Source organism: Schistocerca nitens, chromosome 3, assembly GCF_023898315.1.
Source record: "Schistocerca nitens isolate TAMUIC-IGC-003100 chromosome 3, iqSchNite1.1, whole genome shotgun sequence".
Lineage (NCBI taxonomy): Eukaryota > Metazoa > Arthropoda > Insecta > Orthoptera > Acrididae > Schistocerca > Schistocerca nitens.
In genome coordinates this window covers 517,735,320-518,023,677 of record NC_064616.1, presented here as the reverse complement: position 1 = coordinate 518,023,677, position 288,358 = coordinate 517,735,320, and positions in this window count along the sequence as shown.

Sequence of the window (288,358 nt, the reverse complement as noted above, 5' to 3'; positions counted from 1 at the left end):
CAACCGGAACATGAACTACTGCTTACAGCCCAAGCATTAGGGTGCCAGGGACAGCCCCACATTTGGCTGCCATCCTGCGAGTATGACAAGAGGTTTCAGCCATCTCTGCCCTGGCTGGTGTACCAACAGAAGACCACTACGCTCAGAGCCCTGGAGCAGGATGCAGCCAGTCGACCTGACAGCCACAGCCGAAGGCCGCACCAACACGACCTGGCAATGCAGCAGCAGCAGAGTGTGCAGTCAGTAGCTGGTGGCCGACACCACTGGCGAGACACCTTGATATTCTCCACACCAATCGATAATGATAATAAGCCTCAATAAAGAAGTCATTGTAACCATCATCAGTCCTTCTGTAGCTGCACAACATTCTTCCTCAGCAAAGAATCCTAGCCAGTCTTAAGCCATCACAGCCATCCTGCTATAATTGGTATCAAAACAACTGCTGAATATGAAGATGAAGATAGACAGCCAGAAGATATTAGCCATGGCTCTTCTGCAGTAGCCCAGCAACGCGAGTAAATGCTGAATTCAAAGTTTTGTTTGAACCTGTATGATTGTTTTTCTATCATTTCTTCTTCCTTTCGTTCTGTGGGTATATTGGTATTTGGGTTGGTAGTAAACAAACAATATGGAGAAGCAAGTTTCGGATCAGGACGCTACTCAGCAGATAATAAATCAAATAACTCTGATACAAGCAGAATCAGAGCATCTGAGGGCTCATCCTCTGTATTTTTCAATTACTTGGACACAACTGCTATGTTTAGAAACTGGAGTAACGAATAACTGGTGGGTGTAGCCAAGCTAAAATAGCAGGGGACGGTAGGATATATGTGATGAGCCACAAAATGTTATGGCATACACAGTCAATCAGTGTCTTTCAGGGAAGGTTTGGAAGACAGATATAGGGGAAAGAATACACAACATTGGGACAATGTGTCAGCTTGACCGCACTGTGAAATAAAGTCTGCAGCTCGTGGTCGTGCGGTAGCGTTCTCGCTTCCCACGCCCGGGTTCCCGGGTTCGATTGCCGGCGCGGTCAGGGATTTTCTCTGCCTCGTGATGACTGGGTGTTGTGTGATGTCCTTAGGTTAGTTAGGTTTAAGTAGTTCTAAGTTCTAGGGGACTGATGACCATAGATGTTAAGTCCCATAGTGCTCAGAGCCATTTTGTGAAATAAAGTAACACATTAAGAGGGACAAGACAAGGAGGATATGGAAAGACTTTTAGAAGAGTACACTGCGTTGTTTGCTCCTCCTGGCCCACTGCCTGCCACGCCTCTAGCTCAATATCATATTCCTACTAGAATAGAAACATCTGTTTATAAGAAAGCATATCATGTTCCTGGAGCCCTACAGCCTGCTGTGGAAGCTTTTATAGGCCAACAGCTTCAACAGGGCTCATAGAAGCAAGTAATAGCCTCTAGAGAGCATCTGTTATCTGTTGTCATCGTACCGAAAAAATTACAAAATGACAACAAAGCATATCTATCCTGTTGTGACTACCTCTACTTAAATCAGAAAACAGTATCAGATGCCTATCTGACGCCAAGTATACGAGGGTGGTTTGATAAGTTTGTTAAAAAAGCAAGAAAAACGTTTGACTCATAAACAACCCACCTTGCTTCGCGTTAAGTCTCCTTTGAGATTTACACTTGGCCAGCGATCCTCCAACTTTTTCATCCCAGCAGAAAAATAGGTTCTCTCAAACTCTGCAAAACACTCGTTGACTGCAACTGTCACTTCCTCATTTGATGAAAATTTCTTCCCAGCAAGCCAAAGTTTCGAGTTAGGGAACAGGAAGAAGTCATTTGGGGCTACATCTGGTGAATACAGTGGATGAGGAACAGATTCAGAGCCCAGTTCATGCACATTCTCCATTGTATGATGTATGGGATGGCGCATTATCCTGGTAAAAGAGCACTTCCTTATGGGTCAAACTTGGTCTTTTTTCAGTCAATGCAAGTTTCAAACGATCCAACAATGAAGCATAATAGGGTCCAGTTATAGTTCTGCCTCTTTCCACATAATCTATCAGAATTATTCCTTGCGAATCCCAAAAAACATTAGCCATCAATTTACCAGAGGGCAAAATTGTCTTTGGCTTCTTTAGTGCACTTTCATCAGCCTTTGTCCGTTGTTTTCACTGCTGCTACGACTCTGTTGTGTAAACATCGATCCAGGTTTCATCAACATTCACAAATGAGCGCAAAAAGTGTTGCAATTAAACATCGCCAGGTATCGTGTTGACATGTTGTGCAAATTGATTTTTGGTTCACTGTGAGCAGCTGTAGCATCCACCTCTCACACAGGCTCTTCGTAGCTGATTCTCCATGTAGGATATTGTGTACTGGCTCAGTTGAGATGCCAACGATCTCAGAAATCTCATGAATTTCTATTCAGTGGTTTTGCATTACCATATCATGGATTTTGTCATTGGTGTTCTTTGTGGTGACCTCAGCTGGATGGCTGGAGCACGCTTTCTATTTGGTGCTTGTACAGCCACGTTTCAATTCATTTACCCGCAAGTAAATGATCTTCAATGATGGTGAAAAATCTGTGTCAACTTCATAGAGTCCTGTTTTGATTTGTGTGGCAGTCCAACCCTTCAAATGGAGATGTTTCATAACAGCATCAAACTCGGTTTTCTCTATTTTCAGTGGCAGTGGGCATACTGACCAATTCAGGCAGCTGTCAACAGCGAACTGTACACTGTACGTTGTTAAAATTCTTTACTCAGTTCTTGGACTAACCAAGCTTACCAACCATGAAGGCATGAATGCACAACAAAAATGTTCTATTCTTTCATGGAAATTTATCAAACTTATCAAATCACCCCGGTAAGAGAAACATTAGATCGTATGGGCCAGTGACAGGAATGCAGAGTAGTACAAAATTACTGGTGGCAGATCATGGGCTAAATTCTGGGGAGACCAGAAAACATATTGGAAAATCGCCTTTCCTTCCCCTTTAAAGCACACATACCTAGCGTTGCTAACGGCGAAGACGACGAAGACCACCACCACCACTACTATTTCAATTACTGCTAATAAGATGACAATGACGACGACTGCCACTACTACTACTAATACTACTACTAAACTGCGTCCAAACGGGTCTCGGATGACCCAATGGTACTGACCAACCGCCGTGTCTTCTTCAGCCCATGGGCATCACTGGATGTGGATATGGAGGAGCGTGAGCTCAGTACACCGCTCTCTCGGCTGTTGCCAGTTTTCGTGACCGGAAAAACTATTACTATAACTAATAATAATAATAATAATAATGACACTTTTATTTGCAAACCAACCGGTAGGTTGGGCGTTTGAGCATTGTTACTTGTCAGACAAAGCTAACTCGACGATCCTTCCCCTTTCCAAATCTTCCAATTGCATCGTCATGTCATGTATGTCTGCTTTAAGTATTCACAGTACTGGTTTTTCAATTGAGGTACAAGCAAGAGATGATAAGCGATCCTGGGCCATACTGTTCCTCAAATACGTTTTTACGCCTTTAAGGAAAGAGAAACTCTTTCAGATGAATCACTTGTTGCAGGAATGGTAGCAATTAGACAAAACAGTTTGGAAACTTCTTGAATACTTTTGTCCGTTTCATTCTCCTTTTGATAATATCTACCAAACTGACAGAGTGAAATGTTACTTTATGCTAGGGAGAAAATACAGTCGCCAGTTCTACACGCAACTGTGGGCAACTGAAGAACGCACCATACGTTCATAGTAATGAACGGGGCTACAGCGAGATGACGACCATAACTGGCGAACTGAGTCGTATAAGGAAGAGCAGTTTATCACATTGTGAAAATCGTCTTTCCAGTCGTGTACCTCAAAGTACACCTGTTTGTATTTTGAGATGAATGGATTGCCAATGTATTCTTCCATCATTTCAGCTCTATTTATGGAAGCTTCAGTTTGGAATTACTCGAGAGTTTCGAGGAATTTAAAAATCCGATCTACTTATTTATTTTCATTTCTTAAGTTTTTGATGTAAGCTATGCGGTCTTAGACAGCACTGTTGGAAAACTACCCATCATTGGCTTTTTTCTGAAGAAAGTTAACAAGTAGTACGTTCTTTCAAAAACGGAGAAAAAACACAGGCAAAGACTAGGAGGGAGTATCTGAAACCGCAATCCCCTCTTGCAGTCGTTGCACTAGACTCCGGACTGTCAATTATTTCATTTAAAATTCGATTACCTCGGACGGCTTCCGTCAATGCACGTGTTGCTCTAGCGTTACAGTTCCATCTCGTTTGACTGCAGAAACGAAAGCGTTTATCAACGATACTGCCGAGAACTGCTGTGCGTTGAAGACCCGCTGGAAGAAAGCAGAAATGCGCAGGGAAAAAAAATTGTTAACGGCTTTATGAGAGAGCACCTCTGCTACAAAACTAAATTTAAAAGATGTGCAAAACAGTGAGTAAAATGAACTTGGGGGACGCGCGATTTCACGGACCTCAGCTTGCAGGCCATTTAATTCTGCTGCCAGAACGGAAGCGTGATCGTAGGTTCGGGCCATTAGTTTGTTATTCATATTACAATTCTGGAACATGCTAATCAGCACTGTGAATAAAGCAGCAGCAGTTCTAGCTAGCCTAACATTATGAAAACCAAAAAATCTTCTTGAATGTTGCCGATGGAGTCCACTAGTCTCACAACAATGAAGCATTGTGACTTGCCTGAAACGTCTGTTGCTTCATCCACAATGTAGGCGTAAAATGAGGTTCTATCCAAACTTGACTGCATATACTCACAAATCTCCTCATTTACACATTCAACCAGTTTGCTTCGGCGTAATTTTTGAAAGTCCCTGAAAATAGCCCATATTCTTCCAATGTCCTTTCAAATACACTCCTGGAAATGGAAAAAAGAACACATTGACACCGGTGTGTCAGACCCACCATACTTGCTCCGGACACTGCGAGAGGGCTGTACAAGCAATGATCACACGCACGGCACAGCGGACACACCAGGAACCGCGGTGCTGGCCGTCGAATGGCGCTAGCTGCGCAGCATTTGTGCACCGCCGCCGTCAGTGTCAGCCAGTTTGCCGTGGCATACGGAGCTCCATCGCAGTCTTTAACACTGGTAGCATGCCGCGACAGCGTGGACGTGAACCGTATGTGCAGTTGACGGACTTTGAGCGAGGGCGTATAGTGGGCATGCGGGAGGCCGGGTGGACGTACCGCCGAATTGCTCAACACGTGGGGCGTGAGGTCTCCACAGTACATCGATGTTGTCGCCAGTGGTCGGCGGAAGGTGCACGTGCCCGTCGACCTGGGACCGGACCGCAGCGACGCACGGATGCACGCCAAGACCGTAGGATCCTACGCAGTGCCGTAGGGGACCGCACCGCCACTTCCCAGCAAATTAGGGACACTGTTGCTCCTGGGGTATCGGCGAGGACCATTCGCAACCGTCTCCATGAAGCTGGGCTTCGGTCCCGCACACCGTTAGGCCGTCTTCCGCTCACGCCCCAACATCGTGCAGCCCGCCTCCAGTGGTGTCGCGACAGGCGTGAATGGAGGGACGAATGGAGACGTGTCGTCTTCAGCGATGAGAGTCGCTTCTGCCTTGGTGCCAATGATGGTCGTATGCGTGTTTGGCGCCGTGCAGGTGAGCGCCACAATCAGGACTGCATACGACCGAGGCACACAGGGCCAACACCCGGCATCATGGTGTGGGGAGCGATCTCCTACACTGGCCATACACCACTGGTGATCGTCGAGGGGACACTGAATAGTGCACGGTACATCCAAACCGTCATCGAACCCATCGTTCTACCATTCCTAGACCGGCAAGGGAACTTGCTGTTCCAACAGGACAATGCACGTCCGCGTGTATCCCGTGCCACCCAACGTGCTCTAGCAGGTGTAAGTCAACTACCCTGGCCAGCAAGATCTCCGGATCTGTCCCCCATTGTGCATGTTTGGGACTGGATGAAGCGTCGTCTCACGCGGTCTGCACGTCCAGCACGAACGCTGGTCCAACTGAGGTGCCAGGTGGAAATGGCATGGCAAGCCGTTCCACTGGACTACATCCAGCATCTCTACGATCGTCTCCATGGGAGAATAGCAGCCTGCATTGCTGCGAAAGGTGGATATACACTGTACTAGTGCCGACATTGTGCATGCTCTGTTGCCTGTGTCTATGTGCCTGTGGTTCTGTCAGTGTGATCATGTGATGTATCTGACCCCAGGAATGTGTCAATAAAGTTTCCCCTTCCTGGGACAATGAATTCACGGTGTTCTTATTTCAATTTCCAGGAGTGTATTTCTTTCAGCTTAGTACAAGTTTTAAAATGACTCTGAAATTTCTTGGATTGAGGGAATATGTCTCATCATGGCCTCTCATGGCCTCTGAAAGCTAGCTCCTTCTTACACAAAAATTTCTGCCTGTTGGCTTCTGTCTCGGATTCTTCTCCGACGCTCGTCTGATGATTTTTCTGACGTTTCGCCAGCACAAGTGGCTGGCACTGACAAAGTTTCACCCTCCATTGCTGGTGGTGGACTGGAGCGGAGCTCGCGGCTGTATACTACACTACTGGCCATTAAAATTGCCACACCAAGTAAAATGCTAACGATAAACGTGTATTCATTGGACAAATGGTTCAAATGGCTCTGAGAACTATGGGACTTAACTGCTGAGGTCATCAGTCCCCTAGAACTTAGAACTACTTAAACCTAACTAACTAAGGACATCACACACATCTATGCCCGACGCAGGACCGTAACGGTCGCGCGGTTCGAGACTGTAGCGCCTAGAACCGCTCGGCCACCACGGCCGGCTTCATTGGGCAAATATATTATACTAGAACTGACATGTGATCACACTTTCACGCAATTTGGGTGCATAGATCCTGAGAAATCAATACCCAGAACAATCACCTCTGGCCGTAATAACGGCCTTCATACACCTGGGCATTGAGTCAAAAAGATCTTGGATGGCGTGTACAGGTACAGCTGCCCATGCAGCTTCAACACCATACCACAGTTAATCAAGAGTAGTGATTGGCGTATTCCGACGAGCCTGTTGCTCGGCCACCAGACGCTTTCAGTTGGTGAGAGATCTGGGGAATGTGCTGGCCAGGGCAGCAGTCGAACATTTTCTGGTTCCAGAAAGGCCCGTACAGGACCTGCAACATGCGGTCGTGCATTATCCGGCTGAAATGTAGGGTTTCGCAGGGATCGAATGAAGGGTAGAGCCACGGGTCGTAACACATCTGAAATGTAACGTCCACTGTTCAAAGTGCCGTCAATGCGAAAAGAGGTGACCGAGACGTGTAACCATTGGCACCCCATACCATCACGCCGGGTAATACGTCAGTATGGCGATTACGAATACACGCTTCCAACGGGCGTTCACTGCGATGTCGCCAAACACGGATGCGACCATCATGATGCTGACAACGGAACCTGGATTCATCCGAAAAAATGACGTTTTGCACTTCGTGCACCCTCGCAAGCGCTCCTGTCTGTGATGCAGCGTCAAGGGTAACCGCAGCCATGGTCTCAGAGTTGATAGTCCATGCTGCTGCAAACGTCGTCTAACTGTTCGTGCAGATGGTTGTTGTCTTGCTAACGTCCCCATCTGTTGACTCAGGGATCGAGACGTGGCTGCACGATCCGTTACAGCCATGCGGATAAGATGCCTGTCATCTCGACTGCTAGTGATACAAGGCCGTTGGGATCCACCACGACGTTCCGTATTACCCTCCTGAACCCACCGATTCCATACTCTGCTAACAGTCATTGGATCTCGACAAACGCAAGCAGCAATGTCGCGAGACGATAAACCGCAATCGCGATAGGCTACAATCCGACCTTTTTCAAAGTCGGAAACGTCATGCTACGCATTTCTCCTCCTTACACGAGGCATCACAACAACGTCTCTCCATGCAACGCCGGTCAACTGCTATTTGTGTATGAGAAATGTGCACTCCGTGTGCATACCGGGGGGAGTCATTCCAGATGTGGAAAGGGTCCTTCCGGATGCCATGAAGGGTACAGGGTGCACGCATCTGCAGGTGGTCGCTCATGTCGGCACCAATGATGTGTGTCGCTATGGATCGGAGGAAATCCTCTCTGGATTCCGGCGGCTATCTGATTTGGTGAAGACTGCCAGTCTCGCTAGCGGGATGAAAGCAGAGCTCACCATCTACAGCATCGTCGACAGGACTGACTGCGGACCTTTGGTACAGAGCCGAGTGGAGGGTCTGAATCAGAGGCTGAGACGGTTCTGCGACCGTGTGGGCTGCAGATTCCTCGACTTGCGCCATAGGGTGGTGGGGTTTCAGGTTCCGCTGGATAGGTCAGGACTCCACTACACGCAGCAAGCGGCTACACGGGTAGCAGGGGTTGTGTGGCGTGGACTGGGCGGTTTTTTAGGTTAGATGGCCTCGGGCAACTACAGAAGGCGCATGCTCCCAAGCCTCTAAAAGACGCAGAGCTTTTGCATAATGAAGTCAAGGGATGCAGGCTAGACACCCTCGAAGAATTGCAAATTTTTAAACATCTTATTATTGATAGAGACAACGTACTTAATGATCAGTTGCAACTAAAAAATGGAAGTTATTTCGAAGGATTTCAACCTTTACTCCAGTGGAGTTGACCCACAGTCCGCTTCGAATGGCCGATGCTGTTTCCCTATCTGCTTTGTCCCTTTATTATAGTGCGATTGTACATATGTGTCTTTGTATTTCGTAACATAGTTGCTAAGGCGTTTTTATGTTAAAGACATTTTATGCTTAGAACGCATGGTTTCGACACTAATTTTTTAGCTACTGTAGCGGGGCTTCGCCCTCTTATTATAATATTTAAATGTAAAAAAATTTTTATACCTTGGCTTTGTAGTTTGTTCTCAGGTAAATTGTTTAATGTTGCCATACTAATAGATAGGTTTGTCCATTCGTAAGACGGCTTTCAGTCACATTTTGTTTATATGTATATTTGCTCTAAATAATTTTGAGACAGTTTGTCTCTCGCACCTGCGCTTGCCCTTGCGCTCGCGCATGCGCTTGGCCGCGGCCGAGCCTCGCCGCGGAACTGCTCGCGACGCCTAGTTTCCGTGCCGCTCACATGTGGTCCTTATTTCTGGCCGGCGTAGCTTCGTCTACGCTCGCCTTAATGGGTTTAACTTTGACGGACATAATCTTATGATTATGCGTCTTTATTGTTTTAATTTTTAATCTGTGACATGGCCAGTGTTTGGCTCTCAAAATAATTTAATTTTTTGTAAGTATCACGATTTCTTTATTATTCAATCATTAGACTGATGATGCATTTCAGTGAGTAATATATGTCCGTATGTGGTTTAATTTATAGGTTCTGAAGAAGATTCCATTACTGGAATCGAAACCTAGGTAAACGAGTAAAAATTACCTTGCAACTGAAGGCTGAAAAAAATTGTTTATTTTCGATGTCAAAGTTAGCGTAAGGAAGGCTATGCGTGAAGCGTTCAGTGAATTCGAAAGTAAAATTCTATGTACCAACTTTACAGAAAATCCTAGGAAGTTCTGGTCTCACGTTAAATCAGTAAGTGGCTCGAAACAGCATATCCAGACACTCCGGGATGATGATGGCATTGAAACAGAGGATGACACGCGTAAAGCTGAAATACTAAACACCTTTTTCCAAAGCTGTTTCACAGAGGAAGACCGCACTGCAGTTCCTTCTCTAAATCCTCGCACAAACGAAGAAATGGCTGACATAGAAATAAGTGTCCAAGGAATAGAAAAGCAACTGGAATCACTCAACAGAGGGAAGTCCACTGGACCTGACGGGATACCAATTCGATTCTACACAGAGTACGCGAAAGAGCTTGAGCCCCTTCTAACAGCCGTGTACCGCAAGTCTCTAGAGGAATGGAAGGTTCCAAATGATTGGAAAAGAGCACAGGTAGTCCCAGTCTTCAAGAAGGGTCGTCGAGCAGATGCGCAAAACTATAGACCTATATCTCTGACGTCGATCTGTTGTAGATTTTAGAACATGTTTTTTGCTCGCGTATCATGTCGTTTTTGGAAACCCAGAATCTACTCTGTAGGAATCAACATAGGATTCCAGAAACAGCGATCGTGTGAGACCCAACTCACTTTATTTGTTCATGAGACCCAGAAAATATTAGATACAGGCTCCCAGGTAGATGCTATTTTCCTTGACTTCCGGAAGGCGTTCGATACAGTTCCGCACTGTCGCCTGATAAACAAAGTAAGAGCCTACAGAATATCAGACCAGCTGTGTGGCTGGATTGAAGAGTTGTTAACAAACAGAACACAGTATGTTGTTATCAACGGAGAGACGTCTACAGACGTTAAAGTAACCTCTGGCGTGCCACAGGGGAGTGTTATGGGACCATTGCTTTTCACAATCTATATAAATGACCTAGTAGATAGTGTCGGAAGTTCCATGCGGCTTTTCGCGGATGATGCTGTAGTATACAGTGAAGTTGCAGCATTAGAAAATTGTAGCTAAATGCAGGAAAATCTGCAGCCGATAGGCACTTGGTGCAGGGAGTGGCAACTGACCCTTAACATAGATAAATGTAATGTATTGCGAATACGTGGATAGAAGGATCCTTTATTGTATGATTATATGATAACGGAACAAACACTGGTAGCAGTTACTTCTGTAAAATATCTGGGAGTATGCGTGCGGAACGATTTGAAGTGGAATGATCATATAAAATTAATTGTTGGTAAGGCGGGTACCAGGTTGAGATTCATTGGGAGAGTCCTCAGAAAATGTAGTCTATCAACAAAGGAGGTGGCTTACAAAACACTCGTTCGACCTGTACTTGAGTATTGCTCATCAGTGTGGGATCCGTACCAGGTCGGGTTGACGGAGGAGATAGAGAAGATCCAAAGAAGAGCGACGCGTTTCGTCACAGGGTTATTTGGTAACCGTGATAGCGTTACGGAGATGTTTAGCAAACTCAAGTGGCAGACTCTGCAAGAGAGGCGCTCTGCATCGCGGTGTAGCTTGCTCGCCAGGTTCCGAGAGGGTGCGTTTCTGGATGAGGTATCGAATATATTCCTTCCCCCTACTTATACCTCCCGAGGAGATCACGAATGTAAAATTAGAGAGATTCGAGAGCGCACGGAGGCTTTCCGACAGTCGTTCTTCCCGCGAACCATACGCGACTGGGACAGAAAAGGGAGGTAATGACAGTGGCACGTAAGGTGCCCTCCGCCACACACCGTTGGGTGGCTTGCGGATTATAAATGTAGATGTAGATGTAGAAATCGGTTGGAAACTTTCCTCATGTGAGCACGTTGTAGGTGTCGCCACCGGCGCGCATCTCGTGTGAATGCTCTGAAAAGCTCATCATTTGCATATCACAGCATCTTCTTCCCGTAGCACGTCATCTTCGTGGTGTAGCAAATTTAATGGCCAGTAGTGTATATGCACCTGGCACGCCAACTTCCAAGGGTTTTCCGCCGTCATTTCCGGTTCGGTTCTCTTGCTACTTGCGACGGTCGTTCGCTGCAGCACTGGAAGCCAGGATCCGTTTACCTTGAGGATTGCTTCTTTCTTGTTGAAGCTATTCTCGAGTTTATGTGGTTCTATAGCTTCTTTGAACAAGCGGGTGCCATAGTTCTTGTCTAAGCCAGAACTTCCACGTCGGCGAATTTCACTACGTGGGCGGTCTCACACAGTGCGTGCTCTGCCACGGTTGATTTCTCTCTCCACCTGTCCAAACCTGCAATGTCTCTTATGTTCTGAGATCCTGGTGTTGATCGACCGTCGCCGACCGCAGTGGCCGATCGGTTCTAGGCGCTACAGTCTGGAACCGCGCGACCGCTATGGTCGCAGGCTCGAAGCCTTCCTCGGGCATGGATGTGTGTGATGTCCTTAGGTTAGTTAGGTTTAAGTAGTTCTAAATTCTAGGGGACTGATGACCTCAGAAGTTAAGTCCCATAGTGCTCAGAGCCATTTGAACCATTTTGATCGATCGTCCAGTGATTCCAATATAAACTTTTCTACATGTGACAAATCGGTTGGAAACTTTCCTCATGTGAGCACGTTGTAGGTTTGTCAACAAGTGGCCACGAAAGCCTCAACAATTTTCTACATGTGCATGGTATGCGGTATATTGCCGACATTGCAAGTGGGTCCCTTTTCTCCTTTTCCGATCTGAAACACTGATATTCTTTGTCGGTTTGTAAATAGTCTATACGCCGTGTTTGCGCAATATACGGCCGATTCTGTCCGTCACTTTGAGAATGTATGGCGGAAAGGCAGTAGCCGACATTTCTTTTTCTGATTTGTCGCTTCGCCGAGTATTTGGCTCTGTTATACTTCTAATATAACTTGTGGAGTACCCATTTCTCCTCATAACACTTTCCAGGTGTTTTATTTCGCGTCTTAGGTGCTGCTGCTCACGTATTAGTCTTGCTCGCGTTACGGGCGTATTAATCACGCTTTTTCAGAGAAACTATAGAAATACATAAACACGAGAATAGCTTCAACAAGAAAGAAGAAAGCCTCAAGGTAAACAGTCCTGGCTTCCCGTGCTGCAGCCAACGACCGTCCCAAGTAGCAAGAGGACCTCACCGGAAATGACCGCGGAGAAGCCATTGGACGTATACATAGTTTATGGTCACAGGCTCGAATCCTTCCTCGGGCATGGATGTGTACATATAGTTTACGGCCGCGAACTCGGCTCCAGTCTACCACCAGCAATGGAGGGTGAAACACTGACAATGTTAGCTACTCGTGGTGCCGAAACGTCAGAAAAATTATCAGACGAGCGTCGGCCGAACAAAGCGAGGCAGAAGCCAACAGGCAGTTTGTCAACAAGTGGTCACAAAAGCCTTAACAATTATGTATTTGTGACGTTGATTAGAATTTTTATAATGTCTCTGTTAGCTTTCACTTCACTGTTGTGTCTGGTTTTCATCAGTTTGTGATATTCCTTAAGTTGCTCCGAAATAGTAAACACTTCCAGAATGAGATTTTCACTCTGCAGCGGAGTGTGCGCTGATATGAAACTTCCTGGCAGATTAAAACTGTGTGCCGGGACGAAACTCACGGGAAAGTGCCCGCGAAAGGCAAAGGTCCGGAGTTCGAGTTTCGGCCCGGCACACAGTTTTAATCTACCAGGAAGTTTCTTACTAAACACTTGTTTGAATAATTCTTTATGTGAACTAAACCTGTGTAGATGATCTTTAGAAGAAGCATTCCGTGCTAAATCTCTGAACAGATTGTTCAGATCGTCGAAACTCTCAGCAGACCATACAGTTTTTCTTGTGCTTAACACCCAGGGTATCCAGCAGAACAATTTTCCTATTGTAAGGCTAGCACATAACCACTTGCGCTGCTCATACCAGTAACTTTGGAATGCCCGTGTTTGGAATTTATCTTTCTGAATGTAACGCCGGTGTTGGACATCCGTTCTTCAAAATTTAATGTCTTCCAGTTTCACATCGCCTTGAAAACGAAAGCTCGTGAAAGGAAATAATCATGTCCTCACTCGAAAGCGTTACGTCAGTACTTGTACAAGGCTGGGTTTCATCCATAATTCACTGCATACAGGACAACTAACGTAAGAGATACGTGGAGAGGTGGCACTACCACTGCTGCATCTTGTACTGTAGAAGAGCTTGGCAGCATGCTTATGACAGCTTGTATCCCTTCTTCCGTTTCTAGTAGTGATGTCATGATTACTATGGCAACTGAATGTTTGCAGTCGGCCTGGCATGTGCTTGGTCTTCATGCCGCATGCTTCGCGCCTCCGGCTGCTTTGTTAGGGCTAAGCTTTCGCACTTTCACTTGCGCTCTAACTCTGGTGGTTTAAAAGGAGCAACACAAGTTAATCTGTTTGATGCTCGCTGATATAGGTGCGTAAAGGTTTATTGTATAGTGATATTTCGGTAGTGAAAAAATTCTCTAAAAGGTTAAAAACTACTTGAGACAGGTGAAAAACATAAACATCAAAGCTTCGAAAGGACAGTACAGCACACATAATAATAAACGAGTGTTACCTAAGTATCACGTAGGTCAGTGGTTTATAACGACCAACCTGTATGTACTGAAAGGATAAGTTAAGAAGTTTGTGACACGATAGTTCATGTCGTGCTACATGGAAGACATTTGGAAGAAGAAGAAGAGGAGGTGGTACACTTTGCAGATACTCAGGCTAGAAGGGGAACGTGTATTATAGTTGGTTGGTAGAGAAAGCCACCTACACCTGGTAGGTTATTCACTAAGAACAGCCGGCCGCGGTGGTCTCGCGGTTCTAGGCGCGCAGTCCGGAACCGTGCGATTGCTACGGTCGCAGGTTCGAATCCTGCCTCGGGTATGGCTGTGTGTGATGTCCTTAGGTTAGTTAGGTTTAAGTAGTTCTAAGTTCTAGGGGACTAATGACCACAGCAGTTGAGTCCCATAGTGCTCAGAGCCAACCACTAAGAACACAAATATTCTTGTACAACATTATTATTAATTTGCATACACATTTACACACAGAAAATGGGAAAAAAAGCTCTGGATATTAAAGGGGGAATACAAGATACTTGTATTTACTGCATATACTGATGCAAAGTGGTCACATGTTGGTGTATTTGCAAGAAATGATTCGAGGGCGTTTACTACTTTGAGGACTATAAGAAAATTCTGTTTATAAACCCCTCATTAAATTTCGATCCGCTTAAAAATGGGTAGTCATATTGTTTCAGCATGTGCTGCACTGGACACTGCACATACTTTTATACCACAGAGATTACAAAGAAAAAACAATGTATCAGATTGACTAAGACTGATCCCTATTAAAGAAATTATGTTGGTGCAATTAATGTGGAAAACTTTGTCACAAGGACAACCACAAATTGCCAGTCGAACAGAAACAGTCTGTTGCATGGATTACATATTACTTTAAACAGGGTATATGGATAAAATCCGAATATGAGTTGGGATACAAGATGGCTGTATTTACTGTAAAATGTAAATGCTAAAGAATGGTGATCATATCATGTTGCCAGACCTGAATCGATTATTTGTAACTACAGAATGGATGGTGTATCCGGCCACATAGTGTCTGGCTGATTGTATTAAACACCAAAAGCAGTACCTACAAGCTCCACTGCTGGACTTTGTTCCAATCATTTCTTATGGAGTAAATTACTGGCCAATTTACAGAACAGTTACTGAGTTGTGTTTAATAGTTTTCTACAATTTATCTACTGGGGATATACGAATAATCAAAAGTTTAGTGGTGCGCAAGTAAAACGCCCATACAATTATGTTGGAGCAAAGATTATTAACTATGTTCTATCTGCCTTTAGGTGTAAGTATTTGCCTGTAGCTTATGTGAAGGTTGCTAATGCAGACTCCAACAAACACGATATAAGTACTATACATAAGTATTATATTAAAGCTGGAGAAACATATTTTTCTCAATCTAGGACATTGCATCTACCAAAGGAAGGGCCATTTACAGGTTTAAAAACTAATGGAATAACTACATTTAATGAGCATTCGTTCCCTAAAGTTGGGAACTTAATGGTTTATAGGGAAATTTCACATGAGTGTTGGACACAAAAGCTCCCAACATATACCCAGTAAGACGTGGATAGCATAATCCAGGAAATAAGAGGCAAAATTAAAATTCCCATACACAATCAGCTAGAAGATTTACAAGAAGGAGCAGAGCTAATTCTTAACGTCATAAAAATATATTTTACAGGAAAAATATTACCTGTATATTACAATTTGGTAAATGAAATGTCGTGTGGTGAGGGCTTCCCGGTGGGTGGACCTGATCGCCTATTGCAAGTCTTTTGAGGTGAAGCCACTTCGGCGACTTGCGTGTCGATTATGAAATGATAATGATAAAGACGACACAAACACCCAGTCCCTGAGCGGAGAAAATCTCCAAGCTAGCCGGGAATCGAACCTGCCCCCCCCCCCCCCCCCCAGGAGGAAGAGGCGGCGCGCTATCCACTCAGATACGGTGGCTGACATTAGAATTTGCTAATATACCTGGCTTTTTTTGGCGAAATTACTGTTTGTTGGTGGAATTAGATGATTAATGTGTGCATTAAAACGATAAGTTGGAAAAGCTAAATGTTATAAACACTAAACCAAGACAATATAAAGATTGTTTTCTGTGCGTAAAGCTATATGCAAAATTAATAAAGTTTTTGTAGCCAGATATTTGGTTTCTTAGTCGCTACTCCTCCAAAATTCCTACTTACTAAGATCTAAATTTGTCTTTTGGATGGTGATGTTTCAAAATAGTGGAACGTTAGATCTTAGAGTCAAGTGCAATTGTTTCACTTTTCTCTGCAAAACATGATGTCACAGAAAAAACCAAATTTTTCCTACATGAGAAGGACAGTGTGTAATAGCGAGAGGAAACTAAGGAATTGCATAACTTAAGTGCAGCAGCAAGACTTATTTCGTCATAGCTCTGGAGGTCTATTAATCTGGTAGTGGATGGCATCTCTATTGCACAACAAATAGTCAATATCGATGGATTGCAGGTGTGTTACGCTTTGCTATCCTTGTGTACTTGCTATTCTTTGAGTTTCAGTGCACATATTTCGATTAAGCGAATATTGAAATAAAGTAATTTTGGACTGTTCAATCGAATGACCTTCACCATATCTCTGGTCGGTATGACAACTGAATTTATACATAGGAAAGCATTATACACATGAAGTAATCCGAATTTGTCTTTATCTTTATGTAGTTTTATATGCAGCAGGCTTGAAACTCCTATTATTATTATTGCGACACTTGCCATAATTGGGATTATACGTTGTTTGGTATTTTCTTATTTTCTACCACGCCAAAATCCTAAAAAGTCTCCTTTTCACTGGTGACGTTGCAGAGCAGTGGAATGAGGACAGTCGGAACGTTGATTCCTAGGTTCAAGTGGAAATGGGTTAGATATCCAAATCGGTCTCTGCAGAAAAGCGTGTCACGGTAAAAAAAATTACCATTCCAGTACATCAGAAGGATTATATTACAGCGATGGGAGTACTGGGAAACATTTAGAGGAGATATAAAATCCTATTAAAGTCGAAAAAAAGTTCCATGCATTAAAGAAATGAGGTAATAGCGCTAGTTTACAACTAGGTTGTCTATCATTGGACGTCGAGTGTTTCAGACCGTACTATGTATAGAGACAGTGCATATATCGTCTTATAGGTACGTCTGGGAATGCGCAGCACACACAACGGGGCGCGCGACCGCCAGTGAGCGGTCTGCCGTCAGAGAATGACAGGTTTTAGTACATAGTACAGCCTACGCAAAAGTGATTAGTATACAGGTCTTTCTACTGAAAAATGACAGGTTGATAGAATTTTAACGACGTCTATTTTTTGGAAATATCCCCAGTAATGAAGAGACAAGTTACGCAAAATTCTTAGTGTGCTTGTTTTAAAACAGGTGAATCTGGCTGGGTGCTTTAGCGGTCTGTGTGGTGGACCAGAACAAAAGCCCTTTGTTTCGGGTATGCGAGTGAGTGTTTATACGATTTGCCTGTCCACACACTGTGAGTGGGACAATGACAGTATCACAACGATCGCCCGGAGGCCGCAGCTTCGCTCAACTGATACCATTACACATATAATCGAGGCCGTAAGGAATGCATCACGGCAGCACTTACATACAGCAAAAGTTGATGCAGTACCCTTTGACACACACAGCGGCTGTGCGAAGAGTGTGTGTGTGTGTGTGTGTGTGTGTGTGTGTGTGGGTGTTTTTTTTTTAATATAGACGTTTTAATTACTCATATCCTATCCCAACAGTAGTGGCAGTTGTTGAATCACTAAATATGGACTTCCTGCTTATTGCTAAAAAGTGAAAAGTGGGTTGTTGGATGACCTTGAAAAATAGCTTAAAGAAGTGCAACTCCTGTTTCTTACACACACACACACACAAAAATAGTGCCAACTATTTATTTACAGCTCGTACAAAATAGATACGTGTTCAAAAATGTGTGAAATCTTATGGGACTTAACTGCCAAGGTCACCAGTCCCTAAGCTTACACACTACTTAAGATAAATTATCCTGCCGAGGGAGGACTCGAACCTCCGCCGGAATCAGCCGCACAGCCCATGACTGCGGCGCCTAGACCGCTCGGCCAATTCCGCGCGGCTAGATACGTGTTTCAAAGTTTTACTGACCTTCAAAGTAGTCACCAGCATTGTGTATAATCCGTTGCCAGCGATGTAGAAGTCGTAGGATACTCTTAGCAGCGCCAGTTGTGTTGACAGTTTGAACGGCGTGGTCTATTGCCCGACGAATCTGTAGCAGTTCTGAAGCGAATGCCGTGAAATGTTTTCTTCAGTTTAGAAATCGAGTTCAACTTACGAGGGCGTAAGTCAGGAGAGTGCAGTAGGTGGTATAACACTTAGCAGTCCCATCAGTCAAACCAATCAGTAACAGCTTGGACTGTACGTGCTTGAGCATTTTCCAGCAAAATGATGGTCAGGTCCTACAGAAAGTGTCATCACTTCTGTTTCTCAGCTGGTCGTAGGTTGTGTTGAAAAAATGGACAGCGTAGAGAGAGAAGTGATGACACTTTCTGCAGGACCTGACCATCATTTTGCAGGACAATACAGGGCAATACTCAATCACGTACAGTGAAAGGTGTTACTGATTTGTTTGACTGATGCTAAGTGCTATGCCACCTACTGAACTCCCCTCACTTAAGCTCCTCGTGAGTTCAGCTCTATTTCTAAACTGAAGGAAACACTTCAAGGCATTCGCTTTAGAACTACTACAAGTTCGTCGGGTACACGCCGCTCGAACTGTCAACACAAATGGCACTGCTAAGGGTATCCTACGACTTCTAAATCGGTGGCAACGGGTTATACATAATGCTGGTGACTACTTTTAAGGTCAGTAAAACTTTGAAACACGTATCTATTTTGTACGAGCTGTAAATAAATAGTTGCCACTATTTAAGTTCCAACCCTTATAACCACTAACAGCTTCCATAATGCTATGGTTTTATGGTATATGGAAAGCATAATATAATAATATCTATCTTTTTAATATTCCCGAAATCTTCTATTATGCAGCTGTCATGTTTTGCAATCCCGACAAACTAATTGTAACCTCCTATAATCTGGTTGGATGTTTTGTTGAAAATTTTCTTCTCAGTTTCCCAAGACTGCCTGTAGTTGAAGTATAAACTAAAGAAGAAAGCTGTTTTTATCTCCATAATGTCCAGAAATTTACATTGTATGCTGGTGGTCATCTTATAAAGATTATATTAAATTCCAGCTGTAATGTTTATGATAAAATGTCAATGCAGCCTCATAACCTGACTTCAGTAATGATGCCAATCTAAGGCTAAACACATTTACTAATAGAAAACAGATATCCATGTTATGTAGTATTCACAGATATATTTTCACTTACATTTTGTAACTTAAATCCACCCTGTCGAGAAGCCATAGTAACGTCACTTAGAATTAATAAGATGTTATACTATGTTAGTAAAATAAACTGTGACTGTGGATTCCACTTTTTCTCTATATCATTGTGTGATTTCATATGGTAATACAACACTATTCTTTGTCTTACTAGGCCCCCATAGACTCTATGAACCGACTGTAACAATCGTCTTGTAACACACTATGCACACAATTTCTTTTAGTTCTCCTTGCTTCTTTATACACATTAACAAAGAGATATATATGCAGTTCATTGTCTTTATTGACGCAAAAGTCAAATACACAGCTTCATATCCTTCACTATCACTGAAAAGGCGAATGTTGGGCCTAAAATGAATGGTCTATGTCAGTACATCACCACTGTATTGCAATGTACAATGAGAACAAAACACAAAAAACGTAAAAGACATTGTAATAAAATTTCTGGTGTAAGTAGAACAGATTATTCGTTTTAAATTACTTGTTACTGACCTTTGATGGTCCTCTGACATTGTGGTTGTAATTATACTTATTTCCATCGAAAATGAATTGGTAAATAAGCAAAAAAGCCTGGGACTTGCAGACGAGTTACTACTGTGCATTATTTACTACAATATATCCTAAAAAACTGTAGTGGCAGAATTCTTTATAAGAGGTAATATTATTGCAATTGAGGAAGTCGGTTAAAATTCGTTTCTGGCGTCAACCTGGGGTCTATGCAAATTAAATTGAATCCTATGATATATTTTAAACATTACTACATGTTAAAGCGCTGCATTATTGTGAGAAAATTAAACATTACACAGTTTCGAATTTAGTGAAATGTTGACTATAAATTTAAATATTTTATGTCAATTGTGTTTGTATTGAAGTTTCTCCCAGTAGTTCCTTCTGCTAAATAACTCGAACTGTTAGAAAAGAAAATCCAGTTTGTGATGTAATTGAAATAGCTTCCTTGTTTCTGGGAGAGAAAATATACATGGTTTTAATCAGGGTAAGGTAGATAACCACTAACAGCACTTTTCAATATAACCTAATGTAATATGGAACTGTAGAACTGAAGGACGATATGGAATCCACTAATGAAAATGGAAGGGTTAGGTGGATATGAAAAGCATAATGCTGACTTACTACGTAAGTCTGAGAGAATTGGAATCTAACAAGGTAGACGGGCAATGTACTGGGTGCAGAAACAAACCAGTAAGCAAACAAAAATGAGACAGCAGAATGCTAATCAAATACACAATACTTAAATGGAAACATAATAAGCTATAGGAAACGTAATAATAACTTACACAATGTATAAAGAGTATACAGGGACGTAAGGAAAGTAGAAAGTGTTGCGCAGACCAGGTATGAGGCTGGGGCTTAGCCCTCGTTCCATGAAAGAAAATCTGGTATTACTAAAGATGCTGTGATGAAGCTAACAGATGACATAATATGGTGAGTGGGAAACCGCCAGGAGAAGTCGCGTCGTGCCAACAATGGCTTCCTGCAGCCTCACAACTTTGCGGTCTAGGGTCAATGACTGGTGGTAGCCCCGCCCGTCGCACCTGTCGAGAGAGTGCAGCGTCCGTGGGATACACCTACCGCTTAGTGCCTGGGAAAAGGCTTCCCGCGCTGAGCCTTGCGTGTCTAGCTTTCTCGAATGCCAAAACTAGTAGTGGTTCATATTCCGACACAGCATATCCCCCGGTCAGGGTGTCTTCTCAGTTACCTCAGCAAACATCCGCACCTGCACCGTTGTGCGGTATATGTAGTTAGGAAGGAGACTGCTGTAGCTCTGTGGTCACGAAAATTTGGAAACGTGACTCGTCTACGAGAAGTTATTGTGCACATCGTATTAACAAAATTGAGAAAGGTGGGTCAGAGGATAAGTGCAGAGAGCGATTCTTCTGTTAAGCAACAGAACGTGGCATCAGGTTAACGATAGATGTTAAAAGAAAGGGTTTGTGAAATATTTGGTTGTTTGAATCACGCTCTCGCCTTTGGAAATAAATTTTGTAAAACCACAGGAATTAACTTTTATTTGAAAAATGTTTCTCTGCATAATCTTCCTTTAGTTTAGTTCATGTACTTCAGCGAAGCTTTTACTCTCTCAAAATAGGACATTGGTTTCAAAACCGCACAATACTTAGTTAAAAGACGAATTTATTTTTCGAGGTTGGGGAAACAGAAAAAATGTGGAAAGCAGAGTCAATTGAAGACCAGTTGAACGACCTGCTTGTGTACTCTAGGAATCGCTAATCCTGATATGCGGAAAGCACATAACAGTAGTGCAAGAGCAGACTTTTGTGCATTACATAATCATTTATGGCTTTAGACTTTCAAAATATCAATCGTCTATGTGAGACCTAAAAACTGTTGACGTAACTTTTCCCTTACAAAAATCTGTTTTCATTGCTCTCAGTGAAGTTCCGCTTTAGCCAATTCTCTGCTTTGACTGCAGTGTTGCCCAAAAATGCGAGAAGTCTTTCGTATTGCGCTTCCAATTTGAAATTGCTTTCATCGAGTGTTTTTTGTATAGAATCTAAAAGTGAAAAAGGAATCGTGCACTTAACTTGTTCAGATTGTGGTGTTACCAATGCATTTGATAAAAGTGAAGTCTGAGCTCCCACTCTGTCATGCCACAGATCGTACGTGCATTTCATGACTGATGTAATGTGATGAACTTTTAGGACTCCACTCGACTGTAGGTTTCTGGTCCAAAACTCACTTGTCTGTTAGGTTTCTGTAACAATATGCCATGTAACTATTGACATATTAAAGTATGTCTTCATAGTACAATATTTATTTCGTAAGTCACGACTCTTACAACAACATCTGTCATCGGACGTTGGAAAATTGTAACTGGATGGCGCTCACAAAAATTAAAGGTACTGCACTTCTGCATGACCTACCACAACACTTAATTCACTCTGAAGTGACGCTTGATGTCTCTCCCCACGAGTTCGAGATGTGAGGTCACAAAACGAAGTGTAAACATGTACTTAATAAGAGAATGAAGCTGCCTGATACCTATGGTTACTTTAATTTACATTAATATTAATTTAAAAGATTTTTCAGCTGCATATTTAATTTTTTTGAATATATAGTAATGTGACAGCACTGATTCACTGATTAATTTCACGACTGTTTCCACAAAACTGTCTGCCATCATACAAAATAAAATAAACGAAACATTTACTAAATTTAAAAACACTCAGAATTGGTATGTAAATTGTCATCTCAAAGAAATTTTCGGGCTAATTCCAAAACTGGTCTTAGACTTTCCGAGTGAATATTTCCAAAGTTATGAAGACTTAAATAGCATGATTTACATTTCAGTAATATTCAGTTGATGCATTCGGGTTACTGTTGTATGAGTAAAACATGACCATTAGGCTCCAACATCTGTTGAATAATTGTTAATTTTCAAAACAAGTGTTTAATTAAATTTTAATATCGCACTCAATTTTCTTTGTTAATACGTGATACACTTTTGGAATTAAGTCATAGAACCTATTACCCTATTATGGTATTTAGTTTTTATAGATCGTCGACTCATGGTAGTAAGATATAAAGTGATGAATTAAACTTGTTTCAACATTCTAAATCGTACTCCTTACAGAAACGCAAAAATGCAGTTTCAGAAGGATTGAATGGTATCTATGAAATCAACAACTAATCAACAATTTTATCATGTTGTCATAAATGTGTCTTATGTATAATAAAAAAAGGAATTCACTCGATGTTGATTTTGGTTAGGATCGTGAAGTTTCTTGCTAGTTACTGCTACCGACTATGCTTCGATATTCGATTATGAGTTTATATCCCAAGGTACTGAACTTCATCCACAACATAATGCATACATTATTCATATGTGATGCCAACCACATCAACAGTATCACGAAAGTTTATGCTTTATGCTTCTTCAATGATATTATACATTTCTTGAGAAGTCACCATAATCGAGGGTCCTGAACGTACCAAGTTTATGGCGCCCTGAACATCGGTTCGGTTTTTATATTTACTTGGAATAGAATGAATATTAAAATGGCGGTTCAACCACGAATTTACTGTGCAAAAAACACTAGAATTTACGTGTTCCGAAGGTCAAGCATTCATCGTCAGAATAATTGTACAAGACAAAACAATAAGAGCAATAATAAAATAACGTGTCTACTTCTCGACTAACCGTGTTCTAAGATGTCTATCCCCGTCACCGTCAATCGATAAAATAGATTAAAATGGATTCCGATATGTTATGCTGGGTACTGGTAGTGTCATAGACTAGAATTTAATATTTCTTTGAATTTGTGTGTTTTGTTAATGCATTCACAACAATGAATCAAATTTAATCATAATGCTTATTTCAGTGTTATGGAAACTTATTACGGTGGTAGTTGTTGCTTGTGGATGTCAAAGGCGATTAGGAGTGATCGTGTGCGATGGAACAGCGGGAACATGGCTGCTGTGCTAGGGTCGCTAAGGTGGTTCTCGTTCACGGCGCTCCTAGGACAACTGTCCTGTTCTGCATGTGGCACAACATTGAAGAAGCGAGAGCGCGCCGTAACAGTGACATGTCTACGGCCACACCATTAGTTTGCATAACGTCTGGTGTTCCAATTATATGTTTTGTGACTTATTTGCCCCTGATCAACCCCATGTTTTAATCATGGAGACATTTTTAGTGTTCCATACCTCAGCCTGCAAAAACGAGACCCTTATAGGACCACTTTGTTGTTTGCGTCTGTCCGTTTCTCAGGAACGGGTTGAGGAATTAAGCTGAAACTGATGTCAAATACTAAAGGATACGATCCCTTGGCGGTGTAAACAATTTAAGCTTCTCAGTCAATGTAATCAATTGATACGGCTACTTCTGTCATATATTTTGATACTCGCAAACTCGGTCAGCAAAACGTATAGATGAACAATCTATACACACGATGGGCTTGGTGGTCTAGCGATAAAGCGTGTGCCTGAAAGCTGAAAAGTCATGGGATAGAACCTCGGTCGGATCGCGGATGACGTCAACTGTCAACGATGTGAGGAGTTGCCATAAACAACTCGTGGTTCGGCTTCTACGTTAAAATTGTAGGTCCTCTTTTCCCGCTTGGGTAGATGGGGGAGGTTATAGACACGTAAGTCACCGAAGTGGCGTCCAATTTAGAGACTGGCACCAGGACACTGAGCCACAAGAAATTATTATTATCTATTTACATAATTAAGGTTGCACGGAATCCTCAGAGCACGAGTCTTACTCACACCCGTCCGGTTTTAAACTTTTCTTAAAGTGTTTAATGAATTAAAACCATATAATGTGTCTGTCGTAGTAGTACATTCACACAATATACGAGGGCTATTCCGAAAGTAAGGTCCGATAGGTCGCGAAATGGAAACCACGGTAAAAATCAAAAATGTTTTATTTGCAACAGTTAGATACACCTTGCAGCTACTTATCTCCATAGTCGCCGACCCGACTTAGACGTGTATCGTAGCGTTGTACCAACTTTCCCATACCCTCGCTATAGAAGGCAGCCGCCAGTGCTCTCCGCCAATTCTCTACGCTGGCCTACGGCTCGTTGTCTTGTGCCGAAATGTTGTCTTCATAACCAGCGGTTCATGTGACCTGAGCTGAAACTCAGAGGGAGACAATTACGGGCTTTATTGTGGGTAATCTCACATTTCCATTTGCAAACGATGCAGGAGCATCTTCATTGCCCCTGCAGAATGCGGCTGAGAATTGTCTTGAAGACGAAACAGCACGACAGTTATGTAATGTTAGCTGCATAGCTTCAGGGGAAATTTCTCACCAGGCCCCCGTACTTGGCGGCAGACACTATTTTCTAGACATCTTTACGCACTCACTGCGAGCTCAGAAATGAGAAGAGCGACGTGATGCTAACTGGGGTTATACTAGAGACACTACCCAACACATCTGTGCAAAGCTTTATCGGATGTTCATAGTCGTTTCCATTTCGTGACCGATCGGACCTTACTTTCGGAATAGCCCTCGTACGATTTGAAAATGTGAAATGTGGTTTATTCTTAAGAAAAAATTATTAATTAGCTCTGGAAGTATTTTTAAATTATACGTGGCAAATACTCCAGAATTAATACATAAGTTCTGTTGGAAACACCTACCGACACCTACTGGCACTTGCATTGCTTGCTTGTATTAACAACACGACTGCTATCACACTGCTGAATTGCTTCACAACGTAGCTTGCATATTACTTGTGGATACTGACAGGTTACTCTTGTATCCGGCATACTTTGGTTCCTGTACATTTGAAGTTAAATGCTGTGTAATAGTAGCGTTGAGTATCTTAGGTTATATTATAGTTATTTCAATTTTCTCATCTTTACAGACTTGAAGATTGTTCTGTGTAACGTAAACCAATCATAGCATCAAAAAAGATCAGTGTAAACGTACAATAAAGATCTGTTTTACAAAATCTACCAGATTTCAATTAAATACACTTTCCTTTGTCTTCCTATTCAGTATCAGTCATAGAATCTATTATGTTGCGCAGAATTTCTTGTCTTTATCATCAAGAAATTTCACACCATAATTCTACACAGCATTTAAAAATTATTATTAGTATTTCTTTTATCGGCTTTGACCTGTGCTCGTCTAAACCAACTGAAATTCCTCCAGAGGTACGTGATTTCCAGTTTTTCATGCTTCTTCATATTGCCACCACCTGTGACAGTGTTATGTGTTTCATGTTATCATCTGAGGAAGAACTGCTGTCTCTTTATCACGTGTATACATATCTGTTCTCTTAAAACATATCTGAAAATACCTACGTATTTATTAACTCAGTTAATTAATCGACAGGAATTTTTCGTTTTCCTTGCATTCACTTCTTCCTGCTGTACGGTGGGGGCATTTTTGCAGCAATATCTTGCATTTTACTTCGTATCGTATTCATCTCCATCTATATAACGCTCCGCAAGCCACGTTACGATGTATGGCGAAGGGTAATTCTGAGACCACTAACTTGTTGCCACCAATCCTGTTTCACTCGCGAATGGCGCGTGGGAAGAATGATTGTCGGTAATCGTCTCTATTAGCTCTTATTTCTCTAATTTTTTCGTCGTTATCATTTCACGAGATGTATGTGGAAGGGAGTCATATGTTGTCCGACTCTTCCCGGAAAGTGCTCTCTCGAAATTTCAATAGTAAACCTCTATATGATGCACAACGCATTTCCTGTAACGTCTGCCAATGGAGTTTATTGTGCATCGCTCTCGTGCGGACTAAACGATCTCGTGGCGAAAAGCGATGCTCTTCGTTGGACATTTTCTGACTCTTCTATCGGCCATATGTTGTAGGGATCACTGACAGATGAATAGTACTCAAAAACGGGTCGAACAAACGCCATGTATGGCACTTCCTTCGCGCATGAGTTACATTTCCTTAAGACTCTTCCTATGAATCTCAGTCTGGAACCTGATTTTCCTATTATTTGTTTTATGTGGTCATTACAATTAAGTTCGCTGTAGATAAATATTTTTAGATATCTTACGATAGATACTGTGTCCAGCAGTTTCTCAGCAATAGTGTTTTTGTATAGGAGTGGATTTCTGTCCCTATGTATGTGCAATGTGTTACACTTATCTACGTTCGGGGATAACTGCCAGGCCCCAACACCATTCATCAATCGTCTACAGGTTATTTTGCAAATCGGTACTGTCTCTTGGAGTTGTTACGTGCCGGCCGGGGTGGCCGAGCGGTTCTAGGCCCTTCAGTCCGGAACCGCGCGACTGCTACGGGCGCAGGTTCGAATTCTGCCTCGGGCATGTATGTGTATGATGTCCTTAGGTTGGTTAGATTTAAGTAGTTCTAATTTATAGGGGACTGATGACCTCAGATGTTAAGCCCCATAGTGCTCAGAGCCATTTGAACCATTCGTTGTTACGTTCTTATAGACAACCGTATCATCTGAAAACGGCCTTAAAGAGCTTCCGATGTTTTCTGCTAGATCATTTATACACTGTAAACAATAACGCCCCTATCACACTTCCTTGGGGTAGTTCGGAAAATACTTAGAGCCTACCTGTGTCGATTTTTTCCGTTAAGAGCGACGTGTTGAGTTGTATTTGAAAGAAAATCTTAAACCAGTCCCAAACCTGGTCCGACACTCGATAAGCTCGTATTTTTTTCCGTAACCGGCAGTGCGGTAGTGTGTCAGATCCCTTCCTGAAGTAAAGGTACGTGGTATCAACCTTAGCGCTGTTGTCTTCAGCGCTATGGATCTCATGGAGGAACAGAGCAAGCTGAGTTTCACAACAGCTCTGTCTGCGGAATCCATGTTGATTTTAATAGAGGACATTTTCGTTCGCAAAAACCGCCATAATTCTTGGGCATGAAACGAGATTCATAATTCTACAACATATTCACACGGATATCTCAGGGCCCCTTAGTTAGCTTACATTTATCGTGAAACTCTCGCCCAATTCGAAGTTCCAAGCGACTGAGAGAAAGCACAAGCGACTCCTGTGCATAAGAAGGGCAAAACAACGGACCAGCGAATTTACGGGCAAATATTCTTAACATCGGTTTGGTGCAGAATTCTTTAACATATTCTAAGTCAGCCTTTAATAAATTTTCTTGAGATGGAAAAGCTTCTGTCCACGAATCAGCACGATTTTAGAAGGCAACGCTCGTGCGAAACTCAGCTTACCCTTTTCTCACATGGTACGATGTGAACTACGAATGAAGGGTAACAGGCAGAGTGCATATTTCGCGATTTCCGAAAAGCAATTGAGATGGTGCCCCACTGCAGACTGTTAACGAAGGTATGAGTATGCGGAATATGTCCCTATATACACTACTGGGCATTAAAATTGCTACACCACGAAGATGACGTGCTACAGACGCGATATTTAACCGACGGGAAGAAGATGCTGTGATATATGCAAATGATTAGCTTTTCAGAGAATTCACACAAGGTTGTCGCCGGTAGCGACACCTAAAATGTGCAGACATGTGGAAAGTTTCCAACCGATTTCTCATACACACACAGCAGTTGACCGGCGTTGCCTGGTAAAACGTAGTTGTGATGCCTCGTGTAAGGAGGAGGAATGCGTACCATCACGTTTCCGACTTTGATAAAGGTCAGATTGTAGCCTATCGCGATTGCCGTTTATCGTATCGCGACATTGCTGCTCGCGTTGGTCGAGAGCCTATGACTGTTAGCAGAATATGGAATCGGTGGGTTCAGGAGGATAATACGGAACGCCGTGCTGGATCCCAACGGCCTCGTATCACTAGCAGTCGAGATGACAGGCATCTTATCTGCATGGCTGTAACGGATCATGCAGCCACGTCTCGACCCCTGAGTCAACAGATAGGGACATTTGAAAGACAACAACCACTAACAGTTCGACGACCTTTGCAGCAGCGTGGACTATCAGCTCGGAGACCATGGCTGCGGTTATCCTTGACGCTGCGTCACAGACAAGAGCGCCTCCGATGGTGTACTCAACGACGAACCTGGGTGCACGAATGGCAAAACGTCATTTTTTTCGGATGAATCCTGGTTCTGTTGACAGCGTCATGATGGTTGCATCCGTGTTTGGCGACATCGCGGTGAACGCACATTGGAAGCCGGTATTCGTCATCGCCATACTGGCGTATCACCCGGCGTGATGGTATGGGGTGCCATTGGTTACACGTCTCGGTCTCCTCTTGTTCGCACTGACGGCACTTTGAACAGTGGACGTTACATTTCAGATGTGTTACGTCCCGTGGCTCTACCCTTCATTCGATCCCTGCGAAACCATACATTTCAGCAGGATAATGCACGACCGCATGTTGCAGGTCCTGTACGGGCCTTTATGGATACAGAAAATGTTCGACTACTGCCCTGGCCAGCACATTCTCCAGATCTCTCACCAACTGAAAACGTCTGGTCAATGGTGGCCGAGCAACTGGCTCGTCACTACTCTTGATGAACTGTGGTATCGTGTTGAAGCTGCATGGGCAGCTGTACCTGTAGACGCCATTCAAGCTCTGTTTGACTCAATGCCGAGGCGTATCTAAGGCCGTTATTATGGCCAGAGGTGGTTGTTCTGGGTACTGATTTCTCAGGATCTATGCACCCAAATTGCGTGAAAATGTGATCACATCTCAGTTCTAGTATAATATATTTGTCCAATGAATACCCGTTTATCATCTGCATTTTTGTTGGTGTAGCAATTTTAATGGCCAGTAGTGTATATGGGTGGCTCGAGGACTTCTTAAGCAACAGACCGTTGTTATCGATGGCGAGTGTTCGTCAGAGACGGCAGTATCGTCACGAGTGCCCCAGTGGCACCTTCTGGAGGCGCACAACCGGAACAGCCGTTGCAGGCGAAACAGATGAGCCTGCAATGGGTATCAACCTGACACTCCTCCTGAAGACTACGAATAAGAAATATGTCGAAACATTGCTACAGAACATCACCTTGACTCGAATGATAATCCGAGAAATCTTCATCATCGGGACTGCTTTTATTCACAATACACATAAATTACCTGATGGACAGGAAAAACAGCAATCTGCGCCTGTTTGGTGATGATACTGTGGTGTATGGGAAGGTGCCGTTGTTGACTGTCTGTAGGAGGATGCAAGATGACTTAGACAAGATTTATAGTTGGTGTGTTTAATGGAAGCGTGCTTTAAATGAATAAAAATGTAAGTTAATGCAGATGCGTAGGAAAAACAGAGCCATAATGTTCGAATATAGCATTAGCAGTGCGCTGCTTGACAGATTCACGTCCATAAAATATCTAGACGTAACGCTGTAAAGCGATATGAAACGCAACAAGCACGTAAGGATTGTAGTAGATAAGACGAAAGGTCGACTTCGGTTTATTGGAAGATTTTAAGGAGAGTATGGTCGTCTGGAAAGGAAACCACATATACTGCACTTGTGCGACACTTTATTGAGTACTGTTCGAGATTCTGGGATCCACACCAGGTAAGATTAAAGGAAGACATCGTAGAAATTCAGACGCGGGCTGTTAGTTTCTTTTACTGGTAGGACCGAACGACACGCAGGTATTGCGGAGATGCTGCAGGAACTCAAATGGGGATCCCTGGAGGGAAGGCGACGTTCCTTTATAGGAACACTGCTGAGAATATTTAGAGAACTGGCATTTGAAGCTGACAGGAGAACGGTTTTACTGCCGCCAACGAACATTTCACGTAAAGACTACGAGGTTGGGTAAGAGAAATAGGGCTCGTTCGGAGGCATACACACAGTCCTTTTTCTCTCCCTGTATTTGCGAGTATAAAGGAGAGGAAATGACTAGTGGTAGAGGGTACCTTCCTCAGCGCATCGTACGATGGCTTGCGGAGTATGTATGCAGATGTAGATGTATCACGCTTCGTTGTTCCTTTACTTGTTCAATTTTGAGACTTTATTTTCTTGAGAGAATGTAAGTTCTACAACTTTTCCCATGCTGAGCCATTGGAAATTGTAAACACATTATTGTCGTTTCTCAAGGGCTTGATAGGAAGAATCGTTTCAACCATCCATGTTGTTAGTGCTCTAAACACTTATTAATCTAAATTACCGTAGCTTTTGCTACTGTAGGGGTGCTAAATCATTATTTAAAGGAAGCAGCTTTGTATTTGACTTACTCTGTTAATCTGCAAATACGATTCCTTCTTGTTTCAAACTTTCTGCGTTTTCCTTAAGACCAGAAACTGTTTGCCTGAAGCGTTAAATACTCTGTCCCAGAATCGGCTCTCCAGTAAACGCTTACATCACTTACTCTAATTGAGGAAGACTGCCGTAACATTATGTGATGGACTTCAGTTGCCTTGTCAGGTGGCTCTGCAAGTATTTACTGATACTGTTCTGCTAGGCACCATATAAACTACACAATGAGAAAGCTTCTCTTAATCTCACCAGCCTGGTACCACTGTTACTGATTACGTCTTGTCGACACATTCCGATAAAAATCTCTTTCTGTCGCTCAGATTCGTTTTAAAATCATACCAACACTAAGTACTACATCATCGAGACCTTCTTAATTCTAATCTTTCACTGTGATATGTTTGTTGGTGTAGGTGCCCGACCCTAAAATTAACGCCATTTAATATTTCGGTGACCTAACTAGCCACTATCTACAGATGAGAAGTGTTGAAGACTCTGACCGAACTGGTTTCAAACTATAGACGTGCAGCAAAAAGGATAATAAGAGTGAGCCAAAAGTCGTCAGTATAACTTCCGAAAAACCTTTCTCCCGGCAGAGTGAATAGCGTTTGAATGTGATACAGGTCGAAACAAATTACTCTTGCTTAGATGAAAGCTCTTATTTCTATTAATGAGATTATCCGCCAACCTGTTTCCAGTGGCCTCATTAAGGATACAGTATCAATAATGCAACATGCTGGCAACTACCTCTGTATTCTCATTTTTCATGGCATTTCCCTCAGTTATGCAGTGCTTGGCGACCATGAATTTTTACAGTTGTGCCTTGTGTGGCAGTACTAATAGTCTGGCCAGCATACAACTTCTCACAGTGACATTTTCTACAATGTTCTGCCTTCCCTTTAACAGAGATGAGAAGGGCCTTAATCTCGGCAGACAGGCGAAACAGACCATTGACATTAACTATTTATAAAATCCTCTCAATTTGCAAGGACATAATTCTTGCATAAGGTACAAAACCAACTATTACATATACTTAGTCACGGGTCTCCGGTGGTGCTGTAAGACTTGAAGATTGACTGTGTTTATCAGAACAGCCTTTCTGCTTCAACAGAGGCTATAAATTTTCCGTCACCATTGCGTAGCCTCAGAGACGGAGTACACTCCTCACATCAACGATCTACGGACCACATGACATTAATACGGTGCTTGGGAGCTCGTATCGTACGACAGGTCTTGATGAAGTTTTACCACTTCGAGAAAATTAAGTAATGCTTCCAGCAGCGTCAGATAGTTACAGTGACACGAGCTTTCGACCAAGCACTCCTTGGCCATTGTCCAGTTTTATGCCTGCCTGTGAGCTGCTGGTACGCCCTTATGCCCACTTGCTGTTCGCAGGGACGTCGTTTCTGCCCATGGCATGGCCATATATGGGCATTCGTTGGCTCGGCGGTTGACGCTCCCGCTTCAGTTTCGCGAGCGCTGGATTCCATAGCCCGTTGAGCTGCAGGCCGCCGTCTCTGTTAAAGAGTGTTATTTATTTTTATTTATTTATTGTTCAGTGGGACCAAATTAAGGAGAAGTCTCCATGGTCATGGAACGAGTCAAAACATGAAATTATAACACGATAGTAGAAACAGATAAAATGAAATATAATAAACATATTCAGGCGACAAGTCGTAAGTTTAAATAAATAAAATCAACAATGTAACACTGGAATTTGCTTACTTTTTCAGTTCTTCCAGGAGCTCCTCGACAGAATAGGAGCCGGCCGAAGTGGCCGTGCGGTTCTAGGCGCCGCAGTCTGGAACCGCAAGACCGCTGCGGTCGCAGGTTCGAATCCTGCCTCGGGCATGGATGTGTGTGATGTCCTTAGGTTAGTTAGGTTTAACTAGTTCTAAGTCCTAGGGGACTAATGACCTCAGAAGTTGAGTCCCATAGTGCTCAGAGCCATTTAAACCATTTGACAGAATAGGAGTGAGCCATGAGGAAACTCTTCAGTTTGGACTTAAAAGTGTTTGGGCTACTGCTAAGATTTTTGAGTTCTTGTGGTAGATTATTGAAAATGGATGCAGCAGAATACTGCACTCCTTTCTGCACAAGAGTCAAGGAAGTGCATTCCACATGCAGATTCGATTTCTGCCTAGTATTAACTGAGTGAAAGCTGCTAACTCTTGGGAATAAGCTATTATTGCTAATAACAAACGACATTAAAGAAAATATATACTGTGAGGGCAGTGTCAGAATTCACAGACTATTAAATAGGGGTCTACAAGAGGTTCTCGAACTTACACCACATATAGCTCGAACAGCCCGTTTTTGAGCCAAAAATACCCTTTTTGAATCAGAAGAATTATCCCAAAAAATACCATACGACATAAGCGTATGAAAATATGCAAAGTAGACTACTTTTCGTGTTGAACTGTCACTTATTTCAGATACTGTTCTAATGGTAAATAAAGCAGCATTTAGTTTCTGAACAAGATCCTGAACATGGGCTTTTCACAACAGCTTACTATCTATCCGAACGCCTAGGAACTTGAACTGTTCCGTCTCGCTTATAATATGCCCATTCTGTCTGATCAAAATGTCGGTTCTTGTTTAATTGTGAGTTAGCAACTGTAAGAACTGAGTCTTACTGTGATTTAGCATCAAATTATTTTCCACAAGCCACGAACTTATATCATGAACTACATTATTTGATACTGTTTCAATATTACACACAAGATCCTTCACTACCAAGCTGGTGTCATCAGCAAACAGAAATATTTTTGATTCACCTGTAATACTAGAATGCAAATCATTTATATAAATAAGAAATAGCAGTGGCCCCAGCATCGACCCTTGGGGAACACCCCACTTAACAGTGCCCCATTGGGACTGAACATCACTACCACTCTCAATATTGCGGAGAATTACCTTCTGCTTTCTGTTCTTAAAGTAAGAGGCGAACCAATTGTAAGCTACTCCCCTTACTCGATAATGGTCAAACTTCTGCAGTAATATTTTGTGGTCAACACAGTCAAAAGCCTTCGTTAAACCAAAGAAAACACCTAGCGTTCGCAACCTTTTATTTAATCCGTCCAAAACATCACAGAGAAAAGAGAATATAGCATTTTCAGTTGTTAAACCATTTCTAAAACCAAACTGTACATTTGACAGCAAATTATGTGAATTTAAATGCCCCAGTAACCTTGTATATACAACCTTCTCGATGGCGTAGAAATAGGTCTAAAATTGTCAACATTATCCCTGTCTCCCTTTTTATAAAGTGGCTTATCTACCGAGTACTTTAATCGGTCAGGAAACCGACCACTCCTAAAGGAAAAGTTACAGATATGGCTAAGTACTGGGTTAACATACATAGAACAATACTTCAGTATTCTGCTAGATACCCCGTCATATCCATGAGAGTTCTTGGTCTTTAGTGATTTAATTATTAACTCAATCTCCCTCTTGTCAGTATCGGAACACTTTTTTTCTTAGAGCGCTATATGATTCCTTGTTGGGACTAGGTTTCTATTTAGTTCACCTGCTATATTCAGAAAGCGATTATTAAATACTGTACGTATATGCGACTTATCAGTAACACGGACATTCCCACTACGCACTGATTCTATATCCTCGACCTGTCTCTCCAGACCAGCCACTTCCTTTACGACTGACCATATGGTTTTAATTTTATCCTGAGACTTAGCTATTCTATCTGCATACCACATCGGTGATCTTTATTTCAATGGCTTCTTTGAATACACAGTCACGGAAGCCTTTAGTGCGAGCAATGACAGAGGTTTCGTCGAATTTAATCTGGTGACTATATTCTACAGAATGTTCAGCTAAAGCGGATTTTTCGTGGTGGCGTATAAGATAAAACCTCTCATACTCCTTCCTGTTTGTTCTACAGAGCGCACTGTTTGTCCGATCTAAGACTGGCCACACTCACAAGGTATCTTTTAGACCCCATTTGAGTTGTTTGAAGACCTGCCGCTTCTTTTAACTGGTTTCATTAATTGCCGGATCTTTGTCACAGGTCTGAAGATCGATTTGATTTTACGTATTTTCAGCAGGCCGCTTAATTTGTCCTAGACGGAGTCACAGAATGGTAAAAAGGCAATTTTCGTTTTCCATCGTCGTCGGTGGTCTTAGTGAGAGTCTCGCCTTAGATCTCTTAATTTATTTGGTGAAGGTTGTAGTCATTGTTCCTGAAGACCCTGCGTAGATGGTTCAGCATTTAAATTTGTAAACAGCGCCATCATAGCAATAACAGTAACTTCCAGTTCACCATGGAAGTAGAAAAAGACAACGCATTTCCATTCCTAGACCTCCTCGTCCGCCTCAAACCAAGTGGCTGCATGGTCACAAAGTCTACAGAAAACCTACTCGCAATGATCTGTACTTACATGCCATCAATCACCATCATCCAGTACAGATGCGCTCTTTATTACAAACAGTCGCCGATAACCTGCGCCATGTACTGAACCACCTTCAAAGTATCTTCAGGAACAACGGTTACAGCCATCACCAAATAAATGAAGTGATGTTGATCTGAAGCAAGACCTATAATAAGACCACCGATGAGGATTGTAAAATGAAACTTGCATTTTTACCGTTGTGTGACTCCATGTCGGATAAAATAAGCCACTTACTGAGAAGAACAATCAAATCGATCTTCAGACCCGTGACAAAGATCCAGCAATTACTGAGACTAGTTAAAGATGCGACGGGTCTCCAAATACCTGGGATCTACAGGGTACCTTGTGAGTGTAACCAGTCTTACGTCGGACAAACCGTACGCACTGTAGAACAAGACAGGAAGGAGCACGAGAGATTTTATCGCCTACGCTACCACGAAAAATCAGCTGTAGCTGAGCATGCTCCAGGAAAAGGTCACCTGATTAAATTTGACGAAACTTTTTCGTGACTCACACTGAGGCCTTCTGGGACTGTGTAATGAAAGAAGTTATCGAAACAAAAATCACCGATAACACCTTTAACAGAGACTGTGGCCTGCAGCTCAGCGGGGCGTGGGGTCCAACGCTCGCGAAGTTGAAGCAGGCGCATCGAATGCTGAGTCAACGTACGTCCATTTATGACGATGACATTAGTACTAGTGACGTCACCAGACCCGGATCTAAGTAAGGAGGGGGGGGGGGGGGGAGGGCGCCGGGCGGCAATTTCAGGGGGGCACCAAATTCATGTTCTTGACGAAATAAACCTTGTTTTACAAAGCTCCTAGCATGAAGCACACGTTGGTCTATCGATTACTCATATGATTTTGGAACGCATCCCTGTTGGTTTTTGAACATTTTTAAACACATTTTAAGTTGATTTCCGAACGAATCATGAGCTGGTTTTTTAATACGTGCACAGTGTACGTGATGTCTCTGCCAGAGGTATCTCCCTCGCAACTAGAAATAAACTATCCCCGCAGACAAAAGGAGACAGGGGTATACGAACTGATCGGAATGGATTAATGCCAATCACTGTTTGTTTATGTGGTTGACTGGGTGTGCCAATATTCAGCGTTGTTATAATCATTAGCGAAATCCATAGATTCAGACTACCAGAGTAGAAATAAACGACTAACAGGAATAATAGGTAAGAAAGATTACATATTATCTTCTCGGTGTATCAAAGAAAATGAAATTTTGACAAATTTTTTGCCCGATCACTACATTAGTAAGGGCCAGTTGTACTTTAGCAGGTGCTAAAGTTCTATTCTAGAAATAGTGCGGAAAACGCTTTGTACGAAAACCTAATAACGCCTAACCGGAGAATAAACTGAATTGGTGATTCTGTCAGCAGCCGGCCGGAGTGGCCGAGCGGTTCTAGGCGCTACAGTCTGGAACCGCGCGACAGCTACGGTCGCAGGTTCGAATTCTGCCTCGGGCATGGATGTGTGTGATGTCCTTAGGTTAGTTAGGTTTAAGTAGTTCTAAGTTCTAGGGGACTGATGACCTCAGAAGTTAAGTCCCATAGTGCTCAGAGCCATTTGAACCATTTGATTCTGTCAGCGTTAGTGAAGTTAACCGTAGAATAAGTTCTGACAATGGCAAGAATAGTTACAGAATTAGTAATGAGAAGATTGTTCGTCAGAACGAGGAAGGAGAAGAAACGGGAATATCACACAAATTATATGGAAGAATATAACGGTTCCTAATTTATATAAAAATTTCGTACTACTAATTTTCGATCTCTTACCTGAGAAACTGGAGTGTATGAATGAAATGAGAAACTATTTCCTAACATAAAACTTTTTGCTTGCAGTAGGCCTAATAGGCATATGATATTGGTAATTTGTGAATTATATTCTGGTGTGTTATAAAAATGATCATTTGCGCCAAAACAGTTTCGCTTTTTTGGCGTGTGTTATAATTGCTGTAATATTAGAAAGGCATACTTCGTTTTATCTAGCAGACAGTGAAAAAATAGACGTGATCAAATCGAGAAACCACACCTGTCTTGGATACTATTCGTATTAACAGCTTTTTCAGTATTAGACAGCGACATTTTGATTTTTAATGTAACAAAACATTTGACGAATTTTGATGAGGTAATAGATCCTTTCGCAGAGAGGAAAGCACGTGGTGTAAACCTATAGCAAGATTAGAGAGAAGAAAATGCTGGAATCTAAGGGTAGAAGCAATGTGTACTGTCTTGCTTGCCCTCTTGCCTTCACTGGCTTTATGTTTCCTGTATTTAACTTTGAGTCACACAAAAGGGAAAGTGATTAGGTAATAAGCAATAAACAGTGCAAATTTGTTGAAGAGTTCTTCTTCTCCCGATTACAAATAATCGTAGGATGGCAAACCGGCCGGCTGGGAGCAGGGGAGGCACCACAGGACATTTTACTTTCCACTGTCCTGAATATAGGTTTGATAGCTTCCATTACAAAATATACACGTTTGAATCCCACATAGCGAAATACAGTGACATGCGATAGAAGAGTGCTGTGTGAAGACGCATGACACTGCGGTTTGGCACACTTAAGACCAAATAACATGTCTTACTTTTACTCGAACATGTATGTTTTATGTATCAAACTCTTCAGAAAGGTGTGTGATTTTTGAAAAATCGATGTTTTTAAAATTTTGCCCCGGTTCCGAAATATCGTAGGCCCGGGGATGGACGTCACAACCAGCAGCTAATGTTTATAAAGCAACACCAGCAGTCCACTGGCAGGCATAAAACTTGACAATAGCGAAGGAGTGCTTCGTCGAAACGCCATGGCATTTTAACCACAGGACTCGGCTGAAAGCCTTGGGTCGTGTTATTCAATCTTACCGCCCCGAGACTTACAATTAAGTTTTAGTTTGCTTACAAGACATGTCTGCACTTCAGGCGCACACTGTGATCCTCGTGAAACAGTATCGCAGGACGCAGTTAGAGGACCCAAAACAAAACTGGACAGCCATCTACACTTTACGAGTGGGCTGTGCCATTCTGTTTTAGCTCCTCTACTGACGAGCTGCGGTATTCTTTCACGGAGATTTCAGTGTTTAACAAGACTGCAGAAATATACCCGCAAACAAAACTTAATTTTTTTCATGAGGTAATAATAAAATCCTTATGACTACCTCTCATAGGGATATTGGTTCGAATCCTGCCTCGGGCGTGGATGTGTGTGATGTCCTTAGGTTAGTTAGGTTTAACTAGTTCTAAGTTCTAGGGGACTAATGACCTCAGCAGTTGAGTCCCATAGCGCTCAGAGCCATTTGAACAATTTTTTTGATATTGGTTCAAATGGCTCTGAACACTATGGGACTTAACTTCTGAGGTCATCAGTCCCCTAGAACTTAGAACTACTTAAACCTAACTAACCTAAGGACATCACACACATCCATGCCCGAGGCAGGATTCGAACCTGCGACCGTAGCGGTCGCACGGTTCCAGACTTAAGCACCTAGAACCGCTCGGCCACACAGGCCGGCCATAGGGATATTGGTTGGTATGCGTAGACTTTCAATAAATATTATGTGCCAGATATCCAACATTCCCTTTATACACCAGTGCATCCAATAAACAGATGTTTCCATCAGTTCCGTCTTCCATCGTATATTATGGGATGAAGTGAATTTAAATGTTTAAAGAAAGAATAAGAGTACCTAATCTATGTGAGCTTATCATGCACGTGTAGCCAACGTAACTCCATAAACAGATAGTTTCAAAGGTGACGTCCTCAGTACCGTAGCGAAATCTTCCATAAATAATTAGCAACTACTCTATCTGTGAATTCGGTCTGTTTAAGACACTTGTAATTTTGGACACTTGACTTAACTAGCTGCTGACATGACCAAATAATGGTACTGAGTTCCTAAAGGAGTATATTAAAGTTATTTTGGTTGATAATCTAATTAATATAGCCGGCCGCTGGTGGCCGAGCGGTTCTGGCGCTACAGTCTGGAACCGCGCGACCGCTACGGTCGCAGGTTCGAATCCTGCCTCGGGCATGGATGTGTGTGTTGTCCTTAGGTTAGTTAGGTTTAAGTAGTTCTAAGTTCTAGGGGACTTATGACCTCAGCAGTTGAGTCCCATAGTGCTCAGAGCCATTTCAACCTAATTAATATAGACACCATCTTTTCATTAAGAAGGATACTGACGTCACTGAACATTTATCAGATGGCAGTATCTTTTTGTTACACCCTGTACAAAAATACTGTCTCGTTCCACGTTAGAGCGGTAACACTCAGCAACAGCATCTGAGCTGAAAAACGTAGCCGTTTAGAGCGTTGAAACATTATTTAATGTTTGTTTTACGTTCTGGCTGTTAAACTGGCAAATACGTCACAAATACTGCATTGAGAATGCACGCGCATTCTGGCCTTTCACTGACTGTAGCTACCAACAGACCATAAATCTACGCTAATGTATTTACGACATTATTACAAGGATAGGTCCTATCATGAAAAACACGTCATAATACTGTCACATAAGACATTGGCGGTGTGTGCCCTTGCATTTTTCTAGGTAAAATAACTGTAGATATTTTCGTTATGTGTTAATTCTCCGAAAAAGGGTACAATACATTGTTCACATACCTATCACAGTTATGGCTTATTTGAGAACGATCATTCCAGCAATTTGTGTTGCAGCAGTTGCACACCAAATTCTGTTATCACGTGATGCACAGGCACAAATCTAACTGATGTAGATCTTTCATTATTTCAACATCTAATATTCTGCGAGTTTACATTTCCGATAAATGAGGCCATGTAGAAAAAAAAGAGCATTTCACGATCAACTTCCGCATCATGCAGTCGTGCAATACCGGCATGAAGCAGTGGTACCTGGACTGGTCGATCCACTATCGTCCCTCAGTATGTTGTCAATTTGCTGTTGTGCACAGCTATGTGAGCAGAGCCAACTGACACACCAGTGTGACGTGTTAAATGGCACAACAAATATTTTGGACTTCGTCCCAACGCCACTCCGGACTTGTCACTTCGGCGAAAACCGATATGACGTTTATCAGAGTCAGAGGAATTAGCTTCAGTGTAAGAGGCGACCGGAGTGTGCTTCCTCCGCATTGGTTCCCTTGCAATGCCGGACTCAGCGTTCGATTCGTACCCGGAACACCGTCGCACATTACTTCATCACTTGTTGCATATCGGCCTCTGATTCCACAGGTGTTTTACATAAATGTTTTATCGTTTTGACTGACTTTACATTCCTCATTTCAATTTAATTTGTTTCAATGCAGTAACTATGTCATTTAGCTGAGCTCTCTGTCTAATAGTGACGTTTACATTTCTACAACTAGTGGTTATCTCACACATATTAAACGTTCATTAATAATGTGTATTTTCAAAATTTAGATAAATCATTGTCGACATAATTTCGGAGCTGTAGTGTAAAGCATAGATGTACACATGTTTTTGTTTCTTTTTTCTTTCAATCGTATGTGAATATCCAAATGTATCACTAAATAGCTGTTGCCGATTCCCTTCTACATTTTGATCAAGACTGAGCGAGTTCTTCGCCTCTAACGCCTTCACCCACACGAAAGTGGGACAGAAATACTCTGTAAACTTAAAGGAGAGCCCTTTGAAGAAATACGACGTACTTCTTGTGAAACCCTGTTTCCTAATATAGAGAATCTGTATTCGAAGAAGACTGTGGGAACGCTATATATAGGGTACCATCTGTTCAGAAAAAGGAGTACATGTAGTCTTATTTTCGTATTTTGATTGTTTCCAGTAGGCATTTATAAAATTCGGTAAGTGTCCAGCGTTTTACTCTAAGTGAACTTATTATTTAAAATGTTTTGACTTATTTTTATTACTTGTTTAATTTCTCTCTTCTTACGGCCGTACACTTCTGATTATGTTAATAATGACGGCCGTATGCTTCTGATTATGTTAATAATGACAAATAAACTCAGTTTTAAGCACGTATGGTGTTATTGCCAGGACTCATTGACGCGTTAAAAAAATTTTCCAAGCTGTACATTATTAACATAAAGGATGTGGTTCATTGGTGGACAGCCTGAATAGAATTGCGCTACGAGTAAGAAGAAAAAATGTTATTGTCAACTTTGTTTCTATTAACTGTTGTTTTCTGCAAGTAGAGGAGAGTGCTGTACCTTGGCACACTTTTCGGACTTCGGCCTCTAACCATCCGTGTAACAGAAATTTCATATACTTTCTTATTCCATTTTTAAATAATGACATTCACTTTTTATGTGCTGCAGTCTTTTCCTGAAATTACAAATATTTCTCCCGAAATTTAAGATTTCTCCAAACATGAAAACATGTTCAAGGTACAACATGGTCATTTACCTAGGAACATATATTCGAATGAAATACAAAAGCGATGCGGTCGAGAAAACATTGTTAGTGCTCTATTTAATTGTCTCTCTATTACATTATTCCTCTACTATTCACCAATAATCAGTAAGTAAGTCAAACTAAGCAGTAGTATTATCAAAAATCACTTACACATTAAACTCATTTCGAAATAGAAACAGTTGGAAACTAACACAGATCTCAGTTTTCAAGACAGTAAAAATTGTTAGGAAATTAAAGAAACTCAGTTCATCTGCAAGTGTCACTTGTTACATGGTGAAAGACCTTCTTTTTCAAGGTACAAAATGATACACGACTGACGAAGTGTGTCTCAATTGTCTACGTGTTATATAGAAATTTTAAAAATAGATAACATTTTGGTCAATATAAAATTCTGTACCTGAAGAATTAACAACATATACGAAATAGCTTTAATATATTACACAAAACTTACATCTAGAGCGCGAAATATTTATAAATGCTGCGAAAAACACAAACTCAAGTCTGACAACAAATAAAACTGTAGAAATTATCGGAAACTTTTTATGGTGGTCTCTAACGCACATTCCTTCATGTGATTCTAAGACCAGTTACTAGATTGAAGTACCGACCAAAAGATATGGTGTGTTCCAAGGAGCACTATCCTTTGGATACAACACTCTCTCACAGTTAAGTTTGACGAAGTTTTTCCATGCATAGAATACCTGCAGTCCAAGAATATCAGTACTGATAATTCTTAGCGGTTTGGGCAGTTATACCATTTACAGCGTTACTTCAGCTTTAGCTTAAGACAAAAATGGTGTAAATCCTTCAGCTGCTAAAGATATGCATGTTCTGCATCTTTCTCAAAACTTTTGAAAACTAGCCAGTTTTATTTTTCAGTGTCAAGCGACAATCCGAACGTTGAAAGGGTTCTCCCTTAAAACATCTCAGTGGACTAAAAAAAGGAATTGACTCTCACCACAGTCACTTCAGGGGATCGTAATAGACACATTCTATTTCGAAGATATGTCCCCTGAGGAGTTTAAAGTTATATGCTGCAAAAACAGACTCAACTTGGTGGCAGTAACAAACACGAATGTAATACCACTCCAGATGTCACAGATGTTTTTGGTTTTCAGCCAGGTAAGTATTTGTTTTTCTTTTAAGTTGGAATGCTAAAAATTATTTTTATACTTGCGTCTATTTTTAAAAGATCATCTCTTTTGTGTTCTGTTTTTCACTAAAAAATATCCTACTTTAAAAATTTTTCATCTGTTACCCCTAATCGTATATCTCTGGCAGCGATCATGAGATTAAGATAGGGGTGCTTAGGGCGTGTGCAGAAGCATATCGATTGTCATTTTTCCTTCGCTCAGTGCGCGAGTGAAATAATACAGAAATTAATAATGGCTCTGAGCACTATGGGACTCAACTGCTGTGGTCATAAGTCCCCTATAACTTAGAACTACTTAAACCTAACTAACCTAAGGACAGCACACAACACCCAGCCATCACGAGGCAGTGAAAATCCCTGATCCCGCCGGGAATCGAACCCGGGAACCCGGGCGTGGGAAGCGAGAACGCTACCGCACGACCACGAGATGCGGGCAGAAATTAATAATATTCGCAAGAAGTACTCTGTCATGCACTGTACAGCGGGTTGTGGACTATAGATGTAGATGTAGATATAGACCTCAATGTCGGTGTGACATTGAAGCCATACGCCGGCCGGAATGACCGAGGGGTTCTGGGCGCTACAGTCTGGAACCGCGCGACCGCTACGGTCGCAGGTTCGAATCCTGCCTCGGGCATGGATGTGTGTGATGTACTTAGGTTAGTTGGGTTTGATTAGTTCTAAGTTCTAGGGGACTGATGACCTCATCAGTTAAGTCCCATAGTGCTCAGAGCCATTTGAAGCCAAACTTTTCTTTTGAGTCTGATCTTTCAATCTGTTCCAGGTTGTCCGTGTGTTCCCTTTAATAACGGTTGACAGCTTTTTCGAATTTATATGGATCTATTATGGATTCACTATACCGAAGATCCATTTTCGGATAACATGCAATCAACTTTGTGCTTCAGAACACCTGTGTCTCCCTTAGCACTGCACTCACCTGTCAGTCAAGCTACAGGTTTACGCCTGTGTTTCTTCACACAACCCTATGACGTCCGCGTGATTGGATGCAGGAAGAACGTCGAAAACATTATGTCTAGCCATGGTTTCAATATCGTTAGTTCACTACCGATAGATACTAATGACGGCAGCATGTGAGGATACAACGATTCTCGTCATTTGTACATTACCTGTTTCTGTCCACCAGACCGTCTCAAACATACAATGGTGAAGTCACTGAAATTAGACTTCCCACTCTTTGCCGAGTGTTGACGCACGTTTTTTTTATCTATTATTAGTACATTTTTATCAAATCAAAGAAAAGCTTCTTTTACAATAAGTGAATGAAACTGAAAAACTCAACGTTTCAGTTACATTTAAAGTAATACTTATTACTGATACTTTGTTACAGTGATAACAGTTCGAAGTTTCCCTTTTCAGTGTCCAAAAATTAAAAAAAAAATCTTAATGGCTCTTGAAGAGACTCTCGAATGTGGCCAAGCATTCCTCGCATTTTGTTAATAATTTCTATTCCTGGAGAAGTGTGAGATTCAAGATCTACTACTAGCTACACACGTTCGGAATACACAAAGATCTTCATTGGTTCCCAGTAATAAGTTCACCGATGCCAAATACGACGATCTTTTATGTCGAGAGCTAAGATCCCTAGAGAAATATTTCAGAGTCAAATATTTTCTTTCTGATATAAAATATTTTGTATAAAAACCCACTACCATTGTTAAAAGTTTGCAGGAGATTAATATCTCCACAAACGACCCGAATGAATCAAGTATCGGAGTGTGCGTAAAATTTTGCATCTGCAATAAGTGATATTGATTACAAAGATAACGTGAAACATGGAGACCTGTTACCGTGGGCTGATGAAATCAAGTGGAAACTGGAAATTTAGTGGCATTGTGCTTCACGCCAGCACATGGCGTAGATTTTTCATGTGAGTTCGAACGGGGCAGAATGAACGGTCTCCTGGGACTGAGACGCGGTGATACATATTTGGATCTCAGTGAAAAGGGGCGAATGGTTGTACCACGGTATGGGATGACAGCCATCGTGTCCTCGAAGCCGAAAAAGACTGTGGAGCTTTGTCTTCAGTGTTAGACCACTTCAACTGGGGTAGGCCGTGTAAGATTCTTGCCCCTTTTTACTAATATAGTTTCTTAATATTTAGGTCGGCACTGGGTTGTTTGGAGTGTTGCAGGCAAACAAAATACGATCGTGGTTAGATTTCTTACTTACTACTGTACAGAGTTTAAATGACAACTGTTTACATAGCACCACAGTTGTGTAGGGGATTCGTGATGAAAAAAATGGTTCAAATGGCTCTGAGCACTATGGGACTCAACTCCTGAGGTCATTAGTCCCCTAGAACTTAGAACTAGTTAAACCTAACGAACCTAAGGACGTCACACACATCCATGCCCAAGGCAGGATTCGAACCTGCGACCGTAGCGGTCTCGCGGTTCCAGGCTGCAGCGCCTAGAACCGCTCGACCACATCGGCCGGCAATTCGTGATGAAAGATCTCATATACAGGGTGAGTCGCTAACTATTGCCACCTAGAATAACTCTGAAAGTATGATAGTAGCTGAAAAGTTTGAGAGACAAATGTTGCATGGGACAACGGGGGCCATAATATGACGTTGGTTTTTTGTTACTGGGTGGGGTCACGTCAGAGATATGGTCAACTTGGTTTTTTAAAATGGGATGCTATAGTTTGGTACTTATTTTCTCTTAGCGGCTATCGAGACGAATCCAATGATGTGTAATAGTAAGGTCTTTCAAATGTCAACGAAAGTCAAAAAGGGGGCATGAACGTCCATTTACAGAAGGTGTTCGAAGTGTTAACCATTGGTATCAATGCAGTGCAGCAATCTTCTTATCGTGGATTGAATGGTATTCCTTATCACATCGGCAATTATCGAAGCACATGCTCTGACAAATCTCTCTCGCATATCTTCAGGTGTGGGTGGAACGTCTTTATAATCAATGACTTTTATCCAGTGGCGTCAAGTCTGGCGAACGAGCCGGCCACGACACATCTCCTCCCCGTCCTATCCAACGATTTGGGAATTGTCTCTGCAACTCATTTCTAGCCAACAGCGAAAAATGTGCCCGCCACCCATCGTGTTGATACCACATTCTGTTCCTTGTTCCTAAAGATATTTCTTCCAATAAAATACCTAATGTTTCTTGCAGGAATGTGGTGTATTTCCTGCCATTAAGGTTTCCTTCGATGAAATAGTGGCCTACAATTCTGTCCTCCAGAATCCACACTATACATTCACCGACTACGGTTTTTGGTGTGCAACTTGCCGCAGCCAATATGGATTTTCAGTTGCCAATAATGCATGTTATGCAAATTAACATTTCCATGGCTCGTGAATGTGGCCTCGTCAGTAAAGAAAATTCAATTAATAAATGTGTCATTCCTCTGAATCTGAAGTGAGACCATCGGCAGAATTCCATGCGATGTATACAATCCATTCAGTTAATTCTTGGTGGAGACTGATATGATAAGGATGATATTTATGGCGATGCAGAACACGAACAACACTACTCTGCCTCATGCCAGATCCCCATGCGATTTGACCCGAACTAACGCAAGTATCTCGAACCACAGTGGCACGAGTATCAACTTCCGTTTCCTCGTTAATAACTTTTCATTCCCGAATATGTTTCCGATGCGTTAAAGATCCAGTTGTTCTCAATTTATCATACACTTATTTAAATGTATGACGTGTCGGGTGAGTACGTTGAGGATATCTTTCAGCGTATAAGTCTCTAGCTCTCACTGAATTTCTATGGCATTCTCCGTAAATGAGAAGCACACTGACTTGTTCTCCGAAGGAATACATCATTCACATTCGCTTGATTCGACGATACTAGTCTTACCGTTCCTATTAGTGTTGTATTGTGAAACCGATGAATGGTGTTTACATGTCAATGGCACGTTAGATGGATACACCGTATTTTGCGAATATTTACTATTTGCACGATATACGAGAGAGAATTGTCAGAGAATGTGCTTAGATAAGTGTCGAAGTAATGAGGAATACCACTAAATCCACGATAAGAAGATTGCAGCACTGCAATGATACCAATGGTCATCATTTCGATCACCTTCTCTAAATCGACGTTCATGCCCCCTTTTTGACCTTCGTTGACCTTCAAAGACCTTACTGTTACACATCATTGGATTCGTCTCGATAGCCGCTATCAGAAAATAAATACCAAACTATAGCATCCCATTTAAAAAAAAAAAACAAAGTTGACCTTCATATATTTGACGCGACCCCACCCAGCAACCAAAAACCAACGTCATAATATGGCCCCTGTTATCCCATGCAACATTTGGCCCACTTGCTTTTCACCTACTATCATACTTTCGGAGTTATTCTAGGTGGCAATTGTTATTGACTCACCCTGTATATTAGATACGAAAAAAAAATGGCTCTGAGCACTATGGGACTTAACAGCCGTGGTCATCAGTCCCCTAGAACTTAGAACTACTTAAACCTAACTAACCTAAGGACATCACACACATCCATGCCCGAGGCAGGATTCGAACCTGCGACCGCAGCAGTCGCGCGGTTCCGGACTGCGCGCCTAGAACCGCGAGACCACCGCGGCCGGCTATTGTTAGAAACGAAAGTCTGTGTGTGAATATGTTTGTTACTCCTTCCCGCTGAAACATCTGGACAGATTTGGAAAAAATCTGGAATGGAATTAGCGTATACCCTGATTTAACACATAGCCTACTTTTACAAGTGTGTAGTGCAAGAATTTGTTGATGTCAAGAAAATACTATGAAGTGTGTTATAATAATTGCACTCAATAATAATTATATATAATTATATATAATATTATATATTATATATATAATAATTATATATAATTATATATAATAATTGCATCTTTGACTTTTGAATTGTGCCGTATTCGTGAAAATGCTTTTATTGTTTAATATGTGCTACACAATACGACTGCCGCGCGGGGTAGCCGCGCTCTCTGAGGCGCCTTGCCAAGGTTCGCGCGGCTCCCCTCGTCGGGGGTTCGAGTCCTCCATCGGACATGAGTGTGGGTGTTGTTCTTAGCGTAAGTGAGTTAGATTAAGTAGTGTGTAAGCCGAGGGATCCATGACCTCAGCAGTTTGGTCCCACAGGAACTAACCACAAATTTCCAAATTTCCATAACACAACTCAACGTAGTTAATACAACGCTCTGTAATCCAAGGTTCTATGCAAAAGCGTTGCGTTTTAGCCGCTGAGCGTCAGGAGCATCTTACAGTTCCTCAGAGGCTTGAAGACTCACAACGACGGTATCATCTAAACGCTCTACGACAGAGACACTTCGCGCCTTTACATGTACAACGTGGTAGGCGTTTTGTGTGGGCTGGAATGATTGCAATATGCGAACGTATCAGCTGGTAAAAGGCACAAACTTGAGGGCAGATGACGTTGCACTTACAAATATTAAAAAATCTGCGCTGAACCGAACTAGAAATTGCTGACTTTCTTCTTTCGTCGAGTTCGTATGTGTTTTAGCCCCTCACGCTCTAGTGGATGGACAGATTTGGATGAACTTTGGAATGGAGATAACCAATGCCCTGAATTAACACATATTGCGAAAAAAATCACCACTCCCGTGGGACGGTGAACGTATTACAGCTGATTTCTGGCTCTTCATACTCACCAAGAAAATCACGGATTTTTCCGTGCTAGGCATGTCGCAAACAGTCGTAAAATTAACACATTTTGTAATTCGCTTCTCGGTCACGTAAAATTTTTCTTCCTAAAGTAAACGAGTGAATTGTGAGCGACACGTATTCTCATCTTCTCCCATCGTCTCAAAATTTAGCAGGTGGTTTTTTTCCATATGTCGTGCGGTTCTCTGGGCCACAAGTGGCTCGCGCCGAAATAGCTCCAAGAGATAACTTTTTTGATGGCGCATACGCGTGGATAGAGATTTTCCGCAATTAGATTTCTGTATAAATGCCAGTTAAGCCGCGGACACCACCAAGGGGCGCAGCCAGTTCGATATAAAACACTTGCGATCTATCATGCTGGGAAACAGCCTCAAAATGGCCTACAGAACCTACCTAAGAGCCGGCCGGTGTGGTCGTGCGGTTCAGTCTGGAACCGCGTGACCGCTACGGTCGCAGGTTCGAATACTGCCTGGAGCATGGATGTGTGTGATGTCCTTAGGTTAGTTAGGTTTAAGTAGTTCTGAGTTATAGGGGACTGATGATCTCAGATGTTAAGTCCCATAGTGCTCAGAGCCGTTTTTGAACCTACCTAAGCTACAGCAAATGAAGGCTGCGTCAGATTTCTAATGTCGTCTCGCCCTCTTATCCCACCGGTTTTCGTTAAAGTTAACTTTCCTGTAAGAGTAATGAAAGGAAAGGACTATTGAACACGTTATTTACAATCGAATTCATTTGAAGTCATTTTAGGAGACCATACAGTTACGAAAGTACTCGTAACTCATTCCGCATGTCTCATATACATCGACCGTACTATATGAAATCATTTAGCGGACGCTTCTCCGACGCAACCACGTGCTTCGCATTCCTGAGCCACCTCATTGTCCCGCGACGACAATACCTTAACTCGCGCTAGACGTGCGGTAGCTCTAAGATACCTACCGGCAGAAGAAAAGGTACACATTCTTCAAGTGTGAGGGTATGCGACAAGCTCACAAACAGTTAGCGACGATGTAATCATCAACGACGAGCTGGACTCGTGGAACGCAGGCAGTTGCAACGGTATCTATTGCGCAGAAGCTTCGAAAGTCTCGGACTTTAATTGGCCCGTGAACTACGTCGTTGCCATTCTCAGGAGAAAAATGTAGGTTTGGACGAATACCGGTTCAGCCACCGTCACAGCGATGGTACCATGCATGTCAACGGCAATCGACTGGAAGCCCTTATTTTTGAAGCATTATATAGGGCAAAGGCCAAGCAAGATTTGAATGCCTCTAGAGACAGCTGAAGGCCCCTATTATGTATTGAAGAAAAACTGAATAACAACCACTTCACAAGCGAGGCTTTAGATCCCGAATAACTACCTTTTTTCCAAGCAACACTACGAGCCATACGTCAACAGACCAATACCCTTACGCATATGATGAGGGATGCGTTAGCCTTCTTTGAAGGATGATTACAGCCGTGCCTGACCTTCGAACATATCGTTTGGTCGCAACTTGTTCGCCAGAAATCACTGTTGTTTTCTTCACTTGCATAAAGAATGTGTGGAGACTGATTCCCCGGATTATTTTCTAGCCATCTCAGACTCCATGTCATGATTAGAAGCTCTGATTGCTATACGTGAAGACTTAACCCTGTACTGAATTCATCAAGTCATAGATCATGAACGGTTCCGTAATCTTAATCAGCTGTGTATTATCCTGTACGTAACTGTTGTACAAAGTGCATTTCAGACAGAAATATTCTTAGGTGTTGAAATTTTTACAACCATCAGCGTAGTTTTGGTGTACGCTGTATACATGGTGTTTCACAATTCCTTTTATAGGCTTCTAGGGGTTGTTGAGGGATTCATAAAGTTTTGATAGAGAAACCATGCCCGGATATGTATCATATGGATATAAAATAAGTTTGAGGGTCGCATCACTTCCAAATCAAATCTCCCGCTTCACGGTACACACACAGGGAAGACTATGAACATGAACTTTTGTCCTCAACAGAATAGCGTGGCATGGACAATATTCCGAGTATTTTTCGTCGGACTGTCGTCTACGTGACGACGGCAGTCCTCTTCAGGCTTGAGAGTGCGGCGCGTCCGTGGAGGACCAGAATCAACCATCTGAGTTGCGAGTTTCTCGAAGCCGTTGTTGTAGTCAGACGAATATGGTATGTTAAACCATAATTATCACAGAGACTGACAAACACGCCCTCTTTTCAGTCTGTGTGCGTACCGAGAAGCGGACGATGTGAAACTGATCCAGTCTTCCAACTTAATTTATATGCAACGATTCATTCTTTTCCAAAACTTTATCTATTAAGTCCGATCTACAAGCCATAGAAGTCTGTATTAGGAGTTGTCAAACAACAGTGATATTTCGCGCATTGCGTACTGGGTGGCCTAGGCAAGAGGCCTTTTTTTTATGGGACCAAAATGCTGAGGTCATCAGTTCCTAAGCTTACGCACTACTTAATCTATCTTAAACTAACTTACGCTAAGGACAACAAACACACCCATGCCCGAGGGAGGACTCGAACCTCTGACGGGGGGAGCCGCGCGGACCGTTACAAGACGCCTGAGACCGCGCGGCTACTCCGCACGCCGCCAGAGGTCTACTGCTAATGTTTTACAATATCCTTATACTAAATCTGGGGCATTCCTTATCACTTATAGTGCATGTTAGTCCATACACAATCTCACCACAGAATAGGATTTATCCTACGAGGTGATGTCTCTCTTGTGAGTTAATAGGTCAGTTTACTCAAAAGAGAAACTATGATCTTAGATAAAGACTGAATGTGCCCACTGCCTAAGAGGTTTCGTAAGGAATGTATGGGATATCATCTACCTTACAGAACAGCAGCACGCCTGATGAAAGCCTTCAGTCAGGTAAATATATATGTACAGCTGTGCTTCGGCGGCCTCTCACTAATCGTAATGAAGAGGAAGTACAGGCTGGGTTCACGTTTATCGAGAAAGATCTATGCCGTATGGTTTCGTGAGTTATTCCGCGAGACTGTATTATAGTGAAAGACATTTTCAAAAGCTGAAGGTATTAGAGACGTAGCATAGTGATAGTCCCACGTCATTTTACGGCTGTTTTATAACACTGCACAACGAATGAAAATAGGGTGTATTGGTAGACACTGCTATTACAATGTGTAATTTATTTATTCTTCTTTCTTACCTCAAACCAGACAGTCCATATTTTTGACGTAACACCAATCGTGTTAAGCATGTCGTAAATTAGTTTTACAGGGTCCAGTCACATTAATGTGACCACCGCCTATGTTCGGCGTCAACGTGCAAAAACCACTCACAGACGGCAGATGGCAGCACTAGCAGTGGAAGGTTACAAATTGCACCGGGGACGCAGAAAGCAGTGCAGTCTTCATAATGTGAAAACGGAGCGATTTATCTGAGGTCCAAAAGGGCATGATCATTTGCTTTCGAGCCAAGGGTGGAAGCATTTATGAATCAGCCAAGTTCGTAAACTATACGCGTGCTGCCGTGGTTAAGGTATACCGTACACGGCAAGATGGTGCTTTCCAAAAGCAACGCCAAGGCAGCTGTGGTGGGCCACGAGTCATAGATGACAGGAGCGATGACTGCTGGTGAGATATGTACGGGCGAATAGACGTGCAACTGTTGAGCAACTACCCACTGAGATGAACCAGAGGGCCACCAACAGTGTCTCCTCAACGACCGTTCAGCGAAAGTTGCTGCTTATGGGCCTCCGCAGCAGGCGCATAGTTCTTGCACCCGTGCTGAGTGCAACAAAGGCTGGAATTTGCACGCCAGTACTGCAGCTGGACATTCACTGAGTAGCGACAGGTGGCCTTTTCAGATGAATCATGTTTTATGCTCCATTGGACAGATGGCTGTTGGCGTGTACGGCTTTGCAACAACCTTCGGAAAGTTCCAGGTCGTAGGAGGAAGCGTTACAGCCTGGGGAATGTTTTCGAGGGAACAATGGATCAACACGGGTATGCTTATATTGTTGGGGACCATGTCCACCGCTACATACAGTTTACTTATCCATGGAATGATGCCATCTAGCAGCAGGACAATGCAACGTATGACGCAGCTCGCGGTGTACGTGCGTGGTTCGAAGAGCACCAAGATGAGTTTACCGTACTCCCCTGACCACCACCCGTCACGGATTTAAACCTAATAGAAACTATATGGGACCACCTTGAACGGGCTGTTCACGCCATGGATCCTCATGTGTGAAACCTAGCCCAGACGGTGACGGCACTGGAGTCGGTATGTCTCTGTATCTGTGTCGGTACCTTGCACAACTTCATCGACTCTCTTCCTGCACGTCCACGCTGCAAAAGGTGGTTATTCAGACTTCTGACAGGTGGTCACATTAAAGTGACTGGACCATGTAATGCAAAACATAACATTTGGAAAACACTATTGTGCAGAAAAGAAACACGGTTTACATCATTGTTCATAAGAAGTACCACAATAGAGACAAATTACAGGAGTGTAGATATAATATATTATCACTAGCCGTAATATACATGAGAGAACGGGTGGGAGAGAGAGAGAGAGAGAAGAGAGAGAGAGAGAGAGAGAGAGAGAGAGAGGAACGTGTTGATACGAAAACCACGTCACTGGGGAATGAAAGAGAAGGAAGCTTGACTGGGAGAGAACGCAAGCATTTAGTTTACTGTTTGACAAAGGGAAAACTGGCTATGTAGATTGATTTCTAAGGAAACGTTACGAGGCTGATACAAATAAGTGCTTCAGCTTCTCAAATGAAACACAGCACTGAATTGTGCATATAATGCAGGGCACTCTGTTTCAGAGGCGGACGGGAGCGACAGAGAAGCTTCGATCTCGTTTGATTTTGTCGTAGTTCAAAAATGGTTCAAATGGCTCTGAGCACTATGGGACTTAACATCTTAGGTCATCAGTCCCCTAGAACTTAGAACTACTTAAACCTAACTAACCTAAGGACATCACACACATCCATGCCCGAGGCAGGATTCGAACCTGCGACCGCAGCAGCCCCGCGGTTCCGGACTGCAGCGCTAGAACCGCACGGCCACCGCGGCCGGCTTTTGTCGTAGTGTTAAAGCGAAAAAGAATGAGCTCAGACGCTGACATGTATACATGTCGGAGGATTTTAAAGTTTGACATTTTCTGAAGCAAAACTATCACTTTATTGCAGTTGTAAAATCAATAATTTCCACAGTCAAGGGCGAATATGACGTCGTTTGAAAAAACAGGGAAGGGATTGGCGAATGGTTTTGTTCTATGAAATGGCACATCTAGGATACTTGCTAAGTGAGACCTTGTGCTTCGATTAAGATGAGATAGCAGATAATCTCTGACGCAAGATATTGGGGAAATGCGCATTGGGGAGCCGCTGAAGTTCATGTAATATAATTGGTATGATAGCAACCATCGTAATTGGGCGTATGAAGCAACAACACTATCAAATAGACGAATGTGGCACATGTAAAGCACGTCAGCATTCATGGTTCTCACTACTCATGACCTGCTGGATTACATCGCAGTAATGGAGTTTCGGTAGTTGAGTGATTGTACAAGTTAGCATTTCACATCCCGTGGAAACACATTCCGAAACTTTTTCGGGGCATACAGGCAAGCGAAAACCTTTCTGCATGTGGTGACGGTATATTCCGACCAGTTGAGATGCTCGTACAAAGCTACACCACAGTTCTTTACTGTTATCCTATATGGTGTTGGAATACAGCCGAGAAGAATAGGTCGCAGTTGTTTTCGGAATTCAGAACTTATGAATTTATGGCACGATACGAAAACTACTTGAGACTTTCCGGAATTTAGTTTAAATCTCTGGTTTTGCGCCCATCTTACCAATGAAGAGAAATCATCATTCATATTGACGATCACAATATTCTTCAGGTATGGAGCTTGGGTAAAGCTGGAGGCCATAAGCATAGAAATGATATTAACACGAGGACAGAATGGACGAGATATCATTGGCAAACAAGGAAAAGAACAATAGTCTCAAGAGTGACCCCTGTGGCAATCCTGAGAGGACATGCTTCCAGGTATGCGTTGCATTTGCACAGACGACACGTTGCTGTCTGTTTTTCAAATAGATTCCAAAGACCTTCAGAGTACTAACGAGAAATTGTAGCTGTCGCATGTTTCTGAGCAGTATGTCAAAGCTGAAGGTATGAAATACTTTGCTGAAGTCTAGTAGTGTCAATACTGTGGCCTCGTGGTTGTCCGTGGCATATTTCAGTTCATCAGTTACCTTATTGAATGCTGTGTATGTGTTATAGGGTTTACAAAAGTCGGACTTCTTTGTCATATAACTTGCATTTGAGTAAGTATGCAATGATTTGCTCGTGAACAATGTATTCCACGCCTTTGGATACAGCAGATAAGATGCTGTTTATGAGTTTTCTTCCTAGTTCGAACTATGCTTCTTTTTCGTGGAGTGAGATATGTTTCATTTGTTGTTGTTGTTGTGGTCTTCAGTCCTGAGACTGGTTTGATGCAGCTCTCCATGCTACTCTATCCTGTGCAAGCTTCTTCATCTCCCAGTACCTACTGCAACCTACATCCTTCTGAATCTGCTTAGTGTATTCATCTCTTGGTCTCCCCCTACGATTTTTACCCTCCACGATGCCCTCCAATACTAAATTGGTGATCCCTTGATGCCGCAGAACATGTCCTACCAACCGATCCTTTCTTCTGGTCAAGTTGTGCCACAAACTCCTCTTCTCCCCAATCCTATTCAGTACCTCCTCATTAGTTATGTGATCTACCCATCTAATCTTCAGCATTCTTCTGTAGCACCACATTTCGAAAGCTTCTATTCTCTTCTTGTCCAAACTATTTACCGTCCATGTTTCACTTCCATACATGGCTACACTCCATACAAATACTTTCAGAAATGACTTCCTGACACTTAAATCTATACTCGATGTTAACAAATTTCTCTTCTTCAGAAACGCTTTCCTTGCCATTGCCAGTCTACATTTTATATCCTCCCTACTTCGACCATCATCGGTTATTTTGCTCCCCAAATAGCAAAACTCCTTTACTACTTTAAGTGTCTCATTTCCTAATCTAATACCCTCAACATCACCCGACTTAATTCGACTACATTACATTATCCTCGTTTTGCTTTTGTTGATGTTCATCTTATATCCTCCCTTCAAGACACCATCCATTCCGTTCAACTGCTCTTCCAAGTCCTTTGCTGTCTCTGATAGAATTACAATGTCATCGGCGAACCTCAAAGTTTTTATTTCTTCTCCATGGATTTTAATACCTACTCCGAATTTTTCTTTTGTTTCCTTTACTGCTTGCTCAATATACAGATTGAATAACATCGGGGAGAGGCTACAACCCTGTCTTACTCCCTTCCCAACCACTGCTTCCCTTTCATGTCCCTCGACTCTTATAACTGCCATCTGGTTTCTGTACAAATTGTAAATAGCCTTTCGCTCCCTGTATTTTACCCCTGCCACCTTTAGAATTTGAAAGAGAGTATTCCAGTCAACATTGTCAAAAGCTTTCTCTAAGTCTACAAATGCTAGAACCGTAGGTTTGCCTTTCCTTAATATTTCTTCTAAGGTAAGTCGTAAGGTCAGTATTGCCTCACGTGTTCCAGTATTTCTACGGAATCCAAACTGATCTTCCCCGAGACCGGCTTCTACTAGTTTTTCCATTCGTCTGTAAAGAATTCGTGTTAGTATTTTGCAGCTGTGGCTTATTATACTGATTGTCCGGTAATTTTCACATCTGTAAACACCTGCTTTCTTTGGGATTGGAATTATTATATTCTTCTTGAAGTCTGAGGGTATTTCACCTGTTTCATACATCTTGCTCACTAGATGGTAGAGTTTTGTCAGGACTGGCTCTCCCAAGGCCGTCAGTAGTCCCAATGGAATGTTGTCTACTCCGGGGGCCTTGTTTCGACTCAGGTCTTTCAGTGCTCTGTCAAACTCTTCACGCAGTATCGTATCTCCCATTTCATCTTCATCTACATCCTCTTCCATTTCCATAATATTGTCCTCAAGTACATCGCCCTTGTATAGACCCTCTATATACTCCTTCCACCTTTCTGCTTTCCCTTCTTTGCTTAGAACTGGGTTTCCATCTGAGCTCTTGATGTTCATACAAGTGGTTCTCTTATCTCCAAAGGTCTCTTTAATTTTCCTGTAGGCAGTATCTATCTTACCCCTAGTGAGAAATGCCTCTACATCCTTACATTTGTCCTCTAGCCATCCCTGCTTAGCCATTTTGCACTTCCTGTCGATCTCATTTTTGAGACGTTTGTATTCCTTTGTGCCTGCTTCATTTACTGCATTTTTATATTTTCTCCTTTCATCAATTAAATTCAATATTTCTTCTGTTACCCAAGGATTTCTACTAGCCCTCGTCTTTTTACCTATTTGATCCTCTGCTGCCTTCATTACTTCATCCCTCAAAGCTACCCATTCCTCTTCTACTGTATTTCTTTCCCCCATTCCTGTCAATAGTTCCCTTATGCTCTCCCTGAAACTCTGTACAACCTCTGGTTCTTTCAGTTTATCCAGGTCCCATCTCCTTAAATTCCCACCTTTTTGCAGTTTCTTCAGTTTTAATCTACAGGTCATAACCAATAGATTATGGTCAGAGTCCACATCTGCCCCTGGAAAAGTCTTACAATTTAAAACCTGGTTCCTAAATCTCTGTCTTACCATTATACAATCTATCTGATACCTTTTAGTATCTCCAGGGTTCTTCCATGTATACAACCTTCTATCATGATTCTTAAACCAAGTGTTAGCTATGATTAAGTTGTGCTCTGTGCAAAATTCTACCAGGCGGCTTCCTCTTCCATTTTTTAGCCCCAATCCATATTCACCTACTACGTTTCCTTCTCTCCCTTTTCCTACACTCGAATTCCAGTCACCCATGACTATTAAATTTTCGTCTCCCTTCACTATCTGAATAATTTCTTTTATTTCATCATACATTTCTTCAATTTCTTCGTCATCTGCAGAGCTAGTTGGTATATAAACTTGTACTACTGTAGTAGGTGTGGGCTTCGTATCTATCTTGGCCACTATAATGCGTTCACTATGCTGTTTGTAGTAGCTTACCCGCATTCCTATTTTCCTATTCATTATTAAACCTACTCCTGCATTACCCCTATTTGACTTTGTGTTGATAATCCTGTAGTCACCTGACCAGAAGTCTTGTTCCTCCTGCCACCGAACTTCACTAATTCCCACTATATCTAACTTTAACCTATCCATTTCCCTTTTTAAATTTTCTAACCTACCTGCCCGATTAAGGGATCTGACATTCCACGCCCCGATCCGTAGAACGCCAGTTTTCTTTCTCCTGATAACGACATCCTCTTGAGTAGTCCCCGCCCGGAGATCCGAATGGGGGACTATTTTACCTCCGGAATATTTTACCCAAGAGGACGCTATCATCATTTAATCATACAGTAAAGCTGCATGCCCTCGGGAAAAATTACGGCCGTAGTTTCCCCTTGCTTTCAGCCGTTCGCAGTACCAGCACAGCAAGGCCGTTTTGGTTATTGTTACAAGGCGAGATCAGTCAATCATCCAGACTGTTGCCCTTGCAACTACTGAAAAGGCTCTGCCCCTCTTCAGGAACCACACGTTTGTCTGGCCTCTCAACAGATACCCCTCCGTTGTGGTTGTACCTACGGTACGGCTATCTGTATCGCTGAGGCACGCAAGCCTCCCCACCAACGGCAAGGTCCATGGTTCATGGGTGGGGGGGGGGGATGTTTCATTTACGAGAGGAAAATTAAATATGTCTGTTAACACAATCACGTTGCAGACGGATCCCGAGTTTCCTAGTGTTTCGCACGCCATCTGTTGCGGACGGATCGCGATATAACTCGTGTTTACTATACGCTGCGTGTAAATTTTGTCGAGTTCCGTGTTTGCACCAACAGGCAACGTAGAAAACTTGATTGTTTTAATGTACTTCTTGCTTATCTAGCATTGTGAATATATGTTGATATTTCAAACAGTTACCATTACCGTCTCTGTTAGTTCCTCCTGCCTTTAGAGATGGCACTATTCAGAAAAGGGGAGGGAAATGAACGACTCAAATACTTTCAGAGGTTTTTGCCGATGCGTATCACATGTTCCTAGTGAGAAAGAAGATCTGGATGGCTGTGTGAAGGGATGACTGTACGGTACTGACGACGATTCCAGTGACGGTGACAGTTTTAGACCTGAAAAGAAGCGTACGGTAGCAATTTTGTCACATGATTCCTACAATACTTCTTTTCGTTTTGTCATAATAATAACTATGATTGGTGTGAAACTGATATTCAGTCACACGTGCAACAGTTTGAAGGCCAACATAGGGTCATTACATTTCCAACTCTGTTCCCTCTGTGACAAGCCTGATGTTTGGTTACGACTTGTTTGAATTGTTTTGCAAAGAGTTGCGCATCTAACGTGATCAGATCTCAGTGAAACATAAAATGTTGCCTAAAGCGCTAAAATAGTCTCCTGTTCCACAAACAGAAATGAAGCAATTCTAGACGCTTCAGTCTGGAACCGCGCGACCGCTACAGTCGTAGGGTCGAATCCTACCTCGGGCGTGGATGTGTTTGATGTCCTTAGGTTAGTTAGGTTCAAGTAGTTCTAAATTCTAGGGGACAGATGACCTCAGATGTTAAGTCCCATAGTGTTCAGAGCCAATTTTTGAAGAAATTCCTTGACCTATTCTTCTAATGCGAGAGAAGAAAGGATAAGTGGAAAGATTAGCCACCCCAATATTTTCAGACTATGAGTTGCTATAGATTTAAACAGATTTTGACATTCTGACGCATTACTGACACATTACTGACAATGCGAAATTGGTCAATAGCTCTGGGAGACTCTTCAAAGTTCAACCTATGCTGGATTATTCCTTCTATAAATTCAGTACACCTTACCATCCATGAAACAGTTTCATTTGGACGAGGGGGCGATTCCATGGAGAATACGCCCGAGGGTTCGAACTTACAACCCTGTAAAAAGTATGGGAAACTTGTCAGGATGTTGTGCGAGAGTGGCAGAGGCCATATTTGCAATACGATTTACGCTGGTGAACGGAAGAAACTGCAGTTGTCTGTTCTCTCAGTTCTTGGCCCTTATCTTGGTATGTGGCACGATATCTACCGACATAATTATTATAACAGTACCTCTACTGCAGAGTTACTACTGAAAATGAAACAACTTAGTGGTACTTTTGCTGTGAAATGAGATTTACCACAAACTCTGAAAGTCAAAGCAGCAAGAGTGAATAAAAGTAATGTTGTTTGCTGTAGAACAGGTGGCCTTCTTCTCCTCGGATGGAAAAACAATCGGTATATCAGAATGATATCAACAAAATATGACGCTTCTGTCTCAAATACAGGAACGAAAAACAGAAAACACAGGAGAGAATGTATTGAAGTCTTTGTGTAAATCAATACAGTATCCAAATGAAAGGAGTTAATCTTGTGCTGAAGTGCTATTCTATTTTAATGAAACCGATTAAATGAAGAAATAGTTTTCCTTTATCCAATGGACTGTGGACTTCTCACTTCGTTTAGAATTTACGATATCCTGAACCCAGAGGAAAAATAAAATGTAAGCTGTTTCTCTCTTCAGCGGCGAAATACTGGCACATAGTCGATGTAATGAAGGCTCTCCGGACCCAAAAAAAAGAGACATGTACAGCCCATCCCCTAGTAGAACGGGAAGAACACCACGCGAAGACCCACCTGGAAGGCTGTCGGGTGACATGAAGCAGCATGAACATGTGCCCATTTCAGACAATGAAAAGAAGACAATTCTTATCAGAGCCTGTGGAGTCTGTGCTTCCAGCGGAAAAGTGAAACAAGGTATTATTGCAAATTTTGCACGGTTCAGCCTTATAGACAGATATGCTTTACTCGGTACCATACATTAAAATGTACTGGGAAATAGGTGTATTTTTTACTTGTGTGATGATTTTTTCACACTAATATGGTGGATTTGGATGAAAATTTCTGAATGTACGAGTTTACAATTATGTCACTATTATAGATCATAAAAGTGGTACTTCTCTGTCTGCATTAAAAATTTTTGTTCCATTATTTGGATTTACGTTTTATGTTAAGGCAGTGGAAGTTTAAAATAAAAACGATGCAAAGCTTATGATGTGTAAATTTGTTAATGGTGGTATGCAAACACGAAACTGCCCGCAGAAAAAATACCGTTTTGTATGGTCGAACCACTATACCGAAAGAAGAAAAGAGGAACTGCAAAACAGTTACGTTTTGTGGGCTGCATGCAAATCAGGCAGCGTTCAATACCCGAGCACTGCGGTAAGTTGGAATAAAAATAGCCGGTCCTTAATGTGTTAAGATAGGTACTAAGCAATCTGTATCGTTCTTGATCATGGTTATAATGATCACATCTTTGTCTGTAGCCTCAGAAGAAATTCTCATTTTTTTTTTATTTTCTTGTTGTGTACAATTATAAGGTATTTAGGTGGGGAGTTTTGGGATTAGTTATTTAACCTGGGAAGTTTTGCGGGCGATAGTAGTTTGAAGCAAAACGGTTGAGTGACGCTCAGAAGAATTTATTTCGTTAATCAGCTGAGAATGAAAAACAGTTTCTTATCTTTCCATTCCGACACGCAGGCTACGACATTATCCAACAGAATCACGGATGTCACATTGCTAAACGCAATGGAACGAGTCTGCCTGAGTTTGGTGTTGTTTTGCAGTGTTGTGGTTTTGGATTTTCCTTGGAACGTCTGTGAGCAGCACCCTTGTTATTCACCATCTGACGTAAGTCAATGTCAACCAAAGAGAGAAGTTTTTCTTACATTGAGAGTACGTATAGCAGCGAGTTTGTCGGAAAGAACCGAGGGCTTATCATTAAGTTCATGAATTTTGCCATCAATTGAGGGCTCTCTAATTAACTGATGCAATTGTGTTTCTGAGCAGTCAGCTGTCAGAGCGTCACAATCTATATGTTTAATGTTGCTGCAAGCTTTGTAACGCGATTTTAGTTTTGGAAGCTGTGAAACGTGGACCAAGACTATTACAGCTTACGGTGAGAGGTCTGGAGACGAAATTTCACCTATACCACTTACTTTCTCAATCTGTTACATTGAGATTATATCTCTGAGAGTGTAGTGGCGCTCCATGTGTTGTGAGGGTTCTAACTGAAAATTTCTCGTTTTGTTGCAAGTAAACAATCCTGTTATTATGGAACAAGTGTCTCTCTGCAAGTCTATGTGAATGTCTCCCGTTAAGATTAACACTGAACTGAATGTAGTTCCGACTGAAAGGAAGTCATGGTGCTCACTTGTAGTGGCCAATAGACGACATAGACATGGGCTACATAGATTCTTTTGTCAGTATACTTCTCAACGCGAACAGATACCAGGAACAACTGATACGTACGACTGATGGCTCTCTAAGAATATACCAAATGTTTTAAACAGTCATCTTTTTCGTTCCTGTTGTAAATAGGTAGTGTTCAATGTTTATGTTCCACTGTCGTACTAAAGCTGCTGAGAAATGCAGCACTGTATGAGTGATCCCTGGAAAGACTAAGTAACGGAGGAGTGAAGAAACTTCATGCTTTAATTTCATTCACTGCTGTCAATGTTGTTCCCGCGACTGTTACACTTTCTTAAAATAAAAAACAAGCCGCTTTCAGTCAAAATCGTGATTTTTATTTCAATACACGATGCATTTCGAGCGCATTCTTCCTCTTCAATTACTTGGTCAATCTACATCTAAATTTGAAAGGCATACAGAGTGACTAAGCACCTGAAGAGAGGCCCCCAGGGCTCGAAATTCATCGTGTATGTGTAGGCTATTACTTTCATGATTATTTATGCAATCAGTCATTATTGTCCTGCAGACTGTTTATATATTACGGTTTGTCTGGCAACTGAAGTAGATTAGATCATTTCACTGACTCTTTTTTTAATTTTTTTTTATTTAACTAGTTCAACGTTTCCATCTCACAAGGTCACAAGGGAGAATCCTTAACAATAATTTGACACACGGTGATCGTTGCTAACAAGTATTTTTGTAAAATCATTAATTCTCGTAACTTAATAATATTCATATCGGGAAAGAAGGACAAACAAATGGTACAACTTCAATACTTTTAATGACGGAAATAAAAGTATACTAACGTATTTGCAGGACTAAACGCGCAACTTAACTGGATTTCAATAGAACGAAAAACCAGTCCATATTGTAAATATGTTATTTTTCATTCGATGACTAGTTTCGACTTTTTTATGTTCATTTGGAAATGGGTCTCGGCTTGAAACTAGTCATCGTATGAAAAATAAATTATTTGCAACTTGGACTGGTTCTTCGTTCTATTGATTAACAGAAGTTACTCCAGCATGCTGGAGGTTTGTTAACTGGATTTGTTCTATCGGTGTTTCCTTAAAGAATAACAGTCAGTTTCCTATTGCAACATTTCTGATGGAGATTATAAATTTAAAGGTATTTTTAGAGTGTGACGGTTAGATTTGCTTGTCTAGTCTTGTAGAGAATCGTTGACGTACGCTTGCCTTGTGTCCACGATTATGCTATAATCTGCCGTAGTTAAAAGTTACTTGATGGCCGTTATTCATAGCTTATTGCTGCTCGTTTATTTCTTATGTATACACACGTTTGGCCGTCACAATTTGTGATTGTGTGACTGTCTGTGCATGCGCTGGGACGTCTGCCCTGCTGCCAGTTGCTTGTAGTAGGGGAGATTCTTGTTACGCGCTTGGATACTGACATTTATTTTCTGTGTGTGTCTGTCTCGTAAAGTTTGGATTTTGTTTCCTTCTGGGCTTTATCTCACTTAGAATTTGCTTCCCTAAATTAGACCTGAAAAGGACAGTAGTTTCATGAGATCTATACAAATATATTCACTTAATTGGAAAATTGTGGGCATCATATTTATTCCATTTACACATATGTCCGAGTGCATGAAATTAAACCCATTATTCTAACAGAAGTCTCTCAAAAATTTTAAGAGGATAGTTGCTTCATTCTTTCCGTTCTACGGCCACAGCTTCAGGTGAAATTCTACCAGTTCTGGTTAGGAGCTTTTTGATGAACCCTTAAGTTGAAGCTACGGGGAAATACATTTTCACCTGTTACCTGTCATTTTTAACTTTACGTTTCCATCAATAACTGTAATTGGAAATGGTGCTGTATTATTAGTTTTAGAGGTTACTGGGATATTTTTTTCTTTCGCTTTGGTCTTTTTACCTCAACTAAACAGAAATTTTCATAAAAAAACCCTCCAGACTTCACCTGAGGAGCGAGTTAAGTTTTAAACGAATTATTGGTTAAAATTCAACATGTTGAGTCAATTAAAGATCTGATGGGTTGTGTCTGTGCAGAATGTATTTCTCAGGTTTTCTTTGACGACATTGCATTTTGCTCTAAAGAAGACTTGTGAAGATGTTTGCCGGAAAAAAGGCTTCTAGGAAAAATGAAAGCTATCGATTACGATTTGAAACACATCATTTATAGAACAGTCATACACATTACATTAAGAGTTACTACGACTTACTATTTAGATAACGTCTCATTTATAGCGTGTACTGGTATAATTACTTTTTCTGGTTAAAAACTAATCTGAGGTACGAAAGAAGTTTCGAAGAAAAATAATTGATTTTTTTATCTTGACCGCCAGACGTAAATATGTTATACTGATAGATAGCTAGGACTTACTATTTAGATAACGTCTCATTTATAGCGTGTACTGGTATAATTACTTTTTCTGGTTAAAAACTAATCTGAGGTACGAAAGAAGTTTCGAAGAAAAATAATTGATTTTTTTATCTTGACCGCCAGACGTAAATATGTTATACTGATAGATAGCCAGGACTTACTATTTAGATAACGTCTCATTTATAGCGTGTACTGGTATAATTACTTTTTCTAGTTAAAAACTAATCTGAGGTACGAAAGAAGTTTCGAAGAAAAATAATTGATTTTTTATCTTGACCGCCAGACGTAAATATGTTATACTGATAGACAGCTATGAATGGAAATAGACCAATTACAAATTTCTGTAATTTATACTTCGAGATCTATCTATTAATTTTATGGCAAAAGGGTGATCTAGTATCTCTAGGGTGACAATAACAGAAATATATTAGAATGTTCTGTTCTATTTAATGAGGTCTCCTGTCGTTTGGTGTATAAAACAGAATAACCTCTATCTTATTAAACATCGAAATAAGTCAATTTATGGAAAAAATAGTAATGGTAAAATAAACTAATTTCTCAATTTTCTTTGATGACAGTTTCTATGACTTGAAATTAATCCAAATAAGCGATAGCACTAAGTATTAAAAATAGACACACTTTCTACAGGATGGGGCAAATAAATGAGTTTATGAATACCAACCGATACACAGGGGACGCTTTAGAACCCAAATAACTACCATTGCTCCAAGTAACACCACGTGACAGATTTTAGTAGACTAATACTCGGACACATGTGATAAGGGATATGCTAGCCTTCTTCGAAGGAAGAAGGTTACTGCAACCTTGTATGTAGGAGCTAAGTGCAGTTGAACGTGGGCAAATTGTTGGTGGTCGGCAGTGGGTGCTCCTGTAACTAAAGTAGCCGAACTGTTAGGTGTTCCAAGAGGCACCGAATCAAATATACAGGATAAGCGGAAAAACATCATCTTGTAAGTCACAGCGCGGACGAATGTGTGTTGAGCGATCGTGTCAGACGGTCATTAACGGAAAATAAGAAGTCGAGATCTGCAAAAGTCGCTACAGAAATGATTATCACACTTGCAAACTCTCTCAGCACCAAAACAACACGAAGGGAATTTCGTAGGCTGGAAATATGCAGGGTGAGTGAAATTCGAAAACCACTCATCAGTGAGCCAAATGCTCATAACAGGAAAACGTGGTGGCAAAGCCATAAAATCTGGCATATGGAGCAATCGAAAACTGCCATATGGTCGGATGAGACTTCTTTCACACTATTTCCAACTTCCTGCCAAGTTTGCGTCCGAAGAGTGAAACATGGGAGGATCCGCGGGGCGGGGGATTCGTTGACGATTTGGGCAGCTATATCGTGATGTTCCATGGGCCTCTTGGTTGTTAGAGGCCCCATTACTAACAATGTTTATGTGATCATTTTGTCCGATCAAGTCCATCCCACGGCACAATGTTTGCTTCACATTGGTGATTCTTTGTTCCAAGACGATAGGGCCTCTGTTCACAAACCTCGCTTCGTCCATGACTTGTTTTGTGAGCACAAGAATGAATTGTCGCATCTTCCCAGATCTCAATATTATTCAGCCTTTTTGGTCTACTTAGGAGAAAAGGGTGCGTGATCGCTATGCACCTCCATCATCGTTATCAAATTTGTGACCAGCTTGCACGAAGAATAGTATAAGATTCCATTGAAAACCATACAGGACTTGTATCAGGCACAGAAATGTCTTGTGTTTTGTTGTTTCCATATTACAGTTGATCTTCTGTATCTGTGAGGCATATAAACCACTACAACCGTGGCACGGTCCATGGTTTATGGAACTTTTGTAAGCATACTTTGAAGCGATGATCGACGAAGTGGGAAAGAAGGTTTGAGTATTGCAATTTCACTAAATTTTGCACATTTGCTTCTTCGTTTTTGACTGCTTTCCTTATATGAAATACAATAACCAATTTAAAAACGAAGTATTCTAAATGTTTTCTGGGTATATATTATTATTTCTAGAACTCTCAAGTTTCTTAGCATAAATTCTCTCACCTTCTACAGAAATTTTGCATTTTGTTTTTTCTTGATTGCCCATATCGGTTTCATTTTCTTCCAGGGTTGAAAGTTTAAAGGACAATACACACTTTCCTGGATTTTGTTATTACACCTTCTGCTTGTATGTTGTATTATTTACAAGGAATAAAATATTTCCATATCATTGTCTGTTTTAGTTATTTTGTAAACTTCGCTATTTTGTCTCTGAAGATACCATGATATCAAGATTTGTTTACTGGTTCTCTAGAAATAGTAGTAGTGGCAAATGGCTCAAATGGCTCTGAGCACTATGGGACTTAACAGCTATGGTCATCAGTCCCCTAGAACTTAGAACTACTTAAACCTAACTAACCTAAGGACATCACACAACACCCAGCCATCACGAGGCAGAGAAAATCCCTGACCCCGCCGGGAATCGAACCCGGGAACCCGGGCGTGGGAAGCGAGAACGCTACCGCACGACCACGAGATGCGGGCAGTAGTAGTGGCGTTCGTGTAATTATCCATTCTAAAACGAATGGAAATTTGTCTTTGATTGCGTAGTACTGCCACTTACCTTATTGTAAATTTTAGTTGAATTAATATTTTATAAGATCTGTCTTGAAACTTGGTGTTTGTGGTAATGATGAAGTTGGCTACTTTATCTGATGTTTCTGAGTTACGCTTGTCCCCTAATTATGCAGTGGAACCCACTGTGCACCCTATACAGGTATGATAATGCATTGATGATAGTCTCCATTCTGATTACTGAACATTAGATAGCCGTATGTACACATTAGCTATCAAAACGTTCCTTTTGAATTACTAGTATTTGAATTGGAAATATTTGTAACAGACTAAGTCATTTTTGATCGCTGCTCGTCGATCCAAATTGTACAAATGGTATAGAATTCTGAGCTCAGTACTTCCAGAAAATAATGGTTGGAAGCGAATATTTCACACGGTGTGAGGTCTTGAGTACGCAATGAATGGGCCGAATGTAATTGCAAACAACTTAAGTTTCAATACAACAATTGCCTGACACATCAGTGTTAGTGGCGTTACCATTAAAAATAACACACAATCGTTTGTGATGTGTCCATCATGGAGTATACTATAGTTTACAGTTGATGACTCGTTGTCGAAGATGGAGTATTCATAGCTACAGGAACTTCCAGATACGCATTTATTGCATGGTGTAATCGGATGTATTGTCCATAAAGCCGAAGTAATATCCAGAAAAATGTTTCATGAAGTTTTCTTCGTCTGTAGAAGATACTTACCGCAGTGGTTAGAAACTTGCGAAAACTGTGTCGTTCAGTACGCAGAGTGAAGGCCATGATTCTCGACAAAGAATTGTTCACACAATGCAATAGGTGAATGTCGCTGATCGTGTGGAATAAGATTCATCAAGAAATCACCCAACAATATATCCCTGAAATACTATGAATACAATATGGAGAATACTAATGAAGTAACGATTTCGCCCCTATCCTAAAAAAACCTGTGCAGGCAGTAGGGACAAAAGATTTTTGAACTAAGAATACAGTTTTGCCAGTGGATTATTTATGCATGCATTGAGGCTGGTATTCGTCTCCCTGAACAATTCTGTGAGTTTCTGTTGTCCCAGTTACGACTTGATATTTATCTCAATAAATAACTATTTTCTTTTTAATTTTATCCAAATTTTGCAGCTGTAAACGTTACTGTATTCAATACAAAGAAAGTCTGGATAAAAACGCCTTGAGTCACAATTTTGCCCTTGTTTTATTAAATGAAACGATGCGTTTGGGATCCTGTGGGTCTAATAAATAATTTATATTTCCTCTTCGGTGAGTTGAAATACAATTTCGTGTATGAGAAAGTTACATTTTAGGTTTCATACTTCATGAATCGCGTGCGGAAATGTGTGAAAAAAGTGGAAAAACAGCGGAAAACTTACCAAATAAAAAGGGAAGATCGTTTTAGAATAGCATACGTCGCTTTATTCAGAATGTCGTCGTACATCACGTCACTCAAGGCGCAAATTTGTTTACAACTGTTTAAAAACCTTTCACAGGTGTAGTTTAACCGTATGTGATCAAAGACGAATTATAAAACGTAAAGTTTCACGGCTGGAAATGTCACAATTAATAAAATGTTCCGGGCTGTTACGCCGTGGTAGAGTGGTTTTTACCTTAAAACCCAACGTCCTCATCTGTGGAGGGAATTTTCAAGAGGGGTCGTAGCTTCTGTGACTGTCCGACTCACACCTTGGCTTGCCACTAAATACAGCAAAATTTCGCTTACGCGTGCCTCCGTGCAGAGGCGTGACGTCACATGTTTTGAATGCACGGGCGCAATTGGCCGTTGTCAACTGTCGTCGTCCACTGTTGCTATCACCACTTCGAGGAAGACTAATACATATTTTCTTCAACAACGGAATCCAGATGTCATTCAGTTTCATGCCCTCCTCCTGACTATTGAAATTCCTGGAATGTTTTACAGTCTCTATGGCCTCTCTATATAGACTTTCATGGTATCCTCTTGTGGCTGTCAATACTTGAGTCCTATTAAAATGGATATTGTGATCTTCTGACTGCAAAGCATGTCCTTCAACAGCTCATCTGTCAGTCTCCCCTTTTTTGCAATTGCCCATGTGGTCTTCTAGTCGTTTTTTGACCGTTCTTTTTGTAATACCCACGTACACGTTCCCAAAAATACACGGAATCCTATAAATTCCTGCTTTTTCCATAGGTTGGCGAGCATTCTTCGTCAAATTTAGGTGATATCGTATCTTCCCGGTAGGTTTATAGATTTCCGCAATGTTACACTTCTTCAAGATTTTTCCTATGCCGTCAGTAACGTACTTAATGAAAGGCGGGAAAATTTTCAATTTCACCGGCACTTGAGCATCGCTACGATTTCTACGTGGTGGTCTCAACGATCTTCTCACCTCATTGAACGAATAACCATTCTTGAGAAATACATTGTGAGGTGTTTTAATCTGCGTCAAGCAGCTCTGGGCCTCAGGTTTTCTTGATCTATCTGCCAACGTTGTTATAATGCCTCGCTTTCGTTGTGGGGGGTGGTTAGAATCACGGCGTAGGTAATGGACTGTGTATGTGGGTTTCCGTTAAACCGTGTGGCCCAAGCTACCATCTTCTTTCTTGAAAACTAGTACTTCAAGGAAATTCAATCTTCCGTCTGCCTCCATGTCCACAGTAAATTGAATCTTTGGATTGACGCCCTTGAGATGTTTGTGAAAACGATCCAGTTCCTCCCTACCATCCTGCCAAAAAAAAAAAAAAAATGTATCTTCCACGTACCGGAACCTAATATTCGGTTTCTTGTTCGCAGTTTGTATTGCCTGCTCTTCGAATTTTTCCATAAAGAAGTTTGCTACTACCGGGCTTAAGGGGCTCCCCATAGCAACACCACCCATCTGTTCATAGAACTCACCATTCCATTTGAAACACGTGGTTGTGAGGTAATATCTAAACAGTTCTGCAACATCGGGAGGTGGTGGTAGTGGTGGTTAGTGTTTAACGTCCCGTCGACAACGAGGTTATTAGAGACGGAGCGCAAGCTCGGGTTAGGGAAGGATTTGGAAGGAAATTGGCCGTGCCCTTTCAAAGGAACCATCCCGGCATTTGCCTGAAACGATTTAGGGAAATCACGGAAAACCTAAATCAGGATGGCTGGAGACGGGATTGAACCGTCGTCCTCCCGAATGCGAGTCCAGTGTGCTAACCACTGCGCCACCTCGCTCGGTCAACATCGGGAGGAAAAATCCGATTCAGCTGTTGAGCGGAACCAGTGTATAGCGATACCGCATCATAACTAGGTAATATGTCCTCCGGCTATACCAGTAAATTAAACGGCATAGTGGTACTTTTCTTCGCTGTCATTATATCAAAATAGAGACGCTGATATGTGGAGACGTGAAGGAAGTGAGGAACGCAGAAGGGTAGAAAACGTCATTACGAGGCTGTTACAGCGCACACGTAATAAGCACACATTAGTTGCGGTTAGCCGCTTTGTTGCGTCAGGACTGGAAAAACACCCGTAGACGAGTACTGTTGTTTCCATTCACTCAGACGCGGTCACTGCGTAGAAGAGGAGGAGGTTCGAGAATCTTATCTACGTAGGCATTAGGCAACCAACACATTTTATTGGATTATCCACAAATTTCAAGAAAAATCTGAACTGATGGCACTCGAAGAAACAATGAGAAAGAGAACGCAACATATGGTATTGTTATTTAGTGTTTAAAAGAACAAAGTTGGAGGAAAAATTTTGTAGCTTCGTTATTTGCTCCCATATCACCGAGGAGACGAAACGTGAAATACTGTATATTTCGTTTTCCTAACGTAAATTCGACCATGACATATAAATGAATTGTTAAACATTTTCCGAGTTCCTGGTTGAATTGTGATATATGCCATTTGACCATTTTTTTAATAAAATTACTCATCTACAATGATCAAATGTGCAATTCTATTAGATGAAACAACTTAGTTGATCAAAATAACGAAAAAGCTATAAATTATCTGTATAATGCAAGCGTTAAAGCCGCAAATCACGATGCTCACACTATTGTCAGCGGGTATTCACGAGTTTAGATAATTCCGATATACATCTACTGTCACCAGAGCTACAATATTACGTGTATTCTGATGACACGTAATGTTTCCGTCTGTTGTGGTGTAAATATTCGCTCATTCATTATGTTACCATTTAAACAATAATTGTAAGCAATTCCGGCTTCTTAACTGAGGCATAACCGTTTCGCACTATTTGACAACAGGCATGTACAGAGAGAAGGAACTATGACAGGTCTACATCTACATCATACTCCGCAACCCTTCTAATGGTGTGTGGACTAGGGTAATTTCGGTACCACTATCTGATCCCTCCAACCCTGTTCCACTCGCGAATAGTGCGTAGGAAGATTGATTGTCGGTAAGCATCTGTATTGGCTCTAATTTCTCGAATTTTCTCCTCGTGGTCAATACGCGAGATTTATGTAGGGGAAAGTAATATGTTGTTCGACTCCTGAAAAATGCTGTCCCGAAATTTCAATAGTAAATCTCTCCGTGATGTACAACACCTCTCTTGTAACGTCTGCCAGTAGAGTTTGTTTAGCATCTCCGTAACGCTCTCTTGCCAGCTAAATGATCCCGTGACGAAACGCGCCGATCTTCGTTCGATCTTCTCTATCTCCTCTATCAGTCCTACCTGATAGGGATTCCAGATAGATGAAATATTCAAGAATCGGGCGAACAAGCGGCTTAAAAGCCACTTCTTTCGTGGATGAGTTACATTTCCTTAAGATTCTTCCAATTAGTCCGAGTCTGTTATCTGCTGTTACTACTGTCTGTTTTATGTGGTCATTACAATTAAGGCAGCTCTGTATAGTTACGCCTAGATATCTTACGGCAGACGATGTCTCCAGCTGTTTGTCATAAATAGTGTAGTGGCACAAAATATACCCACAAACAGCAAACATACTGAGGTGCAGCTTTCGCTAAGTTATAACGTACAGTGTAACTAACTGTCTGATGTAGGCGAGTAGCTTTTTTATGTTTATATCTGCCGATTTATGACACAGACTAACGTTTGATGGAACTATATGACTTTTGCTATGATATTGGGAAGATATTTTAATTTTGTTTACGGAAATATCTTAGTCTACAAACCTTCAACAAATCAGTCTGCACAATATGCACTACTGTCCAGTGAGAAATTCACGCTGGCTGAAAGAAGTGGATAAATAGTGATCTTGACTTCTCAACGCGTGGTACAACCGTTTTAAAACTCACGCTTTTGGTCCCAATTTTACTGGCTGGAATCTAAATAAACACAAGTATCTACAGTTTCTAACAGATATGCTGTCGCAGTTATTGGTAGACATCCCACTCCACATAAGGCAGTCCATGTGATACCAACATGAAAGATGTAGCGCCAATTTCACACAAATAATTCTTAACAGAATAACTGTGTATCGTAGGATAGGCAGAACTTTATGGAGGGTGTGTAAGGGCTACCCAGTGAAACTTCTGCAGCGAACTCGAAACAACTTTCACGACACGTGGGTGGCATTATCTTGCAAGAGAATGATGCCGCCCGTCAACATTCTTGGCCGTTTGGACGCCGTAATCCAGTGATTCAACGAGTGACGGGCCCTTGTGGTCAAAGAAAAAGATCATCCTGACTCTTGCTGAGCTGGAGTGCACGGCTTTGTATTTTGTCAGTGAGGCCGAAACCATGTGCTTCCATTGTTGGCTCTGACACTTGCTCTCCGTCTCAAAATGATGACACCATGTTTCATCTCCCGCGACAACATGGGTCACGAAACGACATTCTTCATCCTGATACTGTTCCAGGTGCTACATTGATGTCGGCATTCTGTTAAACTTCTGCTCCTCCGTCATTGCACACATATTTCCGGAACTTCAGGTGCTCTGTCATGATGGCGTGAGCGGTACTGTGACTGATGCGCAACATCAGCGGAATGTCTACCACAGTACGCCGTCGGTAGTTCTAGTGATTGCATCCAACGCAGCAGTGACACAACGGGCAATGACAAGACGGACCTCTCCTGGAAGACTACGGTCTTTCAGAGGCATCCGACGATCTCGAGATCGTTTATTTCAGACAAGCATACACACACGTGACACACTGTGTTCACCATACACAGCAGACTTCCGGACATGCATTTTACTTCCTGATATTCATTCTTCTCTCAAAAACCACTGCTGGCCGTAGTGGCCGAGCGGTTCTAGGCGCTACAGTCTGGAATCGCACGACCGCTACGGTCGCAGGTTCGAATCCTTCTTCGGGCATGGGTTTGTGTGATGTCCTTAGGTTAGTTAGGTTTAAGTAGTTCTAAGTTCAAGGGGACTCATGACCCCAGATGTTGTCCCGCAGTGCTCAGAGCCATTTGAACCATTTTTTTCAAAAACCACTGTTCCTCTTTCCCGGGCTCCGAATCGAAATCAGACGCACACTAGAGTCGCTGACCTGACGTCGAGCACGTATAAAAGACAAATGGCACAGAGGTGAACGTTCGTACTGTTCCTTTGTCGTTCCCAGTAGAGGGCACTTCCTTGCACACACCTGCTTGCATTGCCGACATCCGCTTCATACTCGTTATAAAGCCTGTCTCGTTTTCGTTTGACTGCCCCTTATATATTGTCTCCCCAGAATAGCTTTATCGTATGTATCAGTAGTCATGGTTAATATTTGGAGTACGTGATATGTGAGAAGTAATAACATACACATGAACCTTACCTGAGATACCATTTGCTTACATTTGCGACAGTATGACAGGTTTTTCTAGGACTTCTTTTCCTGGCGGCGTAATAGTGGTTTGTAGATATTTTATTACACTGACGGAAAACAAATCACAGCACCAAGAAGAAGTTGTGCTACATAAACGAAAGCTAGTAGGCGAGTCTCTACATCTGAAAGACTATGTCTATTCATATTTCGAGCCAGTCGCATACGTATGGGGCTAGTATAGTCGTTAGGAGAATGCAAATTAGGTTTGCGTTGAATAGACTCTGTAACGTCGTGAGCGTTAGTTACCTTTGAGACTGGAAATAGTGAGTTGATTTTAGTCAACAATACCTTTAACGTGACAAAGCCACCACTATAAACAGCTCACTAGGTCTGAAGAAGGTCGTATAATGCTGTGGACGGCAATGTGGCATTATCGAGAGGGAAGACCATCGCGTTCGGCGTATGGCTCTGGCGGATAGTGCTGCATCTGCAGCAGCAAATTGAGCAGCAGTTGGAACCACAGAGACACAACGAACTGCTACAAATCGGTTACTTGTGGGATAGCTCCTAGCCAGACGCCATGTTGTGTGCATTCCACTGACTTCAAAACACATCCATTTGCTACTTCAGTGGTGCCAAGCGAGAGCCCACTGGAGAGCAGGATGGAAGTTTATTGTGTTTTCTGTTGTAAGTTGGTTCTGCCTCGGTACAAGTAATGACCGTGTTTCCAGAATGAGATTTTCACTCTGCAGCGGAGTGTCTAATGGTATGAAACTTCCTGGCAGATTAAAACTGTGTGCCGGACCGAGACTCGAACTCGGAACCTTTGCAAAGGCCCGGCACACAGTTTTAATCTGCCAGGAAGTTTCTTAATGACCGTGTGTTGGTTACAGGGAGGCCAGATGACGGCCTGCAACAAACCTGTCTGCGTGGTAGAAACACTGGTCCTACAACTGAAGTTATGGTCTGGGGTGCGATTTCTTATGACAGCAGGACCACTCGGTGGTCATCCCACTCATCCTGAATGCAAATTCTTATGTCAGTTTGCTGAATCGACCTGTCCTGCTGCCATTCATGAACAGTATTCCAGGGAGTGTTTTCCAAAAGGATAACATTCACCCACATACCGCTGTTGTAGCCCAACATGCTCTACAGAGTGTCGACATTTTGCCTTGACCTACTCGGTAAACAGATCTGACTCCAGTCGAACATATATGGGACATCATCGGACGACAACTCTGGCTCCACCCACAACCAGCATTAATCGTCCCTGTACTGACCAGCCAAGTGCAAGAAACATGGAAATACAACACACACTGTCAGCCGGCATCTGTACTACACAATGCATACCCGTTTGCAAGCTTGCATTCAACATTTTCACCGTTACACCGGCTATTAATGTACAGTATTTCACATTTGCTACGGTTAACCTCGCACTTACACATTAACCTGTAGTCTTGCAATGTCAGTGGCTATTAACCGTAAAAATTACTTGCAAACATCAGAAAATTCATCACATTGTCCGTTGCAACTTAGTGTAAACACGATCTCGATATACAGGGTGACAACTGTAGAACTATACGAAATAAATTCGTCATAACTTCTGAACAATCTCCATTAGGACGTTCAAACTGCACTGTTGACCGCGGGCCATGATGGAAATTAGTATGCGCGTTATGGTTTGGTTTAGCGACGAAGCCTACTTTCATTTGGATGAGTTGGTCAAAAAGCAAAACTGGCGCGTTTGGGGGACTGATAATCCGCATTTTGCGATCCAGAAGTCTCTTCACCCTCAATGGGTGACTGTGTAGTGTGCAACGTCCAGTCACGGAGTAATCGGTGCGATCTTTCTTGATGGAACGGTGACCACCGAATGCTACGTGAAGGTTTTGGGAGATGATTTAAAACCCATTATCGAAAGTGGCCCTGATTTCGACAAGATGTGGTTCATGGAAGACGGAGCTCGACCCCATCGAAGCAGGAGAGTATTTGATGTCCTGGAGGAGCACTTTGTGGACCAAATTCTCGCTCTGAGATACCCACAGGTCACTTGCAAGGACCTCGATTCACCTCCACATTCTCCGGACCTGAACAAATGAGACTGCTTTTTGTGGGGCTAAATTAAGGCGTACAGCAAAAACCCCGAAACCATTGCTGAGCTGAAAACAGGCAGACAGCATCGATGTTCCTTCACTTCAGCGGGTCATGTGGAATTTCGCTATTCGTCTGCGCCACATGATCGCCAATGATGGCAGGCGTATCGAACATGTCATAACCTAAATCCGAATAACAGTAACGTTTACATGTTGAATAAAGTGTGTGCACACCGTAGTTTGTAACTAATCTACGGTTTTTTTTTTCATATCGTTCAATAATTGTCACCCTGTATTTACTCGTCCTATATCAGAGAACTGACTGTAAAAAGCTACCTTTGTGAAATGTAAACTACCATTGTTACAATTTGCAAATAGTATTAAATACATACCTTCGATAAGGAGCCGGCCGCGGTGGTCTAGCGGTTCTAGGCGCTCAGTCCGGAGCTGCGCGACTGCTACGGTCGCGGGTTCGAATCCTGCCTCGGGCATGGATGTGTGTGATGTCCTTAGGTTGGTTAGGTTTAAGTAGTTCTAAGTTCTAGGGGACTGATGACCGTAGATTTTAAGTCCCATAGTGCTCAGAGCCATTTGAACGCCATTTTTGATAAGGATATGCGAAAGTTTTGTCGTTTAGTTTACATATTATTCTCTATGGGAATTTACTGTCGTTATCTGTAATGTGGATCAGAAATTAACTGTAAACAAACAAAATACGTTACTGCAGGTAAGTGGTACCACCAGGGATTAGCAAATAATGCGGTCAGGCAGTAGACACTTCCCTATTAAGTTATCAATGTCTTGAATAGCAAGTTCCTCCCTCACGCCACAGAGGTGTACTGCCTGGCCCAAATGTTGTAGATAAAGACGTACTGGAAGGATGAGGAGCACAAAGTTGTGTTTGATGGTGCGCGCCGGTCCTGCCTTACTGTGAGTTATGGTCCTGCAGCGTTCTCCATTAGAGCGTAACTCACAGTGTGTGTCAGGGCGTGATGCACTCCACCAGCTTCGCCCGCAATGTGATAACACGTCTGTCATTCATTTAGCGAACATGTAACTGTCTCGCATACAACCGAGATACCACCCATACCATTATGTTTACGTTACTCCAAAGTCAGAAAGACTTACGGCAAGTGCTCACATTGCCCAGTTAATCAACGCATTCTCCGAAGGTTATTGTACTCTCCAGATTACACTATCTCTGAGACCAGTCCCAGCTGAGCATTGTATGGGGAAATGTAAGGTCGCACCCCTTTGAGAGCATGTGGGACATGATAGGACGGAGTTTCGCATTACTGACAACATAGATTGACCAACAGCAGCGACAATAGATGCCAATAGCATGGCACGGTATTTCGCGATGTGCGACACTTCTGTTATCGTCTTATACAATATCTACTGTTGGAATTAACTGTAGGAGTCTCTGTAAGGTGCTAGAAGTGTTATTCAACAAGATGACCCTGTGATTATGATCACATATATGTAGAAACTGTGTGAGATCAGAGCATAATTTCACTCGTGTTACATTCCTTAAAGGTTGTCATTTATTATTTTGTAGGTCAGAATGCATTTTAGTAAAATACTGAAAAATTGGCATATCGCACGCCGGAAAGAAAAGTAACATGACGAAAAACAGCAATTTTTAGTTTATCTCACTGAAAAATACATGTAAAGTGTCCGAACGTGCGAAACAAAACAAAAACAAAAACAAAAAAAAAAAAACAAAAAGGAAAAGGAAGAAAAGAAAAAAAGAGGAGTCAAGACTATCTTGCAATTTGTCTGCTACAGGGCAGTTGTGCCAATTTTATTGTAGGCTACTTCATGATTCGTCACTGAAAGAATACTTACTTCAGCGTTGCTACTGGCAGGTGTGCATGCGTCATTCAAGAAGACCGACGCATTCTGAGTAGACACTTTTCGTGTATAAATTAAGCTGAATGTACTGTCTACGTTTATATGGTATCTGTATCTTACGTAACAATCTCCTTCAGACATACATACATGTCGGTAGGAACATACATTGTTTTGACGATGACACCTGTTGTAAATACTTGGAAATTTCGTGTTGCAGAGTGCAAGGAAAAAAATGAACATTTATGCTATAAAGAAAATTCACATTGAATCCCTTTTCTCGACAATATATTCCTACATTATAAAAGCTCATTTATAACTCTACGTTTTCGTAAATTGTGTTCCTTAAATTGACCCTAACAGATGTTCCTTATAGAATTGTACTAATTTTCATAAATTAAAATTGCATTTATTGGATTTTTCTAATAAAACTATTTCAACCTGTTTATTATTTTTTAGTCTAACTTAAGCACTAATTTTGCCTGATGGCGTAATTAAATAAAAATACACTCCTGGAAATGGAAAAAAGAACACATTGACACCGGTGTGTCAGACCCACCATACTTGCTCCGGACACTGCGAGAGGGCTGTACAAGCAATGATCACACGCACGGCACAGCGGACACACCAGGAACCGCGGTGTTGGCCGTCGAATGGCGCTAGCTGCGCAGCATTTGTGCACCGCCGCCGTCAGTGTCAGCCAGTTTGCCGTGGCATACGGAGCTCCATCACAGTCTTTAACACGGGCAGCATGCCGCGACAGCGTGGACGTGAACCGTATGTGCAGTTGACGGACTTTGAGCGAGGGCGTATAGTGGGCATGCGGGAGGCCAGGTGGACGTACCGCCGAATTGCTCAACACGTAGGGCGTGAGGTCTCCACAGTACATCGATGTTGTCGCCAGTGGTCGGCGGAAGGTGCACGTGCCCGTCGACCTGGGACCGGACCGCAGCGACGCACGGATGCACGCCAAGACCGTAGGATCCTACGCAGTGCCGTAGGGGACCGCACCGCCACTTCCCAGCAAATTAGGGACACTGTTGCTCCTGGGGTATCGGCGAGGACCATTCGCAACCGTCTCCATGAAGCTGGGCTACGGTCCCGCACACCGTTAGGCCGTCTTCCGCTCACGCCCCAACATCGTGCAGCCCGCCTCCAGTGGTGTCGCGACAGGCGTGAATGGAGGGACGAATGGAGACGTGTCGTCTTCAGCGATGAGAGTCGCTTCTGCCTTGGTGCCAATGATGGTCGTATGCGTGTTTGGCGCCGTGCAGGTGAGCGCCACAATCAGGACTGCATACGACCGAGGCACACAGGGCCAACACCCGGCATCATGGTGTGGGGAGCGATCTCCTACACTGGCCGTACACCACTGGTGATCGTCGAGGGGACACTGAATAGTGCACGGTACATCCAAACCGTCATCGAACCCATCGTTCTACCATTCCTAGACCGGCAAGGGAACGTGCTGTTCCAACAGGACAATGCACGTCCGCATGTATCCCGTGCCACCCAACGTGCTCTAGAAGGTGTAAGTCAACTACCCTGGCCAGCAAGATCTCCGGATTTGTCCCCCATTGAGCATGTTTGGGACTGGATGAAGCGTCGTCTCACGCGGTCTGCACGTCCAGCACGAACGCTGGTCCAGCTGAGGCGCCAGGTGGAAATGGCATGGCAAGCCGTTCCACAGGACTACATCCAGCATCTCTACGATCGTCTCCATGGGAGAATAGCAGCCTGCATTGCTGCGAAAGGTGGATATACACTGTACTAGTGCCGACATTGTGCATGCTCTGTTGCCTGTGTCTATGTGCCGGTGGTTCTGTCAGTGTGATCATGTGATGTATCTGACCCCAGGAATGTGTCAATAAAGTTTCCCCTTCCTGGGACAATGAATTCACGGTGTTCTTATTTCAATTTCCAGGAGTGTATAATTTGGGGTGGAGAAGTAGCAAGAATATTACATGAGGGGTCATTAGAAAAAAAAAGGTTTTTAGAAAAGCAAGAAAGTGACAACTCGAAGAAATAATTAATAGTTACCTGATAACATCCCACATTCGACAAGAACAGAACTACATGTCCATATTACTGTTGTATAGAATATAATGGAAATTACTGCCACATATACTTACCTGAGAGTTAAAGAAAGCTTATACTACTTGACTATAAGTTTTACAGAACACTTCAACTCGATTTTTCTCAAGTGTTGCATTTTTAAGTTGTGTCACTGTTTTTGCCGGGGTGCGATATGAGAATGATGTCAAGCACTCCTCACTAAAAGTTGCCACACCAACGTCTGCTCTACAACGACATTTACCAAATTTTGTTACAGAAGCATAAACGAGTCGTAATACTGGTAGATGTAATTGGAAAATATTGCAATTTTGGCAGTAACTGAGACGTGGTTAGTTCCACTGACTGACATCTTCATATCATTTTTTACAATCGTGAGTGGTGACAGACAAGATGATTCTGAAGAAACAGTGCTTTTAATTAAACATGTAATTTCATATAAATTTTAAATTTAGAACTCAATTACGAGGAATTTCAACACACAGGTGTCTACATTCTCTAAGATAATCTCTTATACAGAGTGACAAATTACTCTACAACTGAAGATCAGTTATGTAATCTCGTCAGTTCCAGTATTAGCCTAAAGTTAATATTGGGAGACTTCCGTTTACATCATCCTGCGTGGGATTAAGGACGAAAGGATGTATTTGGGATATTAATGGCAGAGATCATTGACGAAAGTAGCTTAGTGACACTCAACGATAATCAGACGTCCAAACCAACGGAGCAGTGCATCTGACCTGTGTTTTGCGTCTACATCCATGAGTGCAACTTTCACAATGGGAGACGTGGAGCATTCAGAAGGCTCGGACCATGTGCCGGTCATCCATAGGTGTATTCCAAAAAGTCCTGATAGATTGATTATGTATTTCAGCTACCACTGGAACTTACGCAAGGCAATATAAAATGGTAAGAACACTTTGGAAGTTAGAGTAAAGTACATCAGTGTCATGACGAAGTACTGAAGAAGCAGCGAAGATGTCCTTTCTAGAGAATAAACCGAGAAACCGACACATTGGTGGCACGAAGAACGTAAAAATGCGGTGGAGTGACACAGGAATACACTGAAATTTTACAGACGACGAGCCACACTGGAAAATTACATTAATTTCTATATGTAGCAGGTAAAGGTGGAAAACTCTTAAAGGAAAAGAGAGAAATAACTGGAGGGAATTTTGCAGATGTCTAAATGCAAGGACACCCGTTTTGTCTGTGTGAGAAAAATGAAACGTATCAGAAGATTTGAGACACAGACGTGCAGTGCTATGACTTTGCCAAATAGTATGATTGAACTGTCTGTACAACGTCTTACAGTTGACCCTGTGGGTTTGTAGTTAACAAAACCGGTGTACAACATTACTTGGACGAGCTCGTAAGAGAAAGCGAACTAATTCGAATTGCAGTCAAATGGTTCAAATGGCTCTGAGCACTATGGGACTCAACTTCTGAGGTCATTAGTCCCCTAGAACTTAGAACTAGTTAAACCTAACTAACCTAAGGACATCACAAACATCCATGCCCGAGGCAGGATTCGAACCTGCGATCGTAGTGGTCCTGCGGTTCCAGACTGCAGCGCCTTTAACCGCACGGCCACTTCGGCCGGCAGAATTGCAGTCAGTTGACACAAGTACGGCATTGGGTCCTGACTACATCCGTTACCCCATGCTGCATAATGTGACAGAAAAAGGAAAAACTTACCTGTGCAATATTTTAAGTAATTTTTGACCCAACAGGAACTGGACTGAAGACAGAGCGAGTTGTTCCAGTTTTGAACTTGCTGATGATCTGTCCTCATATAGACTTAAATGTATTAGAAAGGATAACAAAACATATGACGGAATGGTGGTACGACCATAACAAGTTGTTACAGACATGGCAGGTGTGTTTCCAAAAAGGAAGTGCAACCTATGATACACTATGCAGGATATCTATTGACATGATTGTCTGTGAAATTTATGTGAAAGCGTTGCGATTTGCCCTCACCATGACTCGAGATATGCCACATCGCTTCCTAATCTTTAAATTGCATACATCCACTATCTTTGGTCTCTGCAGTGTGTAGTGGTTCGCATCAAAGTAAGCTGAAAAATCAGACATTATCACATGGCAAAAGTAATAGGTCGCCATCAGACTAATAACTAATATCAGACTAATAACTAAAAACAATGAAAAACTTTTAAATTATCTTCGTTTTACAGACCCATGTGGTCGATGAATTAAACTGAAGAGCACTCAATGTGATACAACTTCTATTCCTTGTATTATTCTAAGCCTATGAGCTGATGCTGCTCCACGTGTAGGACTTCTAACAATCATCCATTCCTCCCTGTGTGATCCACCACATACTACCTCTTACAGTGCCAAGTGTTCCAGTGAAGACCGTCTACCTCCCAGCTCGATCCATCACGAAATAGGCGAGTTATGTCTCCTCTCTACTCATGTCTAACTGTTGTACAAGGTGGGATATTCTGGCCAATGACGAGTCTAGCTTCAGGATGTTGTTTGAATTTCGATAATTGAGCATTATGATTCATACAGTAGTTGTCGCTCTAACTTCTGCCCGACTATCTGAGCTGTTCTGTTACCCGAAAGCGCCAACGGCCGTTAAAAAGACCCAGGAACCTCCCTTACCACGTATACGTGGTGTGAGGTTTTGGTACGAGCCAGACTGGCCCATTATGCCTGACCACTTGCAAACGACGGCTCCCACATATGCGTCCGGCAGTACAGATTTATATAGTTAAATATTCTGCGACTCATAGCACGTTAGCCTTTAACAATTAGCCTACGCCACTTCCGTACTATATCTCGCCTACCATCTCAACATCTGCCCCTTATACATTGCTCAGTACTCATTAAACAGGTTATGTATTCCCTCTCAATACCAACGTTAATTAAACAAGCTATGTGGCCGGCCGGAGTGGCCGAGCGGTTCTAGGCGCTTCAGTCTGGAACCGTGCGACCGCTACGGTCGCAGGTTCGAATCCTGCCTCAGGCATGGATGTGTGTGATGTCCTTAGGTTAGTTAGGTTTAATTAGTTCTAAGTTCTAGGCGACTGATGACCTCAGAAGTTAAGTCGCATAGTGCTCAGAGCCATTTGAACCAAGCTATGTGTTCTCTCTCAATTAGCACAATTTATTGCAGATAATAGTGGTTTATAATCATACTTAGGACGCCTGTGATGCAGATGATCTCTGTTTACAGATCAGTATCCCTCCCTTTTTATTGATAAACTTATTTACTACTTAAGGCCAGACTACTTTGTACGAAAGTGGGTACTAACAGAGTGGGATCATAAACGACGAAAAAGGGAATCTCGCAAGGAATTAGTTCCATCACCAGTACTGTTCATTATCTACAACGGCGACATGCGCAACATTTTCGACAGCAACGTCAACATACACCGATGAACAAAAACGTTATGACCACCGGTTTAACAGTTTGTTGTTCCACTTTTAAAACACAGTACAACAGATATTCTACTTGGCATGGATTCTGCCGTCCTTGACAGGATTCCAAAAGTATGTGGCACCAGGAGACGTTCAACTTCGCGGTGGGCAATGGTTATAATGTCTTGGCTCATCAGTGTACTTCAATACGCTGATAACTTGTGTATGTGCACAACCAGCAACAGGCTAGAAGAACGACAATACTAATTTGGTCTAGCAATTCTACATCTACGTGATTACTCTGCTCTTTACAATAAAGTGCTGTTTCTCTACCGTTCCGCTCTCGAACGGCGCGCGGGACAAACAAGCTCTTAATTTTTTCTGTGAGAGCCCTTATTTCTCTTATTTGATCGTGATGATCATTTCTCCCTATGTAGGTTTGTGCCAACAGAATCTTTTCGCAATCGGAGGAGAAAATTGATGATTGAAATTTCATGAGAAGATCCCGTCGCAACGAAAAACGCCTTTGTTTTAATTATTGCCACTCCAATTCACGTATCATGTCTGTGGCCCTATCTCTCCTACTTCACAATAATACAAACCAGCTGCCCTTCTTTGTAATTTTTCGATGTCATCCGTCAGTCCAATCTGATGCGGATCCCACACCGCACAGCAATACTCCAGAATAGGGCGGACAAGTGTGGTGTAAGCAGTCTCTATAGTAGTCCTGTTGCACCTTCTAAGTGTTCTGCCAATGATACCCAAACTTTTGTTGGCTCTACCCACAACAGTATTTCCGTGATCGTTCCAAGTTAGGGTATTGATAATTGTAATCCCTAAGTACTTAGTTGAATTTAAAGTCTTCAGATTTGTGTGACTTATCGGGTAATCGAAATTCAGAGGATTTCTTTTAGTACACATGCGATATTCCATAGGCACGCAGTTTGGTTAGAACGCTTGTGAGGTACGGTGTCGAAAGCCTACCTGGAAATATGAAAATATGGAATCAATTTGACATCCCCTGTCAATAGCACTCATTACTTCATGAGTATGAAGAGCTGTTTGTTTCACAAGAACGATATTTTCTGAATGCGTGCTTACTACGTGTCAATAAATCGTTTTCTTCGAGGTATTTCATAATGTTCGAAGACAGTATATGTTGCAAAACCCTACTGCATATCGACGTTAGTGATATGAGCCTGTAATTCAACGGATTACTCCTTCTTCCCTTTTAGGTATTGGTGTGACTTGAGCAATTTTCCAGTCTTTAGGTAAGCAATTTTCCAGTCTTTAGGTACGGATCTTTCTGTGAGCGAGCGGTTGTATATAATTGCTAAATATGGAGCTATTGCATCAGCATACTATGAGAGGAACCTGACTAGTATACAATCTGGACCGGAACCCTTGCTTTCATTAAGTGATTTAAGTTGCTTTGCGACACCGAAGATATCTGGTTCTATATTTCTCATCTTGGCAGTTGTTTTTGATTGGAATTCAGGAATATTTACTTCGTCTTCTTTGGCGAAGGAGTTTCGGAAAATCGTGTTTGATAACTCAGCTTTAGTCGCACTGCCATCAGTGACTTCACCGTTGTTATTGCAAATTACGGGATGGTGGTTTAGAGGCACGCAGCTGGCGCCCGATATGTGTTCCAGTGGGTGCATATCAGGAAAATTTGCTGGCCAAGACATCAATGTGAGTTCACTGCAATGCCCCTCAAACCACCGTAGAACGATTCTGATCTTGCAACACGGAAAGTCATCGTGCTGGAATATGTCAGCGCCGAAGGGGGAGAGTTCAAGGATGAAGCGAATTAGGTGGTCCGCAATAACGTTCACGTAGGTCACTGCTGACATTATGCCTTCCATTACCACCACAGATCTCATGGAAGCCTAACTCATTGCACACCATAGCGTAATTTTGCCCTCACCAGCCTGCATTTGTGGCACAGTGCATGCTTCGTCCATGCATTCGCCTGGATGATGGCGTGTTAGGAACCAACCATCAACCTGATGTAACAAGAAATGCGATTCATTCGACAGGCGACACGGTTCTATTGGTCAACGGTGAAAACAGTGATGTGCCCACCGTACTCACAACTGACGATGCCGGGTCAACGCAGGAACATATAGGGGTCGTGTGATATGGAGATCCATGTTCAATAATGGCTCCGAAACCCTTATACCTGCACCAGCATTGCACTCTGTCTTCATGTCTGCCACAGATCGCTGCCTATCCTGGATTACACAGTGGGGGATTCTCCGACCTCTATGTTTTGTGATGAGACATGGCCGTCCAGTACCATACGGCCTACTAGTTATTTCGCCATCCTTCAACCACTTTCCATAGGTGCTCACGACAGTAGTACGCCAACGGGTGACTAGCTTCGCAGATTCAGAGGTTCTCGTTTCTAGCCGCAGGGCCATAACAATGTGCCCTGTTTCGCAATGGCTTACGTCAGTGGATTCCCGCATTTGAGGCCTGTATCTTCGCTATAATGACTGCCCATTCGTCTCTCTTCCTCTTTCATTGTACCCTTACTGCGCCACGCGCCTGCAACACCACCAGGAGACGTTCAACTTCGCGGTGGGCAATGGTTATAATGTCTTGGCTCATCAGTGTACTTCAATACGCTGATAACTTGTGTATGTGCACAACCAGCAACAGGCTAGAAGAACGACAATACTAAATGGGTGTAGCGATAACTGGTCTCAGCTACCAGCTAGAGGAAAATTGTGTAACCATATCCCAGAAGAAGTCTCGTTTTACCCCAGATCCCGGAAGCAAGGGATACCATTGTAACTCTAGGAGCATACGTTCTCCCAGCGAACCCATTGGTTAAATATCTTGGCCTATATATGAGGACTGTGAACTATGAGGAACAGCACACATAAAATATGTAGTAGGAAATTTGTGAGACTAATGTTAAGAGCAGTGGCAGGGAAGACTAAAACTGCTGCATGAACGTGTAATGTGGCGTAGTGCAGTCAAACTTGAGCCGTGAAATTACGATGATTGTAACTTCAACAGTGGCAACCATTTATTTACAACTTTTACAAAATAGGCACACGTTTGAAAGTATTATTCTCCTTCAGAGTAGTCATCAGCATTTTTATCCGTAACTCGTAGAGTACCCTCAGCAGCGCCAGCTGTCTTGATAGTCTCAGTGGAGCGGTCTATCGCCCGACGAGTCTCTGTAACAGTTCTGAAGCGAATGTCATGGAAGTGCTTCCTTCGATTTAGGAATTAAGTTGAAATAACAAGGGCTAAAGCCAGGGGAGTGTTGCGAGTTGTACGGCACCACCCAGCCCCGAAGTGGCCGTGCGGTTTGAGGTGCTGTGTCAGGGATTGTGCGGCCCCTCCCGCCAGAGGTTCGAGTCCTCTCTCGGGCATGGGTGTGTGTTGTTCTTAGCATAAGTTAGTTTAAGTAGTGTGTAAGTCTAGGGACCGATGACCTCAGCAGTTTGGTTCCTTAGGAATTCAAACACATTTGAACTTTTTGAACATGGAACAAACCCGTTACAACTTGCGCCAATGCACCCAAGCAGTGTCCGGCAAAATGACGGACGGGCCCTGCAGAAAGCGTCGCCACTTCTTTCTCTTTGCTGTCCATTTTTAGAACACAGTCTATGAACAGATTAGAGAAAGAAGAGGCGACACTTTCTGCAGGACCTATCCTCGGTTTGCAGGACAATGCTCGGGCAGATATGGGGCAAGTAGTGACTGATTTGTCCGAACGATGGGGCTTGGAAGTGCTGTACAAGCCACCACGATCCCAGGACTTACGCCTTTGTCACTTCAACTTGATTACTGAATTGAAGGAAGGACTTAATGACGTTCGCTTCAGAACTCTCGGGCAACAGACCGCTCCGCTCGGACTATGCATAAAACTGCCGCTGCTAAGGGTGTCCTACCACTTCCGCATCGCTGGCAATGGGTTATCCATAAAACTGGTGACTACTTTGAAGGGGAGTAAAACTTTGTAACTTGTTTCTATTTTGTATAAGTTGTAGATAAATAACTGCCACTATCAAAGTTACAATCCTCGTACATACTAAGAATCGGCGACGGAAACCTTACTAGATAAAATTAATAAGGCACAATTCGAAGCGGATAGAAGATATCTTGTTGCCATAAAGTCAACGCCAACAAATGTTTTACATGTGGAATGCAAAGAACCACTCTTAAACCTGTGGTGCAACATTTTAATCATAAAATTCTTAATAAAGAGGACTCAGTTTTCAGTGTCACCTAGCTATCCTGCATCTAGAAACTTTCTGTAACCGATTACACGATGAATTATTGGTTGTATTAAGAATCTTCCTCTAATAGAAAGGGAATATACATCTATAGAGGCAGCAGTGGACATTCGTTTAGTCATCTCTCAACGACGACTACTCATGTTTGCACAAAATTATTTCCGTGCTGTCGTTGAATCTGACGTAAGATTTGATCTGCCCATTACATCTACCATTTAGAAACAAGCCTTACATGAGCTCCGAGCCAAATACCTACAGGTAAGTAGGATCCAGTAGGGCTCAAACTGCACCTTTGAGAATCTCATGCAAAAGCAGGATTTAAGCAAAAGCTGCCGAAGGCGATTACAATAATGAGAACAGAACGTATAACGATCTTGGAATCCCTTAATTACATTCATACAGTACCCGAGGAAAATATTGTAGTTTTCTCGAATTCTAAATCTATGCTCATTCTTCTTAAATATTATCAATGACGGCATAAAAACCACCCAATGCCCCACGAGATTATAGTATTCATAAACCAACTGGAAAGGAATAGCCTCAGTGACTCCATGTATTACATTAAAGCGCACAACAACTTAGTGGGAAACGAGATCGCTGACTTTTTTGCTAAAGAAACAGTGATTTCAGGTGTAGAGACTATACACATGTTCGAACAGAGGATGTATAACTGGCTTACAGATAGAGAATTCGGGATGGGTCTGTCAAAAATTACAGTCTTCTCCGACAAACGAACGAAAATACTACGCGCAAATAACACCAGGGCTGAATGAGATTTTCATTCTGCACCGGAGTGTACGCTTATACGAAACTTGCTGGCAGATTAAAACTATATTCCGGACCGAGACTCTAACTCGGAACGTTTGCCTTTCGCAGGCAAGTGCTTTACCATCTGAGCTACCCAAGCACCACTGGCGGAAGTAAAGCTGTGAGGAAGGGGTGTGAGTCGTGCTTGGGTAGCTCAGACGGTAGAGCACTTACCCACGAGAGGCAAAGGTCCCGAGTACGAGACTCGGTCCGGCACACAGTTCTAATCTGACAGGAAATTTCAACACCAGGGCTATCTGCCAGGCCTCGATACCATGGATTCACATGTACTCGTAAATCTGCAACTGCAGCGCGGTTGAAGTTCTACCACTGCCGTTTTGTGTAGCTTCTACACCACATAAGCATAGCACATCTCCACTCTGTGACTGCGGCAAAGTAGTAGACACAAGACACATATTTTTTGGGTGCAGCAACCGATGTATCGTCACGTCAGAGTCACTAAGGAATAATGTGACTAATAAATACCAGTTACCAACATCTGTGTCTACATTATTGGCAACTACAAGCTTTTCATTGTATAAATAGCTTTTTAACGGAACTGAAAAGAAATATATGAAGTAGCTGACGTAAACTAAAGACTTACAGCAGTTTTATGTCATACTGATTTATTTACGTGGATATCTGTAAGGTATATACTCAGTGGCCAATAAGAAATTAAAAAAGAGAACTATTCCGAGTTTCACCGTGTTAACCACCCGTGCAAGTGCCTAAGCACAAGCACAATGTTCCTTGGTCGCAGTTAGGATAGTGTTGTAATAAAGTTATTATTATATACACTCCTGGAAATGGAAAAAAGAACACATTGACACCGGTGTGTCAGACCCACCATACTTGCTCCGGACACTGCGAGAGGGCTGTACAAGCAATGATCACACGCACGGCACAGCGGACACACCAGGACCCGCGGTGTTGGCCGTCGAATGGCGCTAGCTGCGCAGCATTTGTGCACCGCCGCCGTCAGTGTCAGCCAGTTTGCCGTGGCATACGGAGCTCCATCGCAGTCTTTAACACTGGTAGCAAGCCGCGACAGCGTGGACGTGAACCGTATGTGCAGTTGACGGACTTTGAGCGAGGGCGTATAGTGGGCATGCGGAAGGCCGGGTGGACGTACCGCCGAATTGCTCAACACGTGGGGCGTGAGGTCTCCACAGTACATCGATGTTGTCGCCAGTGGTCGGCGGAAGGTGCACGTGCCCGTCGACCTGGGACCGGACCGCAGCGACGCACGGATGCACGCCAAGACCGTAGGATCCTACGCAGTGCCGTAGGGGACCGCACCGCCACTTCCCAGCAAATTAGGGACACTGTTGCTCCTGGGGTATCGGCGAGGACCATTCGCAACCGTCTCCATGAAGCTGGGCTACGGTCCCGCACACCGTTAGGCCGTCTTCCGCTCACGCCACAACATCGTGCAGCCCGCCTCCAGTGGTGTCGCGACAGGCGTGAATGGAGGGACGAATGGAGACGTGTCGTCTTCAGCGATGAGAGTCGCTTCTGCCTTGGTGCCAATGATGGTCGTATGCGTGTTTGGCGCCGTGCAGGTGAGCGCCACAATCAGGACTGCATACGACCGAGGCACACAGGGCCAACACCCGGCATCATGGTGTGGGGAGCGATCCCTACACTTGCCGTACACCACTGGTGATCGTCGAGGGGACACTGAATAGTGCACGGTACATCCAAACCGTCATCGAACCCATCGTTCTACCATTCCTAGACCGGCAAGGGAACTTGCTGTTCCAACAGGACAATGCACGTCCGCATGTATCCCGTGCCACCCAACGTGCTCTAGAAGGTGTAAGTCAACTACCCTGGCCAGCAAGATCTCCCGATCTGTCCCCCATTGAGTATGTTTGGGACTGGATGAAGCGTCGTCTCACGCGGTCTGCACGTCCAGCACGAACGCTGGTCCAACTGAGGCGCCAGGTGGAAATGGCATGGCAAGCCGTTCCACAGGACTACATCCAGCATCTCTACGATCGTCTCCATGGGAGAATAGCAGCCTGCATTGCTGCGAAAGGTGGATATACACTGTACTAGTGCCGACATTGTGCATGCTCTGTTGCCTGTGTCTATGTGCCTGTGGTTCTGTCAGTGTGATCATGTGATGTATCTGACCCCAGGAATGTGTCAATAAAGTTTCCCCTTCCTGGGACAATGAATTCACGGTGTTCTTATTTCAATTTCCAGGAGTGTATATGAAGATAGTAACTGTTCTCGAAAGAACAGATACAATTGATGACCGTGCAGCTTCTCTAGAATAAATGGTAAGTAATTGAAACCTTCAGCTGCCGACAGTTGTTGTTGATATACCTCAATGGGGAGAGCTGAAAATGTGTGCCCCGACCGGGACTCGAACCCGGGATCTCCTGTTTACATGGCAGACGCTCTATCGATCTGAGCCACCGAGGACACAGATGAGTAGCGCATTCATATGTATAGTTATAGGCTACCCAGCCACTGACCCACTCCTCACCCGACCCATTTGATGTCTAGGTCAACTGCCCTATGTGTAAAATAGAGGGGAATTAAAAAAAATGGTGATATTTCAAAATAGCTCATTTGTGCTACAAGGCTTCCTTCCATTCCTCTGATCTCGTGGTTGAAGTGGACCACTTGCGCTAAGTGCAAAGTGGTGAGGATTTTAAAAAATTCAAGATAGGAATTGGCCTATTGGCGAGAAATTCAAAAACTCCAAAATGGCCTGGTGAGCTAAGTACAGAAACCAATGTGGTAACCTGAGGGTTCTGGTAAAGATTGCATGTTTTTCGCATTTCCTGAGTTCTCCACAGCCCTATGAGGTCAGAATCCTAGATGTAGGACCTGGGGATACAGTCACAGCTTGACCTGTATGGTGGACACCAAGATGGTGGATCTGGCGATATTGGCACAGTCCACAGATGTTCTACGTATAGAATCCAAGATGGTGGGCCTCAGAATATAGATGCAGCCTGGTTGCCAGGGTGCTCGTTCTGAGTACAGAATTAAATATGGTGAGCCTGTGGGATATGGGTGCTGGTTGCATTCTTGTCATGTCACTTTGCTGACTGCCAGATTGACGCAAATTTGAAACGGTGTGACAATTCAAAGAAGTCAGGCTGTCCTAAGTTTAAAACTGTGGTGTATGAGCATTTATGGTATGTGTGCAATAAGATGGGTTACGGAAAACTACATCTTCATTTAAACAAATTCAGCAATGTGGAGTGCCTCTTACATGCCACAAATGCCGCCCCAGCATTGCTACTTCCAGGTGTGGGCTGCTATGACAGCCATCACGCCAGAGAGAGTGTTGCATTCCTTGTACCTCCAGCTGGTTAGGCAACATGTCCATCCAGTTAGGCCACTGCCATAGTAAGTGTGGCTGCCTTCAGCAAGGGTGACTGGGATGCTGCTACACAGTGTCCTCTTCACAGGCGCCCCCCCCCCCCCCCCCCAAATCACATCACAGCGATAGCCACTAGAATCTAGACGGTATGCATCCAGACACCTTACCGCCACGGTGCCTGCCAGATCCCCTACTACTGTGCCACTTTTACTGGCTCATGACAACCAGTAATCACAGTCGGGATTTGTGGAGCATATGTGATTTCCCCTATACGGTTTTTAGCTAACACTGGAACCCACTTAGATGTGTAAAATGATCTGACCTGCTTATCCTATTATCTGTAGAACATTCAAACTCAGAAATACAGTCCTTTACGCTGTTTCGTTTACTGCTAACACAAACACGTTTCCCTTGCAAGCTGAAGCCTCTGCGTACTTGCCTAAAACAAACTTATTTGGGTCATTATTCTTAGCTTGCTTACTTCCAACAATATGAAAATGTACTTAGCAGGGTGCTATTTCCAGCACATAACCCTGTCATTCACTGGCCAAGGATGTGGCTCTCTGATATTAGAATGCACGTATTAATGCACAAAAATCTTTGCTATTAACATTCCACCTACTGACCTACCTTCCAAAATATTGTTCCTAAAAAACACAATAGTACGCAGATACGAAAATTCACATGTCATGAATGTGAAGGACATCTTTCAAGCACCAGCTTTTTTTCATATGTATATGACTACTGTATGAACTTACTACTATGATTGCTATAACTGCCAACTGCGACACGACGTATGTTTGTGAACTTTTAGGTGGAGGATTACCTAATTATGATTTCAAGGTTCTTTATTTGCTCACTGAATAACACATTCTCTGTAAGTTGGGTGGGAATCAACAAAGGGAAATTCAAGAATTAATAAGTGAATCAATATCATTTGAAGGTCACAGACATTCTGATGTGATAACAAAAGAATCTGTTGATTCATGGATCTCAATAAGCAAGTAAAGAATCTTGAAAACGATACTCATAGATTAGTAGCTTTCCTATTAGATTTCACCCCCGTAAAAATTCATTAAAACGTATGCTTCATGGGAGACAGTTGGCAGTTGTAGGAATCGTAACAACCAGTTCAAACCAAGAATTTAAACAATAAGTCACACAACCATCTGTACCACATGGACTACACCCTTTTCTCAGAGTGTACCAACTCTAAAATACAAAAATAGCACACATACTGACAATAGAGAATGGTTTTAGTTAGCAATGAGAGTTCAGAGATTTAACATCGACACCTTGAAGGGCCAGTCTGTACTAAAATAGTCAGCATCATGTAAGAAGTGTCAGTGAGCTTGAGCATCCTTGTATATCTGTAGTGCATACACTGCTTAACTAAATTTTTGACGTTTTCAAATGTTGTTGTGGAATAACGAATAAACGCACTACAACAGGAGTACATATCAATGTTCAGCATATCACTCAGTTTTAATTCAAGCCATTGTAAACGTATCAATTTTGGTATGATATTAGATCATGAATTCAACCCTGCTGTGATTTTTGAAAACCCATGATATTGTGGTAGTTCACTACTGGCCATTAAAATTACTACACCACGAAGATGACGTGCTACAGACGCGAAATTTAACCGGCGGGAAGAAGATTCTGTGATATGCAAATGATTAGCTTTTCAGAGCATTCACACAAGGCTGGCGCCGGTGGCGACACCTACAACGTGCTGACATGAGGAAAGTTTCAAACCGATTTCTCATATACAAACAGCAGTTCGCATTGTTCGCATTGACGGCACTTTGAAGAGTGGACATTACATTACAGATATGTTACGACCCGTGGCTCTACCCTTCATTCGATCCCTGCGAAGCCCTACATTTCAGCAGGATAATGCACGACCGCGTGTTGCAGATCGTGTACGGGCCTTTCTGGATACAGAAAATGTTCGACTGGTGCCGTGGCCAGCACATTCTCTAGATCTCTTACCAATTGAAAACGTCTGGTCAATGGTGGCCGAGCAACTGGCTCGTCACAACACGCCAGTCACTACTCTTGATGAACTGTGCTATCGTGTTGAAGCTGCATGGGCAGCTGTACCTGTACACGCCATCCAAGCTCTGTTTGACTCAATGCCCAGGCGTATCAAGGCCGTTATTACGGCCAGAGGTGGTTGTTCTGGATACTGATTTCACAGGATCTATGGCCGGCCGCGGTGGTCTCGCGGTTCTAGGCGCGCAGTCCGGAACCGTGCGACTGCTGCGGTCGCAGGTTCGAATCCTGCCTCGGGCATGGATGTGTGTGATGTCCTTAGGTTAGTTAGGTTTAAGTAGTTCTAAGTTCTAGGGGACTTATGACCACAGCAGTTGAGTCCCATAGTGCTCAGAGCCATTTGAACCATTTGAACAGGATCTATGCACCCAAATTGCGTGAAAATGTAATGACATGTCAGTTCTAGTATAATATATTTATCCAATGAATACCCGTTTATCATCCGCATTTCTTCATGGTGTAGCAATTTTAATGGCAAGTAGTGTAGTTATATCGAAAATGCACATCGTACGAAAAAAAAAGTTCTGCGTGAAAAGTTAACATTAGTAAAGGGGACATCTGTCTGTGCTAGAACTAGCCACCTACTAACCACCCCTCCTGCGTGGTTGGGGTCAGCTTTGTATTTTCAATTGGGAACCCCTATTTTTATTGCATATTGAGATTCTACGCCAGAGAATACGTACGGTTTACTCAAACCATTGTTTCCCATTCATGAGAGATGGAGCTGTAATCGACAATCATCAAGTGTGCTATTTTTATAGTTCAGAACCACGGTATTTGATTCTACCTTTCATTTGCCATGTAAATATAAGTCTTTGTGTTCTCAACGGTTGATATTTATCTTCGAAATGTTCTTTAGTGTTGAAAACTTGGCTGTACAGTACAATACGATTAGCCGTTTCCATGTTTGGTTAGAAACTACTTTGAGCAAGATCCAGGAATAATGATGTGGACGAAATAGTTTTCTGTTCCCATTGAGATGCCTGATTTCACTGACTCTCTTTGCGCTCACCATTGAGGAGCTTGGCCGACCGGAAAAGCTTGAAGAGCTTCTGCAAAAATTTCATGGGACGTCTGTTTTCCCTTCGACAGATCTACGCTCTAGCTTGTAGCAAATTGAACTCCACTTTTCCTGTCAGCGGTATACTGCATTTTTGGCCATTCGCCGATGTAATCAATATAAAATTTTACCGAACATTTTTTCGAAGTCTGGATACCATTTTAGACGACAATCAGTGTCAGCGGATTACACCGTATGTTGACGATATTTCAATCGCAGATGGTAGTTTTGAAGAGCATAATAATATCATTAAGGGTTTACTGCGTACGTTCAAGGAGTGCAGGGTAAAGCAATTAAGTGGATTTTGAATCTGATTGATTTTGACTTTTTTTCAACAATAGCCTTGTTTTCCCTCGCCTATGTGCGCTTGCTGGCCAGAAAACGCCAGGGGTATGGGGTGAGGTCGCTGAGAGAGAGTTTCTGGTACCGAAAAAAAGCACTGGTGTCTGCTCCAGTTCCTACACGAACTGACTTGAACACAGAATCTAGTATGGCCACGGATTCGCCAAAAACGGGATTAGGCTTTTCCAGGAATTTGAGGAATTTGATATCGAGAATGGCATCTAACATAAGACGATAGGATTATGGAGTCGCGTGCTGTCCAAACTTGAGAGAAACTACTCCGCCACAGAACTAAAGGCACTCGCGGTGGTTTGGGCATTCCAAAACTGTGGGTACTTCCTTATTTGGACGCAAGACAAAGTGTGTACTGACCATAAAGCCCTCGTCGAAGATGAGCCCAGGAAAACTTCACCGATGTACATGTCCTGGGTCAACAAACATCACTGCGGTCGCTATGTCCAGATTCCCTATAGGATTGCAGGAAGACCTAGAAAAGAATAATTTTAGTATCTTTTATTTACGAAAAGTTACGTTCGAGAATCACGTCACTGCCTCCATGCGAGATATTGCAAGAGAACAGGACAGGGACTTTGACTTACGGAAAAAAAACAAAGAAAAATGGAAAGATAAGGAACAAGCTATATGATTAGGCAGTATTACTTTGTGAGAAAGAAAATCTTATTTTACAGAAGAAATGTCGATGACTCCTTGTGTGTACTCTGTATCCCGGAGGAATTGATAAATAAGCTCATTTGGTATACTCATCTCAGCTACGCTCATTTAGGTCCACTAAAATTCTTTCTCAAATTAAAAACGTTGTGCCACTTTATGAACATGGAAAGACGAATTCGGAAGGACTTGTCCATTTATAAAACTTGCTAAGGGACAAAACACAATCCTTAAAACATTCAGGAACATCTGTACCCAATCGTCCCCACCTAATTAAAACCATTAGAGCCAACGGATTTCCTGGGACCCATTCCTAGAACAAGGAGAGAGTTTACTGTTATGTCTTTCCATAATCAGGCATTCTCTTGTTGGAGGAAACAAAAACTGAAATTTCAAAATACAGAGAACAACTTGGAAACAAATTGTCACAGAATGCTATTAACGGTGTGGAAGGAACAACATAGCACACAAACAGTACACTGGTCTACTCATATACAATTAATAACTCGTGGCAGAATTTATAGTGCACAATAACAGTAATAATCAATCCTCCGGTCCAAACGCAACACAGCCCCTGGTCACGACTGTGTCACCTACCGTCACCTTCGCGAAAGCCCCTATTCCTTACTGACTGTCCTCGCCCATCTCTATAATGTCGTCCTCTCTACTGGCTTCTACCCTGACCTGTGGAAGACCTCCCGCATCCTCTTATTCCTCAAACCCAACAAACCCCCTTCGGCCGCCTGTTCCTATCGTCCCATCTGCCTCACCTCCGTCTTCAGTAAGGTCTTTGAATCCATCCTCTCCCACCGTATCCATCAGCACCTTGCTCAACACCACCTCCTCCCCCTTACCCAGTGTGGCTTCCGACCCTCCTTCTCTGCTGACGACCAACTCCTCCACCTTGTTCACCTTCTGTCCCTCCAGCTCAACTCCCGTCGCTCCGCCATTTTTGTTTCCCTTGACCTCCAAAATGCCTATGACTGTGTATGGCATCCCGGTCTCCTCTTTAAACTCCAAACCTACGCCCTGCCTATCAATTTTGTCCGTCTGGTCGCTTCCTTCCTCTCGCACCGTCATTCCTATGTCACCCTCCACAACACCAACTCCCGTATCTTTTATCCCATGGCTGGCGTCCCCCAGGGTTCTGTCCTCTCCCCTCTCCTTTATCTCTTATATACAGCTGATATGCCCAAGCCACCCCCACCAGTCCACTTCTCCAGTATGCTGATGACACCGCCTTCCTGGCTCTCTATCCTACCCTTCAACGGTCTCAACGTACCCTCCAAACCTACCTTAACCAGTTCACCACTTGGTGTAACCAGTGGTTCCTCTGTCTCAACCCCTCCAAAACCCAGGCAATCATCATAGGCCGCACCACTCGCTCCTTTCGCCTCCATGATTTCTACCTCACCCTTTATGGTCGTCCTATCCAACTCACCCCCACCCTGAAATACCTTGGCCTCACCCTTGACCGACACCTCACCTGGACCCCTCATCTCCTGACCATCCAGCAGAAAGCCCATTCCCGCCTCCGCCTTCTGAAACTCCTGTCTGGCCGGACATGGGGATTGCATCCTTCTACCATCCTCCACACCTACAAATCCCTCATCCGTCCTATCCTCTGTTATGCCAGCGTTGCCTGGATCTCCGCCCCCACCCGCTTTTACAAGGCCCTCCAAATCCTTGAACGCCATGCGCTCCGCCTTGCCTTCCATATCCGCCTTCCTTCCCCCACACGGCTCCTGTATGAACTGATCCCCTTCTCCCACCTCGTCCTGTTCCTCCAACATCTCCGCATCCTTTACATTGTTCGCAGGCTTCATCCCCCCCACCCTCTGGTTTCCTCCTTCCTCTCCACCCCCCGCCCGTTGCCACGCCTCTATCGCTGTATCCCTCCCTCTCTCCACCTCCACACCCTCCATCTCCTTCATCAGGGCAATTTCCAATGCCTCCCCCTCCCGGATGACGAACTTCGCCGTGACATCTACCCTTCCTTCCAACTATAACCTGGCCTTGTTCCCCTCCCCCTCCCCAGGGCCCCCTTTTCCTCTTTCCTCCTTCTCCCAGAGCGGATTTTCCTCCGTCCCCCCTTCCCCTGAGACCCTGCACCCCATACTTGCCTCTCTCCTTCCCACGTCCCTCCCTACCTGGCCCCCTTCCGCGCGCCCCCCGCTCACCTCCCCATCTCTTCACCTCCCTCCCTTCTTCAGGTCTCCCTCATCTCCTAGCGCCTGGCAGATCCTCTGTATTGATCATCATCAGTGTGCCACATCAGTGTTGTGTTTAGTGCTGTTTCTCATGTGCGTCAAGAGGTGTGATTTTAATTGTGTCCTGCCTTGAGGTTCGCCGTCAGTGTTACGTTATGTGCTATGCCATCCGTCACTACCTTTATGCTCCAGTCATACTGTGCCTTGTGTTCTTTTAACCGTCGCAGTGTGTGGCTTTTTGTGTGTGCTACTTTTAAACAGTTTTTTATCTCCATTTTACAGTCACCCCGTTTTTTTGTCTATTACCTTCCATGATGTTCCCCCTTTTTTATATCTATGTTCACCTTATTCTCTCCTTTGCTGTTTTTAAATGTCTTCTATTGTTTTGTTCTATGTCTTTCGGCTGAAGAGCAGCGCCTATGCTGCTGCCAGCCCGCCCCGATGGGGAATTGAAATACAATAAAGGAAAAAAAATGTAATAATAATAATAGCATAGTACAGCTGTGTGTGTGTGTGTGTGTGTGTGTGTGTGTGTGTGTGTTTGTGTCTGGGTGTGTGGCCCAAAAATTAGTATCTGGCGCGTCTTAGGCCGGCTGGCATCGAATTTCTAGCATAGGAGTGAACTTTAGCCAAGCTCTAAGCCACTATACGTGAAAAAACGAGTAATAAGTGTTGTGGACGGTGTGCAATTACCTTGGATTGATATGCTGTTCGTTTTGCGTCTTGAAACTTTGGACAACCGCAGACGTATGTGACATGTACTGTATGTTGCTAGTACAGACGAAGACCCCATGTGATCTTCCACTGGAGGGTGATAAGGTGAATCAAATGATTTTCATAATTGACTTATTGGAAAAACCACAAATGACTGCAAGATTGATTTCTGTTGTTTCGCCTTTTTCCTCAATTCTTCACAAAGCTGCTTTGCAAGGTGATACTCGAATCTGAACTAATATAAATGAAAAAATGCTTTCTAGAAATAAAAATTCCAATTTATTGTTACCATGTAAATAATTTTGTAGATAGTCATCACCTGTGTAGTGGCAGTAAGTAGAAGAAAATCAGAACGAATGTTCTATAGTCCATATCATTATGTAAAGATACGACGAACTTTTGCAGTTACTTATTACGTTTCCTGCTTAAAATTCCCAACATTTTGATGCCATTTTTATACAAACTTTGCGCAGTAATGAATCCGCAGAGCACGAAAAAGAGTAAGCTATGCTAACATGCAATTGCAGAAATGAAGGAATAGCGAATGGGTTACGGCACTGTAAATTGTCTATAAATCATTATGTAAAACCTGAGCTGAAGTATTCCACTTACGCTATGAGTGTCAGGGAGTGCAGTAGAAACTAGCACTATGGGCTTTGTATTGCTTGCACTCTGCCACAAGCACGGATGCATAAGATACTGTCTCGTAGGCTCAGACCTGTACTGAATAAATTTAAAATTTGTAGTCTTGTTCAGTTACAACTAGTCTTCTGACATAGTAAACATGCGTACCAATCGCTACATAAAACATGCGTCCTTGCACCGATTGGCATATTAATTGTGATGCCACTACTTGATTCACTGCGCGGCGGATATGTTAATCTCTGGTGGCTGAGTGCCAGGTAGTAATTTATATGACGAGCTTCTAGGAAGATATTCTACACTGATAGGCAAATGTCGCATAGAACCATGTCTTTCCTTCTTCCTAGGGCCCTGGTGTTTCCTAGTGCAATATTCAGTTGGATCTCTGTACGCAAATGAAGTCTAAATATTCAGTTGTTACAAGAAATGGCAGACTCGCATCGTGTTTGGGAAACTAAAACTACATTCAGATCCATCGTGCTAACTTCGTCTTCCTGGAAGATCACTGTAGCTTTTTCTACTTTTGTTTCCTTCTGGATTGCAGTATGGAATATGGTAGGCATGCCATTCTATGGGTCGTTCATACACACTGTCGATAATGGTGTTCCTACCTCTCTTTCAAATAACTCATCCGTTGACCCTATGAGACAGCGTCCAATCCGTTCTGTTTCTCGTATTAATGACGAATCTTTGAGTGTAGCCGGGATCAAACCCGGCTCCTCGCTGTCACAGTGACCGGACATAAAATGTCGGTGTGTTACATAACCTTTTAGTCCACCCTTCCAGAATCACGTACGCACTATGCAACACGTGACGTATGAGTATCAGACGAAATGAATGATACTTTTTTCTTCAAAACGATACTGTGGAGCAGCTTTAGTTCAGTCTCCGTTCTTTAGTAATTTGTTTATCTGTTTTTATCTGTTCGAAGAGACACCAATTCTATGCTAATTTCATAAGCTATTCCACTATATACACATTAAATTATGTCCTTACAAGGAATGTACCCAACCTCGAATAGCTAAAATGAAATAAAATTTAGTTTAAAATATGGATACGTGTTTTTTCTACCAGCCATAAAACTCATTTATTTCCAAAACTCTGCTTCTGTGTTCAGCTGAAGTTTGGAGTTTAACGAATCTATAGATATTTATGTAACCTGTTCAGAATAGGGCCTTGAAGCACTCTCTTTTATCGTGCCATGGTTCAATACATGCAGTACCATTTTTACATCAGAGTTACCTAAGAAATAGTAATTTTAGTAGGGCAAATAGTAATAAAACCATTTGAGTATCTGTAGAGACAATGTGAATAAGTAGTACTGACTAAGAGCTAAAAAGTTAATACTAACAGTATTTCTACTACTGCTGCTTCCAATAATAATAATAATAATAATGAACGTTCTACGCTGTCGTTGCAGACGGAGAGGTGATAGGCCCACGTGGCGGATAGGGGGGACCTCACCGACTTCTTGGCGGACTTGAGAGAAATAAAAGAGCTATCGGGGAACAAACACAAAACAACCTCTACGGTTCACAACCGTAGTTGTACCTCGGAGCTTTCTCCATGAAAGGTTGACTACCGTTGAAAGTCAAACATGGAATAACATCTTTTAAGGAAAAATTCACTGCTTGGCAACTGGAATGGAATACTACACTTGGATATTGTGGCAGTCATTTGAAAGATAACTCAGATGAGTCTGAGCATCTGGAAATAGCAAAAATTGACAGAAGATCAAAATTAAGACTCAAGACAGGTCAGATAAACCACACTGCCACACACAATATAAATTCCATCATTCATTCAGGGAAACTCAAAATCAGAGAGGTGAAATAGATCACAAAGGGATTCTATGAACTGGACTTCAAGAAATGAGAAACACTGATCAGGAACCAACAGAATCGCAAGGATATAAAATTTGTAAAGGAATACCAGGAGAAAGAGTAATGAAGCAATGTCCACAATTCGGAACAGGATATGTGGTCAGTGTCAAAGTAACTCACAGTCTCCCAGGCTATCAACACTAACTATAAAAGCTACAAATAAAATATGCACAATAATAAATACCTATGTGCCAACTAATGATAATAAAAATACGAAAGAACACAGAGAAGACGTGGATGAATTTTGGGAGTTTTTAGATCAGACGATAAAAAACATAAATTAAACTTACACCAAATTTTTAACTGGAGACTTAAATGCCCAGTTACGAAGGGAGAAGAGATATAGGGGCGTAACAGGGAAATGACCAGTACCAACAAGAACAAACAGGAAAGGCATGGGACTGGTGGAACTCTACAGAAACCATGACATAATCTCATAGTCAACATACTTCAAGAGAAAGTCAAACAAGCTCAAAACTTGGAAACATTCTGGAAAAAGGTGAACGGCAACTGTATCATGTCTACATGGATAAAAATTACCGCAGGGAAATCTACAAAATGAAAGTTCCGAAAGGAGCAGATACTGAATCATATCATTACATGATAGAAATTAAATTCACCTCATTCACAAATAGGAAATCGCCCCCCCCTCCCACCCCCCACCCAAAAAAGAGAATCTACGACCCTCATAAACTGATAAGTAACAAGGAATATAAAAATAACAGATGATCTAGAGGAAATAGTTCCCCAGTTGAAACAAATATCTGAATGGACAACCCCAGTAACCCCAGTAAATCGAAGGTAAAAACTCCAATCGTTGAACGATGAGTGTGATAAAACAGACGTAGGTAGACATCAAGTCTGATAAAGATACCTTAGTCAAAAAACAGAAGAAACTCACTTGAAACTCATAGAATAAAGAAAGATAACCCAAATAGCAATAAGAGTTAAACGCCAATATCAAAGAGAGAAACAAATAGGGAGAGAACAAACTCAAGGGATTTCTGCAAAGTATTTAGCAGACAACTACAAAGATATAACATCTCCAACATTAATATTAAAGGATAAAAATTATAAGACGGCCCATAGCGGTAGAAAAAAGTACAGAAATTTTCGGCGAAACATTTAAAAATTACAAAATTGCAAACATCCTCCAGAACTGCTGCAGATAAGCACAGATACCCTCACCAAAATACCAGCAGATAGTATGAACCCACCCGCAATCCATGAAGTTTACGAAGCTCTGAAAAAGCTGCAGATCTACAAAGCGAGTGGAGAAGGTCAAACATTTGCGGAACTTAGGAAATATGCATCAGAACCGGTGAAGATATCAATGAACAGTGAAAATCAGGAACAGAGAAAAACTACCAGAACGTTGGACTCCAACTATAATCCAGCAATTACACAAAAATGGGACAAATAAAATGCAGACAACTTTAAAGGAACTTCTCTTTTGGGTATGACATACAAAGTCATATCAAGAATTCTTTGCAAGGAAAGATCAACTTGAACTGGAAGTAGGAAAATATTAAGGGGGGATTTAGACCTTGGAGAAGCTGTGCAGAACAGATAATCACTTTGAAATTAATAATGGATTACAAAATTGTTGAGGCTTTCGTGGCCACTTGTTGACAAACTGCCTATTGGCTTCTGTCTCGGGTTCTTCGGCCGACGTTCATCTACTGATTTTTCTGACGTTTCGCCAGCACGAGTGGCTGGCATTGTCAAAGCTTCACCCTCCATTGCCGGTGGTGAACTGGAGCCGAGCTCGCGGGCGCAGACTATATGTACCTGGCGCGCCAACGTCCGAGGACTTCTCCGCGGTCATTTCCGGTGCGGTTCTCCTCTTGCTACCTGCGACGGTCGTTCGCTGCAGTACGGGAAGCCAGGATCCGTTGACCTTAAGGCTTTCCTCTTTCTTGTTCAAACTGTTCGCGTGTTTTTGTATTTCTACAGCATCTCTGAACAAGCGCGTGTGATAGTGGTTCTCTACAGCCAGAACTTCCGTGTCGGCGAATTTTATTACGTGGTCGGTCTCATTCAGTGCGTGTTCTGCCACGGCCGATTTCTCCACCTGCCCCAACCTGCAATGTCGCTTATGCTCCTTGATCCTGGTGTTAATGGATCGTCCAGTCATCCCGACATAAACTTTTCCTCATGTGCATGGTATGCGGTATATTCCCGACATTGAAAGTGGGTCTCTTTTCTCCTTCGCCGATCTAAGACACTCTTTGATCTTCCTTGTCGGTTTGAAGATCGTCTTTACGCCATGTTTGCGCAATATACGGCCGATTCTGTCCGTCACTCTGGGAATGTATGGCAGAAAGGCCGTACCCGACATTTCTTTTTCTGGTTCCTTACTTCGCCGAGTGTTTGGCTCAGTTACACTTCTAATATAATTTGTGGAGTACCCATTGCTCCTCAGGACTGTTTCCAGGTGTTTTATTTCTCGTTTGAGGTGTTGCGGCTCACATATTCGGCTTGCTCTCGTTACGAGCGTACTAATCATGCCCCTTTTCTGGCTCGGGTGGTGGTTTGACAGTTTGTGCAGGTATCGGTCCGTGTGAGTCGGTTTTCGATACACGCTGTGTCCCAGGTTTTCGCCGTCCCTTGTGACCAGCACATCTAGAAATGGCAGTTTCTTGTCCTTTTCTACTTCCATGGTAAATGTTATGTTGGCATGGAGGCTGTTCAAGTGTCTTAGGAAGTCACCGAGCTGTTCTTCACCATGGCTCCACACCACGAAAGTATCATCGACGTACCTGTACCACACCTTAGGTTTGCAAGTGGCCGAGTCCAGTGCCTGTGCTTCGAATTGTTCCATGAAGAAGTTGGCCACCACTGGACTGAGAGGACTACCCATGGCGACGCCTTCCAGCTGTTCGTAGAAGTCGCCATTCCACGTGAAATAGCTCGTGGTGAGACATGCATGGAAGAGCTTTCTGATGTCTAGCGGGAAAATGGAACCGATGTGCTCCAGAGCGTCACTGAGCGGCACTTTCGTAAATAATGAAACAACATCAAAGCTGACCAGGATGTCGTTTGGTGCAAGTTTCAGTTTCTTCAGCTTCTCAATGAAATGTCCTGAGTCCTTAATGTATGTGTCGGTCTTCCCCACGTGTGGTTGGAGCAGAGAGGCCAAGTGTTTTGCCAGCTTATATGTCGGTGATCCAGGAGCGCTAACGATCGGTCTCAGGGGAACGTTGTTCTTATGGATCTTGGGTAATCCATACATCCGAGGTGGTAGGGCTTCTGTGTTGCGCAGGTTTCTCTGTATGTCCGTCGGCAGAGAAGACGCCTTGATCAATCGATTCGTATTCCGTGTGATACGTTGCGTCGGATCTGCGCTTAGTTTTCGGTACGTCGTCGGATCTAATAGGTCTCGGATCTTTTGCTCATAATCTTCGGTCTTCATTACGACGGTCGCATTCCCCTTATCGGCAGGCAGTACCAATATACTCTTGTCGGCGTTGAGATTCTTAATGGCTTGTACCTCTTCTTTCTTCAGGTTGCAAGCCGGCGGTTTTGCTCGGCGCAGTATCCTGGCTGTATCCGTGCGTATTTCCTCTGCCCTTTCACAAGGAAGGGCACGAATGGCTGCTTCGGTGTTGGCAATGATGTCCTCTATAGGTATGGTTCTCGGGATGATAGCGAAATTCCCTCCTTTTTGAAGAACAGACACTTCCGCTTCGGTCAATTGTCGTTCAGTGAGGTTGACCACTGTGTGTGACATGTCGGGAGTCGCCTTGTCGGTCTGCTTCCGGCATCTTTCAAACTTTTTCTTCTGTCGCTCGGTGCAGCGCTCGAGTTCGTTCTGCATGCTCCTGTGAGTGATGCTGTCGATCTTGTCCCAGTCGTCTCGATGCATTCTGCTACTTAGTTGATAGAAAATGTCCAGAAGTTCCTGATCCGTTCTTGCCAAGTCTCTCCGTGGATTGCTATAAAATAAAACAAAACCAGCAACTCATAACTTTTGTACACTACAAAAGTCTGTATCCACAGACTTTCAGTGATGAAGATACTACGGAATTTCAGTCCCCATCCCAAATTAATAAAAAGGATAAACTCTACCAAACACTAAATCTAAAGTTCAGAGGAGAAATACCTGAGCTAACTAGGATTAAAACAGGGTTAACACAGGGAGATGGTTTATAGCCGTTATTTTTCAACTGTGCGCTCGAGTACTTGATGAGGGAATCGTACAAGTAAAACCCTAAAAACATGAGAATTGGCCTAAGAAAAACCAAATAAACTTAAACTGCTTCAGATTCACAGATGGCTTAAGGTTACTTGCTAATAAAATTCACCAAGCAAGAAATCATATAACAAAAATGACCCGAGATATCACTTGAACACCGTGAATTCATTGTCCCGGGAAGGGGAAACTTTATTGACACATTCCTGGGGTCAGATACATCACATGATCACACTGACAGAACCACAGGCACATAGACACAGGCAACAGAGCATGCACAATGTCGGCACTAGTACAGTGTATATCCACCTTTCGCAGCAATGCAGGCTGCTATTCTCCCATGGAGACGATCGTAGAGATGCTGGATGTAGTCCTGTGGAACGGCTTGCCATGCCATTTCCACCTGGCGCCTCAGTTGGACCAGCGTTCGTGCTGGACGTGCAGACCGCGTGAGACGACGCTTCATCCAGTCCCAAACATGCTCAATGGGGGACAGATCCGGAGATCTTGCTGGCCAGGGTAGTTGACTTACACCTTCTGGAGCACGTTGGGTGGCACGGGATACATGCGGACGTGCATTGTCCTGTTGGAACAGCAAGTTCCCTTGCCGGTCTAGGAATGGTAGAACGATGGGTTCGATGACGGTTTGGATGTACCGTGCACTATTCAGTGTCCCCTCGACGATCACCAGTGGTGTACGGCCAGTGTAGGAGATCGCTCCCCACACCATGATGCCGGGTGTTGGCCCTGTGTGCCTCGGTCGTATGCAGTCCTGATTGTGGCGCTCACCTGCACGGCGCCAAACACGCATACGACCATCATTGGCACCAAGGCAGAAGCGACTCTCATCGCTGAAGACGACACGTCTCCATTCGTCCCTCCATTCACACCTGTCGCGACACCACTGGAGGCGGGCTGCACGATGTTGGGGCGTGAGCGGAAGATGGCCTAACGGTGTGCGGGACCGTAGCCCAGCTTCATGGAGACGGTTGCGAATGGTCCTCGCCGATACCCCAGGAGCAACAGTGTCCCTAATTTGCTGGGAAGTGGCGGTGCGGTCCCCTACGGCACTGCGTAGGATCCTACGGTCTTGGCGTGCATCCGTGCGTCGCTGCGGTCCGGTCCCAGGTCGACGGGCACGTGCACCTTCCGCCGACCACTGGCGACAACATCGATGTACTGTGGAGACCTCACGCCCCACGTGTTGAGCAATTCGGCGGTACGTCCACCCGGCCTCCCACATGCCCACTATACGCCCTCGCTCAAAGTCCGTCAACTGCACATACGGTTCACGTCCACGCTGTCGCGGCATGCTACCAGTGTTAAAGACTGCGATGGAGCTCCGTATGCCACGGCAAACTGGCTGACACTGACGGCGGCGGTGCACAAATGCTGCGCAGCTAGCGCCATTCGACGGCCAACACCGCGGTTCCTGGTGTGTCCGCTGTGCCGTGCGTGTGATCATTGCTTGTACAGCCCTCTCGCAGTGTCCGGAGCAAGTATGGTGGGTCTGACACACCGGTGTCAATGTGTTCTTTTTTCCATTTCCAGGAGTGTATTAGTAATCAACGACATAACAGCAAATAACAAGAAAGTGAAAATAGTGACAATTTTAAATACCTAGCAGAAATTTTAGCATATAACTTGGACGAGAAACCTGCATGGCAAGTAACAACTGAGAAAATGGTAAAAGCTCAAAAACTGAAACGGTCTACATACAATAAAAATGTCTGTCAATCAAAACTAAATCAAAACATTACAAAACGGTGGTTCTACCAGAGGAAACATACTGAAGTGAAACTCCTTTCACAGTCACCCAGAGAAACAGAATCGACAAAATCCTAAAAGTAAAAAGCAGAATAGCTAGGACATGCATAAATGAGAAACATCAAGAAACGGGCAACGGCAGATAGTGCCAAATGAAGTGGGGTACAGTGAACTGGACCCCATTACAGATACTATACGCAGAAGGAGGATCTCTTTTTGTCACATTATTACGACACCAGAGAATAGAATACCAAGAAAAATTATAGAGAAACCTTGGAACTTGAAGCAACAAGTAGGACTGGTAAAGGAAATCAGGAAGAATATGAAAGAGGTAGAATTAACACTGAGTTATTTGCCCACCTAAACTACTGCAGATAATTGTCTCTTTCCATGAGAAAACACAAGTAACAATTTGTTTCAACGGTAAAACATCAGAAGCATTCCCTGTTAATAGCGGTGTGAAACAGGGGTGTGTGTTAGCTCCTAGATTATTTGGGATTTTCTTTTCCCTTGCCCGCATCTCGTGGTCGTGCGGTAGCGTTCTCGCTTCCCACGCCCGGGTTCCCGGGTTCGATTCCCGGCGGGGTCAGGGATTTTCTCTGCCTCGTGATGGCTGGGTGTTGTGTGCTGTCCTTAGGTTGGTTAGGTTTAAGTAGTTCTAAGTTCTAGGGGACTTATGACCACCGCAGTTGAGTCCCATAGTGCTCAGAGCCATTTGAACCATTTTTTTTTTCCCTTCTGCTCAGATTTGCCTTTGAAGACTGTGAGGAGGGAGTGTATCTACATACGAGGTCTGATGGAAATCTTTTCAACATTGCTCGCCTCAAGGCCAAGACCAAAGTAAATACAGTTGTTATCCGTGAGTTGTTATATGCGGACGATGCAGCTCTAGTAGCGAACACAGAAGATGAGCTGCAGTATATAATCAAGAAATTATCAAATGCCTGTGAAAAGTTTGGTCTACTCATCAGCCTTCAAAAGACTAAGATCATGGCGCAGAGCACTACCAACCTTTCATCCATTAGCACTGATGGCAATCCTCTCCAGATAGTTGATGACTTTACCTACTTGAGATCCACAATATGCAGCAACTTGTCCGTGGACACTGAACTTACTAACAGAATCGCAAAGGCATCATCTGTCATGGCTAGATTGAAAAACAGAGTATGGAACAACGGACTGCTTACCACAAAAACTAAATTAAAAGTCTACAACGCTTGTGTTATAAGCACCCTTCTCTATAGCTGTGAGACATGGACAACTCTTTCTAGGCACGAATCTCGACTCAACAGCTTCCATCTCCGCTGTCTCCGGAAGATCCTTCAGATCTCTTGGAGAGATAGAGTACCCAACACTGAAGTCTTTCATCGTGCAAGCACAACCAGCATCTTTGCACTCCTGAGTCATCGACGTCTAAGATGGTTGGGACATGTCAGGCGCATGGATCCTGAACGGATACCGAAACAGCTGCTGTACGGCGAACTTCAGGAAGGTGTGAGGCCAGTGGGACGACCGCATCTTCGTTTCAGGGATGTCTGCAAGAGAGACCTGACCAAGACCAGAATCAATCCAAGTCGCTGGGAAAGCATTGCAGATGACCGTGTCAAGTGGCGAGTAACTGTGCGCAACGGCGTCAAGCTCTCAGAGGACGAACGCACACAGGAAAAAATCAGGAAGAGGACAAAGCGAAGAGACAGAGCGGCTTCTGTTCGAAGTCCCTCAAATTTCACATGTCCAAACTGCAGTAGGGACTGCCACTCTCGAGTGGGACTTCTTAGCGACAGCAGACGCTGCAGACTCTGAACCAAGCATGCTACAACATCATCCCTCAAGGATGGACGGATGCCATTAAAAAAATTTGCAAACCAAAACAGAAAATTTCAAGAAACTGAAAAACACAAAAATAAGATTTAAACCAAAAATAAACAAACCACAAACAATAAAAAGGTTATTTACAGATGAGGAACGACAAGAAAGAACAGAACGAATGAAAAGATACTGGACTATTCGGAAAGAAAACCTATTGAAGAAGATGACGAGAAAATGGTTGACTGAAGTGATCCAATGAGCCCTAAAAGCAGCAGCAGAAGAAGAAGAATGATAGTAGCGAATATAAAAAGAATTTGTAGGTGTAGAAAGTAGATATTTTGTGATGTGGTGAGTTCTGAGGAAGGGAAATTTAAGGAGACTGCACAAGCTAAGATCACTGTAAAATCAGGACTCTGTGGTTCGAAAGAAGGATGTAAAGGGGTGACGACTGCGTACACCAAAAGTGGGAAAGATGAATGGTCGACTTCGCGTTCATCTATAAAGGACACCGCATATATAAATCTAGTGCGACCCATTCTTGAGTACTACTCGAGTGACTAGAATCTCTCTCAGGTCATATTGAAGGGATACATCGAAGCAATTCAAAGGCGGGCTTCTATATTTGTTGCCAGGAGGTTCAATCAACATGCAAGTATTACCTTGGTGTTTCAGGAACTCAAATGGAAATCCCTGGAATGAAAACGATGTTCTTTTCGAGCTATTAAGAAAATTTATAGACCAGCATTTGAAGCTGATTGCACCAATCTACTCTTGTAAGGACCACGAATACAGCTAAGAGAAATTAGAGCTCATAGGTGGCATATAGGTAATCGTTTTCCCTCATTCCGTTTTCTGGTGGAACAGGAAGGCAAATGATTGCTAGTGGTACAACGTACCCTCCGCCATGCATAGTACTGTAGCTTGCAGAATATATACTGTAGTGACAATAAGTATTTTCACAAATACATTTTCGCCGCTAGGGCGTGCGTCGTGCGCTTCCCTGCCTAGCCACCCCCCGGCTTGGCTCACTGTGCAATGGCAAGCGTCCGTGTAAACACACGCACCAGGATTTAGAGCAGTGGCGGTAAGTGCAACACTGACAATGTTGTTGTTATTGGTCCAAAAGTATTTTGACACAGGGATTACTGTAGGGAAAAATGCCTACGTGAGTATTAGGTAGAATACGTTTCATTTACATTGGCTTTTCTTTCGTTTTTACGCAGTTCGCAACATGGTGTAGGTTAAATAGTATCCAACAGACCTCAAAAATTCTTTAATCGATGCCCTACAGCGAGGCAATTCTCAGGCAGATGTTACTCGGGGCTTTCGTTTGGCCGGCCTTAGTGGCCGATCGGTTCTAGGCGCTACGCTCTGGAACCGCGCGACCGCTACGGTCGCAGGTTCGAATCCTGCCTCGGGCATGGATGTGTGTGATGTCCTTAGGTTAGTTAGGTTTAAGTAGTCCTAAGTTCTAGGGGACTGATGACCTCAGATGTTAAGTCCCATAGTGCTCAGAGCCATTTGAACCATTTTGAACTTTCTTTTGTCTCGACAAATTCTGTTTGGAATAAGAGGAAACAATTGTCAGGGACCCCAGATAATAAACGAAGATTGGGTAGACACAGCAAAGTCACACTCTCATAAGGAGGATGTCAAAGGGCGACCCAAGGAAGACTGCTGTTGACAAGCAGAGAGCTGCGTGAATTCTACGACATGGAAGTATGTAACAGTGCCGTAGAACGGATTCTCAGAGAGTCTAATCTTCGTGGCCAGCGCCCAAGCAAAAAGCCATCAATATAGGCAAAGAATAGGAAAGCCCAACTTGAGTTTGCTAGAGCGCAAAAGGACTGGACACCTCAACAGTGGCCGCGTGTGCTCTAGAGAGATGAAAGTAAGTAAATTTTGTTTTCTTCCAATGGGGTTCGGTATTTTCGAAGACTGCTCAATGCAAGAAACGATGTCCAGCACTAAGTATCCACTGTTAAGCATGTCGGTTGGAACGTCGAGGTGCGGGGATGTTTCTCCCATTCAGATGTCGGCCTTATGCTACCTACTGAAATCACTATCAATCTTTTCAAATGTTGTGAAATACAGAAAACGCAAATATTGCCCCATGTCAGAGATAAATTGGAACGGAACTGGGAATTTCAGCACGACAATTATCCTAAGCACACCTCTGCTCATAGACTTTTTGAGATGGATGTGAGGAAGGATGCTTAAGAGGTCTAGCCAAAGCCCAGTTCTCAGACCGACTGAACGCCTTAAGAAGGAACTCGATTGAAGACTAAGGCCACGATAATTCTCCAACTGTTTCGAATTATTGCAATCTTTGGTTAAAGAATGGTAGAAAATCCACCTGCATCGTTTGGCTGTCCTCTTTGACTTCATGCAATCACGCTGTGCGGTTGTAATTAAGGCGAAGGACTATGCAACCAAGTGCTAATGACTATATACATCTAATCGATTTCCACAAGTCTTTTAAGCTGTAACATGACTTTTGTAAAACTATCTGTGATATTGCCAGTTGCAAAACACAATTTTCCTTGTTTTATGGTATTAGCCCAATTAACGCTGTTGATCAAGTGACATAACAGTTATAAAGATTTTACTCTCGATAAGTTATTTTTCTTATGAAAATGTGTTTGTCCAAATACTTAATGTTGCTACTGTATGTAGATATAGAGTTTGTTGACAGTTGCTTCAGTAGCTATTTCATTAACTGTCTTTTATAACTGGTAATGTTATTCAGTTCTCTAATACAATGAGAGAGGTAATTCCACAGTCGGGTTCGAGCAACTGAAAAGCATTTCGAGACAGTGGCAGAGCGCTGAAGTGGGACAAAAGGGATTTTGCTCTAATTGTAACGGTTGTATCAGCCATGTTGTTCAGACAAGAGCGTTAAGTTCGACGATAGATACGAGGGACAGCGTACGTCGATATGACAATAGAGAACAAAGAGTGTTTTGAAATTTCTGCACTTCTCTGCACGCAGTTCGGATAGATGTGCATATTATGGGGAAATATGATCAAAGAGTAGAACTCACAGATGTATCGAACACATGCGTTCATAGCCAGTTCCAGCCGATATGAGCTTTTCTAAGAAAGTCATTGCAGGACAACATCGCTGTAAGCAATAACTGGGAGTATAAGTATTTTTAGAAGTTTCTTTTTCAGGTGAAGGGGGAAGAACTTTCTACGTTTTTTGTAGGGCATGGAGAGATGCTGATTCCTTCGTATACACTGCAGTTACGAGCTCACAAGGGAACTGTTCTATTCGACACGTCGAAACCTACTCCGAAATATGTTACACGGAAAGAATATACTGAAAGAAATGCACTGTAAAAGTTTTAGCCACGAAGGTACACTGCAAGTATTTTTAAAAATATGTTAAAGTTACTAATTTTTGCCTCCCGAAGAACCGCGTATAACGGCAGTTTATATAGCCTTTCTTGTCTTGCACCGAATCGGCGAATAAGAAAAGCAGCCGTGACAAGCGGATGTAGCACCCCGCAATGCTACATTATGTTATCAAAAGTATCCGGACACCTGGTTGAAAATTACTTACAAGTTGGTGGTGACCTCCGTCGGTAATGCTGGAATTCAGTATGGCGTTGGCCCACCCTTAGTCTTGATGACAGCTTCCACTCTTGCAGGCATATGTTCAATCAGGTGCGGGAAGGTTTCTTGCGGAATGGCACCCCATTCTTCACCTGCACTGAGGAGAGGTATCGATGTCGTTCGGTGAGGTCTAGCACGAATTCGGCGTTCCAAAACATCCCAAAGGTGTTCTATAGGATTCATGTCAGGACTGTGCAAGCCAGTCCATTACAGGGATGTCGTGTAACCACTCCGCCACAGGCCGTGCATTAGGAACAGGTGTTCGATCGTGTTGAAAGATGCAACAGCCATCGCCGAATTGCTCTTCAACAGTGGGAAGCAAGAAGGTGCCTAAAATATCAGTGTAGGTATGTGCTGTGATAATGCCACGCAAAACAAGGGATGCAAGCTCTCACCATGAGAAACACGACCACACAATAACACCACCCCCTCAAAATTTTACTGTTGGCACTACACACGCTGGCACATGATGTTCACCGGGCATTCGCCATACCCACACACTGCCATCGGATCGCCACATTATATATCGTGATTCTTCACTCCACACAACCTTTTTCCAGTGTTCAATTGTCCAATGTTTACGCTCCTTACACCAACCGAGGCGTCGTTTGTCATTTACCGGAGCAGCTGCTCGACCATGAAATCCAAGTTTTCTCACCTCCCGCCTGTCATAATACTTGCAGTGGATCCTGATACAGTTTGGAATTCCTGTATGATGGTCTGCATAGATGCCCGTCTATTACTCATTACGACCCTTCTTTAACTGTCGGCGGTCTCTGTCAGTCAACAGACGAGGTCGGCCTGTACGCTTTTGTGCTGTACGTGTCCCTTCACGTTTCCACTTCACTATCACATCGGAAACAATGGACCTAGGGATTTTTAGGAGTGTGGAAATCTCGCGTACAGACGTATGACACAAGTGACACCCAATCACCTGACCACGTCCAAAGGCCGTGAGTTCCGCGGAGCGCCCCATTCTGGTCTCTCACGATGTGTAATGACTACTGATGTCACTGATATGTAGTACCTGGCAGATGACAGCACACTGCACCTAATATGAAAAACTTGTTTTTTGGGGGTGTCCGGATACTTTTGATCACATAGTGAAAGTGCAAACTACACACAAGCGAAATTTAAACACTCAAACCGCACCAAAATGACTTAAATCTTATTTATTTTGAATAGCTTGCATCTCATATCGACAACTAAACTATTGCAAATGCAATTTTTACCAAAGTTACTAGCAAAGAAAAGAAAATCAAGGCAGTGGATAATGTTACATTACAAACAATTTCAATCAGTCGAGACTTTCTAGACGATTAAGATTTTATATCAATACCTTTAACAATGTATTGTGATAATTTTTGAATAATGTATGTGTTGCTAACAATGAAACAGAGGCTTGTTTATTGCCTGTGATCGTCACAGAAATGGTAAGTGTCTACTGGAAGACGAGAAAAAATGTTTTCCTTGTACCAAACACATCTGATAAAAGAAAACTTAATGCATTCAGGCACTTCACGGTAATTATTTGTTTTATTTAGACGGAAATGTAATGGTGTAAGAAATTGTTATGGCCCATTTTTGCATATTGTACTATGCATCAGCTACACTTTAACAAATTCGTAAAATGTGATGATGCAAATTGTCAATGCAGAAATGATTGAAGTTTAACAATACTGTTGCGCTGATAAATCTGAAATAAAATGACAAAGAGCTAACGGGAAAAATATTGCCCAACAGTTTTCTGAAAAATACCTTCGACTGTTGAAAAACGTTTCTTATCGAGAGGCTGAATCACACTATTGGTTCATGGTGATATCCGAATTATATTATCAGTCTTTTCGCCGTCCTGAAGACAGATGTCCAGGCCAAGAGTCCAATAGTAGCAATGAATTATTTTCTGCAAATGTTAGGAAGACCTTTAGGATGTAACATTGAAAATTATTTTCTCACATTTTTCCATTCTTTGCTATTTCGACTACAGGATTTTTGAAAATGAAGAGTCCCTTTTTTAATTTTTGTTCCTAATTTGCCTTGATACTCCTGAAGACTGATATAAAGCTGCAGAAACAGTAACTCACTGATATTTATCACAGGCATTGTTGTGTACGAGTGTATCACAGAATTCATCGACAGCACAAGTGACTTTTTTTTGCTCCAAATGATGAAGTGTGGTAATGTTTACACAGTTCCTAACGAAATGTCGAGCTCATTCGGATGAATGTCTAAGAAATTGACTAATAAATGAAACAGATGTATGTCTTTAGGAGAAGCAGGTGATTTCGACTGCATACCACGTTCTTCACGTTTCAAGTTTCCAAGGAGTCAACATTAATTGTATTCCGCATTACTGAGAATCTCTAGAACGTGCAAAAAGACATGTTATTAGAAAGGGTATACGAAGAAATCGCAAACAAAATTAATTGAGTTTTACATCTGTGGTTAACCATTAGCGATACTGCAAAGACAACTACTAATTGTTATGGACATTAAATGAGTTGCAAATTCAAGCAAACAGAACTGAACAAGTATCAGAGAAACTATCAGCAGAAACTGAAACTCGCTTTACATGTTTCGTTCGAGTTTTGCCGTGTTATCTATTTACCGATGTGCCATCAACCAAGGATATGTTCCTACCGTGTTGCACATGTGCTGTCTGCTATAGCTACAGCAGGGGTGTACATTTCATCAGCTGCCTCACAAGCTACGAATCTGATACATTTCAACATAAAAATAAAAAAAATACTTGCAGTGTGTCTTAGCCACAACAATTTTGACAATGTCTTTCTATCAGTTAATTTTTCCTGCATAAAAAATTTCAAGGCAGATCACGACATGTCGGTTTCGACTGTGCCCCTGTTAGGCCAGTTTAGATTTTCATCTATTGTTACTACTTGACTCTTTGCTGAGCGATACAAGTAAACCGAACGAAGTGGCGCACTGGTTAGCACACTGGACTCGCATTAATGGAGGACGACGGTTTAAACCCGCGTCCGGCCATCCTGATTTAGGTTTTCCGTGCTTTCCCTAAATCACTTCGGCAAATGACGGGATGGTTCCTTTTAAAGGGCATCGATGACCTCGCTGTTTGTCCCCTCCACCAAACCAACCGACCAAACAATACAATTTGATATTTGTCTCATTTAGGATTAAAGATGATAGGATTAGCAATTCCAGATATTTCGGGTCAAGGAGCCTAGAATGACCAGCCAGTGTCGCTTGGGTTGTGGATGGGTTGAGCTTTAACCCTATATTCTGTGCCGATTTTGATAGTGGACACGGGTTAGTATTGAAATATTCCATAGCTGTCTTCTGGTTTATTGGTTTTCCACTTACAAGGAGAGGTCCCCAGTGGTGGGATCGAGTGTTTGAAACCATCTGTACTGTGACGTAGGTTAAGATCCCAGATATTCGCCCTGGTGCACCCTCGGTTGGGGGCAATAACGGAAGGAAAAACGAATTCAGAATTTTGCATTGCATTCAGTACCATGAAATAAGTATAATTGTGTTGTCTGGTTTTGTGGTGGATTGGAAGGAGTACCACTTTTACGTAGAAAAGGTTGTGGTTTCAAATCTTGTCAGGTGACTTATTTTTGGTTCTAAATCTTTATTGAAATGTCTGATCATTAGTTTTCTTCAGTTAAGTAGTTTAAGTGTAATTTAATATTTTTATTCCTATGTCACGTCATTTTAATCATACCGAAGTATTCATTTGCCATCATTTTTCTTCCTACCATTTTTTTCGCTTGAAATCTTTGTTCATGTGATTTTAATTAATTTCATCTATTAATTTCGATTTAATTTCTTCTTCCGTTTAAATTTTGATCTGCGTAATCCTGTCTATAGTGCAGTAGGAATTTAGGCAATATTTTAAATGCCTGTGTGATGTTTACCACAAAAACAAATGCGCAGCTTTTAACGAAAAATACATATTGGGCACCATTCAATCATATACATAAATAGATTACTTCATTTTTTGGTTTTTTAACCGATAGATCATTATTTTCAAATATTTAAGTATTATAATAGATCAAATAATTAAATTAACATTCACAACAATTCAGAGAGGAAAGAGGATGAAAGAAAGAAAAATGAGAGCAAATGAGGAAGTTGATACGCTTTTGCTTATTCATTGTTACTGAATGCGATGCAAAATTCCGAATAAGTTTTTTCGTCGATTACTCGCGAACGAGGGTCCACCAGAGTGAATTGCTGCGGCGATCTTAGCCTACATCACCGTATGGATGGTTTAAAGAAATCCATCCCACCGCAGGGGTCTCTCCTTGGTAGATACAAATGTAGGTCATAAGCATGAATTTGCTATTTGCAATAGAGCAAAACTGATGACACATCACTGACTGTGTTGTTCAAATGTGATGCTATAAACAGTATACGAAATCGTTCTGCATACTAGAACATCTACCAATGGTTGTACTAGAACATGTGATTGGTGCTATTACACTGTCCAGGCATATTAATGTGACCACGTGTCAAAAGCATGACTAACCTCCTTATGCAGCGCTGCTCCAATGCCGTCGCCAGCTACGATAGGTTTCTCTGTTGAGGATCCATGGCGCAAACATGCCGAGCGGGGTGATCCCACATATTATCGATTGGGCTTAAAAGCGGGGAGTTTGGTGACTAGGTGAGTACGGAAAACTCATCTTGGTGCTCTTTAAACCAGGCTCGTTCACTGCGAGCTGTAGATACGTTGCATTGTGGCGGTGGTTGATACCATCGTGCTGAGGAAAAACAAGCTAATGTAGAGGTAGAAATAGTTCCAAAGGATAGATGCATACTGCATTATGTCAACCAGAATCACGAGATCATTCAGTGAATGCCCCTGAAACATTCCCCGGACTATAAAGCTCCTACGATTGTTGCAGGGTGTTTGCTTCCAAACGTTTCACGCCGTAAATGCCAACGGCCATCTGTCCGCTGGAGCACAAAACGTTGTTCATCTGGAAAGGCCACCCGTCACCACTGAGCTGACGTCGACTCGCGGTATTGGCGCGCAAATTCCAGCCTTTGTCGTCGATGAAGAGCAGTCGGCAAGGGTGGACGAACCAGGCGCCTTCTGCGGAGGCATGTGCGCAGCAACGTTCACTGAACGGTCTTTGAGGAGACATTGCTGGTAGCCCCTTGGTTCATCTCGGCCGTCAGTTGCTGGATAGTTGAACGTCTATTCACCCGTACACATCTGCGCAGCCGTTGTTCACCCCTGTCATCTACGCCCTTTCGGACGTGAGACGTATCGCTCCGTTTCCACATTAAGACGACGACTGCATTGTTGCCCGCCTACCCCGGACATGTTTATATGCCCTCTACTGCCAGTCTTGCTACCTGCCGCCTGTGAGTGGTTATTGCACGTAGACGCCGAACATAGGCGGTGGTCACATTAATGTCACTGGATAGTGTACACTTGAATAAGTTCATGCCTTGAATGTCCAGTACTGCCGTACAGTCGGCGCAAGTAAGGAGAAAGTAATGCAAACGTGGAGCTACATCTAGATCTACATCTACATCCATACGCCGCATGCCACCTGACGGTGTGTGGCTGCCATCGAAGTGATTAAAACATGGTGACACAGCCCGTGGCAATTATCTGAATAATGGGATTACTATGACTTTTGATATTGGACTACTGCAGTACAGATACACCGCGAAATGTGTAGAAAGACCAAATGTTGCCCATGTCAAGAGAGAATACTGCTGCATTCCATTATGTTTAATCACTTCATTGAAATTCCTTACTTGTACTTCGAAGTTGAATGAGGCAAGAATGTACGTAAACACAGCAGCTTCTATTTTTTTTAAATGTGACTTTGTAAATACTACGTGTTATTATGAAATGATATGAAATGTTCGTATGGTATTCATGGCCGGGAGTCCCCACATGGGGAAACTCGCCACCGAGTCACAAGTCTTTTCAGTTGGAAACACATTGTGCGATTGCGTATCGATGAGGATGTAACGATAATGAGAACAGAACATCCAGTTTCTGAGCGGAGATAATCTCCGACTCGGCTGGGAATCGAACGCAGACTCGTTGGATGGCAGTCAGACACGCGTACCACTCAGCGCGGGGGCGGAAAGTGCACATTAATAGACTTTGCTTCGAGTGATTGTCCAGCTGCTTGTCAAATAATGATTAACAAAAGAAGTAAATATCCCCCATATTAGGCTACCGTTCTCTTTCAGCCCAAGATGGACGCTGCACATGCCAAGGCTGTAAAGAATAACTTCAATATATGTGTACTTCAGTTAAATGCTTTTGTATTTTCACTGTAGCCTTAAGGCGAGATTTATGCCTCGAAACATGTTGATTTATTAAATAATTCAAGTAAATCGACGAAAATTTCTGGCTGGTGTCGATCTCTGAAAAACTTTTCCAATTTTTTGGAACAGTCTCGAAATAATTGTGAGTAGTGATAGTGATATTGCTTCGTTACTGAACAATGTGCGAATTCCGCCTCATACGTAACTAAAAGGCAAGCTCTGAACTACAGCTTTTCAATGCTCCGGCTTAGAATACATTGACAGAACTATAAACCTTCGTTGCAGTCTTGTGGCCTCAGAAGTTGAACAAGCTGTAAGCTATGTGGATAAAGTAACTGATCGTGAAGAATTGACTCTGCCTTCGGCAGCTCCAGTTCTTTGCATATTTGTGTTAGGCTCATCTTCTACTTGTCACAACACTCCCTTCACTATATCCGATGTGCAAGCTTTACTGTGATCCTACAGCTGTCTACTGGACTTACAATCGAACCCTCCTGTAGCATATGTCCACAATTTGCCACTTCTTGGTGCTAGAAATCGCGTGTAGTCGAAACTAATTCTTGTGTCACAGTGTTTGGTTTAGTATTACATAAATAGACCTGTGTGATGTAGTCTACTTTCCTTCTTCTCAGTTAATAACGTCCTTAAGAGCGAAGTTCCACCAAATCTTTAGCATACGTGATGCACAATTCTTGCTTGCTACTCGTTACACATAACTGCGAAAATTTGTACCAGACCGGGACTCGAACTTGGATTTCTCGCTTTACGTGATTGGTTGCGTTAAAAGCTTTGGGCATCCGTGCACGAATCACGGCCAGACCAAAACTTCCATATGTCGCCGACCACGTGTCACAATCGACACTCGTACATGCATGGATGAGTGTCCCAAGGAATAGTGCATCATACTTCTCAATAGCACAGGCACTACTATTTCGTATTTAATTGCCAGTAGCAGGCCTCCGAATCTCAATAAATATGCCCCCCTGGACAGGAGTATACGTAACGTATGTGTGCAGGTAGTGATACATGGACGACGACATATGGAAGTTTGGGCCTCGCCATGATTCGTGCTGGGATGGCCGAAGCGGATAAGGTGACCGCTCGCTTAAAGCGGGAAATCCGTATGCGAGTCCCGGCTGGTACAAATTTTCGTTGTCACTCCAATATATAGCTGAAGGAGGTTCATATTCGCAACTGTGGAGACATTTTCTGTTACACACAAAAACTGTCGCTTGTTCGACTGATCGCAGGACCTTAGTGTGCGCCCTTGTCTGAAGCTTAACGTAAAATTCTGCCCATATCACAAGCCATTTACAAAACTGTGAAACCCTATTTCATCCAACTGAATATAGTCATTTATCTTATACTGATCAAGCGCATTATTAGTTACAACTTTGAATAACTCAGACTGAAATTTATTATTTTCAAGGCGATCGACTACTTGTCTCGAAAGTTTAAGTTGAATAAGAGGTTCAATCGTTATCTAGAACACACAAAAATATTTCACTTGGTGTGTACTCTAGTTATCCTGAAATCTGAAATAAATGAATCTGAAATCTGAAATAAATATTAATTTAAGAAAATCGGTCTCAGGTCGGAAGAAGTAAAAATTTATGTTACTACTTCTGAAATTTACTTCAGGATTATGAAGCCAAATATCTTTTGTCGAACTCAAGTTTCTTGCAAATAAGATGAATGCAAGCTGTGTAGCTCTTACGAAGCCCTCATGTTTTAAAAAACTGAGACTGAATAATTATTAAAAGCAATTATTAAGAAACTGTACAGGTATTTCAAGGAAACTTACCAACCATACGGAAAAGGCAACCACAACCATTAGTATATTTGAAATTACAGATTCTTTAGTTAGTGAACACTTTATGAACTTTTATGGCCGTCAAACGATATCGTAACATTCTGATGCAATCTTTGAAATAGTATATTAGAAACAAAAAAATTAAATAAACAGTGAGAAGGAAATCAGGAATAAGAAGTGTCTTTAGGTAAGCTACTGAGAATATAGTAGACTATTCTTAAAAGTTGAGCAAAGTTAAACATGTGATTATGTACGTCTGTAATAATCTTGTACACTTCTCAAACAGTTGATTACAATGTAGTTATAGCCTTCAAAGCCGCTGTGCCTTAGAAAACAGTGGTGGGAAATAAATTTCTACCAGTTCCTGACGACTCTGGTCCTATGGGTTAAGAAGTCTCACCCAGATGCCTATAGCAGCCGTTGTTCATGCTGCAGGTGCGGCTCAAATGCTACAACAAGAAACTGGCTGATATTAGGAGCATTTTACTTGCAAAAAGGTTGACACTAACCTACATAGGGGGAAACTATCATCATAATAAGATAAGGGAAATCAGAGCTCGCACGGAAAGATAAAGGTTTACGCTTCTTCCGCTCGCTGTTCGAACGTGGAATAATGGAGGATTATTGTGAAAATCATTCAATGAACCCTCTGCCAGGCACTTAAGTGTGATTTACGGAGTACCCATGTAGACGCAGATAAAGATGCAGTACGACGCCTTACGATGTGCCTATCCAAGTTTGCCACTGGATCAAATATTTCCTGAAAGACAATACGCAGCACGCTATCGTCGATGCAGTCATATACATACACTGAAGTAACAGCTGAGGTGGTCAAGGGGAGTGTAATATGACCGTTACTGATCATGATATACTATAATGACTTATCGGTTAAGATTATTTCCTGTAACAGCCTTTTCGAAGATGATTTAATTATCTACGAAATAATTCTATCTATGAAAACTGAACTAATATCCTGAACGATCAACAAAATATCACATTTGTCGAAGGACTGAAAATTACTTCTTGGTGTAGAGAAAAGCTAACTTGTGCACTTTTATAAACGTAAAAGCAATGTATCATTTGACTATGGGATTAATATACCGCAATTAGCGTAAGTCATGTCATAAAATACTTGGGAGTACAAATTTAGAGACATTATAATTGTTTTATATATCTTGTTTTAGATAAAGGTTTCCTATTCTTAATTTTCGTGTGTGTATATACTGTAAGTGAATGTTTTTTAAATTGAACAACGCAAGTGGTGTGCTAATGCAAACGCTATCCGATGAAAAGAGTCGCCAAATCCATCTGAAAGTTTGTAACTGTATTCCAAACAACTTTTACCAAAAATTAAAAAAAACCTAAAACTATATACTAAAGAAGTTATCATGTGAAACACTATATTAAGTGCAGTGAACGGTGCTACAATGCGAGAAATCACAGTACGTATCTTGCAATTATAACACGCAAAACAGAGAAAAAATCCTGCATAAAAATTGCAAACTTAATTTCAGAAGAATAAATGGCCAAAACGCTTCTGTTAACAAGCCCTATAAATTTACGTACCCAAACTGATTAAGTAAGATTTCGAACACTGACACACAAGTGAAAATGTAGCATAATGCTGTAAGTGTAAGAGTGTCTGACAAAACAAATGAGATCTGAACTAAACTTTAGCTGAACTGACCCTGACGATAATTCTTAATGCAATGCTTAACTGTAAACAATCTCATTAAGGCCTAATATCGATGTTAAACTGGCCCTGACAAACTTCTGTGGCTCATCTTGTTGCAAGAGAAACTCTGTACTGCTCGAAAGTGGTGAATGTTAGAATGCAGCGCAGCATCAAACGATCTAAAGAAGAACTTACCTAAGTGCAATGCAAGGTGAAGCAACTATGTTAAAAACACATAATACTTTAACCTTTAAGTAAATATGTTCCGCTAAGTGCAATGTGGTGACAATCGATTAAAAAAAAAAATTGTATGGGGATGGTGGCGGAAAGTGGTCCTCCTGAATGATACAGAGGAGACTAGCTGTTGCAAAACTATATTATGAAACTGACTTTTAACGATTACAACAGCCTTTACAAAATCCACGTCTTATGGAAATTTATAACTGTGCCATGTAACTCGTTAGTGAAATGGTAAAGGATGTGTGGTAAATCTTTGACTCTGAGTCCAAGTCATGTGAGCACATAATTTTGTTTAATCTCTTCTCGACAATCTAACTAAGCGACCTGAACCAATAAAATTTGTCATAAATTACGTACAAGCAAGTAATGCAGTGGCATCATTACCTGATTATCTTCATATTTCTAAAACCGGTCTTTACAAAAACATATTTCCAAAACCAACATCCTCTGCGTCTGCATCTATGTGTTCTGCTCTTTATTTTCATAAACCACAGATCAGCATGATCGACACCAGGCTCTGTCACTTAATACGCTAATGCTACACTAACAACAACAAACTACTGATAACCAAAGATCACACCGCTTGTACTCATAATCTCTGTGTCTTAGCATATCGACTATTAAAGACATCGGTCTGAAAAATATGGTGTACATCGAATAAAAAGAGAACTCACATCACTCTGTTCGACTACCATAAATCGGTCAGAGACCTTACATCACATTACATAATAAACCCTCCCCTTTTTCCCAACAAGAACTTAGCTGTATGTTTCTTGGAAATAGGGAAGAATATACAACAAATTCTTACGTAGAAATTCATACTAAAAGAGACAAAAAATTTGCAGTGAAATTCCGAACAAGGGTATGAGTAAGTTATCTTAGTGCATAGTAAATTCTTCAAAACAGTTGTGAAAATGACTATGACTAGTAACAAAAAACTACAACACAAATACGTAATGTAGAAGTAATAAAAATTGGTGTTTTGATTGTATGTGAGTTACGTATGTACATTTGGTATGTCCAGAAGGCATAGCATAACATAAAACCTATTCAACAAGGTAACTGAAGGACACTGTTCTGCTCAGGGAGGAAAAAAAAAGTGAATCACAAAGTTGTCACCACACATCACACTGAAAAATCCAATTGGTACTAAGTGATGAAATATTTCATGTGTGCTAACTACAGGGCAGGCCTAGGAAGACCGTATCTGATAGATCTACCACTGACAACCAATCTAACATCTTCTTCTAAACAGTAATGATTGCCAAATCACACGTTAGAAGCAATATTGTTGCAATAAACACAAATATGTCAAATAGGGGAGACTCAGCAAGACAGATGGAATGTGTTCATTACCGACAACCCATTAGTCCATTAGTCGTAGCAGCAATGGATTTCATGATGGCTCATTTGTACCATTAGACCAGCACGTCAGTTTCTAATGCCATGAATATCTAGTTTCTTTCCGATGACAGCACAGGTCATTTGTGTATTAAGTACCCCACTCCCCAATCAATTTAATCATTTGCTGCAGTGGCTACAGTACTGTTATTACCATAGTGAATGTTCCCCTCTCTCTCAGAACAAGAGATGAGTGCTTTGGTGGTAATGTTTACCTCCCTCATGGTCCAACAAAACTAACATGAAAAGTAACAGAACATTTATTACCACTTATAAAGAGCGGCTGCCGGCAGAAAAACTCACTAGTCAGAAAATCTCAATGTTGCGAAAACGAAAAAAAAAAAAAACGCATATCCTTGTCCCGCAAGTAGCTAATTTGTTTTTGTTTTAGAAATACTGTGTAGGCATCAGAACTAATTTATAGTACAAAATTATGTTCTTTTGGTGTGAAGAAGGAAAAATGGATTGAACTAGTCGGGTTTTCGGGGAATTCAATAAAGACGCCATTAATATACTGCATAATAATATTATTATTATATACCATAATGATTTTATTGTAAGGCTGAAGTAACATCTTACGACTTTTGTTAGTTAAACTATTATTTATTAAGGAAAGAGGATAAAAATGTGGTATAAAGTATACAATCACATCTCAAAACGTCAATCTTCACATCCATCATTATTGTCATCATTGTCTGTTTAATAGGCACAACTGGTTTTAGGTGAATCCACTGATGCATCTGTGCCAAATAGTCCTGAGTAGCACTCTTTGTTTGCAGATTTTCGAGGTATTAGGCAAGTCTTAATACGTCCTTAGCCTTTGCCGGCTCGTTGTAACCTGATTGTGTCGGAATTTTGAACATCGGAGCTATGATGATGTGACAGCTCCAAGTACCATGGTAAGTATGTCACAAACATTCATCTTTATTTCTGAAGTCGAATTGGGGAAGGACATGATATGGGTCTCATTCACCTTTACAAGTTGTCCTGGTGCTTGGCGTGTCCGGTTGCAATGTTTACCACGTTTATTTGTTGGAGAGCTCCCACAGTGGACTCAATTATTTTGCAGTCTTCTCAATCTGTTGCAACTTACTCCATGCAAACTTAAAAAAGCATTTATGTAGAGAACAACATCTTCTCTCGTTTTGTCAGTCTCCCCCAGTTTCTCAAAACAGAGCAGCCTCGAACGCCTAGCCAAAAACAGGTAGAAAAAAAACCGATAACTTTTTAAAGATAAACTGATTATGGACTGTATTTTCCTTAGATATGACAGCTACATTACAATCAAAGAAATAATAGGAAGTAACAATAAAAATGATGATAATTAAGGTGGCAATTCGTACTGGTTTTGCCAGAACAGCGCTGGTTCTTTAGTCATTGTCCTGGCTAGTTTTGAAATAAAAAAAGAAGTAGGAAGCATTTAAACATCAAATATACATTTTGTTTTGGAAGATTACCTTTATACTATAAATAAAAGAAGTACATCTTATGACATTCTTTCTCTTCAATTTAAAAGAAAGATAAAGACGAATATAGATAAAACTGTCGTCTGAGCTATTTCAAATGTGCTAGTTATACATTTTTAAATATAGTCACCTTATGATATTGAGTGCGATATCAAAGAGTAATGTAAATACAGTGAATAGTTGATACTACGAACGTGCAGCCCTCTCCAGTCATGTGAGCTGGTACCAATTTCCCAACGTGATTAACGTGTTCTTCACCACGCACTTTGGTATCACGAATATTATCCTCGTTTTTCATCTTTCTTGCACTCTTTTGCGGTCAGTCTGGAACACTTTCGTGCATTTTTTTTAACTCATCAGTCTTCGGACTTGTTTGATGCAGCCCGCCACGAATTCGTCTTCTTTGCCAAACGCTTCGTCTCAGAGTAGCACTTGTAACCTCCATCCTCAATTATTTGCTGCATGTATTCCAGTCTCTGTCTCCTCCTACAGTTTTTATCTTCTACAGCTCCCTCTAGTACCATTGAAATTATTCCCTGATGTCTTAACAAATGTACACCATTCCGCACCTTCTTCTTGTCAATGTTTTCCATATATTCCTTTATTTTCCGATTCCGCGGAGTAACTCATCGTTCCTTACCTTATCAGTCTACCTAATTTTCAACATTCTTCTGTAGTACCACATCTCAGATGCTTCGATTCTTTCCCGTTCCGGTTTTCCCACAATCCATGTTTCAGTACCATACAATTCGGTGCTCTAAACGTATATTCTCTGAAATTTCTTCCTCAAATTGAGGCCTATGTTTAATACTAGTACACCTCTCTCGGCCAGAAAGCCGTTTTTGTCAGAGCTAGTCTGCTTCAGAGTTCGTCCTTGCTCCGTCCGTCATGGGTTATTTTACTGCCTAGGTAGCAGATTTCCTTATCTTCATCTACTTCGTGATCACCAGTCGTGATGTTAAGTTTCTCAGTGTTCTCATTCCTGCTACTTCTCATTGCTTTCGTGTTTCTTCGATTTAATCTCAATCCATATTCTGTACTCATTAGACTGCTCATTCCATTCAGCAGATCCAGTAATTCTTCTTCACTTTCACTGAGGATTGCAGTGTCATCAGCGAATCTGATCATAGATATCCTTTAATTTGAATTTGAATTTCAATTTGAACCTTTCTGTTATTTCCGTCATTGCTTCTTCGATATATACCTTCCACAGAAGCGGCGAAGGACTACATCCCTGTTTTACAACCTGTTTAGTCGGAGCAGTTTGTTCTTGGTCTTCCAACCTTATTGCTCCTTCTTGGCTCTTGTACGTATCATTCACCTTTCTCTATAGCTTACCCTCATTTTTCTCAGAACTTTGAACATCTTGCATTATTTGACATTCTCGAACACTTTTTCCAGATCGACAGATCCTATTAATTTGATAATTCTATTAGTTTGATAGTTCTATTAATTTGATAAATGGAACACAGCACTGTATGATACCGCTAGACGGACTGTGGGAAAACCGGAATAGGAAAAATGAAAATTAGGTTGCGATTTTTTTTTTACTCTTGCTTCCATTAGCAACCGCAATGTCAGAACTGCCTCCCTGACGCCTTAACCTTTCCTAAAACCAAACAGGTCGTCATGTAACACATCCTCATTTTTTCCATTCTTCTGCATATCATTCTTGTCAGAAAATTGGATACTAGTGCTGTTAAGCTGATTGTGCGATAATTCTCGCATTTGTCGGCTTTTGAAATATTCGGAGTTGTGTGGATGATGTTTTCCCGAAAGACAGATGGTATATCACCAGACTCATATATTCCACACATCAACGTGAATACTCTTTTTGTTATTCATATTAAGGTAAAAACCTGAAGAACAGGTGTTTAACCTAGAAGAACGAGGGCTGTTGTGAACGAAGTGTAGCTAGCATATCAGTGGTTTATCGGGAGTTGAGCAGGGCGCTCTGGCGGCAGCTGCTTGAAGCCCCACTGACTAGTGGTGTTCCTGCTAGCAACAATCCAAACTTGTAGGTATTTTGCCGCATCGCCATATTTTTAGTGGCTTATGCAGTACGACTTGAGGTGTTTTTGATAGTTGTGTAATCACGTGAGCAATGGTGAAAACTACATGATAGCACCTCTAGCTCATTTTCCGATTTTTTTGACTACTGGGATTTTTCCTAGTAACTCCTCAACTGCAAGCGACATACCTGATGACGTATGTAGTGTCTAAATAGATGTAAGCAATTTTCTGATAAAAGATTAATACTAATGTTTAACATATTAATCTTCCATGAACTACTGAAGTAAGGCTGCACATGCAGTGTTATCATGACATTAGAAATGAACAAAAATATATTCCTAGCAATTTGGAAGGTAAAATATTTTCTATATTACAAGTGACAACAGAAAAAATACACCTATTAATTGACAAAATAGTTTACTTTCATATTTAAGGACAAGAATAAAATTAAGGAGCAATATTATTTGTGTTAATTGATGATTTTTAATGATGAATTAATGATGTTTCACTATTTTTACTAATTACACACAGAACACAAACCACTGCTAACCGACTACAAACACACAATATGTACAAGTTATGTCATCACATAAAATTCCGTTTCTGAATTAATTAGCGTCGAAGTTAGCCCATCAAGGGCACCGCGTGCACAAATTCAAGAGACCCGCCAGATACAGTCATTGCGAGTTGTTCTCATAGCGCAGATGATAAAGCATGAGACTGCTCAGCCTTTGTCTCGGTTTCGGTCCTTACTACCATCCCATGTCCAATTTTTTGTGTCTCTTGTCCGGTTTTAGGAAAGCAAATGGAGGACATGTTTGGTGCCACTGTCCACGGCTGGCTGCTCGAATCTGCGCACGCTCCGGCCTTATTGGTTAACGAAAACGGCGCAAGTTATAGAATTTTTTTCTTAACAATTATTTCTCAGCACAACCTACCCTGCTACGCCCTTACAAGCTGTTCAAATTGTTTCTGACCACCCTCCGTAGATCTATTTTCTGAGTGCGGTACCGTCAGTCGACTCGTATTTTGGAGGAATGGGAATACCTCAGAGCAGTGGACAGCGCACAACCGACCGATAATTTATCATCTGCGTAAGGCTTCATTGAATGGCATTTGTGGAGGTGGTAATCACACTTTTCTCTCATTATTTCCGATGACTTTCAAAATTTGAGACCCTACTATTCCTTCACCTTCTTTGTCTTGACGAGTGTAAGGAGACTCCGTTCCTGATTTTCTAATAAGAAAGAAGTCATTGGTAGTTGCAGGAACCCAACCCAAGTCTCCCTCGAGCTGACGTCCCTACCATACAGGAGTACCATTCAGAAGTGGTGTGGCGTTTAGATAGTACAATTATCCTGAAACGAGTTTTGAATTTCTTTCTGTCACGAATAACTATAATGGAAAACAGGAAATGTTAGACTACGCAAAGCAGTCAATACTGAATTCCTGTCATACACGGTAGTTACATCACCTGTATCTTCCTTTTTATTTCATTCGTCGTTAATCTATTTATTCTGTCTGTTTTTAATTACGAGTAATATCTTTAGAATTAATGAAATTTTAGAAAAAACGTTCTTAAAGAGGTAGCAAAAAAATATCGTTAGGTAGTATTGTAACACTACTCTAGCTGTCTTAAATCATGTGCACTCCGTCTTCAGGCCACGAGTGGCCTATCGGGACCATCCGACCGCAGTGTCATCCGCAGTGGAGGATGCAGATAGGAGGGGCGTGGAGTCAGCACACCGCTCTCCCGGTGCGTTCAATCATACATTCCAAAATAACGTTGGGATAAAATTCTCTGACATTGTGAAAGTAACTTCCTTTTCTGAAGCACATAATATTTTCTGATCGTTCCTCTTTCTTTGTTACAGCCTTCCGTGAAACAGCCTTTCTGTGTTATATCGTTTTGAAGAATAAAGTGGGTCATTACTGAGGCAAACATGTTCAGGATCGGAGACGTCGATTTCCTTGGCGGCCTACTGCGTTCAGACGACGCCAGTTGCCGATAAAGCACCTGTTGTCTACAATATTCTGGCGCGTAAACCAGTCTTCTCACAATTTTTGGCCTCGTCTCAAGTTTCCAGTTCTTTCTGAAGGTCGCCAACTTGGTGGCTAGCACGAACTTGCTCCAGACCTTCAAACATGTACCAGGAACTCACCCTAGCTGCTCTCAGTGATTTTTACAAAAATACTGAATTTGTATTGATTATTCTACCACTATTTTATACGAATGGATTCGTGCAGATGGATATCTTAAATATTCAGTTTGTAAGAGGCATTAATTTAATACCAAAGATTCTAATTATGGACCAAGCCTACTCGTTAGCACTTTGCAATTGTGTTCTCCGTTTGTCTTCATAAATAATCTTGGGGTCGAGTAACATGTGTAGAACTCGGGGAGAAATATTTGACAAGGACTCGTGGAGAAATATTTAAGAGAGAGAGAGAGGAGAGAGAGAGGAGGAGGGAGAGTCATAGCTAGATACAGAGAACAAAATATACTCCGAATTCTGTGGCACACAAGTAACAAAAAAAATAATTAAGGAATGAGGTTAGGAACCGTAGGACTCTGTTATCTGACGAAATATTCCTTGAGCTACACACATGAAGAAATTATGAGCTAAGAATAGTTTAAAAATGCCATAAATAATTTAAATAATAAACGTAGTATGATAATAATGGTAATACTAATTGAAGTTTCTACTACAGTGTGTCTAGGACATAATGATTGTCTCTGATTATCATATTCCTTCTTTCCATAAAATCCTTTGCCCATGGAAAAACCTGGAAACAAAGGTGCACTCCTCTGTAATTCAGGCTAAGTACCCGATTCCTCACGAACTGCATGAAATGCATATTTTCTGCCGGCGCCCTTAGCTGGAAATGAACCTTGCTTCCATAAAGCTAGGAAAAACTTTGGTGATGATGTTAATTTATGTGTGTCGATTGAAGTGGAACATACTACTCATCACAAAAAATATAATTAACCATTTCCCGTTTTTATGTGAAGATATTAATTAATGGACAATTTCTTTGTTTGTCGAGTATTCTTTTCTTGTAGGAGTACATCATAGCTTACTGCTTGTCATAAAGACGCACATAACAGTGAAAGATTCCAATTCTATAAATGTATGCCATCAAACTTCGGGCTCAAAAGACATGGAAATATATCCTTTGACTTAAAGATCATTGCACACACTCAGACAACGACATTCCTATAATGCTTTTTGATGGACTAAAACTGTCTCAGCATTCCCATCAAAGTAAAATTTTTCTGCTTTTCTTTGAAAGCTAAACCGAGATTCAATCTTGAAGAGAATATGTTTGTTTCCATGGCCATCTCCGCAGCAGCTGTTAAAATCAATTAATATTGGTTTCTCCATCTTAAGCTTAAAACTAGTTAATAAGAATTTTACACCGGACACATTTCTCTTTTATTTACAAACCGCCCTCTGTGGTCATTCTATATATATGTACATGTTTGGTTGTTGTAGATTAAAAATAGTACTTATTCACAGAGTTGGTGTGCAGTTTACTTACGGTGTTTCTCCAAACCACTACTTCTTCCCTCTTTGTTAGCGGAGGTAGAGGTCGAAAGTAATTTCGTTACATGCATACGCTTATCAGTTTTTACCTTTTCACACTTTCTCTTATGCTTCATTGGCGCTATATTAACACTTCACTTTGCCCTTGGCAATAGAATTGCAGCTGTGTGTATTCGTTCTGCAGAGATGTGAGTTAAGGTTGAGGTGGGAGGAGGGGTGACGGGTTGCGAGTTGTGGTTCGAATTTTTGGGGGATGATGATTATAATAAAGGAACTGGAAGAAGATGGTAAATGAGGTTGTGGGTATATATATATATATATATATATATATATATATATATATATATATATATATATATATATTAAGTGGTCAATTAGTTTAAAGCACGTGTGGTTTGTCAGGTTGATCATCAAATTACCACAGGATAGAACAATTACCTTTATAGAAGAAAGTGTTAAGACACCATACACTTTTACATGAATGTATTAAAAAAAATCAATCTGCTAGAGCTAATATCAGAACAGAACTATTTCCAGTTCAATATTGAATTACATTTGCAGAGTGAAGGATTACCAATGGTATCCCCAGTGTTTGGAACCAAAGCAAATATATTTATGAACCATGGAGAACAGGTCATATTTAACAAAATAGTGCCAAATATATACAACATCCTATACTGGACTAGATATATGGATGGCATCTTGTGCCTGATAGATGAACCAGGCCGTGAAATTGACCAATTACAGACATAAATTCATTTCATGATAAGATGCATTTTACAAAAGGAATTAAATTTCTTGGAGATTACGATAAAGATTCAGAACAACCAACACACATTTGACATACCGAAAACTGACAACAGACAGAATTATACAAGAGACATCACAGCACGCAAATTCTCAAAAGCAGGCAGCACTTAGGTACATGTTCCACAAACTAGACACAACATCATTAATCACAAATAACTACCAAAAAATGAGTACTGTACTACAAATAGCCAGAAACAATGGATAGAAAGGAAAACTTAATAACAAAGCTGAGCAATAAAACCAAGAAACAGAAAACGGAAATCACCCATCTGCCACCAACGTAAGGACAGAATACCATACAGTCAAAGACATGGAACGCAAGATTAGGAACAACGCAAGATGAGGAAGAACCAGAAAACAAGCGATGGTACACAATGACATACAACCACAAAATATCGAATAATTTCACAAAACAAGGCGCAAAAATAGCTCACCAAACTAACAATTCAGTTCAAAAGTACTTTTCAAAAGCAACACGAAAAACTGATGTATATCAGAAATCAGGAATATACCAACTGAAATGCAATACATGTGATGGCAGGTACGTAGGTCAAACCAGGAGGACATCTGACACCAGATACAAAGAAAAATTAAGAGCATGGATGCATAGAACAAATCAGTCAACTTTTGCAGGGCACTTACACCAACGCCAACATAAAGTTAATACCAGAGACACAGACACGGAAATCATAAGCATAAACAACAACAAAAAACACCTCCCCATCACACAAGAAAACTAGCACATTCATACAATCATAAGAGAAGAGAAACAACTCATAAATGATCAGACCAACCTGGAAACCCCCAAAAATTCGAACAACTCGCAACTCCACACACTCCCCTGACCTCCACTCACATCTCTGCAGAACATGTTAGACACCTTCACTAATTTACACTAACTCTCTCTCTCTCTCTCACACACACACACACACACACACACACACGCACACACACACACACACACACACACACACACACACACACACACACACACAAACATGCACACGAATAATACACAAAGAGATAGTTTCGCAGTTTGGTAACAGTTGCAGCCTACACGAAAAACAAATGAAGGAACAAAAAAACTGTAATACTGTGCTGAGTGCGATCACACATAACCGCAGTTCTATTTCCAAGAGCGGGGTGATGTGTAAATTACGCCAATGTAACGCAAGAGAAAGTCGAAAAATTCAAAAACTGCTAAGTGTATATGTGTAACGGAGTTCCTTTCGGCATCAATAAGTTTTTTTTTCCTCTAACAGGGAAGAAGAAGCAGTGATTGGCAAAACATGTAGACAAGAGGCAGAAACAGTTTAAGTATATTGAACGCCAACTGTATGAAGAAGTACCGTTTTTAAGCTAAAACAACGAAACATATACAAACACATGTATCCATCATTAAAGAACTGCCACGGAAGACGTTTTGTAAATAAGAGTAACTCGTCTGGTTAAAATTCTCTTTAATTAGTTGCAGTAAGCTTAATATGGAGAAACCAGTCACAATTGGCCGAAGAGAATAGTTTGATATTGCGTTGCGGTACTCATTATGGAGAGCATATGCTCTATCCCATTGCTTGTGGTGAATGGGTCTCTTGTGACTGATCGTCCTTGATACATACCAAATTGAAGGAGCCTTCTGTGCACAACAGTCTGTTACGTGATCCGCCTGGTGGATGCAGCAATAGAATACATAATCACAACCTCATTTCTTAAACTGCGAAGCAGCCAGTATCAATGGATTTACATCTTCCTGATGACATGTGAGTCTAAACTTTATCTTCGGTCAGGATAGAAGCTGAAGTAATGAATTAAAATTTCGGCCCCAGCTGGAACCTGAACCCGGATCTGTTGCTTACTAGGCAGATGTGGTTCCTATTACCCAGTCAGTCTGCTCCCCTAATCTGTTCATCTGCTCCTCCCACTCTGTCCATCCTCTCCTCTCTGTAATTCCATGTCATCGTCACACTTTCTTTACCAATCTCCTCTTCCCCTCTTCCTGACCATCTCTCCTCCCTCCTCTCTCTGTCCATCTCGTCCTCCCCATCACTCGTTCATCACCTTCGGTTGCATTTCTTGTCCATTTCCGCATCCTCTTCCTCTGTCCATCTAATCCTCCCTCCTATCTGTGTCCATTTCCTCCTTCCCTCTCGGTGTCGGTTCGTCCTCTCCTCCCCCTTTTATCTCCACATTATCACTCCCTCCCAAATCGGAGTTTGTTGGTTATTATCCCAACAGTATTTCTTTCCAGATATATGGAGAAATTTGCTAGAAATACAGGTGAAATATATGTACAAATGCGTGTGAAATTTGTACATATATTTTACCTGTATTTCCAGCAAATTTCTCGATTTATCTGGAAAGAAATACTGTTGGGTTAATAACCAGCACACTCCTTTTCTCCCTGCAGTTTTGTTTTCAGGCAGCTCGATGTTTATGACGTCATTTCACCTGAACAATGCGTTGTCCAATGACAAATATTTGCAGTTAGGTTTAATGGTATACGTAAGTACGGACTGCAAAATATGTTGTTAATAGAGTTAGTAGTAAAGAAGTAATAATTTAAAAGTTAATGCCCAATTCGGCAGTTTCACTGCATGAACAGCGAAAATTTAGTAAGCGAGAAACTTTTTTTTTTCCTTCATCATTTTGTGGGGGTCCTCAGTGAGAAATAATTTTGTAAAGGTTTGAAATTGTGTGTAAAGTTTATTTCAAGTCTATTTGGTCTCTCATTTTCAAATTCTGGTTGACTTAATTATGGGTATCTTAGCGTCGTGAGCTACACTGTATTTTCACCCACACACTCATACCTTTGATAGGCGGTTCTTACCTCAACAGTAATTTTTTCCAGACAGTAAATAATGTGTGCATCAAGTCTGATTGAAGTCGACCCAGTGGTTTAGGGCGAGATGTGAAACATCTACACATACATACAAGCATACATACATACATATGCACATCCATTTTTATAATTTGTATGGATTTAAATCAATGTCACTACTACGCGAAATAACTGTTGATATCTACGAATATTGATTTGTGTGATGATATGTATGACTAATATGGGAAGTAAACAAAAATTTGTGATTGTTACCTTGAAAACATAAAATTACCGCACAGTGATGAAGTGGACATAGGCTGCACCATTTTGTGTTGCTCTTCAAGCGGCGTGTTACGGCTTCAATAAATCCGAGGACTGCTGCCATGTACCTGCAACATACGAAAAAATTAGTTACATGACTTTATTTATTCTAGCTGATAATTAAAACTTTGTGACTGCTTCCAAACGTATAAATACATATTTACGATCATTTATAGATTATTCAACCTTGCACAGACATATTATTACTATAGGGAAGTTTGTCTTATTGACATATTGCCTGAATTTTCGCCAGATTTTTATGGTGGTAGAATATTTAGTTTCAATTTCATTCCGCTTAAAGTAACACTGTAAACACAGGCATTCCCAGTGTTTGAAATACTGGATGCCAGTTATACCAGTTCCTTTTCTACTTCAACGCATTACTTCTGCCAGCAGAAAGTCGTATACTCCTAGCTCACTCATTTGTTACATAGTTTAATTCTTAATTTCTTTGCGTGTTTTTGGTACTTGCATTGTTTAATTCATAAATTTCTGGCGTATTATAGTATTTGAGAGTTGTAGCATCGCGTTTTAGTACCTGAATAGTGTAAAATCGCGTAGTCTCCTTCCGCCGCCGAGCAGTGTGTCAGCAGTGCGCAAGTAGCAGCATTACTGCATTTACTAGGCAATCTTGTATTTTAATAACCGTTTAAATTTTGTGTCGATTTGTTTGTGCTCTCTGTAGATTAGTTCAGACGTTCTTTGCACAACCGTTTTTAGCATGGATAGGGACTGTAACTGCTGTGTTCGGATGCAGGCTGAGTTGGCATCCCTTCGCTCCCAGCTTCAGGCAGTGTTGGCTTCGGTCACACAGCTTGAGGCCGTTGCCAATGGGCATCACTGTGGGGTCCGGATGGGGGTTTGTCGGGGACGGCCAGCTCGTCCCACGCATCCCCCGATCGGACTACGACTGTGGCTACCCGGGATACTGCCCACATTGAGGCTGATCCCTCACCTGTGGTAGAGTGGGAGGTCGTCTCGTGGTGTGGCAGGGGGCGAAAGACATTCCGGAGGGCTGAAAGGAAGGCCTCTCCAGTTTGTCTGACGAACCAGTTTCAGGCTCCGTCTCAGGCTGATACTGATCTTCGGCCGGACATGGCTGCTTGTCCTGTTCGAGAGGTTGCCCCACAGTCTGCAAAATCCGGGCGGTCGCAGAGGGTGGGCTTACTGGTAGTTGGGAGCTCCAACGTCAGGCGCGTAATGGGGCCCCTTAGGGATATGGCAGCAAGAGAGGGGAAGAAAACCTACGTGCACTCCGTGTGCATACCGGGGGGAGTCATTCCAGATGTGGAAAGGGTCCTTCCGGATGCCATGAAGGGTACAGGGTGCACCCATCTGCAGGTGGTCGCTCATGTCGGCACCAATGACGTGTGTCGCTATGGATCGGAGGAAATCCTCTCTGGCTTCCGGCGGCTATCTGATTTGGTGAAGACTGCCAGTCTTGCTAGCGGGATGAAAGCAGAGCTCACCATCTGCAGCATCGTCGACAGGACTGACTGCGGACCTTTGCTACAGAGCCAAGTGGAGGGTCTGAATCAGAAGCTGAGACGGTTCTGCGACCGTGGTGGCTGCAGATTCCTCGACTTGCGCCATAGGGTGGTGGGGTTTCGGGTTCCGCTGGATAGGTCAGGAGTCCACTACACGCAACAAGCGGCTACAAGGGTAGCAGGGGTTGTGTGGCGTGGACTGGGCGGTTTTTTAGGTTAGATGGCCTCGGGCAACTACAGAAAGGGCAACAGCCTCAAAGGGTGCGGGGCAAAGTCAGGACATGCGGGGACAAAGCAGCAATCGGTATTGTAATTGTAAACTGTCGAAGCTGTATTGGTAAAGTACCGGAACTTCAAGCGCTGATAAAAAGCACCGAAGCTGAAATCGTTATAGGTACAGAAAGCTGGCTGAAGCCACAGATAAATTCTGCCGAAATTTTTACAAAGGCACAGACGGTGTTTAGAAAGGATTGATTGCATGCAACCGGTGGTGGCGTGTTTGTCACTGTTAGTAGTAGTTTATCCTGTAGTGAAGTAGAAGTGGATAGTTCCTGTGAATTATTATGGATGGAGGTTACACTCAACAACCGAGCTAGGTTAGTTATTGGCTCCTTTTACCGACCTCCCGACTCAGCAGCACTAGTGGCAGAACAACTGAGAGAAAATTGGGAATACATTTCACATAAATTTTCTCAGCATATTATAGTCTCAGGTGCAGATTTCAATTTACCAGATATAGACTGGCACACTCAGATGTTTAGAACGGGTGGTAGGGACAAAGCATCGAGTGACATTGTACTGAGTGCACTATCCGAAAATTACCTCGAGCAATTAAACAGAGAACCGACTCGTGGAGATAACATCTTGGACCTACTGATAACAAACAGACCCGAACTTTTCGACTCTGTAAGTGCAGAACAGGGAATCAGTGATCATAAGGCCGTTGCAGCATCCCTGAATATGGAAGTTAATAGGAATATAAAAAAAAGGAGGAAATCTGTTTAGCAAGAGTAATAGAAGGCAGATTTCAGAATACCTAACAGATCAAAACGAAAATTTCTGTTCCGACACTGACAATGATGAGTGTTTATGGAAAAAGTTTAAGGCAATCGTAAAATGCGTTTTAGACAGGTGCGTGCCGAGTAAAACTGTGAGGAACGGGAAAAATCCACCGTGGTTCAACAACAATGTTAGGAAACTACTACGAAAGCAAGGAGAGCTTCACTCCAAGTTTAAACGCAGCCAAAACCTCTCAGACAAACAGAAGCTAAGCGATGTCAAAGTTAGCGTAAGGAGGGCTATGCGTGAAGCGTTCAGTGAATTCGAAAGTAAAATTCTATGTACCGACTTGACAGAAAATCCTAGGAAGTTCTGGTCTTACGTTAAATCAGTAAGTGGCTCGAAACAGCATATCCAGACACTCCGGGATGATGATGGCATTGAAACAGAGGATGACACGCGTAAAGCTGATATACTAAACACCTTTTTCCGAAGCTGTTTCACAGAGGAAGACCGCACTGCAGTTCCTTCTCTAAATCCTCGCACATACGAAAAAATGGCTGACATCGAAATAAGTGTCCAAGGAATAGAAAAGCAACTGGAATCACTCAACAGAGAAAAGTCCACAGGACCTGACGGGATACCAATTCGATTCTACACAGAGTACGCGAAAGAACTTGCCCCCCTTCTAACAGCCGTGTACCGCAAGTCTCTAGAGGAACGGAAGGTTCCAAATGATTGAAAAAGAGCACAGGTAGTTCCAGTCTTCAAGAAGGGTCGTCGAGCAGATGCGCAAAACTATAGACCTATATCTCTGACGTTGTAGAATTTTAGAACATGTTTTTTGCTCGAGTATCACGTCGTTTTTGGAAACCCAGAATCTACTCTGTAGGAATCAACATGGATTCCGGAAACAGCGATCGTGCGAGACCCAACTCGCTTTATTTGTTCATGAGGCCCAGAAAATATTAGATACAGGCTCCCAGGTAGATGCTATTTTCCTTGACTTCCGGAAGGTGTTCGATGCAGTTCCGCACTGTCGCCTGATAAACAAAGTAAGAGCCTACGGAATATCAGACCAGCTGTGTGGCTGGATTGAAGAGTTTTTAGCAAACAGAACACAGCATGTTGTTATCAATGGATAGAAGTCTACAGACGTTAAAGTAACCTCTGGCGTGCCACAGGGGAGTGTTATGGGACCATTGCTTTTCACAATATATATAAATAACCTAGTAGATAGTGTCGGAAGTTCCATGCGGCTTTTCGCGGATGATGCTGTAGTATACAGTGAAGTTGCAGCATTAGAAAATTGTAGCGAAATGCAGGAAGATCTGCAGCGGATAGGCACTTGGTGCAGGGAGTGGCAAGTGACCCTTAACATAGACAAATGTAATGTATTGCGAATACATAGAAAGAAGGATCCTTTATTGTATGATTACATGATAGCGGAACAAACACTGGTAGCAGTTACTTCTGTAAAATATCAGGGAGTATGCGTGCGGAACGATTTGCAGTGGAATGATCATATGAAGTTAATTGTTGGTAAGGGGGGTACCAGGTTGAGATTCATTGGGAGAGTCCTTAGAAAATGTAGTCCATCAACAAAGGAGGTGGCTTTCAAAACACTCGTTTGACCTATACTTGAGTATTGCTCATCAGTGTGGGATCCGTACCAGATCGGGTTGACGGAGGAGATAGAGAAGATCCAAAGAAGAGCGGCGCGTTTCGTCACAGGGTTATTTGGTAAGCGTGATAGCGTTATGGAGATGTTTAGCAAACTCAAGTGGCAGACTCTGCAAGAGAGGCGCTCTGCATCGCAGTGTAGCTTGCTCGCCAGGTTTCGAGAGGGTGCGTTTCTGGATGAGGTATCGAATATATTGCTTCCCCCTACCTATACCTCCCGAGGAGATCACGAATGGAAAATTAGAGAGATTAGAGCGCGCACGGAGGCTTTCAGACAGTCGTTCTTCCCGCGAACCATACGCGACTGGAACAGAAAAGGGAGGTAATGACAGTGGCACGTAAAATGCCCTCCGCCACACACCGTTGGGTGGCTTTCGGAGTATAAATGTAGATGTAGATGTACTTTTTTAACTCTGATCTAGGACTTCTGTACAACACAATATATGCCCGTCGTAGTACACTCTGCGTGACAGTTACGCGAACCCAATCTGGCTTGATGACTACTGTGAGAGCTTTGAGAAAATTAAAACTACACATTGTTATGTTTTTGATTTTTGTAGACACAGTATATAATATCAACTACCTGAATTACGTTACTTATCATTATAAAATGATATAAACTCATACTGTGATACTTGTATTTAGAGGTGTGTTACTCTGTTCAATAATATATGGTACAGCAACTATAGTAGACTTTTGCTCGTTAGTTCGTGGCAGATACGTGTAAAATATAAAATTATGCAATTTACTGCATGCTAAAAAGATTAAACTGAACGTACCTTACATATCATCGTGCAGATTTTGAGAACTACCTGGTGGTACCTAGATTAATCTTTGTTTGCTGCAAATATTGCGATTAGACTAGTTGGAAGCTAGTAACACAGACGCTCATAGGTTGTATCGATATTGGGAGCATTCAAATTGAATCCTTTACGGTAGATTTTGGAAGACAATAGGAGAAGGATTCATAAAGAAAACACTACGATTATGTTGGTCCAAGTTATTTTCTCTTCGGCAAAGGTGCAAGAAATTCTAATGAGTGAAGGGAAGCACTCGCTCTCTAAACGTTCTAAGTCACGTCTGGCTCTGTGACGCGTTGCATAATCGTTCTGAAATCTCTCATTCTGTCCAGTGAAAATAGTTATCACAAGCTGCTGAACGTGATGTTCGAGGATTAATTTGTAACAAAATTGGTCTAGAGTGACATCGCGACTATTTCAAACATAAATCATAGTATAATGTTTCCAAAACTACCTTGCTGTCTTCTAGTAACGTTTGTAGAGCAATTGTTTTCCAAAGCTTCTCGTCGAACACTGCGACGTCCATCTGATCTGCGGACTACAAGTCGTGGCTTATCGAAGAAGGCTGCCAGTGGAAAGTTACAAGAAGCTTAGTTGCAGGTCTGTTTGTTCACATTGGTTACTTGTCCACAATACATATTTACCACAGAGATAAAAGAAAAGTTCGTCATTTGAGAGTTGCCATCGCCTTTGTTCGCAACCTGAGGATCCTCGCCTGTAAATCACAACAGAATGGAGCTAATTTTGAACGGAAAATATATCATTCGCTTATGAATGAAGCATATCACACGATATTCCTCATGAAATACGCACTGTGGACGTTACATACAGGAAGGGATTGTACCAATGAGACTACAATATGTTTTCAATCACATTTAGGTTCTGATTTTTCATACGAAGAGAATAGAATTCTTTCACATACATTATTACTCGTGTGGAAGCTAATCTTGACAAAAATTTTCTAGAAAAAGTAGAGCATTTTGTCTCCTAAGTCCCGCAAGATTGGCATTCGTAATCTGATGGTGTTATCAGATCGTTATAACAGTTGAAGATACTTGTAATTTTTAATAATATCAATTTTATGGACCAGATGTAGTGGTTATTGAGTCCTTAGTTATGTTTATGTAGCGTAACACACATAATAAAGTGATGTTAAGACACAGATACTCGTTTTGACAGTCTGATTATCATCGTCTGGCTATTCGTGTTTAAATTACTAGTTCGCTAAACGCGTAACTAGGTGTTACTTTTGATTTACTGCATGTTTAATGTTAAATAAATAAAATTCATTGTTCCTTTTTAACCAGCGTTCGTATTTTGTCAAACGAGAGCGCTACCATCGTAGAGTTAATGTTTCCATTATCTTAAATATGCTGTAATTATATTTATTGTGTATCGGTAATTTGTTGAATTAAAGGAATATTTTCGTACTCTGTAACGACTATTATGTACGGAGCTGTTTGTTATTTTCGTGATTCTTGAAACCTGTTTTCTGAAAGTTTTAAAAGCTAAAATGTAATTGACATTTAATATGGTATTATTTGTTCTGCTGAAGTTTTATGGTGACTTGATCATTCTTGTGGGATGTATTAAATTGGTCAAGTATCATTTAGCTTCTTGTATGTAGTTAACAAATTACATCACCAATTGTTGGTTGGTTGGTTTTGGGGAAGGAGACCAGACAGCGTGGTCATCGGTCTCATCGGATTAGGGAAGGATGGGGAAGGAAGTCGGCCGTGCCCTTTCAGAGGAACCATCCCGGCATTTGCCTGGAGTGATTTAGGGAAATCACGGAAAACCTAAATCAGGATGGCCGGACGCGGGATTGAACCGTCGTCCTCCCGAATGCGAGTCCAGTGTCTAACCACTGCGCCACCTCGCTCGGTTCACCAATTGTGTTTAAATACTTTATACGGCACATACTCTTTGGTTCATTAACCGCCTTCTGCCTGAAGTAAAGTACATTCTGATCGTCAAAGTAGCGCATGGGGTGATTGGGAACGGCTGTAATTCGTGTATGAAATCAGTGAGCAGTGTTAGACTCTGAACGGGATCGGGTTCCATAAATTAATTTTAACACGAAATTAATTCTCATTCAGTTGTACATTCATATACGGTCAAGAGTATGTAGCTACTTGGGGCGTACAACGTAAAAGAAAGGTAGTTCGTGCCGCAAGTTGAATATTCACTTTTGCTATCTAAAGTGGTGGCACAATGGTTACACTAGATTCGTATTAAGGAGAAATGGGTTTTCATTTATCCTAATTTACGTTCCCCTCGGACTTCCTAAAACAGTACAAGTATCAGATGATTGATTAAATAGGTCTCGACTGCTTCCTTTCTTTATCCTTATTCGTCTGTAAAAATGCTCCATCTCCTATAGCTTCCGCGTCAACGAGACGTTAAATTCTAACATTTATTCCATACTTTACCTTTATCATGTTTATCAGGTACGCGAGAAAGCTTCGTGCCGTTAATGAGAAATAGAAGAAAATACTAACGAAAAAGCAAAATTAAGTTTTTGCATTGATTGAGTCTCTAAAAGTGCTTTTCTCATCAATGCCAGTGACTAGTGTACATGTTAAAAGGTGCTATGAGAGGACCCTCGCTGTGAAAATTACAGTAGATAGAAGGAGTAGGGCTTACGGAGTAAACTGAACAGGAAAACTACGTTGTAATGAAATATCTTCTGATTGTAATAACAATTTCTATCTTTAAGTGGTTGCGAAACACTGACCACTGAAAATTATTGTTTGAAGTACAAGCTACATGTCAAAACGAGCATCGATTCGGACGGAAGTAACTGACGGATTTCTAACGTGGCATGATTTTTCTTTTGCTCTAGCCATCCACATCTAACCATGTTACTCCTAACTGCAGGTAGAGACAGCCATAGAGGGCCTCAGGATGCCGTACTGAGATATATCCCGTGATGAGATGAGTGTCGTGTACATGGTCACCGTGGCACGGAATCTTGAAAAAGCGCGTCTGAAGTAGAGGCCAGCACTAAAAGTTCAGCGAAGTCCACTGCGCTATATAATGTGACACCCACTTGTCGAAGACTTGTTGCATGAGCGACGGACAGCATTTTTTCCTTCGACTTCACGTTCAACCGGTATGTCGGCATGTGAAAAAGCGTCGAACTTGTTTCCCCAGAGACTGGTTTGCACGTGCGCTGTCTGCACCGGCAAACCACGGACTCACCCTGAAGCAGACTCGCTGTCCCTGTCTGAGGAGGGGATTTACAGTCTTTTGCAGTTAGTGTCACTCTGTCTACAGGCTGTTGAGGTTGCAGCGAACTTTACACAATAACTATTTCCTCAGAGAGCACATAAGATGAAGGATAAGTAATGTTCTGAGAGCTATGCTCAGTAAATTTTATTGATATCGCTAGAAGTGATTTGGAGTAGTGCGCCGTCGAAAACTGATCCATACTTACTTTCTAATAAATAATCATCATACAGTTTAGGACATTATAATTAATTTTTCAAACTTTGATTCAATAATGAACTTTAATTTACATTTCGAAGTGTGAACCTAATCTACATCTATATCTACATCTACATGATTACTCTGCAATTCACATTTAAGTGCATGGCAGAGGGTTCATCGAACCACAGTCATACTATCTCTCTACCATTCCACTCCCGAAGAGCGCGCGGGAAAAACGAACACCTAAACCTTTCTGTCCGAGCTCTGATTTCTCTTATTTTATTTTGATGATCCTTCCTACCTATGTAGGTTGGGATCAACAAAATATTTTCGCATTCGGAAGAGAAAGTTGGTGACTGAAATTTCGTAAATAGATCTCGCCGCGACGAAAAACGTCTTTGCTTTAATGACTACCATCCCAACTCGCGTATCGTATCTGCCACACTCTCGCCCCTATTACGTGATAATACAAAACGAGCTGCCCTTTTTGGCACCCTTTAGATGTCCTCCGTCAATCCCACCTGGTAAGGATCCCACACCGCGCAGCAATATTCTAACAGAGGACGAACGAGTGTAGTGTAAGCTGTCTCTTTAGTGGACTTGTTGCATCTTCTAAGTGTCCTGCCAATAAAACGCAACCTTTGGCTCGCCTTCCCCACAATATTATCTATGTGGTCTTTCCAACTGAAGTTGTTCGTAATTTTAACACCCAGGTACTTAGTTGAATTCACAGCCTTGAGAATGGTACTATTTATCGAGTAATCGAATTCCAACGGATTTCTTTTGCAACTCATGTGGATCACCTCACACTTTTAGTTATTTAGCGTCAACTGCCACCTGCCACACCATACAGCCATCTCTTCTAAATCGTTTTGCAACTGATACTGGTCTTCGGATGACCTTACTAGACGGTAAATTACAGCATCATCTGCAAACAACCTAAGAGAACTGCTCAGATTGTCACCCAGGTCATTTATATAGATCAGGAACAGCAGAGGTCCCAGGACGCTTCCCTGGGGAACACCTGATATCACTTCAGTTTTACTCGATGATTTGCCGTCTATTACTACGAACTGCGACCTTCCTGACAGGAAATCACGATTCCAGTCGCACAACTGAGACGATATGCCATAGGCCCGCAGCTTGATTAGAAGTCGCTTGTGAGGAACGGTGTCAAAAGCTTTCCGGAAATCCAGAAATACAGAATCAACCTGAGATCCCCTGTCGATAGCGTTCATTACTTAGTGCGAACAAAGAGCTAGCTGCGTTGCACAAGAACGATGTTTTCTGAAACCATGCTGATTACGTATCAGTAGATCGTTCCCTTCGAGGTGATTCATAATGTTTGAATACAGTATATGCTCCAAAACCCTACTGCAAACCGACGTCAATGATATAGGTCTGTAGTTCGATGGATTACTCCTACTACCCTTCTTAAACACTGGTGCGACCTGCGCAATTTTCCAATCTGTAGGTACAGATCTATCGGTGAGCGAGCGGTTGTATATGATTGCTAAGTAGGGAGCTATTGTATCAGCGTAATCTGAAAGGAACCTAATCGGTATACAATCTGGACCTGAAGACTTGCCCATATCAAGCGATTTGAGTTGCTTCGCAACCCCTAAGGTATCAACTTCTAAGAAACTCATGCTAGCAGCTGTTCGTGTTTCAAATTCTGGAATATTCCATTCGTCTTCCCTGGTCTTCCCTGTTGCCTTGACTGTTTTCATATATTACATAGGATGAACCCCAACTCAACCGATAAAATTTTAGAGTTTCTTGAGGGATATTTTCTGAGTATTTTGATGTAACTTACCTGTGGTCTTCAGTGACCCGGTAAAGAGTAATTACATTCTGTTTGTTTATTGCCCTCCATTTTTATATGCATATGTATTGGACGGAAAATATCTGCACAATAATGCAAATATCGACGCTATGAGCTATGTTCCTCGGTTGGAAACAAACGTATCTTCTCAGAGCTCTTGCTGACGGGAACAGAAGCCCCCCACATTACTCATCGTAGTAAAGCTTATATTCACTACTGCTCGGTTCTAACTCGGGTTTGTTTTTCCGGCAATGTTGTTTGTGTGTTAAACAGTTGTGTACATCATATTTGCACGTTAACAGTTGTACACGACAGTATGGCTAGGTTTACTGAGAAAGAATGGGCTGATACGCACCTCCTGTATGGATTACCTCAAAGAAATAGAAGAGCGACATAATAACTCAGTGCTGAGATGTTCCCGCGGCGACGGCAACCACGTCACAGCACTTCTACGTACGGCCTGCGAGAAATCAGATCCCTTTGCGTTGGAATGGAAGATATTGACAGTGTGACGTTTATTAGAACACCCGATTTACAAGATAATATGCTTTTGGAGATCACTGACAATATTGCCACCAGTAGTTGGCGGTATAACATGGACTTCAAACACATACTGAAGAAGATCCGTGGGGTTTCTGTGATGTTTCACTAGCTCATAAATACGTCTTTAAAAAATAAGATTGACAAAGACAATGTTCGAAATTTTTTTCATGTTACACATAGAACTTAAACGAAATCTGTGAGCACATGACAACGTTTTCACCATGAGCCAGTGTTTTTATTAAGAACTAACAGTAATCTTTAAGAATTTACACCATATCCAGTTACTCGAAAGTAAAAGGGAGTGAAGGTGATGTTCCGCCTTCTGGACCTACACAGGCCACTCGGGTCCGGCCGACCGACGAGTTACCCTCTGCAAAGGGCGTCATTCGATACCGTATGGACGGACATTATTTCATTTTTTTTCTTGCTTACGAGTCCGTTAACTGATATTCTTACACCGAGACTGCCTATAAATTACGTAAACTTCTATATAATAGAGGTGAGACCTCGTAGGCAAGCGAATGAAATAAGAATATGTAAAGAAAATAAAATACTGACTTTGCATTTACTTTTTGTTGGTAGATTCACATTTATCATATAAGTCGCCTAAGATATTTATATATTTTAAGATCCTTACGTTCGTAGTCAAGACCAAAGCTGCTGTATCTAACTTCGCTTTAAAATATTGTAAATACTGACACTGTAATAAAATAAGCTCTTTAATATTCAAGCTGTTATTAGACGAATTGATTTAAACTGCTTTGTGGCCGCTGCTATGGAAAAAGATATGAAATATTTTGTAATATTTGAAATAGCAGCGTAGTGGCGGCTAATTGTTGCATATCAGCGATATTCCTTTCCCTTGCGGCACGGCAGCTATAAATTGCTAGTAACTGTTTAAATGTTCAAAACATTGCCGTGAGGGATCGGAAGGTTACTTTTAATAAAAACAAGGCTAAAATTTCATACATATATTAACAGCTACAACATACAAACCTTCTCGATGAAAATGAATCTTTCTCCAAGAACAGTGAAAACGAAAGTGAGACAGACAGACGACGTAGCGGTTATTACGACCGCTTCTTTCAGGAGCATACTTGTTCACGATTTGTGAGTGGCATGCTACTTAAGCGTTCAGTTTCACTTTATTACACAAATAATATGAGTTTTTGTTTTAACAAGTTCGAAAATTCACATACATTGCAATATTTGTACACACATTTTAAAACGTATTTGAGTTGATTGTGTCTTTGAATCCAGATTTGATTTCATTGGTATTACATAGACACAATGTGTAAGTTGGCTGTTTAGGTTTTCTTATTGGCAACGTTACGTAGCGCTTTGTATGAAAATCACTGGCCGTGCTGTGTGCAGTCTGTGGCTACTTTGCATTGTTGTCTGCCATTGTAGTGTTGGGCAGCGGCAGCTGGATGTTAACAGCGCGTAGCGTTGCGCAGTTGGAGGTGAGCCGCCAGCAGTGGTGGATGTGGGGAGAGAGATAGCGGAGTTTGGAAGTTTGTAAGATATACAATGATCTGTTATGTATATTATGAGTTTTTAACATTATTAAGGTAAATACATTGTTTGTTCTCTATTAAAATCTTTCATTTGCTAACTATGCCTATCAGTAGTTAGTGCCTTCAGTAGTTTGAATCTTTTATTTAGCTGCCAGTAGTGGCGCTCGCTGTATTGCAGTAGTTCGAGTAACCAAGATTTTTGTGAGGTAAGTGATTTGTGAATGGTATAGTTTAATGTTAGTCAGGGCCGTTCTTTTGTAGGGAATTTTGAAAGTCAGTTTGCGTTGCGCTAAAAATATTGTGTATCAGTTTAAGCACAGTCGTATATAAATTTTTCAAAAGGGGACGTTTCATATGTCGACCCTTAGCCGAGGATACCTCACTGGAATCTTCTGATTTTTTCTTGTAGTTTGTGTAATTAGTGTAGCTTTTGTTTATTGCTAGCGCGTAATTGTAGAGAAAATCTCCTTTGTAGTTGCAGTCTTTCATTGTTGTACAGTAAAACAGTTGTGGTATGCATGTAGATTTGCACCAAGTATTTCGCAGCTGCAATTAACTAGATATTATTTTCAGTGTTATGTTAATGTGTTCTCTTATTTTTGCTCTTCAAATTGTACTTTTCTGTGTTATCGTGTGAAATATTGTGACAATAATGGCGTGTGAAAAACGTAACACTAGGCTCCAAAGTAAACTGAGAAATAATAGTGACGACGAGCGTAGCTTGCCAGCACCACAGTGTAGTGAATTAACAGACATTCAAAGTAGTCATTTGGTAACTGTGCATAGGGAAATGGAGCGGGCGGCAAACAATGGCGTAGACAGTGAAACAATTAGTGAAGAGGGAAGCATTATCGATCGATCGGTCGGTAACAGCTCGCCTCAGGAATCGGGAATGACAGGACACAATTTTGCAAATATTGTAGACTCAGGTTTTGGGTTCTCACCGTTTTCTCAAATGAGTCAAGACACATTTTCCGCTTGTCAAAATATGAATGTTGCCGGTGCAAATTCACTGCTGAAAAGCACTGAGGAACATGTTCCAGACACCAGTGCATTGTTATTACAATTAATGCAACAAATGGGACAAAAGCTTGAAAAGTTATACACAATGGAACAAAATCAGAGACAAACACAGCAACAGTTAGACACAATGGAACAAACTCAGAGACTAACACAGCAAAAGCTTCAAAAGTTAGACACAACGGAACAAAATCAGAGACAAACACAGCAAAAGCTTCAAAAGTTAGACACAATGGAACAACACCAGAGACAAACACAGCAACAATTAGACGCAATGGAACAAAAGCTTCAAAAGTTAGACTCAGTGGTACATAAGCTTGAACAAACACGTGAAGATTTAACTACTGAGTTACATAACATCGAATCGAAATGTCAAAAAGTCTGTAATGACGTAAAAACACAAATTTGTGAGCATTTTCAACCTATTTTTTCGCGGCATGAAAATGCATTACAGAATCACGAAGCAGCCATAAAAGAACTGCAAACCATTGTTCATGAAAATCACACCTTGCAAGCTAAAATTGACTCAGTTGCATCTACCGATTCGGTTACGCAACTTGCAAAAACTCAGGAAAATTTCAAGGACACAGTAAATACTCTGAAACTTGGTTCAGAAAAACACACTGAGGAAATAAGTACACTATCGGAGAAAGTAGCCGAACTTTTGGATCAGTTCACTAACTTATCTACAAAGGTAGATGATGATCTCAATGACACAAGACCGGTAGTCTTTAATGACACAGAAGAGTGCGAACAAATTAGGAAATTCAAACAAAATCAGAATCAAATAAATACGCAACACCAAAGAGAAATCCGGGAATTACAAGATCAGCTGACACAGGTAATACAAGAGTTACGTATTTCAGAGGACACTCGCGCCCCAATACGGGAAGAGGGACATAGAAATACGGAAAAGCCACAAAATAATAACACAGGGCATTTCGGAAACTATGAAAGAAATTGGCAAGGTGCACCGAATTTTGAAATGGAACCGCCGAAACGACGTAACAATGACCGATATGCTATTCGCCGACACGATGATTTTGACTATAAGCTGTTCATTACTACACGTAAATTCAAAACGTTTAAGAATTCTGCCAACGACATTCATCCACAAGCGTGGCTCCATCAATTCTCTCATTGTTTTCCTCCCAACTGGTCATTGGAGCACAGTTTGGAATTTATGTGTGGCTACTTGGAGAAAGAACCAGCTGTAAGAATGCAATCGGTCATTCACGATTGTCACAGTGAAGGAGATTTTTATCATGCCTTCCTCTCAGCATATTGGTCTCAAGCTACACAAGACCGAGTAAAACATAGCATCATAATGATGAAACATTTCGAAGAATCTGAATTCTCCAGTCTTGTGAAATATTTTGAAGACATGTTGCAGAAGAATCAGTACCTGTCAAACCCATACAGCCCCTCAGAACTCATCCGCATTTGCTTAATCAAATTACCTGAACATTTACGACATATTATTTTGGCAGGACGTTGCAAAGACGACATTGAAGCTTTTCAGGGACTGTTACAAGAACTGGAAATTGACACTGACAATCGGGGAACGCGAAAACAGGAGCACAACAATTACAGATCACATCCGTCACAATTCCGCGATGACAGAAATAATATACGACAAGGCTATTCTTTCAACGTAAATCGTGACCGAAACAGACACCACCCATATGACAACCACTGGCAGAGTAATAATAGGTACAGAGAAAGATCGCACTTCCATAGTAATGAATATGACAGAGATTACCTTAGAAACAGACAATATGGGAACCAAAACAATTATTATCAAGGGAGACAGATTAACTTCAGACACAACAGTTCGGCGCACAGTTACGATTCAGGGAGAAATTCTCCACCACGTGACGGACAAGGAAGAATTTACGGAATATACACGCTAACCTTGAGAAAAATTTTAGCATTCCTTACCGACGTATACAACATGATAATTGCATTCAAATCAAACTGTGAGTACTATGAAGAGTAAAGGATAGCACCACACTTCACATGTAAAACCGTTTATTGAAAGATAATCTGCTTTTTAACTTTGTCTTTGCCATAAAATTTTTCACTTCACATTTCTAGTATGCTTTGTCAGACTTAGAATCTGTTAACATGCAACAATGTTTGAAGTTAAATATCCAGTCAAGAACCAAGAGAACTTATTTAAACAGAAATTACGAATGTATTGTTATAGTGAACAGACGACACAGTGTTGTACATTCTTGCAACACGTTGCACGATTACGTAACGACTATCAGGCTTACATACTTAGAACTTGTACTGCTAATGACATTTTAATGCAACATTTTGGTTTAGTTGAAAAGACATTCTTTATTTGAAGTACTTTCTGTGGGATTAAAGGTGACTTAGCATTTGGTTTCTTTGACAGCTACACAATTATATCACGACGCTACTAATGTGTGACACAATTTACATTGTTGCTTTTGGGCTGATCTGCTTTATATCTGCACAATTTTTCTGAATTCTTCTGGAAAGTAAAACATGTTTTAGTAGTAACTTTTGTGGTATAGCTACAAGGAGACAGCCTTTTCTGTAGCACAACAATACGTTACAGCACAGTACTTTCTTCATGACGGTAATAAGCGTAATAACTAAGATATCTATACGCAAAGCATTTCACCTTTGTTTATCATGAGGTAAGTACATTGACTTCTGCGGAACTTAGCTTTCGGAGGACGATAACTACGACACTTCCACAGAGATTATGTTGCAACAAGACGCACAGTTTAGCGCTACAGTACACGTATTTGAGTGATTAATTTTGTACTTAAAACATTTATTTTTAAAGATTTTTGAATTACAATGATACAAAGGTTTTCCATGATACATGTCATTCCATTGCTGTGATCTGTATCACCTGAGGGTATTATACATTAATCCTCAGGGGGGTACATGCTTACTTTGTGTACCATGTGTTTGGCAAGCACAAGAAGCCCTAGCTAATATGGTATTTGCTTATACAACTTTACACATCGGTACCATATTTCTCTAACACACAAATTACACAGCTATCTGATCATTTTTTTTTACTACATCAGTGACACATGTTTACCCAATTACGCAGTTGGATACCTTCACACTTATGAAATTGTATTTTGTCTGTATTTTGTGAAATGTTCATATTTTTTCGGAACCATTGTGATACTATGAGAGCTTTGAATGTCGTATTTCTTATGGGATCATGATTTTTAAAGTACGTTTGAGGTAGATGACACTATTGAAATGAGCAGAGAATTTTTTTTTAGGTTTTGACATTATTGCAGAAAGCTACAACGTTTTTGAGATTTGACTGAGGTGTATTATGGTGTTGAGGTATGTTTATGATCAATAAGCTGATGCTATATGAGGAATTTGATTATACTATGTATTTATTATGATGAAATATTGAAGTGTCATCGCAAGATTGACGTGTCGACGAATATATATATGTGTAATAAGGTAAGGAGTAATGAATAGTGGTTAGGGACTCTGACTTTTGAAAAAGGATGTTGGAAACCAAGAATCGTACTTTAAGAGTTATGAAATGCGTGTAAATGCGTGAATGTATCACAATGCCGGCGAAAATATTTTGGACACTGTTATATTCATAAGATCTTGTATCTACACATTTGCAACGCAAATTCTCGACCTGTGAAATTTTTTATATGAGACTGCCACTGTAGCGCAAACTGCTGTCGTAAATATTTCGTTAAGAAAGGTAAGTGACCTTGACGTAATGCGTTTTGAGCGCTCAGCTGTGAGATAGTCGTCTGACAAAAGAAAGCCATTAGGTGGAGAAAAAAAAGAAAAAAAAGGGAGAGACGCCATTATCCTTGCTATTGACATTTCTTTGTCGAAAGCAACGCAAACACGACACGCTCATTACTTGGAAACATGTCGTACTTTGTGCTACTTACTGAAATGCTTATGAATTGATGGGAAATATTCTTTCATCTGCAAACCTGATAATGACAAGTGTCTTTCTACAAGAGTTGAGAGCTACTGACTTACGAAATGCCACATAGCTATTGAATGATGTTTTTATGCTTTGGTTTGCGTAATTGCTTATTTCATTTGATATCTGTTTTCCAGCTGTGTTGCAGCATTGGTTTTATAAAATAAACTTAAATGCATTTGCTAATGTGAAAACTTTCTGTCAACAGATCTATAAAATAATAATTTTATGATCCACGTTCTTCGAAAAAGGAGCACTTGGAAAGGAAAGAACAATAAGAAGGGATTAATAACAGTAACTGCATACATAATTTTCCTCTTCAACTACTTCGTAATTTTTTTTGGTAGAGTAAGTTATCGTGATGCATCACTGTAGTGTTAAGATGTGACATAGGTATTAGACATGGCCATTTTTAGTGTAATATTTTTTCTGCTTGAGCTATGTCATGTTTAGATATGTTTTTGCATTGCTGCTGCTGTTTGCCAGGCATAGTGTTACTGAATTTGACTTTGTATTACGCTGTTAAGCCAGTTTTACTACGGATTTATTTTTCTTGTTTGCTGCATAGTGCCTTATATTAGTTGTAATATTGCAATTGCTTCGCCAATTTACATTTTTTTTGTCATTGCTGTTTGTATTAATTGTTTTGTGCTGCTGCATTGCCTCGTCCCTTAGTTTAGCATCTGAGCTCAGTAGATTTAAGTTAGCTTAAGAGGGGGTAGCCTATAAGAGAATGAGTTGCGATGAATTTGAAGAAATGCACTGAGAGGCTATACGAGAAAAGTACAGAAAGCAGGTATAGATAGGACTTTTTGGAAATAATGAAGAACGAAGGGAGATCTCTGAGAAGTAAAGATAGTTTTGTTTGCAAAATACTGCAGTAAAACAAACCCTATCCTTTCCTTGTGTTATCCCACTATGTGTTTGTGAACCCTTGAGTATTTATGTTCTTCCTGTCTTTATATGTTTATCTGATGAGAGTTACATTGTAGAATTTTTCTGATAATATGTTATTTTCTTTGTGAAGATGTTTAGACATTATTTATTCTGTTTTGTTTTAATGCTCATGTGTGAAGTTGATGTTTCGAAAGTTATTCTGATCTTTATGTATGTACTTATGTCATAATTCCTGTACCACTGATGTATCTGTTTATTTCTATTCTTTTGTAAAGCCTGTGCTACTACAGAGTTATCTGTATTGTTATGTTCTTTAATGATGTATTTTGTACCTCTGTTATTGTATTCCTATGTTATAAAATTGTAATTGACACCAGGTCATCAAATTAAGTAACTTGTAAGTTCCATTTCACTGCACACGTTTCTGTTGGTCATGGTATATGGACAATATGTGAGAAGTAGGGACTGTTAGTGTTTGCACGTGTGTTAATAATTCAGCAAGGGACTGGATAACAGCATTGCTGGTTCTAAGGACATTTCAAACAATTTTTTTTTGTGAGTGGACAAGTGGTGGTTTATGGACTTGCTATATTCTCCGCAAGACTTTTCGATGGTGATTGTGCACCTGCACAGTCGCAACAGATGGCTGCTGGCCGTCTCTACAAGGACTACAGTGGGTCTGCATCTTTGATGGCCCACCAATACCATTATTTCTACAAGGACTGCACTGGGTCTGCACCTCTGGTGCTCCACCAATACCATACTCTCTACCACGACTACAGTGGTCTGCTCTGTGATGACCTACCTACCAATATTCTTCAAAACTTCGACTGACTCTGCGGTGGGTTTGCTCTGTTGTGGACCAATACCTGTCTGCATGTCAAGAGTCAGCACTGTCTTTCCGTTGGAAGGACAACACTACTGATTCAAGATTGCATGGAAATCCACTAATTCCGTGTGCATTTTCTTTTACTGCTCAGACTTTGAGAAAAACACTGCAATGTTACTGTGATGAATGATCAGGACTGTCTTTATGGACTGTGAGAAAATTTTAGCTTTTGACCAACATTGTATCAAGAAGTGTGTGCATTTGATATCTTTCTTACTGTAATTATGAAAAATACTTTCAAATCTGTATTGGCCAGTGCCCAAAACAATTTGTAAAATTTTTTGTGGGGAGCATGGGGGCTATGTAAGTTGGCTGTTTAGGTTTTCTTATTGGCAACGTTACGTAGCGCTTTGTATGAAAATCACTGGCTGTGCTGTGTGCAGTCTGTGGCTACTTTGCATTGTTGTCTGCCATTGTAGTGTTGGGCAGCGGCAGCTGGATGCTAACAGCGCGTAGCGTTGCGCAGTTGGAGGTGAGCTGCCAGCTGTGGTGGATGTGGGGAGAGAGATGGCGGAGTTTGGAAATTTGTAAGATATACAATGATCTGTTGTGTATATTATGAGTTTTTAACATTATTAAGGTAAATACATTGTTTGTTCTCTATTAAAATCTTTCATTTGCTAACTATGCCTATCAGTAGTTAGTGCCTTCAGTAGTTTGAATCTTTTATTTAGCTGCCAGTAGTGGCGCTCGCTGTATTGCAGTAGTTCGAGTAACCAAGATTTTTGTGAGGTAAGTGATTTGTGAAAGGTATAGTTTAATGTTAGTCAGGGCCGTTCTTTTGTAGGGAATTTTGAAAGTCAGATTGCGTTGCGCTAAAAATATTGTGTATCAGTTTAAGCACAGTCGTATATAAATTTTTCAAAAGGGGACGTTTCAAATGATTAAAAACTTTCCATATTTCTACATAGTTATTTGTTCACTAGAGTATAGTCTGCAGATTACTGTATGCCTGGGACTATTTTCCTTTGGATGCTTCTACACTTAGATTTCTTGGGATGCTTCTCCATTTAGATGCGGGCCGACAGAAAAACCCCTGAAAGCCCTGGTGGAGTAGACAGATTATATCTCTCATTTCTTTCATTTTAAGCTTTCGTTTGTCATACTTCAAGGCGAAATGAAAATAGTTTTATAGAAGCAGTATTGAAAATACTACAATGAATAATCTAAAAGATATCATCTCTAAATCACATGACATTACACGGCACATGACAAAAGTTATCCAGTTTACAGTGTTAAGATTTAATTTTTCTTGAGTTCGGTTTTTGTTTTGTGTTGGCTGTTCATTCAAAATTTAGTAATGTGGGCACAAATGGGATCACTATATTTTCAAATTAAAGGTTTTTGTTATTATTTCTTTCTAGAAGTTCTTATATGATGAAAATCTCTAAGCCGGCCAGTGTGGCCGAGCGGTTCTGGGCGCTTCAGTTGGGAACCGCGCGACTGCTACGGTCGCAGGTTCGAATCCTGCCTCGGGCATGGATGTGTGTGATGTCCTTAGGTTAGTTAGGTTTAAGTAGTTCTAAGTTCTAGGGGACTGATGACCTCAGATGTTAAGTCCCATAGTGCTCAGAGCCATTTGAACCATTTTTGAACCAAAATCTTTAATTTTCTCCATGAGCTTCTGTACTGTGGTGTATTTACATATTTTCTTGAATGCCGTTGTCTTGATGCGTCGCCATAGTCGTCATAAGCCTACACCGGTTGGAGTGGCAGTGCGTCGGCTGGAAAACGACGACGTCGGTGAGGTCAAAGCCCGGCCGGAACACGGGTTCAGGTCTTGAAGTTTGAAGCCGCAGACATGCTGCTCCTGGTCTTTAACGTCGACGCTCGGATTCGTGTAGGGCTACGCCCTCCCCTCCGACGCTCAGCATGACAGATCGATTCAGCACGAACGGGTTCATGAAAAGAAATTTGAACGTGGTATAGACATATCAACAAAAAATCCTGAGTTAATAACGAGCATCAAAACAGGTACAAGGATTATTGAACACAGGGTTGTCGTAGCGAGACTGAATATTGTAACCCACAAATCCTCCAAAAATAAACGAAAAATATACCTATACAAAAAAAAAAAACAGATAAAAATTCACTTGACGCCTTCCCGAGAGACACTCTCCAATGCCTCCAAGTTAATGACAGAAGTGTAGTCCAGATGTGGCTTGAATTCAGAGAAATTGTATCGGCAGCAATTGAGAGATTTATACCAAATAAATTAACAAAAGACGGAGCTGATCCTCCTTGGAAAAAAAAAACGGATTAGAACACTGTTGCAGAAACAACGAAACAGACATGCCAAATCCAAACAGACACAAAATCTCAAAGATTGGCCATCTTGTACAGAAGTTCGATATTTAGTGCGGACTTCAATGCGAGGTGCATGTAACAGTTTCCACAACGAAACTTTGTCTCGAAACCTGGCAGTAAATCCAAAGAGATTCTGGTCGTATGTGAAGTATGTTAGCGGCAAGAAACAATCAATGCCTTTTCTGCGCAATAGCAATGGAGATACTGTCGAAGATTTAGAAAAGATCGCTGTTGTGAAACACAACTAGCTCTTTACTCGCACGAAGTGTTGAGTGCTGTTGACAAGGAATTTCAGATCGATTCCGTGTTTCTGGATTTCCGGGAGGCTTTTGACACTGTACCACACAAGTGGCTCGTAGTGAAATTGCGTGCTTATGGAATATCGTCTAAGTTATGTGACTGGATTTGTGGCTTCCTGTCAGAGAGGTCACAGTTCGTAGCAATTGACGGAAAGTCATCAAGTAAAAGAGAAGTGACTTCTGACGTTCCCCAGGCTCGTGCTATAGGCCCTTTGCTGTTCCTTATCTATATAAACAATTTGGGAGACAATCTGAGCAGCCGTCGTAGGTTGTTTTCAGATGACGCTGTCGTTTATCGACTAATAAAGTCATCAGAAGATCAAAACAAACTGCAAAACGATTTAGAAAAGATATCTGAATGGCGAGAAAATTGGCAGTTGACTCTAAGTAACGAAAAATGTGAGGTTATCCACGTGAGTGCTAAAAGGAATCCGTTAAACTTCGGTTACACGAAAAATCAGTCTAATATAAAGGCTGTAAATTCAAATAACAACTTAAATCGGAAGGAGCACATAGAAAATGTGGGGAGGCTAAACAAAGACTGCATTTTATTGGCAGGACACTTATAAAATGTGACAGATTTACTAAGGAGACCACCTACACTACACTTGTCCGTCTTCTTTTAGAATACTGCTGCACGGTGTGGGATCCTTACCAGATAGGACTGACGGAGTACATTGAAAAAAGTTCAAAGAAGCGCAGCACGTTTTGTATTATCGCGAAATATGGGAGAGAGTGTCACTGAATTGATACAGGATTTGGGCTGGAGGTCATTAAAAGATACGCGTTTTTCGTTGTGACGGAATCTTCTCACGAAATTCCAGTCACCAACCTCCTCCTCCGAATGCGAAAATATTTTGTTGACACTGACCTAAATGGGGAGAAAGTATCACCACGATAAAATAAGGGAATTCAGAGCTCGTATGGAAGGATATACGTGTTCGTTCTTTCCGCGCGCTGTACGAGATTGGTATAATAGAGAATTGTGAAGGTGCAGAGTATCCATGTAGATGTGGAATTTTGACTACAGGCAGATTTTATGTTGCTGCAGGGTAGAATTTGATTAATCTAGTATTTATTGTTCCGTACAGTCCCAGTTTCTGTCGCTGTCTCTTACACTACACTCGTGTGAGCATTTAGTGTCTTGATTTTCCAAAACATGGTCGCATTAAATCGTACGACGTAAGTCAGTTCACAAATAGTTCAAAAATAGTATGTAAGACTGTTATTAATTCGTTAGGTTTGTGAAATTGTGGTGCACGTCACTACATAGGCACTTAATAAGTGTTCCTCTACTTTGACTGTTTGCATCCTACACACGGTTCCACAAACAGTTCCACTCGCACCAGCTCGCCTTTCATTTCAGGTAGAGTCCGCAGCGAAGCACAAATTTACATTGCTGATGTGCTGCAACTCACGCCCATTCCAAACACAACAATGTTTTGTTTCTGCATTCATATTATCATCTTAACGTTTCGCGTTTTTCCCTGCATACTGATGCCTTGCCACAGTTTGTACATAGTACGCGGCTAACGTTCAATATTACAATCTCTTGTCACTATCCATAGTTAATTCACAGTCACCGTTACCACAAATGTTCAGTTTTTTTCCCTTCATCAACATATTTTGTTTTCAGGTTCATGTCAGATTAGCATGTTTGGTTGCAATGACTTTGCAACATTACGTTCCTTTATGTTCCACAGTTCACAGTTTTAGTACATCTTGTAACATCTAGGTACATATTTATTTGTATTTCCATGTCAAGGATTTGGGATCGACTGATCATTAAGACTGGTAACAAGACTCTGGCCAGAATTTAGAATATTTCCACTTTATTTTCAAACCAATCATATTTTTATAATTACATTTATCTTTATAGGACCACCACGCATATTCTCGTTTTGTATTCAAGTAGCAAACCGTGGATCCCATAGTGAAGTTAAATTTATACAACAGGGCCAGATCTTAAGAAATACATGTGCTCAAACGGTATGAAACAACTAAAACGGATAATCCTACGTGTTTTAATACCATAGCATCATAGATGTTTCTTGGTGTTCGCTATTTCCACTGCATTACACACATATCACTTCCTCCACTGATTTCATTAAAGTCTCATTCTGTTTTCATTAACATGATTGCTACATAAATAATTATAACTGCGAGCAATGAAATTTGACATAGCTTCTATATCTACTGTTTCAAAGAACTAGAATTACATTTGAAATGGATATAATAAGCAAAGAAATATCAGTACAGACATAAGATCCCTTTTATTCATCGACTTCTTAATCCTCAATAAAAGTACTAATCTCCATGGTAATATGCGGTTAACTCCCTAAAAATAATTAGGGCTTATGCCCAGCTGTCCATTGAAAACTTATCTGCACAAATAAACGAGACAATTGGCGGAAAAGAGTGCATGAAAATGCAGTAATCAATGAGAACCTACAATTACAGTCAAACGACGAAGATTCGTTGAATACTTATATACTAACACATAAAAAGAGAAGAAATTTTCTACATATACTTTATAAAATTCATTGTGTATATATTTCAAGATCCTTATACTGATACAAGCTCTTTATCGTGCCCGTCTCCATATTTGCCAGCACATAGCTACAAATGTGTGGCATATGTTCGATTTTTTAAGGTCCTGTGTACAACATTTGCCACAACTTATTTCTCCTATTTGTTAAGGACGACTTAGGGTGGTTTCTAAGTAAGACAAGTCACCAAAGATGGTTCTATTATACCCTATTGTATAATTTTTCTTATTTCTTTGGTGAATGCCTCTTTTTTCGTCCACTGGACAGAGTAAGTTGCGTAACAAAATAATTTGTGGTACACCACTTCAATATTAGATATAACCTTTAGTTATACCTGGTTTCTCCGAAAAAAACATCTAAATAACCATTCAACAGCTGACTCAACTCCTTTTGTTTTTCCAAATCCAAATAATCCGATTCTTGCAACTTGGAGTTAATAAATTTATCCTACCAAGAGCATCATGTTCCGTAGTGTCCGAATAATAAAATCCTGGCCTGTTAAGTCGCAGTTAATTTGTAGTATTTGCAGCCCCCTGCACTTTACTTGGATACTCTGACAGTATTTGCTGTGTATCTCCTTGGTTCGCACGAAATCCAGAAAAATTCTCCTACCTTCATTCATTGTGCTGAATTCTCCTTTAGAGAGGTCAATATTTGCCTTTCGCTCACGTAAGAAGTCACTCCCCATGATACAGGTCAGCGTTAATCCCTTAACCACAAGAAAGGAGCATTTCATTGGTATGAAAATTTCTACCTGCACCTGGTACTTAATAGCTTGTGCCTGTGTACCAATGGATCCAGTCACCTTACAGTTCTGTACTGGATACGTGGGCAATTTTTGCGCATTACTTATGGTTCCCGGCGGGGTCAGGAATTTTCTCTGCCTCGTGATGGCTGGGTGTTGTGTGCTGTCCTTAGGTTAGTTAGGTTTAAGTAGTTCTAAGTTCTAGGGGACTTATGACCACAGCAGTTGAGTCCCATAGTGCTCAGAGCCATTTGAACCATTACTTATGGATTTAAACAAATCATAGCTCATGACACCGGCTGTTGCCCCTGTGTCGATAAATGTGTCCATAGGTATGCTACTTATTACATGCTTTGACTATCGATTGCACTATTTCAGCTCCGGTGCTCTTGCACTATGTGATTTCATTAGTAGATCTTTGTGCATATCGATACCATCATTGCATATTCGCGTTATTGTCAAGAGGTGTGCCCTCTCTGTGCCTGTCGACCAACAACGGGGAGCTTATTGCGGTCGGTTTTAGCTTGACGGCCGCGAGGGGTCCGAACAGCTTTCGTTCGTCACCTTGACAATTCTTACGTTGTGGTTCGGACTAGGCAAGGTTGTTGGTTGAGATTTACGTTGTGTCCTGAATTCCTATTGTCTTTTCGATAAGCAGGATTATTATCCTATGATGGTGGTCGTGGTGATGGTCCTGTGCTCTGGATCAACTGTATTGGCTAATTACTGTTATTGTTGTTATTATTACTATTCCACTGATTTCCGTTATTTATCATCCGTTGATTATTATTGTTGTTATTTTAACCTGGATTAGACCTTTCTGTTAAACTGCGCATGATCATTTCCGTTTTGCCGTCCACCATTCCCTTGTTGTTGCTCATACATCTTCCCATTACCATCTCCTTGGTTGGAATGAGCATTTCGGTTTTCGTGTTAGCACGGAGACGATTGATTATTCCCGTGCTCTCTGCTTGCTTTCGTGTCTTCCTGTGCCAGGTCAATGGCGTCTAACATAGAAACATATTTTTGTAGATCATCTTCCGATATGTTTATTAATTCATCTTTGACGTGACTCTGTAGTCGTAAATCACAACTCGATTCGAAACTGGTTCGTCCTAGTACCTGGTCTAATTTATATGTTTCTCAGAGTACTTTCGTAAAGTTCCCGGTTGGGGATTATATGTCTCAGGGCAGTAGACTTCCATCGTAAGTCGTTCTTGCATTGAATGCGACCAGTACTGCACCAAAAATACTCTTTCAAACTGGTTAGCAGTGTGACACCTATCTATCATCTCGTTTGCCCACAGTGTGGCATCGCCTTGCATGTGGGAAACAATGAACTGGATTTTTTGTTTCACTAGCCAAGCGTTAGGCAGTATAATCCTAAACCCTTTGATAAATATAACAGGGTGGACAGACTTGTTTTCCGCACTGAATGTTCGAAATTTTCTATGCTTGGTGTGGCTTTCTTCTATCATCGGGCTAGATACAGACGGAGCTGCCCAATAATATTACCACTTATCTGCGGTTCCCTTTGTGGGCTAAAACTCTCTATATTATATTTATGTGGGGGTTCGTGAGCTCTAAAAATGCTTGCTGCATTGCCGTAGGTATTTCTACCATGTGGAGTGCTACTTTCTGGTTTCTTGTTAAGTGAGTTTTCGCGTTCCAAATGGGAAATAAGCTTCACTTAAATTCGCTAGCGTGGTAATTCATCCGACAGTTTGTCGTTAGTGTGTCCTAAATCGGTTTTGCTCGCTTCAGCTTCATTGTTGTTACTGAAGCTATACCATTACTTGCTTGCTGTATAGCATCCCTTACCTTATTGTCAGTTTGTTCCGTAATTTCGTTATCCTTTACCATTAACCTACCATTAGATTCCTTTTGTACCTTCTTTGCTTGTTCAGTAAGTTGCTGTTCAATGTTTCCTTGTGCACAAGCTCTAAGTAGATTTTCTAAACGATTAGTCAACATTTCCACCGTCGTCCTTAATAACTGTGTGGGCAGTCTTCAAATTTTGTACATAAGTGACAAGGTTACTGACCAAATTTGGTAGCTCGCTACCGCTGTTTTTGTTTAGGATATCTCCGAATGAACCTTTTGAAACTGCTTGTTTGTCTGTTCGGCAAGTTACGTATCTCTTTAGGTTTGTCACCGTTCTCTCTCCTTCTCTCGTTCCTTTTCCCTATTGGCTAATTTCTCACTTTGCTAATTTTTGTTCTTATAGCCTATCTCTTTCTTCAAGCTTTCGCAAAAATTCAGCAAAAGGAACCGGCAGTGATGAACACACCGGTGCCGCCGTCGTTCTATCTGCTTGCAGCCTGCAACTTATTGGCGTGTGTGCTGGCTGACCTATTTGATCTACATCCTGGCTAGTCATCGGTCCAGTGGGTTATAACTTATTATCGTCACTAGCTCTCCGCATAGTACTAGCTACGGTAGTGACTACATTTGTGTTTCCTAAATTGCTTATTTCTTGTATGTTTTCATGTATTACTAAATTTCAGCTAGACTGTGAATCCATATTCCGTCCAACCTTAACCATAACTGATCAAAAATTACAGTATAACTTCACACGCGTCACATACATACATACATAAAAAAAAGCTTTATATCACCTCGGTTCCGATAGTTCCGGAACCTGTATAGGAAATCGAAATAGAGATCAACATAAACATCATTTCCACCCTTTTTATCGCTCATGAAAATTACACATTGCATGTTGTACCACCATACAGTGAGACCTTCAGAGGTGGTAGTCCAGATTGCTGTACACACCAGTACCTCTAATACCCAGTAACACGTCCTCTTGCATTAATGCATGCCTGTATTCGTCGTGACATACTATCCACAAGATCATGAATGGACTGTTGGTCCAGATTGTCCCACTCATCAACGGTGATTCGGTGTAAATCCCTCAGAGTGGTTGGTAGGTCACGTCGTCCATAAACAGCCCTTTTCAGTCTATCCCAGGCATGTTCGATAGGGTTCATGTCTGAAGAACATGCTGGCCACTCTAGTCGAGCGATGTCGGTATCCTGAAGGAAGTCATTCACAAGATGTGCACGATGGGGGCATCAATTGTCGTCCATGAAGAGGAATGCCTCGCCAATATGCTGCCGATATGATTGCACTATCGGAGGATGGCATTCACGTATCGTACAGCCGTTACGGCGCCTTCCATGACCACCAGCGGCGTATGTCGGCCCCACATAATGCCACCCCAAAACAGCAGGGAACCTCCACCATGTTGCACTCGCTGGACAGTGTGTATAAGGCGTTGAGCCTGACTGGTTTGCCTCCAAACACGTCTCCGACGATTGTCTGGTTGAAGGCATATGCGACACTCATCGGTGAGGAGAACGTGATGCCAATCCTGAGCGGTCCATTCGGCATGTTGTTGGGCCCATCTGTACCGCGCTGCATTGTTTCGTGGTTACAAAGATGGACCTCGCCATGGACGTCGGGATGAAGTTGCTCATGATGCAGCCTATTGCGCACAGTTTGAGTCGTACACGACGTCCTGTCGCTGAAAGAAAAGCATTATTCAACATGGTGGCGATGCTGTCAGGGTTCCTCCGAGACATAATCCGTAGGTAGCGGTCATCCACTACAGTAGCACCCCTTGGGCGGCCTGAGCGAGGCATGTCATCGACAGTTCCTTTCTCTCTGTATCTCCTCTATGTCCGAACAACATCGCTTTCGTTCACTCCGTGGCGGCTGGACACTTCCCTTGTTGAGAGCCCTTCCTGGCACAAAGGAACAATGCGGACGCGATCTAACCGCGGTATTGACAGTCTTAGGCATGGCTGAACTACAGACAACACGAGCTGTGCACCTCCTTCCTGGTGGGGTGACTGGAACTGCTCAGCTGACGGACCCCTTCCGTGTCATAGGTTCTGCTCATGAATGGTTGTTTACGTCTTTGGGCGGGTTTAGTGACATGTCTGGACAGTCAAAGGGACTGTGTCTGTGATACAAAATCCACAGTCAACGTCTGTCTTCCGGAGTTCTGGGAACTGGGGTGATGCAAAACTTTTTTTGATGTGTGTATAATCATTTGCAATACATTTACATAAAATAGCATCATTGAACAGTAACACGAAATTGAGAGAACACAAAGTTGAAAGAAATATTCATTATACTTATTACTTTCAGTTCAAACTTCCTTTGAAATATTACTTTACATCATGTCTCAACTACTGTAATACACATTTTTAAAAAATTCACTCGGAAACAGGAGTCCAGGCGCAGAGGTTCTTACCTTATGCTTTTCTTTATTCGTATTTGTCTGTAAAATGTTTCGTCTCTCTCATCTCAGGGTAATTTATTCTGTTCTTCAATAATTGTCGATTCTTATTCTCAATGTGGTTTGAGCACGAAAGAAAAATTTTGTTGTAATTATTAAATATACACAATCACACACAACATATACATAAATACATTTATATATCTATATATGTTCATATTTGCGTTCTGGCCTCACGTGAAAGCGTGCCAGTTATTTCATTTTATTCTTGCTTACGGGTTCGTTAAATGATATTCCGACAACAAACCTGTCTATAAATTACGTAAACTGCATGTAATAGATGTCTGATTCCCCTAGCCAATCCAATGAAATAAGAATACGTAAAAAGAATAAAACTCTGGCTCTGCATTTACTTTTTTTCGGTGGGTTCACTTTTATCATGCAAGGCGCGGAAATTATTTATATATTTTAAGATTCTTTCGTTCGTTGTGAAGACCAAAGCTGCTGTATCTAACTTCGATCTAAAATATTGTAAATACTGACACTGTAATAAAATGAACTCTTTACTGTGCAAGCTATTATTAAATGAATTGCTTTAAACTGCTCTGAAGCTGCTTCTGTGGAAAAAAGACATGGAATATTTTGCAATATTTGAAATATCCGCGTAATGGCGGCTGGTCGTTACACACCAGCTATGTTGTTTCCTGGTAGCCCGGCAGCTACAGTATAAAATGCTAGAAATTTTTAATTGTTCAAAATAATGACATGAGAGATCGGTAGGTTTCTTTCAATAATAACAAGGTTAAAATTTCATACATATATTAACAACTACAACATACACGCCCCCTCAACGTAAATGACTCTTCCTGCAGAAACAGTGAAAACAGAAGTAAGACAGGCAGGAGACGTAGCAGCTATTACTACCGCTTCTTTCATAGAACGAGAAACGATATATTACCTGTACTTGTTGTTGTCAGGGATGGTAGCTATATTCTTCAGACTATGTCTTTGATTAAAAATGATTACTGTACACTTCAGACATTTTAGTAACCAGTTACAAAAATCTCGCAGTCTTTAACGTCCAATTTGGAGACGTTATAAGATGTAGTCAGCACACTACTCTCCCGGTCGTTGACGGATTTCTTGACCTTGGAACCGTTACTATTCGGTCGAGAGCCCCTTAGTTGACCTAACGAGGCTGAGTGCAGCCCGTACCTTCCCAACATGGAAAAATCCCTGGCAGTATTGGGAATAGAGGGCAGGTCCTCCGTATGGTAGTCAGTGGCGCTGGGCTACTCAGATACGAAATCTGGCATGAAATGGAGTATACGTCCGTTATTTGCCTCGAGAGGGTGACATGCATCGCATGAACGTAAATAAAACTTCTTATCAAGAACCAATGGTAGAAACAGGAACTGATTAAATATATATTTTTTCGTTTATGTAGGTACGAGATGGTGTCGTCAGATAGCTTAGGTGTCATATTTATAAAGATAATCTTGAGCAGATATATCTTTACATCATAAACTGATTTAGCAATTCACCAGAAGAAAGTGCAAGATAGTGTTATGGTAGCAGTTCAAAAATGGTTCAAATGGCTCTGAGCACTATGGCACTTAACATCTGTGGTCACCAGTACCCTAGAACTTAGAACTACTTAAACCTAACTAACCTAAGGACATCACACACATCCATGCCCGAGGCAGGATTCGAACCTGTGACCGTAGCAGTCGCGCGGTTCCGGACTGAGCGCCTTAACCGCGAGACTACCGCGGCCGGCATGGTAGCAGTGGTAATGATCTAGTTCATTACTGAATAGTAAACTGTTTTGCTCTATAAGGATAATTCTGCTACTTCCTTTATCTTCCATTCTTCTGTTTAGATTAACGTGATTTTTGCTGTATTTTTCCTCGTACTGTTACAGTATATTTATAATCAAAAATTTCTTCACGAGCTATGTCGTTGTCGCCTCTAGTAGAAGTATTGTCTATAACTTGAGTTCATCGCAGTGCACTGAATCAGTACACACACTTATCGGTCAGAACATTGTGACCACCTACCTAATAGCCGGTATGTCCACCTTTGCAACGGATAACAGTGGCGACGCATCGTGGCATGGAAGCAATGAGGCTTTAAGGTCGCTGTAGAGTGTTGGCACAACATCTACACACACGTTCTCCTAATTTCCATAAATTCCTGGGAGGGATGCGATGAGCTCTGACACCACGTTCAGTCACATCCCAGATATGTTCTGTCGGGCTCAGATCTGAGGCTAGCACATCAAAAACTGCCACTGCCGTCGGGAAACGTGACCGTCGTGAAGGGATATACATGGTCTGCAACACTATGATACTCCTTGGTCGCCTTGCACGAGCTCCACGGCACCCATGGATGCCCACGTGAATGTTCCCCAGAGCAGAAAGGATCCGCCGCCAGCTTATCTCCGTCCAGCATTACAGTTTCAAGGAGCTGTTCCCCTGTAAAACGACGGATTTGCACATTCCTATCGGCATGATGAAGAAGGTATCGGAATTCATGAAACCACGCAACGCTCTGCCACTACGCCAACACCCAGTGACGATGGTCACGTGCCAATTTCAGTCGGTAGTTACCGATGTCCTGATGTTAACACTGGCACAGCCATGGGGCCATCGTTAGAAGTGTGTCGGTGCACTGTGCGTTCAGACACACTTGTACACTGCCCAATATTAAAGTCTGATGTTACTTTTGCCACAGTTCATCTCCTCTCTTGTTTCACCAATCTGTCCAGCCTGTGACGTCCGACAACTGTAACGAGAGGTGGCCGCCCAAACCCACGACTTCTCGACGTGGTTTCGGCACGTGGTGAATACACTCACCATACTACTCCTCGAACACCCGACAAGTCATGCTCGTTCCGAGCCTCCAGGCCGTCACAACCTGCCCTTGGTCAAACTCACGATACATCGCGCACCTTCCCTACCCTACACACGGACAGCCAAGCAGTTATTCCTCGCCAGGTGACGCTGCTATCGCCTGGACGAGTTTACATCGACAGTAGGTCGGTGGTCAAAATGTTCTGCCTGAGCAGTGTACGTTGCCGTTGGAAACCAGGTACTATTCTCATATCGATTGTGAGTTCAGAAATGTGAGAGCAGATAATTGATTGTTGGATCAATTCACTTGACTTCGTGATACACCAGAGAAAGTGTATGAGTTAGGCAGCTCAAAATGGTTCAAATAGCTCTGAGCACTATGGGACTTAACATCGGAGGTCATGAGTCCCGTAGAACGTAGAACTGCTTAAACCTAACTAACCTAAGGACATCACACTCATCCATGCCCGAGGCAGGATTCGAACCTGCGACCGTAGCGGTCGCGCGGTTCCGGACTGAAGTGCATTGAACCGCTCGGCCACAGCGGCCGGCTTAGGCATGTCATATTTAACAATAGATTGCAGTTTAATGGTCACCGATACGATAACAAGCACAAGATATGCTAGAGAAAATTAACAGAGTGCACTGCAGTGCAGTGAGTAACGAACTGGTGGTCAGACAAATTATGCTGGCTGTTTTTGTTACGACGGAACTTAATCTTAATTGTGGCAGACACATACAAAAGGCAAAAATCCAGAGTTTTAAATGTTTATCCATGATGGATGTGAAACACTAGAACTGTGATGAATAAATGATTTTCATAAGTCACTCTTTTGAGAATGGAAGTTTTATTTTCTCATTGCCAGTTTCAACTCACCAAACGATAGTACAATTATTAGAATTTTTACTCACAGCGTTGAGGACCGGCCCGGACAGTCGTAAGTGTTAAAGCGAAGCTTCCGGGACGGTGAGCTGTGCCAGCCCCGGATCGAATCTGCCCGTCGGATTAACGAAGAGGGTCGGTATGCTGCCCAGCCTGGATGTGACAGCCATCCCTTAAACTAATCATGCAAAATCCGTTAATAACCATGCAAATCCTGGGCCGATAGGAGCAAAGTCACACGGGAAATGAGAAGGATCTTCTATCATTTAGGGGACTGCTGCGTATCTGTGGAAAGACAGAAAAAGATCAAAGTAAGTAAGCACTGGATGTGACTAGGTGTGTGGAATTATTTTCGTCATAAAATAGTAAGGTCTACTTAACGTCTTTCTAGACATAAAAAAACTCCTCAGTCGTTCACTTAGTTACTATATCTATTTTATGTCTCTCACGCATTCGCCGCCCCCCTCCCCAGAAAGTCTCTGTTCCATCACAAAATCTCTGGACTTCAACTTAAGTCACAGTCTTTGACTCCGCGGAACACGTGCGTGTTGGTACCTGTGGCCGAGTGAGTGCAGTATTGTGTAGTTAACGTAAATGGCGAAAATAAACTATTCCAAAGTGATTTGTTCAAATGGCTCTGAGCACTATGGGACTTAACATCTGAGGTCACCAGTCACCTAGAACTACTTAAACTTATCTAACCCAAGGACATCACACACATCCATTCCCGAGGCAGGATTCGAACCTGCGACCGTAGCAGTAGCGCGGGTCCGGACTGAAGTGCTTAGAACCGCTCGGCCACCTTAGCCGGCTAAGAGACATGTGCACCAAGAGTAATTCTATAGAATCAGATGACTGCAGGTAATGCCATCAAGTCGATTGTACGATTTTATAACGTAAATAACTCCAGATAGCTCGCGGCATACAATGCTTAATGTTTCGACCTTTTATGCCTTCCCACAGTTGCACAATGATCTGCACAATACCACGGACGAATACTAAGAACGGTACCATCTCATAACAAGTCGCTAGACGATCCACCGGTAGTCGGAAAATACAAAATTCTACCATCACAGAAGTCATTTCTGAAAATGAAGAGTTCTAAAACTCTCGAGTGAAACGTTTTAAGTTGTAATAGCGCTGAAATTCCGTGAAAATAACTGAAACCTTGCAAGCAATCAGTAGATGAACAGAAATCCTTACTGATATCTAGAACATTTAACAAGCATCTGGCAGCAGCTGAACTACCCTACCTAAATTACTACCAAAGAGAGAGAAGGGAAATATAAACCGAGATAAGATACCATTTTATCAAAGTAGACTGAGGATATGACACATTACAGTTGATAGGAAAGTGCCAAAGTAGGTTACAGTGTTATTGCATGCACGGATACGGCGGATACCAGCCCTCATTGAAGTAGTTCAATTCCTCAATCCACGTGTACTCTGTCAGGCGACAAACGCCCTAAGATACAACACAGATCTTACGTCAAAGCATGTGTTAACAAGGCAGTAAGTAATTATACCCAGCTAGTTCAGTTCGCCGGTAGTAACATAGTTTTGCAACAGCCAAATATTGCTCATAAGTGTCATAGCGTCGTACGGTGAGTGTGGACGTCCTTAACTAAACGAATAGATGCAGAAGACAGTGGCCATAGTTGGCAGCCGTTTCTTGGTGATACAAACTCAAGCAGTCTCGATAGTCGAGGCCGTTGCCATCGATGACGTCAGCTGCTGTGACGATAAATGCGATTATGTCAGGTCTCCTCGGAAGTGCTGTGTTGTGCCTAAAAGAGGACTTCAAGGCCCCGTTGTTGAGGGACACGGCCGAAGTAGCATACTTCCGCATTGCAGCGTCGCGCCCATGGCTGTGGGTCCGGAAACACTTCTGGATAGAGTGATTCCTAATCTTCAGAGCGTTGCAGCCAACTGGGAACAAATAGTCTCTATGCCGAACAAGGACGAAGTTTGTTTGTGTCCATAATCCGTTTAATCAAGTGCAGTTGCAGTTGATATAATCGCTCTCGCTAAGGCAAACGGTGGCAGGAACCTTGAATGAGATTTTCAATCTGCAGCGGAGTGTGCGCTGATATGAACTTTGTTCGCGAAAGGCAAAGGTGCCGAGTTCGAGTCTCGGTCCGGCACACAGTTTTAATCCGCCAGGAAGTTTCACGACAGGAATCTTGATTTATTAGGCTAGAGTTCGATCTGTCGAAGGGGGTGCGGAATCGATATGGCACTCTTTACCTCATATAGAGAGCCAGATCGAAGACTTCTGCAAAGACAAGATGCGTATCAAGCTCAACAGCTTCATGTCAAAAGTTTGCTTATGACCATAGTCTGCCATAATGTCGAAAAAGATCACGAAGTGTAACGTGCACGCAAAATGGAGACTTATAATCACTCGCAACATTTACATCAGATACTACAGCCTAACTATGAAAACAGTAAGCAGAGATCATACTAGGAGAATACTCAGCGTCTGCGAAATTGTGGACGGGTGGGGACAAGGGGAGTATTAGCTCACGTCGGTTTCGGGCTGAAACAGTTTTGAGATTTCAAGACAAATGACTCTGGGTAAACTTGCTACTGGTCAGTATTCCTTACGTAATCTGACTTTACTCCAACGGTCATCTGTCTCTTTGGCAGGACAGGATTGTAATCCAGTTGGTGTAGACTTTGCTTCCATAGGATGGGGCTACTACTCTCCTCTGGCCTTGACTGGACACGCTCTTGAACTATACCTCAACGTTTCTGTCTCGTTTAGTCTTATTTACAGCATCTCCTACTGGTTGTGCAAACGACATTAAATATGAAAAAATTGGAAGCATAAAACTATTTAAGGAGATCGTAACCATCTGACATGAAATTTCAATATAGTATGTGCATAAATGTGATGCACAGAAAAATTGCATATAAATTAACTGTGTTGTAATAATTTTTCCTGATCTGCCTGAAGCTGACCGCCTCTGTAGTTGAGTGGTCAGCCCTACTGACTGCGATGTGAGGGACCCAGGTTCGATAACCGGTATTGCCAGGGATGTTCTCTCTGTGGGAGGACTAGTATGGGGTACACTCAACCTCGTGAGGCCAAATGAAGAGCTACTTCAACGATTAATAGTCGTTCGAAGGTCAAGAAACCCGACAACGACCGGGAGAGCGGTAAGCTCACCATACCCCCTCCATACCGCATGTGATGATACCATTGGTAGCATTGGTAGAGGACGTCATAGGGGTCGATCAGGCCACCCGACGGTCCGTCTGGCTATAATGGAAGGCAGAAACGTAATAAATGAAAACACAACACTTCGCAACAACACACTTACTGATTTAACGGAACTGAAACAGGACACAGAAAAGATATAACACACGTGCACACACACACACACACACACACACACACACACACACACACACACACACACGCACGCAGCGACCTATGTTAGGAACAGAAGACGTCAGATCTCTTCCTACAGCTTTCAAAACCTTGTCGCGATACGCAATACATCTCTCTACACACGAAAAGTGCAAAATGACGTCATGATTTGAATTACAGCCAAAGTGTTATGTTCTTCTGTGTTATAAAGCAACTACAAGCCGATAAACGAACGTAAGTACATGACATATTACGTTATAACTTAGTGCCCACCAATATTCTATCCACAGCACTAATATATTTCCCAACAGGTATAGTAAGTTCACATTTTCATACATTTTGTTAATAACAGCCTCTCATATCGTTGCAGATGACGTATTTTATGCTGAAAAAAGGCAACAAACGTAAAACCATGCAGCGACTCACATATAAAATGGGGTATTCACACAATACAATATCTGTAACCAAACAGTGTACATGTAATATCGGTTTTGTAATATTTTCAGCAGATGCTAATTTTGTAATTTTGCTTGTTTTAGTGTAAAGAAAGACACGATAAAGACGAAACTTTCGCTGAAACTAATCTGGGGAAAAAATTAAACAAAAGCGTTTTGTATCAAGGTTTGTTCACAGTTCCATGTAGTCAGTTTGATCAAATGATATCAAGGCATTGTTTTTGTACAAACTGAGATGGAAGTATGATGACAAATTACAGACAGGGTAAACCTCAGACAGAACTGGCTGTAAGGTTACTTGTGTCAGCACTAGAAAGTTGTTTTACTTGTGGTACAACAAATTACAGCATCCATTTACTTCCTATGAACTCTCTTCTAAGACAATTTCAGTAAGAAAACAAGGGGAATACGACGCCACTTTTAATTTATTCAAGACGGCGGCTACTCCCCCACCTCTCCTCCCTGCCACCTGACCATATGGAAGGACATAGAGTGGTTTTTATTTATTTTGGGGTGTTATCCTGTTGTAAAAGCTACTAAATTTTTTTGTGCATGTGCTCACTTTGACATGTGAAGACCAACTGACCTATTTCACATTGCCACCACCAGAGGGCTCTAAAAATTATGTCGTCATGGATGAAAAAATTGAAGGGAACCGAGAGAAATGCTTATACAGGGCACGCAGGTCGAGACACATCGGGTGTTGTACACGTCCTTCAAGACCACCCACATACAGAGCACAGGTGGGAAGACAGGTAATGCCTTTGACAGTGTTCACCAGTTGTTCCTGGAAGGATGGAAAGTCTTTGTTCCAGCTGCTACAGGTTTCAATAAGCCAGAGACCACTACCCATTTTGTTCTGGGAAACACACTTGACGATCTTTGTGCGACAGATCGGAAATGTCGTATTTGTCGGTGTTTCAAGTGGTCAGCGGCACTTAAGTGTGCAGGTGCCCAGTGACTACTGGATGCAGAGAGGATATTTTCGCTGTTAGTTTAGCACAAAAGAGTTGTAACTCCCAGTCTAGCAAACAGCCCTATGTGGGAATGTTGGATAATAATTACAGAACCGCAAACGATCACTGAAGTGCAGGGAAGTAGCCTCCCGCTGATCTACACGTGAAAAGGTGGTAGACGGGACAGAAACCCATTGTCCCAATTCTGCTGTTTTTGTTTGTTCTTTCCCCTTTATTGTAATTTCATACCATTTCCCCATGTGGACAGGGGTGGGACGACAGCAGCACAATTCGCCGCTCTTCAGCCAAGAGACTACACAAATAACACTGGAGAATGTTGAAAACAGATAATAAGGGCATAAAAGATGAATTTAACACATGATAATTGGAAATAATTGGGGTTGAAATGCACAAAAATGGAGTTTAATGATGGACGTTTGAGTGAAGTCCACATATAAATAAAATCACACTCGACGAAGATATAGTACAGAAACACTGGTAGCACAAAGAACACAATAAAAAACTGTGTCCTCAGTATTAGAAGCCACATGGGACAAGACACTTAAATAACACTGTAGTTAAATAACACATACAGAGAGCACAAAAACACGATGGACAGTAAACTGAAGTATAACCGGAAGGACCTGTAATTGAGGGGAGGCCAGAAAAGAGGAGGGACAGGAGGAGTGTCGGTGGAGAAGGGGGACAGGAAAGGGTGGAAGGGGAGAGCTGGTAGCACAGTAATTAGTAGGAGATGGGGAAGGTGGGGAAGGGAGCAATTCAGGACGGAGTGCTAAGTCTGGAAAAGGAGGAACGAGAAAGACACGGGGTAGGAGGGAGGTAACAGGAGGTGGAGTCTATTGTGAGCTTGGGATTGGATGGTAAGGAGATGGGGAGTCCAGGTGAGGTGATAGACCGGGAGAGCGGTAAGCTCACCATACCCCCTCCATACCGCATGTGATGATACCATTGGTAGCATTGGTAGAGGACGTCATAGGGGTCGATCAGGCCACCCGACGGTCCGTCTGGCTATAATGGAAGGCAGAAACGTAATAAATGAAAACACAACACTTCGCAACAACACACTTACTGATTTAACGGAACTGAAACAGGACACAGAAAAGATATAACACACGTACACACACACACACACACACACACACACACACACACACACACACACACACACACACGCAGCGACCTATGTTAGGAACAGAAGACGTCAGATCTCTTCCTACAGCTTTCAAAACCTTGTCGCGATACGCAATACATCTCTCTACACACGAAAAGTGCAAAATGACGTCATGATTTGAATTACAGCCAAAGTGTTATGTTCTTCTGTGTTATAAAGCAACTACAAGCCGATAAACGAACGTAAGTACATGACATATTACGTTATAACTTAGTGCCCACCAATATTCTATCCACAGCACTAATATATTTCCCAACAGGTATAGTAAGTTCACATTTTCATACATTTTGTTAATAACAGCCTCTCATATCGTTGCAGATGACGTATTTTATGCTGAAAAAAGGCAACAAACGTAAAACCATGCAGCGACTCACATATAAAATGGGGTATTCACACAATACAATATCTGTAACCAAACAGTGTACATGTAATATCGGTTTTGTAATATTTTCAGCAGATGCTAATTTTGTAATTTTGCTTGTTTTAGTGTAAAGAAAGACACGATAAAGACGAAACTTTCGCTGAAACTAATCTGGGGAAAAAATTAAACAAAAGCGTTTTGTATCAAGGTTTGTTCACAGTTCCATGTAGTCAGTTTGATCAAATGATATCAAGGCATTGTTTTTGTACAAACTGAGATGGAAGTATGATGACAAATTACAGACAGGGTAAACCTCAGACAGAACTGGCTGTAAGGTTACTTGTGTCAGCACTAGAAAGTTGTTTTACTTGTGGTACAACAAATTACAGCATCCATTTACTTCCTATGAACTCTCTTCTAAGACAATTTCAGTAAGAAAACAAGGGGAATACGACGCCACTTTTAATTTATTCAAGACGGCGGCTACTCCCCCACCTCTCCTCCCTGCCACCTGACCATATGGAAGGACATAGAGTGGTTTTTATTTATTTTGGGGTGTTATCCTGTTGTAAAAGCTACTAAATTTTTTTGTGCATGTGCTCACTTTGACATGTGAAGACCAACTGACCTATTTCACATTGCCACCACCAGAGGGCTCTAAAAATTATGTCGTCATGGATGAAAAAATTGAAGGGAACCGAGAGAAATGCTTATACAGGGCACGCAGGTCGAGACACATCGGGTGTTGTACACGTCCTTCAAGACCACCCACATACAGAGCACAGGTGGGAAGACAGGTAATGCCTTTGACAGTGTTCACCAGTTGTTCCTGGAAGGATGGAAAGTCTTTGTTCCAGCTGCTACAGGTTTCAATAAGCCAGAGACCACTACCCATTTTGTTCTGGGAAACACACTTGACGATCTTTGTGCGACAGATCGGAAATGTCGTATTTGTCGGTGTTTCAAGTGGTCAGCGGCACTTAAGTGTGCAGGTGCCCAGTGACTACTGGATGCAGAGAGGATATTTTCGCTGTTAGTTTAGCACAAAAGAGTTGTAACTCCCAGTCTAGCAAACAGCCCTATGTGGGAATGTTGGATAATAATTACAGAACCGCAAACGATCACTGAAGTGCAGGGAAGTAGCCTCCCGCTGATCTACACGTGAAAAGGTGGTAGACGGGACAGAAACCCATTGTCCCAATTCTGCTGTTTTTGTTTGTTCTTTCCCCTTTATTGTAATTTCATACCATTTCCCCATGTGGACAGGGGTGGGACGACAGCAGCACAATTCGCCGCTCTTCAGCCAAGAGACTACACAAATAACACTGGAGAATGTTGAAAACAGATAATAAGGGGATAAAAGATGAATTTAACACATGATAATTGGAAATAATTGGGGTTGAAATGCACAAAAATGGAGTTTAATGATGGACGTTTGAGTGAAGTCCACATATAAATAAAATCACACTCGACGAAGATATAGTACAGAAACACTGGTAGCACAAAGAACACAATAAAAAACTGTGTCCTCAGTATTAGAAGCCACATGGGACAAGACACTTAAATAACACTGTAGTTAAATAACACATACAGAGAGCACAAAAACACGATGGACAGTAAACTGAAGTATAACCGGAAGGACCTGTAATTGAGGGGAGGCCAGAAAAGAGGAGGGACAGGAGGAGTGTCGGTGGAGAAGGGGGACAGGAAAGGGTGGAAGGGGAGAGCTGGTAGCACAGTAATTAGTAGGAGATGGGGAAGGTGGGGAAGGGAGCAATTCAGGACGGAGTGCTAAGTCTGGAAAAGGAGGAACGAGAAAGACACGGGGTAGGAGGGAGGTAACAGGAGGTGGAGTCTATTGTGAGCTTGGGATTGGATGGTAAGGAGATGGGGAGTCCAGGTGAGGTGATAGTCAAAAGTGAGGCCAAGGTATTTCAAGGCTGGAGTAAGTTAGATAGGACAGTCATAAATGGTGAGGTAGAAAGAAATCATGGAGCCGAAAGGAGGGGGTGGTACATACTATGATGATTGCCTGGGTTTTTGAAGAATTGATCTGATGGAGCCACTGGTTATATTAAGTGGTAAATTGTTCTATGTGGGTTTTCAGGTAGTCCTTGGACTCTTGAAGAGTAGGATAGAGGACAAGGAAGGCGGTGTAATCAGCATATTGATGGAGACAGATGGATGGTAGTGGTTTTAGCATATCAGCAGTGTACAAGAGATAAAGGGGATGAGAAAGGATGGAGTCTTGGAGCACACCTGCAGCAGGGTAGAAGGTATGGGAATTGGTATTAAGGATGGTGGCATAGGAAAGACAGTGACAGAGGAAGGATAAAATGAAACGGACGATGTTGACAGGAAAGGCATAGGTCTGGAGCTTGAAAAGGAGCCCAGAATACCATACACAGTCATAGGCATTCTGGAGACCGAGGCAAACAAAAGTAGCAGAATGACAAGTGATAAGTTGGAGGGAAAGGAGATGGGTAAGGTTAAGAACATAATAAGAGGGTGACAATGAGGGTTAAAAATATACTGACATGGAGACGTTAATTGTGGGACACAGTTAGGAAAGGTCCACATAAAGGTAAAAACACATTTGACGATGTGCATAGCACTTAAAACACATTGGAGTCACAAGCACAAGATAAAAGTAGACCACAGTGTTAAACCCACACCAAAGCAATACAACTTCTAAAACACTGCACTAGACATAGCGCACATGGCAAAGATTGAAACCAAGAAAAAGGGAACAAGAGAGAACTGCTGAGGGATGGGAGAACTTACGGGATAGAAGAGAACTGAGAGGAGGGGGCAGCGGAGGAGGGGAGGCTGGAGCGGGTGGGATGAGAAAATGGGGTCTGATGGCACACCAAGAGGCGGGAGATTGGTGGGATAGAAGAGGGAAAGCAAGTCAGGAGGGCATTCAAAGACTCAAAAGTGGTTGAATGGAAAGGTAGGGGGAGTAGGAGGCAGGAGAAACCGCTCAGGGGAAAGGAAAAGAGGGGAGTAGGAGCCCTGGGGAGGGGGGCTAGTTTTCGTAGATATCATGGCGAAGCTCATTATTTACAAGGGGTAAATGAGGTGGACGGTGTAGAGATGGACAGAGGGATGGACACAACAGTAAAGGTGCATCAACAGTTGGGATTGGGGGATAGAGAGGATAGGAGATGCCAGAGCATGAGGAGGATCAAGTCTGCAGATGATGTACAGGGTTTGGATTCGTTTGAGGAAAAGGAGAAGATATGGGAAGGGATGAGGTCAAATTGGATCCTTGTGGGGGAAGGGAGGTAGATATGAAAAAGCGAGGCAGAGAACATGGTTTTCAAGGATTTGGAGTGCTTTATAGAATCTAGGTGAGGCAGAATTCCAGGCGACGCTGGCATAGCATAGGATGGGATGGATCAAGGATTTGTAGGTGTGAAGGATGGTGGAAGGATACAGTCCCTATGTCTTGCTGGACAGGAGTTTCAGGAGTCAGAGTCTATCGTGGGCTTTGTGTCAGACCATAAGCAGATGGGGAGTCCAGGTGGGCTGATGGTCAAGGGTGAGGCCAAGGTATTTCAAGGTAGGAGAGAGTTGGATAGGAGACCATAAATGTTAAGGTAAAAATCGTGAAAACGGAAGGGCAGAGTGGTATGACTATGATGATTGTCTGGGTCTTGGAATCGGTGATGTGAAGGAGACACTGGTTGTACCAAGCAGTGAACTGGTCAAGGTGGGTTTGAAGGATACTTTGGAACTATTGAAGGGTGGGATAGGGGTCCTGGAAGGCGATGTCATCAGCAAACTGGAGAAGGTCAACAGGTGGGGGAGGTTTGGGCATATTAGAAGTTTACAGGAGGTAGATGAGAGAGAAAAGTACAGAGCCTTGGGGCAAGCCCACGGTGGCATAAAATGTATAGGACTTGGTATTGTGGAGAGTGACAAAGGAAGGACGATGGGAGAGGAAGGAAGCAATGAGATGGATGAAATTGATAGGAAGGAAGTAGGTATATAGTTTAAAGAGGAGCCTGGGTTCCATACATGCTCATAGGTATGGGTGTTCTTGAGGCTGAGGGAAACAAAGACAGTGGAACGACAGGAGTTAAGCAGCAGGGAAAGAAGATTGGGAGTGTTAAGGAGCTGTTCGTCAGTAGAGAAGGAGGGCCGGAAGCCACACTGGGTAATGGGAAGGAGGTCGTGCTGTTTGAGATGGTGCTGAATACGTCAGGAGAAGATGAAGTTGGAGACCTTGCTGAACACAGAGGTGAAGCAGATGGGATGATAGGAAGAGGTGCCAGAAGGGGGTTTATTGGGTTTAAGGAACAACAGGACACGGGAAATCGTCCACAAGTTGGGATAAAAGCTGACAGAGAGGATAACATTATACAAGGTAGCAAGGAAAGGTGTTGCGTTTGGGGCAGAGTATGAGTTTGATGTCATGTGCTGTATTAGGAGTGTTTAAATCTGAGGAGGGTAGGTGATCCAAGTACTGGAAACTGGGGCTAGGGTTGGGATGGAGGTATCGGTGCATTCAAGGTTGGTTGGGAATGGATAACATTTCTGAGAGGTGGGAAGTATAATGGTTAGCCTTACTGAGGATGTCAGGCAAGGGGCGGTTCTCATTGAGAAGGTGGTAATGTGGGGTGGGATGGCTACTAGTAAGGTAGTGGAAAGCAGACCAGTACTTGGAGGAGTTGACTGGGAGGGTGGCGTTGAGTTGTGTACATATCTGGGGCCAGTCTCGGGTTTCCTTTGCTGTTAAGAGGTTACGTATGTGTAGTTGTAATTGGCAATGGTGGAGGAGTGTATACTGGTCATAGGTGCGAAAGAAGGAGTGGTAGAACCTGTGGTAATCGCAGAGAAGAAGGACAGACTGTGGTGGAAGAATAGGGCAGTGAGGGTGGATAATTTTGGCCTCTACGGCGTCAGTGACGATCTTCTGAAAGAACAACGAGGCATGGGTGATGTCAGTGGGATGTTGAAGGGTAAGTGGGTGGCTTTCGACCTGGGTGGCAATGGATTCCTGGTAGGCCTCCCAGTTGGCTCATCAGTGGTCATGGACGATCTTTGAAGTCGCAGAAGGGCGGGGGGCAGGAGGTGGCTGATGTGCTGAGGAGATGGTGAGAAGGACTGGGAGGTTGTTGCTACCAATAGGATCTAGGACTTTCATGGAAATACGACCAAGGAGGTAGGGGGAAGCGAGGACGACATTGAGGGTGGAGTCACTTTTGGGTCAGGTGTGCTATGGGATGGGAAGAAGGTCACCTTCAAGGGTGGCAAGGAACTGATGCCACCACTAAAGGTGGCATGTTGAGGTCTACAGCAATCCCATAAGTGGAGAAGGTGCAATAAAAATGGAAGATGAAGTTTTAGGGGAGGGGAGCCGCTGGATGGACATAGATTGTGGCACAGGTGTCGGTGACAGAGGGAAAAAGATGCTAAGGATGAAGCGTTCGGTAGGGTAATTGATCAGGGGTTATGGCCAGACAGGGATACACTTGAGGTAGCCAATAGCGACCCCTGCTTGTGCTAGGGGAAGGAGATTGTCAGTGCAGTGCAGGAGATAGAGAGAGGTGTGGACAACATGGTGAGATTGTAGGAAGGTTTCATTAAAGATGAAGGAGTCGACCTGGTGCTGGGACAGGATACGCAAGCAGAGTTATTTGTTGGCAGGAAAGATCATATGTTTTGGTAAAGGAGACGATACTTTGGGTGCACCAGGGTGGAGATGGGGGGAAGGAAGTGGAGGGAGGAGGGAAGAGGCTTAAACGATGGTGTCAAGGTGGATAAAGGTGAAGTGGGCCTGGTTATGGGAATAGCTGGTGTAGGTGTTCAAATGGAAGACAAAACAGGTAGCAAGGGATCTGCTGGAGAGCGTGGGGGCGTTGGAAGGGGTGTATGTTTGGGAGGACAGATGATGTCTTTGGCCATATAAGGTGGGCAGAAGGAATTGTTCAGGTGGATGGACTGATTGATGGGGTGAATGGGGACGGTAAGCTTAGGGTTGGTGGGAGGGTATTTGGCCTTACATTTGTAGGAGTAGGTGGGATAGCATTCGTTGCAGATGTTGCAGGAAGGAGGAGAGACGAGGTTAGAACCCTATTTTAGGAAATTGGAAGCGTTACATTGGGGGCAGGTAAGGGGGACTGGCAGTTTTGGGTGAGGTGATTATTGTATGGAAGGCATCATTGGCAGTGGTAGGATTAACGAGGGGAACGGGAGGGACCAACAGAGTGGTGATGATTAAAAATCACAGTTCCCTGAGTGAAGAGTTGATCAATAGAGGAAGTGTACTCAGTGAGTGCACAGATCGGAAAGGTAGGGCCTGAGTCAGTGTAGATTCGTTGGGCTGATCTGATGTCTACGGTCGGGTGGGCATCCAGTTCCGCCAATACCTCCACCTCCGTCACCATGGGGCTGAGCTTGATGGTCATGACAGTGAGGGTTGGAGGATGATGAGGGGGTTGGGGTTGATGGGGAGAAGAGTAGATAAGTAAAGGTGTGGGAGTCGCATATGAGCCAAAGGTGACAAAGGGAATTTTCAGGAGTAGGTCAGTGTAGAATGGGGGAGAGGGGGATTTGATAACGATGGAGTCTCTGTGGGGGATAAGCTTAGCAATTGGGGCACTTGGGACATACTTGCATATTTATAGTGTGAGGGTGTTGGCATCGAGGAATTAGGGACTGGGATTGGGGAGAACAAATGTGTGCAAGATGGTGGCTGGGGATGTGGGAGGAGGGGTGGTGTCCATGGGGGGATCGGAAGGAAGAGGGGTGGGCGGCGGTTTCTAGGTGGAGGAGGTGGAGGTGAGGTTGGCGCTTGGGGCACTTAGGTTTCTTTGAAGTGGCCTGGTAGGAGTGGCGATGGATTGGTTGGAGAGGAAGGTGATGGGAGGCAGGCCACTTGCATGAGGTGGAGGCATTAGGAAGTGAAGGTGAGTTCTCTATGGTGGCGACTGTGGAGCGGCAGACGATAACACAGGCGGGGAAAGGAGGGGCGAGCATAAAAGGGTGATAGGAGAGTGAGGGAAAGCCATCCAGATGGGTGGTGTTGGCGGGTGTGGGAGCAGAAGCATGAGTGGGACCTGGAGCAGGAGCAGTATACAAGTGGGGATATAATGCAGGGGAGGAGATGGAAGGGGAGGAGACTGTACAGAGGGTATGTGGAGAATGGGGGGGAACTCAGAGGAGGCACTCTAGGAGGTAATAGTGTGGGCAGGGAAAGTGGAAGTGTAAATGATTGTGGTGGTTAATTGGCCCATGGTGGACTGTGCGAAGGCCTACCAGCGACGGCGACAGGTGTCGCTGAGGTAGGGAAAGAAAACGAAGACGGGACTAACCAGAAGGCAACTGTGACAGAGATGGAGTCGAAGCATGGAACTGACGAACAATACCAGCATCGTGTCATCGTATGCAGTCTTCCACGGTGTTATGAAAAGCCTCATTTCATCTTCCAGCAGAATATAATTGTTAATATCTGTGCTATAAAGTTCCATATGATCCAGTAGCAAGTGCTTTGCGACTTGTACTCCCACTAAGCTAGTAAATACTAGATTCTATATTTGGGTGTTTTTCATGGAGGAAAGAAAATATGGGTGCTGTCTATTGCTATGCGTCATATTACTTCAGCATAAAGCATTACACGAGAGATGCAATTGGAATTTGCGGTTGAAGGCTCTTGGTTTCATAATGTAAGCGTTATATACAGGGTGGAAGGATGATGTCACATATCGGTACTTTATTAGGTGAAGTCTATGCACTATAGAGACATTGTTCCATATGTCATTGTCAGGAGCATGATGAATATTAGGAAAAATCGGAATGGAATATAAAAGCTACTTGATGTTGGAATGGACCATCAGCCTGTGCTACTAAAATGACCTTCTTGAGATAACTACTACATTATGGGTTCAGATAAAATGCTAGATTTTCTTTAATCCGAATGGATATGTGTGAGTACATAGCGTCTGGATAAACGTTTACATCTTTCTCCGCTGAAAAGAACCTGGTTTTTAAGCTCTGATTTATAACTAAGGAGATGGACTGTTCAAGTTTCATCCTGTTTAAATGATAGTGATATGGATGGACATATTTTCAAAAATCAATATGGGATGTATCTGGCGTGGAAAGCTGTAGTTTGAATGGAACATTTGTTAATGGTGGGATACAGTGCGATACAAAGCATTACTGTAATTCAATAACTGGAAGGCGTTTCTAAATTAAGTTAGACACTTCTCGTTTCATCACGCCGCAGGATTGATGGCTATTCTGTTCTTCGTAAGCAAATTACATTTCGAAATCAGAAGTGCTATATGAATGTATATAGCACAAGAGACTGTAGTTTTAATGGAACATTTGTTAGTTGTGGGAGGGAGTACCACAAACAACGTCGCTGTACTTAAATAATATTGACAGATGTTTGGAGACTATGCAAATAATTGAATTTGTATGTTTTAATACAACATTTATTGCATCCAAAACATTTTGGGCTATACCACCTTGCATTGAAATTTCACTGATCTTAGAAAGACTAGGTGACCGGAGTCACAAACAGTACATCTCCATCTCAGTGCTCCCACTATCATAAGAACAACAATACCACAGATCTACTCTCGCTCCACTGCAGCACATACCTCTTCCTGCATGACAATTTGATGCTTTACGAATACGCTCTGCGATGACTCTCGAGCTGTTAATTTTAACGTAGCAAGATCAAGCAGAATGAGGAATGATATACTAACACTGCTATCGTCGGAGACGGGAATGTCGAGACAAATGCGTTTTATTTAACTTTCAACTGGCACTAGATATATATATGTCTGTTTGTCGCACAGATTCTCCCACTCTATTTGAACGACCCTGACCTTCGCACCTGATCATACATTTTCAACTTCCATTATAACTTCAAAGTCATTTTCAACTGATATCCCGACAGTGACACACACATGCCCATTTATGGTTAAATGACATATACTGGTGAACAGTAATATAGATTCGACGGCTCAACACTACATAGTCGCTGTCCACCAGTCATGTGAGCCCTTATCAGTTCATGTTACGTGGCTGACGAGCGAAGCAAAAGCACTATGTGGATGCTGCTAGCATCGTTTAGGCCATTCGAATGTGTAACGAAAAAAAAAGGAAATGTCTGGTAAAGACGATCCATTTCTCTTGGAAGCGTAAGGTAGGAGCAAAATATGTATGGAAGTATATAGACAATAATTTTTTTACTCGATCAGGGCGTGAGATTCGTGTAGGGCCCCCGCGAGCAAGCAGAAGTGTCGCAACATGGCGTGACATGGACTCGACTAATGTCCGAAGTAGTGCTGGAGGGAATTGACACCATGAATCCTGCAGGTCTGTCCGTAAATCCGTAAGAGTACGAGGGGGTTGAGATCTCTTCTGAACAGCACGTTCCTAGGCATCCCACATATGCTCAATAATGTTCATGTATGGGGAGTTTGGCGGTCAGCGGAAGTGTTTAAACTCAGAAGAGTGTCTCTGGAGCCACTCTGTAGCAATTCTGGACGTGTAGAATTGTCCTGCTGGAATTGCACAAGTCCGTCGGAATGCACAGTCGACATGAATGGATGCAGGTGATCAGAGAGGATGCTTACGTACGTGTCGCCTGTCAGATTCGTATCTAGAAATATCAGGGTCCCATATCCCTCCTACTGCACACGCCCCACACAATCATAGAACCTCCACCAGTTTGAACAGTCCCCTGCTGACATACAAGGCCCATGACTCATGGCATTTCTTGACCCAAGCTACGTGACGTATCGCCACGATCCTGCACAGGCGAGCAAACAATGTTTCTGTTCTCTCAGGAGCTAGTCGAGCGGGACCGCTGCGATTTTGAATCGTGTTAATTATGGCCCTTCTCAACCTATCGATACTCGTATTCATCTTACAGTCGTGTGATTCCCACCAACGCGAGAAGAAATAGCTCGGAACAATAAGGCCCAAAATACATACATCAAAAAATGTTTTGCCGAACCCCAGTTCCCAAAACTCCTGAAGATAGACGTTGACTGTGGATATTGTGTCATAGACACAGTCCCATTAACTGTTCAGAGATATCACTAAACCCGCCCAGAGATGTAAACAACCATGCATGAGCAGCGCCTATTAGAATGGAAGGAGTCCGACAGCCGATCAGTTCCAGTCATTCCACCAGGATGGAGGTGCACGGCTCGTGTTGTCTGTAATTCAGCCATGCCTAGACGGTTAGTACCGCTGTTAGATCGCGTCCGCATTGTTACTTTGTGCCAAGCGACTCGGAGTGAACGAAAGCGATGTTTTTCGGACATGGAGGAGATACAGAGAGAAAGGAACTGTCGATGACAGGCCTCGCTCAGGCCGCCCAAGGGCTACTACTACAGCAGTAAATGACCGCTACCTACGGATTATGGCTCGGAGAAACCCTGACAGCAACGCCACTATGTTGAATAATGCCTTTCGTGCAGCGACAGGACGTCGTGTTACGACTCAAACTGTGCGCAATGGGCTGCATCATGCGCAACTTCATTCCCGACGTCCATGGCGAGGTACATCTTTGCAACCACGACACCATGCAGCGCGGTACCCAACAACATGCCGAATGGACCGCTCAGAATTGGTATCACGTTCTCTTCACCGATGAGTATCGCATATGGCTTCAACCAAACTATCGTCGGAGACGTGTTTGGAGGCAACCCGGTCAGGCTCAATGCCTTAGACACACTGTCCAGAGAGTGCAGTCAGGTAGAGGTTCCCTGCTGTTTTGGAGACGTGTTTGGAGGCTACCCGGTCAGGCTATATGCCTTAGACACACTGTCGAGAGAGTGCAGTCAAGTGGAGGTTCCCTTCTGTTTTGGGGTGGCATTATGTGGGGCCGACGTACACTGCTGGTGGTCATAGAGGGCGCCCTAACGGCTGTACGATACGTGAATACCATCCTCCGACCGATAGTGCAACCATAACGGTAGCATATTGGCGAGGCATTCGTCTTCATGGACGACAATTGACGCACCCATCGTGAACATCTTGTGAATGACTTCCGTCAGGATAACGACATCGCTCGACTAAAGTGGTCAGCATGTTCTCCAGACATGAACCCTATCGAACATGCCTGGGATAGGTTGAAGAAGGCTGTTTATGGACGACGTGATCCACCAACCAAAAAAATGGTTCAAATGGCTCTGAGCACTATGGGACTCAACTGCTGAGGTCATTAGTCCCCTAGAACTTAGAACTAGTTAAACCTAACTAACCTAAGGACATCACAAACATCCATGCCCGAGGCAGGATTCGAACCTGCGACCGTAGCGGTCTTGCGGTTCCAGACTGCAGCGCCTTTAACCGCACGGCCACTTCGGCCGGCTATCCACCAACCACTCTGAGGGATCTACACCGAATCGCCGTTGAGGAGTGGGACAACCTGGACCAACAGAGCCTTGATAAACTTGCGGATAGTATGCCACTACGAATGCAAGCATGCATCAATACAAGAGGACGTGCTACTGGGTATTAAAGGTACCGTTGTGTACAGCAATCTGGACCCCCACCTGTGAAGGTCTCTCTATATAGTGGTACAACATGCAATGTGTAATTTTCATGAGCAATGAAAAGGGCAGAAAAGATGTTTGTGTTGATCTCTATTCCAAATTTCTGTACAAGTTCCGGAACTCTATGAACCGAGTTGGTGCAAAGTTTTTTTTTATATGTGTAGATAGGTCACGTTCCTACAGCTGTAGAATTTCGACACGTGCTGATAGACATTTCTCCTTCTTACACGAAGCATAACTAGATCTTTTCATAAAAAAAGCAACAACCAAATGTGACATCTAAGAAAGACCTACCTTCGTAATCTATCCTTATATACGATTGTATGTGAAGCAACATCCTCCTATTTTGTACGGCTGCAGTGAAATGCAAATCACTTGCATATCGAAGCACATAGTACACTTCACATCAGTTTGACGTTTGTTACGTGGCACTACCATGATGTTTGAATCACTGTGTTTGGAAAAATAGCTCTACGAGACAATTTTTTCTTGAGCCAAGAGTAATGCTAATCAGTGGCATGGCAGATATTTACACTGAGATGATAAAAATCATGAGATAGCGATATGCACATATACAGATGGCGGTAGTATCGCGTACACAAGGTATACAATATCAGTGCATTATCGGAACTGTATCATTGTTACTCAGATGGTTCATGTGGAAATGTTTCCGACGTGATTATGGCCGCACAACGGGGAGTAACAGACTTTAACGTGGAATAGTAGTAGGAGGTAGCTGCATGGGACATGCTATTTCGGAAATCGTTAAGGAATTCAATATTCGGAGATCCACAGTGTCAAGAGCGTGTCGAGAATACCAAATTTCGGGCATTACCTCTCACCGGCGAAAACGCAGTGGCCGACACCCTTCACTGAACGACCGAGACCAGCAGCGCATTCGTAGAGTTGTCAGTTCTAACAGACGAGCAACACTCCGTAAAACAATCACAGAATCAATGTGGGACATATGACGAACGTATCCGTTAGCACAGTGCGATGAAAGTTGGCGTTAATGGGCTATGGCAGCAGACAACCGACGCGAGTGCCTGTATTAACATCTCGACATCGCATGCATTGCTCCTTCTGGTCTCATAACCACATAGGCTGGACCTTAGAGGACAGGGAAACCGTGTCCTGGTCAGATGGGTCCTGATTTCAGTTGGTAGGAGCTGATGGTAGGGTTCGAGTGTGGCGCAGACCCTACGAAGCCATTGGCCCATGTTGTAAACAAAGCTCTATGCAAGCTGGTGGTGACTCCATACTGGTGGGATGTGTTCACTAGGACTGGACTGGGTCGTCGGTTATATTCAACAACTTGGAGACCATTGTCAGCCATTTATGGACTTCATGTTCCTAAACAGTGATGGAATTTTTGTCGATGAGAATGCGCCATGGCCGGCAGCGGTGGTCTAGCGGTTCAGGCGCTCAGTCCGGAACCGCACGACTGCTACGGTCGCAGGTTCGAATCCTGCCTCGGGCATGGATGTGTGTGATGTCCTTAGGTTAGTTAGGTTTAAGTAGTTCTAAGTTCTAGGGGACTGTTGACCACAGATGTTAAGTCCCATAGTGCTCAGAGCCATTTGAACCATTTTGAATGCGCCATGTCACTGGACCACAATTGTTCAGTATTGGTTTGAAGAACATTCTGGACAATTTGAGTTAATGATTTGGCCACCAGATTGCCCGACATGAATCCCATTGAACATTTATGGGACATAATCGAGAGGACAGTTCCTGCACAAGGTCCTGCACCGTCAACGCTTTCGCAATTATGGACGGCTATAAAGACAGCATGACTCAATATTTCTATTGGGGCCTTCCAACGATTTGTCGAGTTCATGCCACATCGAGGTGCTGCACTACGCCGGGCAAAAGGAGGTCAAGGTTCATACTAGGAAGTATCCTATGATTTTCAAAAAAAAATGTGTGTGAAATCTTATGGGACTTAACTGCTAAGGTCATCAGTCCCTAAGCTTACACACTACTTAACTATGATTTTCGTCACCTAAATTAAATTACTTACGTTTTCAGTGTGCTTGGCTATTGCACTAGAGTTATTACGAAATTTTATCGCACTGGATACTACAGAAATGCTTTGCCAATTAGATATTCTATTTTCTGAATGTTACAAGTCCATCCCATATCGCTTCTTATAACCCGGGCGGCACATTCTGATATGAAGTAAATCAACGAAGAACACAGGATGGAATTCGCATTAATTACTTCAGTAATGGAATGAGCTGCTATGAAGAAAAGTGCTACCTTACTTTTTAATTCTGTTCGCCATTTCTGAAGGTCATCGCTCTTCGTAAAGCTCCTCATCTTCAATTTTGCATTATCATTACATTTTTCCATTAATGTCTTGTCGTTACTCTCCTGGGAGTGGTTACTGGAGTGAACAGTGGAGACATATTCTTTGATAGTCTAATAATTATTTATTTACTTATTTCTATACATTTCTTTTCGTCAGCAGTGAGGCCATAGGATATGCACGAACCAGGTAGTCACAGAAGTCTCTGGAGTTTCTCTTAAGTTGTCTTCTTTGCTTGTATCTGCAGGGACACTCCATACTTCGTTCATTTTCTCATCCCTCTTGACGCACACATGAATTTAGCTGTCACGTATGCAAACATCACTGTGCTACTTTAGCCTTGAAGCTTCTGACAGCATCTTACGTACAAAACACTTTAACTTTTTTCTTCTCTTATTTCTGGATATGACTTGACGATAGCAACAATCATGCTATAGTTGAACTGGCAATTATGTGTCTGGTGAGACTGAATTTGTAAGTGCTGCATCAGCGTGACGAATTCACAAACATACAAACACACACACACGCGAAAACACACACACGCACACACACACACACACACACACACACACACACACACACACAGAGAGAGAGAGAGAGAGAGAGAGAGGAACTCACATCCGTACACAGTTCTAGTAATTACTACCACTCTACAGGTCGTGCAACTTATATTTGATTGAGATCCGGACACAAATCAAAATAGTCACTTTGATTAACTTCAGAGAAATGGTACATTTTTTAAATGTACAAGAATCTCTTTCGAAAAGAAACACAACAGTCCTTGAAGAAAAAAGAGGCCAGCGATTCCTTTCTTTTAGGCAAATAATAATCTTGAAAAGAATGTATTTGGTTAAAAACTACAGAAGTGACAAATTTGTTGTTATTACAACACAGGGGTTTTGTAAAATGTATTTCTTCCCTGTCCTGATGTCTTTGTAATTTTTCAGATGCTAATGTTTTCAGTTCTATAACAACATTTGTCATAATCATGCCTGATTCGACAGGTGTAATGTTTTACTTTGCAGCATTTTCAGTTTTAAAACTTTTTGCTGCAAGTATCTCGGCCATTAATATTACTTCTCGATTTCCTAGCCAGTTTAATCGAAGGAGAGAAGTTATGCTACACATCTGTAATTTTGTAACTAGTTTCTGTCGTTTTGTACGATTAGGAAAATTTTGAAATTTTGTCCCATTTAATCGGTAGTCAGTTACTTTTCTTTCGTAACATATAGCACCTAAATGCCATGTTGTCACTGTATCATGATTCAATATTTTCAGAACTGCCAAAACTTATCCATATTGAATTCCTTGAGTTTTCTTGTTACAGAAAACTCTAGTTTGTACATTTCAACAGTTGTAGGACAAATTATGTATATTTTTGTATTTTGTTTCAATATTTCAGTTACGTCGTCCCTGTGTTCTATACTTTCAATAAGATTTGTCAGATTTCGCACATGGCGACCTTATCGTACGTTTAGGTTTGTAGATACTACTAAATGTAAGTAACATTATCGACGTGTTTTAGAAAAGATTATGAGTGCTGGTATCTTGTATACATACCAAGTGAGAAAAATTTCACATACCAAAGCCTTGTACAGCTAGTTTACAGCCACATTCGGATGGCAGTTACCTACGAAACTGCGATCCTGCCTGGGTACCCCACAGTACAATGCGCCTCCGTCTTCATCCTCTGCTTGCGGTACCATTTGATGGCACTGATTTGAGACACATGTGTTTAGCACACTGCTCATCGAACAAATAATGTTGATTTTCGTAATTCTTCTTCAAGTAAATTGTTGGTGTCAATGTCAGTACTGGAAACAGAGTTATGGTCCTCTTTGCAAAAGTGTCTGCACAGCTAAACAAATGGACTTGGCTGTCGCACCGTAAGCAGTTAGCCACCTGAACGTCTGTGTTGTCTTCTGTGACCAAGAAATAGGTATGGAATTGCGACAGATGTTCAGGTTTTAAAGCAAATGACGCTTACGCCTGGAAAATACTAACAGTTTTCATAAAGGTTACACAGTTCCAACTGAAAATGGGAACTCTTAATAGGATGAAAATTGTACGACAACTGATTAGTTCCCAGGGGAATCTATGCAGTGACTAACTATCTCACTTAGAAGCTTCAAACTTCAAATACACATTAACAACATGTCTATCTAAAAAGTAGACTACAATCATGTCATTTCAGCCACAAATTTTATTCTAGAAATATTTATATCTGATAATCAAAATCCTTAAAATTTCACTCCTCTAGCATCGCTTTTTTTGAAGCGGTTTCGTAGGCAAGTTATCTTAATAAAAATATCGGTTCGTTATAATTAAGCTGAGGCAAAGGCCTTGCCGCAGTGGATACACCGGTTCCCGTCAGATCACCGAAATTAAGAGCTGTCGGGCGTTGCCGGCACTTGGTTAGGTGACCATTCGGGCCGCCATGCGCTGTTGCCATTTTTCGGGGCGCACTCAGCCTTGTGATGCCACTTGAGGAGCTACTCGACCGAATAATAGCGGCTCAGATCAAAGAAAACCATCATAACGACCGGGAGAGTAGTGTGCTGACCACACGCCCCTCCTATCCGCATCCTCAGCTGAGGATGACACGGCGGTCGGATGGTCTCGGTGAGCCACTTGTGGCCTGAAGACGGAGTGTGCTATATATAATTAAGCTGACGATGTTCTAAGTGTTGCAGTGCGGTCTGTATACGTCACATGAGCCTGAAACATTGTGGGTCCACTCGTGGATTCTGCTAGAAAAAATGATAGTTCAATTTTCTGACACCAGGTGAAAATGTGGTGCTGTAACCAGTCAAAACCTGGTGCGTTTATTAGGATGCGGTCACAAGTTACAACATGTGTTCAGTGTGGTCTCCTGGGTCAGAAACATGTTGCATCAGTAACACGGCATGATTGACAGTTGCTCGCATTTCCGATCTAATAGGATAAATGTGTCATCGTATACTATCCTTCAGATCGGAAAGAGTACAGATATATCCCTGATAGACACAATCTTTCAGATATCCCGTCAACCAGAAATCTCATGGGTTTAGGTCGGCGGATCTGGAAGGCTACACATCTCGAAATTGTCTAGATATGCAGCGGTCGTTACCGAAGATTTCACGAAACAAATCTTCCACCTAGCAAGCGATATTTGGTTTCGCCTCATTTTGCATGAAAATAGTGGTGTGGACACAGTTGTGTTCTTGCAAAGCTGGAGTTACGTGACGCTCTAGGAGGTCCTTATGACGTCAGATGTCACTGTACGTCTAACAGGCCCACGAAGTTCCATATCGAAGAAAATCGGACCCAGGCTGGAGGAGCTTGAGGAAGCACACACACGGTCACAGGCTGTGTCAAATAGATGTTCCTGCGGAACAATGGCGTTGTAGCTTATCTTCAGGTTTCATTTGGTGCACGTTCTGAGTGTTGTAGGGATGTCAGTGTAAAATGTACCGCAAAATCTTCTGCACTGTTACCACGGAAGAGGCAGTTCACGTGACACAGCTCACTACAGAAACTTCATCAACAATTGCCATGTGTTCAAATGGTTCAAATGGCTCTGAGCACTATGGGACTTAACTTCTGAGGTCATCAGTTCCCTAGAACTTAGAACTAATTACACCTAACTAACCTAAGGACACCACACACATCCATGCCCGAGACAGGATTCGGACCTGCGACCGCAGCGGTCGCGCGGTTCTAGACTGTAGCGCCTAGAACGGCTCAGCCACTCCGACCGGCTAATCGCCATGGGAACTGGCCGCCCCACTCTCCCAGCTGCACCAACTAATTCACCTGTTTCTTCGAATTTCTTGATCACATTCTTCAGTCCATTTAATAACACGGCGCCTATCGATGATATTCCCGCTGTTGCTACCGTTCTCATAAAGAACATTACCAGTAGTGGATGGTTTTTTCTTTCTTAATTACCATTGCGTTTCGTATGGAGAAATTCAGTCTTCATAGACCTTTACACTAGCAGTCAATCCATAAAAGAAATCAACACACGTTGCACAGCGTACCGACGCCAAAATAGGAATCATTTTACATCCTGACTGCTTATAGCACCATATTTTCACCTGGTGGCAGAAAGTGAAACTATTATTGTTTTTCAGCATACTTCGTGAGTACACTGATTAATGAACATACCTACGTTTCAGTGACCTACATTGTATACAGCTCGCACTGCATCACTCGGGACACCATCAGTTTAATTACAACCACCATTTACTACCGGTAATATTTATGTCTTGAACAAATGGTCTGCAACTTACAAATACTTTAAAGATATTATATACTCGTATCAGCTACCCAACACAGATTACTTATATTTATCAATGGACTGGAAGCGAGCCCAAGCCTATCATCAGCGATGTACATACACTCCTGGAAATTGAAATAAGAACACCCTGAATTCATTGTCCCAGGAAGGGGAAACTTTATTGACACATTCCTGGGGTCAGATACATCACATGATCACACTGACAGAACCATAGACACAGGCAACAGAGCATGCTCAATGTCGGCACTAGTACAGTGTATATCCACCTTTCGCAGCAATGCAGGCTGCTATTCTCCCATGGAGACGATCGTAGAGATGCTGGATGTAGTCCTGCGGAACGGCTTGCCATGCCATTTCCACCTGGCGCCTCAGTTGGACCAGCGTTCGTGCTGGACGTGCAGACCGCGTGAGACGACGCTTCATCCAGTCCCAAACATGCTCAATGGGGGACAGATCCGGAGATCTTGCTGGCCAGGGTAGTTGACTTACACCTTCTAGAGCACGTTGGGTGGCACGGGATACATGCGGACGTGCATTGTCCTATTGGAACAGCAAGTTCCCCTGCCGGTCTAGGAATGGTAGAACGATGGGTTCGATGACGGTTTGGATGTACCGTGCACTATTCAGTGTCCCCTCGACGATCACCAGTGGTGTACGGCCAGTGTAGGAGATCGCTCCCCACACCATGATGCCGGGTGTTGGCCCTGTGTGCCTCGGTCGTATGCAGTCCTGATTGTGGCGCTCACCTGCACGGCGCCAAACACGCATACGACCATCATTGGCACCAAGGCAGAAGCGACTCTCATCGCTGAAGACGACACGTCTCCATTCGTCCCTCCATTCACGCCTGTCGCGACACCACTGGAGGTGGGCTGCACGATGTTGGGGCGTGAGCGGAAGACGGCCTAACGGTGTGCGGGACCGTAGCCCAGCTTCATGGAGACGGTTGCGAATGGTCCTCGCCGATACCCCAGGAGCAACAGTGTCCCTAATTTGCTGGGAAGTGGCGGTGCGGTCCCCTACGGCACTGCGTAGGATCCTACGGTCTTGGCGTGCATCCGTGCGTCGCTGCGGTCCGGTCCCAGGTCGACGGGCACGTGCACCTTCCGCCGACCACTGGCGACAACATCGATGTACTGTGGAGACCTCACGCCCCACGTGTTGAGCAATTCGGCGGTACGTCCACCCGGCCTCCCGCATGCCCACTATACGCCCTCGCTCAAAGTCCGTCAATTCCACATACGGTTCACGTCCACGCTGTCGCGGCATGCTACCAGTGTTAAAGACTGCGATGGAGCTCCGTATGCCACGGCAAACTGGCTGACACTGACGGCGGCGGTGCACAAATGCTGCGCAGCTAGCGCCATTCGACGGCCAACACCGCGGTTCCTGGTGTGTCCGCTGTGCCGTGCGTGTGATCATTGCTTGTACAGCCCTCTCGCAGTGTCCGGAGCAAGTATGGTGGGTCTGACACACCGGTGTCAATGTGTTCTTTTTTCCATTTCCAGGAGTGTATTATCAACACTTAATAAGCTGATTAAAACTGTCACACAATTACACGACTGTTACTGGTAAGAGTTTTTGACATGTGCTAGAAAACAGCATATAAGGTGTCGCTGATGGTGAGAATACTTAGAAGTCCATGTTTCCAAATAATATTTATGTAAGAGATTTTGTTTTTTTGTTCTCTCTTTTTTTTTTTTTTTTTTTTTTTTTTTTTTGCTTTCTTCATATATTAGAACTGTATAAATATTTAGTGTAAAATGCTGCAGTCATGGACTGTGCGGCTGGTCCCGGCGGAGGTTCGAGTCCTTCCTCGGGCATGGGTGTGTGTGTTTGTCCTTAGGATAATTTACGTTAAGTAGTGTCTAATCTTAGGGACTGATGACCTTAGCAGTGAAGTCCCATAAGATTTCACACACATTTGAACATTTTTTTTTGTAAAATGCTATGAAAATTACTAGTGGCACAACTGAATTCAATGTATTTCTCATGATCAGAGCGTACCCTTTGTGTGTGCGAATGTAATCCTAAAGTTTTATTATCAGATCGAAAAGATAATGTTATATAAATATTTTTTTGTTTATTAATTGTTACATGTCTGCACCCCCGGCAAATATTGAAATCCCCCGCCACAGTCCTTAGCACGTCGCTAGAAGAGCCAAAACAAAGTGGAGCCGCTCACTAATAAAGAGGAGTGTTGTGCGATAATTAATTTCCTGTATTTGCAGGGGGCCAACTCTACAAAATTCCATGCTGAGATGGAAGTGAACCGAAGAATGAGACATCATATGACACGGTGTTTACGTGGCGCAGACACTTCCGGTGTGGTCAAACAAGTCCCCATGACGAAGCACGAAGTGGGAGACCACCTCTCTGTGATGAACCGGGAATCGCAAGAGAAGATGAGAAACCCTGGTGCTCGAAGAACAGCGTATCACAATCGAAGAGATAGCAGAAGAACTGCAAATCATTCAAGGATCAGTTTCCAACCTGTTGTACGATTGTTTTAACATGACAAAACTTACCGCCGAATGTGTTCCGCGACTGCTGACAACCATTCAAATATCCCACAGGGCCACCAGCAGGGGAAGTGTTGCAGCTGTATAATCCTAATCCTGTTGACTTCTTTAGCCACCTGATCACGGGGGTTCACCACCTCCGTAATAGGCGAAGACCCAAAAATCATCAGAATTTTGCTGTGTGTGTGTGTGTGTGTGTTCCTTTTTTTTTTTCAGAACAACGCCGAAGCTCATTATTTTGCAGACGAGTCAGAAATGCTGCTTCTTTGGGCAATGAAATTTTACCTAAATACATGTCTTTTCCTGCTAAGCCAACCAATGATTAGTTCCTCACTTCCCAAAGGAAGAAGTATTGCAAAGCGAGCGTTTCTAGAATAAATACGAGCTCCTTTTCGACGTTTAACATTTCCTGGACAGCGAAAATGCAGATTTATACATCTAACATCTCCGCCAAGTATCCATCTTTTGGAAAACATTATCGCATTGAAAGGTGAATATGAAGAGAAGGACTGACATAAGCATTAAAATCATGGTCGCTGCTTGATTTTTTCGAGGTGATAAAAATAATAACTCAATGATTACTTCTCGTTTATCATCTTTCGTGAGGAATATAAAAGAATGCGAAGCGATGGAAAGCAACAGTTTTTTGTATAGGAAGTCAGCATTCAAGTAGGTAATTGAAGAACCTTCTAAACTTGTCATCCGGAAAGAACGATAAAGTGGTGAAGAGGTCTCACATCGTGGCCATAGTGTTCGGTCGGTGCTGGAAATGCAGTAGACGATGGAGACTGGAGGGAAAATACTGCGGTCTAAGACGGTGCATCAAGGGGGGGGGGGGGGGGGGGAGCAGCTGATCATCGCTGGCAGACATCCCAGACACAACAATTATGCTACTGTAACATAAGAGATTATCAGTGTAGCCAATATCCACAGACTCATCAAGATGGTGAATTGCGTATTGTTCAGTTTCCACACCCGATTCGGATATAGGGGGTCACATCACTTAGCAACACGATACGACATAAATTTGTGGCTTTTGAGCACATATCTACACGTCTTGGAGCCTACGCCAGCTGGCAGACGGCCAACGATGCCAGGCGACGGTCGCGACACTGTGGACAAAAGTTCCTTGGGGAAAGGATGACGTATTATGAGACTGGCAGTGGGGAACCATTTTCTTCCAGATCACAAATACACGTGATTCTGGTCTTAGTTCTCTATTCTGTCAATTTACTTTTTATCAATTTTTACAGTGAGTATACCACATCCCTAATATGTAATTCTTGGATATGTGCGAAATACCCATCTACAACTGCCTTAGCATCTACCTAAAACCTTTGCAAGCCACAAATTCCTTTAGAACTGGACATAGTTGGGTGTTATATCAAATAAATGGGGCGGACGTTCCTACATCCTGTACTTCAACTACCTTATTTTTCTCCTAGCCAAAGCACCTACGATCTGAGGTGCTATGTCACGATAAAATTTAAATTTCCAAAATTTGTATTTATTTATATTTTTTCCAACTTATAACTCGTGATTTCGTTTCATGCTGTTGCTGCGGGAGCCTTGCGTAGTATTCGCCAGTTATCATTTTACGTTCATGAAAGTAATCCTTTTTTTCCTTTCCACAGAGCTCTGTCCATAACCGTTGTGGCAAATAAAAAGGACTTCGCCTGTTTTAGTGGAGGGCCGATTGACACTCACTGCTTTGAATACTGTTTTATTTCCCGTTTAGATGGTAGCACCAAGTTCTACATACAGTAATAATTGGGGGATCTAAATCAGTTGCATTAATTTTAAAATGGTCAAGATTTTGCTGAGAAATTAGTTTTGTCATTAGCTTCTGATCGTCGTTCAACAAATACAGCACTCTACTATACAAAACATTTGCATAGTGCATTATCCATGTAAAATTAACTGTATTATCTCTTATCATAAGGAAATGGGTTCAGTTATTTAAGACTCCTTTAATCATTGATTTTTCATTATTATGTTGTGCATTGTATCGAGGTTTTCGTTTGTGACTGCAGTATTGAGACACCATTCACATGGATTTTCTTTATTAGAAATACAATACTTTTGAGTTCAGCCGCTTACTTCTTAACTGTTGGAAATTATATGACAGTCTCTTCTACGGCTGCACCAAGTTTGATTGAATTTCTGTTAGAAATAACAAAAACAGAATCTTATGACGTCACTGTATTTCAGTTTATCCACTTAGACAGAACACACACAACACTATTATCAATCAATTTGCAGCTTTATCTGCGGAATAGAAATAAAACTAATCCACAGATAAACTGAATTACGTTATTACTCTGCATATATTAAAATAATGAAAACAAAGTTTCTTTGACGGCTAGTTACTTTATACCACTGCGAAAATGATTCACCTTGTTCTATAACGCGCAAAACACTCTGTAACAGAATTCGTGGCTTGACTCGGTGCATTATTTACAAATTAATATAATCTTGAAGTGAGTGTGTTGCAGATTCCAACTATGAAGGTTTACATTTAAGTTTCATTGTCCTGAGTTACCCCGTAATCAATATTTCATTTTATGTAAAATACAGCAAGACTAGTTAGAATTCTGTTTTTACATTATGACTAAGGCTTCTTCTAATTGTAAAATTAAGACGGATTTTCAATAATCATAAAAATACTTTTTCATCTCACTGTAACGAGACAGAATATTTAAAGTTGTAACGGAATGGCGTAAAATGTGCTAATAATTGTAGGACAAGTGCTAAAAAAAATTGTACAAACCCGTAGACTGTCGGTATTTATGGACTCAGTGGTAAGAATTTTCGTCCTTTAAATGGATCAGTAGTAAATTACTAGAGTTTTTTGCTGATGAACAGACATGTGTAAATCATTCGGAAGAGAAAATAATTGTTATTTGATGAAAGTAGAACTTAGGCAGACTGATTTAAAAGTTAGACCATCAGAGATATGTATGTGGGTTGCTGATTTATGGATTTCCCGCATTCCTTGTAATTTTGTCTGTAAAACCTACATTGTTTCAATTAATAGCTGCTGTTTGTCTCATTTGTTTTGTACGTAAGTCTAAATCTAATGCAGACGTTGTATTCTACTTCTAAAGTAATAACCGCAGGTAATAATTTATTAATCAACTAGACTTAGCCATTAAAGGCTGATGACATATTAGTTTCAGCCTGCCTCATCTACCTTACAGAGACCAGAGGTGTGTACAACTTACAGAATGGACGTGCTACAAGCTAGGAAAGTCTTTGAATAAAGCTGAAAGCAGTAGACGTACAGAAATTACATACATAAATTTTTGATATTCAGGAATGCAGGAAGAAGCCTTGATTGCTAGGAGACAGTTTTCAGAAAATCTAACTAATATTTTGGTCACATTCAGAATGCTATTTCCATACAGTAATTCCTTAAATGACACTACGAATTATAAGAAATTTAAGAAATAAATATGCTCATTAGAACATGCATCTTTACGTTTCAGGGTTATGTGAAATTGTTTGTCTGTACTGTGTATTTATCTATGGTTTGGTGCCCTGTTCTGTATCTACTTATACTGATCTGGTGCAAATGTTGCTAGCTGCGTTAGGATTTTCAAACCCATGTATTGATTTGTCAGGTGAATTTTTTGTACAATTGGTTAATACACTTTGAGAAAAGAAGGAAAAAAAGAACGATGTACCTCGAAGGAATTATTCGAATGGGACGGAAATCGGTAGACGTGATATACATGCACAGACAGACAAATGATTTCGATTTCAAAAACATTGGATGATTAATTCACGAGAAACAGCTTCAGAAATTGGGCAAGTCAATAACTCGTTAATCCCCCTTTCGTCCACGCGCAAGAGTTGTTGGATGTCCTCCTGAGGGACATCGTGCCAAAATAGCGCGTTAGATCGTTAGAATCCCGAGTTGGTAGGAGTATGCTGCCCATAATACTCCAAACGTTCTGAACTGGTTATAGACCCAGCGACCTTGCTGGTTAAGGTAGGGTTTGGCAAGCACGAGGGCATGCAATAGAAACTCTCGCCGTGTAGGGGCGGCTATTATCTTGGTGTAATGTAACTCCAGGATGGCTTGCCGTGAAGGGCAACAAAAGGGGCGCAGAGTATCATCGACGTACCGCTGTGCAGCAAGGGTGCTGCGGATGACAACAAAAGGAGTCCTTCCATGAAAAGGAATGGCGCACCTGACCTTCACTCCTAGTTGTTGGGTGCATGGAGGGCGACACATGTTGGTATCTCACAGCTGTCCGGGGCGTATCCAGACACGTCTTCGCTGGTGTCGGGGCTCAAGCGGCTGTCATCACTGAAGACAATTTTACTCCAGTCATTGAAACTGCAGGGTAGGGACGTGTCTGGAGACGCCCTGGACTGCGGTGTTGCTATATATACATCGTCGGCATACTTTAAGTTATTATTTGAAGCCCCGACTGTTCACATAGTCAACAGTGAGGCTTAGATTTTGCATACTCTATTCGCTCTCTAACATGCGAATCGCTGTTGTTGCCATTTTAATAACTTCTGGCTCCAAACTTGTCACGTCACACAACTGTAGTTATTCGTTATAGTAAGTGTAAAAACAAACTGGCTCAGAAATATGACCCTTGTGCTTCGAAGAGTTATTAATAAATCCACATTTAAATTATTTGTTCTTTATTATTTCGAAGGAGTTCATCCTTTTTTGTGCCCACATACTACATCACAGCCATTTTGAAATTAGTTGTTCACACACATGAATGAAATGCATTCAAGAGAAAATACCTTGCTCAGTCTTTCGTATGGAATCCAGATCGGAATATAATTTGGAATCAAACAACTGAGCACATCCAAGGCAAGGATAATCACGTTAAATTGTCCGTGTGAAAGCAGACGTAAACAGCCTTTTAAACATTAAACTGACATTAGTGAAAGAGTTGTGTACATTTTAACACTCCATTCAAACGAACCGTCATAACCGTTTTTTCCGAAAAACACTGCGTAAAAGTCATCAATTCACTTTGTAGTAGAAGCTCCTGACTAGATTTATTCGAATAATTTACGATGTAAGAAATTTCTGGATTATGTAAAGCAAATTCAAACTGTGAGTTCATAACTTCGTTTTAATTTTCCCCACATAATCCCAATTACTTTTGTGAGTCATATGAAGCAAGACACAACTACCTGTAATTCATTTACTACATTCTAAGTATTTTTAATAATAAAAATCAATTCTACTGACTTATAATAGTCGTTACAATATGTATCATTTGATGGCTGACAGTCATCACAAAGCAAATAAGTTCTGTAGCGTATCAGATCTGTATTAGATGTCATGAATAGTTTATTATGGTATATTCTTTCATTTCAAACATAGCATGTAGCAAGTGTTGTTCTGATGAGCATTCTGACGATGTATGCCTGTAAGTGCGAAAGTTTGTACTGATTCGCCTTTATTCTGGTGATAGTCGTTGGTAAGTCCTTGTTAACAATGTTTCTGTAATTTAGGTGTTTCTCTGACTGTCATAGCTCTAGTGAGATTGTTAAACACTATTTTGATCTGTGAAACTCGATTGTGTGTGTGATGGTTTGTACGCACGTGGGCACACTGTTAACCCTCTTTACGAGATATTATTTTTTTCGATTGCCTTACACGTTACTCGTAAGACTGCACCACGTGCAGTCGTTTTATTCCACATTGAAACTACAATAACCGCAACTGGTTTATGTACCAATTTTCATTTCTACCTGAACAATGCTGAGGGCATAGTATGCTGTAACATGACGAGAGTACTTAGACACCGCTGTTGTGAGACGTGGCTAATGATAGGCCGAACGATAACTATCCAGTTATGCTAACAAGATAGGTGTTTCAACTGTCTGAGTCGTATTTTGGCGCAACTCATATATCAGGCTCGTTGCGAGTCGGTGGATGGAGTGGTCCACTGTTAAGGAAATGCCTAGTTTTCAAGCAATATGGCCATGCATCTGTGAGCCTTATGTCCGTTTTTTATTAACTAACGAAAATAAACTCCGCAGTATAATGTGCAGTACATAAAGAAAAAGACTGTTTAGACACTAACGAACTCATGTATTTTTATCATTTAACATGCATAAGTACATACATACATGTATAATAATAGGTAAAAAGAGTACAGCTACTCGCGATCAGTATAAGATACAACGTTCCTACAAGTACGGACTACACATTTCTGTAGAAAAATGGTGCTTCTACACTCCTGGAAATTGAAATAAGAACACCGTGAATTCATTGTCCCAGGAAGGGGAAACTTTATTGACACATTCCTGGGGTCAGATACATCACATGATCACACTGACAGAACCACAGGCACATAAACACAGGCAACAGAGCATGCACAATGTCGGCACTATTACAGTGTATATCCACCTTTCGCAGCAATGCAGGCTGCTATTCTCCCATGGAGACGATCGTAGAGATGCTGGATGTAGTCCTGTGGAACGGCTTGCCATGCCATTTCCACCTGGCGCCTCAGTTGGACCAGCGCTCGTGCTGGACGTGCAGACCCCGTGAGACGACGCTTCATCCAGTCCCAAACATGCTCAATGGGGGACAGATCCGGAGATCTTGCTGGCCAGGGTAGTTGACTTACACCTTCTAGAGCACGTTGGGTGGCACGGGATACATGCGGACGTGCATTGTCCTGTTGGAACAGCAAGTTCCCTTGCCGGTCTAGGAATGGTAGAACGATGGGTTCGATGACGGTTTGGATGTACCGTGCACTATTCAGTGTCCCCTCGACGACCACCAGTGGTGTACGGCCAGTGTAGGAGATCGCTCCCCACACCATGATGCCGGGTGTTGGCCCTGTGTGCCTCGGTCGTATGCAGTCCTGATTGTGGCGCTCACCTGCACGGCGCCAAACACGCATACGACCATCATTGGCACCAAGGCAGAAGCGACTCCCATCGCTGAAGACGACACGTCTCCATTCGTCCCTCCATTCACGCCTGTCGCGACACCACTGGAGGTGGGCTGCACGATGTTGGGGCGTGAGCGGAAGACGGCCTAACGGTGTGCGGGACCGTAGCCCAGCTTCATGGAGACGGTTGCGAATGGTCCTCGCCGATACCCCAGGAGCAACAGTGTCCCTAATTTGCTGGGAAGTGGCGGTGCGGTCCCCTACGGCACTGCGTAGGATCCTACGGTCTTGGCGTGCATCCGTGCGTCGCTGCGGTCCGGTCCCAGGTCGACGGGCACGTGCACCTTCCGCCGACCACTGGCGACAACATCGATGTACTGTGGAGACCTCACGCCCCACGTGTTGAGCAATTCGGCGGTACGTCCACCCGGCCTCCCGCATGCCCACTATACGCCCTCGCTCAAAGTCCGTCAACTGCACATACGGTTCACGTCCACGCTGTCGCGGCATGCTACCAGTGTTAAAGACTGCGGTGGAGCTCCGTATGCCTCGGCAAACTGGCTGACACTGACGGCGGCGGTGCACAAATGCTGCGCAGCTAGCGCCATTCGACGGCCAACACCGCGGTTCCTGGTGTGTCCGCTGTGCCATGCGTGTGATCATTGCTTGTACAGCCCTCTCGCAGTGTCCGGAGCAAGTATGGTGGGTCTGACACACCGGTGTCAATGTGTTCTTTTTTCCATTTCCAGGAGTGTATACTAGTGGATTTTGCTGCATTATACGAGAGTGTTCATATGTGATAATAAGGTCTTATTACAAAATGTTCCGGACTGATGTTTGAGAACAGCATAAACAATTAGCAACAGCACTATCTTCACAATGCTTGATACCACAATCGCCATTTTATACTCGTAACGTTGATTCCAGTACGCTACTGAAATTCACCAGAGTTTCCTCCGTCACATATCGACTGGTCTGGCAGGCATAGATGCTATTGTCATTCAAAACCGGCGAAAACGTCTGGTGCCGGCCGGGGTGGCCGAGCGGTTCTAGGCGCTATAGTCTGGAACCGCGCGACCTCTACGGTCGCAAGTTCGAATCCTGCCTCGGGCATGGATGTGTGTGATGTCCTTAGGTTAGTTAGGTTTAAGTAGTTCTAAGTTCTAGGGGACTGATGACCTCAGAAGTTAAGTCCCATAGTGCTCAGAGCCATTTTTGAACCAAAACGTCTGGTGACAAACAAAAAAATGAAGTTTCATGTGTTTTGCGATGCCTCCACAGATAAATTTATTTCTAACGCAATCTACAACCTTGATAACATGTTTATACTGTCTAAAAAGTAAATGTCTAACGGCTGGATGGATTTGTTTAATGGTTTGTGGGGGGATTATTTTTGTGCTAATACATTTTCCCTTTAACTGTTTATTTTTGTTAAATTCTTGAAATAAGGGAGACTTGCACAGTGCCAGACACCTTAGGTTGTACTTACACAAAAACTTTTTTAAACAAATATAAGAAATGGAATTACAACAACTGCAATGTTAAAGTGTTTACTTATCACAAAACAGTAGTTATTTTTCAAAATGCTATACTTTAGCACATCAAATAAACAAATAAAGAAATGTTGACAAATGACTATGGTGGAAACCCATTGCCCAGTATCGGACACTTTACAAACTCATTAATTACAACCGTAATTATTCATTTTTTGCTAACAAGTGATACTTTTGATTAATTTATAAGTCGCTCTAAATAAACGGAATGTAAAAAGGATGTGGATGGAAGTTGTCACACTTATAATAAAGGAGATTTTCTTGGTCCGCTGAAGCCACATGAGCCCAACCCTTGCATGATGTGCACTGACCCCAATCTGCATTTGTTGATTCCCTGCAAATAATACATTCTGTAGTGCTGTCTTCTTCATTAGTTTCAATTTTAGAACATCCCTTCTGTGTAATATTTGTCAGGAAGTGACGTTTTCGATTTACCACTTTTCTTTGTTTCTTTTTCTGATCGCTGTTCTGAGCCTGGTTTTTTATCTTCTTTTCTTTCCTTAAGGCTGCCTTTGCAAGCTTCTCTCCAGATTGCTTTCATTTCTTCTACAGCATATCTTTATAGGGGCTGTCAGTTAATATTTCGCTTTTTTCACTTTTTCTCGCCCTACTGACAATTTTATTTGTCGCCTTCTCAGACACTGGAGAAACTCTGTCTGTTACCGTTTGGAATAAGGAAGAAATGTTGACCACGACGGCAATGGTTCAATCGTTGATGCAGAAGGAGTTGCAATTGCAGCCCTGGATCTTCTGAAGAAGCATTTAGCCCTATGGCATCAAAAACAGTCGGTCTTCAAATGATTGTCGGACTTTCCCCAGAGAAGTGAGTTGCAGTCGCGAAGTCTAAATCTGTAAAGGTGTCTTTCTTTAATGGGTGGAGCCCAGTGCAGGAAAATCCAGAAGTTGCAAGGTCCATCCTGCAAACAGCCTTGAAAGCAGTCACAATCAAACCGGCAATGTCCCTTTGAATTATTTTAAGAGGACGATATTTGTTCATCCATCTAGCACAGGCTTCATTGTAAGCCGCTTTGAAGGGTCTCATTAAGCACAGTCACGTGGCTGAAGTTTGTGTGTAGTGTGAGGATGAATGCTTATTATATGCACATTGTTGTTTCTTGCGTACAAAATTACTTGAAGTTCGTGTGTGAGCTGTGGCAATCTAAAATTATAAGAGCACGTCTTACCTTTGTTGGTTTCACACGAGCAACAAACGTCTTTAGCAAAAGCAAAAATGAATGTACGGTGATCCACTCACTTTGTTCACAAGCGAAGATACTCCCATCTTGTGCATCCTATTTTAGCTCCTCAGCCATTTTCTTTCTCCAAAATACAAATAAAGGGGGTAGAAAAAAAATCACCTGTAGCGTTGATTATTACCAACAGAGTCACACTTCTTCCTCTTTCTCCTGACGTGATTTTGGTAACTTGTTTTTGGTACCAAACCATTATGGAATTATCATGAACCACTAACACACCAGTTTCGTCACAGTTAAAGATTTTTGAGGGATCGAACTTGTATTTTCTTAACATTGCCGCATACTTGTTATAAAACAACTCAGTTTGTTCTTTGTTGAAGCCGACAGCCCCTTGGATAATCGTTGACTGAGGTTTTCGCAAAGAGAGTTCAGGATGGCGGCCTATAAACTAAAAATAAAATTTATCACCTGCTGTCTGTTTTTCTGTATTGAATCAGTGCTGAATTTTAAGGTTCTCAGACATTTCGAACACAAATCTTAAAAATTCTATTTTACTCATTGGCACCATTCTATTATATAGGTCTACCAAATGCTCAACTAAGCTTAATTCTAATTCTTCTAAGAACGTTGAGAAGGTCTCCTTGAAACGACCAGTCTGGAGCTTAATTTAAACATCCCCGCCATGTTTAAAAGACTTACTTTGCCTGCCAAAGTGCTTTTAGGGACATAAAAATGAGACGAAGCCTGCATTATTCCCATGTTGTTGGATAGGACTTGCTCAACAGCAATTTTCATGTTATCCTCGGACCAAAGTCCCCTTGGTTTCGTTTATCCATTGCGTAAAATGTGCCTGAAAGGGAAACATGATATTAATGCGCTTTACCGTCGTTCTAATACTGTTGTTTAGATGTCCGGAACTGAGCAAGTGATGACCGCCCGATAACGGGCACATGAGGTAGGGGAGGAATATAAATTTATCATAGTGCACTAACGTTTTAAACTGAAATTCAATTACCTCTATTTATTCACAATGAAAGAGGTGTTACTTCAAAAAATAATTGACCACATTCTACTCACCTAGTCTCGTTTAATAGAGGGTGAAACATTACAAAGGGAAACCGCCGCTCGAGCACAATAGCATCTCCCAGTCAACTGTACAGATGACAGTGACGTGAAACTGGTGAGATCCGTATTGCCACCTTTTGTGACAAAGAGCTTCACGCACAAGAGTGCATCTGCCTTCCATCTATAGGAGTTTTTGAGAAACACGCTATGTCCGATACTGGGCAGTGTCCGGTACTGTGCAAGTGTCCCCTACAACTCCATTGGTTTGCCCATTCCAGGAGTCAAGCAACAGTAAGGTGTTGTCTTTTAATTCTCAAATGAAAACTTTTTGTAACCAACGGATATCACGGTTCCGTGTAAGTTTACCCGAGGTGCTGGCATCAACAGCTATGCTAAAAGGAATTTCCTGCGTTATTCGATGTGTCACCCTTTGTCCGTATTGTTCATTTTGTTATTCAACACAAATGCTCATCTTTATACAAAGAAATCTAGCAGATGGCATATGAAACTGGACAGTATAAGAATGTGCTACAGATGTAACACATTTCACTGCAGCATAAGTGTAGTTTTCTCGTACATTCAACGAAATTCGTGCACTTAACATTTCATATTCAAATCATGATTGACCTACACTGAAAATATAGTTTGCACTGTACCCTTCACCTGTGATTAGGTCGTTGACCTTGTGCACAAATGTTGCAGCAGACTCCATTATGTCCTTTTTCTCCTTCATTTCTTTCCAAATCATCTTATTTTTCAGAAACAAATATGTGCCTTTTTTTAAATCTATCTGCAAAAGTTTTCAGCGAAAGGCATTTAAGACCTTGAGTTTTGACAGAAATAATAGCCCAATTGTGTAAATTTTAATCGAGGACAATCACTCTTTAGTCCCTATTTTCTTTAAATTTTTCAAACTTTTCCTTTTTTTTATTACGGAATAGGCCTACCGATATGTTTTTGAGTTTCGCAAAATCTTACCCTTTTATTAACTCCATTCGTTGTACAGTAGAATGTCTTTGCTGTCGTCAATACACATTTTCTATCGCGCTTCTTTTTTAACTTTTCTGCATACACATACCTTTTCCTATACATCTCTTAAGTTGCTTCTGTCAGTTCGCTTCGTATAGCTCTATCTTGTGATGATGGTTCGTACTCGCTTGCAGAATAACCTTCTTCAGTCATATTTTCAGTTGCTGTGACCCGATGAACACATTCATCCACAAAGGTGTTCTCAGCGTCAGCATCTAATTTATCATTTAAAGTGAGAGATACTACGCCAAAGGACTTATAATTAATGACTTCGAATAGTGTAGTCGCAAAATAGAGGTATTGAAATCCACCTTCTGTCGCATTACGATACACTGTTGACTGTGCCATATAGTTTCGTAAAACGTCCACGGCATTACTAATGTGAAGCATGCTGTCTGAGAAACGAAATTTTGTAATAGTAACATGAAAATTTTTAGCTTCAAGAATAAATGTACCAACAATACCGTCGTAAATTCATCGCTATGTTGCTTTAAACATACCTGAATCTTTAACAGCATGAAACCAAAAATATCTCGGTTATGTAATACGCACTAGCTCAAAATGGTTAGTTGCTTCTGTTCAACAACAGTGCGAGATGCCTGAATAAACGTGACCTAAAGATCTCATCTTACGATACCATCACACAGTGCAGTGGTGTATTAGTCAACCACAATACTACGGGGACTGGGAGCATGGTCGCTTCTGCCTACTTATGATAAGTCATTGCGTAATCGGGACAGACAGTATATGCGCAGCCGATCTGATAGCATTTGTAGTGCGATGCGTTTTCCTTAGTCACCACTGTACTTGTTTATGATAACGTCATCACGTGTTTCCCATAAAACGCAACTGCAACAACATCGTGGATGAGTGGTAGTTCCAGCAGCATAGACGTACAGTTCACGGATGAAACATTTTTATAATTCGAAAACTTCCCTTTTTCTCAACAAATGACTACCACCACTGGAATCAGCTACACGTAACGAGTCCAGTACGTATGTTTCACCCAGACACAAGTAAGACTCGTACATTTGAAACGTCTATCTTGTTAGTGGTATCAGACTGAATTTTGTTGCACAAAGAGACACGTTTTTGCCTCTGTTTCCATTTGGTAATAAGCCAATCGATAATGCAACATACCTGATAGAAACTAGTTATAAAGCTTGGAAATATGGCAGCACTGTTCTGGCAAACACAAAAAGAATTTCACTCTCCACGTTAGCCCGTTTGAAAGAACACTTCCTTACGTAACTTGTGTTCCACAGCTTTGATCGTTATTTTTCGCAATTCCATTCAGCCAGCTGTAACATTTTTATTATTTCTCTTGAAATTTTTTACAGCACTAATCAAGTACATTCAAATGAGAAAAACACATATTGACTAGTAACGTGCATTTTATAAGGTACACGGTACTTTGTATTAGTCATCTAGATCTACATCATACTCCGCAAGCCATCTAATGGTGTGCGGCGGAGGGTACTTTCGGTACCACTATTTAATCCCTCCAACCCTGTTCCACTCGCGAATAGTGCGTGGGAAGAATGATTGTCAGTAGGCCTCTGTATCAGCTCTAATCTCTCAAATTTTCTCCTCGTGGCCAAGGGTTCCGGAGTTTGTTTAGCATCTCCGTAACGCTCTCTCGCCAGCTAAACGATACCACGAAGAAATGCGCCGCTCTGCGTTGGATCTTCTCTATCTCCTCTACCAATCCTACATCTACATTTACATGGTTACTCTGCAATTCACACTTAAGTGCCTGGCAGAGGGTTCATCGAACCAATTTCATACTACTTCTCTACCATTCCACTCTCGAATGGCGCATGGGAAAAAGGAATGGCTCTGAGCACTATGGGACTTAACTTCTGAGGTCATCAGTCCCCTAGAACTTAGAACTACTTAAACCTAACTAACATAAGGACATCACACACATCCATGCCCGAGGCACGATTCGAACCTGCGACCGTAGCGGTCGCGCAGTTTCAGACGAACGCCTAGAACCACTCGGCCACCACGGCCGGCGGAAAAAGGAACACCTAAATCTTTCCGTTCGAGCTCTGATTTCTCTTATTTTATTATGATGATCATTTCTCCCTACGTAGTTGGGTGTCAATAAAATACTTACGCATTAGGAAGAGACTGTTGGTGACTGAAATTTCGTAAATATATCTCGCCGAAAAGAAAACCGCCTTTGTTTCAGTGACTGCCACCCCAGCTCGCGTATCATATCAATGACACTCTCACCCCTATTGCGCAATAACACGAAACGAGCTGCCCTTCGTTGCACTTTTTCGATGTCCGTCAGTTCTACCTCGCAGTAGTATTCCAGCAGAGGACACACAAGTGTAATGTAGGCTGTCTCTTTAGCGGGTTTGTGGCATCTTCTAAGTGTTCTGCCAACAAAGCGCAGTATTTGTTTCGCCTTCCCCAGAATATTATCTGTGTGGTCTTTCTAATTTACGAGTAAGTTGCTCGTAATTGGAATTCCTAGGGATTTAGTCTAATTGACAGCCCTTAGATTTGTGCGATTTATCGTATACCCAAAATTCATCGGATTTCTTTCAGTACCCGTGGGGATGACCTCGCACTTTTCTTTGTTTAGTGCTAATTGCCACTTTTCGCACACCTGATAGGCATCCCAGATAGATGAACAATACTCAAGAATCGGTAACAAGCGCCTTATAAGCCACTTCCTTCGTGGGAGGGGTACATTTCCTTAAGATTCTTCCGATGAATCTGAGTCTTCTGTCTGCTTTTCCCACTATCTGTTTTATATGGTCATTCCACTTAAGGTCTGTCTGGGTAGTTACACCTAGACATTTCACGGTAGACGCTGTCTCCAGCTGTTTGTCATCAATAGTGTAGCTGTAAAGTAGTGGATTTCTCTTCCTATGTATGCGAAATATGTTACATTTATTTACGTTCAGGGTCAACTGCAAGAGTCTGCACCATTCATCAATTCTCTGCAGGTCGTTCTGCAAATTCTTACTATCTTCTGGTGTTGCTACTTTGGTGTAAACAACTGCATCGCCTGCGAATAGCCTTAAAGAGCATCCGACGCTTTCTACTAGATCATTTATATATATTGTGAACAGCAACGGTCCCATCGCAGTTCCCCGTGGTACTCCGGATATTACCTTTACATCTGTCGATTTAGTTTCGTTAAGAGCGGCATGTTGAGTTCTATCTGCAAGAAAGTCTTGAATCCAATCGCAGGTCTGCTCCGATACTCCGTAAGCTTGTATTTTTTTCATTAAACGGTAATGAGGGACAGTGTCAAACACCTTATTGAAATAAAGGAACACGGCATCAACCTGAGCGCCGTTGTCCACTACGCTGTGGATCTCGTGGAGGAACAGAGCGAGCTGAGTTTCGCAGGATCTCTGTTTGCGGAAGCCATGTTGATTTTTATAGAGGAGCTGTTCATTTTCCATGAACGTCATAATTCTTGAGCATAAGACATGTTCCATAATTCTACAACAGACTGACGTCAACAATGTAGGCCTATAATTGTGTGGATCTGTTTTACGGCCTTTCTTAAAAACGGGAATGACCTGGGTTTTTTTCCAGTCGTTAGGCATCTTTCGTTGCTCAAGCGATCTACGATAAATTACTGCTAGAAGGGGAGCAAGTTCTTTCGCATAATATTTATAGAATCTTATAGGTATCTCATTTGGTCCTGAAGTCTTTCCAATACTAAGCTATTGTAACTGCTTTTCAATACGGCGATCGGTTATCTCAATATCTGCTATTTCAACGTTCGCACGACGATTGAAAGGAGGAACAGTGTTACGAGCTTCCGCGGTGAAAAACTTTACTTATACTATAGTGTTATCACATTAACTTTCTTAACGATACCGAGAGTAATGTTGCATTTGTAAAACACAAGGAGGATAGAGGCTCAAATCACCGTTTGGCCGTCCATATTTAGGTTTTCGATGGTTTTCATGAATCGTTTAATGTAAATACCAGGAGGTTTCTTCCGAAAAAGAGTGGAAAATTTCCTTCCTGTCCCGCTATTTTTCCAGCTTGTACATCATATCTAATTACCTCGTCCTCATCGGGGCGTTAAGCCAGAAACTTCCATTATCTACTTCTTTTTTCATCTTTATGCCAGCTTGGAACCAACCATACGAACTGCATGAGTGTTTCCTACTTACGTTTTCGGCTTGTCATGTTCCCAGAATTTACATGATGCACTGTCAGAGACCGAATATTCCACCTTGCATAAATTCAAGTCACGCTGTTTGAGAAGAGACGAGACCAGCTGAGTAAGGATGACTTGTCGAAGTACATATCTCTTCATAAGTTTTGAAAGTGATACGTTGCAACAGGGTTCGACTGAAAGTATCACAATCGATTTTCTGGAAACGTGCCTCCTACATATTTTGGTCGATGACAGTTATTCGACAGTGAGTCTTCTGTAGTTTTATATAATCGTCTATCCGTTAGTTTTCCTGGTAACTCACCTCACATCGCTGTGTGTGTCTGGCTGCAATGGTCCTCATCCTAAGAGCTGTAATATACACACTAAGAACAAAAGAAGACGCACCACGCAGAAACTGTCCTAATAGAACAGAAATCGGTAGTATGATGTACATGTACAGACAATCAAATAATTACAGTTTCATAAGAGTAGGATCATTCATTCTGGAGAAAGAACTTCACAAAATGAGCTAGTCAGTAGCGCGTCCCTCCACCTGTGGCCATTATGGAAACAGTTGTTCGGTTTGGCATTGATAGTGTGTTGGATGTCCTCCTGACAGATATCGTGCCAAATTCTGTCGAATGGGGCTAAATGGTCGAGGCTGTCAGCAGTCTCAACGGTTGTCATCAATATTTCCATGTAGTTCATCGCACTGCGAAATATCTTTTTCACCCGCAAAATGTGTGGGAGTCAAGGCTCCAAGGAAAGGCGTGATTTCAGCGATGACATTTATGGCACCACCCGAGGCCTTTTCGTGTCAATTCTGAGCGGTGGTATGCCTGAGATGCTTTCCTCGGCCACCAGTAAGGAAACCGTGTGATTCGGACGCTAGGTGTCAATGTTCTGACCACCAACATAGAGATGTCAAAAGAAAGAGGGGAATGAGAGTAAAAGGGGATATGACGTTCTTCTCATCGTATGACACGTCCAAGGTAGCGTTGGTCTAATTGTGATGAAATTTGGTGCCAATGTGACGTTATTAACCCACCTTACAGCTCAGATGAACTGACGTCGCGTTATGACCACCTTTGAGCCAAATTTGAAACTTATGCGTCGCAGTGGGAGACAATTACGGGTTTTCGAAGAAGTGATTTTTTGATTTTGTTGCGCAATGTACATATTTTAACTCATTTGTACCACCACCATCATCATCATCTCAGCCATTTGACATCTACTGCTGGATAAAGGCGTCCACAATAGTTTGGTATTTTTAATTCCTGCTATGTGATAGCTGAGCGTTATGCGCATCTGTTCAGCGTAGTGATGTGTACATGTGAATTGTACTGTATATATGTGTTGTTGACGGCGAAATTTCTTCCGCCACTGTGTTTTGAAGAAGATACCTCAGGACCTAGCGCTGCAACAAAGTTAGTATTGGATATGGGCAACAGCTGTAGTGGCTTAGGTATTTAATACAAATTACAGTCACACCACCTGTCAAAGGCGTGTATAATCACGCTGCGAGGCGTGCAGGAAGAGAGTCAAAAAATGGCTCTGAGCACTATCGGACTTAACTTCTAAGGTCGTCAGTCCCCTAGAACTTAGAACTACTTAAACCTAACTAACCTAAGGACATCACACACATCCATACCCGAAGCAGGATTCGAACCTGCGAGCGTAGCGGTAGCGCGGTTCCAGACTGCAGCACCTAGAACCACTCGGCCACCCTGGCCGTCGAAGAGAGTCAATAAGCTTCTTAAAGGTATCGACAGGGATGTGGAACCATGCCGACTCCAATGCCGTGGTTGTTGGTTTCTATGTTGCGCTAGGTTTCTAGGTTAAAAAATCCATGGTGTCAGCAGCACGAACGAGGTGATCCCATAGATTCTCGGGGAGTTATACGAGGTGTGGCTAGAAAAAAACCGTACTAGTACTGGTGAAACAATAAAACGAATGCAATAAGGCTGAAAGTCGCGTGGCCTGTCACGTGACTCTCGCTCCGCCTACTGCTCGAGTTTCATCTGCCTCCTGCACTCAGTCTGCCCGTGGCGTCTGTTTTAAGTAGTTGACGTTTTGTCTGTGCGTCGGAAAATGTTGAGTGTACAGAAAGAGCAGATTGTTAAACGGCGATCTTGTCGAACAAGTTTACCGATTTTTTCAATGTTTGCATCAGTTTTTGCTGACAATGGTCTGCCAGTGCGAGTGTCATCACTGGTGTCTTCGCGGCCATCTTTAAATCGTTTAAACCACTCAAACACTTGTGTTCGCGATAAACAATCATCGCCGTACACTTGTTGTAACATTACAAACGTTTCACTTGCAGATTTTCCTAGTTTGAAACAAAATTTGATGTTAACACGCTGTTCTTTCTGTACACTCAACATTTTCCGACGCACAGACGAAACGTCAACTACTTAAAACAGACGCCACGGGCAGACTGAGTGCAGGAGGCAGATGAAACTCGAGCAGTAGGCGGAGCGAAAGTCACGTGACAGGCCACGCGACTTTCAGCCTTATTGCATTCGTTTTATTGTTTCACCAGTACTAGTCCGGTTTTTTTCTAGCCACACCTCGTATAGCCAGGGGAGGACGGCAAACTCATCCTGGCGTTCTTCCAGTCACGCTTGAACACTGCGGGCTATGTGAAGAGTTGCATTGTCCTGCTGGTAGATGCCATCATGCCGAGGAAAAACAAACTGCATGTAGGGGTGAACATGGTCGCCTAGGATAGATGCATATTTCTGTTGGTCGATTGTGCCTTCCAGAATGACGAGACCGTGCCACGGAAACGTCCCCCAGACCATAATGCTCCCTCCTCCTGATTTTGTGCTTGGTTTCAGACGTGTGCAGCGACTGTCCGATAAAGCATAAAGCGCGATTCACCTGAACAGGCCAACTGTCGCCACTCAGAGGACGTCTACTTGCGGTACTGGCGTGCCAATTCCACCCTTCGTCTCCGATGAAAAGCAGTCAGCACGGGTGCATGAACAAGGCGTCTGTTACGGAGGACCATATTCTGCAATGTTCGCTGAACGGTCGTTGAGGATTCACTGTTAGTAGCCCCTTGGCTCATATGGGCGGTCAGCTGCTCAAAAGTTGCGCGTCTATTGGTCCTTACACATCTCCGCAGCTGTCGTTCACTCCTGTTTTCTACGGCCCGTGTTGCACCACATTTGCCTCGGAGCCGGTTATGGATAGCGCCATTTTGCCATGCACGGTATCCATTAACCGCGACGGCACGTGAACAGTTTATAGACTTGCCCGTTTCGGAAATGCTTGCACTCGTAGCCCGAAAGCCAATGATCATGCGCGTTTGGACGTCAGTTAAATCGCTCCGTTTTCGCATTACGATGGAAACTGCGCTGTTAGCCACTCCACCCGATACGCTGCTAGTGCCACGAGCCGTCGTCTGTGAGCGTTGTTGCACGTAGACGTCCAACATAGGTGGTAGTCAGATACATGTTGCTCGACTGTGCAGATACAGGACGTCCAGCGAAAGAGTTCCTGGTTTCAAAATTACGTGTCTAGATAACTAACATCGATGAGTGTAACAAACGATATGTTCATGTAAAAGCTGTAAGAATTTTCTACAGAAGTTATACTGAAGTTTCGAAATAGTTCGAAAAGCTGCTATCAAGACGACCCAGTAATCGCAACATGTAGTGCCTATAAATAGTGCGCCACAGCTCGGAGAAAATGAATTCCGTCGTTGAAACATGAAAGGAGATTATGGTACCGAGGGAAATGATTGAAATACTGTATTCCATTGAAGAACGTATTTTTCTGCTATTGAAAATCACAGGTTATACCACAGTACTACAGCAACAAGGCGCAGCTTCCAAACACGGTTTAACGTTCCAAAAGCACTCGATGCGAAAACCATTCGCAAGCTGTAATTACTTATGAAAATGTTGCCACAGTCTCTGGAGTTATTCAACAAAGTCCAAAGATATCCGTCCAAAAAATTGCAGCAGAGACTGGTTGTAAGCAATCCGGCACGCAGAAGCTCATGAGACATAGTCTAGAAGTGTTCCCATTCAAAATCCAAAGCCACCGGGCCACAAATCTACGAGCTGTCCGACAGACTGCTGACTTTGCGAACCAGATTCTCACAATTATTGATCTACATCTACATATATACTCCGCTAACCACCAAACGGTGTGTGTGGCGGAGGGTACAATTCGCGCCAAAGTCATATTCCCCCCACCCTGCTCCACTCGCAGACCACGCGAGGTAAAAACTACTGTCTGAACGCCTCAGTATGAGCTCTAATTTCCCTTATCTTTGAATGGTGATCATTGCGCGATTTGAAAGTTGGTGGTAATAATATATGCTCTACATCCTCGGCGAAGATCGGATTTCGGAATTTAGTGAGCAGCCCTTTCCGTTAGCGCGTCGTCTATCCGAAAGTGTATCCCACTTCAAACTTTCTATCAGATCTGTAACGCTCTCGCGATGGCTAAATGTACCAGTCACGAATCTTGCCGCTCTTCTTTGGACCTTCTCAATCTCTTGAATCAGACACAACTGGTAAGGGTCCCATACAGACGAACAATACTCCAAGCCTGGGCGAATTAACGTGTTGTAAACAATTTCCTTTGTTGAATGACTGCATCGCTTCAGGATTCTACCAAATAACCGCAATCTGGAGTTCGCCTTGCCCGTTACTTGTGTAATCTGATCATTCCATTTGATATCATTTCGAATAGTCACACCCAGATACTTGACGGATGTTACCGCTTCCAAAGACTGGGCATTTATTTTGTACTCGTAAATTAATGGGGATTTTCGCCTCGTTATATGCAGTCGGTTACACTTACTAATATTGAGAGATAACTGCCTGTCAATACGCCAAGCATTTATTTTCATGCAAATTCTCATTGATTTGTTCACAACTTTCGTGTGATACTACTTTCCTGTAGACTACAGAATATCGGCAAACAGTCTAATGCCGCTGTTTTCTGCATCTCGGTCACAGATGAAGCACACCTCTATGGTGTGGTGAATAAACAAAACGCTATTTTGGGATTCCGAAAACGCCGTTTCTGTGAAGCGACACCATTTTATTCCTCTAAATTTACTGTTTTGGATGTGGAATGCAGCAGAGGCATCCATAGAATAATTTCTTTCATTATCATGTTCTAATGTGTCAAAGTGACGAATAGGAATTAGTAACTCGTATCTATTGATTTGATTACAAGAAAATATATAAATTTTCAGCATGTAACCATACTTACGAATTGATCGTAATCTGCAATGTTAATGTCAAATGATTCGTTCCACATAATTACGGTTTATAGTGTAAATGATCCATGGAATACAAAATTTAGTAGCTAACTATTGGCCCTTTTTTCATGCGAGAAATGATCACTAGTGAACCTTACGTTGCAATTTTGGAACAGTTTGTCACTACACAGCTAACAGCTAACCAAGTAGTTCATGCAAAATGGGGCCAGACCACATCGCACCGAGCAGGTGTTCCGCTTTGTTGGTGAATACTTCAGGAAATGAGTCACTCTGTTGTATTATTGCAAATTTACTGGCACAGGGATTGATTGGCCTCCATATTCGCCCGATCTTACTCCTTGTGGCTACTTTCTGTGGGACACGTTGAAGAACACTCTCTATCGAAACCATCCCCCCACGCTGGACGAGCTTTAATCGGCGATCTTTGTGGCATCTGAATCCATATCCGTTGAGACAATTTCATTGTTCGTTTGCATAACCTCCGTACTGCGAGTGGTGGACATTTCGAAACGATTGTGAAGTGTTTTGGAAAGACTGCTTGCGTAGGACGAGATCAATTATGCGTGCTAATACTGTGCGAACTGTACAGCATAGAGCGCCATCTGTTAGCAACATTTCGATCTATTTCGAACCTTCTGTATACCTCTTGTATAAATGACAATAAACATATCACCGAGCGAGGTGGCGCAGTGGTCAGCACACTGGACTCGCATTCGGGAGGACGATGGTTCGAACCCGCGTCCGCCCATCCTGAGATAGATTTTTCGTGATTTCCCTAAATTGCTTCAGGCAAATGCTACGATGATTCCTTTGAAAGGGCACGGCCGACTTCCTTCCTCATCCTTCCCTAATCCGATGGGACCGATGACCTCGCCGTTTGGTCCCCTTCCCCTAATCAACCAAACTACCAATAAACACATCGTCTGTTGAGCTCATCTATCGATCTTTGTTTTCGAGATACCTATTTTGAAATCGGGGCCTCCTTCTCTGGACACTCTGTACGTTCACTACAGGATCCATTACTTACGTACATTAGCAATTCTCCATCGGGAGGCTTGGCAAGACAGCTAGCACTTAGCGTTGCCCATTATATCGTAGATTGTCCTGAGGATGTCTTTTCCTGTATAAACGTTTATACTGCTACATCTATAAATAAAAATTGTAAACTGGTGCCCATGGAACCACATACGTTCTTGTATTGAGAATATCTGTTTGACTTCCATAGACAGGCTTGATTTGTTCCGCGGCTAGCTATAAAGGGAATCGTACATTCGACTGTAGCGGATGCTTCGTTTCTGGTTCAGGGTATCAGTGTGTGAACAGTGTTACTACTCTACAAACCACACAATAGCGTGAGGGGGAGGGCGCCATTACCATTTCACTGACGGGCGCGTCGAGAGAGAAGCTACAGCATCCTCCTCATTCAAAGGGGTGGAACAACGTGTTCACAGTTTCATCTCCCTCTGTAGGGGATAAGAGGTTGGGTTCGGAGTAAACTGAGTCTGTGACGACTTTCTGCAGGCGAAACAAACCCGCCACGCTTCATGTAACTTTCATCGTTTCATTTTCGTAAGTCATCCCGGCATGATAAGGCTCCAAATAGACGACAAATATAAAATAATGAGAGCAGCATAATTATTGTTGTAGGGAAGTTACGCCTTTCCGTAATCCTACCAGTTAACCGTATTCTGTCATTTCTAGTATAAGATTGACTAATGTTATTACCTTGCGAACTGTAATAGCTTAAGGTATATTGCAATTCGTAATTGCTATTCTGCTTCAAAAAAGGCCGCGTTTTACTATGATGTTATTCGTGACTGATCTTCGTTTGTTCTCTATGTAAGGTGACGAGATGTAAGGACAATTTATTTGTCCTCTGATATACAAGTACTGCTACGTGACAAAGTGTGGAGAAGTTAACATTTTTGCTAATGTAGTCCAAAAAACTATGTCGATAAATTTGTTTGTTATAAACGTTGCGTATGTTGCATGTTGTAATAGCGCTTGCGGCTGATGGTTCCAGATCTGTTCCTATTTATCCAATGTGGTACGCACGAGGTTAAGCACACTCATATCAAACCATAAAAAGATTCCGTTTCATCTGTGTGCCATGTCTGTGCAACAGGCAATGCAGTATCGCATTTCCCTTGAACAACAGTTCTACTTTATCTCGATGCTACGCCCAAAGAAACTTCAGCCTGTGTAATGAAACTTGTTATTACAAGACAGTTGCACGAGTATGCCAGTACAAGTTAGCAGCATACCAGATTTCTATAAAGTTTCTGTCATAAGCTCTGAAAATATTGCACAACTCAGATTATTTTATAGCGTGGCGGAGAGCGACCGTCACAATAGATTTTCAAACGTGCTTTCCATATTATCATCATCTTCTTACTAATTTGCCATTTAACAACCTCCACCTGCTCAAGACTTCCATATGCATTATGGTCTGCAGCCCTACCCATCCATATTGCTCCTCTTTCTAATATTTTCTAATTTGCCTTCTATTCTACGTTCCTTCAAACTTTCCTCATCTCTTGGAATCTAAGAAAGAACTTGCTCCTTTCATTACTGTTCATTCGCCGGGTTACATGGCCTGTCCATCGCCAATTAATTGCTATTACAGTCATGATTACGTTTTTCACCATCTTTGATCCCTGATCCAACCGTTCGTATTTCTGTCCGTCCTAGTAATTATCAATATGAATCTGTCCATTGGGTGCTGAGTAAGTGTCAGAGCCTGTATAGTTTTTGTATTGAAAGTCGGTGTCTACAACTACATTTACATCTACGTCGATGCTCTTCAGTCCACTGTGAATTGCGTGACAGATGGTACGTGGTGTGTGCCACATATTAGGGCTTCCTCCTGTTCCATGGACGTATGGAGCACGGGATCACTCCATACATGATGAGATGTTTGTAATAGATGCCTAGATTTAACATCTTCCTAGATAGATTCCTAGATCTATGTTTTATTAGATTCCTAGATTTCTCACACAGTAGTGGTTCTTGAAATTTTGTAAGCATGCTTTCGTGAGATAATTTGCGCACCCCCTCAAACGCCTGCCAGTTCAGCTTTTTCAGCATTTCCATGACATCACCCCGTGGGTCAAACACCCCTGCCACTCTCATTGTATACGTTAAATTCTCCTGTTAGTCCTAATTTGTATGGGTGCCACACACTAGAGTAATGTACTCGAATGGGACTCCCTGTTGTTTCTTAAACAAACTCCATATGTCGGCCTGTCACAAGGGAAAAATATAACAAGTGATGATGACGATCATTGTAAAATTTTAGCATCAAACGTATACAAAACTTAGTTCTGATATCTATACTTAGTATGTTAAAACACTCTATGAATCTATTAATCTCTTGAATGCTTCTTCTGCTGTCCACTGAGTTGCTGTCTTCAGCTTTCCTAAATACAAGAGGTCATTAAACGCTCCTATGACTTCATTGTTAATTCTAAAACAGGTTGACCATAGATGAGATGCCGCGTGATTGTGACGCATATAGCACACAGTTTGTGTAACATGTGAATAAATCTACAGCAATGTGGGTAATAAGCGTAGTTAAAAGTAATTTTTAAATATCGGAAGTCATTTTATTTAAACTTTATTTTTGTTGATGTTGACTCTCAAAAATGGTTCAAATGGCTCTGAGCACTATGCGACTTAACTTCTGAGGTCATCAGTCGCCTAGAACGTAGAACTAATTAAACCTAACTAACCTAAGGACATCACACACAGCCATGCCCGAGGCAGGATTCGAACCTGTGACCGTAGCGGTCACGCGGTTCCAGACTGTAGCGCCTAGAACCGCACGGCCACTCCCGCCGGCTGTGTCGACTCTCACTTTGACCAAATTACAGGCATGTGTTTTTTAAATTATGTTTCATAAAATATGTAGCTATAAATCAAGACCGTGTTGTTTCAACATCATTAAATACGTGCGGCTATAGAATCTTCTTCCAGGAGTTCTACAATCTACAATGAAAGGGTTTTATATAAACGTCCTTTTGCATGAAGGAAATAGGAGGAGTACCATCAGACTGAAACGATGAGTCTGGTTGCAAAGCATACGCAGGTGGCCGACTAAAAAATGTGATTCTTCTTTACACTACATGTCCCAAGTGAGAGTAACACAGGTATTTTCCTACGGTGTCAAATCTAAAATCACGACTGGCAATTTTAAGATTTACTAGGATACATTCGTGACGTGCTCTTCCAGGGGTTTATTAGAGCCATTGTTACAAAGTATTTATCTACAATGTATTTTATGTGAAAATTATCCATTTTCTGCATTTAATTCTGCCCCAGTGTCAGCTTAAATTTATATCTTGATTGTCTTCTGTGTTTGCTGTGATTCTTTTTGCAAAACTAATCCGGTAACCTTGTTATTATTATTAGACATTTTAGTCTCCAGGACAGTGGTTAACTTGAAAATTATATGATTATCCATTTTCTTCTTGTTTCCTTCTTCTTTTTCTCTTCCCAAAACCTCTTCTTTTTTTGGCTGTGTTCCTGTTTTCTTTGCCCTGTCCTTATTTTGCATCTTTTCTTTCTTTCTTTTACTTAAGATTTCGTGTTCATAATTTTGTTTTTGAATTTCTCTCTTTCGTTTATCACTTCAGTACTGATTACTGCTTGTTTTAGGTCATCTTCTATTTCTTGACACCAACTGGTTTTTTTATTGAACTGTTTACTACATTAAAAAATTCTCCTTGTGAGTCTGTTGTTATTAACTCTATGTCCACAGAATGTTAGTCACCGTTTACTGATCATGTCTGCGAGTCTCTCTGTGCGTTCATATAATTCTTTGGTTAGTCTCCTCATCCGTATACCGTGTCTGTGTACTGCTCCAAAATTTTTTATGAGGATTTTACATTCTATTTTTTCTGTCTCTGTGATGACTGATGCTCCGATTGTGCTCGTTCCTGATGTGTAGAGTGCTTCTGGTAGTACAACTGTACTGTAGTGCCTGAGTTTGGTCTGTCTTGAAATATTTCTTTTATTGTAGTGCGTCCATTTCAGTTCGTGCGCTTTCTGAAGTTTTTTTTTCCGTCTATGATGGATGCCTTGTTGGATCCTCCTATTTGTATATATTCCCCAAGCTATTTGAGTTTTTCCACTTGTTAACCTTTCCGTATTCTGTGTACATGACTTGTTTGTTGTTGTTGTTGTTCCTTTCCATGTATTGCGTATTCTCATATGATATTTGCAGACCTGTTTTGGCAGAGACTTCATGTAAGTATTCCAGTGCTTCTTGAGCTTCCTGTCTGCTGTTGCTGAATATTGCCAGGTCATTTGGAAATGCCAGAAATTTTGTGATCGTCTTGCTTACACACGTTTTCCCTAACTCAATTCCTTTTACTTTTTGCTCCCATTATTTGATAGTTTTGTCCAAGACTATGTTGAATAAAAGCGGTGAGAGACCATGTCCTTGTCTCATCCCTGTATGTATTTCGATTAGGTTCAAATGGTTCAAATGGCTCTGAGCACTATAGGTCTTAACACCTGTGGTCATCAGTCCCCTAGAACTTAGAACTACTTAAACCTAACTAACCTAAGGATATCACACACATCCATGCCCGAGGCAGGATTCGAACCTGCGACCGTAGCAGTCGCGCGGTTCCGGACTGAGCGCCTAGAACCGCTAGAACACCGCGGCCGGCTATTTCGAATAGGTCTGATGTTTCTAACATTAATTTTGTTTAGGATGTGGTGTCTGTAAGCGTCTCTTGTATGCGTGTCCTAGCTTTTCTGTGTATTCCATATTCTTCTAGTGTGTCAAAGAGAATCTGCCTGTCTGTGGAGTCGTAGGCTTTCTTTAAGTCCACGAATGTGACTACAGTGTTGTTCGTCTGTCTGACCTTCAGGAGCGTTCGCAAATTCCAAGTCTGTTCAATACAAGACCTCCCTTTTCTGGATCAGCTTGCGATTCTAGTCTGTTGAGCAATGCCATGGAGAGAGTTTTGTATGTGACCGGTAATAAAGAGATACCGCTGTAGTTATTAGCGTCTGTCTTGTCGCCCCTTTTTGAGGAGTGGGTGAATCAACCCACATTTCCATTACTGCGGAATTTTCTTAGTACTCCATATTCCTGTGAGAATTTTATGGATTCTCATTGTAATGGTTTGGTCTTCGAATATCCAGATCTCGGAGATGATGCAGTCTTCTCCTAGGGCTCTGTTGTTTTATAATATTTTTTTTTTTGTTATTGAAAGCGGCTTTGAATCTGATTTTGGTACTGTCTCCGTGTAACGTAATTTTTCTTTAGGCTTCTCGCAGTTGAGGAGTTAAACAAAACAGTTTTATGAATTTTTTAGCTTTCTTTAGTGTTTGTTTCCAATGATCAATCTGTTCTCTTTAAGCAAATATTTGGAGGCCGATAACCCTTTATATTTAAATAATCACATATAAACTGAAATGTTATGTATGAGAATAATGCGCTGCATATAAACATCATGTACACTGAGGTGACAACAGTCATTAGATAGCGATTCGTACATACGTATACATATGGCGGTAGTATTGCGTACACAAGATATAAAAGGACAATGTGCAGTGATGCATGTGAACAGACTACCGACGTGATTATTACCGCCCGACAAGAATTAACAGACTCTGAACGCGGAATAGTAGTTGGAGCTAGACGCACGGGACATTGAGTTGCGGAAGTCGTTAAGGATTTCAGTGTTCTGAGATCCACAGTGTCAAGAGTGTGCCGAGAAACGCTAAATTCCGCCATTAACTCTTACCACAGACGTTTGACGGACGTATCCGTCAAGACAGTGCAGTGAAATTTAACGGTAATGGGCTATGACAGCTGACGACCAACGAGAGTGCGTTTGCTAACAGCACGACATCGCCTCCAGCGCCTCCCCTGGGCTCGTGACCATATCCGTTGGACTATAGACGACCTGGTCAGATGAGTCCCAATTTCAGTTGGTAAGAGCTGAAGGTTGGGTTCGAGTGTGGCGTAGACTCCACGAAGTCATGCACCCAAGTTATCAACAAGGCACTGTGCAAGCTGGTGGTGGCTCCACAATGGAGTTATCTGTGTTTACAAGGAATGGGTTAGGTCGTCTGGTTCAGCTGAACCGAACATTGGAAATAGTTATGTTTGGCTACCTGGAGACCATTTGCAGCCATTCATGGACTTCATGTTTCCAAACAACCATTTCATCTCACCGTGCCAAAACTGTTCGCGACTGGTTTGAACATCATTCTAGAAAATTAGAGCTAATGGTTTGTCCACCCTGATCGTCCGATATGAATCCCATCGAACATTTATGGTACTCAATCGAGAGGTCATTTCGTGCACAACATCCTGCACAGGCAACACTTTGGCAATTATGAACTTCTACAGGGGCAGTATGGCCCAGTATTTCTGCTGAGGACTTCCAACTACTTGTTGAGTCCATGCCACGTTGAGCTGCTGCACTGCGCCTGGGAAAACGGGGTCCGACACGATATTAGGACATATCCCATGAGTTCTGTCACCTCAGTGTAAATATGTGGTGAAAAGCGGAAGCCGACTTAAAAATATTGTAGGAAAATGCTACAGGACGAAGACAGATGCTCGATCACTGCAACAGCCTGTGGACAAACATGCAGTAAGCCAATACCAAAATGTCACTGAAAGTATTGACGCATTAACACGTCTTCGTAACAGGAAATATACTACATATACATTTTGTTACATTTCTAAGTAGGGTGCTATACGAGCTGAGACTGATAAAGGTTCTCCCAACTGGCCATCAGGGTATCGATAATTTAGTTAATAGCAGTTTTAGTATCGTATAGCTTATTTAGATGTTTGTTACTCCTTGATGCTTGAAGATATGCACCAGTGACTCTAAAAGCATCACAAAGAAATTAAAGTTATAACCCTTAAACATCGCCACTGATTGTGGTGTATAAATATAGTATATATTAAATAGCTATTTGCAGTAAAGTTGAAAGCCATACTGCGAAGGAACTAGTGGACGGCAGCAAACTCTTCCTACGAGTAACTCGACTAATGCTGTTTAGCAATGGAATTCAAAATGTGTGAAAATAGATAAAGTTGATCTCTTACAATACGTGAATTCACTAAATATCTCTGTTAGAGTTAACAAGCAAGCATGACTGTCATGGATGTGGTTCTGTAATATCGGGTTACCAGGTCTTAAGTGCAGGCCGAGATACGGAGGTAGGACGATATTTTTTCTGAACGTTGTTCGTAGCACATGCCCATCTACAGCATTTCAGAAGCATTCGAAGTTATGTGGTGCTAACAGATACACCTGGATGAGAACTGTGATCTTTAAGCTGTACAGAGCACCAAATATGAAACTGAGAATGGACATACTATGCAACATATGCTGACCAACTGAAGTGCCTTTGCTAATCCTTGGTAAATTTCTATGCACGCTACTCCTTTTGGAGACATAGGTTAGCAGATAATTTCGAAGAAATGATACTAAATCTGAATGAGAGAGAATGTAGCACCTTTAGATTTTATTTACTTGTTTTATTTAATTTAGCGTATTGCTTAGCCATAGGAAAAATGTGACATTTGTAAAACAGAAGAATAAGGTATAAAACAAATATACGAAAATATTAACAAACTCTTTACAAAGTTATGTCAAGTGAACATTTAGAGACGTCATTAATTTCACAGTTGCATTATAGCTTTATGTCCAGAGAGAGCAATAGCTTTAGCAGTGGCAGTCACGCTTTACATCTTGTATGCATGGTTTCAAAACAAAAACAGTCTCTGTAGGGAAATTATTTAATGTCAATGACGCATTTTGCCCTTTTGGGGCATCATCAGATTATGTAAAAGTAGCTGGATACATGACCCATCAGTCATAAAACCACACGAATGTAAAATAGTGAAAGTAGCTGGATACGTGACCCATCAATCATAAAAACACACATAATGTAAAATAGACAACAAGATAGCCGGGGCCAGCCGGTGTGGCCGTGCGGTTCTAGTTGCTTCAGTCTGGAACCGCGTGACCGCTACGGTCGCAGGTTCGAATCCTGCCTCGGGCATGGATGTGTGTGATGTCCTTAGGTTAGTTAGGTTTAAGTAGTTCTAAGTTCTAGGGGACTGATGACCACAGATGTTAAGTCCCATAGTGCTCAGAGCCATTTGAACCAAGATAGCCGGATACATAATCCATCGAGCTACGTTTACTATTTTATATTCATGTGGTTTTATGACTAATGGGTCACGTATCCAGCTACTTTTACATAATATGATGCTGCCCCAAAAGGGCGACATGCGTCATTGACATTAAATAATTTCGCAACCGAGACTGTTTTCGTTGTGAAACATTTTTAAACCGGTTGCTGTAAGAGCCTGCAACTATGGAATGGGAAAATTTGTATGCATGGTTACGATGTGGTTGAGGTGCCTCTAGGTTTCTGTTGGCAGCTGCACGTCTGTAAGCGGTACGGTCGGGTCACCCTTACTCGCCAAGAATAATCCAATTTGCTCTCTAGCATTCTTCTACATGGCAAGGAGCAGGTTAGAGGAGACTGTTGAGATGCTTCAAACGCCTTCTAAATATAAGTTCGGTACGTGAAAGAACTTTCATTAGAGAGTTTCTAGGAACTTATCCTTGCTATACCTTCTCCTGTTCTGCGTCCATTGCCTGTTGCTAAATTAGACAAGGAACCGATTTTAGCTTGCTAGTAATAATTCTCATAATTAACCTGGACATCAATCTTGCCAACGTGACTGCTTTTTGCTCACGAAAGGACACAATAATCGGCAATAGAATACACTATCAATTGTGCTGCTGTACATATTTTCCTTTGCTTCCCTGCTTGTTCCACCCCGTTTTCCGAAAATTTTGCTTCTAGTTTTAATTTTTTATCTGATCATCTCAAAATGTTCCCAAAATATCAGAGATCGATCAAGTATTAGGACTAGATATTAAGTATATGCGTTGAGTTTAAGCTGTGGTCCCCAGAAGCTGATATTAAGTACTTAGTTTCACAGTTTGTGGCTTAGGTGAAATACGCACGCCTCTGTTTTACTGAGACAGTCTTTACTGTTTATAAAAACCATTTAGTATATCTGTATACTATGGAATGATTTCTTCTCCCTCTTCAAAAGATTTACTTTTGAGTTGCAAGAAAAAGGAAGGCTAACACTAATCATTGGGCAGTCCAGTTTCTATTTTATATGACATATTCCAACAATGCCTCTGAGCGAGGGTTTCTGATGCATAATATCAACTAGTCAACTGGGATTACCACAGTCCATATTTCTTTTCAGCTAAAGCAGAAGTCCACCTATCTGTCCACGCAGTATTGTAGGCTGTAGTTCAATCAACAAAAACGACAGACTTTTCTGTTTTTTTTTTTTTGGGGGGGGGGGGGCCCGTTCCAATAAATAAAGTTAGAGCAATGATTTGCTTACAACAACTTCGATTTGATATGAATCCATCCTTCTCTGTGTGTATTATGCTGTTCATAATTGAATATACTCTGCTGTAAATTAACCTTTCCAATAGTTTACAAGATATACTGAGAAAAATGATGGGACAACAACTTGGTGGCTCATTGCCAGCTTTCCCTCGTTTTAGAATAGTTAGTGTTTGATCTATTTTAACCTGATATGGAATTCTTCCAGTATTAAGACTACGGGAGTAGAATTGTGTAAGCAGTCTTCTAGTTTTAGGGCCCAGATTCTTAATGAAATCAGGGTTAGTTCCATAATTTCTTGTAGCCTTTCTCAGTTTAATTTTTTTATTTTTTGTTATTTTTATTGCTGCATACCTGTAGCCTTCAGTAAAAGGCAGTTGAAGCTTCCAATATACAATCCTGGGTCATAAGTGTTGGTACAGGAGGACTCGGTAATCTTATACAGTATTTCGTGGTTTCTATACTGATGTTATTGTCACTCTAGTTATTTCAACGCTGACGATTCCAATTTCGTGTTGAGAATAGCAGCTAGTTAATTAATATTCTTCTAAGTGCTGAAGCGCGTGCATTAGACAACCATATACTTTCGATGTAGTGGGTGCTACTAGTTAGCTTCCTGACACCTCTCTTCTGCAGTATGTCGTTCTTCTAGTGGTATGTGCTAATTTTGTTCTGCTGGAAGGGCTACGTTGTGACTTGTGGCTAACTTGCTCAAATCTTAGAAGTCGGTTTGGAGTCCTACATCTTTTGGTATTGGGTTATGAAAACAAGTTTTACAATTTTTCTGTTTCTGTAGCTTTTTCTGGCCGGGAAAGACACGATATCTAATTCGGCCATCGGTTATGTAGCCTCTTAGCTGCTCTGTTTTAGCAGAACTTAGCCCCGACTATCTTGGAGGTAGTCTACAGGTCACTTTAGATGACAGTTCTTCTACAGAGTGTTAAAAAAGTGTCGAATACTTTGAGAGGTGGTAGTACTCATCGACACAACAAAAATAAGCAGTCCGCTGTGGCCGAGCGGTTCTAGGCGCTTCAATCCGGAACCATGCGGCTACTACGGTCGCAGGTTCGAATCCTGCCTCGGGCATAGATGTGTGTGATGTCCTTAGGTTAGTTAAGTTTAAGTAGTTCTAAGTGTAGGGGACTGATGGCCTCAGATGTTAAGTCCCATAGTGCTTAGAGCCATTTGAACCATTTGAAAAATAAGTCCAATAAACATGGGTCCGGAAATGCACAGTTTCCGAGATAAACACGTGTTTATAGGAAGGGCTGCGCGACGCTTGGATACGGATATTAGCACAGTCGTTGCATTGGCGCTACGTCAGATGTGTCGCAGGTATTATGCTGTCATACTCACAGTACTCTACCTATATTAGGTGGTCTGCAATCAGTTGTGTGGTTCGAATCATGTTTTAGGCTACGTTAGTTTTCGTCGTGTTCATTTGCCTTACTGTACTAGAGAGTAAACCCTGGATACGAATCATGGTGTTTTACCTTCCAGCAAACGTGGATTAACTTACGTATTTATTGTTATTGCGCTGTTTGTACGTACAGTTGGTGTAGTATATTTTCTCTCTTCCATCAATTGTAGCAATGGAAGCCTACTGCTCAACAAGTGAAAAGGCGGATATGATATTCTTCCAAGGTTTAGCAAATAGACGTAGCCTGCTAGTCCGTGCCCTCTACGCTCAAAAATATCCACAGCACGGAGTGCCCCCTGATAAGCTGTTCGGTAGACTTTTCCATCATCTGAGGGACACAGTTACCCTTGCACCGCGGAAGACTGACAGTATAAGGCCCTGCAGAGTCCGCACGAGCGACGATTAGCAGCAGCAGAAGGTGTGTCTCACTCTCTTATTTGGGGGGTACTTAATGAACAATTGCTGTACCCACATCTACAGCTAGATCAGGCCAGAAGGTCACAGAATCATTATGGAAGACGGCGGTCCTTTTAATGGCTGTTGCAGAAGTGTGCTGCAGATCCCCTATTCACATCCAAGATTTTATTTACCGACTAGGCGGGGTTCACAAGAGATCATGTTATGAATTTCCACAACCAGCATGTATGGTCAGCTTAAATACCCAAGCAGTTCAGGAAAGAGGACATCAACACATACCCAAGCGATTCAGGAAAGACGGCATCAACACTGATTCTCAATCAACGTATAGGCAGGCGTAGATTAGTAGGGCCATTCCTGCTACCACAAAGGTTAACTGGAGCGCATTATTTGAACTTTCTCATTATTCTATTGCCTAGCTTGCTGGAGGCTGTGCCATTGTAGCAACGAATACAAATGTGGTTCATGCATGATGACGCACCATTACACTTTCGTCACAATGTGCGCGAACATCTCACGCAGACATTTCAGGATCGGCGGATTGGTCAGGGTGCCCCACACCTTGGCGTGCTCGTTCTCCAGATCTCAATCTTCTAGAGTTCTGATCATGTGAACACGTGAAGGAATTGGTCTAGCCCAAGCCAATCAACGATGTGCGGCTACTACACAGTCACGTCTTCAATACGTGCCAGCGGTTACAAAAACAACAGACTATACCTCAGAGTGTGCATCATTCCTTCCGCCGGAGAGCACGGGGTTGGATTGCAACGAATGGACGCCACGTTGAACACCTGCTGTACACACTTGTTCATCTCTGAAAGCATATTTTGTGTTAGCAGAAGACCCAACACCGTGTTACGAGTGGAGGCCGAAATGCACGCGTTTTAACTCAAGCAGGCTAGCGTGAGGAGGGAAGACTTTACTGACGTGAGGTCTGGAACATGACAAGGAATGAGAATTCAGAAAGCAGACGTAATTAGTTTGATACTTAACTTTCATCCATTAATGATGAACGTCGCTCTTGACGGTACATGAGTCACAATATTATCTGTTCTGAATACATTCTTGAAGATATTATAGTAACTGAATATGGCGCCTTGCTAGGTAGTAGCAAATGACGTAGCTGAAGGCAATGCTAAACTGTCGTCTCTGCAAATGAGAGCGTATGTAGACAGTGAGCCATCGCTAGCAAAGTCGGCTGTACAACTGGGGCGAGTGCTAGGGAGTCTCTCTAGACTAGACCTGCCGTGTGGCGGCGCTCGGTCTGCGATCACTGATAGTGGCGACACGCGGGTCCGACATATACTAACGGACCGCGGCCGATTTGAAGGCTACCACCTAGCAAGTGTGGTGTCTGGCGGTGACACCACAGTATACATTTTCGGACCAGTGTTTATTGGACTTCTCTCAGAAGGCAAGAATTTCCAGGCCCTTGGTTATTGGACTTATTTTTCTTGTTTCGATGAATGCTATCACCTCTCAAAATATTCGGCACTTCTTTCTGAACACCCTCTATACACAGTGGTAAGTCTCACCAGTCAAACTTTGTAGTTGACTTTCCCATAACTTTCATAAGACTGCTTTTAGACGTGACGTTGCAGGTAGAAGGAAACTCGTTGACGAACTACAAAGTGGGAGTCACATTATCTTTCCACATTTGTTCACACAACCAGAAAGTTCGAATTGTAGCTAGGGTGTCAGAAAATCTGCATTATAAATCTGTGACAAATACGCTGAAGAAAACCTGAAGCTCTTTAATGAAGTTGGAGGAGCTGACGCAGATTGTGACCATCATATGAAGATGATTGACGGAGTAGCAGAGAAAACACTTCTACAGAGCCGACAGATCTGCTGCAGGGTCGGACTGGATGCAGAATGAAAGGAACTATGATTTTCTATAGGGACAGACCTACCATATGAAACCACCTTGATCTGAAGCGCACCGTTATTAGAGAGACAAGAGACAGAACTGGGATAATGTTCCTACTAGAGCAGTATGGAGACAATACGAAATTTTCTGAGTGGTAAAAGCAAAAAGGCTTCCATTATGATTTATACACGTCTTTAAAATATATTGAAAAAATTATCTCTACTACCGCTGTTACATTAGACTGCCATTTATTAGTTCACTATCAGTCTTTTGTCATCCACTGCTGTACAAATGTCTCCTGTACAGTATTCCATTCATTACGGTCTCTAACTATACGTATTCATGTTGCTCACGCACGTTATTCTACTTGTACATAAATGCTCCGCAAGCGGACGGTCCATTGTAACATTGCTAGTCATCCCATTCCTGTTCCATCCCTAAATGTAGCAAGGAAGAAAACGACTGACTATACACTTCAGTATGATACCTGATTTCTCTTGTCTTGTCTCCCCTAAAGCAGCACACTGGAGGCCGATTTTTGATACATCAGAGTTACCGTTATTTTAGAGAAAGATGGGTAGCGAGTATCCATTGTTACCGGAAAAATTCTTAAGAATGCGTATTCCATTCCTGTGAAACGGCAACTATGAAAGAAAACTTTCGTATACAACGGCAATGATAATGAAATCGAGGAAGTGAACGAACTTGGAGTATGACTTGCTGTGTGCATTGACCGATGTGTACCGAAAACAAGATAGAAAGAAAAGTCAGAAATAGACAATAACTACGGCATTACTTAACCACACCTCTCTGAAGTCAGTGCTAAGCGACTACTGAACGATGCCCCTAGACTGGATGACTGGAAACCGCTGATTAGGAGTGATGACTCATGCCATATCCTGTGGCAATCCGAAGGGAAGGTGTGCGTTTCGCGAATGCCTTGAGAACATTACCTGTCATCATGTCTAGTTGTATGGGGTGTTTCTCGTGGTTAGGGTACGGTCATCTTATTGCGCTTGATAAAACGCTAAATGCAGAATGGTATGAATACACTTTACAGCGTTGTGTACTACTTAAAGTAGAGGAACAGATCAGTGACGATAATTGTATCTGTATGACAATGTATCCTGTCATAAGGCAGCATCTGCGACGTAATGGTTTGTGGACAATGGCATTTCCGAGATGGACTGGGCTGCCTGGAGTCCTGGATTGAACCCAATGGAACACCTTTGCCATAAGGCCGTTCAGGACCACACCGGCCAACATCACTACTTTCACTGGTTCCAGCTCTTGAGGAAGGACGATCTGCCATTTCTCCACAGACATTCAGCAGCTTCATTTAAAGTGTTCCAGCAGAGCTTTATCCGTCATAAAGGCGGAGGGAGGACGCACCCTATATTAATGAATTTTAACCGATGTCAGGATACTTTTGATACGACCGTGTACGATGAGAAATTATACTTTTTTTTAAAATTGAGGTATTGGTTATGAAATGCAGAATTTGGGAAAATAACTGTCGGAAGCTATTGTAACGAAACATACGGATGCTGAGCTTCAAATATGCACCGAGTGAATCATTCGCAAGATATTATAACTTTTTTATATAATCGAGATTTAATGGGTTTTGCTATATATGAAGAATAAGGCACAGCATACATAGAAAATGCTTCCAAATCTGCTAGCCTCTGGTAGTCTATGATTATTTAATGTGTTAAATGCTATATGAATGGAACTTACACATCTTATCTTGAGTTTACAACAGGTCAAAAAAGTAGTAAAGTACTTGAGAGTGAATGTAGATAGGAAAAAGATGTGATCGCTGAACGTAAGATCTTTAAGTTGAAGCGACTTTTCAACAGAGTAAGAACAGTCAAAGGGTTAAAATGGGAAGAAGAGCAATATTATATCTCATAATTTACAATAGAATACGCCAGACACTTAAACGATTGATGTATCTGCTACGGCTAAGCAAGTTACCATATCGTCTCTAAAGATGACACAGTAAACAGCACTTACGTATCTGCGAATTATTCGTGCTGATTAAGAAACCAAATAATGAAGACAATAAGTTTGAATCCTGCTATCCTGTCATATTACTTTCCTCCAGAATAAAGAACTCATATTAGAAAGAGCAGTAAAGCATAGACTTGAATGATGGATCAGAAACAAAGGCTGACGCACATGTTGTTAAGACTTGAATGGTTGGTCAGAAACAAAAAATGGTTCAAATGGCTCTGAGCACTATGGGACTCAACTGCTGTGGTCATAAGTCCCCTAGAACTTAGAACTACTTAAACCTAACTAACCTAAGGACAGCACACAACACCCAGCCATCACGAGGCAGAGAAAATCCCTGACCCCGCCGGGAATCGAACCCGGGAACCCGGGCGTGGGAAGCGAGAACGCTACCGCACGACCACGAGATGCGGGCCAGAGACAAAAGTTGATGCACATGTTGGCAAGGTTGTTTTGAGTATGCTGCATAAATGTCGATGGGAAGCCGTCACACATTCTCCATGCAGCCCCGATATCTCCGCAGACTGACGTGGTCACGCGTTTAAGATCTGTAACAGAGAAATTGAAGGGAATTTTAAATTCAATAAGAGCGGCTGCAGGATGAAAGTGGGGTGCCGGCTCGGTATTATCTTTGAACGTTTAAAAAGCAATTATCTGAGCCAGGAGTGGATCTCCCCCAAAAACTTTTGTAGAAGCGTTAAATTTTTAAGTAGAAGGAACTTTCAAAAATATAATGCAAAGTTTGGTTTTTGAACACAAGTTTTATATATTCGTCTGCATCAAAATAATCCCCATTAGATATTATAAACTTCTGTCAGCGCTTTTTACAACTCCAGAAATACTTGTGGAACTCGATCTTTTGGATATCTTTTAGCTCTCTCTTCGATGCTTGTAAAATAACAGTCCTTTAAGTTTTTCTTTGTTTTTCAGAAAATAAAATAGTCTCACGATGTCATGTGTGGCAAATATAGATGCTGGGCCGTCATTGAAGATTCTTCTTGGTCAAAAATTTATGAAAATGCGACGATATTTGAGCAAGTGCATTACCGTGGTTCAAACAGCTATCTAGGCCATCGCCTAGGAGCCCGCACTACAAAGGGGCAACATCACAAACATTTGAAATAAAAATTGTTGCCGTTCTAATGCTGTTGTGCGTATCCTCTTTTAATCGTAAAAGACGGAGATGTTATTGTTTTGTGTGTGCTTCTTAGGCTAAACTTTTCAGTGGAATACTCACATGAATTAAGCTCTCATTACCTCTCAAATATCGTGCTCCCTCACCTCAGAGTTTCAATGGTCCCCACTTAAAGGCGTGGCTGTTAAATTGGCAGGAAAGACAATTTCTTCCATACTTGTTTTCATCCAAACCACAACTAACAAACCTTTTTTTTTTCATGTCGCCAGGTGTGGATACTTGAGCTGATGAGCTGGGTAAACCCATTTCCAGGTGTCTCCGTTCGTTAACTAGAGATCTGCTGATTATTTTGTATGGTTCAAATGGCTCTGAGCACTATGCGACTTAACTTCTGAGGTTATCAGTCCCGTAGAACTTAGAACTAATTAAACCTAACTAACCTAAGGACATCACACACATCCATGCCCGAGGCAGGATTCGAACCTGCGACCGTAGTGGTCGCTCGGTTCCAGGCCGTAGCGCCTAGAACCGCACGGCCACTCCGGCCGGCTTATTTTGTATTTGAAATATATGTATGTAAAATTTGTATTTTTTGTTTTTGCGTCCCTTCTGTCGTCTGTCATTTACCTGATATACACAGCCGAGTGGCGTTAATGTGACCACCACCTATGTTCGACGTCAACGTGCAATAAACACTCACAGATGGCAGGTCGCAACACTAGCACTGAAGCGTATACAAAGCGTGGCAGGGGGCTCGGAAAACAGTGCAATCGTTGTCGTAATGCGGAAACGGAGCGATTTATCTGATGTTCAGCAGAACATAGTCATTGGCTTTCGCGTCGAGGATGAAATCAGTTGTGAAATAGTTATTATTGTAACCTATTCGCGTGTCGAAGTGGTTAAAGTATACCATGCGTGGCTAAATGGTGCTATCCAAAACCAGCATGGAGTACTTGTGGTGCAGTAGACGACAGAGGGATAGGGAAACAATTAAAATCGCTCAAAAGAGGAAAGACCGCTGTATCTGACGGGATACCAGTTGGATTTTACACAGAGTACGCGCAGGAACTTGACCCCCTTCTTGCAGCGGTGTACCGTAGGTCTCTAGAAGAGCGTAGCGTTCCAAAGGATTGGAAAAGGGCACAGGTCATCCCCGTTTTCAAGAAGGGACGTCGAACAGATGTGCAGAACTATAGACCTATATCTCTAACGTCGATCAGTTGTAGAATTTTGGGAACACGTATTATGTTCGAGTATAATGACTTTTCTGGAGACTAGAAATTTACTCTGTAGGAATCAACATGGGGTTCGAAAAAGACGATCGTGTGAAAGCCAGCTCGCGCTATTCATCCACGAGACTCAGAGGGCCATAGACACGGGTTCCCAGGTAGATGCCGTGTTTCTTGACTTCCGCAAGGCGTTCGATACAGTTCCCCACAGTCGTTTAGTGAACAAAGTAAGATCATATGGACTATCACACCAATTGTGTGATTGGATTGAAGAGTTCCTAGATAACAGAACGCGGCGTGGCATTCTCAATGGAGAGAAGTCTTCCGAAGTAAGAGTGATTTCAGGTGTGCCGCAGGGAAGTGTCATAATACCGTTGCTATTCACAATATACATAAATGACCTTGTGGATGACATCGGAAGTTCACTGAGGCTTTTTGCGGATGATGCTGTGGTATATCGAGAGGTTGTAACAATGGAAAATTGTACTGAAATGCAGGAGGATCTGCAGCGAATTGACGCATGGTGCAGGGAATGGCAATTGAATCTCAATGTAGACAAGTGTAATGTGCTGCGAATACATAGAAAGAAAGATCCCATATCATTTAGCTACAATATAGCAAGTCAGCAACTGGAAGCAGTTAATTCCATAAATTATCTGGGAGTACGCATTAGGAGTTCTAAAATGGAATGATCATATAAAGTTGATCGTCGGTAAAGCAGATGCCATACTTAGATTCATTGGAAGAATCCTAAGGAAATGCAATCCGAAAACAAAGGAGGTTCGCCCACTGCTTGAACACTGCTCAGCAGTGTGTGATCCGTACCAGATAGGGTTGATAGAAGAGATAGAGAAGATCCAACGGAGAGCAGCGCGCTTCGTTACAGGATCATTTAGTAATCGCGAAAGCGTTACGGAGATGACAGATAAACTCCAGTGGAACACTCTGCAGGAGAGACGCTCAGTAGCTCGGTACGGGCTTTTGTTGAAGTTTCGAGAACATACCTTCACCGAGGAGTCAAGCAGTATATTGCTACCTCCTACGTATATCTCGCGAAGAGACCGTGAGGATAAAATCAGAGAGATTAGAGCCCACACAGAGGCATACCGACAATCCTTCTTTCCACGAACAATACGAGACTGGAATAGAAGGGAGAACCGATAGAGGTACTCAAGGTACCCTCCGCCACACACCGTCAGGTGGCTTGCGGAGTATGGATGTAGATGTAGATGTAGATGTAGACAGGGGTGAACCACAGTTGCATAGAGATTTACGGACGAATAGACGTTCAATTTTTGAGTAGCTGACCACCCAGATGAACCAAGGGGCTGCCAGCGGTGTCCCATAAACTACTGTTCAGTGAACGTTGCTGCACATGGCCTCCGCTGCGGGCCCCTTGTTCATTCACCCATACTGCCTGCTGTTGATCCGGGACGAAGGCTGGAAAAGGAAAGCCTATACCGCAGCTTTACGTCCAATGAGTGGCTACAGGGGGCCTTTTCAGGTGAATCACGTTTTATTCTCCATCGGACAGATGGACGTTTGCGTGTACAAGGTGAAACGTGTGAAAGCAAAGGTTTCAGGCTGGGGAGGAAGTGTTATGATCCGGGGAATGTTTTTGTGCCATTCAGTGGGTGATCTCATCATTCTGGAAGGCACAATGGATCAATACAAGTATGCATCTATTCTTGGGGATCGTTCTGCATACAGTTTGTCTTTCCTCGGCACGATGGCATCCACCAGCAGGACAATGCAACGTTTCGTACAGCTCGCAGTGGTACGTGCGTTGCTCGAAGAGCACTAGGATGGACCACCAAACTCCGCGGATTTAAATCAAGTCGAAAAACTGTGGTACCGCGTCGATCGAGCTGTTCGCGCCATGGCTCCTCAACCGTGAAAACTAGTGTAGCTGGCCACGGCTCTGGAGTCAGCATGGCGACACGTGTCTGTAACTTACTGAACCGCGTTGACTCTCTTCCTGCACGTCTCGCAACGGTCCAAGCTACAAAAGGTGATTATTCACGCTTTTGTCAGTTGGTAGCATTAATGTGTCTGGATAGCGAAGCTATAACCTTTTTTTCCTTATTTTTTTTTTTACAGTGGGGTTAATGCATTGAGTTGGATACCGTAATGAATGTAATCATTTTCGCTTGTTAATCATATTCATTCATTTATTACTTAACACATTAAATCTTAAATACCGCATTATAGATATTTGGTTCGAAAATTTGCTCTAAATGCCTTTTGAAGAGTTAATTGTTACAAAATTTTCCGTGATAGAGCTCGCAGTACAGTTTGCGCCTAGTTGGCCGTAGACTCCAAATCCGGTCCTAATGCAAAGGGCGTTCATCCTACAAAAAATGGTTCAAATGGCTCTGACCACTATGGGACGTAACATCTGAGGTTATCAGTCCCCTAGAACTCAGAACTACTTAAGCCTAACTAACCTCAGGACATCACACACATCCATGCCCGAGGCAGTATCCGAACCTGCGACCGGAGCGGTCACGCGGTTCCAGACTGAAGTGCCTAGAACCGCTCGACCATACTATGTGATCACTATGTGATCAAAAGTATCCGGACACCGCCAAAAACATACGTTTACCATATTAGGTGCTTTGTGCTGCCGCCTACTTCCAGGTACTACATATCAGCGACCTCAGTATTCATTAGACATCGTGAGAGAGCAGATGGGGCGCTCCGCGGAACTCACGGACTTGGTGAATGGGTGATAGGATGTTTCTTTTGTCATACGTTTTTACCCAATATTTCCACACTCCCAAACATTCCTAGGGCCACTGTTTCCGATGTGATAGTGAAGTGGAAACGTGAAGGGACACGTACAGCACAATAGCGTACAGACCGACCTCGCCTGTTGATTGACAGAGACCGCTGACAGTTGAAGAGGGTTGTAATGTGTAATAGGCAGACATCTATCCAGACCATCACTCAGGAATTCCAAACTGCATCAGGATCCACTACAAGTACTATGACAGTTAGCCAGGAGGTGAGAAAACTTGGATTTCATGGTTGAGCAGCTGCTCATAAACCACACATCACGCCGGTAAATGCCAAACGACGCCTCGCTTGGTGTAAGGAGCTTAAAAATTGGACGATTGGACAGTGGAAAAACGTTGTGTGGAGTGAGGAATCGCGGTACACAATGTGGCGATTCTATGGCACTGTGTGGGTATTTCGAACGCCCAGTGAACGTTATCTGCCAGCGTGTGTAGTGCCAACAGTAAAATTCGAAGGCGGTGGTGTTAGCGTGTGGTCTTGTTTTTCATGGAGGGGGCTTGCACCCCTTGTTGTTTGGCGTGGCACTATCACAGCACGGGCCTACATTGATGTTTTAAACACCTTCTTGCTTTCCACTGTTGGAGAGCAATTCGGGAATGGCGATTGAATCAACACAATCGAGCACCTGTTCATAAGAGACGGCTTTTGGTGAAGTGGTTGCACGACAATAACATCCCTGTAATGGACTGGCCTGCACAGAGTCCTGATCTGAATCTTCTAGAACACCTATGGCATGTTCTGGAACGCCGAATTCGTGCTAGACCTCACCGACCGACATCGATACCTCTCCTCAGTGCAGCACTCCGTGAAGAATGGGCTGCCATTCCCCAAAAAACCTTCCGGCACCTGATTGAACGTATGCCTGCAGGATTGGAAGCTGTCATCAAGGCTAATGGTGGGCCAACACGCTATTGAACTCCAGCATTACCGATGGAGGGCGTCACGAACTTGTAAGTCATTTTCAGCCACGTGTCCGGGGGCTTTTGATCACATAGCATATTATTACTCCTTATTGATCGTCCGATTGTGTGGCAAGAACTCCCGATGCACTATGCCCTTAAAGTCGAGAGACGCAGTGATAGCACATGTCCTCGCTGTTTTGAGCTTTTTTCGATAACGACGACCCAGAATGCTTCCACTGGGGCGAGTGATCCTTAGTCTCGACGTCATATCCATAAACCCACGTTCTATCACCTGTTATGACACGTTTCAGTAGTTTGCATCTTTGCTGACTTCATATACTGGCTCATAAGCAATTTGCATTCACCACCGTTTCTGTTCGATGTTCAGTAATAATGGAATAATTTTGGCTGTCACTCGTTCCATACCAAAAACATACAAAAAAAAAAGTGCATGAACGAATCGATATGCCAAAATCATCAGAGTTTCCTCTGATCATCATTCGACGATCGTTCTTAATTCTTTCACTTAATCGACAATTTAACTGGTTGATGATGTGCTGGGACGTCCAGAGCGCTCGTCGTCTTCAACGTCTTCGCAGTATTCTCCTAAATGCTTATACGACTCCGAAACTCTTGTTTTACTCATAGAAAAGTCATCAGAAACAATATTAACGTTCCTAAAACTTCACTTTGCTTTATTCCATTCCAGTAGAAAATTTAACTCAAATCTTCTGGTCCATTTTTGTGCAAAATAAATAGACGCTTATACTACCAAAACTCGTCATCTTTTTGTAACCAATATACAGGGTATTAAAAGAAGTAGTCCATATTGTGAGGAGTGGTAATATGGACCAAAGCTTGAAAAAAATTATCCAGTAAACATGGGCTCTAAAAGGCATAACTTCAGAGTCACGAGCACTCGTTCTATAGAGAAGACGTGTTTCACAACAGCGAAGACGAACACGTTCTCATTCCTTGTAAGATAAGTGTTTTAGAGCCCATGATTACTGGACTTTTTTTTTCTAGAATTGTTGGTTGAGCACGCCAGTAGCCTCGCCGAAACCGGTCCTCTCACAGGAAAATACCGTCATATGAGATGACGCAAGAAGTATGACGCAAAAATATGGAATACATTTTTAACGATCTGTATTTTCTTTATTTTGGCTAATGTACAGTCTTAGACATAATAACTGACCGCCGGCCGGCCGCCACAGAGACAAAGTCCGAGTCGTTCACTTAAGGTGGCCAATAAAACTGACCACCCCGGCCATCTGCACAATCTGGCAACACTGTAAGATGCGGAAGTTTTAGGAGGAAGTGTTGGCTACTTCCTAAATGTTTTAGGATTGAGTGAGCCCGTGGTCTGGTGGTAACCGTCGTGCATTCTAAACTTATAGTCGTCGGTTCGCGTCCAACCGTACTTTTCTTTTACCCCATTTCGGTCTAAAGTTATAGGTCTGATTGAACATCGAAGATAGTTCGCTAAACACTCTACCCACCAGCAATAACAAATATTCCAGAAACAATTCCGTAGGACAGCTCGTAGCTGCATCGCGATCATAACAGCGTACGCTCGAGCGTTTCCTCGCGCTGCAGCGGCTGCCGGCCACCGGCCAGACGCCACCCGTCACCTGAAATCCTGCGCCTGACATGTGAACACGGCGCCACGCTGTCAGTGTATGTATCAACTGTTATTTTCGAATTTGAAGTTCTAGTTATCATCTTGCAATAAGCATTTGAATTTGCATATTTGAAAATCATGAACTACAGCTAAGCATTGTAAAATTGAGTCGCAAGTGGAAAAAGGTGTAACATCTTTAACACATCGTTTACTTTTGGTATAACAGAGGGGTGAATGCAGAGGAGGCAAATAGAACGATTTGAACTGTGTTTAAAGCGAGTGCTTTCGGGAAAAATACGTCAGAAAAAGATATTCTTGTTTCAACAAAGATCGTTCTGGCATGAATGATTTTCCACGTTAAGGAAGTCTCGACTACTGATATATGTGACAGTCGACAGGCGGGTTGTGTACCACCTGGGGTAAAGTTGACTTTGCTTGCACAGTTCATGTTTGTTTGTGTTTCATTGGTTTGGCTTGGGTGATTCCAGGACCGGACAGAACCAGAGGGTGTTGAAGCCTTTGGAAGTAAATATTTTCAGCCAAGCTCATTGAGCTATACTAACGAGAGTAGCGGTGATATTCCCTCAGACGTATCTCGATTTTGGGATCAACGGATCGAGTAGCTGTTCAGGATTGTGTTAGTATTTGGTTCACCCCAAGTATTTGATTTCATCGGTACCACCAATATTGGGGAGGGTTTCCCCTATCCACCACACGGGATTATTATTATTATTATTATTATTATTATTATTGTCATTACGTCATCAGCAGATCCGATATGGAGTATCTTCCCACCACTGAAATAGATATGTATTGATCGATTCAGTATTTCCATCACATAAATATGGGTTACATTTACGTTACATTGCTGCTAGTAGACATATTTCTCACTTCTTCTTAGACAGTTGCTACCTGTTACTCCATCATAGGAATTTATGTGCGCAGCATTGCTACAATACAAACTTTCAATTTATACGGTTTCTGTAATTTCATTTCGATACCAGATCGTTCTAATCGGATTCAGCCTGTCAGTCGTATTGCGGATGTCCGACTACGACTCTCACCATATGATAGACTGGGTAAACCACATTCTTAATCGAACTGTTGAATCTAGATCTCTTCTCTATGACAGGGCCTGAATTCTTAAACACTGTGGAAAATAATAATACAATGTGCTTATTACAAATACGTTATTTAAATATAAATATATGAACTAACGAGGTAACAATTTATTTACAGGAGCAGAGCCCCATCCATTATAGCAGAGAAGTGCGAGATTGGTTTCAGGGCCAAGAGAGGATAAAGCTGTTGCCGTTTGTTCCACGATCACCGAACATCAACCAAATAGAGAATATGTGGGCAGAGGTAACAAGGTGATTGCCATGTGGACCTACAAATGCAAGCGACCTTTGGACGAATATAGAAAACGTATGGTGGGAAGTAAACCATCACGCTACACTTTCGACGAATTTATGAAATCAATGCCCCTACGCCTTCGAGAAATCTTACGTAATGATCGTGGGTAGGTTGGTTACTAAAAGTATACTCTTCCACAAAACCCATGTGGCCAATTATCTGATAATCGGTCAAGCTTTGCTTTGCCGCAGCTCTTTAGCATACAAGTTCATTTACTTTCAGTCTCCTCCTTACAATTCTTGCAATGCAAGCTAATTGAAAAATCTCATCCACTCGACGCCAAATGAGGAATTGAGTGGTGCATGTGTTGTTCAACACACAGTAGTCGTCACCCTCACTGGAATCAATGACTGTTTGTGTGTGTGTTTTCGTGTTCACGCACAATCTGAGTCAATACTTTTAACATTAGAGAGACAACCAACAATAAATATTGCATCAAATATGACTGTAAAGTACTTTAATGCGATGGGAAGTTACAAACTGAATTTTACCCAACCCACGTCCTGCATATTACGTTAAGTAAGATGTATTAACTCCATAGTATCGTTAGCAGAAACAGAGCGCTCTTGTTGTCGAGGCTCGCGACGAGTGCAGCGATTAGCAGTGCCCAATGCCGCCGCGATTTGTTTATGTTGGCTGAGCGTGGACACTGCAGCAGACGCTTCGCCATAAGCAGAAAGAAATCACCTTGGCTCTGACTGCAGTAAGCGGATATCATTGTCTGGCGTGAGGTCAGTCGCTTGACGGCGCGTTTCGGCGCTGGCCCGCCCGTTGCCGGCGCGCCGTAAGGCACGGAAGCTCGCACTGTGGCGTATCGCTTTCCAGTCGGGTGTGCCGCGGCAGTCCTCACAAGGGAAGTGATGCGTCTCCTATAGCCTCTCCTTCCCAAGTGGCTGTTTCCGCCTTCCCGTGGTGCCAGACGTCAAGCTCGGCATTCTGCCTTGCGTCAAAAGGGAGAGCTGCGACCCAACCCGATGCGAAAGCGAAGGGTGCGTGGCACAGGGGCAGCTGTGTCGAGGAACCGAACACCAGTCCCTTTCTGTTCGCAGGGCACAGACCAGCAGGTGCTCTGCATGCCGGCGACCTCGTTTGTCGGCGTGGGATCACGGCGCGAGTCGGCAAGGGTGCTTCGCCGCGCCCCTGGGTAACCGGGGCGTGTTCTGCCAAACCCAGGAGGTGGTGACATCGCCTGGGCTAGGTTAGATGGGCCCAGCCCGCCGAACGACTGGGGGACCGACCCACCACCTGAGTAGGAGTGGGTCCTCGGCCTTCAGGTGGAAGCTCGGGCAAGTAGGCGGCGAAGGGCGAGGGGTGCATCCGCCTCTCCGGAGTGCGGAGTGCAGTTGCCGAGGAGCGTCGTGTGAAATCGTCGACGACGGGGCCATCGATGGGGACCAGTGCGCTGGCGACGGCGCGCTGAACCCGGCAGCTCTGGAGTGCCCTTGACCTAGGGGCGAGGTCGGTGGGCGAGCTGCAGAAGTCCCCCCCCCCCCCCCCCCCCCCACATGCCAGAGGAGCCGGTCCGGGGCAAGAGACGGGCTCCCACCTTTTTTATCACTCGTTCCAACTATGGCTACAAACGAAACGAGTGATTCGTGTGCACCTTCACGGGCTTCCGCTGCGCCTGATCCCTCTCCCCAGGACGAGCAGGGACAGGCTGAGAATAAACGGTAATGCAGAGGTACACTAGAATCTTGTCGCTCATGGAGCAACAAATAAAGAATGGCAAGATAAGCCAAACAGGACTTGCCATCATAAAAAATGAGCTGGCTGCATGGGCTATTGCCCACGCCAAACTTGAGGGAAGGGTAGAAGAGCTTGAGAAAGAGAACGACAGATTAAGGAGGCAACCGGCAAAGACGTGGGCGGCTGTGGCCACGCAAGCGCCCACCAAGCGCCCACAAAGCACGACCAGAGACACCATTGATAAAGTCACAAAAAGAACAGACACAGCAGTCTTCCTCAGGACACTGCCTGGGCAGGACACAAGTGTCAAGAAAATTCAGGAACTATTCACAATAAATATAGACCCCGTCAAAGACAAAATCAACATTAAAAAGGTTAAACCGAGCAGAAATTCCGTGATAGTCGAAGTTGCCTCAGAGGAAGACAAAGAAAAGCTATTGAATAATCAGAAACTGAACTCGGTAGTCAAATGTGAACCACCGAGAAGAAGAAATCCTCTCGTCATACTATATGAGGTACCTACAATTATGACAAACGAAGAACTCGTAGAAACAATCAGGCAGCAGAATTTTGATGGAATAAATGATGACGAATTCAAGAACAACTTTAAGTTGAAATTTAAGACTGGGCCGCGGGGTCGTGATGTTGTTCATCACGCCGCCGAATGTGGAAGAAAATAACAACAATGGGCAGATTGTATGTTGGCTTCCATGCCATCAACACTAGAGATTATCTCGTGGTACCTCGTTGCCATAACTGTGGTGACTTGGACCACATCCTAAGGCTGTGCACCAGGGAGCCGGCGTGCACTAAGTGTGGGGAAAAAGGTCACAGCCGCAAGGACTGCAAAGCGGCGGCAGTTTGCATACCATGCAAGAATCGAGGGAAGAAGTCTTGCGGAGCCACAGGCAGAAATTGCCCGACATACAAAATGTTGGAGCAGAGATTGATCTCTAGAACTGACTATGGCTGAGCCCGGCATACCGAACAGGATGCCAAAGCGAAAGTCCCCGAGCAAATGGAGGAGGGATGCCATGCGGGCAAATAGATTGAAGGGTTTTTTGAGGTCGCTTTCCGGAGCCACCAAAATTGAAACAAAATAGTCAGCAGAGGGGATGACCCGAAGGCAGCAATTATAATAACAAATAAACTCTTGAGAGTTACCATACTCTCACAGTTCACAACTAGCCACTGCAACGTCGTGGAGCTTCAATCCCCTACGGGAATTTTAACTCTCGTAACAAACCGAATTTCCAACAATGGATATAGGCATTCAAACCAATCTCCCCCCCATGGCTGTAATTCCCTCCTCTGGAAGCCGGGAAACAAAGCCGAAACTACACCTACTACGGCAAGGGCATCCTGTGGCTCTAGCAACTCTCAGGGACAATAATACAAACGAACAACCAATACAAGAAAATATAGTGACGAGCTCAAGTACGAGCCCCACCACACAATGCACACCAATAGTTAGACTACCACCAGTCGATCCGGTTAGGGTGTACCCCAATTTGGAGTACACCATGCAACTATCTAGATTGGAGCAGCCGGCTACCCTGACCACTGCCTTACGGCATGTGGTCCGTGTAGGACACGAAGACGGCAGGAAGATAACTTTTTCGGTTATGGAGGCTGTTGACAGAATCCAGCTAAAATCAGTGAATCTCCCCACCGACTTTGGAGCCTTGCGAGACTTGCTCAAGAAAGTATTCGAAAGACGAGGAGAGAAATTTGATCTTGACGACATTTACCAACAATCAGTAATAGCATATGGACGAATTGCGTTTGACTGGAGTAAGACCTGGCCACATGACCGAATTCACACATACTTTCCATAATGACAAAAATAACTATAGGACAGCTTAACACACACAACAGCAGACTCGTAATGCAGGAGCTCCGAAAGGAGGTGGAGGAGAGGAGATTGGATGTACTCTGTCCACAGGAGCCATACTCCCTGGCTGGGAAAATAGCTTTTGCTGCTGTAGGCTGGCAAATAGTCAGCAGAGGGGATGACCCGAAGGCAGCAATTATAATAACAAATAAACTCTTGAGAGTTACCATACTCTCACAGTTCACAACTAGCCACTGCAACGTCGTGGAGCTTCAATCCCCTACGGGAATTTTAACTCTCGTAAACATGTACTTTCAGTATGGGGATAACATAGAACTTTATATAGACCACCTAGCGAGAGTTACCACGGCGTTGCGGGGAAGAAAACTCGTAATAACTGCCGACATTAACGCAAAATCCCCCCTGTGGTACAGTGGCATAAGAGATGCTAATGGCGAAAAGGTCGAAGAACTTATTATGGCATCACAACTTGTGGTGGCTAACAGACCCGGCAATCCTCCCACCTACTCTGCAGGTGGAGGACAGGGCACAAACATCGATGTCACCCTAGTAACTCCGAACACAGCTAACAATCTTCAAAACTGGAGAGTCACAGAGAATGCCACCACAAGTGACCATAATCTGATAACTTTCACCATAGGAGAAAGAGAGTGCCGCTGGGCCACGGGGTGGGTAGTACAACTAAACTATAGAAGAGCCGATTGGGAACGCTTAGCGAGGGAGTGTGACATTCCTCCATCACCGGAAGATGACATGCACTTGGACATGGACGTAGACCAGAGGGCAGAGGAACTGGTGACTGCAGTGACAAGAGCGGTGAGGGCAGCCAAACCTACTAGGAGGAGGGCCATGGCGGCCTCCCCGTCACCATGGTCTGCCGAACTAGGAGAACTGCGTCAGTCTGTCAGAAGGCTAAGGAGGTGTTATCAGCGCAGTGTCGTCTGGCAGGAACGACAAAGGTGGCAGTTGCTGTACAGGGAGGAAAAGCGGAAATTCCAAAAGGAACTGCGGGAAGTCAGAATGAAAAGTTGGGAAAACTTTGTGCTCAACCAGCTAGTCACGGACCCGTGGGGGCTTCCATATAAGTTGGTGAGAGAAAAAAATCCGCTCTCCTCTGGAGTTATCAACAGTCAGGTACGGGGATAGGATGACGGAGTCCTGGCAGGAGACTGCGGGGGCCTCCTCCACTCCCTGCTGCCTGACGACAATGCGGATGGGGAGACAGAGGGACAGCAGCAACTCAGAGATCAAGACCAAGAAATATACACCAATGAGACGGCTGTCTACCCCTTCTCAGAGGAGGAGGTAGCAACCCACATAAGATCCCTGCAAAGAGGAAAAGCACCTGGGCCAGACGGCATTGTGGCGGAAGTGGTGCAGTTTCTGGCGCCTCAGCTGACTGCGCCACTAACACATCTGTACAATGAATGCCTCCGACAGAGAAAATTCCCCAAAAAATGGAAAATGGCACATGTAGTTATCATAAAGAAAGGACCAGATAAGGATCCTGCAGAAGTGAAATCTTACAGGCCGATCTGCCTGCTGGATATATTTGGCAAAATATTGGAGAAATTGCTGGCTGACAGACTGACAGCACACCGAGTGTTGTGCGGGATGAGTGACAGGCAGTTCGGGTTCAGGCCGGGGCGGTCGGCATCTGATGCAATCGCCCTGGCGGCCGAGGTCTGTGGCTCGACCCCGCACAAATACGTGGTTGGCATCATGGTTGACATCAGTGGCGCCTTCGACAACCTGTGGTGGCCTTCGCTCTTCTCCTGCCTGCGGGAGAAAGAGTGTCCAGGGCCGCTATATGGTTGCCTGAGGAGCTATTGCGAGGATCGGGAGGTCTGGCTATCATCCTCTAGCGAAAGAGTTGGAAAGACAATTACTAAAGGATGTCCCGAAGGTTCCGTCTTAGGACCCCTCTTCTGGGACATCCATATGGAGCCTTTGCTAGATAGTTTACAACAGAGTGAAGAGGTGCTAGAGGTGATAGCCTATGCGGATGACCTCCTTCTGTTGGTTGGCGGCCGCAGCCGCGAAGACATCGAACCTAAAATAGAGACTGCATTAGATAAACTCCAACAGTGGTGCCACACGACTAAAATGACGATATCGCCCAGCAAATCTACTTACCTCCTGCTAAAAGGACATCTCATTAGAAATCCGACTGTCAGAATAGACGGTTCACCAATTCTCAGACGACGTGAGACACGCTACCTAGGTGTCATCATTGACGAGAGGTGGAGTTTCGGAAAACACATTGATACCGTCACCCAGAGAGCCCTTCAGATACTAAACAACCTCATCTCAATAGGCCATAAAAGATTCCATCTTCCTCCACACCTAATTAGACTTTATCATAACAGCATCCTAACCTCAGTTGTGGGCTACGGCTCGGGAGTCTGGGCGCACAGGCTCACGAGGGTGGTGCCCGCCATGGCAGTGAGAAGGGTCCAGAGAAGCATGATACTAAGAGCTGTGGGTGCCTACAGAACATCTCCAGGGGGGGCCCTATTAGTCATAATGGGGCTTTGCCCTCTGGACATAAAGATAAGGGAGCAGGCGGCCTGGTATTGGGCCAAAAAGGGTAATCACGAGAAGATTGTAGATATTATGGGTATTAGGGTGGGGGATAAAAGAGAAATAAGGAAAAGAGGGGAGGAGCTCTGGCAGGAGACTTGGGTGATAGAAGAGGCTGGACGACGAACCTTCCAGTTTCTACCTGATGTGAGGGAACGCCTGGGAATGAAGTACTTCGAGCCCACACGAGGTCTGATTCACTTTCTCACTGGCCATGGACCCTACCCGACGTACTTATGTCGATTTGGGAAAAGGGCAACATCAGCGTGTGACTGTGGCGATCCGGAGGGTACACCCGAACATGTTGTTTACGAATGTCCCCTCTTCAATGATGTCGCAAATACACTACGAGACAGACTTTCCAACCATGACACGTACCAACTGCTCAGACGAGAAGAAACTTTTCAGACCCTAAACACCTTGGCAAACGAGGTATCACGAAAGGTTCTAATTGAATATCTAAGAGAGATACCGTAAATAACAAGGACAATAATCACCGATTTCGACCAAGACCCCTATTCCCATGCCGCCTGTGCGTGGACTGGCCGACCTCATTCGAGTTGGAATCCGCCATGTGCAGGACTAGGGGGAGTAGGGATCAACCACCGATTATGACACACACCGAACATGACGTAGGATAAGTTAGTTTGTAGGACTTAGATATAGGAAACTAGAATAAGTACTGCAGCGAATTATAACGTCGAGGCCTGCCCAGTGTCAGGGGCATGTTCTTCGGGGTTAGCTCGAAGAACAAGGCATAATATAGTAGGTTTATATTCTAACTGGCACACATGTGACGCTGCAGAATATATATATATATATATATATATATATATATATATATATATATATATATATATATATATATAAATTCAATTAGTTATAGGATTAGGTATAAACAGTAGATGTAGATATTAATGCCCATTGTTGTTAGTAACTGTAGCTCACTATAAAACTAAAAAACTAGCTGCACAATTTAATAAAAATGTATAACTATAAGGACCCACAAATGAGCTAAGGAAGTGGGTTAACTTGTATTAATTATGATGGTTATCTTAATAAAGAATTAAAAAAAAAGCGGATATCATTGCCTGCGTGTTCTTATAGTAACCAACGTGAGACTCTACTCACAGGTGCCATGGAGCAGTTGCTACGGGTATCTTGTCATTAGTCATCAGAATAGTAACCAGCGATGAAGTGTCCACTCTATTTGAATCCCAAGAAAATAGGAACCTTCTCACAAAGCAATGTGAAGTGATATCAAAATTTATCCAACATACAAAAATTAACTGCAGGGCTTTCATGTTTGCAGTAGTAGCACACAAGGAAATATTATGTCTTGGAAGCTTATATAATTCATTTTCTATTCTCATATTAACGCCGTTGTTTTAGTATGAAGTGAGAAAATAAACACGAAAAACTAAAGTTCCTGAGAAGCATATAAGTCATTTTCTCTTCTCATATCACAACTTTTGTTTTAGTATAAAATAAAAAAAAACAGTTTAGGGTTGTGAAGCATAATATGACACCAGATTCTTATCGTAGACGCTATCGGAAACGCAAAAAGCAGGGAGCTGTCCATACTTTTGTCCAACAGCCTGTTTCGTTTGATGGATTACTCCCGCTAGGAGATTCTTATTTACGGACGTGTGGGCATCAAGTTCTTCAGCAGAACAAGCCTTATGTTATTGTGCTAATTACGGTATGGAAAAAATGCAACAAAGACGAGTTCCCCTAGAGCAGTGATGATATTTGCACATGTCTATATTCGGCAGTGACTGCCAGCTGCCACAACACTTCACAGAATCCATGCGGCAGGCAACACAAGTGTGCATGCACTTCATACTTCATTCAGTGAGACGTCAGGAGATGGATGGAAACGTCAAATTAACGTCGCTTTCCGAGTCGTATTCAACCCAGAATGAGGTGCTATTAAGGCACTTGAGCGTTCTAGCAATTACACTTCTATAATTCCCATATGAGTATTCCGATAGCCAAAAGAATCCGTTAGTGTGAAACCATCGGGAACTGCATTAATATCAAACTGCAAGAACTTGAGACAATACGTGGACTCTTCTCTTCGCTGAGTGACCTATTACTGTTATTTAGGATTCTCTCCGTCCTGGGCGTAATGCAAAAGGAACTTCAGAGACGCTTTCCGCTATTCTTGGCAAACATCAGCAACTTGTAATCACTGCTAGTCACAACTGCGTGTTAATGATGGTTCAGGTTGTCAGTAGTTGTGGTGTTGTTATGCTGTCAAACTGCTTCCAGTAACGTTAATGGTGGCGCAGATAATTTAGCGCTGACTACCTACTTAAGTAAAGATAGTGTTGTGGCGTCGTCGCTTCTCTTTATTTGGCCTGCTTGTACTGTTCGTAAATACTCGTATACTTCAAAAATGGTTCAAATGGCTCTGAGCAGTATGGGACATAACTTCTGAGGTAATCAGACCGCTAGAACTTAGAACTACTTAAACCAAACTAACCTAAGGACATCAAACACATCCATACCCGCGACAGGATTCGAACCTGCGACCGTAGCGGTCGCGCGGTTCCAGACTGTGGCGTGTAGAACCGCTCGGCCACCTCGGCCGTCATACTTGTATACTGACCATTCGTTACTTGACTAAATATGAACTACAATCTGATTCCCATATATATGACATGGGTTAGCGCCGGGACAAGGCAATGACTAAGGGTTGGATGCCGTTGAAGTCCCGTTACATTGATGGCAAGACTAATGTTCGGGAATCACCTCTATTGCCTCAAAAAACAATTGCAGCTCTAGTCCGGCACTATCACCGAGTTGCCAAAAATTTTCCAAATAGCACTAAGATAAAAATGTGTGTGCGTGTGTGTGTGTGTGTGTGTGTGTGTGTGTGTGTCTGTTCTTTCCTTTCGGACATTTCCGAAAGAACAGACACCACACATATATCCATATACAGGGTGTTATATGGCATTTTGTCTGCAATTTGTCTATACTACCACCTCCTACAATATTTACTATTCCTCCTGAAACATGCTGTATAATTATATAGGTCTCGACGGGTCATCGAAAGTTTTCAGTGCTAGATGCACGACATCGTCCGAACCCTCGCGAGAATACAGTGTGGCCGCGAGCGAGTGGAAAAATGGCTGGGGGGGGGGGGGGGGCGGCGGCGGGGGCGGGGGTACCGTGCATGTGGTATGCGGCAAATTTGGGGATTCGCGTCTTACGAGGAGCGTGTGAAGATAGTTGCTGCAGAGAGGTTGGCTGCTGTGTCGCGACAGTGCCCACCGTCGGAGGTTCGAATCCTCCCTCCGGCATGTGTGTGTGTGTTGTCCATAGCCTAAGTTAGTTTAAGTTAGATTAAGTAGTAAGTAATCTTAGGGACCGATGACCTAAGCCACATGGTCTCATAAGTTCTTACCACAAATGTACAAAATTTTAAATCCAAAATACTGCATCTCGGTTCTTACAATAGTGCAATACATGCGCACTGTTTAGATGCAACTGAAGAGAGACTCCAACTCGGAATGTGGTTAAGGGCGAATCCCAAGCGCATGGCCACGAACAATTGGGAACGGAAATTTAATGTCATCGGAACCTTGTTGAAAGACCATGGCATGCGATCGTTACACCGACTGCAGAAAGTTCAGTTTATAAATACATACATACTTAGCAAAATATATCATGTCGCAGCAGTCTTACCAATACAGCAGGTCACTGCACATAAAATATTTGCTGTAGCCTCTTGGTATGTGTGGAAGCAAAATATCTTCAAAGTATCCTTCCACAAGGCGACTTTGCGGAGGCAAAACGTAGGACTTGGAATTAAAGACGTGCTTTTAAACTAATACATGCCACTAAGACAGGCATCACGAAACTTCTGTTCCTCTCGTTAGATCCTGGGGATAGGAACGCTCCTGTTAATGTAGTACGCCAGCCTAGATTACGTCCGAAAGTACTATGACGATTGGAGCTGTATAAGACTTCAAAAAATGGTTCAAATGGCTCTGAGCGCTATGGGACTCAACTGCTGAGGTCATAAGTCCCCTAGAACTTAGAACTACTTAAACCTAACTAACCTAAGGACAACACACACATCCATGCCCGAGGCAGGATTCGAACCTGCGACCGTAGCGGTCGCGCGGTTCCAGACTGTAGCGCCAGAACCGCTCGGCCACCAGCGGCCGGCTATAAGAATTCCACCAGCACAAACCAACACTAGAACCGCCTATGATTGTATTACCAGACATCGTCTTCACAAACCAGTTCAAGTAAATTAACCTACAAAAAACTGGAGGAACGTCTGGAAAAATATCAACAATAAAATTCTACCAACTACAGTCAGTGCCGTTGTAGACGAAACCATACGCACAACGGAACGATTATGGAAAATAAAATTGAGACCATCTCCATACTGCGACAAATATCGGCTTGTAGAAACTGTAGCGCACATCTTCTTATGTGAGAATAGAATCAGAATTTGGAACTGGACTAGGAAGAAATTAGCACTATCAACTGAACCGCAGAAAGTCAAATACCGATAACTGAAGCTTTACAACTCGACTGGAAATGTTACCCGTCCGCAAAGAATAACAGTTATTCGTGGCTTCTGGGACAGTTTGTGTTTTACGTCGTAAAAAACAAAACTTAGAACTTAGAAGAGTACATGTTCTGTATTGCAGAAGAAGATTTTAAGCTGAAGAACAATAACAAATATAAGGAATGGTTTCCAAATTTTTTATCTATTGCTTTATGTGGACTACAGAGAGGTGGACAGTTTTATTGATTAGAAGCGTAATACTATTCTTTCACTTTTTTTAATTCCTGGAATATTCTTTTTCGTTGGTTCTAAAATCAAAACTGTTCTAATTTGTCAAAACCCCTCCGGCTCCGAAATTGTTTTCATTTGTTGAAAAACATATGGCTTCCTTACGGACCTCATATGCATCTAGTGCATAATAACTTAAAATTTGAATATATTTCTGAATGTATGTTTGTTATGTATCTTTCCGCCAACCTATTCACTGTTATAAGTTATGTTCTACAAGGAATGCACGCCATTGGAGGCGGCAATCAGTAATTTATTTTACCTTAATTACTACTTCAATTTTGTTCAACAATTTAACGGAATATACGGGTGTAAACATGGAATACATGGGAATAATGTAGCTGCTCAGTGACAGGTATGGGGGAGGCATTGTGGCCAGGCCTCGGATCTTCGACCCCTGCCCTCTTTGCCTCCGCCTACCTGGTGCTGAAAGTCTTCTCAAACTTTAAAAAAAAATAATACTGCAGTAATCAGCACGTCTGTCTAGTAAGCAGGAGGTCCAGGTTCAAAGCCCAGACGGTCACAAATTTTCATCTGCCGTCGTTGCTGTATTTCAACGCGCTGTGACAGTGTGGACGTCGGTCCTTCGATATTTAAGATGCCGTTGTTTTTTGAGGCAATAGGGTTTATTCCCGAACATTTGTCTAGCCATCAATGTAACGGGACTTCAACGTCATCCAACCCTTAGTCATTGCCTTGTGCCGGCGCTAACCCATGTCATATATATGCGAATCAGATTGTAGTTCATATTTAGTCAAATAGTTGCTGATGTTTGTCAAGAATAGCGGAAAGCGTCTCTGAAGTTCCTTTTGCATTACAAGAATTGTAAGGAGGAGACTGAAAGTAAATGAACTTGTATGCTAAAGAGCTGCGGCAAAGCAAAGCTTGACCGATTATCAGATAATTGGCCACATGGGTTTTGTGGATGAGTATACTTTTAGTAACCAACCTACCCACGATCATTACGTAAGATTTCTCGAAGGCGTAGGGGCATTGATTTCATTAATTCGTCGACAGAGTAGCGTGATGGTTTACTTCCCACCATACGTTTTCTATATTCGTCCAAAGGTCGCTTGCACTTGTAGGTCAACATGGCAATCACCTTATTACCTCTGCCCACATATTCTCTATTTGGTTGATGTTCGGTGATCGTGGAACAAACGGCAACAGCTTTATCCTCTCTTGGCCCTGAAACCAATCTCGCACTTCTTTGCTATAATGCCGGCCGGAGTGGCCGTGGGGTTCTTGGAGCTTTATCCTCTCTTGGCCCTGAAACCAAACTTGCACTTCTCTGCTATAATGCCGGCCGGAGTGAGCTGGGATTCTAGGCGCTACATTCTGGAACCGCGAGGCCGCTACGGTCGCAGGTTCGAATCCTGCCTCGGGCACGGATGTGTGTGATGTCCTTAGGTTAGTTAGGGTTAAGTAGTTCTAAGTTCTAGGGGACTGATGACCTTAGAAGTTGAGTCCCATAGTGCTGAGAGCCATTTGAACCATTTTTTCTGCTATAATGGATGGGGCTCTGCTCCTGTGAATAAACTGTTATCTCGTTAGTTCATATATTTATATTTAAATAACGTATTTGTAACAAGCACATTGTATTATTATTTTCCACAGTGTTTAAGAATTCAGGCCCTGTCATAGAGAAGATATCTAGATTCAACAGTTCGATTAAGAATGTAGTTTACCCAGTCTATCATATGATGAGAGTCGTAGTCGGACATCCGCAATACGACTGACTGGCTGAATCCGATTAGGACGATCTGGTATCGAAATGAAATTACAGAAACCGGATAAATTGAAAGTCTGTATTGTAGCAATGCTGCGCACATAAATTCCTATGATGGAGTAACAGGTAGCAACTGTCTAAGAAGAAGTGAGGAATATGTCTACTAGCAGCAATGTAACGTAATTGTAACTCATATTTATGTGATGAAAATACTGAATCGAACAATACATATCTATTTCAGTGGTGGGAAGATACACCATATCGGATTTGCTGATGAGATAATGACAATAATAATAATAATAATAACAATAATAATCCCGTGTGGCGGATAGGGGAAACCCTCCCCAATATGGGTGGTACCGATGAAATCAAATACTTGGGGTGAACCAAATACTAACACAATCCTGAACGGCTACTCAATCCGTTGATCCCAAAATCGAGATGCGTCTGAGTGAATATCACCGCTACTCTCGTCACTCTAGCTCAATGAGCTTGGCTGAAAACATTTGCTTCCAAAGGCTTCAACACCCTCTGGTTCTGTCCAGTCCTGGAATCATCCAAGCCAAACCAATGAAACACAAACAAACATGAACTGTGCAAGCAAAGTCAACTTTACCCCAGGTGGTACACAACCCGCCTGTCGACAGAGGGCAGTTGGATTTTCGGATTCTGGGGAGCCCAGGTTAGCATGGCAGAGAATATCGGAGATCTCTGGTAAATTTCCCTACAAGGAGAAAACATGCATTTGAAAACTAAACATCGATATATTGATCCAGATTCGAAAACTAAATAATCTCACGTATTAAATCGACAGACAAAAAATTCTCATCCTTGCTCTTCAAGAACCACGACTAACTGACAATGAAACCTTGCATTACGGAAACCATTGCATCTTCAAGGGCAACATAGAACAAAAGGTAGCCAAAGGCGTACCAATCTTCGGCTTTGCATTTCTCTAACACAGATCTAACAGCACCTCTGTCAAAGAAATCACAGTTATCAACAATCATATGGTTCAAATGGCTCTGAGCACTGTGGGACTTAACAGCAGAGGTCATCAGTCCCCTAGAACTTAAAGTTACTTAAACCTAACTAACCTAAGAACATCACACACATCCATGCCGAAGGTAGGATTCGAACCATGCGACCGTAGCAGTCGCGCGGTTCCGTACTGAAGCGCCTAGAACCGCTCGGCTACCGCGGCCGGCCCATCAACAATCGACTTATGACTATGCTCATTCAGAGCCCCAGTAAAAAATATACACTCATCAATGCACATGCCCCCACCAACATCGAAAATAGGAAAAACACCGAAAATGTCGAAAAATTCTGGAACACACTCGAAAATACTATGACCAAAATTCATCAAGATGACGTGAAAATATTAATGGGAGACTTCAACTCTCTATTTGGGACAGAAAAAACCTGTAGAAAAATCATTGGTACAAATTCAACACACCGAAACGCTGAAACCAACGGCACACGTCAGACTGACATTTGCCAACAATTCAACAACAAAAGGATGTCTTCCCACTTTAGGAAAAAACCAGTTCCCAGGTAACATGCTTGGCTACCAGGTGCAAGCTGCTTTCGTTCGCCTTTCGAGACTCGCTGAAAGCCAGATTTTTAATTCTTTTGTAGCAGAGCTACAAGCAGGCAGATACAAACTCAATAAGGGAATCGTAAGACAACGCTCGAGCAAAATTCGTCTTGCTACTTTCAGTAACCCTTAGTGTCAGAGCGAAAACCTTAGGGTACTGCCAATTTCATAATGGTACTTTTGTTTTCTGCCGACATATATTTTGTTGTCGTGAATGCATAATTGTATCTATGAATTGCCACATTTTCATAATACATGGGAATGATACAGGGAGTGAAGTAAATACAGATCTTTACGAATTCAAAAGTCAGTAATATCCTACTAATTCGTGTTAAAATAGGCGCAATCGTCTTACAGACACTTAATGCTTTATTAAGATAGACTGCCGTTGTGATGTTTCTGTGGTAAGCTGAATTTAATTTGTATTAGTACAGTGAATATTTTAATTGCATTTTCCATTAGTTTACTAATGCAACAGTAATCATCAAGAGAAATTAATCAGCAGCAGAATTTTCTTTCACAATATCTGAAACAATCTGACAATGCTAAAGTTGTTTACAAATTCTACGCCCGTAGATACCTACTGGTTCTAACGATATCATTAAACGAGAGTAGTTTTTGAGTATTTTCGTCTAGAATTGAACTGCCCTGACGGTTGATCGATAAAGAGTGGGAAAGGTAAAATTCTACCAATATATGACGAGATGGACAAGTGCTTGAGAGAGGACTTCCCTAACAATACAAGTGCCTGAGAGACGACTTTCCTATCAATCTCCTGGATAGTTTTGTTTCTCAAATCAACATAGTGCGTTATCATGCAGTAGCATAGGTGATACAGTTTTGTTGCTAGATTTTCTTACACTGCGACCGAAAGGTGTCTCAGTTGTTGGCAACAAATTCCAGCTGTGTTGCACACATCCCTTGGGGCAGAATTCGTAGCTTTCAGATGTAAAATATTATGTTCACACTACTCTTTGCTCGAGTTCACGTCTTTTGGTGGGGCTCAGCCTTTCATTTCTTCTTAGGAAGTTAACGATAAAGGCATCATAACACGTCACCAGTAACAGTACTGCATAGGAATGCTCAATGAGCGACCTGATGACGTTCAATAATAGTCACTCCGTTGATTTTTGTTGTTTCGAATTGGAGCATGCTGTACTCCTATACCAGACTTCTGAACATTACCTGTTGAATGCAAATGTCGCATGATGCTAAAATGGTAATCTGTCACATATATCAGTAGTCGAGACTTCCTTAACGTGGAAAATCATTCATGCCAGAACGATCTTTGTTGAAACAAGAATATCTTTTTCTGGCGTATTTTTCCCGAAAGCACTCGCTTTAAACACAGTTCAAATCGTTCGATCTGCCTCCTCTGCATTCACCCCTCTGTTATACCAAAAGTAAACGATGTGTTAAAGATGTTACACCTTTTTCCACTTGTGACTCAATTTTACAATGCTTAGCTGTAGTTCATGATTTTCAAGTATGCAAATTCCAATGCTTATTGCAAGATGATAACTAGAACGTCAAATTCGAAAATAACAGTTGATACATACACTGACAGCGTGGCGCCGCGTTCACATGTCAGGCGCAGGATTTCAGGCAGCAGGTGGCGTCTGGCCGGTGGCCGGCCGCCGCTGCAGCGCGAGGAAACGCTCGAGCGTAAGCTGTTATGATCGCGACGCAGCTACGAGCTGTCCTACGGAATTGTTTCTGGAATATTTGTTATTGCTGGTGGGTAGAATGTTTAGCGAACTATCTTCGATGTTCAATCAGACCTATAACTTTAGACCGAAATGGGGTAAAAAAAAAAAGTACGGTTGGACGCGAACCGACGACTATAAGTTTAGAATGCACGACGGTTACTACCAGACCACGGGCTCACTCAATCCTAAAACATTTAGGAAGTAGCCAACACTTCCTCCTAAAACTTCCGCATCTTACAGTGTTGCCAGATTGTGCACATGGCCGGACTTAAGAGTTGTCAGGGGCGGTCAGTTTTATTGGCCACCTTAAGTGAACGACTCGGACTTTGTCTCTGTGGCGGCCGGCCGGCGGTCGGTTCTTATGTCTAAGACTGTACTGTAATAAACGAATATACTAAGCGAGTTACAAAATGTTATGAATGCCTTAAATACCCAGTCCGAGTTGTCTCTAAGAGACGAGGGATTTGCGCTGGAAGGTCAATAAATTTCTTTCCGTGCGGAAGATCCCTGAACAACATAAACAGGTTTCCGGCGAAATGTTGGTTGAGCAGGCGGGTAGCCTCGTCGAAACCGGTCCTCCCACAGGAAAATACCGACATATGAGATGACGCAAAAATATGGTGGACAGGTCTGCCTCCGCACACGGTATATCTCGCTGTCCCTCAGAAACCGCCAAGTGTGCTATGATTAGATGAAGCTGGTGTGATAAGATAACGAACTTCTGTGAAACAGAGGAAGGACACCCGCGTGTGCGTTTACCAGACGACTCCAAGACATGTCAGTTTGTATACATAACAAATTGTCTTATAATTAGTGTGCAAGATCTAAGCCCTGCACCGAGTAACCATTTCAGTGACATGCTAACACGATTAATGTCTCCTTCAGATTCTTCTGTGGGAGAAGAACTTGTCTACAGATTTATCAAGGGGAATGTTAAGGATTGTGAACGTGGCGTACGGAATATTAACATTTTTAAGACACAGTGTAACTTTACAATTGGCAGTCCTAATCATATTACTCCTGCTTCGTACGTTTTCGAGGAAACAGAGAAAATAAAAAGCATATTCTTGCAGCCAGTTGCATATAAATATGCAGAGATTCCTTCAGAGTGAACTGACACTTGTTCCTGCATCTAACCTAATTTTCACAATAGATCAACATATTTCAAAAATGCTCTATTGCAATCTAAGGAAATGACAGTGCTCTTCACTTTGAGATAGTTAAGCGAGACGCTTCTTGTATCTATCAAAAGCTGTTAGAAGCTAATGCAAATTTTCGTCCTGTAAGAATTGGTTATGAATGTGGTGTTCATCACGCACATGTAGTCTACAGGGTGACAAGCCATTCGGGTTATCGAGATACAGCAGCAGCTGGTTCAAGATCACAATTTGCAATACGACGAAGCCTTATTTACAATGCGAAACTTGAGGGAAACCAGACAAAGGCTATCGATTTTTGTCTGCTTGTTCTGGCTCACGATTCAGTGTATTGACAGTTTATATTTTTGATTCATAAGACAAAATAATTAAGATCGTAGATCGCCAAGGTGACAAAAGAAGAGACAAGTGCCATGAATAATTTTTTAGTTTTTGTAAAACCACACAAGTTTCGAAACGATAATGAATTTCAAAAGCAGTGCTTTGGCTGCAGAAGCGGCAGAGAAATGCTTTCCGTCATAGTGATTAAGGAAATGCAAAATGTGAAACCACATTGTTTTTTCCTTGAGGTGGTAATTCACATTCACCACGGAACATTAATAGTTTCAAGCAGGAAGTAGCTTTCGCCGTTCATTATGCATAATGGATACCAGTGTTTCTAATCGATGTTATTTTGGAATGTTGCGATATCTGAAACCCAAGCTTCTCTCACGAGAGACTAAGTGGCGACTTCATAAAACGCTGATACGCCCAGTACTCACGAATGGCTCAAAAACGTGGACTATTACAAATCAGGGTGAAAGTAGACTGAGGTCACACGAAAGAAGTATATTGAGGAGAATCTTTGGAATTGTGTATGAAAATGGGAGTTGAAGAAAGCGAAGGAGTGCCGAGCCTTATGACTGCTACAAGGAGGATGATGTGATCAAGTTCATAAAGTTGTGTAGATTGAGATGAATTGGTCATATAATACGACTCGATGATACAGATACATCAAGGGAAGACCTGCTGCAGTGAACCTAGAGGAAAAAGAGCAAGAGGACGGCCGACACTGAGATGGAGTGTCGTGGCCAGAGCAGATGCTGCCCGAGTTTGTTGACGTAATTACAGCGCAGTCAAGGGAGCAATGGCGGAAAATTATCAAGGAGCTCAAGTCCCATCCTGGGATGTAGTGCCATTGGAATCAGAAGAAGAAACTGTATGCAAACAAACTACTGATGCGAAAGTTTCTAAACTTATGTCTACGAATCAGCATGGATTTAGGAAACTCTCCTCTCCTGCAGGAGAGCTTCTGTAAAGTTTGGAACGTAGGAGACGAGGTACTGGCAGAAGTGAAGCTGTGAGGACGGGGCGTGAGTCGTGCTTGGGTACCTCAGATGGTAGAGCACTTGCCCATGAAAGGCAAAGGACCCGAGTTAGAGTCTCGGTGCGGCACACTGTTTTAATCTGCCAGGAAGTTCTGTGAACTTTCTGTTTGCAGCGATTATACGTATGATACATTGTATCCGCTGGTAACAGTGCAGGTTTATAGTTCCTGTAAACGATCATCTTTGCTAGTATTTACTTTTGTTTCGCTAAAGAAGTTTGTTCACGTGTTATTGAATGTTTGTTCCCAAAGTGCTACATATATATGTGGAAGTACATATCCTTTAGTGTGCAATAAATACGAACTATGCCACGCATCAAGAAATTCAATTAAAAGGAAATTACGTGGTAAACAGCTCCCGAACAAAGCAAGCCACACTGTTGAAAGTAGCCCATGTATCACTTCTTCAGGGAGGAAACTCCCACATGGCACGCCTCCTGGTAATGCAAAGTTTTATGTCAACATTGATGCTGTTTGTAGTGGATTTGTTGTTGTTGATTTGGGCATCTTATTTTCTTTGATAAAGGAAGTGGCGAAATGTAAACAATGTGATGGTGTAGAAAATAACTGAATAACAAAGTAGCAGGAAGGGTTTAGCGTCAAAATTAGTTGTTCTGTGTAGATCCTGCAATAAATCTACTTCGAAAATGACGTCCAACATTGTGCATAATTCATATGACGTGAATTTGAAGTTAGGGTATGCAATGCGTACAACAATAGAAAAAGGGAAAAAAAAGGCTGCTCAAACGTCTTGTGGTTTGATGGACCTTCCTCCTCCTCCCAGCAGGTTCAGCAAATACATAAAAATATTTTTAGGTGCCTTGACAGTTGTGTCTAAAAAATCTACGAAACGTGCAGTAGGAGAAACTGTTAATATTGGTGGAACCAGGGACACTACTGTTGCACTTGGTGGAACATGGCAACGTCGAGGATATCGTTCCTTGATGGTGTTGTAACTGCTGGTTCTCTGGAGAATGGAAAAGGTGGTGATGTTGAGTGCTTATCTAAGTACTACCACACCTGCCATGGTAACACTGAAGGACATATTGAACATCAGTGGTCTAAGAATTATGATGGTTACAGTGGAGGTATGGAGTGTGAGGGAGCTCTAAAAATATTTCAGAGGTTGGCGCCCGTTTGTAATGTTAGATATACGAAGTACCTAGGCGATGGGGACTCTAATGCTTTCAATAAAATTAATGAGTTGAATGTTTATGGTGATACCTTTGTAACAAAAATGGAGTGTTTTGGACATGTACAAAAGAGCATGGGTGCTAGACTGAGGAAGCTATGAAGAGAAATGGAAGGAAAGTCGCTATCTGATGGAAAATCTCTGTCTGGCCCAGGCAGATAGACAGAAACTGAAATAGACCCTCTTCAGAGTTATTATGGACTGGCCATTAGACGAGCTGCACCTCTGAATGATGTTGTTTTTTTTTTGTTTTTTTTTGTTTTTGTTTTTTTTTTTCCATCAGTCTACTGACTGGTTTGATGCGGCCCGCCCTGTGCTAACCTCTTCATCTCAGAGTAGCACTTGCAACCTACGTCCTGAATTATTTTCTTGACGTATTCCAATCTCTGTCTTCCTCTACAGTTTTTGCCCTCTACAGCTCTCTCTAGTACCATGGAAGCCATTCCCTCATGTCTTAGCAGATGTCCCAATGTCCCATCATCCTGTCCCTTCTCCTTATCAGTGTTTTCCACATATTCCTTTCCTCTCCGATTCTGCGTAGAACCTCCTCATTCCTTACCTTATCAGTCCACCTAATTTTCAACATTCGTCTATAGCACCACATCTCAAATGCTTCGATTCTCTTCTGTTCCGGTTTTCCCACAGTCCATGTTTCACTACCATACAATGCTGTACTCCAGACGTACATCCTCAGAAATTTCTTCCTCAAATTAAGGCCGGTATTTGATATTAGTAGACTTCTCTTGGCCAGAAATGCCATTTTTGCCATAGCGAGTCTGCTTTTGATGTCCTCCTTGCTCCGTCCGTCATTGGTTATTTTACTGCCTAGGTAGCAGAATTCCTTAACTTCATTGACTTCGTGACTATCAATCCTGATGTTAAGTTTCTCGCTGTTCTCATTTCTACTACTTCTCATTACCTTCGTCTTTCTCCGATTTACTCTCAAACCATACTGTGTACTCATTAGACTGTTCATTCCGTTCAGCAGATCATTTAATTCTTCTTCACTTTCACTCAGGATAGCAATGTCATCAGCGAATCGTATCATTCATATCCTTTCACCTTGTATTTTAATTCCACTCCTGAACCTTTCTTTTATTTCCATCGTTGCTTCCTCGATGTACAGATTGAAGAGTAGGGGCGAAAGGCTACAGCCTTGCCTTACACCCTTCTTAATACGAGCACTTCGTTCTTGATCGTCCACTCTTATTACTCCCTCTTGGTTGTTGTACATATTGTATATGACCCGTCTCTCCCTGTAGCTTACCCCTACTTTTTTCAGAATCTCGAACAGCTTGCACCATTTTATATTGTCGAACGCTTTTTCCAGGTCGACAAATCCTATGAAAGTGTCTTGATTTTTCTTTATCCTTGCTTCCATTATTAGCCGTAACGTCAGAATTGCCTCTCTCGTCCCTTTACTTTTCCTAAAGCCAAACTGATCGTCACCTAGCGCATTCTCAATTTTCTTTTCCATTCTTCTGTATATTATTCTTGTAAGCAGCTTCGATGCATGAGCTGTTAAGCTGATTGTGCGATAATTCTCGCACTTGTCAGCTCTTGTCGTCTTAGGAATTGTGTGGATGATGCTTTTCCAAAAGTCAGATGGTATGTCGCCAGACTCATATATTCTACACACCAACGTGAATAGTCGTTTTGTGGCCACTTCCCCCCAATGAAAAAACTGTATGGGCCACCTGCTTACTTAAGTTGTCCACAGATGACCACCCTGTTCACGGACATTGCCCTAAAGGAGCAAATTCTTGGTGTGGTTACCAAAACGCAAAAGAGAGTGATCAAATATACCACCATAGGCATTCTCTTCCTGAGCCTGCTATGAGTGAAATAATACCAATTTTTAGAGATCTGACTGACCCTGTTTTTCTTAGTAAATGTCCTCGTGTGGGCACTCAGAATACAAATGGAAGTTTCAGCCATTGCATATGGGAAACATTACCCAATAATGTTTTTGTAGGATTAAATACATTAAAAGTTGGTGAATTAGATGCAGTGATGTGTGTCAATGATGGGGTAATAGGAAGGTTCGAAGTCCTGAGAAATTTAGACATGGAATGTGGCTCTAATATGGAAGATCAATTGCTTGCGTGCGGCAGACAATGGGTGCATGAAGCTGCAAGATTCGCTCTTCAAGTTACCAAATAAGCAAGAAGTGCTAAAAGTAATGTCAAGAGGAATCTTGAAGATGAAGAAATGCTGCAGGATGTAGACTATGCTTTAGGAATGTTCTGTGGCACAGTTTAATAGGACTCATATCTTCATTCGCAATTTCCCGCAAGTTGCGTTTTTCAGAATTCAGGTTTAATATTTTTCTGTAATTTGCAATAGTCCATACTTATGTAGTAGCCCTAAGCTTTATTGCAGAAGCAACTAAATTACAGTAAAATAATATTTTTGTTAGGAAAAAAATTATAAAATTGAAAATGTAAGATGTGATTTTTTAAATCCCTGCAATATAAATAATAGGTGGAATTAAATAGATCTAGTACCTCGGCCATCATGTGATGCATATCTGGCAAAAATTTGGTCTCCTTCAAATGTATGACATTAGATTAAATGGTACCTAAATTTGAGGAAGCATTTTAGAAAACAAATTGTATTAATTTCTTTGTAATGTTTTTAATAACCCTAACTAGGTTCAAAAATATTTAAAATACTTCTAATTTGTTTAGATAGTGTACCGTATTACCTGATATCAACAAAAAATCTGTAAAACATATACATTATGAACAATGCCTGAAAAAAATAGGTGTTGATTTTTACATAATATTGAGGCGGAAAAGTACCCTGTATCCTTAACATTTTTAAAAATTTATTATACTTTAATAAGTTATTATAAGAAAATTGAACACAAATGATCTGATCCATTTCATATAAAATACATAATCGCCTATACGACCAACACATCTTTCTTGACAGCAGACGACAGACAAAATATCTAATATGGTTAGTACTGTATACATTCTTCTCAGACTTATTTACAAACACAGTATCGAAAAATCGCGTGAATCGTATTAGTAAAACAGACGAAATAATAAAATTCCGTTACCTTTTGAACACACCTCATAATTATGTGTACGTCGTAATTTAATATTTAATATTCCAGCCGCCTTTTCACACATGTTCTCTTAGAAAACATTGTTCTGTACTGGGATTCGAAGTCGAGTAACCGAAGTTCATGGAATTTATTACAATGGACATCCAAGTAAACGTCAGGCAACGACTCAGCGCTCCCTGTTCCCTACAAATCGCGCCCGGTTATGCAGGCGGCGGGGAAAGGCCACCAGTGTGGAGACCCGCCCATTCGTAGCCAGAGGTTGCGGTCAAGGAAACTAACTGGGTCAAGCCGCACACTCCAGCTTCCTGGGGACCTCCTTTCTTACAACTTTTCTTGTATAAAAAGAGTGCAAAACGTGTATCGCTTTAATATTCATACCATTTACGATAACAAGCCTACGCAAACTTTATAGCTTCGTAAATCAAAACTACATACTGAATATTAGCAATAATAATTTTAAGAGTGCATTATCCCATCTTACCTATGAGGAAAGAGACAAAGAACGAGGGAACCTAACATACGGCGAATTACCGCCCTTAGGAGGCATCAATACAGTGTAGGGACACATCAACAGGGACTAAAGATGGGATATAATGATTTGCAGAACAAAATGGTCAACTTGGAGGGAAATGTATCTAAGAACAAAAAAGTATACAGACAGTGTACCGAATATACTGTTAAGTACAGCAGAAACGAAGGCGAAACACCACAGTCAAAATAAGTGTAGGAAACATGACAACCGTCGTATAACGTTCGTGTACATTACATCAGATATTCTGTCTCAAGGAAGCAAAAAATAAAATTTTAAATTTTACTTTCCACCACCTCACAGCTGAGGTACAACTACTGAAAATATTTCGAGGCCGAGTCGAAGATCTTCTCGTAAAATAACAGTTTTCACCAAAGATTTATACCAGTAACCAATATCCGTGCGGCAATAATCACATTTAAGAACTCATCTGCGCAATAACACACTGTTGAACACGTTAAATGAATTTCGTAAACAAAAAATTATTTTAAGAATATCATGAACAATCACTCACTCACTAACTAACTAACATTACATCAGATATTCTGTCTCAAGGAAGTAAAAAATAAAATTTTAAATTTTACTTTCCACCACCTCATAGCTGAGGTACAATTACTGAAAATATTTCGAGGCCGAGTCGAAGATCTTCTCGTAAAATAACAGTTTTCACCAAAGATTTATACCAGTAACCAATATCCGTTTGGCAATAATCACATTTACGAACTCATCTGCGCAATAACACACTGTTGATCACGTTAAATGAATTTCGCAAACAAACAAAAAATAAAATAAAATAAAATAAAATAATAATAATTTTAAGAATATCATGAACAATCACTCACTCACTCACTAACTAACTAACTTTACTTCCTTTTATAAGATTCGTAAATCGCATCACGCTGGCTGAAAAAAAGTTGAGAAACAAGTGTTGCTGCGACTTGCATATTAATGAAAGTTGTATAGCCACCAGAAAGATACAATGAAACCGTATTTCAAGACATATACACGCTGGGGAAATAGATATAACGAGAAAAAATCGAAGTACATGTCTTGTAGATCCAGACACGTGCTTTCTCCATCTCCCTCAAGGTTATTAATAGGATCATATGAAGGAATGTTATCCAGATCCAAAAGGGAATACATACTAAATTTTCCGTACAATCTGAGGACACCTCGCAGATTCTACAGTAGCATGAATTCAGTTTGACAGCTACTGTCATTTAATGTCTCTGGCTCAGTAGTTAAGTGGCAAACAATGAATTTCTAGCTCTTCGTTTACATCTCCAGCCAGTCTTCTCCTTTCATCTCTGGCAACGCCTTTAACGGGAAAAAATGATAAGCTACATCGTGGTTCGCAGTCTACTTTAAACTGTAGTTCCCCGTCGATCCCCATATAACTGGCTGGGTAACTCAGATCAAAAGTCAAATGAAGGCAAGGGCATATCCCTTTCTATACGGCCCTGCTTGGAGGTGTTAAGCAACCATCGGGTTGATGACACCTTTATCTTTTTTGTTCTCTTAATGGTCTATTTATTGAGTGTATGAAAGATATTAATCAGCTGAATTAAGTGGTATTGACATTCCTGATTCATTGGCTTCAGTCTTTAAGTTATTTACGTTTTCGGAGACAGGTGATACAAACTACTCATCCTGCTCAGGTGAGAGAGAGAGAGAAAGAGAGATGGGAAAGGAGTCAGAGTATTAAAACAAAAATATTTATATCTTTTGTAAATATATTCCGTAATTGCTTGCTTCAAAATTTTTTGAAAACTAATCTACAAATTATTTCACGAAAGTATTTGCAACAGTTGTGAAGCTTTGCATCTCGAATTCCAAATATAAATCTTAGATAGGTATTATTTCCACGATGGGCTAAAAATACACACTATTTTAGAAGCACCTAAACGGCATTGTTCACATCTGGATGTCAGGTTCACGCCTATTATCCTCACTACTTATGTGCTTATAGACCCTTCTCTAGATACTTCGCAGATATTTCTAGCTATAAAACTGACTTAGATGATGTGCCTGTATGTCACTATATTTATTAGCCACAGAGAAATGGGAGAACATTACGTGACTGAAATGCTGATAACAATTTTGCACCATCTTGTCAACACAATTGAACACTCCTGAGAAGCCATAGGGACGTAGTGAGGACGACAATGCATACAAAAAGTAGTCGAAAAATGCTATTATCCAATATTCAATACGTTATCTTTTCTATTAGTGACTGCGGCAATGGGAAAAAGTGTTACTCGCGTATTTGTTCGCCTGACCACAACAAATGATAGTTATTTCGAAGGCGCTTGTGAAACTACATAACTAAGGTTTCAGATTTTGCGTGTACGTGATTTTCGATGCTGATACGAAAGTGCTGACGTTTTAGCAAATATTCACTAAAATTCCCAGTTTTTTCTTTCTTTTTTGAAATGAGGTTTCTTGTATTGAAACGTCCATTTTGTAACCAGCACTGTAAAATCAAAGATGAAAGTCACACATGAAGTTTACACTGGGTGGCCAAAATCAAACTGGAGCGAGAAGTGTTTTCTACATTTCATGATACAATTTCAACAACTACTAGATGATAGAGGGATCAATAGAAAACTCTCAGAAACCAGCCAGCACATCAGAAAACATTGTCGAAGTGAAAGATAAGACTGCAGAAAATTCCTACAAATCTTCAGCATTAAAAATTTGAGCAAGTAGGAATTAAAAATTCGCCGTTTCAAACAGTATCGGAAAGGACGTGCATCTTCATACTGAAGAATTTTGTGTTGTTCACTAGTCAAAGCTTCCAGACCAACCTATGCATTTTCAGTTCCGCGAGTTGTTACTGAATGTAGTTGTATCAGGACAGTTTGATACTCAAGTCATCATTTCTTCAGATGAAGTTTGCTTCTGTCTGTCTGTGTATGTGGACTCTAAGGACACCCGCAATTATATGTCATAAATCTCTAGCAGTGCATCAAAAAGATGTCACAATTTTGTGCTTTGAAAAAATTTCTTATCGACCACTTTGAATTTTGTATACGCTTTTGCTTTCCGTTCATACAGTATATTGTTTAGAATTGCTGTCACTGTAATACGTACATTACTGTGTAACAGGTTAGGTATGAGTAATTATACACTATGCTAACAAGTTTATGCGAATGTCTTGATTTCATTTACCGGTAAGCAGATTTATTTTAATATTGAGTAGGGCCACTAAGAGATCACGATGCTGAACTTTTATGCTGGGATTGGATCTGGGTGTTTGTCGGGCACTGACAAATTCTGTATCATGCAGTTCCTTTTTCTCCCGCTCGTCGAGGGCGCCTGCCTCTTCCGGGTCAGAATAGTTCTAGATGACATTTGGTCTGTTATGCCCAATTCTCTAATTCTCGGTGTTTTTCTCCATTTAAGAGCAGCGGAATAATTTTGTGACCTTTCGTGGAGAACAGCACTCTATCAGGCGATTTATTCTGTGATAATTTCTAAATGAAAAATAACTAAGTTTTCCAACATTTTCTCTTGACACACCTTCATAATAATTGCTCCGATCCGGAGTGAAGTGCTTCAAAGTTGTCTTGCGTAATTACCCCGAAACTTATTTTACTTTCGTACAAAAGGCTGTAAATGCTCTGGTCAAATATTTACCTGTGCTACGCTATGTCTTCGCATCATGGCGGTGGGCTTAAATATCTAGTTACATTCTGTTACAAGAGTTGCATTGTTTTAAATAAGCGTTATTACTCGCAGGGAATACAGAGAAAAGGATTAAAATTAGGGCCCTATGATTAAGCATTGCCTTCTAAATACGTTATTGATAGCTACAGGTGATACACTTTTGACACAATGACTTACTAACAGCTCTACAACAGACAGGCACGCATACAGACGCTCGATTCTGCAGTTTTCCAGAAACTAAATTCTTGTTTACGTGACTTTTTAAATTCTTTATTACAGCCATATTTTAAGGTAACCTCATTCCTGTGCATTTTACTCATTAAGCTATGTATACTAGTACTTTTTGTCACCATAAGGTAATTCACTTCAGTCACTTACCGCTTATCTCTCTATCTGGATCGGCGATGATGTGATAAAAGTTGCCGCTATCTGTCCCTCCAACAATTTTTGCTGAGTCCCATTGATTTGTCATCTGATCACAAACTAATAAGACGAAGAGACTCGCAGTTTCTTTTTTGTATTTATGTAGTAACTAGACATTCGGTTATGGTGAAGTCCAACATTCCTCTATATTCTGCTGCATATGAAATGAGAGATTCACATATGGCTAAAGCGTATGCCTTCTGAATGAAACTTGCAGCAAATTTAACCTCTCTTGGAGAATTTATTTTTCTCACGTGCTCGTATCATTATTCGTCTTGATTTACACTGCCGGAAAAGAATACTACACCCTTTTAGAGGTTATCATTTCATTACAAATTTACTGTTGCAACAGGCATATAGAGTACACGAAATGATTACATTTACAGATCAATAGCACAAGCGGTTCTGACGTACCAGGTATCAACCCATGCTGAAACACCCACAAACGCTGACTCTGGCATCCAGTCGATGGTACAGATGGCGAATACTGTCCTGGAATACGTTATTCCACGTCTGCTCGATTCGTTCGCGTAGTTGTGTGGGTTGTTGGTTGACGAGTCGCACAAGTCACTTCACGTCCCATCATATCCCACACGGTCTCGATTGGAGACGAGTCTGGAGATCGTGCTGGCAGACCACGTTTAGATTAACGGGCTATGTGTGTCGGAACAACAATCACCTTCCTGTTGGAGGAACGACAAAAGAACCGTCTAACAACATTCTACATGTACCAAGTGTGGTTAGCGTCCCCTCCAGAAACACTTAAAGTGAACGGGAGTTGTAGATAATCGCACCCCAGACTATAAGGCCCGAGTGAGGCCAGTTTGTCTTGGACAATTGCACTCTACGAGACAGCGCTCACCAGGCCTATGTCGTAAACTCAAACGACCATCAGTGGCAAGGAGGCAGAATCTGCGTTCATCGCTAAAGACCGGCGTGCCATTCTATTTTCCATGTGATCCTCTGACGGCTCCAATCGAGACGTACATGTCAATGCTCTGGCGTGAGTGGAAAACGTGCTAGAAGTGTAACTGCCCGTAGTCCTGTTGATAATAGCCGGTTCAAAATAGTTCATGTTGACACCTCTGGGTTCAAAAGTCCTCTTATCTGTACTGTGGTGTCTTTATGATCTGCAGCTGATGTCATTACTATATGGTGATTCTAGCGGGCGACCGTGCTGCTTGGACGTTCAGAACCTCCTCTACGGTTGTGAAAATGTTTACGTGAGCACTGACACCAGTATCGCTTGGGACCGATGAACACGCTGTTTGGTCCTATCCCCCCCTCCCCCCCCCCCCCCCAAATCAAACAACTAATCAGCATCGTTACCTAACTGACGCAGTGCGTCCAACTTGTGTGACAGTTCTCCGAAAGGACCATCCCGTCCTTCGGAAGGCCACAGATTGACCCCGTTCAAACTCGCTCAGTTAGCTGTAGGATGTATGAGTACGTCTCTATGGCATGGTTGGCTGCTAGCTTCACATATTTCTTCACACTGAGCCTTCTGGCTGTGAGCAGTACCTATTAAGGATACAGGGTACTTGTAAATGGTGGAAAAATTAAATTTTTTTATGTCTTTATTAAATTCTATAGTCTTTCCTGATTACATTGATATATATTCCAAATTTTGAAGTTACGATCATGTATGCCACCACGCCCCCTTTATTTCTGTTACAGAAACCAGTATTATTTCGAAAAGAACTGTGAACTTTCTGTTTACAGCGATTATACGTATCATACATTGTATATGTTGGCGACAGTGCAGGTTTCTAGTGTCTGTAAATGATTATCTTTGCTAGTATTTACTTTTGTTTCGCTGAAGCAGTTTGTTCACCTGTTACTGAATGTTTGTTCCCCAAGTGCGACATGTACCTTTGGAAGCACATATCCTTTAGTGTGCAATAAATACGAACTAAACCACGAATCAAGAAATTCAATAAAAAGGAAATTCCGTGGTAACAAAGCAAGCCACACTGTTGAAAGTTGCCTATGTATCACTTCAGGGAAGAAACTCCCACATGGCATCATGGCACGTGTTAAGAATGTCGCTGTTGCAGTGGATTTGTTGTTGTTGTTGATGTGGGCATTTTATCTTCTTTGATAAAGGGAGTGGCGAAATGTAAACAATGTGTTGGTGTAGGCTGTCTGGAAATAACTGAACAACAAAGTATCAGGAAGGGTTTAGCGTCAAAATTAGTTGTTCTGTGTAGATCCTGCAATATATATACCTCGAAAATGACTTCGAACATTGTGCATAATTCATATGACGTGAATTTGAAGTTAGGGTATGCAATGCGTGCAATAGGAAAGGGGAAAAAAGGCTGCTCAGACGTTTTGTGGTTTGATGGACCTTCCTCCTCCTACTAGTAAGTTCATTAAGTGCATAAAAATACTTTTAGGTGCCTTGACGGTTGCGTCTAAAGCATCTATGGAACGTGCAGTAGAAGAAACTGTAAATATTAGTGGAACCAGGGAGATTACTGTTGCCCTTGAGGGGACATGGCAAAGTCGAGGAGATCGTTCCTTGAATGGTGTTTTCAGCTCTACTTCTCTGGAGAATGTAAAAGGTGTTGATGTTGAGTGCTTATCTAAGTACTGCCACATCTGTCGTGGCAACACTGAAGGATATATTGAAAACCAGTGTTCTAAGAATTATGATGGTTACAGTGGAGGTATGGTGTGTGATGGAGCTCTATAAATATTTCGGAGGTTTGTGATACCTTGGTAACAAAACTGGAGTGTTGTGGACATGTGCAAAAGAGGGTGGGTGCTAGATTGAGGAAGCTACGAAGAGAAATGGAAGGAAAGTCGCTATCTGATGGAAAATCTCTGTCTGGCCCAGGCAGATAGACAGAAACTGAAATAGACCCTCTTCAGAGTTATTATGGACTGACCATTAGACGACCTGCACCTCTGAATGATGTTACAGCAATGAGAACAGCTGTATGGGCCACCTGCTTTCATAAGTTGTCCGCAGATGACCACCCTGTTCACGGACTTCGCCCTAAAGGAGCAGATTTTTTGTGTGGTTACCAAAAAGCGAAAGAATGTGATCAAATATGCCATCATAAGCATTCTCTTCCTGAGCCTGTTATGAGTGAAACAAAATCAACTTTAGAGACCTGACTGTCCCTGTTGTGCTTAGGAAATGTCTTCACGGGGGCACTCAGAAAGATTACCCAAGAATGTTTTTGTATGACTAAATACATTAAAGGTTGGTGTACTAGATGCACTGATATGTTTCAGTGATGGAGTGAAAGGGAGTCTGGAAGGCCTCAGAAATTTAGGCATAAAATGTGGCTCTAATAAGGAAGCTTGAAGGTGAAGAAATGCTGCAGGATGAAGACTATGCTTCAGAAATTTTCTGAGACACAGTTTAATTGGACACATATCTTCATTTGCAATTTCCCGCAAGTTGTATTTTTCAGAAGTCAGCTACAAATATATCCTAAAGTTTATAAAGCATTGCTTTAATTTTTTTCTGTAACTTGCAATAGTCCATACTTATGTAGTAGACCTAAGTTTTATTGCTGAATCAACTAAATTATAGAAAACTTAAAATTTTTATTAGGAAAAAATTATAAAAATTAAAATGTAAGATGTGATACTTTTTTATCCTTGTAATATTCATAATAGGTGGAATTAAATAGGTCTAGTACCTCAGCCATCATGTCACATATATCTGGTAAAAATTTGGTCTTCAAATGTATAACGTTGGATTACATGGTACCTCAGTTTGAGGAAGCATTTTGGGAAAAAAATTGCATCAGTTTCTTTGTAATTTTTTAATAAACCTAAGCAGGTTCAAATATTCAAAATACTTCTAATTTGTTTAGAAAGTGTTCTGTATTACCTGATATCAACAAAATAATCTGTAAAACATATACATTACAAACTATGCCTGAAAGAAGTAGGTGTCGATTTTTACCTAATATTGAGTCGGAAATGTACCCTGTATCCTTAAAGGGTAGACAGAGATGGTGCTCTGGTAGCTATGACTATGCGATACCTGTTGGAGGAAGACGTTGAAACCATTATCAATACGTCTACTATCTCCCAGTTGGCACATAAAGTCGTCGGTTCAAAATCGACGTCGTCTTTCCAGATACACAAATTTTTTTTTCCCGGCGGTGTATTTCGATGTTCTACACTACGTCTCTTGTTTATTTCATGTTAATTCGTTTATCTGGGAACATAATGTAGAAAAGTGAGAATAGACCACACAGCAGAAACTAACAAAGGAGATCACATCTGTATCTTAGGAACAGAACCAATCGAAGTGGTGCATTCATTAGAACATAACACCTATCTTTCGGGAGGTCGATGATCAGCTTTCCGTCTAGTGACTTCGATTCTGTTTTCCTATGGGCACTTTAAATAACTTGTTCGGGATATTTTTCCAGAATGATTACAGCCATCTTTCTGCCTTGTTGTACCCCAATTTAGTACATAATCCGCGTCTAACTACCTTGACATCGAACGACATGCAATAGAAACATTCCTTCTTAGTTTTCACGTTTTCTCCCTTTATGAATAGAGCCAGTAATTTAAAGCTAACTGTGTGGTTAAATGGACGCAGAAGAAAGGATTGCAACATTGAAGTTCAGAAGAAGAGACGAGTAAATAACGTTATTGATATCGCGTCTATTGCCTCATCATACACGAATGCGGTCGGCATCCACTTCCCAATTTCTCAACAGATGGATCATTTCAGTCAGGAAATAAAGGCAGGAACTCCGTAGATGCAGCACTATCGGGCACAACCGGTTTTTTGGTCAGTAACGTAAAAGTGATAACACGTGACTAGGAGAAGGAGTTCTGCATCTATTACAACACCGTACCGCCGGGAATCGCTGGTTTTTCCACTCAACCTGCTGCTCTGGAGCAACGCACAGCAATGCGCAAGGTCAATCTGTTTACGCGGCACGGCTAATTCCAGTACGCTAACTCGCGGCTAAGCATGCTCTGTGTCCAAAGAAAGACATACGTTTCTCAAATGAAAACATAGGAAAACTACATTGATGTCACAAATAAAAGAAAAACATTTTTAGACTCCAAACGGTGTTCTGAAGGGTATTTCTGTTTACATCATGAGTCGCTGTGATACGAGAATGATAGTAATTTTCCACGTTACCTACTAAGAGTCACAAGCGGCCGGTAATATGGAATATTCATCAGACTTTTTAGGATTGACCGAAGTTGCTAAAATTTCCCTGTTCAGCACTTAATCAATTTATATAACAAAAATGGAAATGAATGTTAGAGTCCAAGATCTCAGCAACATTTTCAGTGGAGATGTAACACTTTTTCAACTGAACGTGGTTAGATCAAAAATTTCCCGAGGCCTTATTGTAAGAAGACGTTCATCAGAACTAATTTAGGCGAACCTCTATAAAACAAAAAAAAACTTCAGTCCTAATAAAGTGCTAATCAACATTTAGATTCATGATGAACTTTTCAGTCTGCACCAGAGCGTCCGCTGATGCGAATCCTCATGGCAGATTAGAACTGTATGCCGGACCATGACTCGAAGCTGAGACCTTCTCCTTTTGTGGAAAAGTATTCTGTCACCTGAGTTACCAAAGCATAACTCACAACTCGTACACACAGCTTTACTTCCGTGAGTGCCTCTTCTCCTACCTTATAACCTTCCAAACTTCACAGGAGCTCGCCCACGAAACTTGCAGGAGTATCACTCCTTGAAGAAAGGATATTATGGAGCCATGTCTTAGTCACAGCCTCGGGGATGTTTCCAAAATGAAGTTTTCACTATGCAGCGAAGTGTGCACTGATATGAAAGTTCCTGGCAGATTAAAACTGTGTGCCGGATCTGCATTATAAATCGTGATCTTTGCGTGTTCCAGACAAGTTCTCTACCGAGCGAGCTACCCCCAAGCACGACTCACGAACCGTCCTCACAGCCTTACTTCCGCCAGTAACTCATCTTCTACCTTCCAAATTCCACAGACGTTCACCTCTGTGGAGTGAAAAATTAATTCTGATAAAAATCCGTCTGGCTCTGGCTAGATCATGGCTCCAGAATGTCCTTTCTTGCAGAAGTGCTAGTCTTGCAAATATCGCAGGAGAACTTTGAGGTTTGGGAGGTGCCAGATGAGTTATTGGCGGAAGTACAGCTGTGAAGACGGGTCGTGAGGCGTCCTTGGGTAGCCCAGTCTTTGGATACCCGATGAGAGCCAGAGAACAGTCCATGATACAAGTCGAAATTTCGTCTACTTGTAACCTCTTCCAAGAACGGCGTAACGCGAAGAGAAAATAAAACATCTGATGGAAGAAATATCAAGACCCAGCGAGATATACTGACAACAAGGCATCAATGGTAGAATATCTGTACAAATTATATGCTGAAGATACTATAGATGAAAATGAAACCGAAAAATTGATAAACTTCCTACGAGAAGATGTCAGCGAAGAGGAAAATATATCCTTGATGGTGTAAATTACGGAGCAAGAGCCGTTCGACTTCATCGAAAAGGGCACCAAGAAAAGGCATCGGACCCTCAGGGCCTGACCACAGAATTTTGCGTGGAATATTGAGAACTGCTGAAAAATGCACTTATGGAAATGTCTAATGAGCTGCTACAAGCGAGTGATGTTCCTACTGAGATTCGGGAAGGGCTTATCGTCATGATTCCTAAAGAGGATGAGGAGGAAAACTTTGAAAAACATACATAATTAACTCTGGTTGGTTGGTTGGTTGGTTGGTTCTGAGCACTATGGGACTTAACAGCTATGGTCATCAGTCCCCTAGAACTTAGAACTACTTAAACCTAACTAACCTAAGGACATCACACAACACCCAGGCATCACGAGGCAGAGAAAATCCCTGACCCCGCCGGGAATCGAACCAGGGAACCCGGGTGTGGGAAGCGAGAACGCTACCGCACGACCACGAGCTGCGGCCAATTAACTCTGCTTAGTACTGGTTTTAAGACATATACCCCAACAACTGTGGGTGCAATGAAACCCTTAGTAAACAAACTTGTTGTAAATATCAAACCTGTATTGGGAACAGACGCTCCAGCATTCACGTCCTAACCAACGTCGGGATACGGTGCAGTTTTGCATGTTCTAAGATTATATCGGCAATTATGGCGTTTCATTTTCGCACTTGATCGCGTGAACAATAATTATCTAAATATGATTCTGAAGAAATGGGTTACAGTGAAAAATTTTGCAACGTAATTCACGCATTTATACATGTTGCCTCAAGACTCCAGATAAATGGAATCATGAGCAAACCGATCAAGACCAACCGTTCGGGCTGTCCGTTGGCCATGTTATTGTTCGCTTTCACATTAGAGTCTTTACTTGCAGCTATTAACCGAGAAACTTCAGCGATGCCATAGCAAGGAGAAAAATTAACAGTGTGGGCTTACACTGATGATGTCAACCTATTAGCAACTCAGAACGAAGATGTAGCAAAGATCCCGGAGATAGTTGGCAGTTACTGCAAAGCCTTTAATGCAAGAAGAAACATATGAAAATCTAGAATTATGAACATAGGGCCTGACGCAAATTGCGTTATAACTGACTAGATAGAAGCCTCTGACACTTTGAAGATACTATGCTTGCAATTCGCAAAGCACTTGCAAGGAATAAGCGAAATCAACTGGAGAATAGGGCTCGGAGCCATATGGAGGACTGCAAAGATACTCCCACAGAGAACTTAATACCATGCAAAAAATACAGTGCATAAATAATGTGGCCCAAAATATGGCGTCTACAACACATACAGGGTGTTCTGAAGTTCCCATTACAAACTTCCTGGACTTGTAGAGGGAAGTGAGTAGATAACATTCTGAATTGGAACCCATATCCGGAAACGTACCGTTTCCGTGCTACAGCCATTTGAAAACATGTTGGTAACTCGACCACTTTTACTAGTAATTGATTAGGCGTCAGCGAGTACATCACTTGTTTTGCAGCTCCACTTATTAATAGCGAACGAAACTGATCGGCTGCTTTTTGACGGGTTCTCTTCAACCTGGTGCAATACGACCTCTTCCACTTCGAGTGTGCGGCGTCTCCTTGGAGCACCAGTCACACCTGCTGACGGTGATGGTATCCTTACGTAATTGTGGCGAATAGGGAATGCGATTGAGCCGTACGTTGTGGAGAACATTCTTGGTAAAGAAAGGCGACGAGCAGGTCCTTCATTACCGTGAGCTTTGCCATTCAGAAGGATCATGTCTGTGTATTCTGCAAACGTGTACTCAACCATCTAGCTCAAACACTCACAGGCACGTGAATGAGGCTCGAACCGGGCCAGAGAGGTAGGATTGACGCCAAATGACGTCAGCCGATTCGAGGTAGCCCCCCTGCCCCCCCACCATGACTACCTTGTTGCATACCTACCTAGCAAACGTGTTTTCAAAAGGCTGTAGCAAGGAAACAGTACGTTTCCGGACATGTGTTCCCACTCAAAATACTACGTACTCACTCCTCTCTACAAGTCCTACAAGTTTCTAACGGGAAATTCCGAACACTCTGTATTTCCAATTCCAGTGGGAATAGTACCCAGAATGGAAATGGCTGTTAAGTGGTTTGTGTAGAACGGTAAAATACTTAAAAGTAGGCACAGTATAATGCAGATGTCCTAAGTAAGAGGATGAGTACAATTTGTAAACATTAGAGTAAAATGAATGGTCATCTTCCTGCATAGCATGCTTCATCATCGTCAACCCCTTCAAAGGAGCCTTACAAGCTGCATCATCAACGAGATAGAGCCACCAAGTAGGGAACCGCCAGTTGAGGTAAGCTGCACCAATCCCCATCTCGGCCACCTACGCACAGAACAAAACCAATAAACCTGAAGACAGCTATCGAAAATCTCAATACCGACGTGTGTGCGCTATCAAAATGGGCACAGAGTATAGGTTAAAGCTGAACCCATCCAAAACCCAAGCTCTACGTGTTGGTCATTCTAGGCTCATTAGCCCGAAATATCGGGAATCAGTACCATCTTTAATCCTAAATGGGACAAATATCAACTTCACTCCTTCAACAAATAGTCTAGGAGTAGTAGATGAAAATCTTTTTGTGTACGACTTCACACACGTTGGTAAGGAGAAGTGAGCTACAGAGTGGTGCAGGAACTATCGTCGTAGGAAAGCTGGTCAGGAGCAGAAATAGTTAGAGAACAAGTAACGCAGCAAACAGAAGATTTACTTAACTTGTATTTTTCCAAACGTACGAAGACTCATTAGAAATGATGAAACAATAAATAGAGTCCAGCTCACACAATAGCAACAACTATGATGTTGCAGCAACGACTAGGTGGCGTCTGCATGGCATCCCATAGTGAATATGCTCCAAGTGCGAATGGGCTGAATCACCGCCAGTGGCCGTCCCATTTTGCTGTGACAGAGGGCACTCATGGCACTGAGCCACTGGAGGTATGACTCTCCAGGGATGAATCATTAGTCAGCCAGATCCAGCACAACTGCTATCGGCATCTTACGGAAACTGCGACGCCAGTGGGGTGCTAACGATATGTGATATCACAAATCTAAATTGAACTGACACATAACTGCAATGTGCAAGAAGGCAACAACATATCTCCATACCCTACAAAAGTATTAAAAGCTCTTCCCTCTTGACTTGAAGAACAGGAACTTGTGCAACCACTTATACTTCCAGGTACTGATTACAGTGATGTTATCCTGCATTTCTTTCCCGGGTAAGCTCATGACTCCTGGAACTGGCTATGAATTGCTTGCGTCCGATGTATCTGTGATATTCGACACTTTGATCATATTTCACCATCATATGCACAGCTATCCTGGCTCTATGTAGACAAGCGCAGAGATTTCCGTATCCTCCATTTTTTCTTCTGTGTTATCAATGTACACTGTTTCTTGTATCTTTCCTCGACCTTTATGCTTTATGGCAGAACACTCGTTCCCTACCGCGTTATATTACAGAACTGTGTAACATCTCCAGCTTCAGAAAGCAGTTAATGACGTACCTACTGCAGCAACAGTAATGACTATCATTGTCCCTGTACATCCCTGTACATCCTTCTCTCCAATCGTATCTTCCTCATTTCTCAGTATATTTAGCTGGTACAGTCTCCTGAAATTCGCTTCTCCAGAACTTGCTGTATCAGAAAATATCTATTTTGTACACCTACAAATTCTTTTTTATCTGCCATTATCATTATTTTTTAATCATTATTATTATTAGTGGCAGCTGCATCAGTAGTAAAACTACTACGAGTACTAGCTATATTAGTTCATTTTCAGTATTATTTATTCACATTGTCACCAATGGCACTCAGATTATTTTAATACTATTTGTCGTATTAAAATTGTTAAACCTTAGGCAACTATGATGTGAAAAAGTACCGTATATATGTTACCCTGGTCCGATGTAATATAGGGCGTGATGGGCCTAATCAGATGAGGTTAAATAAATAAAACAAAAAATATAAATACAGGCTACAATCTTACAGATCTTCACCTCAGGATTAATCAGGTTACTGTACATATCACACCGTGTGCAGTGCGTTGGTGGAGTTTCTTGTTCCCACTCCTCATGACATACGACTACATGGTGATCAGGTACACCTGCGCTACAACGCTTGGAACTACTCACATAATAAATAAATTTATTACGTCCTGCATACGATCCGCTAGGATAACCGCCCTCATTAGCGAGACGCTTCCGGGATTCGGGGAGATGCGCCAACCCCGGATCGCATTAGCCTGGCGAATTAAAGACGAGGACAGGTGGGCTGGCCAGCCTGAATGTGCTTCATAGGCGGTTTCCCACATCCGACTAGGCGAAAGTTGGGTTGGTACCCACGTGTCGCCTCAGTTACACGATTTGTAGGTATTCCCAAAAACTTCCTCTCATTTTTCCATGAGGTAACACTAGACCCTGAGTGATGGGGTAGGCAAATTCCTTCCCGGAGGGGAAAGGGTGGCGACAGGAACGGTATCCGCCCACCGTCTACCACTAACATTGCCAATTCCAAAACAGCATGCTTACTTCGTGAAGACACGGGATAAGGACAGGAATCAGAAGGTACATCATACAACGTATAGTACATACACTGTTGGTTGAGTTATGCTACCACAACGTTGCTTCTGAAACATAAGACGCATTAGCTATGTGAAAAAAGGTTCCTACTCTCACATTGCTATGTGTGACCTTTCTCTCTACCCAGAAAGTTTGCATCGATATCAAGAAATTCCCCAGTATAAAATGCATACTCTAAAAATACAACTTTTAAAATAATAACGCTACGGCACATGAATTACAAATGTTCATAGTAACGTGATCTTCACGTGACCACAATATTTCAAATGATTCTCTGCATGAGGTAAGAGAATCTAATTAAATTGGTGTCTCCTTGTCTGCCATGTTGGTGCCAGACCCGTCATATAAAATGTATAGTTTTGTACGACATAATGGAAAATGTGAGATGCCTTATACCTTCAGCAATATAGAACTTCTGTCAATCCTCAGAAACGTTCCCGTACTCTATTGGAAGAGACTTACAGCTTGTTTTCGCTGTTCGTAGTGGTACAGTTATCTGTGTTTCATCAACAGTTCTCCCTTCCATTAACGTAATATCACGTTGCAAAATCGTCCAGCTGGCCACGAGGTCTAATTGCTACTGTAAAAGTGTGTCATAACAGCAAATTATTTAAGATTAATCTTTGAAACCAGGTCACATTTAACCGCCTGCACCTGTTACGCAACACTAATACGCAGCTTGCTGTTTTTATATGAACTGCTAAATCGTTTCATTTCATATGCGTCCGCCCCTGGGCGATCCTGCGTGAACGAAGCAGCTGATGGCTGAATGTGGAGGCAATTGGCTTCGCTAACGGGTTTAATGGTATATCCTTTGTTTCTGTTAGCTGCACAGTAGTAAACAGAAACGTCAATGATGCCCTTTGATGTGTGTTGGAATTTTATCACTACTAAAACAACGAAACAGACAATGTACTTGTACGAAAAACCACACACGCTAAGATCAAACGCAAAATATGATTCGATGACATATAAAAATTCATGATATGTGATTGTAACCAGTTTTTCGCAGCTTCTTCCATTTTATCGTCGTCGTTTCGGCAGTAGTGTCACAATTGTGAAATATTGTGAAAAAGGAGAAGAACCACAGGGCATCGCCATGGCAGTTCTACAATTTATCACTTTTTACGAATGCGTATGATGACATGTTCAAAGCTCATAAAAATACAAGTAACATGTAGTAATAGCCAAAATAGAAATATCTTCGTAATGCGTGGGCAAAATGTCAAATCTACCGCAGTGTTATCAGTATTAGTCAGCAAAATTTACTTACTGCTTCGCCTATCATTTGTTGCTGGAGATGACCCACTATTATGTATCAAACTACGTTATTATCGAATGTATTTCATTCAGCAGAAAAAAATATTATGCCTAGGTCTTACTAAGAAATATTATAAGGCGTCGTTATAAGAGACTCTTCGTTTTGCGAGGGGATTTCAAAAAGTAACTTACATATTATTTATTATGACATGCCAAGTAAACTTAATTGAATGCTGCATTACACGTCACAGTGAACCAGATATGTGATACTATTTTTCAACATAGTTATCCACTCTCTGTAAACAACGGTCGGAACAATCATTCAGTTCCTCGACGACGTAAATCCGCTCCTAGATCATGGATGCATTCGAGATTCGCTATGTGAATGTCCTCGCCGTTGGAAAATCTCTTTCCTGACACACATTCTGTTAGCTTCCGAAAAGATGTAAATCACATGGCGGAAGATCTGAACTTCCAGATCAGCATCACACACGTTTGTACGGATCTGATAAAAATTTTAGCACCATTTCACTCCTGCTGGACACGATGTTGCATTTGGTCTACATATCCGCAGAATTCCACGGTGAATCTGTGCGCAATTTAGATGTCTTGATGTCTTGAATACAATAATCACACCGTCCCAGTACTTCAGCTTATCAATACGTTTTCAGTTACTGCGCTGTTTGAGTCGCATGCTGTGATCATCTGTTGTAGTGCACACAAAATGCCGTGGCCACTAGATGCAAGGGAAGTCTGGGGAGAGCGGCAGTTGGGTAGGAGAAATGTCATTCTAAACTGAAGCGTACGCTCACATTTTTTGTAAATATAAGTGGAGCCCGTCCGCGCCCACCCTTGCTAGGTGACCTTTCAGAAAGATCTTCTGTCACCTCTGACTTCGTTACTACCTAACGCTGAAAATTCAGCGATGTATTTTCGCCTGGCTTGTTAACCATTTGTAACTTTCAGAGAAGCGTCATGAATGGCGAAATCTGAGTAAAACATACACATTTCTCTGGCTGCCATGTGAAAATTTGCTTCTTTTGCCAAAACACAACGGAGTTTACACTGTCTCATCTCACTAACATGTTGTGCAGACACAGTTGCTAGAGAATTGTGAACCAGTGGTTGTCAAGTTTATTAAATAAGGGACTGAGGAATAGTAAAATCAGTAGCTCATGAAAAAGCACATACTCCGTTCAGAAAACCGTGTAATGTCTTTACATATGTTCTTCGAAAACCAAAAGGATTTCTCGTTTCACTAAATTACAATCTTTCACCGAAAAAATTTGTAGTTATTGGAATAACACGCTGGATGATGAAGTTTTACATAATAACGATATGATAAAATACTCACCTCTTTGCTTAGTATCATTTACCAAAATCTCATTTCGATATCTGAAACCGTTGATGAAATACGAGGGATGTTGTGAATATTTCACTTTGACTTTCTCGGAAATGAGTGACCTACATCAGATCAATTTTCTCAAGATTGGCGACAGACAGATACTTCTACTCAAGCCTAAAGAAAATTTCAATATGTTAGCTAAATTTCATACGCAATAACATATTATCTAACATACACCAAACGCAAAATCATACTGCCTATATTTTTTATTGTACACTTTTCCGATTTTCGCGCAGTCTCTTACTTTCTCGTAAATATCACAATAACTGTGACTATTTACGAAATGATCGGAACATCATCATGAACCTGTCATATAAAGCTATAAGTAAAGCAAAAATACTTTCTTTTTGCTGAATAGTTTCTGTAAAATCGTTTAAGAAAGATTGCAGGGCGTGTGCCTCGATTATGTCATCACTGTCCGACAGAAAGGTGGAAAACACTTACCGGCCTCCGCATCCGAATATACGAATGAACTCGCCCAGCGCTTTGGACGAAAACTGGTCACTGTTCATCAGACACCATATCTTGCGCGAGCTACACTATGTGGTCAGATGTATCCGGACACCTGGCTGAAAATGACTTACAAGTTCGTGGCGCCCTCCAACGGTACTGCTGGAATTCAATATGGTGTTGGCCCACCCTTAACCTTGATGACAGCTTCCACTCACGCAGGCATACGTTCAATCAGGTGCTTGAAGGTTTCTTGCGGAATGGCAGCCCATTCTTCACGGAGAGCTGCACTGAGGAGAGGTATCAATGTCGGTCGGTGATGCCAGGCATGACGCTGGCGTTCCAAAACATCCCAAATGTGTTCTATAGGATTCAGATCAAGAATCTGTGCATGCCATTCGATAACATGAATGTTATTGTCGTCTAACCATTCCGCCACGGGCCGTGCATTATGAACAGGTGCTCGATCGTGTTGAAAGATGCAATCGCCATGCCCGAAATGCTCTTGCAACAATGGGAAACAAGAAGGCGCTTAAAACATCAATGTAGGTCTGTGCTTTGATAGTGCCACGCAAAACAGCAAGGGGTGCAATCCCCCTCCATGAGAAACACGATCACACTATAACACTACCGCTTCAGATTTTTACTGGTGGCACTACTCACGCTTATAGGTGACGTTCACCGGGCATTCGCCACATTGTGTACCATGAGTCGTCACACCACACTACGTTTTTCCACTGTTCAATCGTCCAATGTTTACGCTCATTACACCAAGCGAGCCGTCGTTTGGCGTTTACCGGCGTGACGTGTGGTTTATGAGCAGCCGCTCGACCGTGAAATCCAAGTTACCTCACCTCCCTCCTAACTGTCGTAGTACTTGCAGTGCTTCCTGATGCGGTTTGAAATTCCTGTGTGATGGTCTGGATAGATGTCTGCCTGTTATACATTACGACCCTCTTCAAATATCGGCAGTCTCTGTCAGTCAACAGACGAGGTCGGCCTGTACGCTTTTGTGCTGTACATGTTCCTCCGCGTCTCCACTTCACTATCACATCGGAAACAGTGGCCCTAGGGATGTGTGTTGTTGTTGCTGTTGTCTTCAGTCCTGAGACTGGTTTGATGCAGCTCTCCATGCTACTCTATCCTGTGCAAGCTTCTTAATCTCCCAGTACTTACTGCAACCTACATCCTTCTGAATCTGTTTAGTGTATTCATCTCTTGGCCTCCCTCTACGATTTTTACCCTCCACGCCGCCCTCCAATGCTAAATTTGTGATCCCTTGATGCCTCAAAACATGTCCTACCAACCGTTCCCTTCTTCTTGTCAAGTTGTGGCACAAACTGCGCTTCTCCCCAATCCTATTCAATACCTCCTCATTAGTTATGTGATCTACCCACCTAATCTTCACCATTCTTCTGTAACACCAAATTTCGAAAGCTGCTATTATTTTCTTGTCCAAACTAGTTATCATCCATGTTTCACTTCCATACATGGATACACTCCATACAAATACTTTCAGAAACGACTTCCTGACACTTAAATCTATACTCGATGTTAACAACTTTCTCTTCTTCAGAACTGCTTTCCTTGCCATTGCCAGTTTACATTTTATATCCTCTCTACTTCGACCATCATCAGTTATTTTGCTCCCCAAATAGCAAAACTCATTTACTACTTTAAGTGTCTCATTTCCTAATCTAATTTCCACAGCATCACCAGACTTAATTCGACTACATTCCATTATCCTCGTTTTGCTTTTGTTGATGTTCATCTTATATCCTCCTTTCAAGACACTGTCCATTCCGTACAACTGCTCTTCCAAGACCTTTGCTGTCCCTGACAGAATTACAATGTCATCGGCGAACCTCAACGTTTTTATTTCTTCTCCATGGACTTTAATACCTACTACGAACTTTTCTTTTGTTTCCTTTACTGCTTGCTCAATATACAGATTGAATAGCATCGGGGATAGGCTACAACCCTGTCTCACTCCCTTCCCAACCGCTGCTTCCCTTTCATGCCCCTCGACTCTTATAACTGACGTCTGGTTTCTGTTCAAATTGTAAATAGCCTTTCGCTCCCTGTATTTTACCCCTGCCACCTTTACAGTTTGAAAGAGAGTATTCCAGTCAACATTGTCAAAAGCTTTCTCTAAGTCTACAAATGCTAGAAACGTAGGTTTGCCTTTCCTTAATCTATTTTCTAAGATAAGTCGTAGGGTCAGTATTTCCTCACGTGTTCCAACATTTCTGCGGAATCCAAACTGATCTTCGCCGAGGTCGGCTTCTACCAGTTTTTCCATTCGTCTGTAAAGAATTCACGTTAGTATTTTGCAGCTGTGACTTATTAAACTGGTAGTTCGGTAATTTTCACATCTGTCAACACCTGCTTTCTCTGGGATTGCAATTATTATATTCTTCTTGAAGTCTGAGGGTATTTCGCCTGTCTCATACATCTTGCTCACCAGATGGTAGAGTTTTGTCATGACTGGCCCTCCCAAGGCCGTCAGTAGTTCCAATGGAATGTTGTCTACTCCCGGGGCCTTGTTTCGATTCAGGTCTTTCAGTGCTCTGTCAAACTCTTCACGCAGTATCGTATCTCCAATTTCATCTTCATCTACATCCTCTTCCATTTCCATAATATTGTCCTCAAGTACATCGCCCTTGTATAGACCCTCTATATACTCCATCCACCTTTCAGCTTTCCCTTCTTTGCTTAGACCTGGGTTTCCATCTGAGCTCTTGATATTCATACAAGTGGCTCTCTTTTCTCCAAAGGTCTCTTTAATTTTCCTGTAGGCAGTATCTATCTTATCCCTAGTGAGATAAGCCTCTACATCCTTACATTTGTCCTCTAGCCATCGCTGCTTAGCCATTTTGCACCTCCTGTCGATCTCATTTTTGAGACATTTGTATTCCCTTTTGCCTGCTTCATTTGCTGCGTTTTTATATTTTCTCCTTTGATCAATTAAATTCAGTACTTCTTCTGTTACCCAAGGATTTCTACTAGCCCTCGTCTTTTTACCTACTTGATCCTCTGCTGCCTTCACTACTTCATCCCTCAGAGCTACCCATTCTTCTTCTACTGTATTTCTTTCCCCCATTCCTGACAATTGTTCCCTTATGCTCTCCCTGAAACTCTGAACAACCTCTGGTTCTTTCAGTTTATCCAGGACCCATCTCCTTAAATTCCCACCTTTTTGCAGTTTCTTCAGTTTTAATCTACAGTTGATAACCAATAGATTGTGGTCAGAGTCCACATCTGCCCCTGGAAATGTCTTACAAATTAAATCCTGGTTCCTAAATCTCTGTCTTACCATTATATAATCTATCTGATACCTTCTAGTATCTCCTGGATTCTTCCATGTATACAACCTTCTTTCATGATTCTTGAACCAAGTGTTAGCTCTGTGCAAAATTCTACCAGACGGCTTCCTCTTTCATTTCTCTCCCCCAATCCATATTCACCCACTATGTTTCCTTCTCTCCCTTTTCCTACTCTCGAATTCCAGTCACACATGACTACTAAATTTTCGTCTCCCTTCACTACCTGAATAATTTCTTTTATCTCATCGTACTTTTCATCAATTTCTTCATCATCTGCAGAGCTAGTTGGCATATAAACTTGTACTACTGTAGTAGGCATGGGCTTCGTGTCTATCTTCGCCACAATATTGCGTTCGCTATGCTGTTCGTAGTAGCTTACCCGCACTCCTATTTTTTTATTCATTATTAAACCTACTCCTGCATTACCCCTATTTGATTTTGTATTTATAACCCTGTATTCACCTGACCAAAAGTCTTGTTCCTCCTGCCACCGAACTTCACTAATTCCCACTATATCTAGCTTCAACCTATTCATTTCCCTTTTTAAATTTTCTAACCTACCTGCCCGATTAAGGGATCTGACATTCCACGCTCCGATCCGTAGAACGCCAGTTTTCTTTCTCCTGATAACGACATCCTCTTGAGTAGTCCCCGCCCGGAGATCCGAATGGGGGACTATTTTACCTCCGGAATATTTTACCCAAGAGGGCGCCATCGTCATTTAGCCATACAGGAAAGCCGCATGCCCTCGGGAAAAATTACGGCTGTAGTTTCTCCTTGCTTTCAGCCGTTCGCAGTACCAGCACAGCAAGGCCGATTTGGTTAATGTTTTAAGGCCAGATCAGTCAATCATCCAGACTGTTGCCCCTGCAACTACTGAAAAGGCTGCTGCCCCTTTTCAGGAACCACACGTTCGTCTGGCCTCTCAACAGATACCCCTCCGTTGTGGTTGCACCTACGGTACGGCCATCTGTATCGCTGAGGCACGCAAGCCTCCCCACCAACGGCAAGGTCCATGGTTCATGGGGGTAGTAGGGATGTTTAGGAGTGTGGAAATCTCGCGTACAGACGTATGAAACAAGTTTCATCCAATCACCTGACCCCGTTCGAAGTCCATGAGTTCCGCAGAGCGCCCCATTCTGCTCTCTCACGATGTGTAATGACTACTTAGGTCGCTGATATGGAGTACCTGGAGTAGGTGGCAATATAACGCATTTAATATGAAAAACGTATTTTTGGGGGGTATCCGGATATTTTGATCGCATAGTGTTTATCCGTACTGAACTGTGTCTGCAGGAAAAAGTGAACAAGTATGTACTCTCTACCTATAATGTACCATTCTCGTGGCGCAATGGCCTTAACGTGGGACTAAATGAATGACTTTCTTTCTTAAGTTCCCACGTATGTTTACTTCTTTGAAGAAGAGGAACAAGATTTTCCTATATCTGAGAAATTTCGTAACGTATCATGGTTTGACCTAAGAACTTACTCTTGCTTCTTAACATAGTTTTTCTTGAATTTTTCTCTTGAAATTTACCAGAGTAAACTACATGGCCATGGAGCGAAACGCTATAAACAGGTGATCGACAAAATAATGTGAACATCTGCGCAATTACAGAACTGAAGCGGTTGGATGCCAGATGTACTGCAGTGTTGTTATCGTGGCTGCTGCGCTCGCCGGCCGGTGTGGCCGAGCGGTTCTAGGTTCTAAGTTCTAGGGGACTGATGACCTCAGGTGTTAAGTCCCAAAGTGCTCAGAGCCATTTGAATTATTTGCTGCGCTCGTCATTACGAAGACATTTGATGCAGCTTTCCACGCTATTGTATCATGTGAAAGCCTTTGCATCTCGATGTAACTACTGCAACCTACATCTGCCTGAAACTGCTTACAGTAGTCAAGCATTGGTGTGTCTCTGCAATTTTTAGTCTCCTTGGTTCCTTCCATTACCTAAACGAGTATTCCTCGATGTCTCAGAATGTTTCCCTTCAACCGGTATCTTCTTTTAGTCAAGTTGGGCTAAAAAGCGAAGGTGCCAGAAATAGACGTACATTTAGAGACATATCTACATCTAAGGTGATTAATAACCGACATATTAACGTTTGAACTTTTCTCTTTCGAATATCTGGGAATGTTTAGTACTAGAAGTTGTAAATAATTACATTATCTCCACTTTCAATGGTCTTTGCACAGCTCTTACAAATTGTATTTCTCTTAGAAATTTCATGTTATGAAACCAAGCGTAAGTGGAATTTCGGTTTAATGGACTCTTAATGAAGTCTTGGCTTAGCTGACCTCACCTTGCCTAATTTTTAAATTCTTCTCTCCGTCTCTTAGGT